Raw genomic sequence first — 288,358 nt, forward strand, 5'->3', positions numbered from 1 at the left:
CCTCATCATTATTTTTCTTAAATTCCTCTCACAACACTTTACATGTTGTAAACTCCCCATGCAATTGTATTTATCTTTCTTTACCTGCATAGTAGAGTCTCCACAGAAATTCCTGCCATTGTCACAGTTCCTGATAAATAACACATATACATAACACAAGTAAGGTACGGTGGGCAAAGAGAATTCAAAGGAGTTTAAATTTATTACCATTTGGATCACACTTAGAATGCATTCACCTAAAAATTGTGATAGTTCTAGGCTGCAGTATCTACATGATAATTCTTGGATATATAGCAGTCATAGTTGTTTTTGTTTTTTTGGTTATGTCAGGCTTAGTGTACTTAAATATAAAATAAGAATAACACACATTTTTGGGCATGTGGGTGGCTCAGTGGGTTTGGCTGCCTTTGGCTCAGATCATGATCCCAGGGTCTGGGACCGAGCCCCACACCAGGCTCTCTGCTCAGCAGGGAGCCTACTTCCTTCTCTCTCTCTACTAGCCTCTCAGCCTACTTATGATCTCTATCTGTCAAATAAATAAATAAAATCTTTAAAAAGAAAAGAACAACACATATTTTAGAAGATTGTTTTGCAAATGACATTTGGAAACTATTGTACAGAAGAGTCAGTAACTTTGCTTTTTGTGATTCAAAGGGTAAAGATCATATGCATGTTTGGATTTTACAAGATGAAAAAATTTTGTCATAAATTTCAAAGAACTTCCTTGTAATTACATTTGGCCAAAAAGAAAATGCAGTGTATCAAGAGATAATGTGACCTTATCAGTGGAGGTATTTGAATATAAACTGGTTGACTAGTAACAGGAGAGATAAGGCTGTCAACCGAGAGAGTTAAGTTAGTGCTTTGGGATTCTTTTGAGATGATATATTTTTGTAACCGTGTGAATTAAATTCATTAAATAAAAGTAACCCTCATCATTTGTTTATATACTCATAGCACCCAATTGATTGGTTTTCTTTTGTTATTTCAACTGATTATTTTGTGCCCCTTAAAACCTTGCAGCTTTTCTTTAATACTCTAACACCTGCATGCTCACTTCTATTGAAAAGGATGAAAAGAAAGAGGTCTGACAATTTAGACTCTACATTTAAATATTGGTGTCAGGGAATTATTGGCTTTAACCTTAATTCTATTGTTTCATGATCAAACATTATCTTTCAAGTATTGTTTCTCAGCTGCCCAGAGGGAGATCCTTCTTTTCAAAGAAGAGAATGTTGTAGTCAAGCCACTATTATGTGAAACAAAGAAACTGACTAAAACTATTGAGCCCTTCTTTGTAATCTGAATAGAGGCCAAGAATTATAGAACCTAGGGAAAGGATCTTTCAAAATAAGAATCATGATCTTAAGTACTACTTCTCCATTACTTATCTTGGAGACTTAATTCATTTGTGTAACAAGCTTGGAGGTTGTTCATATTTCAGGCAGGACATGTTGTATGGCAGAAAGCAGAAAAAGGAAGCAAATTTTTCATGACTCTTCTAAAGGTACTAATCCCATTTATGAGGGCTTCACCCTTGGGACTTCATATAATCCTGATTATCTCTCAAAGGTTCCACCTTCTAATACCATCACATGGTGGGTATAGGAGTTGGGAGTGGTATGGTTTCAACAGATACATTTTGAGGGGACATAAATATTGAATCTATAATCGTTGATAGGATGCCTGAGGGCAGCATGGGTAGGAACTAAGTCTACTTTCCCATGGGTTCTTGGTATCCCATAGTTACTAGACACAGATTGGGGGAGAGAAGTGTTCCAGTAAGGATGCTTATTAATTTATATGACAGGAATGATACAAAGGAAAGGTGAACTAGCATGATTTGATCAAGGGTCTGGCCTGTTTCTCAGCCACTGTCTCATTTTTAATCTCCCTTCTGTTCCACTAATGTCGATAGAAGTGTTTCCCATCTGTTCACGTATCAGTTGGAAAGGGTCATGTCTTCTCCCTGCATTTCCTTAAAGAAAATGCCATATTTCACCCTTATTTGATTAACCTGTTCTAATTACCACAGCCAAGGAATATCTGCCTACTCAATTATTCAAGTCTGTCATTTTTATTTAGCAAAGTTTGTAGATTTATTCCTAGGTCCTAAAGAGTTTTGGTAATGTTTATGGTAATTCATGAATACTTTATGATTTGTTCCTATAACTAAAGTATTTGCCTTTAAACATATTTTATGGAGGTATAACATACATAGACAAGCAATTTTGTCATCATGAGACTGATAAGAATCAATATCAATAAGCATTAATGAAGTGTGCATACTTATGTAACCAAGTATCCAGACAAAGAAACAAAATTCTCAGAAACAGGAGAACCCACTTGGATGGCTCCTCTAGAGACTGCCATCCAACATGTTACTGCCATCCTGACTTGTAACACTATCGCTTGCCTAGTTTTGAGTTTTATTGTAAATGGAAGCAGACGATATGATTGCTTTTGTCTTCAAGCTTCTTTTACTTACTATATTTGATATTTATCCATCATTGTTACAGTTTTGTTTTTTTATTCTAAGAGTAAATAAATTTTGAGTTTACTTAATAGGGTTCTTTTTTTTAATTATTTGTTTTATGCATTTTAGGTTTTAGCACCCTGAGCATTCATTTTTAACATTTTCTAATGTTAGTTAATTAATCAGCTGATGTTAATGAATGGTGTTAATTCTTTTTTAAAAATTTTGGTTTGTATTTTATTGTTCGCTCTCATTTGTACTATTTTGCATGTATTTTTCCTAGAGTGTCTTGAAAAGTATGAATACTCTTAAAATTTTGTTATTGACTAGTTAAGTCTATTTTTTTTCTAATCATCAATGTTGAAAATAGGAAGATAGCAATGTTAAGACTTCTTTAAATAATAGATGATAATAATGTATACATTTGCATCAGTAATATGTGCTGATTCACACTGGAGTTTTATGTCTAACTTTTTATATCAAATCAAATATTCAGAAATTTTTATCCACATTATCAAGAAACACATTTAATTACTTATTTTAAGTAGAATTCGCCAAATCGATTAGCAAATCAGTCAAATCTACTAATAGAAACTTCAAACCAAAGATAATCATGATAAGAACCATCCAAAGTTTCTAAAGTATTAAAATTCTTCATTTTGTTTACTCCCTAATTCTCCAGTAATGCTGAAACCTACAAAAGGCCAAGGGCCTCTGAGTGAATGATGGTCACATAGCAGTCACTCTGCATTTAACTGTTTATGAGCCACAACAAATTTATATTTATTAAGCCAGTAGAATTTGGGCCTCCCACACCTCCCACATCTGCCCCACAGATAGCCTGCTCTGACTTATTATAACAATTATTTGAAATTAAGTATATCATTCAGAGGTTTCAGTGCTCATTAACCATTCTCTTACACTATGATTTCTTTGATTTGGGATATTTAATTATGTTTTAATCTTGTGTTGACATGAAAATTTACATAAAGAGCATTATTTATTATAAAGTGAGCAATTTGGTTTTTTTTATTGTTTTTTTAAGATTTTATTTATTTATATGACAGACAGAGATCCCAAGTAGCTAGAGAAGCAGCCAGACAGAGAGGAAGGGAAGCAGGCTCCTTGCTGAGCAGAGAGCCCCATGTGGGTCTCGATCCCAGGCCCCTGGGATCATGACCTGAGCTAAAAGCAGAGTCTTAACCCACTGAGCCACCAAGGCACCCATTTAATTTTTTTTATATTAAATACTTTTTTTTCTTTTTTTTTTTTAAAGATTTTATTTTATTTTATTTGACAGAGAGAGATCACAGGTAGGTAGGGAGGCTGGCAGAGACAGAGAGAGGGAAGCAGGCTCCCTGCTGAGCAGAGAGCCCAATGTGGGACTCGATCCCAGGACTCTGAGATCATGACCTGAGCCGAATGCAGTGGCTTAACCCACTGAACCACCCAGGTGCCCCTATTAAATACTTTTATCAGAATGAAATTTGATGGAGAATCTACCTGTTGGTAATAATTGCCATACATCTAAACTCTCAAATTATCTTCCATTTAAGTGCTTCTGCCTTTTTAGAAGATAATCCTTTGGGTTTTACCCAGAATAAAATATATTTAGGAATCGAGGATGAGGTGAGCAGAGAAGGTGTAAGTTAGTGTGGGGAGACAACTGGCGTGGTGACTAACCAGACCAACTTTGAATGAACACATACCCCTTCTTCTCACTCCATCCCTTCATTAGACATGTCCAAGCTTCCAGGGATTCTACAGGGAATATGGTCCTTGTCAGATTACTGCTTTATTTCCATGTCATTCACAAGGTTTCTACTCCCTTTTGTTCTACTATAAATTTATTGAAGTATCTTGTGCATTCAGGATCCATCTCCTTTAGATATTTTCATTAAAAAATGCATTTAATCTTTTAATATAATTTCGATAGACTTTTGCCAGGGAGAAAAGGAAAAAAAAAATTCCTTGTGTCCTGAACTGGGAGTCCTCTTGCTATTCTTAGCCTGCAGAAGTGGTTTGCTCTTCTGCCACAGACCTACCACAAGCAACACTACAAGCATTTAAATGTGTTTTTGTAAAAGCAGATTGACATTGACTTTCTGCCCCCACCCAACCTTTTCTTTAAAAAAAATCTATTTGAATAGGCCCTTTTAATAAATGAATTTAGAGGTCTCAAAAGTTAGGTCATAACAATTTCTTTTACATATTGTAATATTTCTTTGATTTTTGGCTATTTTAAAAATTTCTAGTTATTTCTTTTAAATATTTATTTATTTATTTATTTATTTATTTATTTATTTATTTATTTTTAGAGAGAGAAGAAGACTAGTGAGAGAGAGTGCACGTGAGCAGGGGGAGGAGCAGAGGGAGAAGGGCAAGCAGACTGTGCTAAGTACATAACCCAACTCAGGGCTTCATCTCACAATCCTGAGAACATAACCTGAGCTGAAATCAAAAGTCTTATTTTTAACTGACTGAGACATACAGGGAACCCTCTAGTTATTTATTTTATTAACTAAATGCTCTCTGAATTATCATTCTCTTATAAAAACAAAAATGTACTTAAGAATTGCATTTAGTTTATTTCTATTTGTAAATCTTTTTGTTCCTCCTTCTGTAATATCTAAAGTTTGATTAAGTTCTAGTTCAAAATACATCACATGTTTATCTTATCTATAGCCTGCTGAGTCACTATAAATAGGCATCTTACATTTCTACCTTAATATCACTAGACAGTCATCCCTTTTATTAGTTTTACCTAAGATTCAGTGAGCATTTATTATTTTGAAACTTCTTATAAAAAATACTTAGTATCAGCTGCTCTGAACTCTAATATCTGTTCTCTCTCTATATTATATTCTTTCATATTTAGAATTCTTAGTCATTTCATGGGTTACATAAAAATTTCAGGGGGACCTGGGTGACACAGTCAATTAAACATCTGTCTTTGACTCAGATTGTGATCGTGGGGTCCTGGGTCGAGCCCTATGTCTGGCTCCCTGCTTAGTGGGGAGTCTGCATCTCCATCTTCCTCAACCCTCCACTCCCCTGCTTGTGCTCACTCTCTCTCTCTCTCTCTCTCAAATAATGAAAATATATTTTTTTAATTTTTTATTTTTTATAAACATATATTTTTATCCCCAGGGGTACAGGTCTGTGAATCACCAGGTTTACACACTTCACAGCACTCACCAAAGCACATAACCTCCCCAATGTCCATAATCCCACCCCCTTCTCCCAACCACCCATCCCCCAGCAACCCTCAGTTTGTTTTGTGAGATTAAGAGTCACTTATGGTTTGTATCCCTCCAAATTCCATCTTGTTTCATTGATTCTTCTTCTACCCACTTAAGCCCCCATGTTGCATCACCACTTCCTCATATCAGGGAGATCATATGATAGTTGTCTTTCTCTGCTTGACTTATTTCGCTAAGCATGATACGCTCTAGTTCCATCCATGTTGTCGCAAATGACAAGATTTCATTTCTTTTGATGGCTGCATTCCATTGTGTATATATACCACATCTTCTTGATCCATTCATCTGTTGATGGACATCTAGGTTCTTTCCATAGTTTGGCTATTGTGGACATTGCTGCTATAAACATTCGGGTGCACGTGCCCCTTTGGATCACTATGTTTGTATCTTTAGGGTAAATACCCAGTAGTGCAATTGCTGGGTCATAGGGCAGTTCTATTTTCAACATTTTGAGGAACCTCCATGCTGTTTTCCAGAGTGGCTGCACCAGCTTGCATTCCCACCAACAGTGTAGGAGGGTTCCCCTTTCTCCGCATCCTGACTTGTTGACTTTAGCCATTCTGACTGGTGTGAGGTGATACCTCATTGTGGTTTTGATTTGTATTTCCCTGATGCCCGGTGATATGGAGCACTTTTTCATGTGTCTGTTGGCCATCTGGATGTCTTCTTTGCAGAAATGTCTGTTCATGTCCTCTGCCCATTTCTTGATTGGATTATTTGTTCTTTGGGTGTTGAGTTTGCTAAGTTGTTTATAGATTTTGGACACTAGTCCTTTATGTGATATGTCGTTTGCAAATATCTTCTGCCATTCTGTCAGTTGTCTTTTGATTTTATTAACTGTTTCCTTTGCTGTGCAAAAGCTTTTGATCTTGATGAAACCCCAATAGTTCATTTTTTCCCTTGCTTCCCTTGCCTTTGGCGTTGTTCCTAGGAAGATGTTGCTGCGGCTGAGGTCGAAGAGGTTGCTGCCTGTGTTCTCCTCAAGGATTTTGATGGATTCCTTTCACACATTGAGGTCCTTCATCCATCTTGAGTCTATTTTTGTGTGTGGCGTAAGGAAATGGTCCAATTTCATTTTTCTGCATGTGGCTGTCCAATTTTCCCAGCACCATTTATTGAAGAGGCTGTCTTTTTTCCATTGGACATTCTTTCCTGATTTGCCGAGGATGAGTTGACCATAGAGTTGAGGGTCTATTTCTGGGCTCTCTATTCTGTTCCATTGATCTATGTGTCTGTTTTTGTGCCAGTGCCATGCTGTCTTGATGATGACAGCTTTGTAATAGAGCTTGAAGTCCGGAATTGTGATGCCACCAACATTGGCTTTCTTTTTCAATATCCCTTTGGCTATTCGAGGTCTTTTCTGGTTCCATATAAATTTTAGCATTATTTGTTCCATTTCTTTGAAAAAGATGGATGGTACTTTGATAGGAATTGCATTAACTGTGTAGATTGCTTTAGGTAGCATAGACATTTTCACAATATTTATTCTTCCAATCCAGGAGCATGGAACATTTTTCCATTTCTTTGTGTCTTCCTCAATTTCTTTCATGAGTACTTTATAGTTTTCTGAGTATAGATTCTGTGCCTCTTTGGTTAGGTTTATTCCTAGGTATCTTATGGCTTTGGGTGCAATTGTAAATGGGATTGACTCCTTAATTTCTCTTTCTTCTGTCTTGCTGTTGGTGTAGAGAAATGCAACTGATTTCTGTGCATCGATTTTATATCCTGACACTTTACTGAATTCCTGTATAAGTTCTAGCAGTTTTGGAGTGGAGTCTTTTGGGTTTTCCACATATAGTATCATATCATCTGCAAAGAGTGATAATTTGACTTCTTCTTTGCCGATCTGGATGCCTTTAATTTCCTTTTGTTGTCTGATTGCTGAGGCTAGGACCTCTAGTACTATGTTGAATAGCAGTGGTGATAATGGACATCCCTGCCGTGTTCCTGACCTTAGCGGAAAAGCTTTCAGTTTTTCTCCATTGAGAATGATATTTGCAGTGGGTTTTTCATAGATGGCTTTGATGATATTGAAGTATGTGATCTCTATCCCTACACTTTGAAGAGTTTTGATCAGGAAGGGATGCTGTACTTTGTCAAATGCTTTTTCAGCATCTATTGAGAGTATCATATGGTTCTTGTTCTTTCTTTTATTGATGTGTTGTATCACATTGACTGATTTGCGGATGTTGAACTAACCTTGCAGCCCTGGAATAAATCCCACTTGGTCGTGGTGAATAATCCTTTTAATGTACTGTTGAATCCTATTGGCTAGTATTTTGGTGAGAATTTTCGCATCTGTGTTCATCAAGGATATTGGTCTATAGCTCTCTTTTTTGATGTGATCCTTGTTTTGGGATCAAGGTGATGCTGGCCTCATAAAATGAGTTTGGAAGTTTTCCTTCCATTTCTATTTTTTGGAACAGTTTCAGGAGAATAGGAATTAGTTCTTCTTTAAATGTTTGGTAGAATTCCCCCGGGAAGCCGTCTGGCCCTGGGCTTTTGTTTGTTTGGAGATTTTTAATGACTGTTTCAATCTCCTTACTGGTTATGGGTCTGTTCAGGCTTTCTACTTCTTCCTGGTTCAGTTGTGGTAGATTGTATGTTTCTAGGAATGCATCCATTTCTTCCAGATTGTCAAATTTGTTGGCGTAGAGTTGCTCATAGTATGTTCTTATAATAGTTTGTATTTCTTTGGTGTTAGTTGTGATCTCTCCTCTTTCATTCTTGATTTTATTTATTTGGTTTCTTTCTCTTTTCTTTTTGATAAGTCGGGCCAGGTGTGTATCAATTTTATTAATTCTTTCAAAGAACCAGCTCCTAGTTTTGTTGATTTGTTCTATTGTTTTTTTGGTTTCTATTTCATTGATTTCTGCTCTGATCTTTATGATTTCTCTTTTCCTGCTGGGCTTAGGGTTTCTTTCTTGTTCTTTCTCCAGCTCCTTTAGGTGTAGGGTTAGGTTGTGTACCTGAGACCTTTCTTGTTTCTTGAGAAAGGCTTGAACCGCTATATATTTTCCTCTCAGGACTGCCTTTGTTGGGTCCCACAGATTTTGAAACATTGTATTTTCATTGTCATTTGTTTCCATGATTTTTTTCAATTCTTCTTTAATTTCCCGGTTGACCCATTCATTCTTTAGAAGGATGCTGTTTAGTCTCCATGTATTTGGGTTCTTTCCAAACTTCCTTTTGTGGTTGAGTTCTAGCTTTAGAGCATTGTGGTCTGAAAATATGCAGGGAATGATCCCAATCCTTTGATACCAGTTGAGTCCTGATTTAGGACCGAGGATGTGATCTATTCTGGAGAATGTTCCATGTGCACTAGAGAAGAATGTGTATTCTGTTGCTTTGGGATGAAAAGTTCTGAATATGTCTGTGATATCCATCTGGTCCAGTGTGTCGTTTAAGGCCTTTATTTCCTTGCTGATCTTTTGCTTGGATGATCTGTCCATTTCAGTGAGGAGAGTGTTAAAGTGCCCTACTATTATTGTATTATTGTTGATGTGTTTCTTTGATTTTGTTATTAATTGGTTTATATAGTTGGCTGCTCCCACGTTGGGGCATAGATATTTAAAATTGTTAGATCTTCTTATTGGACAAACCCTTTGAGTATGATATAGTGTCCCTCCTCATCTCTTCTTATAGTCTTTGGCTTAAAATCTAATTGATCTGATATAAGGATTGCCACTCCTGTTTTCTTCTGATGTCCATTAGCATGGTAAATTCTTTTCCACCCCCTCACTTTAAATCTGCAGGTGTCTTCGGGCTTAAAATGAGTTTCTTGGAGGCAACATATAGATGGGTTTTGTTTCTTTATCCATTCTGATACCCAGTGTCTTTTGACAGGGGCATTTAGCCCATTAACATTCAGGGTAACTACTGAGAGATATGAATTTAGGGCTATTGTATCGCCTGTAAGGTGAATTTTACTGTATATGGTCTCTGTTCCTTACTGATCTACCACTTGCAGGCTCTCTCGTTGCTTAGAGGACCCCTTTCAATATTTCCTGTAGAGCTGGTTTGGTGTTTGCAAATTCTTCCCGTTTTTGTTTGTCCTGGAAGCTTTTAATCTCTCCTTCTATTTTCAATAATGATTGCTTAGCTGGATATAGTATCTTGGCCACCTGTTTTTCTCATTTAGTGCTCTGAAAATATCATGCCAGCTCTTTCTGGCCTGCCAGGTCTCTGTGGATAAGTCAGCTGCCAATCTAATATTTTTACCATTGTATGTTACAGACTTCTTTTCCCGGGCTGCTTTCAGGATTTTCTCTTTGTCACTGAGACTTGTGAATTTTACTATTAGGTGACGTGGTGTGGGCCTATTCTTATTGATTTTGAGGGGCATCTCTGAACCTCCTGAATTTTGATGCTCGTTCCCTTTGCCATATTGGGGAAATTCTCCCCAATAATTCTCTCAAGTATACCTTCTGCTCCCCTCTCTCTTTCTTCTTCTTCTGGAATCCCAATTATTCTAATGTTGTTTCGTCTTATGGTGTCACTTATCTCTCGAATTCTCCCCTCGTGGTCCAGTAGCTGTTTGTCCTTCTTTTGCTCAGCTTCTTTATTCTCTGTCATTTGGTCTTCTGTATCACTAATTCTTTCTTCTGCCTCATTTATCCTAGCAGTGAGAGCCTCCATTTTTGATTGTACCTCATTAATAGCTTTTTTTATTTCAACTTGGTTAGATTTTAGTTCTATTTCTCCATAAAGGGCTTTTATATCTCCCGAGAGGGTTTCTCTAATATCTTCCATGCCTTTTTCAAGCCCGGCTAGCACCTTGAGAATTGTCATTCTGAACTCTAGATCTGACATATTACCGATGTCTGTATTGATTAGGTCCCTAGCCTTCGGTACTGCCTCTTGTTCTTTTTTTTGTGGTGAATTTTTCCGTCTTGTCATTTTGACCAGATAAGGGTATATGAAGGAGCAAGTAAAATACTAAAAGGGTGGCAACAACCCCAGGAAAATATGCTTTAACCAAATCAGAAGAGATCCCAAATCATGAGGGGAGAGAAAGGGCATAAAAAGAGGTTCAAAAAGGAAGAAAGAAAAAAAAAAAAAGAGAAAAAAAAAAAAGAAAAGAAAAGAATTTAAAAAAAAGAACACCAATAAAGAAAAATATAAAAAAGAAAAAAAAAATATATATATATATATTAGTTAAACTAGTTTAAAAACGTTAAAAAAGGGGGCGCCTGGGTGGCTCAGTGGGTTAAGCCGCTGCCTTCGGCTCAGGTCATGATCTCAGGGTCCTGGGATCGAGTCCCGCATCGGGCTCTCTGCTCAGCAGGGAGCCTGCTTCCTTCTCTCTCTCTCTGCCTGCCTCTCCATCTACTTGTGATTTCTCTCTGTCAAATAAATAAATAAAATCTTTAAAAAAAAAAAAAAGTTAAAAAAGAAAAGGGTAAAAATTAAAAAAAAAAATTTACCCAAATGCAAGAAAAAAGAAAAAAAAGAAAAAAAATTAAATTAACTGCAAGACTAAAAAAAAAAAATCACAGGGAGAAAGCCACGAGTTCCGTGCTTTGCTTTCTCCTCCTCTGGAATTCTGCTGCTCTCCTTGGTATTGAAACCGCACTCCTTGGTAGGTGAACTTGGTCTTGGCTGGATTTCTTGTTGATCTTCTTGGGGGAGGGGCATGGTGTAGTGATTCTCAAGTGTCTTTGCCCCAGGTGAATTGTACTGCCCTTACCAGGGGTCGGGCTGAGTAATCTGCTCTGATTTGCTTTCAGGAGCTTTTGTTCCCTGAGCGCTTTCCGAAGAGTTCCGGAGGACTGGAATACAAATGGCGGCCTCCTCATCTCCGGCCCGGAGGAGCCAAGAGCCCAATGTGGGGCTTGATCCTGGGACCTGAGATCATGACCTGAGCTGAAATCAAGATTCGGTGTCCCTTTGCTAAGCTCTTTAACGTGAGGCTTATTCAATTTGTCTATGTAATAAAAGGTCCAATGAGAATTTTATATGTACACATTAATTCTTGAGTTATTACACTTACTGATATTGGCAGTGAAAATGACAGCAAAAAGATCAAGTGCTTTTGTTCCAGGTGGAATTTTGGGTCAGAATTTTGGTGTTGTCACTTACCTGCTAGCTTTGTGGCCTTAGCCAAGAATTCATAGTACCGGTGAGAGTAGGGTCCTCATCTGTAAAATGTGCAAGCAGAACCTACTTCATTTGATTCTCTGAGTTTAGAGAAAATGTATGCAAGTATGGTGGAAAGGATCTGAAAATTTGCAGGAAATCAGTAAGTGGTAGCCACTAATTTTGACTAATTTGTTTAGCAACCTGTCTCTTTGAAAGCAGAAAAGAAAGTCAGAGTCATTTGCTTTCTGAAATAACACCAATTACAAACTGGAACATAATTTTATTGAGGTTTCAGCTTAAATGCATCAAAACTACAGAAAAGCCGTACCATGCAAAGCATATCAAAAGCAATAGTAATACTAAAAGAACAAGGCAAATTGTCAGTATCTTCTAGTGATTTGTCCTAACTCTAAAAGTTTCATGTTAGCCTAGACTGTCACTTTGGAATATGAGGCCTACTTTAATATCTGTCACTCTGTCAGTGTTCCAGAATGAATTTACACTCTGCAAATAGGTATCTCCTTTCTATGCTCTTGAAGTTAGAAATTATATTTTCAAAACCTGTGAACATAAGGTTCTCTCCTGACATATGCATCGCACAACATCTAACTAGTATGTGATATTTCAGTGACAGCATACTGGGAAATATTTGCTAGCAATCATTCTGCAGTGTTCAGAATAATGTGATTTTTCAACTTCAGACACTTTGTATTTTCATCGATCACATACCCATTTAAAAAAATGTTGGAAGGATGATAACTATGTGGTAATACTAGAAGAGTAAAACAAACAAACAAACAAACAAATAAATAAATAAAACAAGTTTGGTTGTGGTAGGAGGGATGCATTTTTTAAAGGACTTTATTTTTTCCTCAGTATTTTTTAAATGGGGGAAAATAAATGGAACGTTAAATCGTAGTGCCAATCAATTCTTCAATGTCTACACATGCACACACACACACCCACCATTTGTGAAATTAGATAGCCAGAATCTGATATGCAAATATCAAAAATGCAATTCAGTCTTTCCTATCTCTTTATACATGAAGTTAGTTTTGACAGAAAATAAAGTTAGAAGGAAATATGGAGAGGTAGCTCTTGAGAAAGAGATGAAGAGAAAGAGAACAAGCAAAGATTGTTTTCAGCATCTTGCATAACTCTAAAACATGTATTAAAGGTCTAGATAGAATACTGCCCAGAGTTGGACAATAATAGGGAATATATCCCTTACCATGAGGAATCATCCATGAAATGTGAGCCATATATAGACAAGACCATTTGGGTTTTGTCTAGCATTATATTAAACCCAGAGATATCTGGAATTAGATTACTTCTCCAGTAATCCTTTTCCTAGTACAAACACTCCACATATGAGCCTCAACCATTAGTGTCCCAGTACCTACCTTGTCATTGAGGATTCTTGGTAACCTAAGAAAGCTGCTGAATAATATATAATCATCCATGACGTTTAACTGCTATTCCCACAAACATGCATACAGCCCCCTTGCCTCTTGTGAGTTTCGCCACTGAGTGGGAATTAACAGAAAGGGAATAAAGAATTTTAATCCTTTAGAAAACATAGTTCTTACCATCATAGTTTTGGGCTTAGAGTTTCCATTTTTTAAAAAGTGGGTTTGACTGATTTTACTTAACATGGATTTCTGATCCTCTGAATAAAGATACATGAACATATGATCTTTCCTTCCTCTTAACATTTTGGCTTCAGATATCCATCCCCAAGGCAAATAAAATAAAACCAGTAGGGGTGTTTATCTGGCTCAGTCAATAGAGAATGCAATTCTTGATCTCAGAGTCATGAGTTCGAGCCCAGGTTGGTTGTGGAGCCTACTTAAAAAAAAAAAAAAAAAAGATAGAGAGAGAAAAAATAAAAAGTGATGAATAAATCTGTCCTAAATCTTGAATGAGTTTACATTTGTTTCTTAAGGATTTTTGGTAAAATTTTAGGACAAAGAGGCCTCAGTTATTTGGATTGCATTTTAGATTTAAATTCTAATAAGTACTTTAGAAAAGAAACTGTGGAATTCATTGGGAAAAAAAGAGCCACCCAGAATTGTTCCTTCCAAACCATGACTTTCCTGTCCTTTAGCTTTGTCTCCCCTTACAGGTTACAAAAAAAATGTCATCTTTTTTTTTCCCCCCTTCCTCCAGATCTTGCTAAGAATTATTTAACAATAGGGCAGGAATGAACTTGGGGACCATAGATTGGAACAGAATTACTGAGTCCAGACAGGTCTAGATAGATGTTGTGTATAGAAGTTCCAGCAGGTGTGAGGTAAGGTATAGGGAAAGCTCCTTAGATAGTCAGGCAGGTTATAAGGATCAGGGAAGACAGTTTCTGGAGGTGTGAGAGAGAGAGAGAGCAAGAACAGTCCTTGGGCCCAGGAAACCCTATGAATACACTTTAATTCCTGGGCAGAGTGAGGTGGCTCCATGTGCTCCTGGGTATCCCACAAGGGGGACTACAGAGATGCTCAGGATGAGTTTTGGAGCTAGATGGAGGGGCAAGGCCTGGAGGTGCAACTCACTTCTGTGAAAGTTTGAGGCAGAGAAGGCTTCGCCGCAGGTTCTTACAAAACAAGAGCGAGGTCGGTTTGTAAAATTAGATATAGTTCACCCAAAACTATACAACAACAACACTGTGCCCAAATCACACTTATTTCTGCCTCTCACTAAGGTGTTTTAATGTGTTTAGTTTATTAATAGATTTCTCATATGCCTTCATTTATCCTTTTTTTTTTTTAACTTCCTAGTGTTGTGTTTGTCCTTACATTTGTCCTTCATCTGCTTCCTCTCTTGTCCTTCCTATTCTCAGATGATGTGAATAGCATGACTCTTGCCCACAGATGTTTTGCTATTTTAAATGTCAAGCCACCTGAGAAACAAGAAGAGAAAAATAGAATCATTCACTTAGTGTTAGTTTGCCTCCTCCGGGAATCTGGCTTTGGCAGGGATGTTTCCAGACCTTTCATTATTATTGTCATTTCCTCTCTGAGTTGAGGAGCTAGATAATTAACCAGAGAGTGAGGAAAGCTATGGAACTTTCCAGGTTGGCCTGTTAAAACTAGGAGAGTCTGATGGTCCCTTACTTGCGAAGACTTAGGTGTATTTAAGTTTTGTGTTTCTTTTTTTCCTTGTGGATTTATATAAATGAAGATGTCTTGTTGTGTTGCAAAGCACTGGATTAATTCTATATTAATAGTATCACAGTGCAATTCAAGAGAGATTTACATTTTTTTATATTCTTTATTTCTTTCCTTTTGGGGGGGGGGCTTGAACTCACGACCCCAAGATCAAGACCTGAACTGAGATCAAGAGTCAGATGCTTAACTGACTGAGCCACCCAAGTGCCCCTTTTATATATTTTTATTATGAAATAATTATTGCTCACTGCATAAAATTTTGAAAAATGTGGAAAAAGAGAAGGAAGATGAAAGGTTTTCTGTATTTCCAAAGACAATAGTTTTCTGAATTTCCTAATTTTTCTAGCATGCTTCTACATTTTTAAATTACACATTTATAATTCCAATGTCTGTCTAATTTCTCTGTCTTTTTGAGATCACCCTAACTTTAACTTTTAATTAAGAAGACTCAGGTCTTTTCCATTTTACTTTCAGTCTGGTGCCCCTTTCAAGACATCTTAACAGTTCTAGATGTGCTTGTGCTCAGTCTCCATTTGAGTTCCTCCTGTGTTCTCACTGTGTTTTCTTCTTTCTTTCCTGCAGCTGTTGGTCTTCCCTCCGCATTCTACCATGGATGATTTTGAACACTAGCCCCCTTCCCCAGCACCTCTGTCAAAGAGCTATTAGAGGTGACTATGGCAAGGGAGGTGCAGCTGGCATGGAAAGATAGTACAGCACTATCCCAGCAAGATGAATTTTAGAGGTCCGTTTTCTTAGCCCTCTGTCCTCAGCCACATAAAAAAGCAGCAGAATATTTGAAATTGCTCTTTCTTTGACTTGGTTAACTTGAGCACTTTGGTATGGCTTTTCTGGCTTTTTCTCCCAACTCTTCTCTCCAGTGACACCTGAAATTTTTTGTTTCCAAATACGTGAGAAAGTATAAAGCACAGACCCAGAAAGTGGGAATATTGTTGAGAAGAATGAATTTATGTTCCATTTAACTGTAATGATAGTAAACAAATTGATATGAGCAAACCTTGAGGCTTAATTATCATTCGAATTAGCATGGGTGCTCTAGAAGATTAAATGGCAAGATGCCGTTGACCATCAGATGAAGTTTTTCATAATCTGTTCCTTTTTAATTGCCATCCATCAAGGAGTACATGAAAGAAAATATATTCCTGACAAGTATGAGTATAGTAATAACAAGAGAAAAAAGACAAACTTGTGGAACTCTAAAACAAGGTGTTATACACATACCTTTGTGACAAGGTATCCTTCAACTTGGTTTGTTTTAATTTCTGGAATATCAACTGAGACTAAGTAACTGTTAGAACTTGCCAGTGATAGGATAATTACCACCTGCCAATAGTTTCATTCCCAGGAAAAACTTCATATTTTTCTTGGAGAGAAAAAATAGTTCTGTTCTTCCCTTTGCTTCCAAATTCTCTCTGTCTCTGCCTGTTTCTTTCTTTAATATACATACCTGAAGAAAGTACAAGTTTGACAAATTCCATCAAGCTTTCAAAGTTAAAATAATACTAGGACAAACTTTGGGATGAGGATATGTGAAGCAGGCTTTGGAGGCTTGTTTGACAGTTATTTATTTTTCCTCTTCTGAATATTTTTAGTCAGGTATTCCTGAACATGGAGCTGTAAAATGAACTCAGTAAGTGATGAGCTTAGCTGTGTGAACCTCATAGTGATTTCCATAAAAACCCTTCTGCCAAAGGCACAGCATGGGGGCCCAATGTGGGGACAGCCCAGACTGTGCCTCCATGAAGGTATGGAATTCCTCAGGATGGGGTCTTTTCTCAGGTTACAAATTATAGAGCCTCCAAATGCTCATAAATTGAGAGGATGTCTCTACGGATTATATAATCCAAATGTGAAACTCTCACCATTATTCGTTTCTTCACTTCTCAGATTCCTTAAGGCTTATTTTTGCCCCCTTCAAATCTTATCTAAGAAGGGAATGGACATACATGGGAATGAAAGATGACACTGACATTTACTCCTTTTCCTTCAGCCCCTGGAGGACTTTTGTGCCTTCTGAAGGACAGCTTGCTAGAATACAGAACTCAGTTCTATTTAGCTTGGCTTAAATTACTTCCTGGATGAAAATGATTGACTCTTGATGTTTTAAAATACAGCCCCCATCATATGTTTCCTGACATGTACAGCTCTCCTTTTCCTCCTGTATCATACCACTAGCATGAACATGACCTAGCTGGTAGGATTATGTAGAACTAGAATATGGGACATAATGATCTCTAAATTGCACATGGAGTATGTGTGTACTAGCTCAGAATCTAGTGGGGAAGGAAAAACAAAAACAAAACAATAACTGGGAAGGGGTATCTTGAAGGGAGACCCCAGTGTCATTCAAGTTCTGAGTGGGTATCCAAGATTTTAGACATCCATGGGGAATTCAAGCAAGAAACAAAAACAGGAAAAAACAAAACAAAGAATACCCACATTCGGGAATCAACATGGCTAAGGTGGGTGAATAGAAACACATTAGGAGGAAAGAAGAGGTAGAGGTCCCTTGATGGGATCACATTGCTTTCATGTCTGTGTTTCTCACATCCTATTTCCTTTCCTGCAGTGATCTTCCTCCCCTTATCCATATGACAAAATGCTATATAATGTCCTCAAAATGCAGCTCAAATCCGTTCAAGCCCCTCTGTGTTGGAGACCTGTGGATGCTGAATATCAGTTATCACAAGCTGTGTGACTTCAAAGGACAGAAATTCATTTCTCAGAGTTTCAGACACCAGAAGTCTAAAATTGAGATTTTGGCAGGGCCTCCCCTTCTCTGAGGTTCTAGGGGAGAATCCTTCCTTGTTTCTGCTGGTTTCTGGTGGCTTCTTGCCTTCCTGGGCTTGTGGCGGGGCGGCTCCAATCTCTGCCTCTGCTTCACATGCTCTCCTCTTCTGTGTTCGTGGATCTGTGCTGCTGTGTGTTTTGGTTTCTTCTTATAAGGACACCAGTGATTAGGTTTAGAGCCCACCTGAATCCAGTAAAACCTTATCCTAACTTATGACTTAATTACATTTACAGAGACAACTGTTTTCAAACAAGATCATATTCACAGGTTCTGGGTAGACATGAACTATTCAATCCAGTATATCTTTTTATCAACGTTTACTAACATCCACAGAAAGAATTACTTAACTCTTTGCTTCACAGGGATGCTTAGTATAAATCTCTTCTTGCAATTATTACATTGTATCATAACTTTTTATGTCTTTCCTACCAGTTTGACAGTTCCTTAAATGGAGAATATATGTACCCCTAGTAGGCCACACAGAGTCTAATGCACAGTAGCTGCCAAATATATGTTTAATTGATTGTCAATATGTTCTAGAAGACATTAAGAACAGAGATTGCACCTAGCCTTACTCCTACTGAGGATCATTGTTCCTAACAGCTACCCCAATATATCCTGTCAAAACAGGAACACATTGTTTCAGTGAATTCTTTATTTTAGTGGTGATACTAGTCCCTTTTCTCTCTCATTTATATGAAGCACCACTAATTCTAGCAACATTAGGTAGTGAGTTATGCTTTGCATGTTTTTTGCTCTTTGCAAAAGAAGTCAGTATATCTCATGAATGAAAAAGGTGCTCTTTGTGCTTCTAGTTTGAGAAACTTTTTTTTTTTAAGATTTTATTTGTTTTTGCTAGAGAGAGCAAGAAAGAGAGAATGAGTGGAGGGAGGGGCAGAGGGAGAAAAAGACTCCCCGCTGAGCAAAGGAGCCTGATTCTGGACTTGATCCCAGGATCTTGGGATTATGACCTGAGCTGAAGCAGACACTTAACCAACTGAGCCCCCAAGAAACTACTTTTAAAATAGTTTCTAAAGTAATCATATCTAGCCTACTTTATTACACAAGGGGTTCAGATCATTGTTTAATATGCTCTTAGTACCCAGGGCCATTATTATGAGCATGAACTATTTTATTGAGCTGAAATAAAGTGATACACTGAGAACCTTTCAATGTATTTTCATGTTTAATAGCTTCATATGGGAAAATAAAAGTTGATAGCATTGTTATTGACCTAACTATATGCCAAAGTTTCAGGTACTTTTTATTATTTAATCCTCACAATAGAGGAATAAACTTGGCCCTGTTAATCCAGTTTCACAGATTAAGGAATTGATGAATAAAATTATCAAGTGCATTGTCCAGAGTCATACAGCTAGTAAATGATAGAACAAGCATGGAAAACTGTGCATGAATACCTTGTTTTATTGTGTTTCATTTAATTGCACTTGGGGATGTAGCATTTTTTCACAGATGGAAAGTGTGGCCATCCAGTGTCCAGCAAGTCTGTTGGCACCATTTTTCTGACAACGTTTGCTCAGTGTGGGTTTCTATGTTGCATTTTTGTAGTTCTTAAAATATTTCAGATGTTCTCATTATTATTATATTTGTGGTCAGTGATCTTTAATGTTATTATTGCAATTGTTTGGGGGCATCACGATCTGCACCCATATAGATGATAAGTGTGTGTGTGTGTGTGTGTGTGTGTGTGTGTGTGTTGACTGCAGATGTGGTAGAAATAGCACACGTGAGAAGTGGAGCCTGAAGATGTGATTGAATTGCAACCTCATGATAAAACTTGAATGGATGAAGATGTTTCTTATGGATAAAATAAGAAAGTGGTTTCTTGAGATGGAATCTACCCCTGGTAAAGATGTTGTGAAGATTGTTGAAATGACAACAAAGGATTTAGAATAGTACATAAACTCAGTTGACAGTGTCAGGGTTTAGAAAGACTGACTCCAAGAAATTCTACTGTGGGTAAAATGCTACAGGATCACATGCTACGAGAAATCATTTTGGGAGGTTCTCAGTGGATTAAGCATCTCCATTAGGTTCACGTCATGATCTTGGGGCCTGGGATGGAGTCCTGAGTCTGGTTTCTTGCTCATCAGGGAACCCGCTTCTCCCTTTCCCTCTGCCCCTCCCCATCACTCATACTTTCAATCACTCTCAAATAAATAAGTAAAATCTTTTTTAAAAGAAAAGAAAGAAAGAAATTGTTTTTGAAAAGAACAGTCAATTCATGTGGCAAACTTCACTGTTGTCTTTCAAAAAATCACCACAGCCTCCCCAGCCTTCAGCATCATGACTCAATCAGTCCGCAGCCATCAACACGGTGGCAAGACCCTCCACCAGCAAAAAGCTTATGACTTAGTGCAAGCTCAGATAGCAGTTAGCATTTTTTAGCAGTAAAGTATGTTTAATGAAATTATGTACATTGCTTGTTTTTTTAGACATAATGCCACTGTACACTTAATAGACTGTAGTATGGTGTGAAACCTTAAGTCTTACATGCACTGGGAAAGCAAAACATTCATCTGATTCATTTTACTATGATATTTGCCTTATTGCAGAGGTCTGGAATAGAACTGACAATATCTATGTGGTATGCTTATATTATGGATGCTGGAATCAGCACTTTCATAATTAAGGAATATCACCTTTATCTTCTTTCTTTAGCATTCTATTAGCCAACTGGCTCTTGCTTTGACTGCCATCTTTCACATAAAACCCTCACCTTCCCTCATCATTTGTGGCTTCTGATTTGTCAGCTAGATTATGTAGTGAGAGAAAATCAGGGTAACAAAGGCTGAAAAGTCCTGAAAGGCTTGAAAGACTGTGGGCCCTTCACTGGCTTTGGCGAATGTGTAACATCATACCACATTTCTCCTGGGCTGGAAGTGCCTGTGCTCTCTGGGCACCAGCATCTTTCTTAAACACATATTTATTCATTTGAGAGAGAGAGAGAGCAGGGGGGAGGGGAAGAGGGAGAGGGAGAGAGAGTCTTTTTTTAAGCAGACTCTGTTCTCATCACAAAGCCCTATGGAGGGCTTGATCTCACAACTCTGAGATCACAAACTGAGCCAAAACCAAAAATTAGATGCTCAACCACTGTGCCACCCAAGCATCCCAACATTTTTAAATTAATTTATTTGTTTGAGAGAGAGAGTGAGTATTTTTCTTTACTTTCATAAGCTGATGGGCTACCCTCAAGTTAGTAAGTTCCTATGAAATTCCTAAATGATACTTAGTTCAAAGAGTTATAAAGAGGATGAAAGTCTGTGTCAAGATAACTAGCAAATATAAATTCTAGGAACAATAAAGAAGTTTGGTTTTTAAGACTCGGGAGTAAGCCCAGAGGAGTGGATGGAGGGGTGGCTCCACTGCTGATGGGTGGGGAATCAGAAAATTTAAAGATATTCCTTTTTGCTATTTCTTGGTAGATCTACTGTCTCACTTTTGTTTTGTCTCCTAATCTCTATTCGTCAACACTTCTATTGTCCAGTCAAAAAAAGAATTAGAAATATTATTCACACACAATTCTGAAAGGACAGGAAGTAGGGGAAGGGAGAAAAGGGAGAGGGAGAGAGCCAAGGAAAGAGAAAGAAAGGGAAAGGAAAGAGGCAAAAATTAGGGTCTGTGAGGAATTGAAGGAATAAAATAGCTACATCAGGTTTTAGCAAGTTCTAGAATGCCTTTGGTTACCTTTATAGGTCATCAAATAGTGGATTATGGGTGGATCAGAAAAACTGAACAATACAGAATAGTATTGTAACCTAGAGTCTGAATTTGTTCCAGCTAATTGAGGCTCCCTGGTAAATATTTTTAGACACTATTTGAAAATAAGTATATCACTCTATAGGCTATTTTCCTTTTGGTCAAATAGCCTGATTTTTAATCTTTTAGCATAGAAGTCATTCTCCACACTGTTTCTAGTCTTATTTTCTTAATTATAATTACAATGATTTGATTAATGCTGAACAGAAAGAAAAATATTTCTTTGACTTTGCATGTCGCGTTAATTTTAGAATCAGTTTATAGGGACATTTCAAGAAAGATTAATTTTTACCTTTTGGACTCTCTCCAGGCTAGGGGACTGAGCATGTGACATACAATTTGCATGACTTGGGTACATCAGTTGTGGGTGCTCATGGAATAGCGCTTGAATGGTTGACTAGTTTGAGTAGATACCTGGGACCTTTAGGACCCCCTTGTATGAGTCTCCCCTTCTATCCTTCCCTCACGTCTTCTCTTTGGTAGGCTGTACCTGCTATCATCTTTATTTTCAGAAGCTATATCCTATCTAGGAGCAGCCCCTCCTTTTCCTTACTTCCAGCCTTGGTTTTCACTAACCACAATGATCTGCAGAACTGGGCTTTTTTAACCACAAATAACTGCCCTAGGGAAAACTGTTTGAGTTTCAGAAACCAGTGTACAGAGAAAATCATTTAATTGCGTGTAAGAATGTCCAGACTTTCAGAGTCACCTATGAGACTCTTCAAGGTAGAGGGATGATGAAATGGATGTGAAGGGCAGATAGATGACAGTTATGAATATTAGAATGATTGATTTCATATCCTTGAAATGTACCAAACTTCAACTCTGGGTTCAGCAACTCCATAATTTACATAAGTACAGTCTGTCAGTTCATTAACAGATCATTAGTAAGTCTGGGGAAGATGTTCTAAAACATTCTTGGGAAAATCATGGCAGAATACATCAGAAAATAAGATTATGTTGAAAAGTTCCCTTTAGAGAAAGGTGTGTGTGTATGTGTGTGTTTTAAGGATTTAATCATCCTTCATTTTTAAGAAATGGTTTTGGTCACTTGTATATGGGTCAGCATTTATCGTGGAGGCAACATGAAGGTTATGTTCTGAGAATGGATTTGGTACCCAATGAGTTTTTATTTTCATAAGATTAACCTGCATCTTTTAAAAAGTCTGTTTCTAAAATTAAGAATTTTTTACATGATTTGATAGTTACATGAATGTATCTTATAAATTTACTATTCAAGTTCAGTTTCTTTTATTTTGGGCAAACACGGACCATAAGGGACATTTTGTGAATGATCTTTTGCTCCATTGAGAGTCTTCACTTGAAGCTCAAATTGCTGGATATGGAAAGGACATCTGTCCCCCTGGTCCAGCCCTTTGCATTTTTTTAAGGATTTATTTATTAATTTGTTTATGCTTTTTGTTGTTGTTCGTTCATGAAAATACTTTGATATTATCACTTATTTTATGATCTTAGATGGATAATTAATCTTGCCATTTTTAAAAATGCAAAAAATGGGTACAAAACACTCTCATCCTGTCCTCAAGACCATCCCTGAGCTTTATTCCATTCCCGACAACCCATATGCTTTAAAAGTAGTTGTGGATTTCAGTTTTATTCTAATTAATTGACAAGACTGTGCCTTGAGACTGTTATGGAACAAAAGAGCCTACACAGCTATCAAATCTCATTTAGAGAAGCTGTGGAATTTTGGGGCCAAGAGTAAAATTCTGGTGTCAGCCCGGAACGGTTTGAATCCTGGTTTTCCCATTACAAATTAGGTGAATTTAGGCAAATCATTTAATCTCAAAGTGGGTCAGTTTCTTCAGCTATAAAATGTTGAAAATACTATGTATCATATTGTTATGGGTCTTAAATGAGGTAATACATGCAAAGCACTTGTAATTTCTTGCTGCATACAATGCATTTTTGTATAACAAGGCAAAACTTCTGTAAATGGAATACAGAGATTTCTTAACTCTGAAACACTCAACTCTGTTTCATTAGGATTTAGTTCAAGTTGGTTTAAAATAGGCATGGTACTGTCAGTCAACATAAATAACAATGAAAATGGGTAAGTAAAGTTCTGAACACAAGTGTCTATATTGGTCTAATCCTAACCTTGAATCAACATTGGTCTATAATCGTTTTTGATTCTAGCTAACTGATCATAATACAATTGGCATTGGAAACACATTTGAAATAGAGGGGAGGTTAAAGGAGAAGTAAGGGCCAATAATTTAGTGGGGAAAGGAATCAAAGATAAGGTGTAGCTCAAGGAAAGGGTTTGGGTGTGTCTTTACAAATGTGTTTTAATAAGTATGCTGAGGATGTAATTAAAAAATCAATTGCACAGGAGCACCTGGGTGGCTCAGTGGGTTAAGCTTTTGCTTTTGGCTCAGGTCATGATCCCAGGGTTCTGGGATGGAGCCCCGCATTGGGCTCTCTGCTCAGCAGGGAGCCTGCTTCCTCCTCTCTCTCTCTGCCTGCCTCTCTGCCTACTTGTGATTTCTGCCTGTCAAATAAATAAATAAAATCTTTAAGAAAAATCTATTGCACATTATTTAAAATGATTATTCCTAAGGAGCCATCATTATACTAGTCAGTTTGTGACTATTATATTAGTCAAAGTAATTATGTAGGCCAAGCAAAAGAAACAGTTTGGAAAAATTTCATTGAAGACAAAAATTAAACTAAAAGCTATTAGAGTCAGTCAACTTGGAGACCATTCTGATCCACCCGGTTAGGCTCCAAATTCTCAGATTGGGTCTAGGACTCCTCAGGTTCCAACCTCTTTTGATCAATGGGCAACTTCTCATAGCAATAGTAGACCAAGAGTGGTGGACAGAGCATGCAACATCACTAAAAGTCCAGGCTCTCAAGTGGCTCATTGTCACAGTTCCCCAAATTACATTCCCCAAACAAGATCAAAATTATTGAATCAGGGAAATACCCTCTGGTTCTAGTGATAAAAGCTGTTAGATCACATGACAAAGAGTGTGGCCATATTGAAGAAAGAAGTATTGGAACAAAAAATGGAATCTAATACTCACAGTGTGAGCTGAAACCTGTAACTTGCACCGAACATTCGAGGTACTTGCTTGTGAAGCTAGACTGGAAAAGTACACTGGCAGCCATTCAGATATTAGCAGATACTCGGTGTAATCACCTCAAGTCTTTTCTAAGCTACACATCACAAGCTCTTAAATTTTACTTATTTTCTCTGTGTGTTCCCTGCTCTGATGACTAGATCCCTTCATTTTCATGAGTGCCCTCCTCTGGATTTGTGAACATGGCCTAGTGTTTCAGCCTTCTCTTAATACATCTCCCTGCTCTCGAACAGACAAATTCAATTAATATGATGTTCTAGAACTCTTAATGCAACTGAGGTTATTGCTGGCTATCACGTGCTGCTGTTATTTGTTCAGACTGATCTTAAGCTCATTGGAAACCTCAAACCATTCTTCTGTAAGATTTATTGCCAAAGCGAGTTTCCTCCAAGTATTATTCAACAGCTTAATACTGTTTTTACACCTGTTGAAATTCATTCTGTATTCTTGTGATCGTGCCCAGAAAACAAGGGAAAGGAAAATAGAATGGTGTAACAAGGAAAGCCTTCATTTGTAGCTCATCTCAAAGATGTTTGTTTTTTATCACTTTAAGATGAAGAAATCTCTTAATGTATTCATGCTTCATTCCTGCTGTCTAGGATTTAATGTTTGGATCATTTCTCTCTAATAAAATCTGAACTCTTCCTTTTGATATGTTATGAAAGTTACATTTATTATTTAAACTCCAGTTTTCTTTCATCCTGACACAAATTACACTTTTAAAACTGTTGTAATTTGTATTGCATTAGATCTTACTTGATTAGAACACAAAACCAAAATTTATTATCAATCCGTGTTTATCAGAAAGTGCTATTAAAACAGAATTGTGTTACAAGTTCTATTCATTCCATACTTTAAAGTATGCTATCTAGAAAACTTTGAGAATCTAAAGGTACATAAAATAATTGACTAATATAGTGAAATTAAATTCAGGGCTCAGAGCTAGATAAATTCTCAAGTTTAATAAAATATAAAAACTTGGTATATAAATACAATTTTCATTTTGTATGAATTAAAATCCCTAAATATCAGTAAGAAACATTATCTACAGAACTGATGATATGGGGGGAAACCCTGAAAAAAATTCAATATGTAACAGTCTATCTTAATACTATGTAGTAATGGGTCACCTTGTTGGCTCAGACATTAAGTGTCTGCCTTCAGCTTGGGTCATGATCTCAGGTCAGGGTCCTGGGCTCAAGCCCCACGTGGGGCTCCCTGCTTGGTGGGAAGCCTGCTTCTCTCTCTCCCACTTCCCCTGCTTGTGTTCCTTCTCTCATCGTGTCTCTGTCAAATTAATAAATAAAATCTTAAAAAAAAATACTCTATAGTAATGATGAATACTAATAAATTTATATCAGTGATGCCTTTATTACCACTTTATTTTTCTAAATTGGGTTCCACCACCAGCGTGGATCCCAATGCAGGGCCTGAACTCAGGATGCTTAACTGACTGAACAACCCAGGAAGACCCAACCTTTATTTTTTCAACTAAAAATGATATAAGTCTTATAGGAAAAAACATCAGTTAATACGTTTCAAAGAGGATCAGCATTACATTTGTTAATTACCAACCTTGAAGTGAGTTTTTTTTTTAATTTTTAAATTTTTTAATAAACATATAATGTATTATTAGCCCCAGGGGTACAGGTCTGTGAATCACCAGGTTTACACATTGAAGTGAGGTTTTTAATTGAAAAGGTTATTTATGATGTCTTGTAAGCATATGTAGATGTTTGCTTGACCCATCCTATGCCCAATACTATGCAAAACACTGCCAGAACTGGCCATGCATTCAAAAGCATCAATCTTAGTGCCAAACTCTGTATGAATTCAGAAAGCACTTCCCTCCCCTCAATTTCTTCATGGGAATTGCTTAAGAGATCATTTTTAAATGATCTTGATAACTTATATGTATTAAGAAAATATCAGACATATTAAAAATGATAAATTGCAACCACCATGGGTCCATGATCCACCATTAAAAAAAAAAAAAAAAAGGAAAGGGAATTTGAAGATGTGTGTGTACCAGAAATGTATCAGTTTCCAACCTTTGTCCTTTCTCCAGAGGAAATGTTTACTTATGCATTTCTTCATCGTTTTATTTCTATAACTGTTTACCTATTTATCCGCCTATCATCATCCCTCCTTCTTTTTCCTCTCTTTCTGTCTCTCTGTCTCTGTCTCTATATCTCTTAATTTACCTATATAATTAAAAAGCTAGTTAAAAAATTTTTAAGAGCACGATACTACTTATGTAAGGTTTAAAACCATATCAGACAATATAATATCTAATTAGAATCTGCCTTTATATATGTGATAAAATATGTAGTTTTTGTCATAACACATTGTTTACATGATTTTATCCTACATAATTAGTATGTTGTATAAAGCTTTTTTTTATTCAAACATTTTATTTATTTATTTGATAGAGATCACAAGTAGGCAGAGAGGCACACAGAGGGAGAGAAAGGAAGGGAAGCAGGCTCCCTATTGAGCAGAGAGCCCAGTGCAGGGCTCGATCCCAGGACCCTGGGACCATGACCTGAGCTGAAGGCAGAGGCTTTAACCCACTGAGCCACCCAGACACCTTTGTATAAAGATTTTTTTAACTTTTTTTTTTTATTTCAACCTGTAATATATTTGTAAGTCAGCTGTATTGGTACGTGTGCTTCACTTCATTTATTTTGCCTCTGTTTATATTCTAACTATCCTTTCATCTGTTCATCGCTTCCAACTAGGTTGCTTCCAATTTCTGGCTATTACAATGGCTCCTTGCACATTTTGAGATTTTATTTATTTGAGAGAGAGAGAGAACAAAAGCAGAGGGGATAGGCAGAGGGAGAGGAAAAAGGACAAGGAGACTCCTAACTGAGCAAGAAGCCTGATGCGGGACTCGATTCCAGGACCCTGAGATCATGACTTGAGCTAAAGTCAGACACTTAACCTGCTGAGCCACCCAGGCTCCCCTCCTTCAACATTTTAATATGTACTTTTAACCTAAGATTTTTATTTCTTCAAGGTATATAAAGAGGAATGGAATTCCTGCATCATGGGTTATATTTGACACCCTTAAAATCCAAAACCTCTCTAAGAAGGAGTACATTAAGCTGATATTTAATGTTTGAAAATGGGACTAATATTTGAATAATAACATGATTGGTTTCTTCATGTTGTTTTTTGCATCTAGGGCTTAACTGGGTGAAAATTCATTGGTGTATCAGAGACTTGGCGACTTCAAGGATATGGAATGAACAGAAAAGAATAAAGAAAAGGATATGGGTTGGACTAGAGTCTCTGAAGCTAACGTTACATATTTTCTGATTCATTAAGCTCTGGATGAATTTTTGCTTGCCCTGATAGCTATAATAACTTTCTCATATTTTAAGTATGTAAATATGTCAAGATATTGATAAATTTACCAATGGATGTTTATTAATTATTTCCTACAATTCTTCCTCTGTATTTTTAGAAACTGATTTCATTTATCTAACTTCAGGTTAGATGGTACCTCCTACTATATTAGAAACTGATGAGATTAGTTCACACTATCTTGAGGATTATACTAATATAGTCATACTTGTGACTATAAGAATGTTTCTGAGAATTATAGAATGCTAAAACTAGAAAGAAAGCTTTAAAAATGACTTACTTCTTAATTTAAAAAATAATACAAATTAATGCTCAGAGAGGATACAATAATTTGTTCAAGGACGCATAGCTATGTAGTAGTAGAAGGACTACTACCAGAATGCCTTGGAATATAATAAATTGATCCTTTTATTCCTCATCTTACTGGTTCATGTTACAATTTTTGCTATCTACAACATAGTGTCCCTTATTGCTAGATGTCATTTTTTTTTTCGTAATTTTATTTCTCCTTAAATCATTTTAGATAACTTGAGATAAATAAGTGTTTTTATAGGGAGCTTTTTGATCTTAAAAATTAAATTGTTTTAAACCTATAAAGTATGTTATTTAGAAAACATTACTAAATGAGTCATCATGATTTCAGTGTGTGAGAAGTTAGATCAGGAAAACAGTACAAATCATCTTTTGTGATGGGGAAATATAATAATGAAGAATACTCAAAAGACAAGAAAAGAAAAAGCCTTTAGAACTCCTCTGAGGTCTGACCCTCCCTACCCACCCCCCATGAAAAGGTAGGGAAAGGTGCTGGTTTGCACTGGCCAGTGCTAGGGTAGGGTCTCCGGCTGAAGGGGATGCAGCTTGTAGACAGAACACTGGGAAGTGCACACTGGGTCCTTGGGAACACTGGGGAGAAAAGCAGGAAAACAGCTCTGCTGTCATGTCTGAGGGATAAATGTTAAGGCAAAAGAGAAGACAAGACCAAGAAATTCAGACGCTTAGAATTAGAGTAAAACATTTTGGAACTACTGTTGTCTTCATGATAACGTGGGGACACATCTGAGACTCAGAGAATGATCACCGATAGTTATAGTGAAGACAAAACAAAACTATCGAAACAACAATGACAAAAATAAACCAGCAGCTAGAAAGGTAGAGGTCATTTTGTGGGGGGTGGGTTCCTTCTGGTATTTTATAAATTGATTTGTGGGCTGTGGACATCAGTACATGTTGGGGTCTCTAGGCTTCGTTCTGAAAGACTGCCTGATTCAATTTTTTCCCCTTCAGTATCTAACATAAATCCTGGAGCAAAAGAATCAACAAGTTTCACATTCCAGAACACTGTGAGGAGGAAATGGATCATTGTCCTTGTAGCGAAATTGTTACTGTTTTAAGAGAATAAGATTCTAGGGTTGAAATGCCCTTGAAAAAATAGGTCAATAAACTGAGATGTTTGGGTGACCAGAAATCATTGTTCTTGAATAATTAAACTGTATGCCAGATAATAATATTAAGGCTGTGCTCTGGAACTTAATAGAATGTCCTCTCAGAAACTGAATTTCCGGTAAGTCACTGGTCATGTTCCACAGGTATTTTTCTCTGTTAGAGAACATCTGTGATGATTTTAAAAGAGGAAAGTTACCCAAGATGACACCTCTCAAGGTGGCAGCACGTTTTATGCCCGAAATCTGGAGCCATCTGGATTTCTTAATTAAAGTAGTGATTCCAGCAACTTTTAGTTAATTAAACTGAAAGTTATAAATTTCCTGCTCCCTGTGTCTTGTATTGTTATTAGATATTAAATACTAACAGCATATTCAAACTTGAACCAAGACTGACACTTCTTTGCTAAAAGGAAATGTTTTGGATTTACTGACTTTTATGGTAGTAATGAAGGTGATCTCAGAAACTTTTATTTAATTTTATTTTCTTGGAATGATTTTTGTTGATTAATGAAGATCTTCTTGGAAAGTTTTTTCAGTCAGGTCACCACTAAATAGAGCTGATTAATTCTTATTTTGTTTTGTTTTCAACTTTGTAAATATTATACCAGAGTTATTGGTATTATAATAAATTCCAAATACACATGTCCACATTGTCATGTAAGTGGTTAAAACATTTAGGTATTATAAAAATATCTTATATATTCAGTTGACTTGATCCAGACTTTGTTTTGGGTCCAATCTCTTAGCAACAGAAAAACATATATTCAGAAAGAACAGAAAATTTTCAGAACAAATCAACCAATTAAGTGAAAACCTTTTCTTCCTTTAGTTTTATCTCCAGGGTTTATAACTATTAATTAATTTAGAGTAAAGAATTTAAAGGTGATAAAATTGGAATACTTTCCTTAGTATGATTTTTATTATACCCTATTATATAGTACAAATTTAGTAAGTGGTAATCAAGTCTCTTAACAATTTGTTGACTTACTCATGTTTAGAAAATGTAAAATTCATTTGCATTACTGACTGAGTAGTTCAAAGTAATTTAAGTCTAAAAAGGTGATTTAGAAATGTTTGGATCAGTGATCCTATCATTACACTTTTGTAGAGTCTTTAGTCCTGGTGGAGGGCCCAAATGAAACTTTAAATTATCTATCCAAGATAACTCTGAATGGGGAAGGTGTCACATTAGACTAGAATTGCCAAAATCTATCAACTTTCAGGATAGCTTGAATGACTATTGAATTACCAAATGCGTATGCAGTAACAGAAAATTTGGAGGCATGCTCTGTATCCTAACTATGAAAGCCAAGAGACAGGGAGCAGTGTCGTTTGTTTTCACCTTTCTTTCTTTCTTTCTTTCTTTCTTTCTTTCTTTCTTTCTTTCTTTCTTTCTTTCTTTGACAGAGATCACAAGTAGGCAGGGAGGCAGGCTGAGAGAGAGAGGAAGGGAAGCAGGCTCCCTGCCGAGCGGAGAGCCTGATGCGGGGCTTGATCCCAGCACCCTGGGATCATGACCCGAGCCGAAGGCAGAGGCCTAACCCACCGAGCCACCCAGGTGCCCCTATTTTCATCATTCTTGAAATTACAATTTGATATAAAGTAACCAAATTACAAGCTTAAAGTGAGTGCATTGGTTAAGAACCACTAAAAATGCAGAACTATTTGGCATTCCAGAATCAGTCTCATTTCTCTTGAATCTATACACACTTTTCCTCATATTTGCAATACATTATGGTCCTAAAACAACTGACATTGAAAAGGTAATTTTGATTGCTTCATAGACAGACTAGATCAGAAGCCATACCGATTTCTGGAATCCCCTAAAAATAGATGTTTCCTCTTCTCCCCATGCTTTGAAGATGATCTTTTTTAAAATATGCAAATGTACCATATAGTTCTCCATAGACTATTTTGTTCTTGGGATTTATTGGGAATTTGTAATAATTTTGACAAGTTGTTTCTGTCAGTAAACAATGAATCTTGGAACACTACATCAAAAACTAATGATGTATGGTGACTAACATAACACAATAAAAAAATAGTCATTGATCTGAAACAGAAGGTATCATATAATCAGACTTTTGTCAGAGGCAAAAATATTTCCACATATCAGGGACTAACTCATGGAACTCCTAGAAACATAGTATAATAGCAAGAGTTGTATATGTTTCAGATTCATAGAATGTTATGTTTTGTTTCCTTAATGCTTGATAGATCATCTAAGTATATTCAATTTTTCCATCTTTTTTGATTATTTTGTGCAAACTTTATGCTGGATCCTGGGGATGTATATAAATATATAAAGGTATAAAATGTCTCTACTCTGAAGGATCTCCTGGTTTATTGGAGTTCCAAGAGAGATGTTGATGTCTATAGTATATGTCACAGATGGTCGAAGGTAAATAACAAAATAGCACAAGTACTACAACAGAAATTTGCACAGTACTTAGGGGGTTTAGATTTGGGTGAACAAGGGAAAGCATATCATAGGAGGTAATATTGGAACTGTATCTGGCAAGACAATACGCAAAGGTCACATTTCAGATTCAAATTGCACAGTAATTAAATCTCAACTGTGTCAACACAATTTGCTATGTGAACTAATTAGTCTTTACTTAGCTGTCTTAAGCTAAATTTTCTCCTTTGTAAAACATGGATAAAATGACCTACTTGATAGTTTTGTTAGGAGACTTTTTCATTCAGATGATATCAAAGATTAAGTAGTTTGCTTAAATTCACACTGAAAATGAGTGGTGTAACAGTGACTCTCCCAATCCAAGGGAAGTTGGCTCTAAATGCTGTGCCCTTAATCACAATCTAATAATTGGTCCCTTCAACAATGCTCCAAACTCCCATCCTTACAATCTTTGAGAGGACTCTTAATTTTTTAAAAGCTAAGTTATATCTACAAACCATTTTATTTACACACATTTTACCAAACTCACAAATGATTTCAATAATTCAAGTTCAACCTGCTGTAATCTCTGTTTTTCTTTGGTGAGAAAATGTTCCAGAATGTAGGCTTAGTTAGATAAACCACAATTCAAGAACCACATCCTCTGAGTAGAGGACTGAAGCCCTTCATGCAGGTTGAAGAGTAGGAATTACGTATAGTATGATCTGGGGATGGACTAGCTATTTAAAGACTTAATTTCTGACCCCAAGTTTACTATTTTCTGTTACTCAAAGAGTATGTTTGCTTAACATCAGTTGTAGAATCACTGGGGAGAATTCCCAGTGAATCAATCAATAAATAAATCCATTTATTTTTCCTCTTTTTGTTTTTTTTTCTTTAGTGAGTGACATTTTAAATATGCTATGAGTTCATTTACTAACTGATGATTGAAATATAACATAAATATACAAATGTATAAAAAAGTACACAGTGAGTTATCACAAAGTGAACACATGCATATAACCATCAGGTTAAGAAATGGAACATTAGAAGTCAGCCATCTGGTGCCCTTTCTTTATCTGTTAATATAATCACTATTTGGACATTTAACACCATAGACTTATTTTGGCTGTTTTTGAATTTTAAATAGATGAAATTATGTAGTGTATACTCCCTTATATTTGGCTTCTTTCCCTAAAATTTATGTTTGCTCTTGTATGCAGGAGTTTTTCATTTTGTTCTTTTGTAAATATGACATATTTATCTATCTTAATCTTGATGGGTATTTGGATTGTTTTCTCTTTGGGACTTAAATTAGAATCGTAGGGCTTCTGTAACAAAGAACCACAAACTGGGTGGTTTAAAACAATGGAAATTTATTGCTTACTGTTTTGGAGTCTAGAAGTCCAAAATCAAGGCGCTTGCAAAGCCATGTTCCCACTGAGACCTGCAGAAGAGAAGCCTTCCTTGCTGCGTCTAGCTTCTGATGTTTTCTTGCCAGCAATCCTTGGCTTTTCTTGGCTTGTAAATGCATCACCCAACCTCTGCCTTCATCATCCCATGAGCATTTGAAGAAATCTTATCTTAAATTAAAGCTATAAAGACATTTTTCTAAATTATCTTGTAGAAATGTTCTTGCTTTATTTTTCACATTTAGACTTGCACTCTTTCTGGAATTAATCTTAGGGCATGGTATACTTAGGAGTCAATTTCTTTTTTCTCATGTGGGTATTCAATGAACCCATCATCATTTATTTTAAAATGTCATGCTTTACCCATTGCATTCCAGGGCCATTATTTTCATAAATCATTTGTTCCTACATATATGAATCTGTACCTATGTATTTAAAATACTATCGGCTGTTCTATGATTGTATCAATCTTGATCTAATCAAGAACTGGAGTGTTTGAGAGTTGGATCCCAGTTCCTTTGAAGGGCTTGTCAGTTTCTGCTTCACTATATACTCTTGGGAAACAGTCTGTTAGAGTGGAGTCCCCACTGAAATTCTAATAGTGGAATTTCCTAGTATCTCCTAGGGCCATGCTTCCTTTGTGAAGGAAGCCATTCTTCCTTCCTTTCCTGAATCCAGCTTTTGTTCTTCCAGCCCAGTGATTCTCCTGAAATCTCTTCATAGCTTCTAGTATCTCAGCCACTCCTTTCCAATTGAGAGATTCCAAATACCAAGCTCAGTTGTCTGGACTCTTGGCCCTCAGAACCAGAAGTCCTCACTTACCACCTTGGTAGATTGCCATGGAAATTTAATAAATAAATACAAATAATAAATAAATAAAATAAATACTTTTTTTTTTTTGTTACCTATATACTTACTTTCAGATGGAAAGATGATCTAAAACTAGTCCATCATTGCTGGGAACAAAACCACATTTGTTGTGTTTTGGATTATTTAATCCTGGACAATCTCTATACAATAATTACAGAAATAATAGATATCTCTGTATATTAACAGAATTATGGTGAACAATCTTTATATGTATATCCATGCCAGATCAACTAACCAAAACTCCCAAGATGGGGTGGGGGGCATGACAATAATCACATACACTATCACTTTATTCCCACTTGTTTTCCTTGGGAAGTTACAGCCCAACACAATCATTACTCATATATAATACTTTATTCCATCATTCTCCTGCCCTGTCTACTGTAATACCTTTGCAAGTGCAACTTCAACTTCTACGACTCTGCCATTACCTCTTGTCTTTATTATCCTCTACTTTTCTTAACTTCCATCTCATTATAATTGGAAGGACACTTTTATTTCCTGGGAGATAAAGAATTGAATGGTAAGATTTAATTGCAGGGATTGCCAAGACCCAGTTTATTGTCAGTGATACACTATTAACCAAGAGGTTGAAGCTGTTACAAGCCAAAAATGTTACCAGAAATGTTGCAAATAGAACTCCCAGCCCATTAGTCTTATCATTTGTTTAAGTCTCAACATCATGTAGTACATAATACAGCTCCATTAGTCAGGGTCTTAACAGGAAACAGAGGACACAGTTAAATTAACACAATTGTGGAGGGTTTATTTAAAAGGAATTAACTACAAATGTGTGGGTGGACAACAGACAACAGGGTAGTGGAAATAGAGGAACCATAACGTTGGAAGCAGGAGCAGAGCTGTCACTGTCCCTTGGCCCAAAAAAATGAGTAGTTGCTGGAGGTAAGGAGAGAGAGCCATATACAGTATATAGTATCTACATTGAAAAAGAGTAGTCCGTGTCAATCAACACAACCAGTTAATGGCACCTTCCTAAAAAAAAAGAACAAGCATTCTGACCTCAATTTCCTCCCTCTAATCTCTTGCCTGGTATCCCTACTGGCCAAACAAAACTGAAAGTCAAGCTGCACGGGGACCACGGATATAGTCTATATAGGTCAGCCTTGCAAGGCAATGAGGAGAGTAAAGATGGGTAGAGAGTGGATCTGGAGAGACAAATGCAAGATTACTGGCACAGTGTACATCTATTATATCTTAACTCTCACTTTGTCCTGTATCACAAGGGTAAAAACCCGTGATCCTAACACAGGGGATGTATAAAGTCCCATCATCATTAGATAATGGCAGTTCAGTCACAGTCACACAAAACCTAAAATGTTTGATACAACCTGAGTCTTTCACATAGGGAAATAATGGAGAAAGAACACAATTCAGTCTTGGCAAATATAGCTGCTCTCAGTCCTCTCTCTCTAGCTGAGCACAGGGCTTATGCTGAAAATAAAAGTGGTCTTTTCCACCACCAATTTTACCAATTTCTTAGGCTTCTGCCAGTGATAGCTTATGTGTCAGTTAAAGATTTTTTAGGCTGAGGAGGACTCCCTCCATAGCAGGAGATACTTTGAAACATGAAGTTTCATCCCTATCCATAAATGTCTAAATGTTCTTATTCTATAGACCAATATTCCATTTCTTTGTCACTGGTCTTCTCACCTTACTATGAGTAACATGGTGTGATTGAGGATTCAAATAGCACTGCAACTCTGTATCTCTTCCAAACAGATTCAGGGCCTGGGCCTCAGCCATATGTGTCCTGCCATTACAGAAAATTATTTGAAATTGCTATAGTGGCCTTGTGTTTTCCCACATGCATTCTTAATTTGTATTCCTGGTTCTTATATTCTTTTCTCCTATGTACATTCTTAATGTATAGTAGGAGAATTCAGGTGGTATGATAATCACTACTGTCCTGTCCTGGTAGCAACCAAGTGACTCAGATCTTTGAATTCCCAGAGCTTTGCCCTCCATCTAAATTCTATCTCATGCCACCACCAGTGATTTCAGTAACCACAATGCCATAGGTTACTTGTGTCTTACCTAAGTCTCCCTCACTCAGCAAGATGTTATCCTGCATTCCGGAAATATATGACTAACACAACACCAGAATCCAATTTTGAGAGCCTTTTTCCTGAGGCCATTTTAGTACAAATTACTGTATCAATAAGGAAACTAGCAGGTAACAGATGGTATGCTCAAATTAAGATAATTTGAGGAGTTTTTATGTATAAAGTGAGTAACTTTAAAGCTATGGATACAGAGTGGGGAAACCACAAGAGATAGTTCAAAAATCTGGAGTTAGTAGTGGTGGCAGGGCTGTGACCATTAGTCATGAAGAGTGAAAGGAAGCAGGATTTCCAGGCAGCCTGGGGTTATAGCAATTAGAAAGAACCAGAAGGACAAATCCCTTACTTCCAATCTCATCCAGACAAATGGTTTCTTCCTGGCCTAATCTTTTCAAGTTTCAGTTCTAAACTCATGTCCTTGAAGACTTTTTCTGTTCTGTCTATGCAATACAGCTTCACTCTCTCCATCCTCAACCACTCTCTATCCCATTTTCTGATGGCATATATCAGCATCTGGCTTTATCTTATGTCCTTCTTCTACCACAGTCTAATCTCCTAGTATAATTCTGTGACTGCAGGGATCATGCCTATTGTATTCTTTGTTGTTTCCTCAATTGCAAGAACAACATCTGGCATATCAGTAAATATTTGACACCTGATGAAAATGAAGAAATGTTTGAAAAAAAAAAAAAACAAGTGCCTACAGCTGAAGCTAATAATCGTCATTGATTGGAGAAGAAAAGGTGAAACAGAGGAAGTAAGTAAGGAGAGGAATGGAATTAGAACTGGGGAAAAGAGAGAAAGGAGACAAAGATGGTGGCACCATGTCAAACCTGGGGGAGAGGAATAATTTGTAATGCTTCTGTGTAGAACTTAGAAGTAGCACTCTTTTGAGGAGATTGCTATATATTTAGTCTTGGAAATGTTTAAAAGGCTTCCTTAAAACTTGAGGCTTCCAAGTGAAATGTATGAACAACATATGTAAATACTAAAATGGTTGATAAAAGACTGCTTAGGAACCAACAACACAGAAGTCGTCTGAGTAACAATAAGCACATATTCTATTTGTCTCAAATGTCTGATGTTTTGTTTAAACCAATTACACATATTTACTGAAATCCTTCTGTAGGCCCACCTTCATTTCATGAGGTGCCAAAATTTTTTCTCATAATATAACCCAAACAAGTTTGTTTTAGAAAGTTTTAGACAACATATTTACTCATTCATTTTCCCAAATCATGTTCAGATATCAAGCTAGTAAAATACATACATATGTACATACATACATACATACATACACACATATTTCAATAGAAAAAGTGAAGAAAAACAAAAAGAAAGGAAAGAGGGGAGTGAGGAAGCGGAAATGTTGAGTCTGGGACACAAGCCAGCATTGTGGCAGCTACTTTCTCTTAAGATCTCAATGAATCCTTACATGGCTCTGAGGGCTAGATATTAATTTCTGAATGTGAAGGTTTTTCTGGTGAGGATGAGAAAAAATAGGGAAATTTCCTAAAACCATTTTGATATTCGAGCTAAAAATAAACCTCTCATGTGACTCCAAATCTCAGGGACTTTCTACCACTTACCAGATCTTCTTGAGAAGAAAGGACATAAGCCATCAGTCATTATGTTGGTATTACAGAAAAAACCAGGAGGCATTTCCTGAAAGAATAAGCAAGATTTAGCACATACCACATCATCCTCTTACTAAAAATAGCAATTATTTATTTCTATTGCTTCTGCTTATCTCCTAGAGTGTATATTCTAACATTTTAATAGGATCTGGCTATGTTTAATTTAGATTTACCTGAAATAGTATTGTAGACTTTGATGGACTTATGTCTCATTCCAAAGTTTGTTCTTCTTGTCACCTTCCTCCCACCCATTTGTCTTTTTTCTCTTTCCCAGACCATCCCTTCTACTCCTCCTGTCCTCTGACATACTCATCATCACCTACAGCTTCTCAAAGATGACTAGAACATGCAGAAGGCTTGGATCCAGAACTCCCTCCCAGGGTGGCTAAAAGGAAAGGGTGGATGTCAGAGTAATGCCTAGAGCCTGACCAGAGTTTGGAGGAGCTCTATCATTCTAACTCAGATTTTTGAAATTCCACCCACTTAATAATTTGATAGCCCATTTAAAACTTACAATAATTTTTATTACTAACTAGCTTTTAACTGTTAACACAGTATTTGTCAAAGAGTATGTAGGCATTGAGCTGGCACTGATGAATATGGTCATTCTGGTTCTTGAAGAGTCACAGGAAAACTGGAGAGCTAGACAGTGACATGTGTGGGTGGGTGTTGTAGAGACATAGGAAAGGTGATTAATTCATCTTGCAGATGTCAATGGAAGTCTTCATGGAAGAGAAGATGGCACATGAACTGGGTCTTGAAGAATGATAAATGTTTACCAAGCAGTAGAACAGTGTAGGAAAAAGGTAAAGGGATGGCACACTATATAGTAGTGTTAGGTTAATGTCTTTGTAGGCAGGAGATGTGCTACAGAATGCACCGTAAGAATTGTAACTATGTGTCAAGTGGCGTCATCGATGTGGTTCCAATTACAACACAACACTCCAGTTACTTAACAGATTACCGAGCCCACAGATAATAATTTTTTGGTGGATCTATCTACTACCCATATTTTGAAATGTGAAATGTCTTCTAACTTCCCCTTATGGTAAGATGCATCTTGGCATTTTTCTGAAAAGCTAAAATTTTATTCAGGCCACAGTTTTCTTTTGTGTCTGGCTCTGAAGTGTAACTTTTGCATCAGGCACTTGGGAGGGATAAAGTTTCTTGGTATGGGCAAATCACATGGAAATACAATATAATCTTTTTTGATTTGATCCTATATCACCTTCCTTCCATTCATTCACTCATCAATTGAAAATCCCCATTGCCATGGCAAATTAGCTATCTTTCTGTATGACCTTATCCTACTTTCTCCACTGTAAAACAAATCATAGCATACTGATATTCTGCCTGAAGTTCTAACACTCTTGCATGCTATTACCCCTCAAATGTACTACCAATTTGATTACCTCATAGTTCTCTCTATTATGGGGTGATAACAAAATAGTTTTCCTTCATGTATGCTCTAACTGCCATGCATTACCTTTCTCTCCGTAAATACTACTTGGAAATATGACTCCAGTGGCTAGTTACTGGGAAAATTTACAGCACGATTTGCAGAAACCTATAAAAAAGACAAGTCTCACTACAGATGACTTTGATTTTGCTCTTTCTGGGTTGTCTGCATTTTATATTTTCTATTCTGTACTTTGTGATCTAAAGTACAACTCAACATTGTAGATTTCACATGATTAAAAATGGCACGGAGAGATAAGAAATATACTGATGCAGTGTATAAGATTGTCTGACATACCCATGGAAACTACAGGAGAATGTGTTTTTCCCTGTCAGAATGTGACACCATTTTGTGAAATTTCCCCAAGAGTCCTGTTCATCTAATATCTGGCTTCCTTCAGCACACATTTTTCAATGCTCACTTTTTCCCCCCCAAAAAACAAATGATGAAACTCATAACCAATTGGGAATATCTATGTAACATACAGTATAATGTAGTATTGATATTCATCTAAATATCAAGTACTCAAATATTCCAAAAACAAAATTTCAATTATTTGCACATGTTTTGACTATTTTTACTCCTAATATAATTACACAAGTATAACTAGTTTAAGAATTCAGAATGATGAAGGTGCACTGTGGCAGATACCTGTGTTAGACACTTAACAGCTTTTACAAGAATTAATCTTTTTAAAAAATTTTTCTTATTTCTTTTCAGCATAACAGTATTCATTGTTTTTGCACCACTCCCAGTGCTCCATGCAATCCATGCCCTCCCTAGCCCACCACCTGGTTACCCCAGCCTCCCACCCCACCCCCCCGCCCCTTCAAAACCCTCAGGTTCTTTTTCAGAGTCCATAGTCTCTCATGGTTCACCTCCCCTTCCAATTTCCCTCAACTCCCCTCTCCTCTCTAACTCCCCATGTCCTCCATGTTATTTGTTATGCTCCACAAATAAGTGAAACCATATGATAATTGACTGTCTCTGCTTGACTTATTTCACCCAGCATAATCTCTTCCAGTCCCGTCCTTGTTGCTACAAAAGTTTGGTATTCATCCTTTCTGATGGAGGCCTAATACTCCATAGTGTATATGGACCACATCTTCCTTATCCATTTGTCCGTTGAAGGGCATCTTGGTTCTTTCCACAGTTTGGTGACCGTGGCCATTGCTGTTATAAACATTGGGGTACAGATGGCCCTTCTTTTCACTACATCTGTATCTTTGGGGTAAATACCCAGGAGTGCAATTGCAGGATTATAGGGAAGCTCTATTTTTAATTTCTTGAGGAATCTCCACACTGTTCTCCAAAGAGGCTGCACCAACCTGCATTCCCACCAACAGTGTAAGAGGGTTTCCCCTTTCTCCACATCCTCTCCAACACATGTTGTTTCCTGTCTTGCTAATTTGGGCCATTCTAACAGGTGTAAGGTGGTATTTCAATGTGGTTTTAACTTGAATCTCCCTGATGGCTAGTGATGACACACCTAAACTACTAGAACTCATACAACAATTCAGTAATGTGGCAGGATACAAAATCAATGTACAGAAATCAGTGGCTTTCTTATACACTAACAATGAAAGTACAGAAAGAGAAATTAGAGAATCTATTCCATTTACTATAGCACCAAGAACCATAAGATACCTGGGAATAAACCTAACCAAAGAGGTAAAGGATCTGTGCTCAAGGAACTACAGAACACTCATGAAAGAAATTGAAGAAGATACAAAAAGATGGAAGACCATTCCATGCTCTTGGACTGGAAGAACAAACATTGTTAAAATGTCTATACTGCCTAGAGCAATCTATACTTTTAATGCCATTCTGATCAAAATTCCACCAGTATTTTTCAAAGAGCGGGAGCAAATAATCCTAAAATTTGTATGGAATCAGAAGAGACCCCAAATTGCTAAGGAAATGTTGAAAAACAAAAATAAAACTGGGGGCATCACGTTACCTAATTTCAAGCTTTACTACAAAGCTGTGATCACCAAGACAGCATGGTACTGGCATAAAAACAGACACATCGACCAGTGGAACAGAGTAGAGAGCCCAGATATGGACCCTCAACTCTATGGTCAAATAATCTTCGACACAGCAGGAAAAAATATACAGTGGAAAAAAGACAGTCTCTTTAATAAATGGTGCTGGGAAAACTGGACAGCTATATGTAGAAGAATGAAACTCGACCATTCTCTTACACCGTACACAAAGATAAACTCAAAATGGATAAAAGACCTCAGCGTGAGACAGGAATCCATCAGAATCCTAGGGGAGAACATGGCAATAATCTTTTCGATATCATCCACAGCAACTTCTTTCAAGATATGTCTCCAAAGGCAAAGGAAACAAAAGTGAAAATGAACTTTTGGGACTTCATCAAGATCAAAAGCTTCTGCACTGTCAAGGAAACAGTTAACAAAACAAAGAGGCAACCCACGGAATGGGAGAAGATATTTGCAAATGACAGTACAGACAAAAGGTTGATATCCAGGATCTGTAAAGAACTCCTCAAACTCAACACATACAGAACAGACAATCATATAAAAAAATGGGCAGATGATATGAACAGACACTTCTCCAATGAAGACATACAAATGGCTATCAGACACAAGATTTAATCTTCATAACAGCCCATTGAGGGAGGTATTATTATCCCTACTTCATGGATGATCCTATTAAGATCCAGAAAGTTTAATTAAGTTACTTATGGTTATGTAGCTACTAAATGGCAAGTAGAGAAAAATATTTAACTTGACATCCTTACATTTTGTCTAGTATACATTGTCTTTCATAGATGAGATTGAATTTTATTACTTTAAAGGATCATTTCCACATGTTTAATCTATTTGACAATATCCAGAAAGTTCAGTTTTCCTTGTGTCTCAGACTTATCCTTGTTCCAGGTGGAACATAAATTAATGGGTTAGACACAGGGGTGGTATCTAATTAGTAAACTGTTCCTAAAATTTGATGAGAAATGGTTCTCTTAGTGACAACCTAGCAGAAGTTCAGCAACATGTGGAGTTACTATCCACACAAGAAAGTAACTCAACTTAAGAAATGGTTCACACATGAGTAAGTGATGAGGGTTTGGTAAATATAAATTCTAATGCAGATCATTAAGGTATATGGAATGTTGTTAAATAGTGACAAAATACATTGTGTTATTGCATAATTAAAGAATTTATTCAAACCAAAGTGGTTTTCATGGAGTCTAGATTGAGGAGTGGGAAGAATGAAAGAATTTATCTCTTGAGACCATCCAATTGTGTTTTTTTCTATTAGCCTCTTAAGCTACAAAATTCATTTAAGATAGAACTAACATAAAAACTCAGTTAAAATGCAAACAATAAAACTGATTTTCTTAACACAGAACTGAGTTTTTAAGAATGGAACTTACTTTTATTTATCAATTTTACAAATTTTTATGATCACCAGTCCTCATAATTGAAGTAAGACGTTAATTTTAATGGGTTTAGAAGATGGGAGAAGTATACAGAATAATATAAAATAATATATATATAATATACTGTCTCTAGCAATGTACACACATATACTCGGTTGGGATAATAATCTCTATGATTTTGTAAATCAATATATTTAATCAAATGTATGTCATCCTACTTCTTCCATATCATTAAATATTTTCCTCAGAAAAAAAGAGTATGATACATAAAATTTAATCACACAGACATATTTATTTAATCGGTCTTGTAACAATGAGTTTTCATATTTTTATAATGTGATTAAGAATACTGATATAAATATCACTGTCCTAAAATCTTTGTGCACATTTCTAATTATTTCTTCAGGAGAAATTCACAGAAGTACAATTGCTAGACAGAGAAGTATAAACATTTTGAAGGTTTTTGATAATATTCTGCCAAATCAACTCTCATGAAATTTGTAATAATTTATTCCCACTAGTAACATTTTGGTATATTAATGTGATTTTTAATACATGCAAGACTGAATGTCTTACCATATTAATTAACCATCTTTTTAAAATTATATGAATTCTTTTTGTTTATATTTTTTGACCACTTTTCTCTTGTGATATTTAGTTTTTTATTGTACATTTTTAAGGCTTTCTGTCCACTAGAGATATTAGCGTGTTGCATTTTAAATGTGTCAAATATTGATCCCAATTAAGTTATTTATGGTAATATTTAACACATTTTATTAATTTTTTTTAAAAAGGTGCTTAGATCTACCAGGAATCTGCTTTATTCTGTGTTCTGATGCATTTATACTTAGCAAGACTTCTTTAGGTTGAATACAGTTTTATTTGTGTCTCTTAGGCTTTCATTTGTATTTAATTATTTAATCAGCCCAGAATTTATATTAATTCGTATTAGATGTTTCAGCAGTTGATATAAAATATATTGACAAATGGATAAATTAAACTGTCTATTTGCTCTTCTTTACATCTACATTTGCTCCTTCTCAATCCATTCTCAATATTGCAACCATAGTAACTACGTATCTCTACATATCCATTTTCTCATGTTTAGCATGCTACTATAAAGAGATAATGAACGCAGAATCTAAGTCCTTATATTTTACAATATTGTGACACCAAGGCCAATTTCTAAGTTCAGGTAAACAACATTGTAAGATAACAGTTTAAGAAATGTCATCTGGCAATGTTTGGTAAATAACAAAGGAGAGACATCACCACACATACAGAGATGATCTGCTGAATTGTTTAACAGAGTATAGAGTAAGCCAAGATGAAGTTCAGTGCGATCTTGAGGCACAAGAAGGATGCACTTATATCACATTAAATTGTAACAAAGGGATGGCAACAAGGAGCAGAGAATAGTGTTAGTGATATTGATCATTTTGAAGGAAAATAAGTATAACAGATCACATTTTAGCAAATAACTGCTTCACTACTACATACTTACAGAATATAATAATGGGAGTTGGTAATACTTAATCGATGGCTTAGTGTGCTAAAGATTGGCTATATGACCTACACAAATTTACTTCACATTTCTGGGTCTCCGTTTTTTCATTGTTAAAATGACAGAGGTGGATTAATGGACATCGAAGGTCACTGAAAATACACAATTCTCTGAGTCCATGATTCTGAATGCTTAGAATTGTAGTCACCGTAGTGAACAGAAGAGGACTGGAGAAACCCATTTATCAATTCTCAAATTATTCCACATGGGCGGATGCTTGTTCTGTCCCTAGATAAGAGAGGCAAGCCATTTTTATTCTTTTTACATTTTTTCTACCCTAGTCACATAACCTCAAATGGACCCTTTTTAACTGTTCTACACCATGACAAGAAATAGTTTTTTTTTTGTATTTTAATTTTTTATTTCTTTTATAAACATATATTTTTATCCCCAGGGGTACAGGTCTGTGAATCACCAGGTTTACACACTTCACAGCACTCACCAAAGCACATACCCTCCCCAATGTCCATAATCCCACCCCCTTCTCCCAAACCCCCTCCCCCCAGCAACCCTCAGTTTGTTTTGTGAGATTAAGAGTCACTTATGGTTTGTCTCCCTCCCAATTCCATCTAGTTTCATTGATTCTTCTCCTACCCACTTAAGCCCCCATGTTGCATCACCACTTCCTCATATCAGGGAGATCATATGATAGTAGAAATAGTTTTAACTAAGTATTTACCAAATACATAAATGTCTGTATCACTTGGACACAAAAATAACTTAAAACTATCAAACAGTACTCTTAAAATAAACCCAAAGAATATATACACTGAGGCCCATAAGTTTAAAAAATGGTCTGGTATAGAAAGAAACCACCATGGAAGACACCTTTCAGTAACCTCTCCTGGTCAGAATAATTTCAGATCTGTGTTTTGCTGAGTCAGCTTTGTGTCCTATACATTTCACTCTGTTGCCATGCCAACCTTCGAATTCCTCTTAATGTGAAGATGTCTAGATGTTAACCTGGGCATTTGAAAAGGTAAGTTGTTAACTCCCAAACAGAAGTGATGATTTAGGATGTATTGGGTGTGGGGTCAAATGTCTGTTCTAGTCATTTCAGTCTTCCCAACTTAATCAATCCTTCAGAACATGCACAGCTTTCCTCTGAGAAAATAAACTTAAACTCACTGTGATGACTGATGAAAACCACTCCATGTTTTAGTATTTTTCACTGGTAAAAAGTTGCAATGAATTTTTAAAATTCACTGGTACAAATTTTCTGCTAACATAAGAGTGAATTGTTGAATCATGTTGCTTATCAAGGAAGTAGCATGTAGTTTCAAATTTCAGGAATGTTTTATCTACAATTTCCAAGGGCTATATGTCACAATTTTTTCAAGAAATCCTCTCAGTTTAAAAAATAAGTTTAAGTTGCTCATTTCAGGAAACTCATTTATCTTGCACTAAAAAATTTAAATAAATTAATAAATCAAATTTTCTTAGATTACTCAGAGAGAGACAGAGAATTTGGTTAGTTCAGAAAATATAACCACTTTGCAAAAGGAATCTATGAAATGGTTCCCTCTCTAGCTCTTCAAAAAGGCATGCTAATTTTGGAATAAAAATTTCATATGCATGATAACCTAAGCCCATTTAATTAATTGAATCTGGAGGACAATTTTTCTCAATGTTCATTTACTTACGAATTGTATTCTTCTAAATCTGCCTTTTCCACTCAGCAATCCACAATCACAGCATATGTGCAGTGAACACAAAGCTTCTTCAGAGATGTTTGTGAATCTTAATTAACCTTGGATTTTCTCACTTTTAATCCGTTGCCCTCTGCTTCATCATCTTTGCCACTAGCCACCACCTTATCTACAGTGCCTGAGTCTAATGTTTTACCCCTTCAACCAGAAAGTTACACTTTTTCTACTTTGGCCTTTGTTACTATTCTCACATTATATACTCACTCATTTTAGTCCTTGAGTCTCCATCTCATAATCAGAAACAATTCAGATGTCAGGTCAGCCAGTGTGACAAAGCCTCTGAATTTGTTACTTTATCCCAGGTGAGCTGACTGTTCTTTCTACAGTTGCAATAACAGACTGTGGCTCTTGGTAGAAATTGCCACATTGTTTTGATAGAAACAATTTGGAATCAGAATTCATTTTGAATCATAGCTCTTTTACTTTCTAGATTATTTTTTTAATTTCTTTTTATTTATTTGGCTGTTATTCTTATAGTGTTCTTCTTTTTCTTTTTTTTAACACAATAGAAATGTATTCTCTTACAGTTCTTAAGACTTAGAAGTCCAAAATGGAGCTGTGCTTCCTGCAGTGTTAGATTAATTAAACAACAACAACAACAACAACAAAACTTACTTAAACTCTTTATAAGTTATTTTGTTTAACACTGGGATTTCAAAGTTTGCTGCATTGAGGTATAGCAATGATTAAATAAGATGACATATGATAAATGGCTAGTATTATAACTGACCCATAGCATGTGCTCAATAAATGATAGAACAAATCTAGAAAATCTCAATATTGAGTCCTGTTTTTTTTAATGAGATAATTTGGGGTTTCCTTAACACTACAGGGCAGTAGCACCTCACTGCATAACACTCTTCATTAAAGAACAGAGCAGCCACTAACTATAACCTCAGGAATCCATAACCCATTCCTTGTAAGCTTATGAGGAATGTAGTTTTTATACATTAATCCAGAGTAAAAGTTGACCTCACCTTTAAGAGAGCAAAGTTTCCTCATCCTCCACCAACATCAAATCGGCCCTCAAAGGAAGACTATTCCACTAAATAAGAGACATTACACATGGAATATTCACTAAGATTGGCAACTCCGTTTCTTGAGAAATCATGTGTTCCTACTGTTTACTACTACTCTTGTGAAGAGTTTTAAGAAGTGGTAAGTTTTTGCATCTTATGCAAAAAAATACATACATATTATAAATATATACTGGTATTATATATGTAATATATATTGTATAATTAATGTAATTATATATGCATATATGATATATTATTATGTAACTAATATGATAATATATTGTATGTTATTATAATATATAATTGTATATATTACATATATAAAGAAATAAATATAAATCATGGAGGGCAGGAGGCAGTGTGATGATATAGTCAAAGAACTCAATGAATAAAAGATTTTTGGCTGGGAATTGTAATCTAACAAAACTATCCTTCTAAAATTATGGCATAAATAGGAGATTTCCAGGTAAACAAAATCTGAGAAAATTTTTTACTAGCAGACCTGTTCTACAAGAAATACAAATTGGGGTCCTTTAAGCTAAAATGAAAGAATACTGGATAATAATTCTAATCCACATGAAGAAATAAAGAGCACAGCCGAAGTAACTGTATAGATAGAAATCAATAATACCAAAAGTTGGTTCTTCACAAAACAAACAAACAAACAAACAAAACTGAAAAATCTTTAACTAGACTAACTCCCCCCAAAAAATGTAGAGGAGATTCAAATCATGAATGAAATGGTAGACATTATTAATGACCTTACAGAAACTTAAACAAAAAAATCTATAAGAAAATACTATGAGCAATTGCATATAAAAATTAAATAAGGTAGACTTGTAACAAATAAATAGATTGAATTTTAACAAATTATTTGTTTTCAAAAAGATGAGTCTGGGGCCATGTGACTTCACTGGTGAATTCTACCAAATGTTTGATTAAAAAATAACACTAATACTTCACAAATTCTTCCAAAAATGGAAAAGGATGAATTATTTTCCAGTTTTATGATGGCAGTATTACCCTGTTACCAAAACAAGCAATAGTATCACAAGTGAAGGAAACTAGTGACCAATTATCTCTTATGACTATAAAAGCAAATTCCTCAGCAAAAATACTAGCAAACGTAATCCAGCAATATGTAAAATGATTTATATACCACAACCAGGGAGCCTTTCCTAGGAATGCAAGATTAGTTCAATATAAAAAAATTAACCTGTGTAATATACCACAGTAATAGAATTAAGGACAAAATCCATATGATAATCTCAACAGATTCAGAAAAAAAAAAAAATCTGAGAAAATCCAACATCTTTTCCTGATAAAAACACCGAACAAACTAGAACTAGAAGACACGAGCACCTATGAAAAATCCACAACTAACATTATTTAATGATGAAAGGCTGAAAGCATTTCTCCTATGTTTGGAAAGAGAAGATGTTCACACTCACCCCCTTTATCCAGCACTATATTGGAGCTTCCAGACTGAGCTATTCGGCAAGAAAATTAAATAAGAGGTACCCATATTGGAAGTCATGAAATTATCCCTATTCTCAAAAGCATTACCTTGTGTACAGAAAATGCTGAGTTATACACACACACACACACACACACACACACACACATACGTGTGCATGCACACATATGAACTTGGGAGAAACTATTACAACTAGTGAGTTCCACAATGTGGCAGAAGAAATCATAGGAGCAATCTTCATGACTCTGGATTAAGAAATGCCTTTTTAGATACAACACAAATAGCACAAGCAGCCTAAATAAGTAAATAAATAGGATTCATCAAATTAATGACATTTTTGCTTAAAAGAACTGCATTGACAAAAAAACAAAACAAAACAAAACAAAAAAAAAACAGATAACAGCACCAGATTGCACTCTTAAAAATTTGTACAGAAGATAAATCCTACGTTAAGTGTTCTTAACACACACACACATAAGCACATCCAAAGGGGCATAAGAAAATTTCTGGAGATGGTAGATATGTTTTTATTATTTTAATTGTGGTGATGGTATGTTGGTGTATGCTCAATAAAACTGTAAAAACAAACAAAAAACTTTGTGGAATAGAAAAAATATTGCAAATCATGCATCTAGTAATAAACTGGTATCTGGAATATATAAAGACTCTAAAAACTCAGTAATACAAAGATAAAAAATCCAGTAGCATATGGACAAAAGTTGTGAATAGGTATTACTCCATGGAAAAATGTACAAATGGCCGCTAAACACGTGAAAACGGTTTCAAAATGACTAGTCATAAGCAGAATGTAAATCAAAGCCACAATGAGATCGTATTTCACACAGAATAGGATGACAAAAAACAAACAGATAATAAGCAAGTGTTTTAAGTAGGTGGAGAAATTAGAATCCTCTTACATTACTGGTGGGATTGTAAAATGAGGCAGTCATTGTGGATGAAAAACAGATTGACAAATTGTCAAAATGTTAGAGTTAGTTTAACACCCAGCAATTCTATACTTAGATCTTTACTCAAGAGAATTAAAAACATATGTTCACACAAGAATCTATATGTGAATGTTCATAGCAACATTGTTTGTAATAGCTAAAAAGCAGAAAAAAAACAAATTATCATCAACTGGTAAGTGGAAAAACAAATTATTTATCCATTCAATAAGATATTACAGTAAAATGGAATGAAGTACTGAGACATGTTATAGCATATATGGACCTTGAAACTCCTATTAAATGAAAGGAGCTAGTTACAAAAAAAAAAAAAAAAAAAAAAATTAAAAGATCCACAAACTGCAAGATCCCATTTGTAAGAAAGGAACAGGATAGGCAGATCCACAGAGACAGAGGCAAATTTGTGGTTCCCAGAGTTTAGATGTAGTGGAATGTGGGGACTGACTACTGCTGGTGATAGTATTTAATTTTAGATTAATGAAGATGATCCGAAATCAGATAATAATGATCACACGACCTGTTGAATATACTAAAATGCACTGAATTAGATTCTTTTCTTTTTTCTTTTAATTTGACTGACAGAGATCATAAGTAGGCAGAGAGTCAGGCAGAGAGAGGAGGAAGCAGGCTCCCTGCTGAGCAGAGAGCCCGATGCGGGGCTCCATCCCAGGACCCTGGGATCATGACCTGAGCTGAAGACAGAGGCTTTAACTCACTGAGCCACCCAAGCGCCCCCTGGATTAGATTTTAGATTTTTTTTTTTTTTTTTTTTTTTTTTTTTGCTCTCAGGGTTTTGAGTTTTGTAGGAGTTGAGGGGGTGGGATCAAATTTATGGTGTGTGAATGGTATCTCAATAACATTGTTATTATAACAAAAATCATTCAGTCTATACTAACTTGCTCTCATCAGAATGCCCAGGGTTCCTCTGGATGTACTCTCCACACTATTTCTCTCTTCCTTGTTGCAGCAAGGTAAAGAACCTTACCTTTTTTGGATTCTAACTGTTTTCCTTGGGTCTTTGGTAGGTGAATTGTATGAGTTCCTCCATCCCTATTATTGACAAAGATAATAACAATGATCTTCAAAACAGCTAATAATCTGCCAAGGTTTCTTTTGTTTGATTTTTGTTTGTTTGTTTTTTTAACCACATATCACCCAGTCTTCACAAAAGCCCACTGAGTAAAGTATTTACTATAAAATAGTGTAAGAAGTAGAGAGGTTATTTGCCATGCCCATGTGGGGGTTTCAGAATCTCCAGACTACAATTTTATTTCTTTTTCAGCTTGTACCAAAGAACCGTTATTTTGTTTTAATTTTTCAAGATTAAAAGTGATACCCACTTTCCTTGGTGGATAAGCCCACATTTTCCTGCCAAATATAACAATGGCTGATATTTTTCTCTTAAACTATTTTATTCTTAATGTATGAGCCCCAACTCCTACAGTTTTCCTTGGTAGCCAGTTGTAAAGAGGTATATGATATGGAAATGCTTTATTATTTAACAGGAAGTCATCTTACCTTGTAAACAGGAAAAATATATATATATATGTACACACACATATATATTTATATAACATAAAAATGAAAATATTTATATAACATAAAAATATAAATGTAAAACAAAAATATACATTATATATATTGTGTGTGTGTGTGCATATATATATATATATATATATATATATATTTTTTTTTTTTTTTTTTTTTTAAACCCCTGAAACCACCTGGGTGCCATGACTATAACTTCAACATGATTAGGTAAGAGAGACCAAGCTATTTTCCCCTACAACATAAATTGGAATGAACATTATATAAGTAAGATGGTGTTGTTTGTAGCTTGAAGCTCTCTTTTCAATTTCATTTTATAGATTCTCAAAATACAAGTTGCAAGCGGCCCCTTTTATTGTTGGTCCAAATAATGCTGTTGCCCAGTTATTCACATGCCACCTTAGCTGTGCATATATTTACACTTCACAAATTGCTTTGATCGTGAAAAGTAAGCTTTTCTTTATTTCATTTAAAAAATACCTTCTCCTAGAAAACAGAACTCTATTGTTGTAGATTTGTTATATTTACTTAGTCTTCAGTCTACTAGTGACACTAGTCAATTCTTTCCTTTGTATATATTATTTTTCATCATGGTTTTGTTTTGCTTTTGATTTTGCTTTTCTCGAATAAATATGCAATTTAACTTTAACTTCACATTTTTTTTTTCTAGTAGGAAATTATGATCAGGGTCCAAAGTGGCAGTATTTGGAGAGATGATTATTGGGACTCAATGAATACTTTTCTGGAAAGAACTTGAAATTAGGAGTAAGATATGTATTACAGTCTACCATTTACTTGCGCTGTGACTCTAAAAAATATCTTAATTTCTGTAAAGCCAAGGATTCCTTTCTTATGTGATGGAGACAGTAATACCAAATCTTAAAGGATTAGTGTAAGATGCAAAGGAGTTCATGGAAGTGGAGTGAGGTACATAGAAAAACTTTGGAAATAAGGGTTAATATTTATTATTAGCTGTACCATCATTAACTAATGCTTCCGATGCAGAGCAGAGTGAAAGTCTATAAAGTATCCCCACTGAAATCAAACAGGCATAGAGCTGGACACACGTTGGAGCCAATTAGGCCCTTGCTTTCTAGTCTTTGATATACCTTGCTAATTTCCAACTTCTACAGGCAAGATACAGGGTAGAAAAAACAGATATTAGCTATTTTCCCCTGAATCTCTGTGTTTTTCTCATGGGAATCTCTCCATATTTCTTCAGAATGACTCTGCTTATAATCAATATAAAGATTTCATCATGTAACTCACTATTGGGATGGAAATCCCCAGTGGTATGGTATGAGTCAAGAAAGTCAACATGTTAGCTAATGACAGTTATGTCCCATTGTGCTGCCATGCTTTCTATACATTTATGTTCTTAACAAGAAATTGTCAAATTCCAATTTTAGACATATGTGACAACAGCTGTATTTAAATAGCACCCCCTCATTTGATAAACTGAAGTTTTCTTAAAACTAGTATTTTCTTTGTTTTCCCAGTAAACCTATGAGTTATTTAAAAAGAAGAAACACACACACACACACACACACACACACACACACACACACCATTATCATCCTATAACACATAGAAGATCTAATGAAGAAAAGAAAAAATCAGTTTGTGAGAATGTGGGTAGGAAAGGCAGTCCTCCACAGCCTAACCACCCTTGCCTGGCCTCAGAGAGTGTGTCTTGGGTCTAGAATCATTCCCTACATGGAGATAAAGAGCCCCTGTAGTCTATGCCAGGCATTTTGCCTTGTTTGATAATACTCCTTTGTTCTGCCTAACTGTGTGTTATTTGGCACCTGCCTAACCCCAGTGCTATCTCTATTCCTGGTGGGGAATAAATGTGGTTCTTTGCTTGCAGCACAAGAGAGTGTGTTGAGATGATCTCTGTGCATCAGCTGTATGGTGGAGCCCTCCAGCTATGAGGGACCAATGTTTCTTAAAAAGACTAAACTTGTTCTGTTTATTTTCTGGTAAAGCACATGAGTGGTGTCCTTACTAACAACATTTGGACCCGCAAGTCACTGGGCTGACATTTTGCACGACTGCTCCTCTTTTTTTTTTTTTTCCTTTTTATTAGCATATAATGTATTATTTGCTTCAGGGGTACAGGTCTGTGAATCATCAGTCTTACACAATTCACAGAATTCACCATAGCACATACCCTCCCTAGTGTCTATAACACAGCCACTTATCCCTACCCCCTTAACCCCCAGAAATACTCTGTTTGTTTCCTGAGATTAAAAGTCTCTCATTGTTTGTCTCCCTCCATGGTCCCATCTTGTTCCTTTTTTTTTTTTTTTCATCCCTTCCCCCCACAACACTGTGCCCTGCCTCTCAAAATCCTCATATCAGAGAGAGTATATGATAATTGTCCTTTCTGATTGACTTATTTTGCTCAGCATAATGCCCCCTAGTTCCATCCATGTCATTGCAAATGGCAAGAGGTCCCCCCCTTTTTTTTAAAGAGGTCCCCTTTTGATGGCTGCATAGTATTCCATTGTATCTATAGCCCACATCTTCTTTATTCTTCCGTTGATGGAAATCTTGGTTCTTTCCATATTTTGGCTATGCTGACATTGTTGCTATAAACATAGGGGTGCACAGGCCCCTTCAGATCACAACATTTGTGTCTTTAGGATAAATACCCAGTATGATTAGTGGGTCATAGGGTAGCTCTATTTTCAACTTTTTGAGGAACCTCCATACTGTTTTCCAGAGTGTCTGCACCAGCTTGCATTCCCACCAACAATGTAGGAGGATTCCCCTTTCTCTGTATCCTCGCCAACCCTCTCATTTCCTGACTGGTTAATTTTAGCCATTCTGACTGGTGTGAGATATTATCTCACTATGATTTGTATTTCCCTGATGCCGAGTAATGTCGAGTACTTACTTGTTCATGTGTCTGTTGGTCATTTGGATGTCTTCCTTGCAGAAATGTCTGTCATTGTCTTCTACCCATTTCTTGATTGGATTCATTGTTCTTTGGGTGTTGAGTTTGCTAAGTTTTTTCATAGAATTTGGATACTAGCCCTTTATCTGATATGTCGTTTGCAAGTATCTTCTCCCATTCTGTCAGTTGTCTTTTGATTTTGTTGACTGTTTCCTTTGTTGTGCAAAAGCTTTCGATCTTGATGAAGTTCCAATAGTTCATTTTTGCCCTTGCTTCCCTTGCCTTTGATGATGTTTCTAGGAAGAAGTTGCTGCCGCTGAAGTTAAACAGGTTGCTGCCTGTGTTGTCCTCAAGGATTTTGATGGATTCCTGTTTCACATTGAGGTCTTTCATCCATTTTGAGTCTATTTTTTGTATGGTTTAAGGAAATGGTCCAGTTTCAAGTCTTTATCAGAAACAAGAAGGGTCTCAAGTACACAAACTAACCCTACACCTAAAAGAGTTGGAGAAAGGACAGCAAAGAAAGCCTAAAACCAGCAGGAGAAGAGAAATAATAAAAATCCGAGCAGAAACCAATGAAATAGAAACCAAAACAACAGTAGAAGAGGTCAACAAAACTAGGATCTGGTTCTTTGAAAGAATTAATAAGATTGATTGATAAAAACCTGGCCAGACTTACCAAAAAGAAAAGATAAAGGGCCCAAATAAATATAATCATTAATGAGAGGCTCCTGGGTTGCTCAGTGGGTTAAGCCTCTGCCTTTGGCTCAGGTCATGATCTCAGGGTCCTGGGACTGAGCCCCACATCGGGAATCTCTGCACAGCAGGGAGCCTTATTCCCCATCTCTCTCTCTGCCTGCCTCTCTGCCTACTTGTGATCTCTGTCTGTCAAATAAATAAATAAAAATAAATAAATAAAATCATGAATGAAAGAGGAGAGATCACAACCAACATCAAAGAAATACAAACAATTATAAGACTATATTATGAGCAACTATATGCCAGCAAATTTCACGATCTTGAAGAAATTGGTGCATTCCTAGAGACATATAAACTACCACAACTGAACCAGGAAGAAATACAAAACCTGAACAGACCCAGTAATGAGATTGAAGCAGTCATCAAAAATCTCCCAAAAACAGGAGCCCAGGGCCAGATGGCTCCCCAGGGGAATTCTACCAAACATTTAAAGAAGAATTAATACCCATTCTCCTGAACTGTTCCAAAAAATAGAAACGGAAGGAAAACTTCCAAACTCATTTTATGAGGCCAGGATTACCCTAATCCCAATACCAGACAAGGATCCCATCAAAAAGGAGAATGACAGAACAATATCCTTGATGAATACAGATGCAAAAATTCTCACCAAAAGACTAGCCAATAGGATCCAACAGTACTTTTTTAAAAACATTTTAAAAATATTTTATTTATTTATTTGACATAGAGAGAAATCACAAGTAGGCAGAGAGGCAGGCAGAAAGGTGGGTGTGGGGGGAGCAGGCTCCTTGCTGAGCAGAGAGCCTGACGCGGGACTTGATCCCAGGACCCTGAGATCATGACCTAAGCTGAAGGCAGAAGCTTAGTCCACTGAGCCACCCTGAGCCCCTAGGATCCAACAGTACCTTAAAAGGATTATTCACTACAAAATGTCCATCAAAATCCTTGAGGACAACACAGGCAGCAACCTGTTTAACTTCAGCGGCAGCAACTTCTTCCTAGAAACATCATCAAAGGCAAGGGAAGCAAGGGCAAAAATGAACTATTGGAACTTCATCAAGATCGAAAGCTTTTGCACAACAAAGGAAACAGTCAACAAAATCAAAAGACAACTGACAGAATGGGAGAAGATACTTGCAAACGACATATCAGATAAAGGGCTAGTATCCAAATTTTATGAAAAAACTTAGCAAACTCAACACCCAAAGAACAATGAATCCAATCAAGAAATGGGTAGAAGACAATGACAGACATTTCTGCAAGGAAGACATCCAAATGACCAACAGACACATGAACAAGTAAGTACTCGACATTACTCGGCATCAGGGAAATACAAATCATAGTGAGATAATATCTCACACCAGTCAGAATGGCTAAAATTAACCAGTCAGGAAATGAGAGGGTTGGCGAGGATACAGAGAAAGGGGAATCCTCCTACATTGTTGGTGGGAATGCAAGCTGGTGCAGACACTCTGGAAAACAGTATGGAGGTTCCTCAAAAAGTTGAAAATAGAGCTACCCTATGACCCACTAATCATACTGGGTATTTATCCTAAAGACACAAATGTTGTGATCTGAAGGGGCCTGTGCACCCCTATGTTTATAGCAACAATGTCAGCATAGCCAAAATATGGAAAGAACCAAGATTTCCATCAACGGAAGAATAAAGAAGATGTGGGCTATAGATACAATGGAATACTATGCAGCCATCAAAAGGGGACCTCTTTAAAAAAAAGGGGGGGACCTCTTGCCATTTGCAATGACATGGATGGAACTAGGGGGCATTATGCTGAGCAAAATAAGTCAATCAGAAAGGACAATTATCATATACTCTCTCTGATATGAGGATTTTGAGAGGCAGGGCACAGTGTTGTGGGGGGAAGGGATGAAAAAAAAAAAAAAAAGGAACAAGATGGGACCATGGAGGGAGACAAACAATGAGAGACTTTTAATCTCAGGAAACAAACAGAGTATTTCTGGGGGTTAAGGGGGTAGGGATAAGTGGCTGTGTTATAGACACTAGGGAGGGTATGTGCTATGGTGAATTCTGTGAATTGTGTAAGACTGATGATTCACAGACCTGTACCCCTGAAGCAAATAATACATTATATGCTAATAAAAAGGAAAAAAAAAAAAAAGAGGAGCAGTCGTGCAAAATGTCAGCCCAGTGACTTGCGGGTCCAAATGTTGTTAGTAAGGACACCACTCATGTGCTTTACCAGAAAATAAACAGAACAAGTTTAGTCTTTTTAAGAAACATTGGTCCCTCATAGCTGGAGGGCTCCACCATACAGCTGATGCACAGAGATCATCTCAACACACTCTCTTGTGCTGCAAGCAAAGAACCACATTTATTCCCCACCAGGAATAGAGATAGCACTGGGGTTAGGCAGGTGCCAAATAACACACAGTTAGGCAGAACAAAGGAGTATTATCAAACAAGGCAAAATGCCTGGCATAGACTACAGGGGCTCTTTATCTCCATGTAGGGAATGATTCTAGACCCAAGACACACTCTCTGAGGCCAGGCAAGGGTGGTTAGGCTGTGGAGGACTGCCTTTCCTACCCACATTCTCACAAACTGATTTTTTCTTTTCTTCATTAGATCTTCTATGTGTTATAGGATGATAATGGTGTGTGTGTGTGTGTGTGTGTGTGTGTGTGTGTGTGTGTTTCTTCTTTTTAAATAACTCATAGGTTTACTGGGAAAACAAAGAAAATACTAGTTTTAAGAAAACTTCAGTTTATCAAATGAGGGGGTGCTATTTAAATACAGCTGTTGTCACATATGTCTAAAATTGGAATTTGACAATTTCTTGTTAAGAACATAAATGTATAGAAAGCATGGCAGCACAATGGGACATAACTGTCATTAGCTAACATGTTGACTTTCTTGACTCATACCATACCACTGGGGATTTCCATCCCAATAGTGAGTTACATGATGAAATCTTTATATTGATTATAAGCAGAGTCATTCTGAAGAAATATGGAGAGATTCCCATGAGAAAAACACAGAGATTCAGGGGAAAATAGCTAATATCTGTTTTTTCTACCCTGTATCTTGCCTGTAGAAGTTGGAAATTAGCAAGGTATATCAAAGACTAGAAAGCAAGGGCCTAATTGGCTCCAACGTGTGTCCAGCTCTATGCCTGTTTGATTTCAGTGGGGATACTTTATAGACTTTCACTCTGCTCTGCATCGGAAGCATTAGTTAATGATGGTACAGCTAATAATAAATATTAACCCTTATTTCCAAAGTTTTTCTATGTACCTCACTCCACTTCCATGAACTCCTTTGCATCTTACACTAATCCTTTAAGATTTGGTATTACTGTCTCCATCACATAAGAAAGGAATCCTTGGCTTTACAGAAATTAAGATATTTTTTAGAGTCACAGCGCAAGTAAATGGTAGACTGTAATACATATCTTACTCCTAATTTCAAGTTCTTTCCAGAAAAGTATTCATTGAGTCCCAATAATCATCTCTCCAAATACTGCCACTTTGGACCCTGATCATAATTTCCTACTAGAAAAAAAAAATGTGAAGTTAAAGTTAAATTGCATATTTATTCGAGAAAAGCAAAATCAAAAGCAAAACAAAACCATGATGAAAAATAATATATACAAAGGAAAGAATTGACTAGTGTCACTAGTAGACTGAAGACTAAGTAAATATAACAAATCTACAACAATAGAGTTCTGTTTTCTAGGAGAAGGTATTTTTTAAATGAAATAAAGAAAAGCTTACTTTTCACGATCAAAGCAATTTGTGAAGTGTAAATATATGCACAGCTAAGGTGGCATGTGAATAACTGGGCAACAGCATTATTTGGACCAACAATAAAAGGGGCCGCTTGCAACTTGTATTTTGAGAATCTATAAAATGAAATTGAAAAGAGAGCTTCAAGCTACAAACAACACCATCTTACTTATATAATGTTCATTCCAATTTATGTTGTAGGGGAAAATAGCTTGGTCTCTCTTACCTAATCATGTTGAAGTTATAGTCATGGCACCCAGGTGGTTTCAGGGGTTTAAAAAAAAAAAAAAAATATATATATATATATATATATATATATATATATATATATATATATGCACACACACACACAATATATATAATGTATATTTTTGTTTTACATTTATATTTTTATGTTATATAAATATTTTCATTTTTATGTTATATAAATATATATGTGTGTGTACATATATATATATATTTTTCCTGTTTACAAGGTAAGATGACTTCCTGTTAAATAATAAAGCATTTCCATATCATATACCTCTTTACAACTGGCTACCAAGGAAAACTGTAGGAGTTGGGGCTCATACATTAAGAATAAAATAGTTTAAGAGAAAAATATCAGCCATTGTTAAATTTGGCAGGAAAATGTGGGCTTATCCACCAAGGAAAGTGGGTATCACTTTTTATCTTGAAAAATTAAAACAAAATAACGGTTCTTTGGTACAAGCTGAAAAAGAAATAAAATTGTAGTCTGGAGATTCTGAAACCCCCACATGGGCATGGCAAATAACCTCTCTACTTCTTACACTATTTTATAGTAAATACTTCACTCAGTGGGCTTTTGTGAAGACTGCGTGATATGTGGTTAAAAAAAACAAACTCTCACCACTGTTGTTCAACCTGGTACTCGAAATCCTAGCAATAGCAATCAGACAACAAAGACAATTAAAAGGTATTTAAATTGGCAAAGAAGAAGTCATACTTTCTCTCTTCACAAATGGCATGATACTTTTTATGGAGAACCCAAAAGACTTCACACCCAAGCTACTAGAACTCACACAGCAATTCAGTAATGTGGCAGTATACAAAATCAATGCACAGAAATCAGTTATTTTCTTAAACGCGAACAATGAAATTATAGAATAGGAAATGAGAGAATTAATTCCATTTACTATAGCACCAAGAACCATAAGATACCTGGGAATAAACCTAACCAAAGAGGTAAAGGATATGTACTCTAGGAATTATAGAACAATCATGAAAGAAATTGAAGAAGACACAAAAAGATGGAAAAGCATTCCATGCTCATGGGTCAGAAGAATAAATATTATTAAAATGCCTATACTTCCCAGAGCAGTCTATACTTTCAACGCCATTGCAGTCAAAATCCCACCAGCATTTTTCAAATGCTGGAAGAAACAATTTTAAAATCTGTTTGGAACCAGAAAAGACCCCAAATCACTAAGGAAATGCTGAAAAAGAAAAACATAGGTGAGGGCATCATGTTGACTAACTTCAAGCTTACTACAAAGCTGTGATCACCAAGACAGCATGATACTGGCACAAAAACAGATACACAGCCCAATGGAACAGAGTAGAGTAGAGAGTAGAGTAGAACAGAGTAGAGAGCCCAGATATGGACCCTCAAATCTATGGTCAAATAGTCTTCGACAAAGCAGGAAAAAATATCCAGTGAAAAAACACAGTGAATTCAATAAATGCTGCTGGGAAAACTGGACAGCTATGTATAGAAGAATGAAACTTGACCATTTTCTCACACCATACACAAATATAAACTCAAAATGGTTGAAAGAACTCAATGTGAGGCAGGAATCTATCAAAATCCTATAGAAGAACATAGGCAGTAACATCTTCAACATTGGCCACGACAACTTCTTTCAAGACATGTCTCCAAAGGCGAAGGAAACAAAAGCAAAAATGAACTTTTGGGACTTCATCAAGATCAAAAGGTTCTGCACAGCAAAGGAAACAGTCAACAAAAAAAGAGGCAACTGACAGAATGGGTGAAGATTTTTGTAAATGTGACTTCAGACAGAAAGGTGATATCCAAGATCTATAGAGAATTCCTCAAACTCAACACCCAAAAAACAGATAATCATGTCAAAAAATGGGCAAAAGACATGAACATATACTTCTCCACAAAAGACATAGAAATGGCTAACAGACACATGAAAAAATGTTCAGCATCATTAGCCATCTTGGAAACTGAAATGGTGAGTGCTGTGAGGTGTGTAAACTTGGTGATTCACAGACCTATACCCCTAGGGCTAATAATACATTATATGTTAATTTAAAAAATTAAAAAACTTAAAAAAAAAAAAACCACATTGAGATAACACCTCACATGAGTTAGAATGGCCAAAATTAACAAGACAGGAAACAAGTGTTGGAGAGGATGTGAAGAAAGGGAACCCTCTTCCACAGCTGGTGGGAATGCAAGTTGGTACAGCCACTTTTGAAAACAGTGTGGCAATTCCTCAAAACATTAAAAATAGAGCTTCCCTATGACCCTGCATGCACTATGAGGTATTTACCCCCAAATACAGATGTAGTAAAAAGAAGGGCCATATGTATCCCAAAGTTCATAGCAGCAATGGCCACAGTTGCTAAACTGTGGAAAGAGCCAAGATGCCTTTCAACAGACAAATGGATAAAGAATATATGGTCCATATACACAATGGAACATTACACAGCCATCAGAAAAGATGAATACCCAACTTTTTTATCAACATGGATGAGACTGGAGGAGAATATGCTGAGTAAAATATGTCAAGCAGAGAGAGTCAATTATCATATGTTTTCAGTTACTTGTGGAACATAAGGAGTAACATGAGGACCTTAGAAGGAAAGGAAAGGTTTGGGTAAAGCAGAGGGAGAGAAGAATCATGAGAGACTGTGGACTCTGAAAACAAACTAAGGGTTTTGGAGGAGTGAAGAGTGGGCGGATGGGTGACCCTCATGGTGGGTATTATGGAGGGCACATATTGCATGAAGCACTGGGTGTAGTGCCTAAACAATTAATCTTGAAACACTGAAAAACTAAAATAAAATTTTAAAAAAAGAGAAAGAAAAAACTTTATCCCAAAATTTTAAAGAAAAAAAAAAAAGTATACAAAAAATAAGGTTAAATACAATGAAGGGATAGAATATGACTATAACAATGAAAGTTTAAAAAGGTTTTTAAAAAAGGTATTAAGATAAAATAGTTTAAAAGGTTAAAATAGGAAAGAGGAAAATTTTAAAAAAATAGAATAAGAAAAAAATAAAATTAAAAATATTTAGCCTTGAAAGACTAAGAAATCATGGGAAAAGAGGCACAAATTCTATGGCTTGCATTCCCCCAGCTCTGGAGTTCTACAGTTCTCACTGATAGGTGAACTTGGTCTTGGCTGGATATTCTTGCTAATCTTCTGGGGGAAGGGCCTGTTGCAGTGATTCTCAAATGTCTTTGCCAGAGGCAGAACTGTACCATCCTTGCCAGGGGCCAGTCAAAGTGATCTGCTTGGGTTCACTCTTAGGAGCTTTTGTCCCCTGAATGCTTTCTGTACAGTTTTGGAAGGCAGGAATGAAAATGGTGGCCTCCCAATCTCCTGCCCAATGGAGTGGAGAGCTCAGGTTCCCATTCCTCAGTACGCCCTGAAAGAAAACAGTCAATCCCTCCTGTCTCCCTGGTTTCTAGCTGCACTCTGCTCACCCAGCCTAAGACTAAGCTCCTCCATCTCTGGCGCATGGCCCCATTTGGAGTCTCCAAACCTAGCAGATTCCTGTAGCATGCTCCCATGCCACTCCTCCCAGAGGAGAAAGGAGGCAATCTCTCCAGATCTGCCACTTGTGGGGTCCCTGCTTGAAGAGCAGTGGCCCAACTGTACCTTGGATCATGGTTTAAGGTAACCCCCAGCTGAGAGCTCACTCCTCATCTCTGTCTGTACACTTGGCTTCCCAGTTCTGATACCTGGGAGCTTTGCCACACTCAGACACCCTTTGTCTTTCTGTGACTCCACAGATCCTGAGGCCAGACTGTCCCTGCAAGGGCTTCACCTGCTTAGCCTCCAGAGCAATGTCTCTCAGTGGAGCAGACTTCTAAAAGTTCTGATTTTCTACTCTGCTGCTTTACCGTTTGTCAGGATCCACCCCTCCCCCTGTGGTCTCTATTTCCATATATTACCTCGGATTCACTTCTCCATACATCCTACCTTCCAGAAAGTGGTCTGTTTTCTGTTCCTAGAATTGCTGCTCTTCTTCTCTTTGATCTCCTGTTGAGTTTGTAGGTGTTCAATATGGTTTGATAACTATCTAGCTTAATCCCTGGAACCAGATGAAATTAAGGACTCCTACTCCTCTGCTATCTTGCTCCCCCACACAAACTACTACTCCTCTTGGGAGTAAGCATTGTTAAGCTCTTCCCTATGTTCCACAATGGGTGGAGTGGTGGGGTAGGGTATGGGGAGCTTCTCTCTTGGGGGTGGCAATAAGTGTCTCTTGCTTGGCACTGTGCAAATGGCTTTTTGAGTGACAGTGGTCTTGGTGCTGCTATTATTAACTTGGGTTGACTAATCATTTTCCCGTTTCTTATATTGCTATCTATCCATATGTTGTTACTTATTGCCAGAGAAAGAAAGCAGCTTTTCTTGGTTTGTGCTGAGTTGATCTTTTTTAAGCACCATTCAGTATGATTTTCTTTCTTAGGCATGGTATCAACATACTATATCTGAAGATGAGTGTTGACCTTCTTAACAAATAGCTGTCCTACTCCTTCTTCATTAAAATGATTTTGATGATTTATTCCTGGTTCATTAAGACAATGAAAGAAATTCATTTCAGATATTCTAGGCAATAATTTCTTATGTGCATTAATTTTTTTTTGTCTGAATTATATTCATTATTTCCCACTTGAGAAATGGTACTGAATCCTGACCACTCCATTTGTCTGTTTGTCAATATGCTCAAGAAATCTTGATACAATATTGGATTTTAAGGGTTTTGGACATTTGGCCTGAAGATCTTATTCTTTTTACTTTGTCACTTGGAAACTCATTTCAGAAATTCTATGACATGCCCTTGAAATGTATTAAAGAGCAGCATTGGGAATGACCCAGAATTAATTCCAGACAGCATACAGGATGTGCTTACTTTCCCTTTGTGAATATCTTATATTCTAAATCAATGTTGTTTAATAGCATTTCTGAGCTGATAGAAAAGTTCTACAGCTCTGCTAGCCAATATTATATTCATGAGCCACATGTGGCTATTGTGCATTTGCAATTTGGCTAGTGCTAATCAGGAAAAAACATTTTTAATTTTACCTAAGGTTCATTACTTATTTAAATTTAAATAGCTACATATGGCTAGTGTTCACTATATTTAAAGAGCAGTTCTAGATCTTATAGCTTATTTTGTATGTATTATACTCTCTTCTGATATTACTTGTCTGGAGAATGGTTCTTCCAAAGCTAAAAGAGTTACAGAAGGTGAATTTAAAAAAACAATGATAATAGAAGCAACCTGGAGCTTGAAGTCTTAACAGAACTTGTTTCACATTGAAAAGAGCCACTTAATCATCTTTCATTGTTATAAAAAAGGATTAGAATATATATTTAATAAATGTCTGAAGTTGTGTAGTTAAGTCAAATCAAATATGCATGTAAACTTTGGAAAAATAAGAGACTTACTCAGAATTAGTTTTTTTAAATTTCCTAGGGTGTCTCTAAGGGCTTAACATAAGGGCATTTTCCAATGGTGAGTTTGGGAGTCCTTCTCAGACAGGAATGTGGATACTTGAGTGCTTTTTGGTAAACATATATTAATGGTAGTATGTTTTTAGTACATTAGGTATTTTAAATAATAATTCTTTTGTCAATAGAAGCCTATGTTTATATTATAACATACAATTAATTTTAGTATCTGCCTCTTGCTCAGAGATTTGTAAAATTATATATACTTGGATTTAGTTTTAACAATAGATCATTGACCAAACAAGAGCAGGGGAGGTACCTTGTACCCTCGTACATCTTTTCTTCTTTACTGTCCTGTCAGGAAAACTAAAGCCACAGTAAAGAAAACTAGTTGTGTGTATTGGAAATGCATAGAGAGAAAAGGGATCAATGAATTAACTCAGATGTTAATAACTGTAATAAGCTTCAATGATTTGCCCCTGCAACCCAGCTGGATGAACTAAAATGGGAGGAGCTTTCAGAGCCTTCAAAGACTGAGGAAGGGGCACATGGTCAGTACTAGGAGGGGCAGGAGTGAATTATCATTTGTTAGAACAGAATAAGTTGAGTCTTGTGGTTAAAGATAGAAATTCTTAACAGATATACACATCTAGAAATGCTGCCAGACACAGAATGAGAAAGTGGCTTCTCCCATACTCATGCCAACTGATCACCCATCTGTGCCTCTTATTGGCAGAAACTAAAAGAAGCCAGTTGTCAAGGGGGCCTGGAAAGTATAATCTGCATTCTGTTAGCCATAGCATCAAAGGTTAAAGAAGTTGCATGTAGGGCTTCCATTAAAAAGAGCAGGTTTATAACTGGGATATCTTCTGCCAAAATTATAAAACCTTACAAAAAATAAAAACAACAAAACTGTTAGTTTACTTGCTTCTCTTAAAGCTTCTTGGATCTGTGATTTAATATATGGCTGTATTTTTAGAATATTCTTTCTCTCCATTTTGTTTTTTTTTTCAAATGTTGCTTCTGTCAGTTTTTCTGTCTTCTCATTTCTAGTATTGTAATCATGAAAGATGTAGGAAATATGTTGGAGTTTGCAGCTAATGGCCAAGAAAGAATTCTTGACATGTCTTTGGTGCAAAAGGTAATTTTATTAAAGCACAGGGATGGAACCTGCGGGCAGAAAGAGCTGCACTGGGGTCATGAGGAGTGGCCCATTATATACTTTCAAGTTGGGAAAAGCATGAGTCCCTAAGGAATTTTGGAAGCAAGGTTTCCAGGACCTTGAGGAGGCTAGCTATTGTTGGGAAAGGTCATTTACTACTGTCTAATAAAACCTTAGTCATGAGATCCTTCAGATGTGAAAACATACCATTGGGGGATGAACACCAAAATATATCTTGGGGGCTAGAGATAAAGGAGGTTTCCCAAGGAATTTTTAAGTATTAAAGTAGATTTACAGGATCCTAGGAGTGGGGCTAGGATTGCCTTTTGCCCTTTATGAAATACTAACTTAAAGACAACTGATTTCCTAAAGGAATGTCACTCCGCCTGTTTCAAGGACTTGTCACTGGACTGTAGGTTGTAGGGAAATTTAATTTTTCTTTTTCCCTTGTTTCCTATATTAATGAACATATTAGACTACTTTATATTGTACTATAGCCCTTGGATGCTCTCCTATATTTTATTTTCTTTGTTTTTCTAGTGGCTTTGTTTGTGTTGACCTCTCTACAAGTCGACTCATTCTTTCCTTGTCTGAGGTAAGTCTACCAATAAGCCTGCTGAAGATATTGTATTATCTACATTACTGTGTTTTCTTTTTTCTCATTTCCATTCAATTCATTCATATAGCTTTGATATCTCCCTGAATTTTCCCATTTGATCTTGTCTTATGTCTACCTTCCCACTAATGCCTTTAAACATTTAATCATTTATTTTACACTTCTTGTCAGATAGTCTCAACATCTATGTAATATGTGAGTCATACTTAGTTGATTGCTTTGTCTCTTAGCAGTATGTTTTTTAAAAATTATTATTTTGTCATTCCTTATGCCTTATAATTTTTATTCTTTAAACCCAAACTTCTCATGTAGGACAGTAGTAACAGAGATAAATAAATTTTAGGCCTAAAAGTGGATATGCCTTTCTACCTGCTTTGTCTTTGTTATGGGGATTTAGTTTATTTAGGTGTTGGGTTGGATTTGGGACTTGATGTTGCTATGGTTACACTCACGTTACCGCACATTCTTCAAATTTATCCAATGATCCCTTATGTTTAGTGTGGGAGATTACTGCTGATTTTTCTCAATATCTGCTCCACCCTGATTTTTAGGTCTTCCCTTTGCACTGTATCTCAGAGTGTGCCTTTTTACCCTCTTACAACTCTTCCATCTTTTTCTTTCATTCATTCCTTCATCTATTCATTCAATAGTAACTTACTAAGAACATGCTCTAGGCATGATAGGGCAAGGTCCTCTATACGTCAACCTGGGGTCTTAATTTTTTTATACTACAAACCTTTAGAATGATTTTGATGAGTTACAAAAATAGGAAAACACTTTGGGAATTTGATTTCAGTTGAGTTTCATTTACAGGTTAATTTGGTATACACACAACGATTTTAAATAGTAAATATTCTCATCAAGATCAAAAGCTTTTGCACAGCAAAGGAAACAGTTAACGAAATCAAAAGACAACTGAAAGAATGGGAGAAGATATTTGCAAACGACATATCAGATAAAGGACTAGTGTCCAGAATCTATAAAGAACTTAGCAAACTCAACACCCAAAGAACAAATAATCCAATCAAGAAATGGGCAGAGGACATGAACAGACATTTCTGCAAAGAAGACATCCAGATGGCCAACAGACACATGAAAAAGTGCTCCATATCACTCGGCATCAGGGAAATACAAATCAAAACCACAATGAGATATCACCTCCCACCAGTCAGAATGGCTAAAATTAACAAGTCAGGAAATGACAGATGCTGGCGGGGATGCGGAGAAAGGGGAACCCTCCTCCACTGTTGGTGGGAATGCAAGCTGGTGCAGCCACTCTGGAAAACAGCATGGAGGTTCCTCAAAATGTTGAAAATAGAACTGCCCTATGACCCAGCAATTGCACTATTGGGTATTTACCCTAAAGATACAAATGTAGTGATCCAAAGGGGCACATGCACCCGAATGTTTATAGCAGCAATGTCCACAATAGCCAAACTATGGAAAGAACCTAGATGTCCATCAACAGATGAATGGATCAAGAAGAAGTGGTATATATACACAATGGAATACTATGCAGCCATCAAAAGAAATGAAATCTTGTCATTTGCAACAACATGGATGGAACTAGAGCGTATCATGCTTAGCGAAATAAGTCAAGCAGAGAAAGACAACTATCATATGATCTCCCTGATATGAGGAAGTGGTGATGCAACATGGGGGCTTAAGTGGGTAGGAGAAGAATCAATGAAACAAGATGGGATTGGGAGGGAGACAAACCATAAGTGACTCTTAATCTCACAAAACAAACTGAGGGTTGCTGCGGGGGAGGGAGTTTGGGAGAAGGGGGTGGGATTATGGACATTGGGGAGGGTATGTGCTTTGGTGAGTGCTGTGAAGTGTGTAAACCTGGTGATTCACAGACCTGTACCCCTGGGGATAAAAATATATGTTTATAAAAAATAAAAAATTAAAAAAAATAAAATAAATAGTAAATATTCTAATCCTAAAGAAGAGAGCATTTACTATTTTTTAAAGTCTTCTTTTATGTCCTGAATTAGGATTTTATAATATATGAATAGTTTATTATTGAAAGCAATATTATTTTCTGGCTTGCTGGAGTCTTCCTTATGCAAGAGATCATTTGATAAGGACAGTTACTGAATAAAGAGGAAAAAGAAGTAATTAAGCCATCACATACTTTGCCAATATGGCAAGCCCAAGACAATTTGAATGAAATTTAGATCAATAACTCACATGACTGGTGATTTAAAATCTCAACTGCTACTTTTAGAGGAAAATTAGTTTCTGTTTTTATCCTCTATATTGGCTTTTTGGTTTAGATATGAGCAAAATAAACATCATTTCAAAAACTAACCAAAATGTCTTTAATTCTATAAGATTATAGTATATTTATATGTTCCTTTGACATTTTGACATACACATATCATAATACTGATTATTAAAATTAATGCATATATTAAAATAATTATTTATATGTTTTGTTCTAAATTTATTTTATTCTAATTTATTATAGATTTTATTCTAAATAATTTATATTACTTAGAAATCTTATTCATGCCTTTAGGACTAATTATTACCCCTTTCCACATGAATTCTAAACCATATGGGCTGGGGCACCTGAGTGGCTGTTGGTTAAGCACCTGCCTTCCATTCAGTCATGATCCTGGAGTCCTGGGATGGAGCCCGGCATCAGGCGCCCTGCTTGGCAGGGAGTCTTCTTCTCTCTGCCAGCTGCTCCTTGTGTTTGTTCTCTCTCTCTCTGTCACTCTCATTCTATCTCAAATAAATGAAATCTTTAAAAAAAAATAATAAACCTTATGGGCTATATACATCTAAGTGTATAAAAATCTGTATTTACACCTAAACCAACCTATAAATCTGAATCTATACTTGCAACTCTATCTCTATCTCTCTACCTACCTATCTATTATGTAGGAGAAGTTACAGAATTCTGCAGATTAAAGCTTAAATATCTCTTCTGGCATCCACCTCTGTATTTCAAACTACTGACCCTATATGGTTTATCATGTGTGGTATTCTAGAACTCTAAATTCAACATGTCTTAAGCTTACATTTTTCTCCTGTCACTCAAGACAAGCTTTGTCCTAATTTATACTAATGGCACCATATACCTAATCTCTAGCAGCCAAAGTTCTAAACTTTCTATTCCATAAATAACAAAGATTTGGCCAAATTTTGCTATTGGTAGAATAATTCTTTTTTTTTTTATTCGACAGAGAGAGACACAGAGAGAGGGGGAACACATGCAGAGGGAGTGGGAGAGAGAGAAGTAGTCCTCCTGCCAAGCAGGGAGCCTGGTGCAGGGCTCAGTCCCCGGACGCCGGAATCACAACCTGAGCCAAAGGCAGACGCTTAATGACTGAGCCACTCAGGCGCCCCTGAGAATAAGTCTTTATTGAAGCTCTGTCTTGACTTTTGACATAAAAATGCGGGCTGTTGGGGCAGCTGGGTGGCTCACTGGGCTAAAGCCTCTGCCTTCAGCTCGGGTCATGATCCCAGGGTCCTGGTATCAAGCCCCGTGTCCAGATCTCTGCTCTGCAGGGAGCCTGCTTCTTCCTCTCTCTCTCTCTCTCTGCCTGCCTCTCTGCCTACTTGTGATCTCTGTCTGTCAAATAAATAAATAAAATCTTTAAAAAAATGCGGGCTGTTGTATTTTATTTATTCATTCAACAGATATTATTAAACACCTACTCTTTGCCAGGCACTGAGACAACAGGAGGGGGTAAACCTGATACTCATCTTGAGCTTAGATTATTTTAGAGTGTAGCTGATAAAACTGATATTAAATAATTTCCTCATGATCTACTGACACCTGTACATCCTTAAGCTATTTTGTTCACCTTGCCTTGCAAGAAAAGCTAAACCATCATATCCCTCCGAGGAGTTTTCCTTGTTCCTACTTCTAATTTCCCATAGCCTGATAGTTTACGCTCTACCTATAATGCCAACCTGTTAGCCAATTTTCAATTATTTAATATCATTTAATTGATCGTAAGCTCATCGAGGAATATTCAACTCTGAATATCCACAGTTCCAAAAGCAACAGGGAATCAATAAGTGTGGTGAATTTGAATGTGTATAAAACCATAAAGTGCCCATGTTTTATCAGAAAAAGACTATTTTCAAATTCCTTTCTGCTTTGTTTTTCTGCTGCTTTCATTGTTTTTATTCTTCGTTACCAAGAAATTATAGAGTTGTCATGCTGCTTTATAATTATTCACTAACATTAATGCATGTTGGATTATTTTACTACATGTTATGAGGATAATAATAAAATCAAGCAAGATGCATGAGACACAAATGAGTCTAGAAATTACTCCAGGCAATTTTTCTCAACTTCTTTGTGAATATATATAGTATGTGAGCACATAAAATAAGTAACCTGCCTAATTAATTTAATTCCTCGTTCTTCTGTGTGTTTGTGTGTGTGTGTGTTTAAACTTATGGACATTTAATGACTACAAAGAAAATACTATATGCAGAGTCCATGCAATGTAAATGCATACATTTTAAAGAGAAGAATAGAGTATCATTGCTTGAACGTTTTCATATTCATCACACTAGCATACAAATGTAAAGTATCCGTCCAATGCAAATCCTCCCCCAAAGAATGACAATGCTCTACCACCAGGGATATGTCACACGCTAAGTGAGGTAGTAGAAGCATGAGCCTTTTCTCTTGGGAATTTAGTTTTAATGAATTGCTTTTGTCTCCAATCTACAAAGTCTCCAATCTACAAAGGGGTTATGACTGATTAGTTTACTGCTAAGTAATGGGTGTTATTTTTAAAAAGAGAGGTATACCAGTGTCACATATAAAGCTGCTTAGTCTTTTTTTTTAATTTTTTATTTTTTATAAACATATATTTTATCCCCAGGGGTACAGGACTGTGAATCGCCAGGTTTAAACACTTCACAGCACTCACCAAAGCACATACCCTCCCCAATGTCGATAACCCCACCCCCCTTCTCCCAAACCCCCCTCCCCCAGCAACCCTCAGTTTGTTTTGTGAGATTAAGAGTCACTTATGGTTTGTCTCCCTCCCAATCCCACCTTGTTTCATTTATTCTTCTCCTACCCCCTTAAGCCCCCATGTTGCATCACCACTTCCTCATATCAGGGAGATCATATGATAGTTGTCTTTCTCCGTTTGACTTATTTCGCTAAAGATACAAATGTAGTGAAGCTGCTTAGTCTTAATGGTGGCCCTATATATTTCCTTGGATGAAAATACTCCTAAGGGAGCAAAAATGGTATAGTTGGTGGGATGTCATTTTTATATAGCCAAGGGTAGATTGTTAAAGTAATTGCTCAGTAAGATACATCTAGTGACTGCATTATATTCATGGTTAACTGCTATTGCTTCTCTTTCTCAAATTCATTTAAATGAAAAGCCATGTCACACACTTAAGATGACCTTGTATTCACAGAGGTCTTAAAATGTAAATGAACACATATTTTTCTATCAACACATAGTCCATAAAAAGTAAATATTTTTTACTGTCATTTCTGGTACATTCTTCCACACCTAATCATACATGGCTTATTAAATTATCCACCTAATGAAGTTTCAGTATTCAAATGTAGCTTTTAATCAATTTGATAAATGACAGGTAAGCAAGTTAGTCAGATTGGCCACATCTTTGATGGTGTGCCCATGTAAAAGGAACATATCAATTAAAAATTAACCAAAGCATGTCATTAAAATAATGCTGGGGGTCTTGTTATTTGTTGTCCCTATAATCAGAGTCTAATTGGCAACTGTGAACTTGAGAGATACAGACAATGACTGTACCATAAGGATAAGGGAATGTCTTTTTCCAGAGAATTGTCCTATGTACCCTGATAACACCAATATGAAATGCTCAAGGGCTGTCTTTAAACTGATTTTGACTGGTCTGGATCATTTAATGACACTATCTTAGCAATAAATACTTTCATAATGTATCAGAGTGTTTGAATAGATGAACTCTTGGGAAATACACACACACATTTGAGTAGAAGTTCTAGGAAATGTGTAATTTCAGAGTTTTTCATCATAGAAACCCACTCTGCAGATAACAATTTTATTTCAAACAAATATACATACACAATTGTTTGCATAAAGATTATTTTTTCAAAAGTTTTAGTAAAACCAGAAGAGGTAATAGTTATTTTATGAGACATGTAGTTTGGTGAGTAAAAAGTACAAGAGTATGTACAGTCCAAGAAAAAATAAAAGCCAATTATTTTTAGGATAGTGAATTTCATTTTGAATGCAGTTTCAAAGATATAGAAACACACTTACAGCCTGGATATTACTTCCAGAACCTCTGTATCCTCTGCCATTTGCTCTTATTTCTTATATTCATTTCTATGGGATTCAAATTGTTTCCTTGAGAAAATATTTACAAACTGTTTTTGAACTTGGGACTATTCACATATTGAAGTGTTCTTTTATATTAATAAAATGGCTGTGATATGATTTTCTTGTTTGCAATTCTTTCCTTGATAGCTCAATTTGCCAGCACGGCTGAAAATAACTAAACATCTTGAATGTAGACTCCATTAATTTCTCAGTTGGCAAATTTTTTTTTTAAAGATTTTATTTATTTATTTGACAGAGAGAGAGAGAGCACAAGTAGGCAGAGAGGAGATCATGACCTGAGATGAAGGCAGAGGCTTAACCCACTGAGCCACCCAGGTGCCCCTCAGTTGGCAAATTTATGTGTGTTTGTGTGTGTGTGTGTTTATCAAGTCATTCTGTTAGGGTGAAGATACCTCACTCAAATCCAATGAGCTGGTTGGCTTCTAAGAAATTATTTTTTTTTAACAAGAGAAATATGCCTTTTTTCATGGAAAAAAAACAACAAATTTTAGCCATTAGGATGACTTTGCTTATGTGTGCCATCTCTCTATAGTAAGATTAAAAATGGAATATGAGATCAGAATTTGAAGAAATATCAATATCATGTCATCTTCTGAAACTAAAGCTGGTAGTATCAATATAAGAGGGAATAGAATAGCCATTCTCAGGCGTAGATGTCTTCTTAGTGTGTTTTCAAAGAAATAAGACTAACTGTAAAGATTAAATGTGATGTGTAAAGCATGGAAAAGGGAGGTGGAGATGCAACAAATATGTATATGTCTTTGTTTTCTGCATTTTGCATGGAATGGTTGTACTGAATATACAAAATAACTTCCACTTTTCAAGTGTTGCCTTCATTCTTACTGGTGGCAAGGATAGGTGATGAGGGAAAGTGTGAGCAACCCTAACATGTTATCACAGGCTACAGCCATACTACTGGAATGCATCCTTAGGCTTCCTGAGGTTGTTGAAGTGTTGAGAATGTTGGAATGGTAAGGAACATGGAGCAAAAGGAAGTAAGTGTCAGCTTTGTCCTGGAGAGGCAGTCAGGTTTTGCCATCAAGGGTTGAGCATAGTCAGGAAATGCTGGAGATATTTGGGGCATAAATTTGGCAGTTATAGGAGTGGAGAGGAGAGGTAGAGAGGGATGGCTACATGATTTGCAGGGCTCTGCAAAATAAAAGTATAAGGCCTCTTATTCATAATTATTAAGAATTTCAAGACTCTAACGGAAGAGTGCTAACCCAGCATATGCCTTTCTATGTGCAGAGCCCTGGGCAGGAACAACACACATCAAGGTGGCTTGGGGTAGGGTGTTGGAACACAACCCGGATCCTCGCCGGCGTGACTGGTGCCATGTGGGATCCTGTAAGAAAACTGCAGGAGATGGAGGGCAAGGGTTTTCCTGGGCCAAAGTCCACAGTAGACATGGGAGGATCCTGAGTGCTTTCTTGTCCTCCTTTAGACTTGCTTCTTGTCATTTAAAGCTAAGAGATAATTGTTGTTGTTCGTTTGTCACACGTGATTGCCTGCATGTAGCCCATGTCCCTCACGTAGCTCTATATCCTGTTTGTAACTGGATCTTGTGTAAAGTATAAAAGAAGTGATTGTGAGAAATAAAGTCATCTACTGATCATCAGCTCATAGTCCCCTCATCATTTCTTCTCCGATCACCAGGATCCCCACCTCGTGAAGGTGACAGTGGGGGCAGAGTCAAAGGATCCACATCAAGGCATCTTTTCATTCTTACTTAATTATTGAATGCGTAGTGTAAAATAGTGATTCCATAGTGCCTCTTACTTTATTTAAGATGAATTAACTACTTGATAATCTTAGCTTGTAGTCTACTTTAGTCCACAGGCCACTGAGTAATGTAAAGGATAGTTTCATCATTCAAATTCAGGGAGATCGCAGGGTACATTAAAGATTACATTTTGGTTGTATTATCAAGATATATGAGGTGAAAGAATTAAATTACTTAAGTCTAACCTGTAAAATTAATATTGTGTTCGTGTCTGTAAGTGAATCAAACTACTGGAAAGAAAACACACATTTCCCTATTTGCAAATCAAAGCTCTCTAAATTCCATCCCATGCTAGCATTGATCTAACATGTGTTTGTGTGTGCCTGTGCACCTTTGTTGCAAAGAATTTCACAAAGGGTATAAAGATCAGGAAACGGACCACAGCCTCTTAGAATTGCTCTTTATTAACCAAGTGAAGGAGAAAAAGCCAGCGATCATTGAGGAACAAAAGAGAAAAAACTAATTTACTCTTTTCTAATTCTAAGGCTATTAAACCACGTTTGGCAGCTAGATACTTTTATTTCCAAAACAAATAAAGGTCTTTGCTGGGGTTAATTACAAAGAAATGAAAGTACTATCTGTTCTGATCACATCACAGCTGTCATTTCTCTAACAACACCACATTCCAAATTAGAGGCCATGAAACACCTCGGCACTATTGTTGGGGCCAGAACCTTTTCAGATTACACTTTCTGTGCTGAAGAAATGACTGTTACAGGCAATTTAGCCACAGGTTTCAGGATTTAATATAAATGCACTACTTTTTTCCTTAGAAAAACTTTAAAGAAGCTCTGCATTTGCACATCTATAGCTGTACATATGAACCCCAGCTCTTCAGGAGAAATCCACCGGGAAGTTTTCACAAGGACAGATGTGCAGGCTCCATTTCCAGAGATTCAGAATAACTGATAGGGATTTGGGCACACTTGCTGAAATTAATAACGTCAGTATTTATCCTCAAATAATGTCAGTATTTAAGGAAGCTTAGCGAAGCTTTATGTTTGGTGACTACTGTCCTTTGAGGTAGAGAAGAAGAGAATGTGTGTTTTGGGATGGAGAGATCAAAGTGCTCCAAATTCCTAAACATGGGCATCCCTTCCTTAGCATCTTAGGTCTGGAAGCTTTAAGGACGGTGATCCCAACCTGCTAAATCATTTTTCTGCTGCAGTGGCAAAATCCTAGATGAGGCTGGCTTATGGGGACTGGGGTAAAGTCACAAACTGCTATATTTATGGAAGGCTTGGTCATCCGGTGAACCTGGGGCAAGTAGAAGGAACATCATTGAGAGAGTTACCGAAAAGCAGCCTGGAGCTGCTGTCTGAGATAAATAATGTTGAGTCTAATCTGCATAGTGAACGACTGAGTTAACACGTGTATGGAATAAAGAACTGAGCACACAGCTTCTCTCATCAATGTATATGGCTGGACCTGGTGAAGAGGAAAGTCATCATAGGATTCACAAAATAACAGTTTTGTTAGCAGACCCCAAACTGCTACAGTAACCAGCCTCCTACCGCAGAACACCAGCAGAATTATAGGAGCTAACAGATGGAAGCTGGGAGTCAAGGAGCTGGCTTTGGACTTTGGACCTATGGCTTGCAGGCTGTGCAATACTGACAAGTTACTTTGTTTTTCTAGGCTCGATTTCCCTCAAGTATCAAATGGGAATATTAAAATTTGAGAGGTTATTTGAAGACTTCATTAAGTTAAAAACAAAAATAGTGGTATGTAGTAAGTACTCAGTATATGCTGGTGATTAGAATTACTTTCATGTATTGAAACTCTGATAGTCCAAAAAAGAAAGAGAGTATTACCAGTAATTTAGCACTTACTATGCTAAACAGCTTATAACTCAGAGCCAGTGGGATAAACCCGCTATTAGGAGCTGTGAAGGGGATGACTTACCACCAGGCACATTTCCATCTGTTGCTGTTGATTAAACATGCCGTTGGAATTAAAGTTGTCACACGCTAATTATGAAGCCAGCGATGGCTAATTCATATGCCTTTGAAATATACTCCCAAAGTAGCAGGTAAACAATGTCGACAATTACACCATCTCATTAATTCTGTAAAATGTGATAATATTAGTTTGACTTAGGTGGTTAATAGTTCCTTTTTCCAGGAAAAGTGACAATTGTAAGGGTTGAAAATCTTCCAATCTGCTACCAGATGTGAAATTTAAGTATAAAGGAGAATTCAAGAATTCGAAGGAGGGAGGTTTTCCTTGGCAAGCTATGTCTATGCTGAGTTTAGTTTGATAACACAAATGCCTCTTGGATAGTAGAAAAGCTAGGTTTGTTCCAGGTCCCAAAGAATTCATTCCCCAGAGGGTCAGACAAATGGAGAAAACTTTCATACCTCCCCAGTCACTGGAGCCATCCAGCATTTCTCTGGGCTGGTACTGTAAGTCAAAATCATGTAAGAAAATTCCAGGAGTTCACAGAACATCAGGCCAGCTCTTGACCATGTGTCTACTGTCTGGGTGATTCATGTCCCAGCTGAGACTGTCAGGGATTAGAATAAGAAGGTCATGGAAGATCGTTTCCTGACATATTCCTTGTTAAACAAACTTCTCATGGTTCGTTTACCACAGGAAACACTTCTAATTCCTTTGACCAATAGGTCATTTTTATTATATGTATTCTCTCATATTTACATCAACAAATTTTAGAATCCTTAAAGTGTGCAGATGCTTTGTAAGATTGCCTTTTAAAGACTTTGTTGTTGAGGAGAAGAAACATCTTTTAAGTCCCTAGGATATATTTATTTGTCCTAAATATAAATACATGAATTAATAAATTCAAAGGCAAGGCATAAAAAATAAAATATATCTACTCATTGCTCCTTTTATTTTATAAATAATTTATGGCAACATTAGATTTGTATTTAACATAGCCACCATTGTAATCTTTTTTTTTTTAAGACAATTCATCATTGTTTAAAAGAAAGGGAACTAGTATTTATTAAAATTAACTAGCATCCAGTCTCTTAACTTGCATTCTTTTATTCACTTTTATTTCTTTTTTTAAGATTTTCTTTTTAAGTAATTGCTGCACCCAACATGGGGCTCAAACTCACAACCCAGAGATCAAGAGTCATGTGTCCTACCAACTGAGCCACCCAGGTGCCACTGGTATTGCCCTTTAAAGTGGGTATTTTTATTTTGATCTTGAAGACAAAAGGGAGGCTTTTAGAAACTATGTTGCCCAAGGTTATTAAACAAGCTTGACTCCAAAATCAGAAAACTTTCTGGTACATCTTGCTACTTCAAGTCTTGTTTACATTGTCAACAAACAAACAATAAAAAAAAAGGAGTTATGAAGTTTGGTGTGATACAAAAGCAGATTCTAACCTTGGCTGATCAACAAAATCAGAAACTTGAAGGAAATTTTTCTTTTGGTTGATTTTGTGGGTATCAGATTTTTTATTGGGAATGATAAATACATTCACTGAAACAGTATTTTTCTTGGTCTAGGCAACATAGAATTCTGGAAAAGAAAACCCCACTAAGATCATTTGAAAGCAGTTTGCTGAAATTAAAGTATTATTGAAATAAGAAATCAATCTATGGTTAAGACTTTCCCTACGTGGCTGGGTAGCTCAGGGTGTTAAGCTCCGGACTCTTGATCTCAGGTCAGGTCTTGAGTTCACGGTTGTGAGTTTGGGCCCTGCATTGGACTGCATGTTGTGGGGGAGGCGTGGATCTACTTAAAGAAACATTCTCTATAAGATGAATAAAGTAATATTTGGATTTCCAATATAACATAGAATGCTCCAGTCCATTATGATTTATATAAACCTTCAAACTTGGCCTTGGAGAAGGCATCACATAAAATTACATTTCCAGGGGCACCTGGTTGGCTCAGTGGGTTAAAGCCTCTGCCTTTGGTTCAGGTCATGATCTCAGGGTCCTGGGATCCAGCCCTGCATTGGGTTCTCTGCTCAGCAGGGAGCCTGCTTCCCCCACCCCCTCTCTGCCTGCCTCTCTTCCTACTTGTGATCTCTGTCTGTCAAATAAATAAATAAAATCTTTAAAAAAGAAAAGTTTCTTTATTCTCTGTCATTTGGTCTTCTATATCACTAATTCTTTCTTCTGCCTCATTTATCCGAGCAGTGAGAGCCTACATTTTTGATTGTACCTCATTAATACCTTTTTTGATTTCAAACCCCTGGGGATAAAATATATGTTTATAAAAAATTAAAAAAAAAAAGAAATGTAACAGCATTTTGGTACTAAAAGTGGAAAAAAAAAGAAGAAAAGGAAAAAATTACGTTTCCAAAACACTGGTATTGATTATAGCCTCTCCTCAGTTACTTGTTCAAATCTTCGCTTGATCTGTATCCTGTTGTCTCTACAACTTCTATTATTTTAAAATGTAATAATGTTAATTTCCCCTAAAAATAATTTGTTTTGCTTATTGGCACTGAAGTTTGGTAACAATTCCTTGGTTCTCACCTTGATGACAACTCACCTATTTTCTTCAAACAACTCAGGGTGAACATACCACTTGTCTGCGATGGCTTCTATCACCTGGTATCTCATACAGTCCCCAGATGTGCCATCCCCATTTAGGATTTTCTTATGGTACGAGACCAAACATATTGACTCAGAGTCTGTAAAAGAACTTAGGAAACATACGAAGTGGAATATATAGGCTAAATGTATAGCATTATTATCAATAGCATTTTAGTTGACTTTTTAGTAGAAATTAATATATCCAGGTTGGAGGAAAATATACAAGATAAATTACCTTGTTTCTTCTACAAATATATTGTTTGGGGGTAGGGGTGGGCAATGAAAGCAGAACTTAAGGATTAAAAGACATTTATTTATTTATTTTTTAATTTTTTTATAAACATATATTTTTATCCCCAGGGGTACAGGTCTGTGAATCACCAGGTTTACACACTTCACAGCACTCACCAAAGCACATACCCTCCCCAATGTCCATAATCCCACCCCCTTCTCCCAACCCCCCTCCCCCCAGCAACCCTCAGTTTGTTTTGTGAGATCAAGAGTCACTTATGGTTTGTCTCCTTCCCAATCCCATCTTGTTTCATTTATTCTTCTCCTACCCACTTAAGCCCCCATGTTGCATCACCACTTCCTCATATCAGGGAGATCATATGATAGTTGTCTTTCTCTGCTTGACTTATTTCGCTAAGCATGATACGCTCTAGTTCCATCCATGTTGTTGCAAATGACAAGATTTCATTTCTTTTGATGGCTGCATAGTATTCCATTGTGTATATATACCACATCTTCTTGATCCATTCATCTGTGGATGGACATCTAGGTTCTTTCCATAGTTTGGCTATTGTGGACATTGCTGCTATAAACATTCAGGTGCATGTGCCCCTTTGGATCACTACGTTTGTATCTTTAGGGTAAATACCCAATAGTGCAATTGCTGGGTCATAGGGCAGTTCTATTTTCAACATTTTGAGGAACCTCCATGCTGTTTTCCAGAGTGGCTGCACCAGCTTGCATTCCCACCAATAGTGGAGGAGGGTTCCCCTTTCTCCGCATCCTCGCCAGCATCTGTCATTTCCTGACTTTTTGATTTTAGCCAATCTGACTGGTGTGAGGTGATATCTCATTGTGGCTTTGATTTGTATTTCCCTGATGCCGAGTGATATGGAGCACTTTTTTATGTGTCTGTTGGCCATCTGGAGGAAAGACATTTAAAAAGACATTAAAAACTATCAGGCAAAACTAATGAGAGATGTTAGGTATAAAATAGATATTATTAATATTGGTTTGTCCTTAAATACTAGATGCATATGGAGTATTTATATACTACTGATGTTCCTTTTAAAACTTACATAATTGAAAAAATATCAGGTTTGGCCTAATAAAATTATATGAGAGAAAGTGGAATGCACTAGAACACTATAATTTAGGCAGGATAGTTAGACTGTCTTATTTCCTTAAGTTCCATTTCCAAATAAGCACTTAATGATTAACTCTTTCTCTTTGGCTGTCTGAAAAGAAAGCAATGCACACAATAAACTTTATCCATTCTCTAGTCCAGGAGTCAGATCTGCAGTATCTACTGCTTTGAGTAGAACAAATATACACATATATAAACATACACACATACACATATATACACAATCATATTCACAAATATATTTGGTCAATTAAATTCAACCAGGTATTTTTTTGTAGGCAAGAATCTTAGAATCATAGCCTAGGTATCAAAGGACGCTTGGAGATTACAACCTAATTTCCTTAACTCATTTTTTTCCTCATTTACTATCCATAATATCTCAAACTGGTGTCCATGTGTAAACACACTCATGGGTTGGTTAATTCATTACCAAAGCAGAGCAAACCCTTCGCCGTCTCAGCCGTCTCTGCACTGTGTTAGGTTCTGAGAACTCTGTGTGACAGCAACAACTGGCCGGGGTGATTTGCCGGCCACAGTGGGATTCTATCTCCCTGAAAAAGCCATGAATTCAGCATCCAAATTTGTAAATAGACATAATAACACGATGGATTTAATTTGATAATATGACTTCTACTTTGGGAAATCTCAGAACGCTGCCGATGAATGTGTGTGATTGAAAATGAGCGGCATCATGAAATCAGATGAGACTGCTATCAGAGCTAAATATTGTTCAGGTGTTCCTTTGCTCTGTTTTGGATAGGAAAAACAAAACAAAACATAAGCCTCTCTTCCAAAAAACCTTCATTTTTCCTCATGACATCCTTATAAGTGTTCTTTTAAAAAAAAAAATTAATTAATTTATTTATTTGAGAGAGAAGGGGGAGGAGCAGAAGAAGAGGAGTGAGTGAATCTTAAGCTGACTCCCCACTGAACAAAGAGCCTGACATGGGGTTCAATCTCATGACTCTGAGATCATGACCTGAGGAAAAGCAAGAGTTGGATGCTCAATCAGCTGAACCACATGGGTGACCCTCTTTATAAGTTCTTCCAAAGACACACAATTTCAAAATACTGTATTAGAAAATTTTCAGCCACTCAAATTCCCTATTAATAGATACAAAGGCGATCCAGGAGTCAAGTCAAAATGAGGAACTCTTTTTTTTTTTTTTTTTAAGCTGTTCAGTGTTAGGCCAGAGATAAGGCCCTCTCAGCAATAATCTTGCTTAGGCAGCAAATTAGCAAATCTGTTCACCTATTGAAAAGCATACAGAAAAGATATTTAAAAAGGAATCTCAGAAGAAAAAAGACAACTTTTACATGAAAATGTAGAAAAAAAAGGTGAAAAAGTATGATATGCAGATCTTAATTTAGCCTTTTCTTGTGATGCCATCGGTTTCTTAAACACTTTTAAACGTATTGCGCCTTATGTTAATCAGTAGCTTCAGTACTAACCTGAGAGTGGAATTAACCTGAAAATAGACATAGGGACTGTTCTTGGATTGATTTGCAACACGGGGTGTGTGCGTGTGTGTGTGCGTGCATGCGTGCGCACATATGTATGTGTATAAACATGAATATATATGTACATATATTTTAATGATTATATTTCATGTGCTTAAAACTCATTCATTTGGTAAAGAAAGATTAATCTTAGAAAAGAAGAGAATAAAAATGGAAAAATGGAATTTTGTAATTTGTAAGGGTATACATATTCATACTTCTTTTTTTTTTAAGATTTTATTTATTTATTTGACAGAGAGAGATCACAAGTAGATAGATAGGCAGACAGAGAGAGGGGCGGGGGGGAGAAAGCAGGCCCCCTGCCAAGCAGAGAGCCCGATGCGGGACTCAGTCCCAGGACCCTGAGATCATGACCTGAGCTAAAGGCAGAGGCTTAACCCACTGAGCTACCCAGGAGCCCCTCATACTTCTTTTTTGAGGCAAACAAATGAATCATTGGTTTTAGCCAAAGTAGTCTGAAAAACTTAAAGCTAGTGAGTTGATATTTGATTTTTTTTTAATAGGGAATTTAGATTCAGAAAGTAAGATTCACAGTAGCTGTCCAAATTAAAGCTTGGATTTTTCATTAGATGCTTGCTATTTTTCCATGATTTTCAATGTGTGTGGTAGATATAAACTCAGCAAGACACAATGCAGGCTTTAGGAATTAGATTTTGGAGGCATCCTGTGAACTTGGAGAATCATGATAGTGCAAGTGGACATAGAAGTATTTGAGATGTCACCAAGCCTTGTATTATCTCCTGAACTGATGGAAAATTTTTTTAAAGAATTTATTTATTATTGGAGAGAGGGACAGAGATAACCAGAGAGAGAGAGAGCATAGTAGGAAGGAAAGGGAGAAGCAGGGCCCCCACTGAGCAGGGAGCCTGACATGGGGCTCCAGGTCCTAGAATCACAACCTGAGCCAAAGGCAGACCCTCAACCAACCAAGTCACCCAGGTGCATCTGGTGGAAAGCTTTTGCAAGTAAAAGGGGACATAGCCCTCTGTGAGTAATAAACTCTAGGTTCAAGAAGTTGATTGTGTTATCTTGGAAGCCTATACTTTCACTAGCAATCTTTTGTTATTGTCTTGTAATGTTTGCTTCAGAGTTAGGCAAGCAGAAGTGTTATTCAAAAAAACTATAAAAATTCACTCACAGACTACTTATTAGAACTTATAATAACCACCTAAAGACTTTGGTTAATCATATTGACAAGAGGACCAAATGGAAACTAGACTCATGTTTGGATTTTCGTAGCCCTCTTCATAGATAAAGGGAAACTACTCACATTTTAGGGTTCATCATATTCCACAAAAGGAGTTTTTTGCCTTCAGCTACTCAGTTGAATGGGGAAATATTTTCACCTCATATTATTAGAAGATTACTCCCTTTACATTTCTTACTAGAATAATGTCTTTTGGAGATTACAGTATTTTCTCTGTTTCTTCTACAATTGGAATATAGGCCACTACTATATATCATAATTTCATTGACTTTCTAAATTATTTTTTATGATATCCTTAGACTTAAAATATCTATGAATAATAACACTTTAGAGAGAACATCACTTATATTTGATGGCCTATATCATGGTTCAAATGTCTCCCAGTAACTTGTATAACATTGTTCATATAACTTAAATATTCTCTGCATTATATTGGAAAGATTATGATAATAATTTTAGGCTGAAAATGATTAGGGGTAAAAAGAGTTATCTAAAGAAGCAGAACCAATAGAAGTTTAGATAGATAAATAGATGATTGATAGATAGATGATAGATAATAGGTAGATATAGATAGATGTAAGTATAGGTATGATTTGACAGAAATTGAGAGAGAGAGAGAAAGATAGATTATGAAGAATTTGCTCAAACAATGATGGAGGTTGAAAAGTTCCACAGTTTACTGTCTGCAAGCTGAAGACCCAGGAAAGCAGATGGTTTAATTCAGTCCAAGCCCAAGATGAAATGAAATGTACCTGCTTCGTGGCAGGAAAAAAGGGATAAATTAGTCTTTTCTCAACCTTTTGTTCTATTAAGGCCTGAATGGTGCTCACCCACATTAAGGAGGTCCATCTATATGACAGAGTCCACTGATTCAAATGTTAATCATCCAGAAAGACCTTAGACACAAGGCAGAAATATGCTTAATCTGGGCATCCCATGGCCAGTCAAGTTAACACATGAAATTAATCCTTACAAGTCCACACCTTATCAACTTGGTACCAATATGCATCTCCTTACACTACACCTAATCTCCAAATGAAAACAAAGATAGGGTCATAATATTACCTAACTTGACATGACTATCATGCATTCAACCAAAATACACAACCTTTTCCCCAGAGGAGGAAGTAAAGTCTTTGAGTGATGTTTACTGTTCTTAGCATCCCATAACCTAATACTAAACGTAAAGTTGATATATGCAATAATTATATATATATGCATATATATATATATAAATACACATATATAAACATACACACATACACATATATACACAATCATATTCACACATACACACAGATACACAAACATATTCACAATAAAATAATGAGGAAATACTTATGATAATTAGTTTTTATTTCTGTAATTGAGAACTATAATTGAGCTGGTTTAGATCATGTTCAGCTTTCTGGAGAACCTTGTACCAACCCTGCAAAATATTGACTAACACTGTAACTAAGCTTCAAAAGGTCATTTCCTCACCCTATCAAGCCAGCTGCTGGAGAATGGTAGGGAACATGATAACACCAGTAAATTGCCTGAGCATGGGCCCAATGCTGAACTTCCTTTGCAGTGAAGTGTGTTCCTTAATCTGCAACAACACTGTGTGGAATTTTGTAATGGTAGATAATACATACTCTAAGCCCATGGATGGTGGCTTTGGTGGCTTTTCAGCACATGGAAGACAAATCCCTCCAGAATAAGTGTCTGTTCCATTAAGAAAAAAATGCTGTCCCTTTCACGATGGAAATGATTCAATGAAATCAATCTGCCACCAGGCACCTGGCTGATCACCACAAGGAACAGTTTCATAATAAGGGCTCAGCATTGGTTTCTGTTGGTGACAGAGTACATAGCAGTGGCCACAGCCAAGTCTGGCCTTGGTGAGCAGAAGTCCGTATTGTTGAGCCCACCCATAATCTCTATCCTTACCACCATGACCACTTTGTTTATGAGACCACTGAGTGATGACAGGGATGGCTGGGGGAAGAGGTTGACTTGCAGCCACAGGCTAAGGTTACCCTTTGGCAAACATTCATGTGGGACACAAATATCTTCAGGATATTTCACATTCAGAGAGGTCTATCCACTTGCCTCTTCCCCAGACTTCTTTGTTGTGAATTTTCTAATCCTGTCCCTCCCAGGGCCCTGACCATTAACCAAACTACTCATCACAATTCATGCATCCATATATAATTTCAAGTCTTATCTTTTTCCCTCCAAGCAAAATGAACGAGGTACACTGCCCAAAGCTCTGCCTGTGGAAAAGCTTTCCCTTACCATGGTCCTTTAGAGGTGTTCCGGAGAAAGGCTGTGTTGCTACAGCTATCCGGTGGTGGGTGGTATCTGCATATCCTGCGGAACCATCTGCCAACAGGCCCAGTTTTCTCTTCTTCTCTCAGCTGATCCTAGGACACTCCCTGAGATGCTTTAAGCGAGAGAGCAGGCAGACTGGCAGGAGTGGGGATCATGGATATTTGGGTCACTTCCTGGAACTCACTTGTCCTTTCAGGGCCTGCCCAGGCCTGATCACGTATATAAACATTCTATTTGATAGTAAAGTGTTGCTGTGCCCACCCAACTCTATGGTTTGGAGTGTCGGATAACACCAGTTTATGGTGGATACTTCAGATTACATAGTAACTTGGTGGCTCATCATTTAGCCTTTAGTCTCTACAAAGGCCAAATAGTAGGCTAAAGTCTTTCTCAAAAACAAAATAGTTATCTTTGGAAGATGACTGGGTCTTGCTCCAAAATCCTAAAGGCCTATGCTGCAGAACACCTATGGGGTCCGGACAAAGGCTCCAAGCAACATCCTGAGCTGCCACTGATACGTCAGTGGTATTGAATGGTGGATCATTATGACCCAAGTGGCAAGGAGTTTGCAAAGTACTCGGGAAATGTTGCAGAGCCTTCTCTCATTCTGGGCCCTACTCAAAACTAGCAGTTTTGGGGGGTATTTAATAAATGGATTAAAATAACACACCAAATGGGGAATATATTGTCTCCAAAATCCAGAGGCTTACTAGGTGTTATGACTTTTTCTTGGTTGCAGGAAAGGTCAGAAACAACGATTTCTACTTGACTTGAGAAGGGATATCTTGGCATGTCCACACCACTAGTCCTTAAGAAATTTCCCTGAGATAGAAGTTCCTTTAAGTTCAATAGGATTTATTTCCCATCCTTTGACACACAAATGTCTTACAAATAAGTCTACAGCAGTTTGCCACTTCTTACTCACCAGGTCCAATCTGCATGCTGTCATCAATATAATGGATCAGTGTGATGTAACAGGGAAGGAAAAGGAGTATCAAGATCCCTGCAAACTGAATTATGGCATAGGGCTGGAGAGTTGATGTATCCCTGAAGTAGGACAAGGAAAGTATATTTCTGGCTTTGCTGGCTGAAAGCAAACTGCTTCTGGTGGGACTATGGACATGTATGGAGCAAAAGGCATTTGCCAGATTAATAGCTGCATACTACGTACCAAGGGATGTGTTAATTTGCTCAAGCAATGAAACCACATCTGGTGTAGCAGCTGCAATTGGAGTCACCACCTGGTTAAATTTACGATACTCTGTTGTCATTTTCCAAAATTCCTCTGACTTCTGTACAGGACAAATAGGAGAGCTAAAGAGGGGTGTGGTGGGAATCACCAACTCTGCATCTTTCAAGTCTTTGACAGTGGTACTAATCTCTGCAATTCCTTCTGGGATGCAATATTACTTTTCATTTACTATTTTCTTAGGTAAACACAGTTCTAATGGCTTCCAGTTGGTCTTTCTCACTATAAAAACCCTCACCTCATGGATCAGGAAACCAACGTGGGGATTCTGCCAGCTGCTAAAAAGTCTATTCCGACGATGTATTCCTGAACTGGGGAAATAACCACAGGTTGGGTTGGGGGACTCACAGCACTCACTGTGAGATAAGCTAAGCTAAAACACAATTGATCACCAGACCTCCATAAACCCCTCCTCTGAATGGTGGCCAAAAGTGATATTTTGTGTCTCTTGGAATTACGTCAGTTCAGAGCCAGTGTTCAATAGTCCCTAAGAGGTCTGATTGGTTCCCATCTCCCAATGCACAGTTACCTTAGTAAAAGTCAATAGGTCCCTTTGGGGAAGGTTGAGAGAAATACTAATAAATTTTTGGTAGTGTCCCAGAGTCCTTCCATCAGAGGACTTGGCTTCTCTTCATTCAAGGGACTCTGGGTCCATAAACTGGCTCAAGTCTTGGAATTCATCAAAGAACCATGACTCTTCGTTTATATAAATCAGTTTAGATTTTTGTTCACTTGATCTAGAGGTTTTCTGCTTCTACATATCAGAAAAGAATTTTGAGACTTTCCATTCCATTTCACTTCTAGAAATTCCATGATCAACTCGCCAGTGTCATATGTTTGCATGAATCAGAATATTCTGATTGCTGCTTTGATTCTGCTCTTCATTTCTGTAACCACACCCCCTTTGCCTTTAATTGGTTGTATGCCAACACCTGCCTGCCATCTCCCACACATACCCCAGCATCTACTTAATCCCACTGAATTTAGATTTTCCAGTTTGGTGACTACAGTTCCCATTGCGAAGTCTAGACTTTTGAGAAGAGTGATCATAATGCTCTTCAAGAAGAAGAGGAAGGGAAAGAAGAATCCTGGGCCCTCTTCACATACTTATTTCTCACAGTATAGGTGAAAGGCATGTCTTCTGGACTCTCCCAGTGTGCATGGGTAAGTCTTAACTCACAAATCCACACTAACATGTCAATCCCCCTGAGACTTTGAATCCCTTCTAGATTAGTCCAAAGCCTGCCTGGCACCACCAAATCAACTCACAGGGGTCATCGTTTGGTCCATGTTTCAGCCAACCAACAAACTGTTAGAACCCTTTCTAACTCTCTAAGCTATAACCTTCAGTGCAGAATCTCTGCTCAGTGATTTCATGGTCAATAAATTCTGCCTGATCTAAATTTAAGTTCCTTCTGCCATTATCCCATACTCTTAGTATCTATTCCCATGTTCCCTAAACTTCTGTCTTTATAAATTAGAAAATTTAAGTAGTTCTTTTGGAGTATAACATGCTTTATCATGAGTCACACATTATACCACACCTGTAGAAGCCTGCTGAGATGTGAGTCTAGTTACTGGTCTAGAAGCAAGGAGGGGTCCTGGGATAAATATTGTCTTTCATGGCAACTCTTTCAAGGGAGTCATTGCTATTTCCTCCAGCAATGCAAAGTTAATTTCTTCACTGGGAAGTGGAAACACCCAAACCACTGTATGTGGAGAGGCCAGTCCACTGGGGACAAGGATGCTACTGCCATTGGAAAGATAGAAAGTCCACTTCTACTCAGGTTGGGGAGACTTCCCCTTCTTTATCAAGAAGACTCATCAGAAATTAGAGGTTCAGTGCCACTAGCTCCATCAGGATCTTCCCACACATCCTCTTTCCAATTTATGAAATCTTACTTTTTCCCTATCAATGCCCTCAACTGAACAGCAGGCACCTAGTGATTCTGGAAGTTCAGTTTGTGTTTTAATTCAGCTAGTCATAGGATGAGGTTTTTGCTTTTCATTTTCAACAACTTTAGTTTTACAGCTTTCACTCTTTCAAAGCATACTCCTTCAATGCACACATAGAAGTTTTTAGGTTATTTGTGCTTGACTTGAGGTAAGAATTCAAATCCTTGAATTCCACTTCTTACCACTTTGTTCAGTGACATTAGAAGGAACCAAACAATGTCACTATATTCTGTAGTTTTTCAAATATGTTCCGAAAGATTATAGACAGAGTCATACAGTTCCCTTTTATTTATAAATGGTTAATTAGATATCTAATAAGGATATTTTGCATAGCTTATGAAATAGTTTATGCTATGGATGAGAAGTGCTCTACTACTAGAAATAGAGTTATTAGCATCTTTAAATATATATATGTGTGTGTGTATATATATATATATATATATAATTTTATTTATTTATTTGACAGACAGAGATCACAACTAGGCAGAGAGGCAGGCAGAGAGAGAGGAAGGGAAGCAGGCTCCCTGCTGAGCAAAGAGCCCGATGTGGAGCTCAATCCCAGGACCCTGGGATCATGACCTGAGCTGAAGGCAGAGGCTTTAACCCACTGAACCACCCAGGTGCCCAGCATCTTTAAATATAATCAGGTTAGAACAACTGCAGATATCCCAGAACCAATTCAGAAAACTCATCCTTAAAATTCTATTCTTCTGGAACTACTCTTGGTATCAAAATCTGTTAGGATTCTACAGAGAAACAGAAAAAATCAGATCTCTCTCTGTATATATCTACTTACAGATATGCTTTTACATATTGTGAGGAATTTTCTCACATGATTATAGAGGATGAGAAGTCCCACAATCTGTCATCTGCAACCTGGAGATCCAGGAAAGATGGTGGTATAATTCAGTCTGAGTCTGAGAACAGAAAGTTAGATGAGCCCCAAAAGTGAGGAGAAAAGGGTGAATCCTTTGTTCTACTCAGGATCTCAATGGATTGGATGATATCCACCCATATGAAGAGGCTTTCTACTTTATTGAGTCCACTAATTCAAATGTTAATCTCATTTGGAAACACTCTCAAAGACACACCTAGGAGTAATGTCTAATCTGGGCACTCTGGCCAGTCAACTTGACACATAAATTAACCATCACAAATAATTTTCCAGTTTTATGAAAAAGTTCAGGCCATCCCAGTTCTAATCTTGCTTCTGTCACTAATAATCTGTATTACTCAGAAAAACGATGTCACATTTTTGTATCCTGATCTTCACGTTTGTAGCAAACACTATTGCCCATATTGATTATAGGATCTTATGTCCCCCTAAGGATCAAAAATAAAGATATCTAAACTCAAGTGACAGAATTTAATACTTTTGTTATGGTTCCTCTCAGTTTTGAAATGGCTACATTTAACCTGAAAATATTTACTTACAGTTTACTGCATCTCTTAACCTTTAATGGATTGTTGCATTTGAAAGTATATTTTGAAGTATATTTTGAACTGACATTACCCTTTCTTGAGGAAACCAAGGATCAAAACAAGGAAGTAATTTTCCCTTAATTTACATACACTGAAACCCAGATTTCCTGACATATTAGGTTTCTGCCATGTTAACTTAATGTATGTGCTTGGAATGTGCTGTATTTTTCTTCTCTTTGGGTGTTTAGCAAATGTCCAAATGCTTGTGAAATATTAGTTGAATAAACAAATGAGTAGATGAATCATTTGTGAGAAAGGATTCTAATAGCATTTAATGGAATTTTTATCTTCTTAGCAATGTTACTACTTAAATGTCCTCTACTTTAGAATGCTTCCAGTGAGAAAACAAAATGCACATATCTATGTGGGTTGACTATGTGGGAAATATAATGTGGGAAATATAATGGGCATTGTTTTGCCAGACACATGGATATCGAAAATGGCATTTCTTATTTTTTATTGTAATACCTTTTTTGGGGGTGGTTACTTTCCACAAGTGCTGGGAATTGCACTGACATAAAGAGGTCATATAATACTAATCTAGCTTATATAAGTGGGTAAACTTACTAGCAAACTTCAAACAGCTATTCCTCTTGTGAAGGCTTCACAGGTAATCATTATAGAAAGGAAATCCCCATTCTTTCTTCCCTTCTCTTCCTTCCTTTCTATTAACATATAATGTATTATTTGTTTCAGGGGTACAGTTCTGTGATTCATCAGTCTTACACAAATCACATCACTCACCATAGTACACCCCCTCCCCAATGTCCATAACCTAGCTACCCCATTCCTCCCGTCCCCTCCATTCTAGCAACCCTCAGTTGTTTCCTGAGATTAAGAGTCTCTTATGGTCTGTCTCCCTCTCTGGTTTTGTCTTGTTTCATATTTCCCTCCCTTCCCCTATGATCCTCTGTCTTGTTTTTCACATTACTCAAATCGGTGAGATCATATGATAATTGTCTCTCTCTGATTGACTTATCTTGCTTAGCATAATACCCTCTAGTCCCATCTACGCCATTGCAAATGGCAAGATTTGGGTTTTTTTTTTTTGATAGCTGCATAATATTTCGTGTGTGTCTGCGTGTATGTATATATATGTGTGTATATGTGTGTGTGTATATATATATGTATATATACACATGTATATATATATATGTATATATATATACACCATATCTTCTTTATCCATTTATCTGTTGATGGACATCTAGGCTCTTTCCACACTTTGGCTATTGTGGACATTGCTGCTATAAACATTGGGGTGCATGTTCTCCCTCAGGGAAAATCCACATTCTGACAATATGCATAGTCCAAATAATAAATTGCATCTGCAAATGCTAAGCATTAATATTTTCCTATGTAACTTTAATTTCTATTAGCAAATTTTATTAAATATTATGCATGAATGCAACAAAAATAGGGCTAAGTAGGGCAGATAGACCTGAGAGAAAGCATTCATAAGTTTCAAAGATATAGCCTATGGTATATCATTACTGCCCCCAAAATCAGTGGACTCAATGAATAATTATATATTATGTGTTAAATATATTACAGAAGAGTCTTTATGTGCATGAGCTATTCTCAAATAAATGAAAAATGGGTGTGTGAGATTAATGTCACAGATATAATCTAGATCTTCATATGGGCCATGAAAATCCCAATGTTTGGGCTTTCCCCCCTGAAGATTTCACACTTTAAAACATTTTGGAGATGAAATTGACACAAAATGAGATTAATTATTTTAAAGAGAATAATTTTGTGGCATTAACCATATTCACAGTGTTGTGCAATTTACCACCTGCATCTAGTTCTGAAATATTTTTATCACTTTAAAAGAAAACTCTTTGTCTATAAACAGCTATTCTCTATTTCCTTCTTTCCCAGTTCCTGGAAATTGTGAATCTGCTTTCAATCTCTAAAATCTGTCTATTCAGCATATTTTATATAAATGAAATCATACAATACATGAGATTTTTTGTCTTGCTTCAATCCCTTAACATGATGTTTTCAAGATTCATCCATGCTGTAGCATGTATCAGTATTTCATTTCTTTTAATGGTTAAATAATATTCCATTTTCCGTATTTATCACAGTTTGATTACCCATTCATCCACTGATACATACTTCCTGTGCTTCCAACTCTGACAATTTCTAAGCTGCTGTTTACATTATCTACATGCACTTGTTTGAATTCTGTTTTCAGTAGTTTTAGGTATGTGCCTTTGAGTGAAATTGTGGAGTTATATGGTAATTCTATGGTTAACTTTTTGAGGCATCATCAATTTTTCAAGTTGCTGAACAATTCCACATTTCTCTCACAATGCATGAGCATTCCACTTTTTCTAAATCCTCAACAACACTTATTACTTTCCTTTACTTTTTTTAAGTGACAGTCATTCTCCTGGGTATGAAGTAGTATCTCACTGGGGTTTTTGATTTGCTTTTCCTAATGACAAATGATATTGAGAATATTTTTTTGTGCTTATTTGCCAGATAGATCTTCTTTGGAGAAGTATCTGCTCAAGTTCTTTGCCCATTTTTTATGGGTTGTTTCTCTTATTGTGGTTAAGTTATAAATGTTCTTTATATATTTCAGATATTAGACCTTTAGATGAGAATCCTCATTCTGTAGCTTGTCTTTTCACTTTATAATAATGCTTTTTGGTACACAAACATTTTTAATTTTGATGAAGTCCAATTTAATTATTGTTTTTTCTTTTGTTGTCCATGTGTTTGGTGTCATATCTAAGAATCCATTGCCAAATACAATGGTTATGACAATTTACCCATATGTTTTCTTCTGTTAGTTTTATAGTATTAGCTTCCATAGTGAGGTTGTTGATCCATCTTGAGTTAATTTTTTATATATGTAAAATAGGAGTCCAAATTCATTCTGCATGTAGTTATGCAGATGTTGCTGAACCATTTGTTGAAGATACTATTCAACTACGACTGAACAATCTTCATTTTCTTGTCAAAAGGCAGTTGGCCACAGATGTATGGGTTTATTTCTGGACACTCAGTTCTAGTCTATTGGTCTATATAGCTATTGTTATGCTAGTATCATACTGTTGTGAAACTATTGCTTTTTAGTAAATTTGGAAATCAGGAAATGTGAGTCCTCTGACTTAGTGCTTTTCTTCAAGATTGTTTTAGCCATTCAAGTCCTTTGCAATTCTACATGGATGTGAGTGTCACTTTTGCCATTTCTGTAAACAAGGTTATTGGAATTCTAATGGGGACTGCATGTACATCTTAACAGTACTAAGTGATCCAATCTAAGAACCTGCAAAGTCTTTCAGTTATGTGGATCTTTGATTTCTTCTGATAATTTTTTAATGTTTTCAGTGTACAAGGCCTTTACCTTCTTGGTTAAATTTATTCCTAGGTAATTTTCCTTTTTGATGCCATTGTAGATGGCACTGTCTGTTTTCTTTATTCCTCTTTGGATTGTTTATTTTTGGTTGGTAGAAACACAGCTGATTTTTGCAGGTTGATCTTATAGACTGCAACTTTGCTGAATGTGTTTATTAGCATCTCAGAACTTTTCTAAGTATGCATTCAGTGTTGATGAGGCATTCGATATTCCAAATCACCAGTGTACACGTGCACCTTTGATTCCTTAATTTCCTAAAAAAAAAAAAAAAAAAAAAAAAGAAGAAGAAGTCCCAAAAAACAACTCTCCCCCATCTTTCCTTTCCTGGTCTCAGTGCTTTATTTGTTTGTCTGAATCATAATCATTTTCTCCCAGCAGCCACGGGTTGTTTATTTACCATACTACATTTTTGAGGAATGTCAACCACCATTTTTTTTTTTACTCTGTGTTCTCTTTTTAGGTGAAAATAAAGGCAAGCACCTTGTACTTAAGTCAGTACTTAAGGTGGACATCAGACAGATTAGAAGAGAGAAACACAGTTCTTTGAGTAAGGTCTGCTCTTCTCCACTATGTTGGGGATTGGATGGGACAAAGGTAAATAAAAATGTCATAGAGCTTCACAGCCATTTTTACTTTGCTTTTTTCTTAATTCAGTGTTTATTTAGATGCTTTCCCTGAATTCTGACCAGGTTGGTTATGACAGTTGTGTTTGATTTTTTTTTTTCAATGTTTCTATGGAGAAACAGACCCTTGGAACTAGCTTTTTCACTAGAATTACTTCCTTTCCTCCTTTTAAAGAGATAACAGAGGTCCATCTAACTGATCTTGATACATTTCTTCTCTCTCAATAGACTCTAACAACTCTGTATACATTTCAAAGGAGATTTTAAATAATTTACTTGGAGCTTTTAAGGTCTGAGTTCAATATCTGTTGATTCCTTTTATTTCTGAGAAGAGCTTTCTCATCTTGGAGAACATTTCTCAAAACATCCAGAGAAAAAAATTCCTTTCTTTCTTGTTACATAATGTTAGTGTTTTGGTTTTGGGTTTGGGTTTGGGTTTGGGGTGTGTGTGTGTGTGTGTATATATATAAATACATCAATATAGATAAGTATACATAGAGTGTAATGTCTCCTAATCTACTCTAAGAATATAATAGTAGGATACTACCACTTTGGATGATAGCAGAACAAAAGAAAAAGTAAGCCTTGGATGAGTTGTGCTAGAATAAGAGTGGCCCCATAGTTTTTCTTTGGTTGGTATGGGATAGAGTCCATACTGCTACTGCTTTATTGTCCGTGCTATAAGAAACCAAAGCTACAAGGAGATGCCACCTCTGGGGACTTTACTTGATTGATTCAGCTAAGCTTAGACATTGAGTGAACTGTAACCAGTTCACTCTGGTGACCACCGCAGACATCTGAGTGAGGAGGCATTCAGACGATTCCAGCTCCCCTGCATTGGAGTCTTCCCAGCTGGGACACGGGAAGAGAGGCAGGCTATGTCTCCTGTCCAAATCCCTGGTCCACAGAATCAGTGAGCATCATGAAGGGATGCTTAGTTTATGACACTAATTTTGAGGGGCTTTTTGTTCAACAAGAGATAACTGGAGTGACAGACTAGAAATAAGACCATCATCTTATAGAATTCTAACAGTTAACACAGAAAATGAATATAAACAATCTGGCAGTTTCTAACAAATAGCAAGTATTCAACAATGTTAGATCCTCACCCATCAAGTCCAAGGAGTTTTGCTCAAATTAATCTTACATGGATGGCTGAGAATAATGTCCATTGAACAAATAAGAAACTCACGTCCTACCTAAATCCAGTCTCATCCATGCCTCCCCAAATGGCTAGCATGCTGTGACCTTGTCTTTAAAAGTTAAAAAAAAAAAAAAGACTTAGGTTTAATTCACCAAATGGCTCATACTTACATAAAACTAAATTCCACAGAAATACTTCTGATACGTTCTCTTCTATAAGCAGGTCAATTATGCTGAAAAGGAAATATGAAAGACATCCTTAGAGTTAATAAATCCATCATGGACTTTTATTGAAATAATTGTGTTTTGATTTTAAGAGAAATCTTACTATCCCACTTTTGGAAAATACCAGTGCTTTGTACATTTCATATATTCTTTTCAAAGAGACAAGACTGTGATAATAATTTTCCATTTTATGACTATTTAACTTTCTCTGAGAGTAATTACAATATAAGCAGTCTACAGAATACTGTTCTGACAGCCTTTCATCACACACTTTACACTATTGTAAGGAAGAATATAATTTTTATAAGGTCTGAACTTTTATATTCTTGTTACTATTTAATGTGGACATAAGAACTGAGATACAGATAAGTTTGAAATATATAGTTTTGTTAAAGTTCACTTTGATATTACCAGTGAAAGAGGCCCTCAAGGAAATGGGAGAAAAAGTAATTGAGTCAAGAACAGTCACTGGGCGCCTATAGTATTCCTCTCATCAACAGGAACATGAGACAAAAGATATCCCATTATAGTGTATCCATCCACTATTTATTGAACATTTCCTAAGTGCATTATAAGTGTTACAGTGGAGGAGATAAAATGAAGTTCATGTGTACTTAAACTTTCTAAAAACTTTTAATATCATTGTGGAGGAAAGACAGATGAAATGGTTAATATAAACTCAAAAGCAGCATAAGAATTAGAGATAAAATGTGAGCTACTGCAAGCAAGTTGTTAAGGGCTTTGGAAGGAAGGAGTTAGCAATGCAGAAAGAAGTAGCCACAGAGTTCATGGTGAAGGTTAAACTGTATCTTCATTTTGAAGGAAGAAACACACTTACATTGTAATCTTGAAGTGTTGAATGTCAGAAATTGTCAAAAGAAAATATATGTACAGAAAATCTTTATTCTAAGGTTTAAGAACTGTACTTTTGTAAAAATGTTAGAGAAGAGAAAATTCTTCCCATCCTCTGTTTCTCTAAGATATCCTAATACCTATACATATCTTAGAATTTTACTGTATTAAAATAATTTAATTAATGTGTTTTTCATTGTATCATGGACCTTTTGAAAGCAAGGGCCATACCTGATTCCTGTTTCTGTTTCTAACATTTTCCATGAAATATAGTAATTTAATGAAATATAAGTAATTTTCCATGAAATATAAGTAATTTATTTTATTTTTTTAAATTTTTTAATTTTTTATAAACATATATTTTTATCCCCAGGGGTACAGGTTTGTGAATCGCCAGGTTTACACACTTCACAGCACTCACCAAAGCACATACCCTCCCCAGTGTCCATAACCCCACCCCCACTTCTGCCAACCCCCCTCCCTCCAGCAACCCTCAGTTTGTTTTGTGAGATTAAGAGTCACTTATGGCTTGTCTCCCTCCCAATCCCATCTTGTTTCATTGATTCTTCTCCTACCCACTATGAGGAAGTGGAAATATAAGTAATTTAAATTATAAAATAATTTAAATAAATCTCAAGTAGGTAAGGAAATCACAAAAAAAATTTGTATTGTGGTAAAAGGCAGAACTTGAGCTTAAACACAAGTATTTTGGACACTGAAGTCCATGACCTTTTCAATCAACTATGCTGTAGGCAAAAACACTCTAAAAAATATGCAGATAATTCAAATTCTCTTGACTCAGCCTCTGTTGCCTATGCAACAAAAAGATAACTGATTTGAATAATTGCCTCAGCAAAGTCACAGATGACTAAATCAGGCAGTACATAACTAGACAAGAGAAGAGTACCCAGAAGTGTTCTAGCTTCGTGAAAAAGAGGATGACCAGAAGGAATGATAGAAATATAGAAGAGAGGGGCACCTGGGTGGCTCTGTGGGTTAAGCCTCTGCCTTCAGCTCAGGTCATGATCTCAGGGTCCTGGGGTCGAGCCCGGGTCAGGCTCTCTGCTCAGCGGGGAGCCTGCTTCTTTCCTCTCTCTGCCTGCCTCTCTGCCTACTTGTGATCTCTGCCAAATATAATTAATTAATTAATTAATTAATTTAAAAAAGAAATATAGAAGAAGAAATCCTATAATTAACCTAAGCTGCAGAAAGAGAGGACCAGCCTCACAGAAATCATAGCCTGTGACACTTAATCACGTTGCTGAACCAGATATATACTGGTGAGTCTATGTTGAGAGACATTTCTGACTCTGAGAAAGTATTATTACTATTATTAATTATTATTATTATTTATATTTTTTAGAAAGAAGAAAATAGTCAAGTGTTAATCTTTGGTGAGTATTTTTTTTCCTTCCCAGACCAGTGGAAAAATAATAATTTTACTGTTGCTCCTATTAGAGGTAATTTCTTCAAATACCCCTTCCTCTGGCATCAGCCTTATTTTGGGGTTATTTCATGCTACGTTGTGGAGCCAGATAATAAGTGGCATGGAATCAAGCCAGAGGTCATCCATTCTATGTCGAATGCTTCAAAATACTGATTTCTAAGGTTCTGTAGTCGAACGGCTATAAATGATGTTTCACAAGGCACCGACCATAGGTGTATCAGAACCCCACCTTTTTCTAAAAGGAAAAGGAGCACTTTTTTAAAAAGGAGATGAATGAACCATCTTTTGGAGTTGCTTCTGGATCTGGCAGAGAACTCAGAGAAGCAGAAATGATTCTTGATTTTTACTCTATAACATTAGTTTTCCCAAATCCATAAGTTGTTTATTAGTTGACTTGCACCATTTGTGCAATACTTTTGTGTGAAAGTATTGAGGTTTAGCCTCAAAGATCTATTATATGTGGCTTTGAAAAGACCCATTTTGGTAGCATGTCTTCTTGGTATGAAAATGAAGTAACTTAGACCTTAGTAGTTAACAAGATGAGAAAAGTTTGCCTTACTATGAAAACCTGCAATGTGTTTGTGTAGCTGAGCCTGGGGACACATAGACCAGCATGCTGTTTCCCAGTTAATCACAAGAACTTGGCTTGGATGCTTAATATTGACGACAAGAGAGCTACAGTTTGTTTCTCTTTAATCAATAGAGTCAGGCTTTAAGTCTAATTGCCATTGAGGTAAAACACATGCTACTTTTCAATGTAAAATCACACTTGGATGTGACAGCTCTTCAAAATGGAATTTTTGTGTTTGCCTCCTTGACTGATACTACATGTAATATAAGACAATTCATAGATACATCTTATTTAAAGGATCATAGAATTGCAGGGCATCAGAATCACAGAGAAATCTGAAATGATTTTAATTCTTTAACTCAACACACTGATTGAGTACTTATAATGGGTCAGGCAATGATACAAGCACTGGGAAGAGAGCTGAGAAGAGAAGGGGCTCCCAGCCCTCAGCAAGCCTGCCTTCTACTGGGGTAGAAGAAGGACAGAAGCCTATTACCAAATAGAGGATGAAATCATGTTATTTAGCTATCAATTCTATGCAGAAAATGGGAATGATGGGGGGGGGGGGCAAAGAGCAGAAGGGAAGAGTAGCTAGTTCCAACTTCTATTCAATATAGGAATCTCCATGATCACCCTGCTGAAGGGAAGAGATAATCTTGCCTTAACATGCATACCTTCTACCCCTGAAACTTTTCCTTAGTAGGAAAATCACTCCTTCATTTGCCCTGTCCCAGTACCATGGGCCTTGCCTAGTTCGTGATCCTAATATTCCCTGTCATTAAGTGGATAGCATTGATTGCAGTTATTTATGTACCCATTTTTTTTTTCTCCCAAAGACCATGTTGTGTCCTTAAAATAAGAATCAGGCAAACCTGATTCCTTTTTGTATCTGTCTAGCAGAGTCTTACCACCAGGTATGCAATCAATACAAATGTTTAAAGGATGAATGAACCAGGGAATGGGGCATGAGCCAGCTATTCTGTTTTATGCACACCTTTGTTTCTTAGAATATTTGTCCCCTACCAAACTTTAAGCTTTCTCTCTCCAGCTTCCACTTGAACCCACTTACTCTTCCAGAAGCACATGAAGAAATCCACCTAAAGATGTCGGTCCATCTTTCTTTCCATCTTTCTTTCATGCCCTCCCATGCCAAATAACATGTACTATGCTTAGGGTAAATAGCCCCTATTTCTTACCTCTCATTATAATACCTGAAGTTGTACCATTCTTGCCAACATCCTCATAATTAACTCTAGCTTTTTAGTCTTCCTTTCAGAGCAAAGTTCTTAAATAATTTAATCAGATCAGCTGTGTTTTGAGCATTCCAAAGTCCACTGGTACAATGATCTTTTACTGTCAATAATAATGGGTATTTTAAATGTCATATTATGAGACCTGAAGATAAAATAAAAAATAACAAAATTAAATAAGTCAATATGCAAATATGATATGACTTGGTATTAGAAATGCACTTATTTATTTAAAGTCCTTTCATTTCCCTTCTCTACTCTAGGTAACATGGAAATGAATATGTATTTTGAGTCCTGCTAAATTTTAAATCTCCATAGGACTACACCATAGGACTGCATATGTGTGTGTGTGTTCGTGTGCCAAATCTCCTGGTTCTCTTTCTCTTAAATCTTGACTAATATAGGATATGGTAAGAATTATTATAATGCAACTATAGTAGAGAAGGCCAAGTAGAAGAAGCCTCCATCTGAACCTGACTACCCTTTAGCCTAAATAGTAAATTAAAAATATATATGTATGCATATATATTATATATGTAAGTATGTATCTATATATGTGTGTGTACAGCTACATGTATTACATATATGTTTAAGTATGTGTATATATTTGTTATGCTTGGCAGAAGTTCGTGTCAGCCTTTACAACATGAAATATACATGGATAACATTTCTGATATTTCCATCACCTCTGTAAAAAATTAAATCACCATGGAGGATTATAGCAGATTGCTGAAAACTCAGCTGAGTAGTAGCATCATATGCAGCTGTTATGACAAATGTGATAACTTTGTTAAGTAGACAAACATGATCTAAGATGATGACAAAACATCTGGGATCAAACAAGAGCAGGGTGGAAGGTCACAAGTAAACCACACAAGCTGGAGGCCTAGACACCTATGCCACCGGCCACTTTTGCTCCACAGCTCTCCATCAGCTGATACCAGTAGTGACAAGTATCATCCCTATTATGAGCTGATGGAGAAGAAGAAAAAAACATGCTCATTTTACAGGTGAGTCAGCTTGAATTTTGGCTGCAAGACAAAAGTGCACTGTAGCTACACTAAAGACGAATTTAGAAGTTTTAAAAAGCCAGCAGTAAAGGAAAATCGGAAGGAATTTAGTCTGTGCATCTGGTATGCCATTTTCTGTGTAAAAAGAAGTGGCCTGGGGTTGTGTGTGTGTGTGTGTGTGTGTGACTACAGGTGGTGGTAAATGGCTTGACTGGTTAGTGCTGAGTCTGTAAGGAGGAAAGGAGAAATCTTAAAAAATCAGGGTCAGGGGCGCCTGGGTGGCTCAGTGGATTAAGCCGCTGCCTTCGGCTCAGGTCATTGTCTCAGGGTCCTGGGATCGGGTCCCGCATCGAGCTCTCTGCTCAGCAGGGAGCTTGCTTCCCTCTCTCTCTCTGGCTGCCTCTCTGTCTACTTGTGATTTCTCTCTGTCAAATAAATAAATCTTTAAAAAAAAAAAAAAAAACAGGGTCAAAGAAGTTTGAGAAAAAGGCATGTAATTGGCCAGACCTATAGGGATCTGATATAAGTATGCTTCATATGTTAATATAAACTGAAGAATATCACTTACAGATGAAGTGCTAGATAACAAAGAAAACAGGACCATGTTGCCTGCAAGTTGATGTCAGCTAGCCTCTGTCATTACCACCCCACTGCTGGGAAAGTGGGTACATGAAGAAAGAGAACATGTTAGGAGACATAGAGGCCATGCATGGGCCCAACAGCAAGAACGTCCATTAATCAAAGCTAATGTAGTTACTGCTACGCAAAGGTCTCATCCCCAGCATCAAAGATCCTCCAAGAACCTCAACCAGTTATTTGGAATCTAGTTAATTACACTGGATTCCTTCCACCCTTGAGGACAAAATAATTTATCTTGACTGATTCACACATATTCCAAGTCTGTTCTCCTTTCCTATGTGCATATCCTCCGCCAGGACTAATATTTAAAGACTGAGAGATATTTGATCTGTTGACACAGGATTCTGAATTATGCTGCATCAAACCAAGAGATTCACTTTTCAGGGGCGCCTGGGTGGCTCAGTGGGTTAAGCAACTGCCTTCGGCTCAGGTCATGATCCTGGGAGTCCTGGGATTCATTATTGGGATCCCAGCTCCATGGGGAGTCTGCTTCTCCCTCCGACCTTCTCCCCTCTCATGCTTTCACTTTCTCTCTCAAATAAATAAATAAATAAAATTTTTTTTTTAAAAGAGACACACTTTTCAGCAAGGAGTGGTGGCAGTAGACTCATGACATTGAGTCCACTGGTCTTATATTCCATTATTCAGAAATTGCTGTCTTGGTAGATACATGGCACAGGTCGAATCATGGCTGAGAATTCAACTTGTAGACAATGCCTGTGTAGATGGGTTACCGTCCTCCAGGTTTTAGCTTATACTCTAAGCTAACAGTCACTAATGATACTTTGTGTTCAAAAGACAAATGTGTGGGTCAGAGGACCAAAGAGTAAAAGCAGGAGTGTCTGTTTAGCATCCCTTCCAGGTACCATCTTGGAAAATCTGCATTTTCCCCACAACTTTGAGCTCTGTGAGTTTAAAAAAAAAAAAATCCCAATTTCCCCAAGGAAATTTCTTCCAGCAGAGGAATGTCATTAAGCTTTAATTCATAGCTCCCACTCTGTCACTTTGGACTCCTCATGCCAAGAGACTCTCAGGCAAGGAAAGGAATCACAACACTATCAGGTGTAATTAACCCTGGGCATGAGGGTGTTGTTGTTACATGATGGGTGCAAGGAAGAATCTGTTTGGTGCCCAGATGATACACTTTGGTGTACCTTGATACTCCCCAGCCCAGTAGTAATAGTAAATAAATCAATATAGCATCTGTGACCTAAGACTGTAGTCTCCAGGGGCCTAGATTCCTAATGGATGAGAGTGGATCTTCTTATTAGAGTTGCCAGCTGAGGGTGGAGGGTAATAAAACATTTATAGAAAAGAAAGGAACTCTGAATATCAGTCAAGTCCCAGAAAGCTCTGGAGACTGCACTTGCCTAAAATTTGTAGTGGAAGGGGCCTATAGTTCATCTACCAACCTTCCTTTTGTAAGTTTTCCTATGAAAGAGGCCACCAGACTGCTGAAGTAGTTGTTCTTAGAATATGTTAAGCAAAGCTGGTGAATCCAGTAGAGTATGGGGTAGATTATAGAGGTTGCTTTTTGTAGGCCACATAGAGCCTCTCCCTTTGCAGGACTGAAGCTTGATTCTCCCTGTGGCTGGCATTGTTGGTGATTGCCAACTCTCAGCTCGGCACCCCCACACACACACACAACTCCCAACACCCAGAAATTAGCCTCCGCTGAATGGAGCCATTTATGCTCTCCTTCCAGACAGACACAGCCTGGAACTGATGATAATTCAGGGATATAATGATTTGGCCCCTTTGCGTCAATGCAGGGTGACTCTGAGTAGTCACACCAACTCCAGGGTTCTGTGGGCCCAGCTGAAGTCTTTGCTGTGAACTGCACTGCAATTCACTACTCTTTCTAGTTAATCCTATTTTCCCGTGAGGATATGTGTTAATCCTGAGAGTACCTCCCAGTAAATCTCCTATGTACCAATCTGCATCTTGGAGTTTATTTTCCAACAACCTGAAACACAGGCCAATGGGAAACAGGAAAAGGGTGGAGAGAGTAAGGACATCATACTTGAAATGATGGGTTCAGGAGTCATACTGCCAAGTGTTGAGTATTATCTCCAGAGCAGATACTGAGACAGAATTTAACATGTGTGATATCTATTAGGGATCAACACCTAATCTCAATCCCACTGGGATGTCTGGAGACTTGGCCAACTTCCAGGAATGGCCAGACCTTCATAAGCTTGTATCAGTTAGTCCTTGGTACTACAGGCTCTGGGAGGAGTATGCCCTTGGCAAGACTGTTCAGCCCTGAAAAAGCTGTCAGCTGAAGCCTGTCTGCTAATGGCACTCCCAGTTCTTGGGGAAAGAAATCTTTCTTTGAAGAATGGTTTAGGGTGGGGGGATATGGGGCACCTCCCTATCCGTGGGGCACCAAAAATTAAAGTGTTAAAATTTATCAGTTTTGACCTTGAGAAGATATTCAGTCTCTTGAATTCTATTTCCTCTTCTGTAAAATAAAAATGTTAATAATAGTACCTAGCTTTTTGGTTGTTTTGAGAATAAAATTAAGTAACACATGTAAAGTATTTCCTGTAGACTTTTGTTGGTAGGTGCTTAATATGGGTTAGGGTCTTGTGGTAAATAATTAATAAGAGTTTGTAGTTGACTAGTTATGAAAATTAAAAGATAGAGGAAGAAGTTCCTTTTTTTGCCTCAACAGAAATGTTAATTTAGCTAGAGTATAAGAGACAATTAGATTGTAGGAGGCTTTAATGTTTAAGTTTGGTGGTTTCTAAGTAGTCACATATCCTTATTAACTGGAAGGCTCTACACGTTTTCAAATCCCCTCTACAGAAATTCTAACACCATAGGTCTGGAGAGGAATCTAGAAGATGTCATTTAAAAAAAAAAAATCCTTACCAAGTGGTTTACTATGTTTAGATACTACTGCCTTTATGGAACAAATGTCTGAATATTTGACTTCTGCCATTTTCATGTGAACTGTATATTTAATGAGTGGATTGGATCTAATACTCCTCCTGTTCTCTCATTTTACCATCTTACTATTCCCATGTGCAAATCTATCTACACTTTGTTATCTTACTCATGAATGGTGGTAATAAGCATTTTTAATATCCCAATGATACCTATGAAAGAAAAATATAGGTATTGATCTTTGCCCCCAACTTCTGACACAGAGCTCCTAAGACCTTTGTAAATATAGGTGATAAGAGTATCTTTTGTTCTAACATTTAGTCTTTAACCCCAGTTCCTAACACAGAACTTCTAAGACTTTTGTTAATTTCCTGAGTATTGAAGTGGATGATACCAAGCTGCTAAATACTTTGGAATTTTGTGGGTGGTGGGAGCATCTTTTGTTTTAATGAGGTGACTCTTGGTGAGCTACCAGATAGGGCTGGTCACCAGAAAGACCAAGTCATGATTAGAAGCTTATAACTTTCTACCCCCTCATCCTCTAGGAAGTGGAGAGAGTCTGGAAATGGAGTTAATAATCAGTCATGTCTACATGATGAAGCTTCTATAAGAATGGGGTTCAGAGAGCTTCCAGGTTGCTGAACACTTAGAGGTGTTGGGAGAGTGCCACAGCCTGAAGAAGGCATGGAAGCTCTGTGCCCTTTCCCTCATACCTTACTTTGAATATCTTTGCCAACTCAGTGTTTCTCTGTACCTTTATCATATTTTTTTTTAATAATAAACTGGTATATAAACTGGTATATGTGAGTTTTGCAAGCTATTCTAAAAAATTATGAAACCTAAGGAAGGCATTGTGGGAAGCCCAATTTATAGCTGTTTGTCAGTAGTACAGGTGACTGGGACTTGTGATTGACATCTGAAGTGAGGGGTGGGATCATTCTTGTGGGACAGAGCCCCTAACTTCTAGGATCTGATGGTAACTCCAGGGATCTGATGCTAATTCCAGGTAGGTAGTGTCAGAATTGAATTGAATTATAGAACACCAAGCTGGTGTGGCACAGATGTCTTGGTTGGTGGAAAGCACACACAACTGGTGTCAGTTGTGAGTGAAGCACATCATCAGTGTGAGGGTAAAGAAGAAACACACAGGAGGGGTATGCTTTCTTCTACAGTGCCACATGACCAGATAACTCCCCAAAGCCCAAGCCAGTCCCCTGAAAATGGCTACACAATTCTCTAGACTAAATAGAGTCTATTATTTTCTACCTGTAATCAATTTTCCACTTTGTATTACTGTTTACTTTGCCTCTTACCTCTTTAGGCAAGGATAGCAGTTTCTCCTTGTCAGAGAAGGGGAACCAATACATTTCTCTATCTCAGGACTGCTTCTGCTACTCTGATAGTCCAACTTCACCAGACCATAAATAGTTAACTCTGAAGACCCAAGCAACTATTATATAACATCTAAGTTACTGAAGAAACCTAGGTGAGGTATAAACTAAGACAAGAGCTCAATTATTAAATATCACTCTTCCAAACATCAAATATTTCATGAAAGCACTACTTCCTAATCTGATCAGCCAAACTCAATTCATTTGAATCATTTGAATACCCTTGAATATATATTGATATATACACAGAACAAAAAGTAAGATTGCTGTACAGAACAGAGACAGATCATAATCTGAACTTCTTGTGTGAAAAACTCTCTAAGTACTATCAAGTCTGAAAATAATACACATTCAATTTTTGTCTCTATTAAGTGCAGGCAATTCTACTTTTTTGTCCACAAATAATCACATGTGCAAATAGAATATAAGGAACTTCACATAATTTCACCACTTGTACAAGATGACATTTTTGAATATGCCAAGTGTGCTCAGACTAGTAAAACTTAGCATTTTCTTAGTTCTTTTATTGAGTTATATGTCCTCTGTTGAATTGCTAGGTACTATTATATTTACTGTCTCAAATTTTAAGTGGTTCTGAAGAAAGTCCTCAGTAGTCTTTTTTTTTTTTTAAAGATTTTATTTATTTATTTAACAGACAGAGATCACAAGTAGGCAGACAAGCAGGCAAAGAGAGACGGGGGAAGCTGAGCAGAGAGCCGGATGCGGGGCTCAATCCCAGGACTCTGGGATCATGACCTGAGCTGAAGACAAAGGCATAGCCCACTGAGCCACCCAGGCACGCCCCTCAATACTCTTTGATTCCAAAATCACTCGCAGATATTTTTCAAATACAGATTCCTGTGTATCTTATATTAGATGTCCTAATTTCATATAGCTTAAAGTGGTTTAGTGTATGTGACAATTTCTCATTAATAATACTTAATGAGGAATTCTTCGTTTCTATGTGTCCCTGTTACTATTTATCAGTTTCTCAGGATGTTCTGGATTGAGTGTGCTAGCTATGTGGACCCACATACGCAGGCTTTGACAACATCTCGTGATTTTTTTCTGGTTTTCAAAAGAAGCATGTTTGTGTTTTATCATTGTTTTCCTTAAAATCAGCTTCTATATGAAGGCACAAATGTGACTGGTCTAATTTTATGAAAGTAGAAGTGATTATACTGGCTGAAAAGATTATACTGGCTCCAACATTAACTGGATTGGTCCACTCTGTGCAGCTGACTTAACTCTGAAACATATTTTTACCTTCAGATTGGATTGTTAATACATGTTTAACAAGGTTGTGGTGAGAATTACATGAGAAACATATCAAGTGTCTAGCAAGACTTATGGAAAAATAAATGGAAGTTATTAAACTGTTATGCAGGGTCCATTAGAGGCTCCTGGATGATAAGTATCTGCAGGCAGTAGATTTGATAACAAGTCTCAGTATTAAGTAAGACCAAGCAACAAAAACCTTACCAAAGAAAACATATTTGTAAATTGACAGCTCCCAAAGAAAATCATTTTGATTCATTCCCTGGAAGATTTGGGCTTGAGAGTAGATCAAAGTGGATCTATGAGCAGGACTTAAGGAATACCAAAATTTAATGTCTAGAGAGAAGGCATAAATTTTCAAAGTAAGCTGAGAAGAAGCAGTACTTAAAGAGTACAAAAAACCGGGAGAGTCTTTCCTGTAGAAATAAGTGAAGGCACAACTTCAGAAAGAGTGTGGGCAATCATGGTGGATTAGAGTTGGATGACGGCTGAAGTATATTATCTATATGTAATATATTATTGGCATATAATGACTGAAACAGGAGCACTCTGAGTGGAGAAAAAGACTTTTTCAGAGTATATTAAAGTATGAATGTCAGGTGAGAATATGTATAAAGTACGTAAAGATAGCATTTGAAATTTTGTAATTTTCAAAAATATTTGGCCAAGAAGGGATGAAAAGAGAGGGAAAGGAAACAGATTTAAACACCAGCTAGTCTTTGAGCTGAGAGGGATATGAAAGCCCAGGATAAATCCATTCAGTGAATGAAGAGTTCATTCTGGAGCTCGCAGATGGCGTGGGAGCCCGGACATGGTAGGAGAGCAGCAGTGGAGAGATGGTATAGGAGAGCCTTAAACTATGACAGGTGACTTTATAATGTATTTTTGTGTGAATATATTGACCCTTTTCCTGGACACTTTCTTATTTTCACAATATTTTTTATAAAGCAGAATTTTTTTTTTTAAGATTTATTTATTTAGTAGAGAGAGTGAGTGGGGGAAGGGGCAGCAGAAGGAGAGAGAGAGAGAGAGAGAATCTTAAGCAGACTCCCTACTGAGCATGGAGCCCACCACAGGGCTTGATCTCATAACCCATGAGATCATGACCTGAGCTGAAATTGAGAGCCAGATGTTTAACCAACCAAGCCACCCAGGAGCTCCTAAAACAGGCATTTTAAATATAGAGAGGAAACAATGACAGTTTTCCACATATCACAGGGCTAAAAAGTGGAGGAGTCCAAGTTTGAACCTGGGCAGGCTGGTGACAGTGTAAACACACGGCAGAACTGCATACTTTCAAATGACAGGAGCAAGGTGGGTTTTTGTTCATTTTTGAGACATGGATAGATGGTAATTTCTTCAAATGATTGGAAGTAATTACCATGTATCAAGTTGGGCATAAACCCCATCTCCTCCATGTTACCTGGGATGTATGAAAAACAAAACCAAAGGGCATTGTGTAAGGGTTTTAAGAATGACAACAGGAAGGCAGCAGGAACAATTGTATTCCTTGCTTTCTTCCTCTGTCATATTTCTAAACATTTCACAGAACTTCTGCTGTTAAAAGCAACTGCCCTCAGTTAAAAAACGGGCAAAGGGCTTGAATAGACGTTTCTCCAGGGAAGATATACAAGGAAAATATACCGACAAGTACATGAAAATATCCTCAGTCATTACTCATTAGGGAAGCAAATAAAACCACAATGAGGTAGCACTTCATGCCCAGTGACAAGGTTACAATTTAAAAAAAAAAAAAAAGGAAAATAAGCATTGGCAACGATATGGAAAAATTGATCAGAACAATGGTACATTCCTGGTGGGAATGTAAAATGGTTTTGTCACTGTGGAAACAATTTGGCAGTTCCTCCAAAGTTAAACAAAGACCTACAACATGGCCCAGCAATTACACCCTTCAATATGTACCCCCAAGAACTGAAATCTGGTACTCAAAAATACACAGGTACACACGTGTTCATAGTAGCATTATTCATGAAAGGTCGAGGTAGAAACAGCACAAAAGTTCATCCGCAGATAGAAATAATACACTGTGGTTTATACATATTAATGGAAGACTATTCAGTCATTAAAAGGACTGAAGTATCTGATACACCCTACAACATCGATGAATCTTGAAAACATTATGCTAATTCACAGTGCTAGACACAAAAGATCACATATTCCCTGATTCCTTTTACACGAAATGTTCAGAATACATACATCCATAGAGACAATGCTAGAGGAAGGGGGGAATGCAGAGCACATGTTTAATGGAAATGTGGTTTCCTTTGATGCGATGAAAATGTTTGGGAATGATGGAGGTGGTGATTCCACAATATTGTGAATGCACTAAATACTTTTGCCTTCAAAAATGTGCTTTTAACAATGTGAAGATGCTTAATTTTATGTTAAGGGAATTTTACCTCAATTTTCAAAAAACAAATTGATTGCTTTGGATTTGATATTTCCTTTTTAAACATGGAAATTGGGCGATGCAGCATCAGATATCAGCCCTTTACAGTGATATGCCCATTGACCATACCAGATGGACTATGTTTCTCTATGTTCTGGGAGTTTCAGTAGAAAGGGAGAGAACAGGTTTCTTGTGTGAAGCATGTTTAGGAAGGAGTCACTGAAGGGGCTGTTGATCATCTGAGTAGCTCATAAGCATGATTTGGAGTAGCAAAAATTGGATGAAGAATATGTGTGGGTTTTGACCAAAAAAAGGAGACAAGGGCTGAATTCAAATTTTTCTATAATTTTCGTGAGCTTCTCCTCATTGTGGGTAAATGAGTAGCTTCATTTACATAGCAGCTTTCTTTGGTAATGAGTTTTCTTAGCAAGCTATCTGCCAGATATATTTTCAGGTGCTTCCTTCTGTGTGTGTGTGTGTGTGTGTGTGTGTGTGTGTGTGTGTGTGTGTAAATCATTTTGAAAGCTTTGTTGGTCTTCCTCACAGGAAGGTTGGAGGGAAATGTGTAATGGAGATCAGAGTGAGTCAGTAGTTGGCAGGGTTTGTGAGGGTTTGATGATCCCACCATGCAGACTACAGGATGTACATGGTCTCCATTTGCTGACTTTAGTGTCCCAGTGCTAGTCTTCATTTTTCACCATAAATATCGAACATGACTTTTTAATTGGACTTTTCTGGCAGGTAACTCAATCCAGTTGGGATAAAGTCTTTTCCCATTTTTAAAAGAATGGATTTTTTATTAACATAGTTGTATGGAAATGTGTGACATTTTGCAGTACATCAATAAAATAAAATTTGCTTCTAACTGGATGTTTCATACTGACTCTCACAGTGGGGCAGTAGGGGAAAGGGGTTGTACCAGGACAATTTCTACTGTTACAGAACAGGGACTGGGTTGTCACTTGTCATCTTTGTGATTAAGTGAAACTTGGGGCCCCAATTATTCTGCATGCCATTTCTATTAGACTTATTTGTAGCCAGAGATTTCTTCCAAGTTTGGGCGGGGAAAGAAGGAGTTACATGTCGAAATTTAAATTGATTATACAGTTCAAAGAAAAAAAAAACCAATCACATCAAGCTAGACTCTTGATGCAAATATCCTTTGGTGGATAATCTTATTTGGAGCTTAAAAACTTTAGATTTAAGGATATCTTTTGTTTTCATTACATATATCAGCATAGCAGTCTTATTCCTGAACTTCAAGGACAAATTCTGCTTTGTATTTACCTTGTATTTTTGGAGCAGTACGTAGCTTGTTCCCTACACTCAGCAAATAGATATATTAATAAACAAATGAAATGAACATTTTCCCTTATTTCTAGAATAGTCTCTCTGATGTTATCTGCTATGATTACCAAGCTAAACTTCATTCTTCCTCGCACTTCTCATTACCTGTTATTTGAAGTTTTATATGTATGCTTTAGAGAGAGCGAGATAGAGTGGGGGGGGAGCAGGAGAGGGAGAGGGAGAGAGAGAATCCCAAGCAGGCTCCACACCAAGCACCGAGCTCAGTGTGGGACTTGATCCCACAACCTTGAGGTCATGACCTGAGCCAAAAATCAAGAAATGGACACTTAACCAAATGAGTCACCCATGCACCCCCTTAGTATATTTTTAAGTATATTTCTCCATCTGTTACAACTGGTCATCTTAATTGGGTACACTTTACCTACTCAACTTGATTTGCTCCTACTCCCTTATATTAACACTCTTCATTCTACTCAGTCCCCTCAGTGGTCTTAATTTTGTGTCTTTTCTCATTCTGCTTATCTATTGAGAACATTTGTATGAAACATAGAACCCTTAGGTCAAATGAAACAATGTAAAAGCTCTATAGTGGAATCAGCTTCCTTGATTGAATCCTCTCTGGACAATGGGCACTTGATCCTATGAGTTAAGGTCCTCCCCAGTCCAGTTATCTCTACATAATCATAATTAAAAGGCATACTCTAGCTGTATTTATGTCAATGCACATGAACTGACTTTGGTATCTGTGTATGCTCTGTGAGAACAGTGTTCATCAGTATATTATCCAAACATACAGGTGGGATTATGCATATTAAAGAAGTGACTTTAGTTTCCCTTTGGCTAGATTATTGAGAGCTGAACCTGTGCTCTTGTAGTATGGATGGATGACAGGCATTTAATAAAATGTCTTTAGTGTTTCCCACTTTTCAATTCCAAGACCTACTGTAGATTTGGATTTTTTTTGTATATTTGCATATTAAACCTCTTAGTTTTACTTTGTTATGGACAGAATAATAAAATTATAAAAATACAATTAAAAAAAATTCTGCATCTCCTTTCCAACCTAATTTATAGATTTATTGATCAATCAATAGCTAGATTTTCTTTTTTTTAGGATAAGTTAACTGTTCTCAAACTTTTTTTAAATCTGCAAATCCCTTTACATTCATAACAAATTATTGAAGACCTGGAGGAGTTTCTGTTCAGTTGGTGAACTGGATTGGTGGTGGCCAGAGGCAAGAAGTAAAGTTGCAGGTAAAATGAATGAAGGTGGTTAAAAGGTACAAACTTCCAGTTATAAGACAAATTAAGTCCTGGGGATGTAATGTATAGTATAGTGTCTATAGTTAACAATGCTGGATTGTATATTTGAGAATTGCTAAACAGTGACCTTAGAAGCTCTCATCACAAGAAAAAAAGTGTATCTAAGTATGGTGATGGATGTTAAACTCATCCTGTTAATCACTACTTGATATATACATATATGAAACTAACTCAATGTTATACACGTCAATTATACATCAATAACAGTTTCTATTTGTGTGCATTATATCTATATGCATATATCCATGTGCAATATTATCTATATTAAACATTAAAGATAAAATATAGGTATATAATGTTTATTATTATAATTACTTTTTATTTGTTTTTTAACACAATAATAAACCCATAACAAATTAACAAAAATATATTTATAAAAGACAACTTTTCTCAAGAAGTGAGAGGAATGACATTTCTTTTTTAAATAATAATTGGTTTTTATTTTTTGAGGGGGAGCAGGGGTTGAGCAGAGGTAGGGGGAGAGAAGGAATCTTAAGCAGGATCCAGACCCAGTGCACAGCCCAATGTGGCATTCAGTCTCACAACCCTGAGATCATGACCGGAGCTGAAACCAGGAGTCAGACACCTAATCAACTGAGCCACCCAGGAACCCTGATTGCTTTTCTTTTCTTTCTTTCTTTTTTTTTTTTTTTTAAGATTTTATTTATTTATTTGACAGAGATCACAAGTAGGCAGAGAGGCAGGGAGAGAGAGAGGAGGAAGCAGGCTGAGCAGAGAGCCCGATGTGGGGCTCAATCCCAGGACTCTGGGATCATGACCTGAGCCAAAGGCAGAGGCTTAACCCACTGAGCCACCCAGGCACCCTGCTTTTCTTTTTTTAAACTCTATATTACCTATCATAGTTGGGTTCTTTATCTGTTGTTTTATAATAAACTTATTTATAATATACTTATTTGTAATATAATAATAATTTATAATATTCAACAGACAGAATCTCATATCTGTTTCGATGTCCAGTCTGTTGTAGCATCCTGCAAACATGGGATGTCACTTCTGGAGAAGCCACTGTAACTACTGAGAGAAGAATGAAAAGTAGCTAATGACAGTATTATGTTGTCAACTGCATGGACTTCATAGATTCCCTAAAAGTTCTTGAGGACCATCTGACACTGTCCGGCCACATCTTGAGAGATGCTGGACTAGACAGCAACAGACAAAGTGAACTATGAAATAACTTTCCGTCCTTTTGACCTGCATGCTACCAGTTCTTTGATCTCTTTACAAAGATCTACCTCTTTTGTGAAGAACTCTGTGCCCTGAGGTTAATTCCTGCAGGCCATCAATTGACCTGGCCTATTTTGCTGAAATAATCTGCTTGGACCTGGCTTGAAATGTACTAATTAATAGTGATGCTTTGTAATGAAGGTCTGAGAATCTTCTGAGGATGTTTTATACAATTTGCTAGCATTGTATATTGAAAACAGAGATTGATGATTTGCATCTGGTCTTTTTTTTTAAGTTTATTTTTTAAGACTTTATTCATTTATTTGTCAGAGAGGGAGAGAGAGACCGCTTGCAAGAGAGCCCAGAAGCTGGGGGAGCTGCAGGCAGAAGTAGAAGCAGGCTCCCCGCACAGCAGGGAGCCGGACATGGGACTCTATCCCAGGATCCTGGGATCATGACCTAAGCAGAAGGCAGATGCTTAACCCACTGAACCACCCAGGTGTTTCTGCATCTGGTCTTAATGAGACCTCCAGAAAGGTCAGCTGCTGGGCCTGATGACATAGCAAGAATATGCCTGCAGGACCAGTAAGGTGTAAGAAACATTGGTGAAGATTTAATTCTGTGCTTCCCGGCTGTGAGATGTTCCATGCACATTGGTGATTCATGGTCCAGAGAGAAAGTGTGTCTGGTGGGGCCTTCACTGAGGACACCGGGTGCTCTGCCTGGTCTCTCCCACATCTTGTTGTGAAGCAGCCTTGGGCTGTGAATTGTATGGTTAGTTTAGTGCTATTACTATAATGTATCCTTTTCCTGCAAAAACAGTACATTTGTAAGCATTTTTTTTTCATTCTTTGAGTCTTCGTTAGAAATGGAACCCTACCTGATGGCCACTATTAGCGCAAATTCCGTACTATTTCCAGCTCATCCCCCCTTCTCTCCCTCCAGTGAACTCTGGCAGTATACGTGTTGCATTGTATGCTTGACATCTAATTGCAGTGTGCATTTTGTTATCTTTAAATTGGTTTCTAAGTGCAGGTCATATCTTCCCATTAATTGTAAGCTCCTTGAAGTAAAACGCTATGATTCGTTTTTCTTTTTTCAAACTCCACGTTACTTAGCGTAGATTGGGGTCTGTACTTATTAGCTCAGGCTGTCATAACAGAATACCTCAGGCTGAGTGGCTTAAACAACATAGCTGTATTTTCTCAAAGTTTTGGAGGCTAGAAATTCAAGGAAAAAAGCATCAGCCGGGGTAGCTCCTTGTGAAGGTTTTTTTTTTTTTCCTGGCTGGCACATGGATATCTTCTTGCTGTAGCTCACAAGGCCTCTTCTCTGTGCAGAGAGAGAGGGAAAGAGAGGGGTGGACAGGGGAGAAGAGAGGGAAAGAAGTGGGGGAGCGGGAGGGAGGGTGATCTCTGGTGCTGTTTTCTCCTCTTATAAGGGGGCAAGTCTCTCTGATCTAATCTAAATTACCTTCCCAAAGATCCCATCTCCAATTTTAGTTTAGGGCTTCAGTTTATAAATTCAATTTATAAATTTTATAAATTAGGGGGACACCATAGCCACCTCAGTCCATAGCAAGCTCCCAGTGAACTCTTGTTGGATACGATGGAGCTTAACCTTAACAGGCAGTCACTGACACACCCTAAAACAAAATGATCACAGTGACCATAGCATCAGTGTATTTGTCAGTATTCCAATGTCTTTAAAATCACTGAGTCATTGGAATGATTTAGAAAAATAGACAGCAAAGAAGATACGTTTAGATAAGCTGCTGTTTCAATTTTTTTCAGTAACAACTAACCTAGCTTTACCGATCACTTGAACCACATAAACCACTGGTAAGATTGCTGATGTCCTTGGGCATTTGTTCTTACAAAATAAATGATTCGTATGCAGGATGTAGCACCTTTGCAAATCAGTGGTCAAAATTTAACGTAGATCCCGAGGAATCTCAATGCATATCTTTAAAGTAATTCTACCTTATTAACCTTATTTATTTATTTATGAAAGAGCGAGAAAGAGAGAGAGACAGACAGACAGGTGTGGGAGCAAGGGCAGAAGGAATCCCAGGCAGGCTTATCGCCCAGTACAGAGGCCAATGCAGGCCTCGATCTCACCACCCTGAGATTATGACCTGAGCTGAAAACAAGAGTCAGACAACCAAGTAAGCCATGCATGTGCCCCCATATTAACTTCTCTAAAAGACCTCATTAAGAATAAATTCTAGTTCTCACATAGCTACCCAAGCATATAACACCTCTGAAGCAGTAGTTGAATTGAATTAGTGGTCCCCAGATCGGCAGGACCCCTGAGTTATAACAACCCTCCTGGTGATTCTGAGGCATTCAAGATTTTGAGATTCAAAAGTTGATCAATAGCTCCAAAATCTGCCTAACATTAAAATACTAGGCAAGCTTTTTTAAAAAATGCTGGTGTCACCCCCACATATGATTTAGTTTTTCTAAGTTTGGAACTAGACAGCATTATTTTTTTTAAAAACTCCCCAAGTGATTCCAATGTGTAGACATGGTTGTGAACCAGTGTCCTAGACTAATTTGCATGCCATTCAAAACTGAAGTTGTAAGTCTGTTTTGAAACCTCCAGCAGAATTTACAAAGGAGGCCAGGATTCCTTTAAGGTCAGGCTTATTTCTGTTCTTTATCTTTCTTTGACATTTTTTAATATAGATGCATTAAGATATAAATACAATGTTTTCTTCCTAAATGCACACGTCAATGAATTTTGATAAATGTATAGTATCATCTAACCACAATCACGATCAAAGTAGAAAATCCTTCCATCATCCTCCAAATGCCTCTTTGTCATCAGTGCCCTGCCCCTGGCAACCACTGATTTCTTTCCCTACAGTTTTGCTTTTTCTAGAAGGTCATAAAAACAGAATCATATAGTATATATAGCTTTTTGTGTTCTGCCTTCCTTTACCTCTTTTGCTTGGCAGAAGCATTTTGAGAGTCCTCCATGTCACTGCATGTCACAATGGCTCTTTTCTGTATAGTGCTGAGTGTACCCCTTTACATGGGCACAGCACTATTGGTTTACGCACCAGCTGGCCGACATTTGGGATACATCCTATTTGGCACTATCAGTAATAGTGGCTATAAACGTTTGCACAAAGGTCTCTGTGGGACCTGTGCTTTCAAATCTGTCGGATATGTATTACAAGTGTGAATAATGAGTTGTAAGGGACATAAGGTATGCCTGAATTTATGACACTGGCACCCTGTTTCCAACAAGGCCATGTAATTTTTATTATCAGTAGCATGTGAGAGTTCCAGTTGTTCTACATCCTCCATAGGACTTTGTATTTTCTCTTATTTTACTTTGTTTCTGTTTTTGTCATTCTAACAGGAGGGTAATGTATCTTATAGTGATTTTGATTGACTTTTCCTTAATAACTAACGATGTTGAGCATATCTGCCATCTAAGTCTCTTCTTTGGTATAGGGTCTATTCAAAGCTTTGCCAAAGTGCTTAATGGATTGTTTATAATGATAGAGTCGGAAGAGTTTGTTATATATTTTGGATACCTGTCCTTTATAAGTTATAGGTTTTTTTTGTGAATATTTTCTTCTATTTCACAGCTTTAAAAATAATAATACTTTTTAAAGATTTTTTTAAAAATTTTTTTCATTTGAGACAGAGAGAGAGAAGGAGAGAGAGAAAGAGCATAAGCAGGGGAGAGAGAGGTAAAGGGAGAGGGGGAGGCAGACACCCTGTTGAGCCAGGAGCCCCCACAGGGCTGGATCCCAGGACCCAGAGATCACAACATGGGCTCAAGGCAGACGCTTAACCATCTGTACCACCCAGGCACCCCTAACAATGATTCTTAAATTTATTTCAAAGAGCTCACATTTTATTTTGATGGAGAACAATTTATGAATCATATACTTTTATTGTTCAGGGTTTTGTTTTTTTTTTTCCTGTCCTGTGAAATCCATGCCTAAACCAAGGTCACAGAAAATTTTCTCATATGCTTTTTTCTAGAAGTTTCATAATTTTAGTTTTACATTCATGTCTATCATCGATTTGATTTTTGTATGTGGAATGTGATACCAATTGAGGTTTTATTTTGCTTCATCTCTATTTATGGAAACCCAAATGCTCCAGTTGTTGAACTCCTGTCTTTCTCAATGGAATTATCCCGGGACCTTTGTCGAAAGTCATTGATTATTTATTTGTGGGACTATTTCTTGATTTTCTATTTGGTTCCTCTAATCTGTAAGTCTAACCTCGTGACAAAAATTTGTTTTGGCTTCTCTAGGTCCTTCTACTACTAAATAAATTTTGAGTGAAGTGTCCTTTAAATGTCTGTTATCTGGACTGGTTGGAGGTGCTCTTGGGTCTTTGATATATTCTTAATGTGTTAGTTACTTCTTATACTGTTTGCCAAGAAAAGAATGTTGAAATATCCAACCTTTGTGGGTTCGTTTGTGTGTCTCGTAGTTGTAATTGTTAGTGTGTCCATCCTTAGGATCGTTCCATCACCAAGTTGCACTGACCCTTTTATGAGGATGATAGAGCCCCTTTAACGCTGGTAATTTTCCCTGTATTGCAGCCTATTGTATCTGGTAATAACCAATTCAGCTTTATTTTGAACAAGGTTTGCTGGGTATGTGGGTTTCCATTCTTTTAACTGTAACTTGTCTTTATATTTAAAAGGAGTTTCACACAAGAAGGATATTATAGAGCCTTGGTTTCTTTGTTAAATCTGACAATCTCTGGTATTGTTTGGAGTATTTATATAATTTATACCTATCATAGCTATTGATATACATAGATTCAAAGCTACCATCATGCTAGTCCTTTCTATTTGTCTCACCTGCTCTGGTTTCTTGTTCCTCTATTTGCTGGCCTCCTTATATATCAGGAATTTATTAATGACTTTTTTCCTTTTTTTGACTATTGGTATATGAAAATTGCCTGTTTTGAAAATATTTTTAGTGGTTGCCTCTGTGCTTTGTAATATATATGCCTTCCAATAATATACTTTTTTATTTTTTACACTTCAAATATATTGTTAGAAATCAAAAAATATTCTATTTCCTCCCATCTTTTTGCTATTTTTGCCTTTATTTTACTGCTACATATATTTAAAATCTCCAATATATTGTTACTATATTAGTATTTAAAACCATTAAATATAATAATAGAAAAACAAAAGTTAGTGCTCTGCTGCTCTTCATTTCTTTGTGTATAGCCAAATTTCCATTTAGTATCACATTGCTTCTGCATGAAGAATGGTCTGATAAGAATGAATTCTCTCTGGTTTTGTTTGTCAAAAATCATTATTTCATTAATTTTGGAAGTGTCTAAAATCTATATAAAACTAGAGTTAATAATAAAAATACATAACAGAAATATATATATATATATTTATATATAAATATATATATATATATATATATATATATATATATATATATATAGTATATAAAAGTAGGGGATGAAAAGTGTAATCTCAATACAGAAATGTAAAAAATATACCTTTGATCCCCCCAAAATAAACCAAAAGGTTTTTCCCTTAATTCTAAAGCGATACTTTTGTGAAGATTGCCAGATCTAACTTTTTTTTTTGCCTAAATTTATATTTTTCAAATGTTGCCTCTAAAGGGGACACACTACCCCAAAGTATGGCACCTTTACATATTGAATATTTTAAGTTAAAGGAGTCTGAGAAAAGATCACAGGTAGAAAGATCTATCTGAAGTACCCCCCCACCCCCACACACACATCCTTCTCCTCTGAAATAGGTCAGAAATCCCTTTTGTGAGAGGTGCCCTCTCCCTATACCGAGAGGGGAGAAGCTTCCTTATTTCTGAAGACAAAGGGACACCAAGAAAATCCAAACAAACAGGCCTTGTTAAATTTTCCTGAATCTACTACACTTGCTTGTGATCCTTAACTTATCATTTTCTTTCCTATTTCCTCTTCATTTTTTTTTAATTTTTTATTATTTATAAACATATATTTTTATCCCCAGGGGTACAGGTCTGTGAATCACCAGGTTTACACACTTCACAGCACTCACCAAAGCACATACCCTCCCCAATGTCCATAATCCCACCCTCTTCTCCCAAACCCCCTCCCCCCAGCAACCCTCAGTGATTAAACCCACTGTAAAAATACTCAGCCTTCCTTTTTCCCCTCATCTTTACTTCATTCTGAAGGCTCTCATGTCATTTAAAATGTAAACCAATTTATAAGTTTTTCTTCTGTTACTCTGTTTTGTCAGTTTAATTTTCAGACCTCACCAAGGACATTCAGAGGGTTGAGTCAACTTTTTTCCTACCCTGTACCTATAATACTCTTATTGAATAATCTAGACACTTGCTCTAATTCTGTCTTCTAGGTACATTTGGCACCTCCTTCGTAGAGAATTCCAGGTTAACTGTGGTTGATTTTGAGTTTTACAAATCCTAGATAACTAGACCACATACAATGATGCTTCTGGACTTCTCCCCACACAAAAGAATCCTTTATATTTCTAAGAAGCTATTTGTCTTTTATAATGGTCAGAACTTAATTTCCTTTTTATTTCTTCTGTCTCTAATGGTCATAACCATCAGATTAATTACTTATTTAAATTTAATAAAATACTAAATCACTCAACTTTCCTTTTTATATTTACCACTTTCTTCAACTTTCAACTCAAGCTACAGCTCACTATACTTTCAAAATGAATCTAATCAGTTGAGTGAAGAGAGAATGTGACAGAAAATTTATGTCCCGATGTCCTTGTCTTTTTTCAACTCCCAGCAACACAGAAGTTTGTGTCTTTTCACTAACAACATAATTATTATAATCTTGAAAATGATAATACAAATTAGGAACATGTATTTCAAAATTCCTCGTAATTTTTTTAACAGCACTATATTCATTTCAAAGCACTTTCTAGTCTGTTTCTCACTTCTTTTTCACATAAGTCTATCAGGTAGGCAGGGGAGGTGTTATTATCCTTGAGGGAAATACAGGGAAGAGTAACAGGGAATTAGGTATGTCTCAGACATAACACAGTATTGTGCTATGCAAGCTCAGAGGGCTAAGACTTGCTTTCTGGTCTCTTAGGAAAAGAAAAATAAATGGAGTGTGAAAAGGGAAAATTCTATCTGTGGACTAGGAATCAAGAGAATTAGGATTTGTGCAGCCATTTCAGATGTGACTCAAATAATTCATTAACTTTTTAATTTCTACATCTGTAATAAGATGATGATGGTGATTATATTGCCTGCCACACAGGATATGTGGAAAGTGCTTGAAAGCCAATACAGTTCTCCCTTTCCCCTCAGAAGCCCGGACTTGTAGCATTTGCTAATTCCCATAATGTTTAAAATAACACCAGTTCATAGAGATGGTTAAAATACAATAAAAATAATAAGGCAGTGACAATTTTTATTACATCTGTTTCTAATTTTTTAAAATATTTTTGAAAGCAGTTTTAAATTTACCAGAAGTTGAGAGAAATGTACAAAGATTTTTCCACTACACATTTACATAGCCTCCCTCATTATCATCACTCACCAGCATCTGCATTTGTTGTCAAGGATGAACCTACTTTGACACATATAGTCACCCAAAGTCCGTAGTACCTTAGGGTTCACTTTTGGTGTTATATACTCTATGAGTTTGAACAAATGAATAGTGATGGGTTTCTACCATTATGGTATCATAGAGAGTATTTTCACTGTCCTAAAAATCCTCTGTGCTCCCTCTCTCCTCTCTAACCCTTGGAAATCACTGATCTTTTTAATGTCTCCAAAGTTTTGCCTTTTCTAGAATGTCATATAGTTGGAATCACACAGTATATACTATTTTCAGATTGGCCTCTCTTCTTTCATTCAGTGATATGCACTTAAGATTCCTCTGTGTCTCTTCATGGCTTGATAGCTCGTTTATTTTTAGTGCTGAATAATGTTCTCTTGTCTGGATGTAGCGTAGTTTATTTAGCCATTCACCTACTGAAGGACACCTTAGTTCCTTCCAAGTTTTGACAATTATGAATAAAACTGCTATAAATATCCAAGTACAGTATTTTGTGTGGACATAAGTTTTCAGTTCCATTGGGTAAATACTAAGAAGTCGATTACTAGATTTTATGGGAAGAGTATGTTTGATTTTGTGAGAAACCACCAAACTGTTTTCTAAGTGCCTGAATGATTATATCTTCCCACCAGCAAAAAGAATCCCTTCTGTTCCATATCTTCACCAGCATTTGGGGTTGTGTTCTAATCCCCTTTAATTATAGATTTTTATAATGTAGTTTTAAAAGATTTTATTTATTTATTTGAGAGAGGGAGAGCATGAATGGTAGGGAGGGGCAGAGAGAGAGGGAGAAGCAGACTTCCCTCTGAGCAGGGAGCCCAACATGGGGCTCAATCCCAGGACCCTGGGATCATGACATGAGCCAAAGGCAGATGTTTAACGGACTGAGCCACCCAGGAGCCCAAATTTAATTTTTAATAATGGCAGATTTAACAACCAGCTAGCACAATTCCTGAAAAATTAACAACTGGCTCTCATATGCCAGTAGTAGCAGCCCTACCCCACACCTTCCAGAAGACTCGACTTTTCTCTGGTACTGGTGAGAGAATGATTCTCTCTTGAGTCTGAGTTTTTTGCCTTGCTAGAAGTTCCCTTCCCAAGCCTGTTTTCTCAAGTGAAGCTATAGTCTTTACATTTTCATTCTGACTACCTCTGTATCCTCTGCCAAATCTGAGCTTAAGTGACCTGTTGAAAAATCACATGACTTTTTAGTGAGAGAGCAGAGGCCACACTTAATCCGGCTGATTCCTACATCTTTGGGCCTGAGATTGCAGCCTTTTGCCAAGGTGACGAGAGCCAGAGCCCAGTGGGAGAATGAGACATAGCTCCTTCTGTCACCTCTTTTTAATCTGTGGCCTTGTTTTACTCAAGGCATATACTTTAACACCATTTTGGAGTTTTTCCCAGCCTCCTGATATCTTTCAGGGTCAAGAGTGCCCCTTTTTGAGTTGAATAATCCATGGTAATGAATATTGATTTCTAGTAAGTTAGACCAAGATGAAGTGTGTTGCTCTAGATTAGCCATATGTGTCCCTTAATAGCTTGAGAAAAGGCTCCAGAGCATCTAATAAATAGGCACCAGAGAGAAATAAAAATGCTGTTGTGTTGCTAGGATACCTGGCTGGGCACTTGTTTTATTATCAAGTCAGTAAGTGTAAAACAAACAATGACAATTGCTACCTCAAAGAAATACAAAATGCTTGCTAGAAAGTGACAGAAAGGAAAAAACAGATGATCTCTGGAGAAGGGAGACCTTGCTTCTTGCCACACACTAAATTTGAAGAAATGTTTATTCTTTCTCCCCAGTCTCTCTGAGGCTTGAAAAACCAGCCACAGCAGTCATGACAAGGTGTAATTACAGCAGTAAATACAACATCCGTATACTATTGTTTTATTGTTGCTTCCTTGTTCTCTGTGTCTAATCAAGAGACAAAAGAAAGTTTTTCCATGGCAATGATCCACTAAGTACTACCAGGGTTCATTTAGGTTGTGTCTACACAAGGCTAGACCCACCGATCAATTCAGTCAACTCAACAGAAGAACAAGAATCATTAAAACTACTTTTGGAGCCTAGTAAACAAAACTGTTTGACTTCCTTGTCTGTCTCACTGAATTTAAATCACCTAACTAAGTGAAACTATTTTAAAATTGGATTTCCTTGCCCCAAATTATGGTTGGCAGAATAAAGCTAACCCATGTCATACTAGTAAAACCTTCCTGCCATAAAGGTTCCTGGCAGACAGACTAGTCAGTCAACCCAGTCTTGGCACTGGCCAAGAGGGATCAGAGTCAGCTAAGCATGAATTAGATGGCAGCCAAAAATAAACATCAAGAGTGTTCTGTAGTTCTTTGAGTACAGATCCTTACCTCTTTGGTTAGTTTTATTCCCAGGCATCTTATGGTTCTTGGTGCTATAGTAAATGGAATCGATTCTCTTATTTTTCTTTCTATATTTTCATTGTTAATGTTTAAGAAAGCAACTGTTTTCTGTACATTGACTTTGTATCCTGCCACATTACTGAATTGCTTTATGAGTTCTAGAAGTTTGGGGGTGGAGTCTTTTGGGTTTTCCATATAAAGTATCATGTCATCTGCAAAATGAGGAGAGTTTGACTTCTTCTTTGCCAGTTTGAATACCTTTTATTTCTTTTTGTTGTCTGATTGCTGTTGCTAGGACTTCTAGTATGTTGAACAACAGTGGTGAGAGTGGACATCCTCATCATGTTCCTGATCTCAAAGGGAAGACTGTCAGATTTTCCCCATTAAGGATCACATTTGCTGTGGGTTTTTCACAGGCAGATTTTACGAAGTTGAGGAATGTTCCCTCTATCCCTATACTTCGAATCATTTTAATCAGGAACAGATGCTGTATCTTGTGAAATGCTTTTTCTGCATCTGTTCAGGGGGACCACGTGCTTCTTCTCTCTTTTCTTATTGATTTGTTCTATCACATTGATTGATTTGTGAATGTTGAACTGCCCTTGCATCCCATGGATAAATTCCACCTGGTCAGGGTGCATAATCTTTTTAATGTACTGTTGGATCCTATTAGCTAGGATCTTGAGAAACTTGGCATCCATATTCATTAAGGATATTGGTCTGAAATTCTCCTTTTTGATGGGGTCTTTTCCTGGTTTGGGGATCAAGGTAATACTGGCTTCAAAGAAAGAGTCTGGAAGTTTTCCTTCTGTTTCTATTTTTTGAAACAGCTTCAGGAGAATAGGTATTTCTTCTTTGAATGTTTGGTAGAATTCTCCAGGGAATCTGTCAGGTCCTGGGCTCTACAGAATACTCATGAAGGAAATTGAAGAAGACACAAAAAGATGGAAGAGCATTCAATGCTCATGGATCAGAAGAATAAACATTGTTAAAATGTCTATACTGAGGGCACCTGGGTGGCTCAGTGGGTTAAGCCTCTGCCTTCGGCTCGGGTCATGATCTCAGAGTCCTGGGATTGAGCCCCGCATTGGGCTCTCTGCTCAGTAGGGAGCCTGCTTCCTCCTCTCTCTCTGCTTGCCTCGCTGCCTGCTTGTGATCTCTCTCTGTCAAATAAATAAATAAAATATTAAAAAAATGTCTATACTGCCTAGAGCCATCTATACTTTCAATGCCATCCCAATCAAAATTCCACTGGCATTTTTCAAAGACCTGGAACAAACAATCCTAAAATTTGTATGGAACCAGAAGAGACCTAAGGAAATGTTGAAAAAGAGAAACAAAACCAGGGGCATCACGTTGCCTGATTTCAAGTTTTACTACAAAATATACTACAAAAAAATGCCATCTTGGTGATCACCAAGATAACATGGTACTGGCATAAAAACAGACACATAGACCAGAGAAACAGAGTAGACAGTCCAGATATGGATCCTCAATTCTATGGACAAATAATCTTTGACAAAGCAGGAAAAAATATACAGTGGAAAAAAGATAGTCTCTTCAATAAATTGTGCTGGGAAAATTGGACAGCTATGTGTAGAAGAATGAAACTAAACCATTGCCTTACACCATACACAAAGATAAACTCGAAATGCATAAAAGACCTCAACGTGAGGCAGGAATCTATCAAAATCCTAGAGAAGAGCATAGGCAGTAACATCTTTGCCATCGGCCACAGCAACTTCTTTCAAGATATGTCTCCAAAGGCAAAGGAAACAAAAGCGAAAATGAACTTTTGGGACTTCATCAAGATCAAAAGCTTCTGCACAGCAATGGAAACAGTCAACAAAACAAAGTGGTAACCCATGGAATGGGAGAAGATTTTCGCAAATGACACTACAGACAAAGGACTGATATCCAAGATCTACAAAGAACTCCTCAAACTTAACACACACAAAACAGATAATCATGTCAAAAATGGGCAGAAGATATGAACAGACACTTCTCCAAAGAAGACATACTAATAGACACATGAAAAAATGTTCATCATCATTAGCCATCAGGGAGATTCAAATCAAAACCACATTGAGATATCACCTTACACAAGTTAGAATGGCCAAAATCAACCAGACAGTAAACAACAAAGGTTGGAGAGGATGTGGAGTAAGGGGAATCCTCTTACACTGTTGGTGGGAATGCAAGTTGGTGCAGCCACTTTGGGAAACAGTGTGGAGATTCCTTAAGAAATTAAAAATAGAGTTACCCTATGACCCTGCAATTGCATTCCTGGGTATTTACCCCAAAGACACAGATATAGTGAAAAGAGGAGACATATGTACCCCAATGTTCATAGCAACAACTGCCACAGTCACCAAACTGTGGAAAGAACCAAGATGCCTTTCAACAGATGAATGGATAAAGAAGATATGGTCAATATATACAATGGAGCATTATGCCTCCATCAGAAAGAATGAATACCCAACTTCTGTATCAACATGGATGGGACTGGAAAAGATTATGCTGAGTGAAATAAGTCAAGCAGAGAGATTCAGTTATCATATGGTTTTCCTTACTTGTGGAGCATATGGAATAACACAAAGGACATTGGGAGATGGGGAGGAGAAGTAAGTTGAGGGAAACCAGAAGGGGAGGCAAACCATGAGAGACTGTGGACACTGAAGAACAAACTGAAGGTTTTGGAGGAGAGGAGGTAGGGGGTTGGGTGAGCCTAGTGGTGGGTATTATGGAGGGCATGTACTGCATGGAGCACTGGGTGTGGTGCATAAACAATGAATTTTGTAACACTGAAAAAACATTAAATTAAATTAAAAAGAAAGACTGGTAAGTATATCAGCTATTTACTTAAATGTTTTTTGAAAAATCATTATAATATCCATAGGAGGGTCTCATTTTATAGCTTAAAAAATGAGAAAAAATTCATTAAAAATGTCTAAGACAAGCAAAACAACAACAAACAAACAAATATAGTATTGGGAAAAACTCCTAGGAAACCTCCACAAGAGTGATCAGAGAAAAATTAAAACTCGGAAGCCAAACATATTATTGAGTCTAAGAGCTGATTCCAGGGGCCTGGATCATGTGATTATGCTAAAAGGTCCATACCTGATTAATAGAGGCATAGAGGCAGAAGTGAAACCCAACCAAATAGAGAAAAATGGAGCATTATCCTTTTTCTCTACATACTAAAGGACACACACATTTTCCTCTAACAAAATTCTAGTGCTTTAAATTGTACCTCAGTGAACTAGATTTAAAAATAAAAGGGAGATTCTCTTATGATGGAAAAACAGAAAAGCTGACAAAGAAGACAACATTAGCACAGACTATACATCAAATGGTGGGTAATTCATGCAAACACTAAATTGAGAAAGAGGGAAGATCACTTAGGGCCAGTACTGATAGGCTTCCTAGGAAATCATATTCTAGCTTGCTTGCTTGCTTGCTTGCTTGCTTTCTTTTCACAGCTAAGAATTTAGATCTCTGAAGAGAGGAATGGAGTTCTTTCCAGAAATATCTGTTTTAAAATCACTGTTTGGTTGTGATAGAGGTAAGTTTTATTTTATTTCTAAGAGTAGCTATGATCTTTTTTTCTCACAAACACAAATGCCGACCAAACCCAAACACTTCACATTTGTCTCACCACTTTCCCCCTGAGACCTCAATCTTGATTTGAAGGGATGGTAATGAATGCTGAGAGGAAGATTCTCCTGCCAAACTCCTTCAGGCTTGCTCTCGCCAGCTGAATTATTAGCTTAGAGAAGGCCACGGAATTAGCTTTTTTCTTCTTCATTAATTCATAGAAAGCAATATTCTCCATGCCTGTCAGCCATGATTTTTTTTTTTTCCTGGACTGACCTAATAATGTCAGTGTTTAGCTATTCTTTCTATCTTCACAAAATATCAGGCACTTGGAAGATGCCCATTTTTATAAAAGAATATGTGACAAGCTATGAGATCATGATGCAAACGACAGGTAAGGGTCAAAGTATTTTCCAAATTTTATATCCTGATCTAAATCCTGATCTTAACTGTGCCTCTGTAATGTAGTTCTTATATGAGAGGGGTTCTGGCCCATATCCCACCGTGGTAATGTTGAAGTTTTCCCTAGCCCAGGTACATAGGATCAATAATGGTTTATCTTCCTTGGCTCCTGCTGTAGGAGAAAGAACTAATATCTTCTTTAATTAGAGCTAATTCCCACCCATAAACTGAGTGAAAGCACCTTGCTGCAATTCTCTCTAATCTTCTTCTTTAAAAAAAAAAAAAATATTTATTTGAGAAACAGCAGGAGCAGGGGGAAGGGCAGAGGGAGAGATGCAGACTCCTTACTGAGCATTGAGCCTGATGCAGGGCTCAGTCCCATGACCCTGACCATGACCTTAGCTGAAATCAAGGTTTGAACACTGAACTGACTGAGCCACCCAGGTGCCCACCCATCTTTTTTTTTTTCCTTCTGCATAATTTCCTCTTTTCTCCTTACTTTCAGCCTCACTGCCCCCATGACATAAAAAGTGGTAGTTAAGGATAGGGGAGATTCAGATACTCTCTCTATCCTGTGGTATTCCTCTAAGATTCCTTTGTTTTCAGTAATAGCATGATTTTCCAGGAGCAAATGTTCCTTGCTACTTTGATGTGTCCTGCCCTAAATCTTTTGCCAATGCAACTCAGTCATCATACCATCCTGGGAAGGTTGGAATTCTGTGCTGCCTGAGAAACCAGGACAGAGTTTGCAAATGTGTGACATCTCAATTTATGTTTGGTAGGATGAAACAGATGCAGCTCAGCCTCTTATTGCTTTGATTATAGGCTCATGAGCCCCATGGACACCCACTGGTGGAAGCTGTGCTCCAAGGCCTTCCTGCTCAGAGCCCTAGGGTGTTAACTATATTAAACTCTGTGAAATAATTCTAGAAGCTCAACTACGTATATATACAGATAACAGTTTTATTGAGATATAAGTCACATAACATGCAGTTCATCCAATCAAAGGGTTCAATTCAATAATTTTTAGCATATTTACAAAGTTGTGCAGCTTATCCTCAGATGTAAGAAGGATTCTATGTCCTTCCCTTATTTGCCTAAAGCCAGGCATAAGTTTCCTTTTATGAAGGTGGCATAAAATTCTCTTGTGAAGGTGTCGCCTTTTCCTAAAGCAGTGAGAGCACAGTGACTCATTGCCAAACACAGTGATTCAGCACCAAGATGAGTCTACATAAACAAACCCCACTGAAATAATCCATGTCTTCCATTAGTTCCTCCCATGCATTTACTAATCCTCCACAATTTATCCTGCCTCAAAGCCCAAACCCTTTTTCCTTGGTTAAAATGGCATATAAGCCTCCAAACCTAACTACAGCTTCGAGCTTCACTTCTTTTCTCTGTCCATTCGCATAAAATATTAGTAGAAATTGTATGTCTTTTCTTCTCTTAGTCTGTCTCTCAGCAGTTTATCTCGCAGGTCCCAAGCCCCAAACCCAAAGGAAAACAGGAAAAGATTTTTCCTCCCTAATACCAGTCGAATTGCCAGATCATAAAGTAATTCTATTTTTAATATTTTTGAGAAGCAGCCATACTATTTTCCATAGTAGCCGCACCATTCTCCACATCTTCACCAAATTTATTATTTTCTGTTTTGTTTTGTTTTCTGGTAGCCATCCTAATGGCTATGAGATGGTTTTAAATGTAATTTTGGGTTTTAAAGATTTTATTTATTGTGAGCAATTTTACAAGGGCTTAATGGCTGTTTGTATATGTTCTTTGGAGAAAAATGTATTCAAATCCTGTCCATTTTATAAATATTTGACTTTTTGTTGAGTCAAATGTGGGAATTCTTTATATATTCTTATTTTTTTGTTCTTTATCTTTATATATTTTATTTAATATTTTATTTTATAATAAAATGATATATTTTATTCTAATCTTTATATATTCTTATTCTAAATAATTCTTTCTTGTGGGAATTTTTATATATTCTGATCCAATATATGATTATGATTTTATTAGATATATGAATTGCAGACATCATCTCCTATTCTGTGGTTGGCTTTTCATCCTGTTGCTTGTGTCCTTTGGCGCAGAAATCAAATTTAGGGGCACCTTGGTGGTTCATTCTGTTAACGACCTGCCTTCAGCTCAGGTCATGATCTCAGGGTCCTAGGGTCAAGCCCCAAGTTAGCTCCCTGCTTAGTGAGGAGTCTGATTCTCCCTCTCTCTTTCTGTTCCTCCCCGCTGCTCATGTTCCCTCTGCCCCTCCCACATGCTTATGCTGTCTCTCTCAAATAAATAAATAAGATCTTTTTTTTTGAAAAATCTAATTTATTATTTATTTATTTATTTATTTTTAAAGCTGATTTTAGAGATAGAGAACATCAGTGGGAGGGGCAGAGGGAGAAGGAGAGAGAATCTCAATCAGACTCCCCACTGAGCATGGAACCTGATGTGGGGCTCATACCCACAACCCTGAGATCATGATTTGAGCTGGATGCTCAAGAGATGGATGCTTACCTGATTGTGTCAGCAAGGCACTCCTCACATTTTTTTTTTTTTAACTGACTGGATAATGTGGATAAAAACTTTCATTTCATGATAACTATTGTTCAACAATACCAACCAGAGAGTTTGGACATTTCCCTTAATTTTAGTACTTCAGGTGGTACCCTAGGGAAATGGGCCTTCGTCATCATCATCTGCTCCACATCCTAGTCCTGGTCAGTTTGTGTTGTTAAAGGAGAATCCTGCTGATTGACTCTTCATTCAAGACTTTTTTCAGTATTAGTGAAGGTAGTCTTTCTGAGGCTAAGGCCCTCATTAGTTCCTTGGCACTTACACTAGAGTGACTGTGCTTTCAGAAGCTCCTTTGTCAGGTTGGCTTGACTGCAACTTTCTTGTGACTTCTGCTTTGGACACTGATTATGCATTGTTTAATTTATGTGTCCTGACTGTACAATAGATTATACCTGACACTGTATCTGCTACTTGTCTCACATCTGTCTGCTATAGTAGTGTCTACTCTGGACTTCAGAGTGCTGCTTAGGAATATTTCCTCATGCAAAAATGAGGATCATAATAATAATGCTTTTTTTCTTAAAGTCAGATTGTTATTAAGATTCATGGATTTAATGTATGTAAAGCATTTAGTGATTCCTGCTGAAAAGCATACATATTTACTACTGCTGATGCTTCTAAAACATAACCCATGTTATACCACCCCCCCAAAATTACCTGCTTCTTTGAAGGGCTTCATCACTAATGAGTTATCTCTTATATGCCCAGTCTGATTGTTCAGCATCTTCATTGGCTTTGGGCTGCCAGCCTCTGAGTCTTTTATTACTTAAATTAAAATTTTTAAAAAATGCCACCAACCAAGAACTCCCACTTGATCCACTGTTTGTTTTATGTATGATTTATTTCCAGTTGGATGTTATCTTAATTGATATAAGAAACAAAGTGAAAATTCAGTAATAGATAGATGTCTATACCAAATGTAGAACTTTTGTAACAAATGGATTATAGAAAGCAGCATAGTCTACAAGATCTGGGACAACCTCTAAAATCAACTTATAACCCATAATCAAAAATATATGGGTCTATACTGATGTCTTTGGTTCGATTTATCCACCCAGAGCAAAGTGAGTACATGGAACAGAATAAACCAATACATAGATGCTTTTAGTAGGGGATTAGTGGCTTAGTCTCCTTATCTTCTTATCCTCCTCCTTATCAATAAGAGGAAGAACAAGCCTGGATAAGCCCAAGGATGCTTAGCTAAGATTGGGGAAGAGGTAGAAGGGGGTTCCCCACAACTGAACCTGGAGCTTAGTCAGTGCCTGTTTACATAGTATCCTGAGATTTGAAAAATATGATTGACAACCCCTCCACCTTTAGAGAGGCCCAAGTCCAGAAAGCGGCCAAAATTACAGAATGCGGACAGAAATTTCTTTCCTCCATGGACAGAATGAAACTCCCCCCCCCTGCCCAAAATAACAATATCAACAACAATAAATACCAGTTGAAAAGGCAGATCTTTCCATTCTTCAAAAAACAACAGAGAAAAAGCCAGCAATGGGGAAGAAAAGGAAGTTAGTGAATATCACAATTCTTTAGAATCCAGTAAGCACAATAACACTTCAAATCGCATTCAGTCTTTTTGTTAGTATGAACATAAAGTTTCCCTAACATTGTTCAACTCAAAGTGACTTCTCTCTCAATCCATTTTTTAACTCTTGTACTTATCTTTCAAGGCTATCACAAGGTGGAGAATCTCTGCTTCCCTATATATTGCATTCAGCTTCAGTCCAAAAAATGGGGCAGAGACATATTTGGATTGTCCCCTGTGGTGCATGATTCACATTTGAAAGTCAGACCAAGTACAATGCAGGTTTCTCATAGTACAAATGAGTAAATTGGAAAAGTGTGTTTCATTATTCCATCTATAATGAGCAGCTTTAATTTTATGATCACACTCAATGCAAAGATTTTGAGGTCTGACAGGAATTAACAATATTTTTTTCTGTTGGGGCAACACTTACAAAATATGTATAAATAGTTGTTATTTATAATTTGAAAAAGCAGTCAGGGGAGAGAAGAGTGAACTAAGGGAGGAGATGGCTACTAGTTACCAAAGCTTCTAGAACATACCAGCATTCTCAAGCTGTTTTCTTTGCATTTGTGAAACTGAAAGCATAGTTCACTTCCCACCCCACATCCACTTGTTTCCCCAGTTCACTTCCCACCCCACATCCACTTGTTTCCTCAGATGCCATTTATACCATCTGTCTTCAACATATAATCAGAGTGTTTCAGCTTTTTTTCCTCTCCAGTGTCATTACATGGTAGAGCGGTCATTTTATAATGGAAGGTCACTGGGAAAAAAAAGGCTCCAGTATGTCAGTCACCAAGGTCTCTGAAATCCCAGTGCTGAATATATTCCTGGTGACTGTGTCGTTCCCACAGGCTGAGCACTACTACCTGTCCTTCTTATAACTGAGTCAATGGAAAGAATCCCACTTTTTTGCAAAGGCCTTGGTGGGACTGATATTTATATAAGTCATTTTGGAAGAGCTGGTATTATTTTTAAAAAAATTATGTCCATCAGAGATTCCTTAAAACCCTGACAATGGCTGAGGCAAACAAACAAACTCACGCAGTGGACTTTTTCCTCACCAACCCATTTCCTTAAATTAATCAGGGAGTGTAGACTTCAGCCTTGAGAAAGCTTGAATAGATGTCAGGACACTCACTTTGCTTAAATAATCACCATAGCAACTTTGGAGGTGTGTCCAAAGTAAATTTTCTTGCAAGCAAGTAATAAATAGCAAAAAACAAAACAAAACAACAACAAAAAAAAACATTGACAGAAGAATAAATACAAATGCTTTTTTCAATCTTCCTGGTGATAAAAAAAAATATTAAGTAAATAAAAATGTAAGGGTCTGATTATTAAACTGCAAAGATTTTAAAATCATAGTACATATTAATTGAGGTCTAAAGGAATATACTCATGCATCACTATAGTTGTTAACATTTATAAGATCCTTTGACAACCACCATCAACCAACCTTAAAGAATTGGTAATACTGATTTAGTGATTCCACATATATTAAATTATCCTAAGAAGTTCAATGAATATACAAAATCTGTATAAAATTATTTTTAATAATATAAAAATAAACTTTACAAGTCCCGATATATGGCAACAGTTATATAAGCTCTGGTACTCTCATACAATGAACCACAACATACTTGCCTTAGTCTACTCAGGCCGCCACAGCAAAATATCAGACTGGGTGGTTTAAACAATACAAATTTATTTCCTCTCAGTTATGGAGGTCAGAAAGTCCAAAACCAAGGTGCTGAAAATTTTGGTTCCTGTCAAGGGTTCCCTTCTCAGCTTGTAGATGGCTGGCTTCTCTCTATGTGCTCAAATGACCTTTCCACAGTGAGTACACTTATGGAGAGAGATACAATCTCTTTTTTTTCTTTCTGAAAGACCACCAGCCCTATGGTATTGGAGCCCCACCATTATGACATTATTTAATTTTAATTACTAAAGACCTTATCTCAAAATATAGACACATTGGAGGTTAGGGCTTCAACATAGGAATTTGTGGACTGGGAGTCACAATGCAGTCCATACCAGTACTCATGGGAAAGAGACACAAATTGATTTGTGAAAAACTAATGAAAAATAGTAATGTCCAAAGGGGATGAAAATTGTGTATCAGGGAGTGAGGGCAATGCAAATAAGTCTTAGATGTTGTAAAGGTTGGTGGCTTTCCAAAGATAGCTCTACCCTATAAGATCTTATTCCTTAGTATTTAATTTCCCTTGATACCGGGTGTTGGTTGTTTGTTTTTGTTTTTGTTTTTGTTTTGGACTTCTGTTGTTTGGGATAAGAGTGTTAAGGACAAGACTGACTGGACTTTATCAGCAGCTGGATGACCTGGAAAGTTATTTGATGAAGGAGGTGGAGATAGAAGAGTTTCTCCCAATCCCAACTAGCTGTGAGAAATTGCTTCAAAATTTCATTCTGTACAAGAAAAGGAAGAAAAACAGCCTCTTTGCCTACATGTTGTCAGAACAGATCTTTCTCTTCATCTTTAAACTTGCACGAAAGATTAAGAAGTAAGGAAGGAGCTATGGTCTCATATAGAAATGATTATCATTTACTAATTTCAAAGATTCTCATTCTTGCTATAGCCATGAATTAATTGACTAAAATTGGTCAAATGGTTTTTCAAGGGTATAAAGCAACATCATGTCCTTTGTGGGCATTCATACTTTTTGGATGACTCTGCTTACCAATCAATCTATTATCTATTTACTATCTACCTATTTATCTATCTTCTATTTTCTATTATATCTATTTACTTAATTATAGTATGTAAATTATTTTGTTTATAGAACATAGTTCACACCTTTATATTGTGCTTAATATAAAAATTGGTTGACCTTTATATTCAGTGAATTTATTATTTTGCATGGTTCATTAAATTTTTACTAGAGTGAAGTTTTTAGTTGTTTAGTCTCAAAAATAGAAATGTTAAGCTTTTTTTGTAAGCAGATTAAAAATGGATGCTACAACCCCCCAAAAAAGTGTTCAAATTATCATGTCTTTTGTAAAAAGCAGACATAAATTACATATATGTAGAAAATAAATGGAAGGATGTCACTCAAATATTAACAGTATCTCTGTGTATCTTCTCTTCTTTTGTGTTTATTTTTGATGGTCACAGTTTACCTTATAAATGCTGGAAATTGTATGTTTCATACCCTCTTTCAGAAAGAGGAAAGAGTTAATTTTTTTAATACCTGTTCTTTTTACATGTTCAATCTCAACTTTATCCATGTCTGAAGTCATCAAGAGGTACACAAGTCAACTCTGCTATATTTTCTTCTATGTTACTAGTGGTTATGTGTGAAACCCTTAAATAAAGCTTTCAGTGTCTTTGTGCTCTACCTTTGGTCACTTTATAAAAACAATGACAATGTTATAATTCAGCCCTTGCAAGCTACACAAGATTGATATCTTGACATTCAGATGTCTGTTTCAAAGTATAACAGTTACTGCCTAAATAATTGTATACTCCTGCTTTTGCTTCTGGGTCTTTGGAAATAATGTCTTTCTGCCCAGAATTTGCTCTTCTATCTTGCAATCTGGAAGACACCTTTAAGAGTAAAGACAACAGTCATCTACTTTCTGTTTCTGACAGAAACAGATTCTATATATAAATGATACCACGTGGTATTTGTCTTTATCTGGTTTATTCCATTTAGCATAATGCAGATTGCTAAGGGGTAGGAGGTGGGGGAAATACAAAGATGTTGGTCAAAGGGTATACATTTGTTAAAATACTAGTTATAAGGTAAGTTCTGAGGATCTTATGTATAGTATGGTGACTGTACTTCATTCTACTGTATTATATATTTGCGATTTAATAAGACAGTAGATATTAAACTTTCTTTCACACACAAAAAGATAACTATGTGAGGTGATGGATGTGATAATTAACTTGATTGTGGTGATCATTTCATGAAGAATACTTATATAGAATCATCACATTGTATCCATTAAATATATACAGATTTATTCATCAGATATACCTCAGTAAGGCTGGGGGGTGGAATCCAATAATCATCTTTTGGGGGAAGCTTTCTATATATCTTCTTCAACCTTTATTCCCACCAAAAAGCCTAGGTAATCACATGCCTCTTTATTCCTGAACAACCAAGAATAAGCCACCATATTAGCTCATGACATTATTTTGGAATTATTTTGTTTACGTACTTGCTTGCATGTTATGTTAGCTAATGAATCAGTTGAGTGAAGGCATTTTGTCTTGAGGACTTATACTCTTTTTTTTTTTTTAATTTTTTACAAACATATATTTTTATCCCCAGGGGTACAGGTCTGTGAATCACCAGGTTTACACACTTCACAGCACTCACCAAAGCACATACCATCCCCAATGTCCATAATCCCACCCCCTACTCCCAAACCCCCTCCCCCCAGCAACCCTCAGTTTGTTTTGTGAGATTAAGAGTCACTTATGGTTTGTCTCCCTCCCAATCCCATCTTGTTTCATTGATTCTTCTCCTACCCACTTAAGCCTCCATGTTGCATCACCGCTTCCTCATATCAGGGAGATCATATGATAGTTGTCTTTCTCTGCTTGACTTATTTCGCTAAGCATGATACGCTCTAGTTCCATCCATGTTGTCGCAAATGGCAAGATTTCATTTCTTTTGATGGCTGCATAGTATTCCATTGTGTATATATACCACATCTTCTTGATCCATTCATCTGTTGATGGACATCTAGGTTCTTTCCATAGTTTGGCTATTGTGGACATTGCTGCTATAAACATTCGGGTGCACGTGCTCCTTTGGATCACTACGTTTGTATCTTTAGGGTAAATACCCAATAGTGCAATTGCTGGGTCATAGGGCAGTTCTATTTTCAACATTTTGAGGAACCTCCATGCTGTTTTCCAGAGTGGCTGCACCAGCTTGCATTCCCACCAACAGTGTAGGAGGGTTCCCCTTTCTCCGCATCCTCGCCAGCATCTGTCATTTCCTGACTTGTTGATTTTAGCCATTCTGACTGGTGTGAGGTGATATCGCATTGTGGTTTTGATTTGTATTTCCCTGATGCCAAGTGATATGGAGCACTTTTTCATGTGTCTGTTGGCCATCTGGATGTCTTCTTTGCAGAAATTCTGTTCATGTCCTCTGCCCATTTCTTGATTGGATTATTTGTTCTTTGGGTGTTGAGTTTGCGAAGTTCTTTATAGATTCTGGACACTAGTCCTTTATCTGATATGTCGTTTGCAAATATCTTCTTCCATTCTGTCAGTTGTCTTTTGATACTGTTAACTGTTTCCTTTGCTGTGCAAAAGCTTTTGATCTTGATGAAATCCCAATAGTTCATTTTTTCCCTTGCTTCCCTTGCCTTTTGCGTTGTTCCTAGGAAGATGTTGCTGCGGCAGAGGTCGAAGAGGTTGCTGCCCGTGTTCTTCTCAAGGATTTTGATGGATTCCTTTCGTACATTGAGGTCCTTCATCCATTTTGAGTCTATTTTTGTGTGTGGTGTAAGGAAATGGTCCAATTTCATTTTTCTGCATGTGGCTGTCCAATTTTCCCAGCACCATTTATTGAAGAGGCTGTCTTTTTTCCATTGGACATTCTTTCCTGCTTTGTCGAAGATTAGTTGGCCATAGAGTTGAGGGTCTATTTCTGGGCTCTCTATTCTGTTCCATTGATCTATGTGTCTGTTTTTGTGCCAGTACCATGCTGTCTTGATGATGACAGCTTTGTAATAGAGCTTGAAGTCCGGAATTGTGATGCCACCAACGTTGGCTTTCTTTTTCAATATCCCTTTGGCTATTCGAGGTCTTTTCTGGTTCCATATAAATTTTAGCATTATTTGTTCCATTTCTTTGAAAAAGATGGATGGTACTTTGAAAGGAATTGCATTAAATGTGTAGATTGCTTTAGGTAGCATAGACATTTTCACAATATTTATTCTTCCAATCCAGGAGCATGGAACATTTTTCCATTTCTTTGTGTCTTCCTCAATTTCTTTCATGAGTACTTTATAGTTTTCTGAGTATAGATTTTGTGTCTCTTTGGTTAGGTTTATTCCTAGGTATCTTATGGTTTTGGATGCAATTGTAAATGGGATTGACTCCTTAATATCTCTTTCTTCTGTCTTGCTGTTGGTGTAGAGAAATGCAACTGATTTCTGTGCATTGATTTTATATCCTGACACTTTACTGAATTCCTGTATAAGTTCTAGCAGTTTTGGAGTGGAGTCTTTTGGGTTTTCCACATATAGTATCATATCATCTGCGAAGAGTGATAATTTGACTTCTTCTTTGCCGATTTGGATGCCTTTAATTTCCTTTTGTTGTCTGATTGCTGAGGCTAGGACCTCTAGTACTATGTTGAATAGCAGTGGTGATAATGGACATCCCTGCCGTGTTCCTGACCTTAGCAGAAAAGCTTTCAGTTTTTCTCCATTGAGAATGATATTTGCGGTGGGTTTTTCATAGATGGCTTTGATGATATTGAGGTATGTGCCCTCTATCCCTACACTTTGAAGAGTTTTGATCAGGAAGGGATGCTGTACTTTGTCAAATGCTTTTTCAGCATCTATTGAGAGTATCATATGGTTCTTGTTCTTTCTTTTATTGATGTTTTCTATCACATTGACTGATTTGCGGATGTTGAACCAACCTTGCAGCCCTGGAATAAATCCCACTTGGTCGTGGTGAATAATCTTTTTAATGTACTGTTGAATCCTATTGGCTAGTATTTTGTTGAGTATTTTCGCATCTGTGTTCATCAAGGATATTGGTCTATAGCTCTCTTTTTTGGTGGGATCCTTGTCTGGTTTTGGGATCAAGGTGATGCTGGCCTCATAAAATGAGTTTGGAAGTTTTCCTTCCATTTCTATTTTTTGGAACAGTTTCAGGAGAATAGGAATTAGTTCTTTAAATGTTTGGTAGAATTCCCCCGGGAAGCCGTCTGGCCCTGGGCTTTTGTTTGTTTGGAGACTTTTAATGACTGTTTCAATCTCCTTACTGGTTATGGGTCTGTTCAGGCTTTCTATTTCTTCCTGGTTCAGTTGTGGTAGTTTATATGTTTCTAGGAATGCATCCATTTCTTCCAGATTGTCAAATTTATTGCCGTAGAGTTGCTCATAGTATGTTCTTATAATAGTTTGTATTTCTTTGGTGTTAGTTGTGATCTCTCCTCTTTCATTCATGATTTTATTTATTTGGGTCCTTTCTCTTTTCTTTTTGATAAGTCGGGCCAGGGGTTTATCAGTTTTATTAATTCTTTCAAAGAACCAGCTCCTAGTTTCGTTGATTTGTTCTATTGTTTTTTTTGGTTTCTATTTCATTTATTTCTGCTCTGATCTTTATGATTTCTCTTCTCCTGCTGGGCTTAGGGTTTCTTTCTTGTTCTTTCTCCAGCTCCTTTAGGTGTAGGGTTAGGTTGTGTACCTGAGACCTTTCTTGTTTCTTGAGAAAGGCTTGTACCGCTATATATTTTCCTCTCAGTACTGCTTTTGTTGTGCCCCACAGATTTTGAACCGTTGTATTTTCATTATCATTTGTTTCCATGATTTTTTTCAATTCTTCTTTAATTTCCCGGTTGACCCATTCATTCTTTAGAAGGATACTATTTAGTCTCCATGTATTTGGGTTCTTTTCAAACTTCCTTTTGTGGTTGAGTTCTAGCTTTAGAGCATTGTGGTCTGAAAATATGCAGGGAATGATCCCAATCTTTTGATACCGGTTGAGTCCTGATTTAGGACCGAGGATGTGATCTATTCTGGAGAATGTTCCATGTGCACTAGAGAAGAATGTGTATTCTGTTGCTTTGGGATGAAATGTTCTGAATATATCTGTGATGTCCATCTGGTCCAGTGTGTCGTTTAAGGCCTTTATTTCCTTGCTGATCTTTTGCTTGGATGACCTGTCCATTTCAGTGAGGGGAGTGTTAAAGTCCCCTACTATTATTGTATTATTGTTGATGTGTTTCTTTGATTTTGTTATTAATTGGTTTATATAGTTGGCTGCTCCCACGTTGGGGGCATAGATATTTAAAATTGTTAAATCTTCTTGTTGGACAGACCCTTTGAGTATAATATAGTGTCCTTCCTCATCTCTTCTTATAGTCTTTGGCTTAAAATCTAATTGATCTGATATAAGGATTGCCACTCCTGCTTTCTTCTGATGTCCATTAGCATGGTAAATTCTTTTCCACCTCCTCACTTTAAATCTGGAGGTGTCTTCGGGCTTAAAATGAGTTTCTTGGAGGCAACATATAGATGGGTTTTGTTTTTTTATCCATTCTGATACCCTGTGTCTTTTGACAGGGGCATTTAGCCCATTCACATTCAGGGTAACTATTGAGAGATATGAATTTAGGGCCATTGTATTGCCTGTAAGGTGACTGTTACTGTATATGGTCTCTGTTCCTTTCTGATCTACCACTTGTAGGCTCTCTCTTTGCTTAGAGGACCCCTTTCAATATTTCCTGTAGAGCTGGTTTGGTATTTGCAAATTCTTCCAGTTTTTGTTTGTCCTGGAAGCTTTTAATCTCTCCTTCTATTTTCAATGATAGCCTAGCTGGATATAGTCTTCTTGGCTGCATGTTTTTCTCGTTTAGTGCTCTGAAAATATCATGCCAGCTCTTTCTGGCCTGCCAGGTCTCTGTGGATAAGTCAGCTGCCAATCTAATATTTTTACCATTGTATGTTACAGACTTCTTTTCCCGGGCTGCTTTCAGGATTTTCTCTTTGTCACTGAGACTTGTGAATTTTACTATTAGGTGACGGGGTGTGGGCCTATTCTTATTGATTTTGAGGGGCGTTCTCTGAACCTCCTGAATTTTGATGCTCGTTCCCTTTGCCATATTGGGGAAATTCTCCCCAATAATTCTCTCCAGTATACCTTCTGCTCCCCTCTCTCTTTCTTCTTCTTCTGGAATCCCAATTATTCTAATGTTGTTTCGTCTTATGGTGTCACTTATCTCTTGAATTCTCCCCTCGTGGTCCAGTAGCTGTTTGTCCCTCTTTTGCTCAGCTTCTTTATTCTCTGTCATTTGGTCTTCTATATCACTAATTCTTTCTTCTGCCTCATTTATCCTAGCAGTGAGAGCCTCCATTTTTGATTGCACCTCATTAATAGCTTTTTTGCTTTCAACTTGGTTAGATTTTAGTTCTTTTATTTCTCCAGAAAGGGCTTTTATATCTCTCGAGAGGGTTTCTCTAATATCTTCCATGCCTTTTTCGAGCCCGGCTAGTACCTTGAGAATTGTCATTCTGAACTCTAGATCTGACATATTACCGATGTCTGTATTGATTAGGACCCTAGACTTCGGTACTGCCTCTTGTTCTTTTTTTTGTGTTGAATTTTTACGTCTTGTCATTTTGTCTAGATAAGAGTAACTGAAGGGGCAAGTAAAATACTAAAAGGGTGGCACAAACCCAGGAAAATATGCTTTAACCAAATTAGAAGAGATCCAAAATCGTGAGTGGGGAGAAAGGGGATAAAAAGGGGTTCAAAAAGGAAGAAAAAAAAAAAAAGAAAAAAGAAGAAAAAAAAGAAAGGAAAAGAATTTTTTTAAAAAAGAAAACACCTAAGAAAAATGTAAAAAAGAAAAAATATATATATTAGATAAACTAGTAGAAAATCGTTAAAAAAGAAAAAGGTAACAGTTAAAAAAAAAAATTTTACCCGAAGGCGAGAAAAAAAAAACAAAAAATGAAAAAGAAAATATTAAATTAACTGCAAGACTAAAAAAAATCACAGGAAAAAAGCCATGAGTTCCGTGCTTGGCTTTCTCCTCCTCTGGAATTCTGCTGCTCTCCTTGGTATTGAAACCGCACTCCTTGGTAGGTGAACTTGGTCTCTTGTTGATCTTCTGGGGGAGGGGCCTGTTGTAGTGATTCTCAAGTGTCTTTGCCCCAGGCGGAATTACACCGCCCTTACCCAGGGCCGGGGTGAGTAATCCGCTCGGGTTTGCTTTCAGGAGCTTTCGTTCCCTGAGCGCTTTCCGTAGAGTTCCGGAGGACGGGAATACAAATGGCGGCCTCCTGGTCTCGGGCCAGAGGAGCCGAGAGCCCAGGGCCCCACTCCTCAGTGCGCCCTCATAGAACAGCGCCCAGTTACTCCCGTCTGCCTGTCCTCCTGCCGCGCTCCGAGCTCACCGAGCCTGCGACCGGTTCAAGGTAACACCGAGCTGAGAGCTTACTGTCGGCTCTGTCTCTGTAGCCGGCTTTCCCGTTCCAATACCCGCAAGCTCTGTGACACTCAGACACCCCCGATCCTTCTGTGACCCTGCGGGACCTGAGGCCAAGCTGACCCCGTGTGGGCTTCGCCCCGGTTTAGCCTCTGGAGCGATGTCCCTCAGTGGAACAGACTTTTAAAAGTCCTGATTTTGTGCGGGTTGCTCCGCCGCTTGCCGGGAGCCGGCCCCTCCCCCCGGGGTCTCTTTTCCCGTCGCTTTGGATTCACTTCTCTGCCGGTCCTACCTTTCAGAAAGTGGTTGATTTTCTGTTTCCAGAATTGCTGTTCTTCTTCTCTTCGATCTGCCAATGGATTTTCAGGTGTTTGCAATCTTTAGATAAGCTATCTAGCTGATCTTCGGCTAGCTGAAGCAGTCTCAGCCTGCTACTTCTCCGCCATCTTGACTCCTCCCCCCAGGACTTATACTCTTAATCCTACTATAGTGTTTGCCATCATGAGTATATATAGAATAATAATTGGTCAAAAGAATGAATTACTGAATCATTCTTTTTTTAAATCATTCTTGAATAAAAATATAATTGTTAACATACATACGTACACACTGTAGAATTTTTTTCACTAAAGAAAATGTTAACATAAGTTATTACATTATTTTATGAGAAAATTGGTAGAGACAGTACCGAATATACAGTCACAGACGCTAAGTTTGAATTTTCATTTTCCTTCTATCAAGTCTTGAACATGCCTATGAACTTCTCTATTTCAAGAATCTATTTTAAGCCTATTCACTTTTAATTTTCTGTTGGAAATCGTACAGCTTAAATTAACTCTTCATTTGAGTCATATTTAAAATAGATCCACTATTTTAGAATTCTGTCATATGTTTCCGAACATTCACTTAAGCCTAAAAAGTACCCTAAAGCCATTATTATCAAGTCTAGAATATTTTTGAAGGTTATAGAAACTCTCTTGGAGCACCTACCATGCTAAAATAGGCATGACATATTTTTGCTGAATATAATTAAGATAAAATTCAAGGGAAACAGTTCGTTTGAATTTCCTGTTTTCCATTTGACAAGTGTGTAAACTAAACAGGTGAGTTATTTAACTTGCCAGATTTCTCACAGCTACTTATCTGACTTTCAGTTTAATGTCCTTTTTATTCAGCTACAAAATTACATTTATGAGCTATAATGCCCCACATGGCAAAAGTGAAAACGTGAGGCACTTTATTTTTCCTTTATGCATTTCCATTGTAGCACTGTCCTTCTGAGAAATAGGTGACATTTGCAATATCTGTTCCCAAAATGTCTCCTTCCTTTTGCCTTCCTTCTCTTAATTGTTTGACTGTATCTCTCCAAACTAAAGTTAAAGAATAATAAGTCTGAAAAAGTTATTCCCATTTTCTCTATATCACTCCAACACCAAATTAAATAGAAAGTAGGTTGGAGAAAATGTGCCACAAAACCTACATGCCTTCCTTATATAGGGTATCAGTCTCAACTCTCCTCTCTTGGGATCCAGAGTAATTTATTTCAAGAGAAGAACTGTCCTGATGTCTTGGTCTCCATTGTCTCTGTCTCTGTCTCTCTCTCTCCCTACCTACCTCTCTCTCTCCATTTTTTTTTAATTGAAAATACTCTGAGACCTTTTAGCTAAAATGATTCCCCTTAGAGATCTGTTTTGCAGCTTTACAAAAGTTTGCACTTTCCCCTGAAGTGTCACAAATGTTATCAGTGCAAGCTGTGAAAAGCATATAGTGGTGTTATGTCCTGTAAAAATTATGTTTCCCAAACAATTTCCTTACTGTGGATAAATCTCAGCAAGGGCTGTGGTTCCTGAATATGGAAATTGGAAAGCAGCTTCCCAAAGTCCAACATCCATTGCTGCTCTTTCCTTTGCCAGGGAAACTCACTGCAGAGAACTAAATAGAAGAGCAAGAACTGGGAAAAAAGAATGGCTGCACATTTCCCAATGTCCAGTTTCTGGTGACCCTAATCCATCCAAGTCACACAAACAGGCAGTAGAATCTATCAGGAGGAATCATGACATTTTTTTTTTTTTCCACGAAATGTACCACTGACTATTGTGTTCCTTTGGTGTCAGGGATTAGGTATTATCCCTTTTATACTCAGTACCTACTAAACTCTATGACAGATAGAAGGTGAAACTGAATGGTTATTTTAATATCAAAAAGATGATAGGAGGTAACTTTACAGATTTTATTTAAGCTAATTTTAAATGTTCACTTCTTATTGTCTTGCTGTTTATTGGTAGTGAAGGTGGAAACAAAGCCTACTTCAACACCATAGACAAACAATAGACCATAGTATAAGTTTGTATGGACATTGAACTAAATCCAGAGTCCCAGAGATCCAGCAATTATTAGAAACTAAAACCCAAAGAGCTACCGTTCCATGTCCCTTCTCTGGGACTATGTAGTTTGTCATTTCCACTCTTCCACCAATGTCTCTTCAATGTTCTTTCCCCAGACATCTTTGGTCTTTCTTCTAGAGACACATGGTAGAAGACACCCACCAAAAGGTCACATATATCTCAGCTCAGACTATGAAGATAGACTCAGTAGGCTCTCTAAATCCCAATTACTAATATCTGAGCCAAACAAAATTCCAAGAATCAAATGGTCCAATCAACCTGTCACTAGGAGATCAAGGCATGGGAACCCCAACATGGCTGCCAGGGCTTATTTCAAAGGTGTGGACTATTAATCCAACACACATATCCATGAAGAGACACCCCTAAGATCATGGAAATTTTATGAATTTAAAGTAAAAAGTAACTACAAAAACTTCCGTTGACATATCTCTAAGAGGTGCTACTTCTAGTGAGTTTCACTTTTCTTTAAGTGCTGCTCCTGTAACAGAAATGTTTATACTACTACTCCCTGAGTTGCTGCTTCGTTTGTTTGTTTGTTTGTTTGTTTGTTTTTAAGATTTTACTTATTTATTTAACAGAGAAAGAAAGATCACAAATAGGCAGAGAGGTAGAGAGAGAGGGGAGAGACAGGCAGAGAGAGAGGGGAAAGCAGGTACCCTGCCGAGCAGAAAGTCCAATACGGGACTTGATCCCAGGACCCTGAGAACATGACCTAAACCAAAAGCAGAGGCTTAACCTAGTGAGCCACCGAGGCACCCCCTCCCTGAGCTTCTTGATATTTGACCAACATGAGCTGAAAGTGACATCCTTCCTGGGAAGCGAGATTCATCTGTGTTTCCTAGGCCATCTCTGCCACAGGCCCAGGGAAACACATACATCAGCCTTGTTACTTTGCCCCATTAAGCACTTTAAAGGCTGTTGGTCTTTGGCTTTTAATCTCAAGTAATTATCACTTGGGAGTGCTGGGTACCTCAGGACACCAGTCTTAATTAGTCATTTAGAGGGCAATCCCCTGTAGCTAATGAAAAATGAGATGGGAGCCAACTGAGAAATAGAAATAGTCAAGGCAGTGCCTCTATTTTCACCTCTCCATCACAGTTGTGAAATAACAAGGGACAGATTTTTGTTCTTCTTTGAAATATCCAGCAGTTGATTTACTCAAATTGAACAGCCAATCTACTCAATAATGAGTGGATGTATTAATATCAAAGTCTAGAAAATGAGCAAGGATTGAAAATTCCACTTATATTTGCACTAACTATTCATAATGACACTCTTTAAAAGTGATAAGTGGCCAATATGATTGCTGGCATCAAGAAATATCATCACTGGAGATAATCTGGCCAACTGTGTTGGACATAAGAATAAGCAGATAACTAAAAATCCCATTTTTCTGACCTGTTAGGCTAGTCGAGTTCTGCTGGAGTAACAATCAACTCCCTACATCTCAAAGCCTTAACACAACAGATTTTTATTTCTAGCTCAGTGGTAGTCATTCATAAGGGAACTATCCTCAGTGGTTCTTCTCCAAAGGGACCCAATGGTCCAAACAGCTTGTACTTTATCATGAACTCATCTTAAACACATGACTTTTAAGATCATGATGGAAGGGGAGGAGTTTTGCATGTATAGTTTTTAAGGCTAGGAGTAGGAGTAGCTTATACCTATAATCGACTAGAACTCAGCCATATGCCCCTTCACCTGCATGTAGGAAAGATAGTCTCCCATGGTCAAGAAGAAGAAAATAGTGTTACCTCCACCTAACCCATCAATGAGATATTGGACAACTGAATAAACACAAATAATACTTTTGCAGAAGGTAGGCAGGGTATTAATTTTTAACATTTACACATAGCCTCCTAAGATGGTAGACTGGGACATTTAATATTTTTACTTTTGAAAAAAAAAGAAAGATATATATTAGAAAGGTAGCTAGAATTTCCAGTTCCTTGAGATCAAGGTTCTTATCTGTCTTATTCATCACAGAAATCCTCGTACTTCAAATACTGGCTGGTACATGATGCTCAATAAATATTGTCTAAATGGATGATGTTATGAGATAGATACCAAGTTTCTCTTATTTGATATTATACACCAGTTCTTAGAGTATAGTCAACTTTTAATATTTTAGGAGGGGGTGATTTTATAAAGTTATTTTAATTTTTAAACATTTTTTCATTCATTGCAGAAAAATAACTGAGTGATTAAGGTAATTATTTTTGCTCTTTGAATACTCACTTTACCAAGAAAGAAAAAAATTCAGGCACACACACTCACACATTAGTCCCAACTAATTAGAGTTCTTATATATGCTCTACACTGTTCTGGGTGCAGTGAACAATATAGACAGAATATTTCCTTCGTAAAGTTTATATTCTAATGGAATTACAGATAAATAAAGTAAATTAATAAATGTATTAGCAAATGTACTTTAGTTTAATTGTATTAGTAAATGTACTGTGTGTGGTCACCCTGTAAAATCCGAAGGAACTTCCCCTTAAAATTTGGTCGAGATATTGAGGCTGGTGATGCCACACAAACTTAAAGAAGAGTATGAAAAGGTCTCTCACATGACTGAGGTCTCTGCAGGGAGGAAGCACAGCAGGACTCTTCAGCAGGTCTGTAATGACTACAGGAGCAAGGAAAGGACCCTGGCCTGGCCTCTTACTAGTGTTAGGCATGACTGGGGCTGGGAATCTGAGAATTTCCATCTGTGGGCAGGGGCTACAGGGTTTGAATCTCTAGGAGTACCTAGGTTTTCAGATCAGCTTGCCCAGGTGTGGGGCAGAAAGGAAAAAGGGAGTTGGTGAGGTTTTAAAGCTGTCAGCAATCAAACATCCAAAAATGAGATCAGATTCCTCATTACATTTGTACCATATTGTGCCATGTACTGAGCAGAAAAACATAGCAAGGCAGAGTAATCAGTAGTTTTATCAATGCTATAATTTATATAGAGACCAGAGAAGTCCTCACTAGTTTCTTGTAAGTGCCCATTCCTAGTTTCTTGTGCAGCACAGCCCAGCGCTCTCCACGTGAAGCCCTCAGATATTACTGAAGTGGTATTTCAGGGACCAATTTAAATGCTGTTATGGACTGAAAAGCAGTTGGGAATGACTGTTCTTGCCAAGTTCTCTCATTCCAACTTTGGAATTAACTTTTTCAAGGCACCAGATTTCTCAAGAAATCCAATTTTCAAGAAGCCTCTAGAGTTTTCTAAAAGAAACAATCTTCATGGCTTTCTTTAAGTTGGCTTACAGTTGTTTCTGACTAAAACACTGAAGTTAACCATGTCTTGAAAACTCACTTCCTATCTCCTATCTCCTTCTGCTTATCTTCTCAGAGAAACACAGCTTTAAGGCTGTCATAGTTCTGTGATCTCCAAATACAAACATTTAGAGAATAGTTCAGGTATCAGTCCACAGGGATAGGCTGCATATATAAACTGAGGACCCAGAATTTTCCTATGTATTACATGATACCAAATTAATTAGTAATAATATAATTGGCAAAAATAATAAACACATAGTGTACATTGTATGCCAACTGTGTTCTTTTTCTATTGCTGCTGTAATAAGTTGCCACAAATTTTAAAGCTAAAAAACCCACAAATTTATGATATTATATTTCTGGAGGTCAGATGTTCCAAGAGGGCTGGCAAGATTGGGCTGCCTTCTGGAAACTTTAGGAGAGAAGCCATTTCCTTACTGATAGAGTTTACTTCCTTGTGGTTATAAGGATGAAGCTTTTGATTTCTTGCTAGCTGTTCGCTAAGGGATAGTCTCAGTTTCCAGAGCCTGCCCACATTCTTTGGTTCATGGCCCCTTTCCTCCACCAGGAAGCCAACAATGCTGAATTGAATCCCTCTTGACTTTGGATCTCTCCTGCCTTTCCCTTGTCAAATCTCTCTGATCTCAGCTGGGAAAGGGGCTCTGTTTTGAAAAACTTTTGTTATTACATTAGGCCCATCTGGAAAAGATTATCCATAATAAATTCTATAATTTAATCACATAATAAAAGTCCCCTTTGTGGGTCCTCTGGGTGGCTCAGTCGGTTAAGCAGCCAACTCTTGATTTCAGCTCAGGTCATGACTGCAGGGTGGTAAGATCAAGACCGACATCAGGCTCTGCACTTGGCAGGAAGTCTGAGCATGCTTGAGATTCTCTCCTTCTCCCTCTGCACCTCCCTCAGCTTGTGTGCTGTCTCTCAAGTAAATAATAAATCTTAAGGGAAAAAAAAAAAGGTCTCCTTTGCTGTGCAAGTATTCACAGATTTCAGGGATTAATGTGTGACATTTTTGTGTAGTCATCGGAAGATGTCTACCACAAGTGCTATTACAAAGTCCAATCTAAATTGTACAGATACTTTGAAGACTTCCTCCCTGATAATTTATCAGACACTTTGTGATTATTATTATGGTTTTTTGGAACATTGATAAGTAAATTTGGAAGAAAATTATGAGTATTTCTAGAAGCTGTAATAGGTGTAGGGAGCAAGATGGAATCTGCGGTGATATATTTGATAACATACCAGATTTCTGGATGGAAACTGAATAATCATTATTTATCAAATGTGCAATATTTAGATAATTCAAAATCATACCTGTAAGTGAAACTTTTTTTCATATCCTGAAGTTGGGCTTAAGATGAGAAGTGAGTGAGCTCTTTCTCTTGTGGCATCTTTATCTTTAAATTTATTACCCCATAGATGAGGGGCTTACAAGTCTAGTCATCTTCACTTACACTTATATTATCATTTATGCTTCAAAACCTGGTTATGTATATTCCTTTCCTCCATAAAAGGGAGATGTATGTTAGGCAAGAACAATTATCTTCTTAAAACATGTAGAAGATTCTAAATAATTCTCTGAGAGTGCTGTGACTTAATGACAGAGTGAACCTCATAGTACTAAGGGCTAAAATTATTTAGTACTCTACCACATCCCAAGCTCTACTTTAATGGTTTAACTATACAAACTGATTTTAATTCAAAGTAAGTATATTATTATTTACCTACTCTATCTATGAAGGAGCTGAGGCAGAGAGATATTAAATAGCTTTCCTCAGACAATGCTGCTAGAAGGAGGCATGGCTAGAATTTGAACCCTGGCAGTTGATCTCTTCACTGGTTTTCTATATGCTTATTTAGAGTCAGGTTTTCATTCTAGCAACAACTTCTAGTATCACCCTTCTTTTATGTCTTCCATCCCCTTGTAGAAACATCACCAGGGAAAATGTACATATCACTCACCAGCAGCCTTCAGTATCTCTCTAGGTTGCTGTTGTATGGGGGGTTGCATATAAGCATAAGTGAGACTATCTTATCACACTGGGGACATCTCTTATCTTTCTCCCAGCAGTGAACATCTTCATCTGAGTTTCTCTCTGAGAATGGAGATGTGAAGCACCTGTAAGAACAATATACCTGTGACTTTGTAACCACTGTGGATTGACTGACAACAAATCTTTAAAGGCCATATGGTGGTAAAATCCTTGCAAGTATACACAAACTGTAAAAACAGATTTAGGAGTATATTCTTCCATCAATATGCCAGCCTTGACATGAATAACTACCATTAGCATTGAAGAGAATTTCCAGGTTAAATCTCCCAGGAGAAAAGATCCAAACTCTGTCATCTATCTCACAGACACACTAAATTATTTCTTATGGAGCATGTGGAATTGCCCAAATCAAACACCCAAATGGAGGCAGTAGAGTTTTAGTGGTGATGGTTCTTAAGGGGGGCGGAAGCTGTTCATAACCATTTAACAAATTAATGGTCCAATATAACCAGAATCTATCCTTCCCTATAAACTAGAATAGTGTCAATTATTCCCTCAGTTGCATGCAAAGTAGCTGGAGGACATCCGAGTGTAAAATCTGGATCATTGTGGTGATATTTTAAGTCTTATCAGATGCCACAAGTAGGAAGCCTCTTATTTTGTAGAGTGTGCAGTTTTATTGTTCCTACCTTTCCCAAATAAAAAATGGTAAACTCAGCATTTGTCCTTGTCTCTCCTCTTTCTCTTGTAGTCTGCTTGACATGAATAAGATCCTGTTAAAGCCAGACAGGCTGCTGACACATTTACAGTACAGATGCGGTTCCCATGAAAATAGGGTGGCTTTCAAAATTCTTTTCATGGATTTGATGTTTTGAATGAAAGGGAAAATGCTAAAAATATGGAGGTTTTATAAAAAATAAATCCATAAAAGTGACAGAATGCAATTCAAGCAGGATTGATGAAAGTTAGAGAAGATTAATTATTTGTCTCTAAGGTCATGATTGCCTAAGACTATGCCTTCTACTGTCTGATTAAACAGTTTTAATTTTTTCTTATTTCCCTTTTTTTATATTTGTTGTGATGTTGGTGATTATGTCCTCCCAAATGCATCCCTTGCCTGGGCCTGCCTCATGACCCATTGCTCAGTCCAGCTCTTTGTGTCTCACAGGGGTCTTGCATCAATGTCCAAGAATGATATTCCATGATTCATGCATTCAGTGATTAGGAACCAGGCTCCCCTCCCATTCAAATCTCTGAAATAAATTCATTTCCAAATTTCAAATTTCCAAATTTTTCCAAATTTCCAAATATTTTTTTAATTTATTTTATTTTTTTTTTGCATGTTTAATTTTTTATTTCTTTTTTCTTTGAATTTTTTTTTTATAAACATATATTTTTATCCCCAGGGGTACAGGTCTGTGAATCACCAGGTTTACACACTTCACAGCACTCACCAAAGCACATACCCTCCCCAATGTCCATAGTCCCACCCCCTTCTCCCAAACCCCCTCCCCCCAGCAACCCTCAGTTTGTTTTGTGAGATTAAGAGTCACTTATGGTTTGTCTCCCTCCCAATCCCATCTTGTTTCATTTATTCTTCTCCTACCCACTTAAGCCCCCATGTTGCATCACAACTTCCTCATATCAGGGAGATCATATGATAGTTGTCTTTCTCCGCTTGACTTATTTCGCTAAGCATGATACGCTCTAGTTCCATCCATGTTGTCGCAAATGGCAAGATTTCATTTCTTTTGATGGCTGCATAGTATTCCATTGTGTATATATACCACATCTTCTTGATCCATTCATCTGTTGATGGACATCTAGGTTCTTTCCATAGTTTGGCTATTGTGGACATTGCTGCTATAAACATTCGGGTGCACATGCTCCTTTGGATCACTACGTTTGTATCTTTAGGGTAAATACCCAATAGTGCAATTGCTGGGTCATAGGGCAGTTCTATTTTCAACATTTTGAGGAACCTCCATGCTGTTTTCCAGAGTGGCTGCACCAGCTTGCATTCCCACCAACAGTGTAGGAGGGTTCCCCTTTCTCCACATCCTCGCCAGCATCTGTCATTTCCTGACTTGTTGATTTTAGCCATTCTGACTGGTGTGAGGTGATAGCGCATTGTGGTTTTGATTTGTATTTCCCTGATGCCGAGTGATATGGAGCACTTTTTCATGTGTCTGTTCGCCATCTGGATGTCTTCTTTGCAGAAATTCTGTTCATGTCCTCTGCCCATTTCTTGATTGGATTATTTGTTCTTTGGGTGTTGAGTTTGCTAAGTTCTTTATAGATTCTGGACACTAGTCCTTTATCTGATATGTCGTTTGCAAATATCTTCTTCCATTCTGTCAGTTGTCTTTTGATTTTGTTAACTGTTTCCTTTGCTGTGCAAAAGCTTTTGATCTTGATGAAATCCCAAAAGTTCATTTTTGCCCTTGCTTCCCCTGCCTTTGGCCATGTTCCTAGGAAGATGTTGCTGCGGCTAAGGTTGAAGAGGTTGCTGCCTGTGTTCTCCTCAAGGATTTTGATGGATTCCTTTTGCATATTGAGGTCCTTCATCCATTTTGAGTCTATTTTTGTGTGTGGTGTAAGGAAATGGTCCAATTTCATTTTTCTGCATGTGGCTGTCCAATTTTCCCAGCACCATTTATTGAAGAGGCTGTCTTTTTTCCATTGGACATTCTTTCCTGCTTTGTCGAAGATTAGTTGACCATAGAGTTGAGGGTCTATTTCTGGGCTCTCTATTCTGTTCCATTGATCTATGTGTCTGTTTTTGTGCCAGTACCATGTTGTCTTGATGATGACAGCTTTGTAATAGAGCTTGAAGTCCGGAATTGTGATGCCACCAACTTTGGCTTTCTTTTTCAATATCCCTTTGGCTATTCGAGGTCTTTTCTGGTTCCATATAAATTTTAGAAAGAAGAAGTCAAATTATCACTCTTCGCAGATGATATGATACTATATGTGGAAAACCCAAAAGACTCCACTCCAAAACTGCTAGAACTTATACAGGAATTCAGTAAAGTGTCAGGATATAAAATCAATGCACAGAAATCAGTTGCATTTCTCTACACCAACAGCAAGACAGAAGAAAGAGAAATTAAGGAGTCAATCCAATTTACAACTGCACCCAAAACCATAAGATACCTAGGAATAAACCTAACCAAAGTAGCACAGAATCTATACTCAGAAAACTATAAAGTACTCATGAAAGAAATTGAGGAAGACACAAAGAAATGGAAAAATGTTCCATGCTCCTGGATTGGAAGAATAAATATTGTGAAAATGTCTATGCTACCTAAAGCAATCTACACATTTAATGCAATTCCTATCAAAGTACCATCCATCTTTTTCAAAGAAATGGAACAAATTTCCAAATATTTTTATAAAACCAGAATCACTACAAGTCTTTCACTGACTTTACTAATCAGAGACAAATCGAGATTAGACTCAAGGATGATTCAATTTGTAGTGGCTTAAATGATGGGCAGTTTCTGTGGGCTTCATGATGTGAGGGCCAACACCTCAGCAGTTTTCTTTTTCATGACCTTATGGTAGCAAGATAACTTCCTCAGTTTGAATCATTTCCCCCATTGAAGGCAAGAAGAGTGGGGAGATGGTAGGGTTACAGTCAAGAAAGCAAAGTGTTACCACTTGAATCTTAGAGATGACTTAAATCTTTCTTATAGGCCCAAACCCAGTATCCTGACTATGTAGAGCTATAAGGTTGAGTAAGAAATAGAGTTTCATATTTCAGACCTCTCTAGGGAAAGGCAATAGGGGAAAAATGGGTTGGAAATGGCCTTTGGGAGGTCAATTATGGTAGCTTTGTTTCTTTAATACTTAAGAACCCATTTTGTTGAATCAAGATGCTGATGACATAGCTTTGATTTTTACCATCCATACTTTCCCTAGAGCATTTGAACAGATCTCATTTCCTTTTTCCAATTTCCTGAATTATTAATCTTAATTTTGTTAGCATAACTTTGTATAAAGATGCACTATCTCCTTTGTGATTGACCTCTCAATTCTAACACCATCCTGAAGCTCATCTACACATGGGAGATAGATCAGAGAGAAGTGGAATTTCAGATCTTTTTTCCCTTTTGCAAATAGCTATTTAAAACTGACCTTGGAGCTTTGATCAATCCTTTATAGCACCTAAAATTGTCAACTAGCTGGGAAATGCCAGTCAAGAATTCATGTGTTTCTGTTTATTATAAATTAATCGCTTTTTCAACCAACCTTTCTCTAGATTTATCTTATTTCCTTATCTACTAAATAAGGAAATATGGAATTCTTGGCTGTCCCACCAAATTCATCATGAACAGGATATTTTCTCCACTTATCTGATTAACTTCCAATTTTGTTGTGGTACAGTGTGTTCCATGGCTTGGTGGTCAGAATAATGCTTCCTTCCCCTCCCACTCCCCCCAGAGGAAAAATGTCTATGTCCTAATTCTTGGATCCTATAAATGTGTTGCTTTACATGGCAAAAGGGACTTTGCAGATGTGATTAGGATTAAGTACTCTGGGGGCACCTGGGTGGCTCAGTGGGTTAAGCCACTGCCTTCGGCTCGGGCCATGATCTCAGGGTCCTGGGATCGAGTCCCGCATTGGGCTCTCCACTCAGCGGGGAGCCTGCTTCCCTCTCTCTCTGCCTGCCTCTCTGCCTACTTGTGATCTCTCTCTGTCAAATAAATAAATAAAATCTTTTAAAAAAAAAGATTAAGTACTCTGAAATGGGGGAATTATTGTGGATTATCTTGGTGGGCTCAACCAAATGATATGAATTCTTACAAATGGAAAACTTTCTCATCTGTAGTTGAAGAAAAGTGGACTGTAAAAGGATTCAAGAGATTGCAATGTTGCTGGCCATGAATATGGCAGAGGAAGGGGCCATGAGTCAAGGAATGTCAGCTGCATCTAGAAGCTGTAAAAGACAAGGAAATCAATTCTACTCTAGATGTTCCAGGAAAGAATTCTGTGCATTGGATACCTTGATTTTATCTTGGTGAGATAAACATCTGGTGTTAGACATCTAATTTAATTGTGTTATTTTAAAACATTAAGTTTGTAAAGATATGTTACAGCTGCAGTAGAAAACTTAGAAATATTTGGTCCCTGAAAGTTGAGTGCTGCTGTAATAAATACCTATGCAAAGTAGTTTAGGAATTGGGCATTGGGCAAGCCTGGAACAATCTTGAGAAGCATGGCATAAAAGTCTAAATTGTCTTGAACAGATTGTTAACAGAAATGTGGATGTCAAAGATTGTGCCAGTAAGAGCCCACAGGAAGTGAGAGGTGTGGTGGGACATACATCATCTCAGAGAATTTCTGAATTTCTGGGAACAGACTGTTAATAGAAATATGAGCCTTCACTGTAGTATAAAGGAGGGAAGAAAGGGGACATTTATGATGGTGATATCTTTATGTCCCCCAAAAGACATCATAAATTATTGATTCTGAATAGACAGGGAAAAGTTATAAATGTATAAATAATCACATTAAATGTTAATAGTCTAAGCTTACTACTTAAAAGAGATTTTCAGATTGCATATAAAAACATGGCCCAACTATTTGAAGCCTTTAAGAAATTCACTTCAAAATAATATATGTAAGATAAAAATAAGAGTATAGAAAAAGATGTGTTGGAGGGGGTTAGAAAGATGGCGGAGAAGTAGCAAGCTGAGACTGCTTCAGCTAGCGAGAGATCAGCTAGATAGCTTATCTAAAGATTGCAAACACCTAAAAATCCATCGGCAGATCGAAGAGAAGAAGAACAGCAATTCTGGAAACAGAAAAACAACCACTTTCTGAAAGGTAGGACCGGCGGAGAAGTGAATCCAAAGCGACGGGAAGATAGACCCCGGGGGGAGGGGCCGGCTCCCGGCAAGCGGCGGAGCAACCGCGCACAAAATCAGGACTTTTAAAAGTCTGTTCCGCTGAGGGACATCGCTCCAGAGGCTAAACCGGGGCGAAGCCCACGCGGGGTCAGCGTGGCCTCAGGTCCCGCAGGGTCACAGAAGGATCGGGGGTGTCTGAGTGTCGCAGAGCTTGCGGGTATTGGAACGGGAAAGCTGGCTACAGAGACAGAGCCGACAGTAAGCTCGCAGCTCGGGGTGACCTTGAACCAGTCGCAGGCTCGGTGAGCTCGGAGCGCGGCCGGAGATCAGGCAGACGGGAGTAACTGGGCACTGTTCTCTGAGGGCGCACTGAGGAGTGGGGCCCTGGGCTCTCGGCTCCTCCGGGCCGGAGACCAGGAGGCCGCCATTTGTGTTCCCGTCCTCTGGAACTCTACGGAAAGCACTCAGGGAACAAAAGCTCCTGAAAGCAAACCCGAGGGGATTACTCACCCCGGCCCCGGGTAAGGGAGGTGTAATTCCGCCTGGGGCAAAGACACTTGAGAATCACTACAACAGGCCCCTCCCCCAGAAGATCAACAAGAAATCCAGCCGAGACCAAGTTCACCTACCAAAGAGTGTGGTTTCAATACCAAGGAGAGCAGCAGAATTCCAGAGGAGGAGAAAGCCAAGCACGGAACTCATGGCTTTTTTCCTGTGATTTTTTTTTAGTCTTGCAGTTAATTTAATTTTTTCTTTTTCATTTTTTTTTCTTTTTCTTCTCGCCTTCGGGTAAAATTTATTTTTTATAACAGTTACCTTTTTCTTTTTTAATGATTTTTTACTAGTTTATCTAATATATATATTTTTTCTTTTTTACATTTTTCTCAGGTGTTTTCTTTTTTTAAAAAAATTTTTTTTCTTTTCTTTTTTTTTCTTTCTTTCTTTTTGAACCTCTTTTTATCCCCTTTCTCCCCACTCACGATTTTGGATTTCTTCTAATTTAGTTAAAGCATATTTTCCTGGGGTTGTTGCCACCCTTTTAGTATTTTACTTGCCCATTCATTTACTCTTATCTGGCCAAAATGACAAGACGTAAAAATTCAACGCAAAAAAAAGAACAAGAGGCAGTACCGAAGGCTAGGGACCTAATCAATACAGACATCGGTAATATGTCAGATCTAGAGTTCAGAATGACAATTCTCAAGGTTCTAGCTGGGCTCGAAAAAGGCATGGAAGATATTAGAGAAACCCTCTCGAGAGATATAAAAACCCTTTCTGGAGAAATAAAAGAACTAAAATCTAACCAAGTTGAAATCAAAAAAGCTATTAATGAGGTGCAATCAAAAATGGAGGCTCTCACAGCTAGGATAAATGAGGCAGAAGAAAGAATTAGTGATATAGAAGACCAAATGACAGAGAATAAAGAAGCTGAGCAAAAGAGGGACAAACAGCTACTGGACCACGAGGGGAGAATTCGAGAATTAAGTGACACCATAAGACGAAACAACATTAGAATAATTGGGATTCCAGAAGAAGAAGAAAGAGAGAGGGGAGCAGAAGGTATACTGGAGAGAATTATTGGGGAGAATTTCCCCAATATGGCAAAGGGAACGAGCATCAAAATTCAGGAGGTTCAGAGAACGCCCCTCAAAATCAATAAGAATAGGCCCACACCCCGTCACCTAATAGTAAAATTTACAAGTCTCAGTGACAAAGAGAAAATCCTGAAAGCAGCCCGGGAAAAGAAGTCTGTAACATACAATGGTAAAAATATTAGATTGGCAGCTGACTTATCCACAGAGACCTGGCAGGCCAGAAAGAGCTGGCATGATATTTTCAGAGCACTAAACGAGAAAAACATGCAGCCCAGAATACTATATCCAGCTAGGCTATCCTTGAAAATAGAAGGAGAGATTAAAAGCTTCCAGGACAAACAACAACTGAAAGAATTTGCAAATACCAAACCAGCTCTACAGGAAATATTGAAAGGGGTCCTCTAAGCAAAGAGAGAGCCTACAAGTGGTAGATCAGAAAGGAACAGAGACCATATACAGTAACAGTCACCTTACAGGCAATACAATGGCACTAAATTCATATCTCTCAATAGTTACCCTGAATGTGAATGGGCTAAATGCCCCTGTCAAAAGACACAGGGTATCAGAATGGATAAAAAAACAAAACCCATCTATATGTTGCCTCCAAGAAACTCATTTTAAGCCCGAAGACACCTCCAGATTTAAAGTGAGGGGGTGGAAAAGAATTTACCATGCTAATGGACATCAGAAGAAAGCAGGAGTGGCAATCCTTATATCAGATCAATTAGATTTTAAGCCAAAGACTATAATAAGAGATGAGGAAGGACACTATATCATACTCAAAGGGTCTGTCCAACAAGAAGATTTAACAAATTTAAATATCTATGCCCCCAACGTGGGAGCAGCCAACTATATAAACCAATTAATAACAAAATCAAAGAAACACATCAACAACAATACAATAATAGTAGGGGACTTTAACACTCCCCTCACTGAAATGGACAGGTCATCCAAGCAAAAGATCAGCAAGGAAATAAAGGCCTTAAACGACAGACTGGACCAGATGGACATCACAGATATATTCAGAACATTTCATCCCAAAGCAACAGAATACACAATCTTCTCTAGTGCACATGGAACATTCTCCAGAATAGATTCCATCCTCGGTCCTAAATCAGGACTCAACTGGTATCAAAAGATTGGGATCATTCCCTGCATATTTTCAGACCACAATGCTCTAAAGCTAGAACTCAACCACAAAAGGAAGTTTGGAAAGAACCCAAATACATGGAGACTAAACAGTATCCTTCTAAAGAATGAATGGGTTAACCGGGAAATTAAAGAAGAATTGAATAAAATCATGGAAACAAATGATAATGAAAATACAACGGTTCAAAATCTGTGGGACACAATAAAGGCAGTCCTGAGAGGAAAATATATAGCGGTACAAGCCTTTCTCAAGAAACAAGAAAGGTCTCAGGTACACAACCTAACCCTACACCTAAAGGAGCTGGAGAAAGAACAAGAAAGAAACCCTAAGCCCAGCAGCAGAAATCAATGAAATAGAAACCAAAAAAACAATAGAACAAATCAACGAAAGTAGGAGCTGGTTCTTTGAAAGAATTAATAAAATTGATAAACCCCTGGCCCGACTTATCAAAAAGAAAAGAGAAAGGACCCAAATAAATAAAATCATGAATGAAAGAGGAGAGATCACAACTAACACCAAAGAAATACAAACTATTATAAGAACATACTATGAGCAACCCTACGGCAATAAATTTGACAATCTGGAAGAAATGGATGCATTCCTAGAAACATATAAACTACCACAACTGAACCAGGAAGAAATAGAGAGCCTGAACAGACCCATAACCAGTAAGGAGATTGAAACAGTCATTAAAAATCTCCAAACAAACAAGAGCCCAGGGCCAGATGGCTTCCCGGGGAATTCTACCAAACATTTAAAGAAGAACTAATTCCTATTCTCCTGAAACTGTTCCAAAAAATAGAAATGGAAGGAAAACTTCCAAACTCATTTTATGAGGCCAGCATCACCTTGATCCCAAAACCAGACAAGGATCCCATCAAAAAAGAGAGCTATAGACCAATATCCTTGATGAACACAGATGCGAAAATACTCAACAAAATACTAGCCAATAGGATTCAACAGTACATTAAAAAGATTATTCACCATGACCAAGTGGGATTTATTCCAGGGCTGCAAGGTTGGTTCAACATCCACAAATCAGTCAATGTGATACAACACATCAATAAAAGAAAGAACAAGAACCATATGATACTCTCAATAGATGGTGAAAAAGCATTTGACAAAGTACAGCATCCCTTCCTGTTCAAAACTCTTCAAAGTGTAGGGATAGAGGGCACATACCTCAATATCATCAAAGCCATCTATGAAAAACCCACCGCAAATATCATTCTCAATGGAGAAAAACTGAAAGCTTTTCCACTAAGGTCAGGAACACGGCAGGGATGTCCATTATCACCACTGCTATTCAACATAGTACTAGAGGTCCTAGCCTCAGCAATCAGACAACAAAAGGAAATTAAAGGCATCCAAATCGGCAAAGAAGAAGTCAAATTATCACTCTTCGCAGATGATATGATACTGTATGTGGAAAACCCAAAAGACTCCACTCCAAAACTGCTAGAACTTATACAGGAATTCAGTAAAGTGTCAGGATATAAAATCAATGCACAGAAATCAGTTGCATTTCTCTACACCAACAGCAAGACAGAAGAAAGAGATATTAAGGAGTCAATCCCATTTACAATTGCATCCAAAACCATAAGATACCTAGGAATAAACCTAACCAAAGAGACACAGAATCTATACTCAGAAAACTATAAAGTACTCATGAAAGAAATTGAGGAAGACACAAAGAAATGGAAAAATGTTCCATGCTCCTGGATTGGAAGAATAAATATTGTGAAAATGTCTATGCTACCTAAAGCAATCTACACATTTAATGCAATTCCTATCAAAGTACCATCCATCTTTTTCAAAGAAATGGAACAAATAATGCTAAAATTTATATGGAACCAGAAAAGACCTCGAATAGCCAAAGGGATATTGAAAAAGAAAGCCAACGTTGGTGGCATCACAATTCAGGACTTCAAGCTCTATTACAAAGCTGTCATCATCAAGACAGCATGGTACTGGCACAAAAACAGACCCAGAGATCAATGGAACAGAATAGAGAGCCCCGAAATAGACCCTCAAATCTATGGTCAACTCATCTTCGACAAAGCAGGAAAGAATGTCCAATGGAAAAAAGACAGCCTCTTCAATAAATGGTGCTGGGAAAATTGGACAGCCACATGTAGAAAAATAAATTGGACCATTTCCTTACACCACACACAAAAATAGACTCAAAATGGATGAAGGTTCTCAATGTGCGAAAGGAATCCATCAAAATCCTTGAGGAGAACACAGGCAGCAACCTCTTCGACCTCAGCTGCAGCAACATCTTCCTAGGAACAACGCAAAAGGCAAGGGAAGCAAGGGAAAAAATGAACTATTGGGATTTCATCAAGATCAAAAGCTTTTGCACAGCAAAGGAAACAGTTAATAAAATCAAAAGACAACTGACAGAATGGGAGAAAATATTTGCAAACGACATATCAGATAAAGGACTAGTGTCCAGAATCTATAAAGAACTTAGCAAACTCAACACCCAAAGAACAAATAATCCAATCAAGAAATGGGCAGAGGACATGAACAGACATTTCTGCAAAGAAGACATCCAGATGGCCAACAGACACATGAAAAAGTGCTCCATATCACTCGGCATCAGGGAAATACAAATCAAAACCACAATGAGATATCACCTCACACCAGTCAGAATGGCTAAAATCAACAAGTCAGGAAATGACAGATGCTGGCGAGGATGTGGAGAAAGGGGAACCCTCCTACACTGTTGGTGGGAATGCAAGCTGGTGCAGCCACTCTGGAAAACAGCATGGAGGTTCCTCAGAATGTTGAAAATAGAACTGCCCTATGACCCAGCAATTGCACTATTGGGTATTTACCCTAAAGATACAAATGTTTTGATCCAAAGGGGCACATGCACCCGAATGTTTATAGCAGCAATGTCCACAATAGCCAAACTATGGAAAGAACCTAGATGTCCATCCACAGATGAATGGATCAAGAAGATGTGGTATATATACACAATGGAATACTATGCAGCCATCAAAAGAAATGAAATCTTGCCATTTGCGACAACATGGATGGAACTAGAGCGTATCATGCTTAGCGAAATAAGTCAAGCGGAGAAAGACAACTATCATATGATCTCCCTGATATGAGGAAGTGGTGATGCAACATGGAGGCTTAAGTGGGTAGGAGAAGAATAAATGAAACAAGATGGGATTGGGAGGGAGACAAACCATAAGTGACTCTTAATCTCACAAAACAAACTGAGGGTTGCTGGGGGGAGGGGTTTTGGGAGAAGGGGGTGGGATTATGGACATTGGGGAGGGTATGTGCTTTGGTGAGTGCTGTGAAGTGTGTAAACCTGGTGATTCACAGACCTGTACCCCTGGGGATAAAAATATATGTTTATAAAAAATAAAAAGTTAAAAAAAAAAAAAAAGAAAAAGATGTGTTATACAAAGATGAAGGAAAAGAAAGCTAAAGTGGCTATATTAATATCAAACAAAAAATTATTATGGAAAACAGATGCTACATACTGTTTAAAGTGATGATTCACCAAAAAACTTAAAAATTCAAGATGTGTATGTACTTTACAGCAGAGCATCAAACTACGTGAAGCAACAACTAACAAAACTAAAAGGAGATAGATAGATCCACAATATTATAGCTATTTCAACATTCCCTTCTCAGTGATATATAAAGTCAGCAAGAATATAGGAGAACTACAGAATATCATAAACCAATGAGATCTAACTGATATTCATTGGCACTACACCCAATTCACTTGAAGTACTAACCAAGATCCATTATACCCTGTGCCATAATCAAACCTTAACAAATCTGAAGATTTTAAATCATATAAAGTATGTTTTTAGTCTAAATTAAAGTAGTAATTTATAAGAGAAGCATAAAGAGACAATTTTCAAATACTGGGGAATTAAACAATAAACATCTAAATAATCTACAGATCAAATAGGAAGTCTTGGCAAAATTTAGAAAATATTTTGAACTGGATGGAAATGAAAAATCTGAGGGATGCAGCTAAAACAGTGCTTAGAGGGAAATTTGTAGCTTCCAAGGCTTATTATTAGCAGAGAAGGAGATTTTGCATGATTAACCTAAGCTTCCACCTAAAGAAACTAGAAAGGGAAGAGGTAAATAAAATCAAATTAAGCAGAGGGAAAGAAATAAGGATAAGTGTAAAAATCAAAAAAAATTGAAAGCAGAAAAACACTAGAGAAAAGTCCCAGCAAAAAATACAATCTTTGGAAAGATAAAAAAGTTGACAAAACTCTTGAAAAACTAATAAAATCAGAGAAATTGCCAATATTAGGAATAACAGGCAGGATAATCACGGCCACACTCACAGGAACTGAAAGGATAATAGGGGATACCATAACCGACTCCACACACACCTAAGTGTCACAACTTAGAAGAAACATCACAGACATAGATCAGGCTCTTGTCAAAGATGTCTTTGAAATGTCAATATTTTTCTTAATGGGCATTCTGACTCTACTGTCACCTGACTCCCACCACTTTCTAGAATATGCTTGGAACAACCAAAATCTCTTCACTTTCCAAAACTGGTCATGTGACCCCTCTGTTTCATATTCTTGAATTCTTTTCATCATATATTAGGAAAAAAACCCTCTTCATATAAAAGGTCTATTGTGATATGATATCTTCTACATGTTTAGCATCTTTCTGTATGATTCATCTCTTATTTTGACAAGCTAAAATTATTTGTTTTGACCTTAAAACACAATTATTTCTCATGTACGTTTAGAAGGCCCTTCAAGATTTGAACTGCAAACTTCCAGACACCCTAGACATCTAATTCACATTATCTTTGAAGACCTATTCCTCCAAGGTCATGTATGTATTCTTTCCTATGTGCACCTACTGCATTTTGTTTATACTTTAATTCCTACATGCATCTCATGGTTTTGCCATTACTTTCAGGTCTGCCTTCCACTGAATAGTACAATCTAACTTAGGCACTGTGTCTCTTTAGATCTGTATCTTCACTGCCTTGCACAGTTCTCCCACATTGCAGCCATTCACAAGCTTCAGATGAATAGGCATATAAATGAGAAGATAGTCTAAAGCTAACAGATTTATGGAAGAGTCCAATCACTGGTGGTCAATTAGTTTTCAAAATGGAAAATTAGTAAGAGTTAAATACATAGATCATCTCATAATTTCCCAAAGTGATTACTTGAGTTTCATTTTACAAAAAAGGCCATTGTTTGTGTAATGCTGATCTGCTAACCCTAAGTTATCAACTTGACACAGACTATCATCTCCTACCACAGGTTTAATAAAATGTATCTTAACTCTGTAAAAGTATTTTGACATTATCTCCCACACATATAATTAAGTCTTCTCTCTTTCCATTTGCTATGCATGAGTGCACACAACATATGCTCACATGGCACTCTTTATGGAACAGCAGATACAAAATATCATTATAGCATTATTATGCATGAAATATCATTAAGGACAATCAGATGAAGGTACCAAAGGATTAATACCATGCAATATTGCCTTTTCATTATTTTCAGAGGTTGTAGCTCTCCTAGTGAGGCTGCTATAATTTATAATTTGCTTCCAACAATCTGTTTTAATAAGAACTTGCCCCACTGGCAACATCTTCCGAAAGAGACCCTCCCTCTTGCCATTTGGCAGGTCTCTCATCCTGCATCTTGTGCCATTTTCGTTCTATCTCATTACGCTCAGGGATAAACACTTCGGGAACTGGCAGCCACTTACTTATATTGTCAATGGGTTTATGTCACAAGCGGTTTTAAAGAGGAGACAGAATTTTCTGAATTAGGGGCTTTGGTCTGTTCCATTAGGTAATGCAGTGTGACAAAGTGACTCATGTGGATGACAGACTATTCAGTTTGAAGGAGGAAAAATCAGAAGTGACATTACATTCTGGTAATCTTTTTTTTCTTTGCTTACTTTCCTAGGAATTAAACTAGTTAAATTAGCTCAAATGATTGTTCTGTAAATGCGTCTCTTTTGAAACAGGGAAACAACAGTTACCTTGGGCAGACTTTCATTTCTCCAAAGGGCAGCAGAGTCATTCTGTTTGTGTGATTTTCTTCAAGATAACCAGCTCTTCTCTGTGGGAACGAGGTTCTCTCTGTTGAAAGGTTAGCCTGTGTTGAATCAGGTCATTCAGGGAGACCCCAGACATGCCCGCACTGACCTATCTCCACATGGGGAGAGCTGCATTAGTCAGTCTGCTGCCTCTGGGGCTTCCAGCAGAGTGACAGCTCTGTGGAGAAAGGCCATGGAGAGTAAAGGTGGCTGCTTGCTCAGAGTCTGAGGAGACCGTTCGCTCAAGTTGAGGCACACTGTAATGACGCTATCAGTGTGTTTGAGAATTGCAAATAGACCAGGCTTTCAAAGGAGTAGATGGAGTCCAGGGTTTCGAGTGAAGAATGACTTCAGGAAATGGGAGAGCCTTCCAGAGGTCATCTTATCAAGTTAGGTCTACATTTCTGTTATCATCATAAACATGCCAGGACCTGACATTCCTCGGGGTGGCAGATGGTAAGGAAGCCAAGAATCAATTTCTTGAGTCGGTAACCATGGCTTCTCTGGTCAGCCACACTTGTGGCCATCTAGATGCTGCTCAATACCTTCAGTTCATTATTCTGTTTTTCTAGATAGCTTTCTAAGTAGGGCCAGAATTTACACAAAACTACAAATTGCTTATTGGCTAATATTTCTACATTCGACCTGCATATGAAAACGTGGCTTTTTAGTCATTACTTAACATGTTTCATTTCTGCTCTACTGACAGGTTCCTTTCTTTTTCATGTCTGACTAGGCATGGCATTGAGAAAACGAAGTTTCTCTATGTCTATCCTTCTGCCTTGTTTAGGTTCTTCTTTTTTTCCAGACTGTCACAGCACAGCTGTGCCCAGAGCCCTTCCAGAAAGACACTGGGTCTAGTTTGCCTACAGGGCAATACACTTGGGTTTTTATCAGTGGCTCAATCTAGCTTGCATGATTTTCCTCAGACCTTTACCTGAGGAAGAATGAGGCCCATTCCTTTCCTGTTTCCTCCTCTTTGGGATGGAAGCTGGTACCCTGGCTTATTGTAAGGGATAAAGGCTCAGGAGAAGGGTCCAGAAAGAGGACAGGAGATGAATATGGATTAACAATATGCTGCCTCGCTGACCATCAGGCATCATCATGGAGTCTCTTCTTAGACACAAAGTAATTGTTCTTCTTTTGTACTATTTTCTTTTATGCCATTTTGCTACCAAATAACATACATAAGAACATTAAATAATTTAACAAGTGCAACTAATATTTGTTGACTGTCTGCTATGTGCCAGTCACTGCTGTAGGTGTCGCAATGCACTAGTGAACAAATTTGATAAAGATTGTATCCCTGCAAATTCCACATTAGCCTCAATTCAAATCGTCTCCTCCACCCAGATTATATAATCTGGATGACTTGAAAAAGTCAATATTCAGGGATGAAAAGGAACTTGGGAGGCATCAAGCTCACAATTTTCAATTTATAAATGAGAAGCATGGGGTTCTGGGTTTCAGTGTTTAGCATACATATGACTGTTCTAGGAAATACTATGAAAATGCCAGTACCTGCACCCCAACATGAGAAATCCAGAGTAAAGATAAAAAATTCATTATTACAAAGCATCTCTGAGAAGTCCATTATGAGGTATTTGTGGACAATACTTTTAGAAACAGTAGCCTGGAAAGTAACTGGAATGGTGACTCATCACAGCTTGACTGGAAATCTCCCTTAGCCTCCTATAAAGTGTGGCAGATGGGTAAGTTATTAGAAATTATTCTTTTTTTTTTTAAAGATTTTATTTATTTATTTGACAGAAACAGAGATCATAAGTAGGCAGAGAGGCAGGAAGAGAAAGAGGGGGGAAACAGGCTCCCTGCTGAGCAGAGAACCCAATGTGGGGCTCCAGCCCAGGACTCTGGGATCATGACCTGAACCGAAGGCAGAGGCTTAACCCACTGAGCTACCCAGGTGCCCTATTAGAAATTATTCTTATGTCCACTCAGTTTATATGCCCAAAGTTTAGTATCTGTTCAATACTGGTCAGTCTAGTTGCTATTTTTTTTTTTTGATGATGATTTATTGATCTAGATGAAGGTACCTGATGCAATTTCATAAAGAAGCTGACCAGGGAAAATGTTTTGTTGAAGCACTAGCCCTTTTTTTTGGCTCTTCCATTAACCTGCTTCCCCCAACACACACCATTTTAGGCTCCCAGAGACATATGGTATTATTATTGAGCTAACTTCTACTGTAAACTATTTCAGTTCATTTTCTGTCTTTTGATCCAACAGTCCTGACCAACCACCAAGCAAAAGCCCCAGAACATGCCTAACCTTACCAATAATACCTTAACAGACATGGAAGTGCCTCCAAATTCAGCATCCTGTCCTCCTTAAAGCCTGTACCCAGGTATCTTAATTTGATGCCAAATAACCACCAGCTTTGTGGGTCTTTGAATCTGTTCTCTACTAATCCATTCCCTTTAGTCAATGTGGTTCATCATTTTTAAAGAAACAAAGTAAATTCTACCCCTTGAGGATAGCCATCTAGTTCCTACTAGAAATCAGCACAAATTTCTTAGCAGCATGGAAGATGAGATTGTTCTCTAATTACCTGGAGGTAAAGGTGAGAACTTGAGGGTCACCAGGATGAACAGCTGGAAGAGTGTTAGTATTTCAGTTTGGCCCCTCAATTCCAAATGATGGTTAAATCCTGGAGAAGGTATTTGCTATAGCTCCTCAGGGAGTGCCTTTATATTGGGAAAGAGTGGTTTTTCTGCTTCTTACAAGAGGTTTAAATTTCTTCGTGTGGCTTTCTTTCTCTATAGGAGAAAGGAGGCAAGATAAATGTCCATCTCACTAAAGAAAAGTAATCTGTATGGTGCCACACGTCTGCTTTGAGTGTCTTCAAAGCTGACCTGCTAGCTTGTCTAATTTACCATCCCCGGGGAGAAAGTTTATAGGAAGAAACAAAACTAACCTATTCTTAGCTTCTCCAAAGCAGCTCCCTTGTAGTAGTTTAGCAGGAGATTTGTTGATGTATTTTTTAAGCATTTTTTTTTTCATGGAAAGAATAGCAATAGAATACAGATACAAAATATGAAACTTCAATGGATGGTCAATTATCCTAGGGAAGTTTGCACCCTTTGCTAAGCATGAGAAAAAAATAACATGAAAAGTGTGACACCTTGGGATATTTTTCATTGCACAGCTATTTAATGGAAAAGTTACCATGGGGTGTTTTTAAAGTATCAGACAACTTTGGTTCAGAGAAACATACCTCAGTATCTTAATGTCTGCCAGAGAGAACACCTGATAGGAATCGGGAAGCTTGGAATTGATCCTGCCTTTTTTTTTTTTTAATTCAATAATTCATTCTTGTGAAATAGGGAGAAGAATAATATCTACCAACTAAGTTGTCTGAGGATCAAATAGATGTTGTGTGAAATACGCATTGTAAATTACATAAGGCTAAATATGAGATTGTCTTTTTACTGGACTATAATTTACATGCAGTAAAATTCACTCTTTTCAGTGGGCAGTTCTTTGAGTGTTGACACAATTGTACTTTAATGTAGCTAGCACCACAATCAAGATCTAGCACAATCCCATTGTCTCCATAGTTCTGTCTTGTTTTGCTTAGCAGAACATCATTGAGATCATCTGTCCTGTTGGATGAGTCCTCTCTTCCCTTTTACTGCAGGATAGCATTCCTTTGTATGGATTTATGGCAGTCTGTCTATATATTCCCGGATGAAGAATATTTGGATCTTTTTTCCTTTTGGTGATTATGAGTAAATCTGCTATAAACATAAACATACGAGTGAATATAATTTTTAATTTCTCTTGGGTGAATACTTGAGAGAGGGGTTCTGAGACATATACGTGTATATTTTCCTTTCTACAAACTCTTCCATAACAACTATATAATATTTCATCCTAATTAACAATCTATGAGATTCCTAGTTGCTCTACTTGTTCATCAGCACTTAGTACTGTTAGGTTTGTTAGCTGTTTTGCTTTGTTTTTGGCCATCACAGTAGATGCATAATGGTGGTTCATCGTGATCTTAATTTGTATTTCCCTAATAACAAATGAGATAAAGCATGCATTAACAGCTTATTTGCCATCTACACATCTTTTTATGGTGAATATTTGGCCCAAATGTCATGAAAATTTCTTTTTTTTTTGGTATTATTTCATTGTACATTTTAATATTCACACTCTTCCAATAGCAGGACAAATCATTCCCATATAACAGATGATAAAAACTGACCCTCAGTGTAGTTTAAAACATGTATGAAGTTGCACAGATAAGAGGGGTCAGAGCTGGAGTGGAAGAAGAGGTTAGTCTGATCATAAAAATCACAATCACACGCTAGTTCCACAGAAGACAGTATGCTCTTCTAATATTTAAAAGTCTATCAGTTTCTAGTTGGCTTTAGGGAAATTACATGCATTGAGAATTACCAGGGGAAATTTTTAAATATAAAGTCAATTTACTTCTTTTTTTCAATCGCTTTTTAGAACTCACCCAGTTCTCTGCAGTAGTCATATTTATTGAGAAGGTACAACATAAGTTCACTGTTTTGAATTAGGAAATAAATCTGCTGGGCAAAATACATGTGATTCACAGTGGAATTTTAGGTAAATATAATCTTAGGTAACCTAAGATTACATATCTCTTCGGCTTATTGATGTCTCTACCCTATTCAATTAGTCTGGTAAATCAAAATTACTGTTTGTTTCCTGATTATTATTCATTATAAGATTTTCTTGTGACAAATATTTATAAATTAGTACAGACATTCAGAGTACAGGGAAGAGGGCCTGAGCCTCCATCAACATGCACAGAAAATAAAGATGATAAAAACTGCTACACTGACCACTATTTCCCATGACAGGTGATGTGGGTGATGAGTTTGGGACATGAGTTAGTCAATGGCAGTTACTTTATAATTGTATTACCAACTATGTGCCAGAGATTTTGTTAAATGGATGAAATAATTCCAACAACTCTATGAAATAAAGTTATCACAATTTTACAAGTGAAAATTGACATTTTGAGAGATTAAGTAACTATATAAAATCACCCAAATAGTAACTGAGGAAGACAGGATTCACACCAGGTCTGATTCAAAGTCATACTCTTGACCCCTCTATTCAACCTGTTCAGTGTAAAATATTGGAAATACTCCTAATAGCGACGTGATGCCTAACATTCCACTAATGCCAATAAAATGTGTTTTTTACATGTTTATAGATATTATGTAAAGCGATTATCCTTGGAATCAGAAATAAAACAAATAATAGCTATTAGCTAAGCTGTAAATAGGAAACAAACCAAAAAAAACAACATTTCTATGTCAGGCAGAATTTTTTCAGGGAAGTAGAACTGTAGAACCATAGAACATTGACCTCTGAGAGGAACTAGGCGTAACACAACTGAGATACCCGTTTGGGAAGTAAGAGCCCAGGGGAACTGGAGAATGAGAGAAAAGTCCCTAACCAGCTCTGTCAAACTTTGAGAAGGTGGAAAAGTCAGAGCTTGTCAGGGAAGGTTAGTGAGCGGGGTGTAACCAGCTGTCAAGGATGTGACCACAGAAGAGTGCTGATGGAGAGGTCTGCCAAAGGCTGTTGTTCCTACACCTGGTGGTATGCTTGGGGTGACTGTTGGTCAACAGAGCTGGAAGTTAGGAACAGTTGGATGGGAAGTGAGGTGAGCCAGGGAAAGCTGGAACTCACCAGCACCTCTGTGGCCTTTCACTCAACCTTCTGAGAGGAATGTCTGTCACGTGATATCTCCCTTCCAAAACTCAAACAGATGTCTCTTTGGTCATCTCCAATGCATAAAGTAGAACCATCTTAATAAAGTTTTCATTAAAAAATAATAATAAAGCACCAATTGCCTATATTTATTTTACTCTTGAAATGTAGGAAATGCACCAATTTTCAAAATTTTTATAAAGTTTGTTTTGAGATGTGTTTCCTATCTTTAAATGTTGTTCCTCTAGCTACTGTACAAGCTGCTGATGTCTAGACCTGCTATAGTGAGTATTTATTCCCAGAATGCACTACTATTTATCAAAGGCACAGCATGGTGGATCCCAAAGAGGAGATAATTAAATAAGGTAAAAGAAGGAGAATTTCTAGGAATTAATAGTAACACAGGCAGTAAAGACTGGTACAGAAAGGCTGAGAGTAAGGCTCACTTCAGAAACCGAATACAAAGTTGGATATGCCTTTCCAACTTCAAAGTCAGCTAAGACAAAACTATATATGTAATGGGGACTGTATAACTAAGTTGGATAGGGAGGAGGCTAATGAGATGCATAGGTTTGTTTGTTTATTTGCTTATTTATTTTAAAACCAGAGCTCATTTTACTTTATTTTTTGAAAGATTTTATTTTTAAGTTGTCTCTACAACTAATGTGAGCCTCAAACTCACAGCCCTGAGATCAAGAGTCATGTGTTAAGCCAGCCAGGCATCTGCATATGTAAGTTTTAAGTGTGCATTGCAAAGAAAGTGTGAATGTTGGACATACACAGTTCTCTCTAAAAATTTCATCTGACAATATACCAAGGGAGAAGAAAAAGTATGATTGGTATGAATAAACAAATACTAGCTCATGGACCACTGGGCACAGGGCAGGATTCTTACTCGTGCTCTGTTTTGCTAAGGCAAATGAGAAGTGTTAAGCACCCAATAGACCTCAGCAGAAGGAATTTAGGAAGGCATGTTGGCAACTCTAATAGGTTATTCTGAATGTATGTCTTTCCTGTGGTTTTGCAAACAGCCATTATAGTTGTATCTATTAAATCCATCCTGTGCATATGGCCTTTTTCTTACATCAATCGTTCCTCCAAAATGGAGGATAATATTCTCCATTTTACAGGTGGGGAAACTGAGGTTTGAAAATCTTGGAAAATGTCACATGGCTAGCAAGAAGTAAAAACCAGGTTGTTTTTAACCTCCCGAACTCATGTTCTTTCCACTACACCATTCTCCCCCTAGATGGAATGTGCTAGACACCTCCAGCCTTGCACACGGGGCATCATAAATGCTGCTTCCAGGCATCTTCATATTATGCACAGTGGATTGCTCTCTGACTCTGGTCAAGGGAAGTGTAAAGAAGGACTGGAGTTTGCTGAAGCCTTCATCCGAAAGCCAGAAAAGGAGCACGGAAGAGATAAGCCCTGAATATTGTATCCTTTTACTCATTCTGCAGAGATATTTCAAACTGGAAACTTTAGAGAACTGCAATAGCCCCAGGAAGCAAGGTAAACAGAAAAAAAGCAGAAAAGATTTTATTCCATTTAGAGTTAATAAGCCCTTGACACTAGATAGAAAATATCCTCTGTAAAGAACAGCTTCAAAGTACTGCCAGATTACTTAAATTATCACACTTCTATGCTATGTTCTGGAGCAAAAGTCTTCATGTCCTTATTTCTTAATTTAAAAAAAAAATAAGAAAACACAGTTTTATGTCTTGTGAAGTTAATTGTTTTTATAAATGAAGCAATTCTTTCTATGACATATGCTGTAATATGTGTGAGATAAGGTTTTTGTATTCAAGACAGGCACAAGAAAAAGTATAGCATATATATAAGTTAAGGAATAATTAGTTAAAAGATGTGAAGAAATTTTTAGTCTGCTACAAGGTGATATGGACCAATCTCCACTATTCTTTTCCACTAAGTACAGTTATAAACCCTAAGAAAAAAATGTGAGGCAACCAAGAAATTTTAAAGAGGGAAAGTGGAAGGTGGACTGGTTAGTGAGCCAGGACTGGGGTAAGGACATTAGCAGCAGGTGTCTTAAATCCAACACTGAGTAGAAAAAATAACTAGGGCCCAGCGTTTTCTGACTACCATCCTAGCCACGGAAGGTGGCCCAGGTAAAATTATTCCTCCTCCTGATATAATGGAGTCCTGTTACTTGACACTTATTATTTAAATCTTTAATTTTTTTTCTTTTTTGTTTTTTATTTTTTAAGTAAGCTCTACACCCAACACAGGACTCAAGTTCACAACCCCGAGATCAACAGTAGCATACTCTACATACTAAGTCACCGTAGTGGATCTTTTGTACAAAAATATCTTTCATACCTAAATCAAATTCTAGGCAGCTTCTCCATGTCTGGGTATGTATGAACTAAAAATTATCATAGATACATAAGATTTTGGTATAGGACCTTGTTCATCACAGTGTTACTTGAAACTATGAAAAATCTAAGTTTCTATCTTTAATAAAAAGGAGAAAAGTTAAATAAATTATGATATATAGTAGTAAAACATATACTATTTATAGATCAAATATTTTTTAAAGATTTTATTTATTTATTTGACAGAGAGAGAGATCACAAGTAGGCAGAGAGGCAGGCAGAGAGAGAGGAGGAAGCAGACTCCCCACCAAAGAGAGAGCCTGATGCAGGGCTTGATCCCAGGACCCTGGGATCATGACCCGAGCTGAAGGCAGAGGCTTTAATCCTCTGAGCCACCCAGGCGCCCCTATTAGATCAAATTTTTAAACAAATATTCTTTCATGAAAAATATGCCCAATGTAATGTCAAATGGAAAAAAGCAGGATTTTTAAAAAATCACTGCATTTAGCATGTCCTAATTTTTGTTTCAAAAGGTGCTGTGGGATAAGAGGACATGAAATCTCTGGAAGTAGCAACATTTTTATGACAGCTGTTTCCGGACAGTAGGGTTCTTTAAATTCACCATAGTTTTCAAAGTTTCTATAATAACAAAGACAACTTTATGTTTTGCAAAACAAACAAACAAAAAACCCACTGTGCTTTAAATGGAAACTAAATATGTTGACATCTTGATCTCAAGACTTCTCAAAGTCCAAAAGTAAACTTGTACTACTCCAAAAGTATAAGAAAGTTAATTTCTGTTAAGCCACAGGATCTGTGGGACTTTGTTGTGGCAGTCCTCAAAGACTAATGCAAGTTATAAGGTATGCAAGACAGTGGGTGGATGAAATAGATAAAGGGAATTGAAGAGTACAAACTTCCAGTTATAAAATAAATAAGCCATAAAGATGAAAAGTACAGCATAGACAATCAGTCAATAATAGTGTAATAATGTTGCTTGGTGACAGATGGGGACTACAAGTATCCTGGTGAGCACTGAGTAATGCACAGAATTGTTGAATCAATATGTTTTTCACCTGAAACTATTATAACATTTTATGTTAATTATACTACAATAGAAGGATAAAGGAATAAAGATCCTCCAAAATCATAATTCCAAACTGATCTTTAACAAGATGCATTAAATATACAAAGAAGAAGAGGAGGAGGAAAATAAAATAAAGATCATTACTGCTATTGTTATAGAGGAAAAAATTGTTTAAAAAGGCAAAATGATTCAAAAAGCACAAAGCATTAAGAAAGAAAGGAAAAAGAATAAGGAAGGAAGAAAGAAAAAATAAGTTATAAGTATCCAAGAGAAAACAGATTTGAACTCAAATAGGAAAAATTAAAGAAAGCTGGCAATAAGCCAAAAGAATAAAAAAGGATAAAGGAAAAAAAATTGAAAGTCAGAAGGAAAGCTGATGGAAAGGAAGATGAGCAAGAATGTAACATACATATAGATATAGAGTATCTGAAAAAGGAAACAATGAAATAGACCTGTCTTAAACTATAAAACAAGTAAAAAAAAATTTTAAAAAAAGGAATATGGCAAAGGAATTAAGATGGGATTAAAAAAGAAAAAAAGTTCAGAAAACAGATGATGAAAGCATGATAAGCAAATATCTCACATGGATATAACTAGAATCCCTGAAAAGGAAAAGTGAAACAATGGAAGAGAACTTATATTCAACCTTATGTCTAAGGAAACAAAACCCACATATGAATTATAACATAACAGAAGACAATACAGCAAAATAGGAACTAAAATAGAAGCAATAGCCATTGTTGTATAAAGGCTTAATTCTCCTACAAATAAAAAAATTTAGTTCAGCTCAAAAACAAGATTTAATTGTATGCTGTATAGAAGAAAAACACCTAAAACAAAGTTCATTTTAAAGCTAAAATGAACAAATGGGTAAAGGTATGTGAGTCAAATAGAATTAAAGGAACAGAGAGAAAGCTGTGGAAAGCTGATATGAGACAGAGGAGAATTTAAGCCAAAAAACAATAAACATAGGAAATGAGAGGTTTTTTTAAGGATTTATTTATTTATTTTAAAAAAGAAAGTGTGTGGGCTGGGGGCAGAGGGACAGGGAGAGAGAATCCCAGTAGACCCTCTGCTGAGCAAGGAGTCCAATGCAGGGCTCCATCTCACAACCCTGAGATCATGACCTGAGTTCAAATCAGGAGTCAGAGATTTAACCAACTGAGCAACCTAGGTGCTCCAGAATATTTTTTAATCTAAGGAGTCTTAATTCACAACAATTAGGTTATAAATATATGTGAATCAAACAACAACAAAAAAATGTTTATGAAGCAAAAACTAGAGCCAGTGTAAGGAGACAAAGAAAGAAGCTTATAATAGATTTTAACATACCATTCTGAGTACAGAGCAAACCAACAGAGTAAGAACAAGTAAGGATATAGAGGCTCTAAAAAACATGAGTATCTAACTAGGTCCAATAGATATGTAAGAGAAGAGAGATTCCATCTCTTCTCAGGCATGGGAATATTCACAGAAATAGACCACTTGTTAGATCTCCCTCACATACCCACACACGACACATACACAAATGCTTTGGTACATTTCATAAGGAACAAATAGTTTAAAACACACTCTGGTCACAATGTAGGAAAATTAAAAAAAAATTGAACAAAGTTTTCAAAATACCGAGAATAACTCGAAATTAAAAAAAAAATCAAAAAGTAGTCTTTTAAATGACTGTTCAGTGAAAAGGGAAATATGAACTGAAATTCCAGATGTGGACAAGAATTAAAATAGTGAAATAACATATATACAAGCATGGGTACACTTAAAACAGTCATAAGAAGAAACAGCATAACCTTAGATACATCTCTTAATAAAAGTGAAAGATTAAAAGTAAGAGAGTTCTCAACTCAAAAAACTACAAAAAAGAGCAAAAAAGTGAACCAAAGGAAAGCATTAAAAATACTAAAGATAAGAAGGAAGTCATTGAAGAAGAAAACAGGATACAGTATTTCAATTGATATATTTTAAGAAAAACTAAAATAGAGCAACATATCAGATAAGAAAGAAGAAAGCACAAACATCTAATACAAAGAATGACAAGTATGAAATGTACATGAAAGTGGGTAAAAATTTAAATGGAACATTGTGAAGATCTGTGTAAAAACAAAATTGAAGGAATCAAGATGATGGAGGAGTAGCTGACTGAGATGACATCAGATCACAGGACTTCAGCTAGATAGTTATCAAACCATTCCCAACACCTATAAACTTAACAGGAAATTGAAGAGAAGAAGAGTAATCATTCTAGAAACAGAAAATCGACCACTTTATGAAAGGTAGGACCTGTGGAGAAGTGAATTCAAAGTGATGGGAAGATAGACTGCTGGCTCCTGGCAAGCAGTGGAGCAATGAAGCAACGGAGCACAAAATCAGAACTTTTAAAAGTCTACTCCACTGAGGGACATCGCTCCAGAGGCTAAGTGGGGATGGAGCCCTCATGGGGACAGCATGGTCTCAGGTCCCTTGGGGTCACAGAAGGATTGGGGGTGTCTGAGTGTAGTAGAGTTTGCAGATGTTAGAGTAGGGAAGCCAGCTACAAAGATGGAGCAGAAGAGTGAGCTCTCAGCTCGGGGTTACCTTAAACTAAGATCCATGGCAGAATAAGACTACTGTGCTTTGAGCAGGGACCCCACAAGTGGCAGATCCAGGGAGATGCACCTTTCTTCTGGAGGCAAGAATCTGCTGGGTTTGGAGACTCCAGACAGGGCTGTGTGCCAGACACAGAAACGCTCAGTCACAGGCCGGGTGAGCTCAGAGTCAGCTGGATACCAGGGAGACAGGAGTGATTGAGCACTTTTCTCCAAGGGCACACTGAGGAGTGGGGCTCTCAACTCCTCTGGGCCAGAGACTGGGAGGCTGTCATTTTCATTCCCATCCTCCAGAGCTCCGTGGAAAGTGTTCAGAGAACAAAAGCTGCTAAGAGTGAACGCAAGTAGATTACGTAGCTCAGGCCCTGGTAAGAGTGGTGCAATTCTGCCTTGACACTACAACAGGCCCTCCCCAGAAGATCAGCAAGAACATCTAATTAAAACCAAGCTCGGTGATCAAGGAGAACAGTGTAATTCCAGAGGAGGGGAAAGCGAAACATGGAATTCATGGCTTTCTCCCCATGACTTTTCAGTCTTACAAAGTTAACTAATTTTTTTAAAATTTTATCTTTTTCTTATTCTAATTTTTAACTTTTCCTCTTTCTTCTTTTAACCATTTTTAATTAGTTTATCTTGACAATACCTTTCTAAAAACAAATCTTTTTAAACCTTCATCATTATAGTCTTATTTTATCCTTTATTGAATCTAACTTTATTTTTTTTTGTATACATATAGGGTTTTTTATTCTAAAAAAATTTTGGGATATAATTTCTTCTAATAGATCAAAATATACCATAAATCTAGCACAGGGCTTTGTTCTAGTCTCCAGCCTAAGCAAATTCCCTCCACTTTCTTTTTCTTTCTTTTTCCAACCAACTTATCTTATCAAATCCTTTTTTAGAATTTTTTTAAATTTTCAGCTTTATAGTCATATTCCATCCCTTCATCATGTTTACCCTTATTTTTGTATATAAGTTTTGTATGTAAGTTTTTCTTTCTTTAAAATTTTGGGAGGTAGTCTCTTTTAAGGGACCAAAATACAAACAAAATGAAGTGGGTGGCTCTGTTCTATTCACCAAACTTTTTAATTTTTTAAATTAAATTTAATTTGATTTATTTTTTAATTTTAAAAAATTAAAAATTTTTAATTAATTAATTTTTTAAACTTCTTTTTACCCCCTTCTTCTCCTCCTGATTTGGGAGTCTCTTCTGATGTGGTTAGCATATATTTTTCTGGGGTCTTTGCCATACTCTTAGTATTTATTCTCTTGTTCATATATTCTTATCTGGATAAAATGATAAGGTGGAAAAACTCACCAAACAAAGAACAAGAAGCACTACCAAAGCTAGGGACCTAATCAATATGGACATTGGTAATATGCCAAATCTAGAGTTCAGAATGATGATTCTCAAGGTGGTAGCTGGGCTCAAAAAAGACATGAGAGATATTAGAGAAACTCCTCTAGAGAAATAAAAGCACTTTCTAGAGAAATGAAGGAACTAAAATCTAACCAAGCTGAAATTAAAAAAAAAAAAAAAAACTATTAGTGAGGTGCAATAAATAATGGAGTCTCTGACTGCTAGGATAAATGAGGCAGAAGAGAGAATTAGTTATATAGAAGACCAAATGACAGAGAATAAAGAAGCAGGGAAGAAGAGAGACAAACAACTATTGGACCATGAGGGGAGAATTCAAGAGAAAAGTGATACCATAAGATGAAACAATATTAGAATTATTGGGATTCCAGAAGAAGAAGAAAGATAGAATGTCAGAAGGTATATTGAGCCAATTATAGTGATAATTTCCCTAATATGGCAAAGGGAACAAGCATCAAAATACAGAAGACACTAGAGAACCTCCCTCAAAATCAATAAGAATAGGTCCACACCGCATCATCTAATAGTAAAACTTACAAGTCATAGTGACAAAGAGAAAATCCTGAAAGCAGCCCAGGACAAGAAGTCTGTAACATACAATGATAAAAATATTAGATTGACAGGAGACTTATCCACAGAGACCTGGAAGGCCAGAAAGAACAGGCATAATATATTCAGAGCACTAAATAAGAAAAACATGCAGCCAAGAATAATGTATCCAGCTAAGCTATCATTGAAAATAGAAGGAGAGATAAAAAGCTTCCAGGACAAGCAAAAACAGAAGAAGTTGTAAATACCAACCAGCCCTACAGGAAATATTGAAAAGGGTCCTCTAAGCAAAGAGAGAGCCTAAAATAGTAGACCAGAAAGGAACAGAGACAATATACAGTAACAGTCACCTTACAGGCAATACAATGGCACTAAATTCATATTTCTCAATAGTAACCTGAATGTTAATGGGCTAAATGCCCCAATCAAAAGACACAGAGTATCAGAATGGATAAAAAACAAAACCCATCAATATGCTGTCTACAAGAAACTCATTTTAGACCCAAAGACACCTCCAGATTTAAACTAAAGGAGTGAAATACAATTTACAATGCTAATGGACATCAAAAGAAAGCTTGGGTGGCAATTCTTATATCAGATAAATAAGATTTTAAGCCAAAGACTATAATAAGAGATGAGGAAGGACACTATATCATACTCAAAGGGTCTGTCCAACAAGATCTAACAATTTTAAATATCTATGCCCCTAACATGGGAGCAGCCAACTATATAAACCAATTAATAATAAAATCAAAGAAACACATCAACAATAATACAATAATAGTAGGGGATTTTAACACCCAACTCACTGAAATGGACAGATGATCCAAGCAAAAGATCAATAAGGAAATAAAGACCTTAATGACATACTGTACCAGATGGACATCACAGATATATTCAGAACATTTCATCCCAAAATAACAGAATACACATTCTTCTCTAGTGCACATGGAACATCCATAATAGATCACATCTTGGGTCACAAATCAGGTCTCAATTGGTACCAAAAGATTGGGATCATTCCCTGCATATTTTCAGACCACAATGCTCTGAAGCTGGAACTCAATAACAAGAGGAAATTTGGAAAGAACCCAAATACGTAGAGCGTAAAGAGAATCCTACTAAAGAATGGATGGCTCAATCAGGAAATTAAAGAAGAATTTAAAAAACTCATGGAAACAAATGATAATGAACCAAATCTGTGGGACACAGCAAAGGCAGCCTTGAAAGGAAAATATATAGCAATACAAGCCTTTCTCAAGAAACAGGAAAGGTCTCAAATACACAACTTAACCCTACACCTAAAAGACTTGGATAAAGAAGAGCAAAGAAAGCCTAAACCCAGCAGGAGTAGAGAAATAATAAAGATCAGAGCAGAGGTCAATGAAATAGAAACCAAAAGAACAGTAGAACAGATCACCAAAACTAGAAGCTGGTTCTTTGAAAGGATTAACAAAATTGATAAAACCCTGGTCAGACTTATCAAAAAGACAACAGAAGGGAGCCAAATTAATAAAATCAATAATGAAAGAGGAAAGACCACAACCAGCACCAAAGAAATACAAGAAATTATAAGAACATATTATGAGCAACTATATGCCAGAAAATTGGATAATCTGGAAGAAATGGATGCATTCCTGGAGAGTATAAACTCTGGATGCATTCTTGGAGAGTATAAACCACAACTGAACCAAGAAGAAATACAAAACCTTAACAGACCCATAACCAGTAAGGAGATTGAAGCAATCATCAAAAATCTCCCAACAAAAAAAAAAAAAAAAAAAAATCTCCCAACAAACAAGAGGGCTTCCCAGGGGAATTCTACCAAACATTTAAAGAAGAACTAATTCCTATTCTTCTGAAACTGTTCCAAAAAAATAGAAAAGGAATGAAAACTTCCAAACTCATTTTATGAGGCCATCATTACCTTGTTCCCAAAACCAGAAAACGACCCGTCAAAAAAGAGAATTACGGACCTATATCCTTGATGAACAAAGATGCGAAAATTCTCACCAAAATACTAGCCAATAGGATCCAACAGTACATTAAAAGGATTATTCAACACCACTAAGTGGGATTTATTCCAGGGATGCAAGGTTGGTTCAACATCCACAAATCAATCAATGTGATACAATACATTAATGAAAGAAAGAACAAGAACCATATGATATTCTCTATAGATGCGGAAAAAGCATTTCAAAAAGTACAGCATGCTTTCTTGATCAAAACTCTTCTAAGTGTAGGGGTAGAGGGTACATACCTCAATATCATCAAAGCCATCTATGAAAAACCCACAGTGAATATCATTCTCAAAGGAGAAAAACTGAGAACTTTTCCTCTAAGGTCAGAAACATGACAGGGATGTCCATTATCACCACTGCTATTCAACATAGTACTAGAAGTCCTAGCCTCAGCAATCAGACAACAAAAAGAAATTAAAGGCATCCAAATTGTCGAAGAAATCAAACTCACACTCTTTGCAGATGGTATGCTACATTATGTGGAAAACCCAAAAGACTCTACTCCAAATCTGCTAGAACTTGTACAGGAATCCAATAAAGTGTCAGGATATAAATCAATGCCCAGAAATCAATCGCATTTCTATACACCAACAAGACAGAAGAAAGAGAAATTAAGGAGTCGATCCCATTTACAACTACACCCAAAACCATAAGATACCTAGGAATAAACCTAACCAAAGAGGCTAAGAATCTATACTCAGAAAACCTCAATGTGAGAAAGGAATCCATCAAAATCTTTGAGGAGAACACAGGCAGCAACCTCTTCGACCTCAGCTGCAGCAGCTTAGTCCTAGAAACATCACCAAAGAAAAGGGAAACAAGGGCAAAAATGAATTATTTGATTTTATCAAGATCAAAAGATTTTGCACAGCAAGGGAAACAGTTAACAAAACCAAAAGACAACTGAAAGAATGGGAGAAGAAATTTGCAAACAACATATCAGATAAAGGGCTAGCATCCAAAATCTATAAAAAACTTAACAAACTCAACACCCAAAGAACTAATAATCCAATCAACAAATGGGCAGAAGAGATAAACAGACATTTCTGCAAAGAAGACACCCAGATGGCCAACAGACACATGAAAAAGTGCTCCACATCACGGAAATACAAATCAAAATCACAATGAGATACCATCTCATACCAGTCAGAATGGTTAAAATTAACAAGTCAGGAAACGACAGATGCTGGCGAGGATGCGGAGAAAGGGGAACTCTCCTACACTGTTGGTGGGAATGAAGCTGGTGCAGCCACTCTGGAAAACAGCATGGAGGCTCTTCTAAAAGTTGAAAATAGAGCTACTCTATGACCCAGCAATTGTACTACTGGGTATTTACCATAAAGATATGAGTGTGGTGATCTGCACATGCACCCAAATGTTTATAGCAGCAACATCCACAATAGCCAAACTATTGAAAGAACCTAGATGTCCATCAACAGATGAATGGATAAAGTAGAAGTGGTATATACATATACAATGGAATACTATGCAGCCATTAAAAGAAATGAAATCTTGCCTTTTGCAACAATGTGGATGGAACTAGATGGTATTATGCTGAGCGAAATAAGTCAATTAGAGAAAGGAAATTATCATATGATCTCCCTGATATGAGGTAATTGAGAGGCAAAGTGGGGCGGGTTGGTGGGTAGGGAAGGGAATAAATGAAACAAGATGGGATTGGGAGGGAGACAAACTATAAGAGACTCTTAATCTCACAAAAAAAAATGAGGGTTGCCATTGGGAGCAGGGTAGGGAGAGTATGGTTGGGTTATGGACATTGGGGAGGGTATGTACTATGGTGAGTGCTGGGAAGTGAGTAAGTCTGATGATTCACAGACCGGTACCACTGGGACTAATAATACATTATATATTAATTTTTTAAAAAGTGAATCATTGAACACTGAGTCAAGGACTAGATATGTATTATATAGTGGCTAACTGAACAGAATAAAAAAATAAAATAAGGGGTGCCTGGGTGGTTGAGTGGGTTAAAGCCTCTGCCCTCGGTTCAGATCATGATCTCAGGGTCTTGGAATCGAGCCCCATATTGGGCTTTCTGCTCAGCAGGGATCCTGCTCCCTCCCCCCGACTGCCTGCCTCTCTGCCTATTTGTGATCTCTGTCTATAAATAAATAAATAAATAAATAAATAAATAAAATCTTTTAAAAAATAAAAATAAAATATAAAAACAAAACAAAATTGGAAGCCTAGATGACTGGAATATTTGCTGGCACAATCCTGTTTATCACAAATGCTCAATGAGGAAAAGACACTTTTAAAATCCATAAGAAAGAAAAAAAAATAATGAGATTACCTTACCAAAAAGTGCTAGACTGAGATGCTTTCACATGGGGCTTCTCACAAACCTTCAAAAGGAATACATTTTTTTAATTTATTTTTTATTTATTTTCAGCATAACAGTATATTCTAAGTCTATACAAAATTTGTAGTGTTTGAAAATTAATAAACTTTTCTATTGTTTTCCAAATCAAATATTTCATTGAGAGTTAGATAAAGAGCACAAAATTCAAAATGCAGACCAATGCCTTTCATGAATATTAATGAAAAAGCTAAATGAGATGTTAGCAAAAAACCCAAATCTATCTTAATAAAATAATATGTAATGAACAGGTGGAAGTTATATCAGAAAGGCACAGTTTGTTCACTATTAGGAAACCCATTAATGTAATCTGCCATGTTAATAAATAATATGATAATCATATATATATATATATATCTACAACGATTTTTTACAAAGCTAAAATGTAATTCAATACAGAAAGTTTTTTGTTTGTTTGTTTGTTTTCCAAAAACTGATGCTGGAATGATTGGATACACATATACAAAAGTAAAACTTTGATCTACACTTCATATAATATATAAAAATAAACTCAACATAGCTCACAGACCTAAATGTAAAACTCAAAACCATAAAATCTCAAGAAGAGGACATTTCTTTTGCACCTGTAATTTATTTTTTCCAGCTTTTTGAGATATAATTGACCTATAACATTGTGTAATTTTAAAGTATACAACATGATGATTGTATCCAAAACAGTATTTTCCAGGTCTATGTTAAGGTTAAAAAAACAGCAACAACAACTATTCCAAAGATACCAATAGATATAAAGAAAAATTGTCCCTTTAATTTATTTTTTTTATTTTTTAAATTTTTTATAAACATATTTTTATCCCCAGGGGTACAGGTCTGTGAATTGCCAAGTTTAGATTCTTCATAGTACTGACCATAGCACATACCCTCCCCAATGTCCATAGCCCCATCCCCCTCTCCCGACCCCACTCCCCCCAGCAACCCTCAGTTTGTTTTGTGAGATTAAGAGTCACTTATGGTTTGTCTCCCTCCCAATCCCATCTTGTTTCATTTATTCTTCTCCTACCCCCGTAACCCCCCATGTTGCATCTCCACTTCCTCATATCAGGGAGATCATATGATAATTGTCTTTCTCTGATTGACTTATTTCGCTAAGCATGATACCCTCTAGTTCTATCCAGGTCGTTGCAAATGGCAAGATTTCATTTCTTTTGATGGCTGCATAGTATTCCATTGTGTATGTATACCACATCTTCTTTATACATTCATCTGTTGATTGACACCTAGGTTCTTTCCATAATTTGGCTATTGTAGACATTGCTGCTATAAAAATTTGGGTGCATGTGCCCCTTTGGATCACTATGTTTGTATCTTTAGGGTAAATACCCAGTAGTTCAATTGCTAAGTCAAAGGGTAGTTCTATTTTCAACATTTTGAGGAACCTCCATGCTGTTTTCCAGAGTGGTTACACCACCTTGCATTCCCACCAACAGTGTAGGAGATGCTGGCATCCTCACCAGCATGTATCATTTCCTGACTTGTTAATTTAAGTCATTCTGACTGGTGTGAGGTGATATCTCATTGTGGTTTTGATTTGTATTTCCCTGATGCCGAGTGATGTGGAGCACTTTTTCATGTGTCTGTTGGCCATCTGGATGTCTTCTTTGCAGAAATGTCTGTTCATGTCCTCTGCCCATTTCTTGATTGGATTATTTGTTGTTTGGGTGTTGAGTTTGCTAAGTTCTTTATAGATTTCTGGACACGAGCCCTTTATCTGATATGTCGTTTGCAAATATCTTCTCCCATTCTGTCGGTTGTCTTTTGGTTTTGTTAACCGTTTCCTTTGCTGTGCAAAATCTTTTGATCTTGATAAAATCCTAATAGCTCATTTTTGCCCTTTCTTCCCTTGCCTTTGGCGATGTTCCTAGGAAGATGTTGCTGCGGCTAAGGTTGAAGAGGTTGCTGCCTGTGTTCTCCTCAAGGATTTTGATGGATTCCTTTCTAACATTGAGGTCCTTCATCCATTTTGAGTCTATTATCATATGTGGTGTAAGAAAATGGTCCAATTTCATTTTTCTGCATGTGGCTGTCCAATTTTCCCAACACCATTTATTGAAGAGGCTGTCTTTTTTCCATTGGACATTCTTTCTAGCTTTGTTAAAGATTAGTTGATCATAGAGTTGAGGGTCTATTTCTGGGCTCTCTGTTCTGTTCCATTGATCTATGTGTCTGTTTTTGTGCGAGTACCATGCTGTCTTGATGATGACAGCTTTGTAAGGAGCTTGAAGTCCAGAATTGTGATGCCACCAACTTTGGCTTTCTTTTTCAATATTCCTTTGGCTATTCGGGTCTTTTCAAGTTCCATATACATTTTAGGATTATTTGTTCCATTTCTTTGAAAAAGATGGATGGTACTTTGATAGGAATTGTATTAAATGTGTAGATTGCTTTAGGTAGCATAGACATTTTCACAATATTTGTTCTTCCAATCCAGGAGCGTGGAACATTTTTCCATTTCTCTGTGTCTTCCTCAGTTTCTTTCATGAGTAGTTTATACTTTTCTGAGTATAGATTCTTAGCCTCTTTGGTTAGGTTTATTCCTAGGAATCTTATGGTTTTGGGTACAGTTGTAAATGGGATTGACTCCTTAATTTCTCTTTCTTCTGTCTTGTTGGTGTAGAGAAATGCAACTGATTTCTGGGCATTGATTTTATATCCTGACACTTTACTGGATACAAGTTCTAGCAGTTTTGACGTGGAGTCTTTTGGGTTTTCCACATATAGTATCATATCATCTGCAAAGAGTGATAGTTTGTCCTCTTCTTTGCTGATTTGGATGCCTTTAATTTCCTTTTGTTGTCTGATTGCTGAGGCTAGGACTTCTAGTACTATGTTGAATAGCAGTAGTGATAATGGACATCCCTGCCATGTTCCTGACCTTAGTGGAAAAGTTTTCAGTTTTTCAGCTTTCTGGTGGGTTTTTCATAGATGGCTTTGATGATATTGAGGTATGTGCCCTCTATTTCTACACTTTGAAGAATTTTGATCAGGAAGCAATTCCGTACTTTGTCAAATGCTTTCTCAGCATCTATTGAGAGTATCATATGGTTCTTGTTCTTTCTTTTATTAATGTGTTGTATCACATTGATTGATTTGTGGAAATTGAACCAACCTTGTGGCCCTGGAATAAATCCCACTTGGTCATGGTGAATAATCCTTTTGATGTACTGTTGAATCCTATTGGCTAGTATTTTGGTGAGAATTTTTGTATCTGTGTTCATCAAAGATATTGGTCTTCAATTCTCTTTATTGATAGAATCCTTGTCTGGTTTGGGGAACAAGGTGATGCTGGCCTCATAAAATGAGTTTGGAAGTTTTCCTTCCATTTCTATTTTTTGGAACCGTTTCAGAAGAATAGGAATTAGTTCTTCTTTAAATGTTTGGTAGAATTCCCCTGGGAAGCCGTTTGGCCCTGGGCTTTTGTTTGTTTGGAGATTTTTTTTTAAGATTTTATTTATTTATTTGACAGAGAGAGATCACAAGTAGGCAGAGAGGCAGGCAGAGAGAAAGAGGAGGAAGCAGGCTCCCTGCTGACCAGAGAGCCCGATGTGGGACTCAATCCCAGGACCCCGAGTTCATGACCTGAGCCGAAGGCAGCAGCTTAACCCACTGAGCCGCCTAGGTGCCCTGTTTGGAGATTTTTGATGACTGTTTCAATCTCCTTACTGTTTATGGGTCTGTTCAGGTTTTCTATTTCTTCCTGGTTCAGTTGTGGTTGTTTATATGTCTCTAGGAATGCATCAGTCTCTTTCTGATTGTCAAATTTTTTGCATAGAGTTGCTCATAGTGTGTTCTTATAACTGTTTGTATTTCTTTGGTGTTAGTTATGATGTCTCCCCTTTCATTCATGATTTTATTTATTTGGGTCCTTTCTCTTTTCTTTTTGATAAGTCTGGCCAGGAGTTTATCAATCTTATTAATTCTTTCAAAGAACCAGATCCTAGTTTCATTGATTTGCTCTATTTTTTTGTTTGTTTGTTTCTATTTCATTGATTTTTTCTCTGATCTTTATGATTTCTCTTCTCCCTCTGGGTTTAGGGTTTCTTTCTTGTTCTTTCTCCAGCTCCTTTAGGTGTAGGGTTAGGTTGTGTACTTGAGACCTTTCTTGTTTCTTGAGAAAGGCTTCTACCACTATATATTTTCCTCTCAGGACTGCCTTTGTTGTGTCCCACAGATTTTGAACTGTTGTGTTTTCATTATCATTCGTTTTGATGAATTTTTTAAATTATTCTTTAATTTCCTGGTTGACCCATTCATTCTTTAAAAGGATGTTGTTTAGTCTCCATGTATTTGGGTTCTTTCCAAATTTCCTCTTGTGATTGAGTTCTAGCTTCAGAGAATTGTAGTCTGAAAATATGAAGGGTATGATCCCAGTCTTTTGATACCAGTTGAGACTTGATTTAGGACCCAGGATGTGATCTATTCTGGAGAATGTTCCATGTGCACTGGAGAAAAATGTGTATTCTGTTGCTTTGGGATGAAATGTTCTGAATATATCTATGATGTCCATCTGGTCCAGTGTGCCATTTAAGGCTTTTATTTCCTTGTTGATCTTTTGCTTGGATGATCTGTCCATATCAGTGATGGAGTGTTGAAGTCCCCTACTATTATTGTATTATTGTTCATGTGTTTCTTTGACTTTGTTATTAATTAGTTTATATAGTTGACTGCTCCCACATTATGGCCATAGATATTTAAAATTGTTAGATCTTCTTGTTGGACAGATCCTTTGAGCATGATATAGTGTCCTTCCTCATCTTTTATTATAGTCTTTGGCTTAAAATCTAATTGATTTGATATAAGGATTGCCACCCCTGCTTTCTTCTGATGTCCATTAGCATAGTACATTGTTTTCCACCCCCTCACTTTAAATCTGGAGGTGTCTTTGAGTCTAAAATGAGTTTCTTGTAGGCAACATATAGATGGGTTTTGTTTTTTTATCCATTCTGATACCCAGTGTATTTTGATTGGGGCATTTAGCCCATTAACATTCGGGGTAACTATTGAGAGATATGAATTTAGTGCCATTGTATTGCCTGTAAGGTGACTGTTACTGTATATGGTCTCTGTTCCTTTCTGATCTACCACTTGTAGGCTCTCTCTTTGTTTAGAGGACCCCTTTCAGTATTTCCTGTAAAGCTGGTTTGGTGTTTGCAAATTTTTTCAGTTTTTGTTTGTCCTGGAACTTTTTATCTCTCCTTCTATTTTCAATGATAGCCTAGCTGGATATAGTCTTCTTGGCTGCACGTTTTTCTCATTTAGTGCTCTGAATATATCATGCCAGCTCTTTATTCCCTGCTAGGTCTCTGTGGATAACTTTGCTGCGAATCTAATATTTTTATCATTGTATGTTACAGACTTCTTTTCCCGGGCTGCTTTCAGGATTTTCTCTTTGTCACTGAGACTTGTAAATTTTATTATTAGGTGACAGGGTGTGGACCTGTTCTTGTTGATTTTGAGCAGGGTTCTGGATTTTTATGCTTGTTCCCTTTGCCATATTAGGGAAATTCTCTCTAATAATTCTCTCCAATATACCTTCTGCTCCCCTCTCTCTTTCTTCTTCTTCTGGAATCCCAATTAATCTAATGTTGTTTTGTCTTGTGGTGTCACTTATCTCTCTAATTCTTCCCTCATGGTCCAGTAGCTGTTTGTCCCTCTTTTTCTCAGCTTCTTTATTCTCTGTCATTTGGTCTTCTGTGTCACTAATTCTTTCTTCTGCCTCATTTATCCTAGCAGTGAGAGCCTCCACTTTTTATTGCACCTCATTAATAGCTTTTTTGATTTCAACTTGGTTAGATTTTAGTTCTTTTATTTCTCCAGAAAGGGCTTTTATATCTCCTGAGAGGGTTTCTCTAATATCTTCCATGCCTTTTTGGAGCCTGGCTAGTACCTTGAGAATCGTTATTCTAAACTCTAGATCTGACATATTACCAATGTCTGTATTGATTAGGTCCCTAGTCTTCGGTACTGCCTCTTGTTCTTCGTTTTTTTTTTTTTTTTTTTTTTTTTGTGGTGAATTTTTCTGCCTTGTCATTTTGTCCAGATAAGAGTATATGAAGGAGCAAGTAAAATACTAAAAGGATTGCAAAGACCCCAGGAAAATATGTTTTAACCAAATCAGAAGATCCCAAATCATGGGAGGGAGAAAGGGGATAAAAAGAGGTTCAGAAAAAAAAAAAAAAGAAAGAAAAAATGAAAAAAAGATAATAAAGAATATATATATATATATATATATATATATATTAGATAAACTAGTTTAAAAACGTTAAAAAAGAAAAGGATAATAGTTAAAAAAAAGTTTAGCAGAAGAAGAAAAAAAAATTTTTTTTTTAATAATTTATTTATTTGACAGAGAGAGATCACAAATAAGCAGAGAGGCAGGCAGAGAGAGAAAGGAGGAAGCAGGCTCTCTGCAGAGAGCCCGATGTGGGGCTCGATCCCAGGACCCTGGGATCATGACCTGAGCCGAAGGCAGAGGCTTGAACCCACTGAGCCACCCAGGCGCCCCAGAAAAAAAATTTTTTTAAATTAGATTAACTGCAAGACTAAAGAATCAATGGGAGAAAGCCATTTGATTTCTCCTCCTCTGGAATTCTGTTGCTCTCTTTGGTGTTGAACCTGCACTCCTTGGTAGGTGAACTTGGTCCTGGCTCGATTTCTTGTTGATATTCTCAGGGTGGGGCCTATTGTAATAATTCTCAAATGTCTTTGCCCCAGGCGGAATTGCACTGCCCTTATCAGGGGCTGGGGTGAGTAACCCGCTGGCGTTCGCTTTCAGGAGCTTTTGTTCCCTGAATGCTTTCCGAAGAGTTCTGGAGGACAGGAATGAAAATGGCAGCCTCCCAGTTTCTGGCCTGGAGGAGCTGAGAGCTCGGGGCCCCACTCCTCAGTGTGTCCTGAGAGAATAGTGCCCAGTTACTCATGTCTCCCTGGCCTCTGGCCGTGCTTTGAGTTCACCGAGCCTGCGACTTATTCAAAGTAACCCTGAGCTGAGAGCTCACCCCTCGTTACTATCTTTGTAGCTGGTTTCCCCGTTCTAATACCTGCAAGCTCTGTGACACTCAGACACTCCCAATCCTTCTGTGACACTGTGCGACCTCAGGCCACGCTGATCCCACATGGGCTTCACCCTGGTTTAGCCTCTGGAGTGATTTCCCTCAGCAGAACAGACTTTTAAAAGTCCTGATTTAGTGCTCCGTTGCTCAGCCACTTGCCGGGAGCCAGCCCCTCCCCGTGCGGTCTATCTTCTTGTCGCTTTGGATTCACTTTTCTGCCAGTCCTACATTTCAGAAAGTGGTTGATTTTCTGTTTCTAGAATTGCTGTTCTTCTCTTCGATCTCCCATTGGATTTGTAGGTGTTTGCAATCTTTAGATAAGCTATCTAGATGATCTCCTGCTGCCTGATGTAGTCTCAGCCTGCTACTTCTCCACCATTTTGACTCCTCTCCCAAAATTGTCCCTTTTAAAATGAAGTTTAACCATTAAACACATTAAACAGAATTTTTATTTATCTACCAAGCTCATGCTTATTTGTAACTCTAAGAAAGAGATTTTATATGTGACATTTCATAAGCTTGTTTGACAGATCACTTTGTTTTTGGAAGATCAGTTAAGTATATCCCCAAACTTGTTTCTCAGATCAAAGTTTAGGGAAAATGGTCCTACACCCATGGTTGACAAACCTGACAGCCTATCATAATCATCTAAGAAGATTACTGAAAACTCTCTATAGTCCAAATTTTTTTCAGCCAGTGAGTCTGGAGAAAGGATCTTCAAAAAGCTATACATTTGGGGCACCTGGGTGGCTTAGGTGGTCAAGTGACTGCCTTTAGCTCAGGCCATGATCCCAGGGTCCTGGTATCAAGGCCTACATCAGGCTCCCAGCTCAGTGGGGAGCCTGCTTCTCCCTCTTCCACTCTTCTTCTTATGTTCTCTCTCACTCTCTGTTCTGTTAAATAAATAAATAAAATCTTAGGAAAAAAACTGTACATTTGACTTGTATACCAAGTAAAATAAAAATTAAAAGGTAATGTTTTTCTATATAACCTTATAAAATGCTATGCCAATATGTTCAAGCCACTTCTCACTCTTGGACCACTACTGGATATTTTTCTGTATTATGCCCTAAGAACCAGCCTGTAACTTTAGAACTGGAAAAGATCCTGCAGCTTGTCTACTGTTCATTTGGATGCTCCATGGATTCATTACATTTAACATGTGTAATCTATGCCCATGGACTGTCCCACAACAAAAGAAGCCTTCCTTGCTTTCTATATATTCTCCCTGGCAGTGAAATGGTGGCAATATTCCCGCTGCCACCCAATCAGAGACCTACAAAATTCGCTATCCACTTACTGGGACATTTAATCAGTCACTGATTCAGGTGAAGTCCACCACTCTGATAATTAACTTAACCTTCTACATTTGCTATCAAATTAAGGGAATTTTTATTTATCTGTAAACAAATGCAAGTTTCATACCTTACAAACTTTTCCAATGTTCACTTCCTTCTCTTCAACTTCTACCAGAGTCATATCACTAAAGGGAAAAACTGATGGTGTTATTTACCTGTTTATAATCTTTATATTGTTGTTCGGTTTTCCTCCACAAACTTAATGTACAATATGGTCATTATTTTTGTAAATCCCTTCTTACTTTTAGGATCACTAATTTTTCTTCATGAGTTTCTTTTAATGCATTTCAATTGCTCAAGAATTCTAAGAACTTAATATAAAGATGGCATTCATCATTTTTACCACAAAATAAGGAAGGGGCAGGAGTCTGGTCAGTCCTCTACTGAATGGCAGCTATATAAAATTAGAGTAACTTTTTCTTTTCTTTCTCTTTTTTTTTTTATAGAGTCATCAAATTTCATTGCAATTCTTTTTTTACAAAAAATAAAATCACTACTAACCACAAAACTGGTGAAAGAAGTGTTACTGTCACTTTTCATATTTCATTTCATGTCATTCATAAATGAACATGCTAAGATTAGCAATCATTAAAGCACTCATTTTTCTACAACAATTGGTGCTCTATTACTGTACTTTCATTTTCCTGGAGGTGTAAATAGGGGAAACATATTACAAGATTTTAAATATTGATTAGGGAATCTACCTTGAACTAAAAGAAATATTCTTAGCTGATGTGTTTTAAAAAGTAAAAATAGGGGCACCTGAGAGGTTGAGTTGTTAAGCTTCTGCCTTCCTCTCAATCATGATCTCTGGATCCTGGGATACAGTGCCATGTCCATCCAGCTGCCTGCTCAGCAGAGAATGTGCTTCTCCCTCTTGTTCTCCCTCAGCCCCTCCCCCACCCTGCTCATATGCTTGCTCATTCTTTCTAATAAATAAATAAATAAAATCATTTTAAAAAGTAAAAATAAAGATAAAAATAAAATTTACACCATTTTAAAGATTTTATGCATCATTTTAAAGTATGTCCCAAAAGGATGAATTTGGACACAAAATATTTTTAAAGCATGACAGCTAAGACACTGCAGTGACAAATTAATTCCCTCAGTAACGTATGCTTATAAAGAACTATAAATGATATATAATATTGTGTAAATTGGAGGTATATGCTGCATTGGTTTGATACATTTATAGATTGCAATATAATCAACACAGTAGCATTAACTAACATCTTTATCATCTCAAATATTTATCATTTTTTTGTGTGTGTTGAGAATAGTTAAGATTTAGTCTTTTAGCAATGTTGAATTTTATTATATGGTCTTGTTGGCTTCAATTACCAGGTTGTGCCTTAGATCTATAGAACTTATTTATCTACTGGTTTTGATTTGTATCTCTCTGATTTTTAGTGGTGGTGAGCATCTTTTCTTATACCTGCTAGCCATTTGTATATCCTTGGAAAAATGTCTGTCCACGTCCTCTGCCCACTTTTAATTGGATTGTTCACATTTTTGCTATTGAGTTATGTGAGTTCTTTCTATATTTTAGATACTGGTCCCTTAGCAGATGGTCTGCAAATGTTTTCCCCCATTCAGTGGGTTGCCTTTCAATTTATTTATCATTTTCCTTGCTATGCAGAGCCCTTTAGTTTAATGGGATCCCATTTATTTATTTTGGTTTTTGTTACCTTTTTGTGTGTGTGTGTGACTTTATCCAAGAAGTTATCACCTAGGCCAATGTCAAGGATCTTTCCCCCTAACTTTTCTTCTAAGAGCTTTAGGGTTTCAGGTCTTACATTTAAATCTTTGTTCAATTTCAAGTTGTAAAACTGCCAAAAATAATTCCATATGCTAGGAGGAGAGCGGGATATAATATATGTATTTTAGAGAATTCACCATCATCACCTGTCACCCATTAAAATCAGTAACATCTACTAAACCACTATAGGGTATGATTTTTTAATTTTTTTTAATAAAAGATTATAAAGAATTTAGTAGAAGGTATGGCTTTGGACTAATATGGAGCCCAGAAAAATTATATATAGTAAGAAACGAGGAGATACCAATTCAGTTAGAAGTACAAAATGTAGAAAATTTTAAGGATAATACTATGAATGGGTATACATCAATAAGAACCTCAAGTTGAAGCTATTGCATTTTAGGAGACAGAAGTCTCCATTGTGATAATTCACCAGAAGACATTTCCAAGGACAATTCTATAACAAGCCTTCCAAAGTGCTCTCCTGTTGGATATTCCTTAGTAACAGCCCAAACTTTTACCCACGTGTTCTATATAACTACATATGGCAGCATCTCCCTTTGCGCTTTCTCCCTCATAATTTTATATCTCTTTAGTTCATCATCTGTTTATGCTGAACACAGATATTAACACTTTCAGAATATCAGTCCTAACATGAAGAAGAGGCATTAAGCTCCACTCTTAGGTGTATAGCAGAGAAGACCAACTGGTGACCACAATTCTTCATGCATAGTGTGGTTTCTACCATAAAGCTCATTCTGGAAGCAGCTGTCAAGACACAGGCATATTTCTCAGTTATCTTGTAAGTATTTCTGGCCAGTAGAAGGTAAGCAAATGATGTTTATACCCAGTATGGCTCTGTCATCTCATATTTTTCTATGATGACTACAATGGGTTAAACTGTGGCTTCCAAAAGATGTATGTGAGCTTATTTGGAATAAGGATCTCCATACCTGGAAGTAAGGTAAGGATCTTCAGTTGTGATCACCCTTAATAGGGTGAGCCTTAAATCCAATAAGTTAGAATAGAAAAGAAGGGGAAACAGACACAGGGGAGGGGACACACCAGGAAAGGCCGTGAGAAGACAGTGAAGACAGCCACAGAGGTTAGAATAATGCAGTCACATGTTGAGAAAAGGCAAGGGTTACCAGCAGCAATGCAGAGTACGAGAGACAAGGAATGACTTCTCTAAAACACTGCTTTGATTTTGAATTTCTGAATTCCAGAACTAGAAGAGAATAAATTTCCGCTATTTTAAGTTAATAAGTTTGTAGTAATTTGTAGCAGCAACCCTAAGGAAAGTAACACAATGACTGGAGGTTATGAGTTAAATTCGGTGATAAAGGATGGATCAGTTATCTTGTAAGTATTTCTGGCCAGTAGAAGGTAAGCAAATGATGTTTATACCCAGTATGGCTCTGTCATCTCATATTTTTCTATGATGACTACAATGGGTTAAACTGTGGCTTCCCAAGAAGAGTAGAGTTTCCCAAGATAGCCAGTAACTTCCTCATTGGATGGATGAGTGAGTAAAAAACGAGTCTTATTGAGCTACTAAAGTTTGGAGCTTCTTTTCTCCGTCTTCACTTTTTCCCCAGACCGTAGCTGTGGCATAGACTATGCAAGTGGCATAGACTACACTTTTTGTATGGAATGTTGAGGGTTAATTTCTGAGTTAAATTTATGGTCACACTGAGTGGACCTAGAAACAGTTAACTAGATTTTCTTAAGGATCAAACAGATTTGGAAGAATCCCAATGCAAATGCAGTCCAAAATGACATTGTTGTTGTTCAGAGGATGATTAATTTGGAAATGAAAGGGCTTGTTTTGTGGTTGACTAGGAATTTCAAATACTAGCAGATGACCATGTGTATAAGGGTTCCCTAGGCTTTAGTTTGGGTGATTTTAATTGTCAGTAACAATAAAAACCTGCAAGTGGCTTTCACAATAAGGAAAGTGTTATTGATTGAGCCCGCCCTCCACAGCAAAATTCACCACATGAAAAAGAGGAGAACAGGATGATGTATCTACAAGTCCAGAACCACCAACAATGGCTGGAACCTCAAGAAGCTGGGCAAAAGGCAGGCAACAGACTCTTCCTCACACCCGCCAAAGGAACCCAGTTTGTTGACATCTTAATTCAGAATTCTAGCCTCTAAAACTGTACAGCTATCAATTTCTGTAATTTAAACCCCTCCTTGTTTTGTTACAGTAGCTGTAGCAAATTACTACGGAGGTTTACTGGTTCACATAATAACAACAACAAAAAGCCCAGAGGCAGAGTAGATTTCAGCCACCATTTTTATCAGATCTCTACCTTAATTCTCAGATGTCCTCTCTTTTATTGGTCACATTTGTGCTCCTGGAGGCTGTCCACATTGTTGTACAGCAGTTTTATGAGTTCTAGGAATCACACTGATCTCCATGCTTTCAAGAGAAAGGGAGAGCATCTTTATCCTAGAGTTCTAAGACTTGAACTTAGTTTGGACAGACTTAGGGCACTCCTAATAACTGCAGCTGCTAAATAATTAGAAGTATTGAGTCAACTAAATAAATCAGGGCACACTTTTAGGTTTAAAGGTAAAATCAACTTCTCTCAAAGCGAATGTGCTATGTAGGGGCAGGGAGCATACCTGAAGGAAAATAAAATACCAGGGAAAACTGGGAAGGAGCGAATGAAAGACAGGTGAGCAGCAAATGTTTATAGCTTTTGACCAGAGAAAGATATTTTAACATTGCTTTTGCCTTACAGGTATTTTAAGATTTTATAGTTTAACCTATTAGCTTCCTCCTTTATGATTTAATTTCTGATTTAATGTTTTCTTAAAAAAATGCATATTTTTAAATTGCTAATTTTATGACACTATTTATAATTTTGTTTTGATGCAACTGAGAATAACTGAATTGTTATGGTTTTTTGCATAATATTTGTTAATGGCTTATGACCAACAAAGAGGAAAGAACACATACATAAAAATACATATGTATGCAAGGAGAAGTGGATAAGAATCTTGGTGACTTTTTTTAACTTATTAAAATACACATTTGATTTTTAATGTTAATATTATTCAGCTTTTTATAATAATGAAAGGTAAATTTAATTGAAATACATTTCAAATTTAGGTGTACATTGCTAATCACATTGTTAATTATTTGCAAACAATAACATTTAATATTCTTTTAAATGATAACCTGGGGGTGCATAGGTAGCTCAGTTAAGCCTCTACCTTCAGCTCAGTCACCATCCCAGGGTCCTGGAATCAAGCCCCATGTAGGGCTCCCTGCTCAGCAGAGAACCTACTTCTCCCTCTCTCTCTACAGCTCCCCCATGCTTGTGCTCTCTCTCTCTCTCAAATAAGTAAATAAGTAAATAAATAAATAAATAAATAAATAAATATGACAACCTGAATTTATATGATGCACCCAATATTTTCTAAGAGGCACCCTATATTTTCTTATGTTGCTGGAAAAGCCATCTGTATTATCCTTATTGGAATAAAAAGTAAAAGTGATTATCTCAAGATCTCAATGACTAAATTTACTTTTGGAAATGAAAACATTTCAAAGGTCAAGCTTAAAGACAACTATTCTGCATGATTTTTATTCCATTGACCCAGGCTGATTTTGATGACTTCAAAATAGCTTCTGATTAGGAAGGATGCCACCTAGTCTAAAGCACTCTCAGTTCCCACTTTAACGAAATGTACATTTTGTAAGGAATATCCTATGAAAGAAGCATTTGTAAGCAAGTTTAGAAAATAATGTCAGGGCATGATCTATAGTGAAATGTAATGAGAAAATACCATATTACGGTGATGTGATCAAAAATTGAAATGAAAACCGCAACAGTATTTATCTAGAATGATTACATTTTAAAGAGCCTCTGAACTTGAATGCAGTTTACAGATTGATAAACTATTCAATTAACCGATATCCAATTTACTAGAGTAGGAAGTCAGGCAATCGGATGAGACTAGGTCAGAAGTATGCAATCCTTTCCTATTTATGCATTTTAAATGTATTTCAGAGATTAAACAGAGCCTTTCCATTACTTGCAATAAACAACACTATTCATTCTTTTATTTATTATTTGCTTTTTAAAAATGTAGCCTATATTTCTTGACACTTTCCATTTCCAGTTTTAAGCAGCAGATTTTTTTTTACAAGATTTTGAATTTATTTATTTCTGATATTCTGATTTAATTCATAGCTAGTAATATCTCAAAACACCTGGAGCCTAAAGAATGGCCATGTAAGGGCCGCTACAACATTTGTATGTCACACTTGATTCTGCACTGCTTCAGAGTAGATATTTGGTAAAAAAAAAAAAAAACAATGCTTGCCATTCGTTTCACAATGATTAAACTGTGTAATAAGTTAATATTTAATACTTCAGCAATAATTTTTAGTTTTTCTTATTGTGGACTTTGCATGATTAAGGTACCCTTTTTTTAGTAGTATCTTATGTTAAAAATATGAGTTTTTATTAAGTGCTATTTATTGTGCTAAATTTTATGCTAAATACCAAGAATGCAAAGTGAGTGAGTCCTTCCTCTTGTTCTCCAGAAAGCAGTGAGAGCAATGGGAAAGACAGATGGAGAAAAACATTCAGAAGCCTGACTTTATGTAGCAATGACAAAGATGAGTCTGGGGTACCACACAGAGGAGAAGCATCTATTCTCGAAGGAGATGACTTGTGAAAGGTGTCATGGGGGGCTAGAGTTAACAAAATCCCAAAAGGGGAAGGGTGTTGGGAAGTTGAGGGCCTATGGAGAAGGAAGAACCAACATGAGGAAAAAGTCATATGGAATTAACTCTAAAATTAAATTTCAAAAGCTCATTTTATTGAGGGCTTTCCTTGAGGCACTTATGTGCTAAGTTCTTTATACACATTATTTTGAAACAATCCTGAGAAGCAGGTACTAGTTTTCACTCTGTGCTATGTGTAAAGAATTAAAACAGCTCAGGACTTGGTAGACTGTAAAGTTTAAGGCATACAGTGATAAGGACATGAAGCTAGAGCTATATAAGGAATAGTCTAAAGAGGAACTAATTTTTTGACTTTAGGAATTTAATTTTTAGTTGCTGGATGATACCATGTTTATGCCAGGTTGTCACCAAGAATTGTCATATTTACTGAATATTTGATATAGGTTACTCTGGCCACTCTGTGGAGGGTAGAATCAAGAGGCACACAGTGAAGGGTGAGGCCATGCTTAGAAGGTAAGCTGTTAGGACCAGGAACCTGGACGAGTGGGAGCCAGGCAGAGAGGAGCCCTCATTAATTTCACTGGTGGTTTGAGAATAACTTGCTCCAACATTTTTACTGAGGTGAAATATTCACCATAAGGAATCCTCTTAAAAAAATACAAAAAGCCCACACTGGCTATTTTGGGTGGAGGCAAGGAGATAACCATTTTAAAAAGTGACATTACCTTCTTCAACTGCCTAAGAAACCAGATAATGGAAAGCATCGTGCCCTAGTGATGCAGAGAAAATGCTAGAGATTTTTCACTTTAGGATGTCAGTGGCCACCATGCCTGGCTATTTAAAGACGTTCCTTCCACTATTAGATCTGGGTGTCTCAGTTCATGCAAATACCGACAACAGGGAACCTAACATTTCAGCAGCATAAGAAATAATTTTTAACTGTGTTATTTCAATGCACTTTCATAGAAGCTGTTGTGAATCTGTCATCAATACAAATCTGAAGGCATGTGTGACAGAAAAATGGACAGAAGGACAAAAGCTTGGGTAGCAGACTGAGCTGGAAGACTTGAGCATTGATGATAGGTCAAGCAAATAAAAAAGACAAAAGTACAAAGGGATAGCAAAAGTTCTTGGTTGGGAATTGGTACAAATGTGGGTACTATATAGTGGGATTAAGCTATTATAGAACCAGTAAATGTACAATAAATTTCCCAAGCTAAAAGCAATGATTAACTCTGCATTGCCAACCAAATGATGCTTGTGTTGGGTCATTAGACCTCAGATGGCGGGGAAGTAGGAGGAGGCGCCCTTTTAACCGGTACCCCAAGTGAGCTGATTACCTACCAAGGAACTCCGATCACCCATGAAATCAGCCTGAGATCAGAATTATACACGTCTGGATCTCTACAGGGGCAGAAGATGCCAGTGGGCAGGGACGGCGAATCTGAACCTGCTCTGCCAGCTGCAAAGGGGGAACTCATCTGGGCTCAGCAGCCAGACTGAGGCTTCTCTCTGAGAGGGAGGTCAGGGTGCAGTCTGTTTTCCTCTAAAACTACAAAAACCATCAAAAGCGGTCAAGGAGAGAGAGAAAAAAAAAAGTGAACAAACATAAAAACCGCCAGAGAACAAAACCTGGAAAAAAAAAAAAAAAACCAGTTTCCTCAGAGCCCACCCCCTTGAGGGGGGTGGGGGGACTTAAGTCAGGGAACATCATTGACTGAAAACCCACGTGGCAGGCCTCTCCAGAAAACAAACCAAGAAAGAAGAAAAAAAAAAAAAAAAGACTGCAAGAGAACAACCACCACTATTCATAGGACAACTTTTATTTTCAACTCGTTCCCACTATTCTGGTTCATTTTTTTATATAGATAATTTTTTAACCTATTTACCATCACAGTGAGCTGTCCAGTACATCAAATTCCATAATAACCTTCTAACATGAACTTTTTGATACATACACCTGTGTTTTGCTTTTACATTTCTATTTTTTGAATTTCTTTTTTTTAATTTTAGTTCAGTTTAGTCTAGTTTATTCCTTTTTATTTTTATCTTCTAATATTCATATAGAGTTAAACTTCAAAGTAATCCCCTTTCCACAATCAATACTACCCCTATAGGTAAACTAATTTTTAATCCCCCTTTACCTTAGGAAATTTGAGTCCTTTAACAAAGATATCAAGATACATCCAGGAAGAATCAAAACAACCTACCTCGCACACACTGAGAATTTATAGCCACTCTCCCATCTTTTTCTTCCACCACTGTTTCTGTGTTTTTGTGTTTGTCCTGATAGTATATAAATCTTATACTTGGGGTTCTTTTTGATGAGGTTCTTCCTTTATTTGTATATATATATATTTTTTTCTCGTGGCATATCTCATGGCATAGACTTTTATCAGTCTTTTTGTTTGTCTGTTTTTGTTTATATACTTCATAAATCATACACTGGGGCCCATTTGGGCTGAAACTTCTCTTTCGTGTTCCCTTTCTTTCCTGTCTCTCTCTCTCTCTCTCTTTTTTCTTTTTCTTTCCTTTTGACTCTCATTCAGGTGGGGAATCCTGATTGCTCAGAAGTGATCTAGGGTGCACCTTGACTGCACCATGGTTGATACATCCAGCTACATCTGTTCAGTCATCTCTCACCAAAATGACTAGGAGGAGGAATGCCCAACAGAAGAAAAACACAGAGGATGGACCTTCTGGAACAGAGCTAACGGCTATCAACGTAGACAATATGTCGGAAAGAGAATTCAGGCTAACAATTATCCAGGCAATAGCTAGGTTGGAGAAAGCCATGGGTGACCAAATGGAATTGATTAGGGCCGAACTGAAAGCGACCAGCAGGATGTTCAAAATGTTAGGGCTGAGCTGAAAGCTACCAGGGATGAACTTCACAATGCTCTCAATGAATTCCAATCTAATCTAAATTCTCTCAAAGCTAGGGTAACTGAGACAGAAGATAGAATTAGTGATCTGGAGGACAAACAGATAGAGAGAAAGGATCAGGAGGAAGCCTGGAACAAACAGCTTAGAAACCACGAAAATAGAATCAGGGAAATAAATGATGAAACATTCCAACGTCAGAATTCTTGGAATCACTGAAGGGAAGGAGAAAGAAAGAAGTCTAGAGGATATAGTGGAATAAGTTCTTCATGAAAATTTTCCCAATCTTGTGAATGGAACCAGCATTCATGCTCTAGAGGCTGAAAGGTCTCCACCCAAGATTATACATTCCAAAAAAAACCAAGGCACCTGATAGTCAAATTGAGGAATCATAATTGTAGGTATTATCTCTTGAAAGCCTCTAGGACAAAGAGGCTCCTTACTTACAGAGGAAAGCCCATCAGAATAACGTCAGACCTGTCCACAGAGACCTGGCAAGCCAGAAAGGTCTGGCAAGACATATTCAGGGCATTAAATGAGAAGAACTTGCAGCCAAGAATACTTTATCCAGCAAGACTGACATTCAAAATGGATGGAGAGATAAAGAGTTTCCAAGACCGGCAAGGCTTAAAAGACTATGCAACCACCAAGCCAACACTGCAGGAAATATTAAGGGGGGTTCTATAAAAGAGGAAAAATCCTAAGAATAGCATTGAACAGAAATATAGAGACAATCTACAGAAAGAAAGACTTCAAAGGTAACACGATGTCAATAAAAACGTATCTATCAATAATCACTCTCAGTGTGAATGGCCTAAATGCGCCCATAAAATGGCACAGGGTTGCAGATTGGATAAAACGACAGGACCCATCCATATGTTGTCTACAAGAGACCCATTTTGTATCTAAAGATACACCAGACTGAAAGTGAAGGGATGGAGAAGCATCTTTCATGCCAATGGGCCTCAAAAGAAGGCTGGGGTAGCGATTCTCATATCAGATAAATTAGATTTTAAACTAAAGACTGTAGTTAGAGATACAGAAGTACACTACATCATTCTTAAAGGAACTATCCACCAAGATGATCTAACAATTGTAAATATCTATGCCCCCAATATGGGAGCAGCCAACTACATAAGAAAATTGTTAATCAAGATAAAGAATCATATTGATATGAATACACTAATTCTCCAAAGGCAAATTCAATAGTCACTAATCATTAGTTCAAACTTTTTTTTTAAGATTTTATTTATTTATTTGACAGACAGAGATCACAAGCAGGCAGAGAGAGAGGAAGGGAAGCAGGCTCCCTGCCGAGCAGAGAGCCTGATGCGGGGCTCGATCCCAGAACTCTGGGATCATGACCTGAGCTGAAGGCAGAGGCTTTAACCCACTGAGCCACCCAGGCGCCCCAAGTTCAAACTTTTTTTTTTATAAATATAAACTTCCTTTGTTACATTAATAATTTATTGGATCTATTCTTTCCATTTAAGTCTTTTTTTTTTTAACCTACTTTTTCTCCACAAATTATGCCCACTCTTAAGTTTTTGGTATTACATAATCCAATGTCTTGTCTGTTCTTAGATATTATTTTTTTAAAGCTTATATTTATTTATTTGATACAGAAAGAGAGAGAGAGAGAGAGAGCACAAACAGGAGCAGCAGAGGGAGAGGGAGAAGCAGATTCAGTGCTGAGCAAGAGTCTGATGTGGGACATGATCCCAGGACCCTTAGATCACAACCCAAGCTGAAAGCAGATGCTTAACTGACTGCACCACCCAGGTGTCCCTGTTGTTAGATATTATTAAAAACATGGATGTCTATTCATAGAAGCATAGTGTACAACAACTTAAATGTGGAAACAACCCAAGTATCCACTGATGAATGGATAAGCAAATTGTGGTATAACATGCAATGGAATATTATTCAGCCTTAAAAAATAAGGAAATTCTGACATATGTTACAACACAGATGATACTTGGGAACATTATACTAAATGAAATAACACAATCTTAAAAGAGACACATATGGTATGATTCCATTTATATGAGATACTTAGAGTAGTCAAAATCATAGAGACAAAAAGTAGAATGGTGGTTGCCAGATGCTGGGGGAAAATAAGGGGATGGGGAGTTAATGTTTAGTGTGCATAGTTTCAGTCATACAAAAGAAAAAGAATTCTGGAGATGGATTGTGGTATTGGTAATACATCATGAATATATTTTAATGCCACTACACTGTACACTTAAATGGTCACAACATTGATTCATGTTATGTGTATTTTACTACAATTAAAGATATTGGGAAGGAAACAAAAACAAACAAACAAACAAACATAAGATGTCTTATCTGTATGTAAGTCCTTCAAAAGGTTTCTTTCATATTAGATGAAGGATCAAACCTATCTGGTCAGGTCTCTATTGAACATTTAGCTAGTACACCAAACTGAAATACACTGCAGAACCCTCTTTCTGCCTGTATATTTAATGTGGTTTTGGGACTAATTTTTCCTCCTATTTTTGGTGTAGCCACTAACTTTTCCAAGATTATTATGCATAATTCAAGCCCCAGCCCCATGTTTGTCATTCCCTATTACTCGAGAGAAGCAAGGATATCATTGTAGTTTATAAGCAAACATATATTTAATAGAAGAAACAGTTTATGCATACAATTAATACTTCCTATTTTTGTATTGCAATCAATATAATACACTTTATGCTAATTCCTTACATTTAAATTTCACTATGAAATCATGGCCTTTCAAGAACAGAATTTGTTTCCATTAATTATGAGGGCTTTTTGTGTCATTATTAATTTAAAATTGTCACAGTCAGCCATTATGAGCCCCTTTAATATGATTCCTTTGTTCTTTTAATACAGGGATCCCAGCAGGCATCTCTGAAAGAACCCTTCCTTCTAGCAATAATAGTATATTCTAAGTCCAAATTGATTTTTTCCTCCCCTAAAATGTGGAATCAATCATGTTCAAGAAGCATAGCTATTTTTTTTAGAAAACACAATGAAAAACAAAATCATAAGAAAAGGTAAGTACTGGTTAAGGAAATTTGTTGGGTTTGTAATTAGCCTTCTCTCATGGAACATATGAAAAAAGATACTTGTTTTTTGTTAATTTATTTTTATTGTTATTTCCAATTTAACATATTACAATGCTAACTTGTTGTCAGATGGGAGTTTTATTAATTACTAATATTTTCCATAAGGTTGAAAAACAAGAGTGGGTTTTGCAGATAGAGTCAGTAAACTGATTTTCGGGACTGGGTTTCTTTATCTAGCTTTTTATTGCTAACTGGGTAAATATGCTCCAAAGCCAAGAGCCATTAGTCATAACCAGAAGAAAGATAAACATTTGCTTACTGAATCAGGCCTCTGTGAAGGAAGCAAAAAGAAGCGTTAGGGTAACATAACTGGATTAGAGTGACATGAACCCAATAGTAGTGATAGCACTGGGACTCTGACTCTAAAGATGATAGATGATAGATAATGGATAAAAAGAGCAATTGATTAGAAAGATAGCTAGATAAATATCTAGATAGATATAGATCACACATTATTTGCTGTTTTAATTAGATGTGATTAACATTCAGATCAGTAGAAAACAAACTGCCCTTCCCATTATAGGTGGGCCTCATCCAAACACTGAAAGCCTGCTTGGAATAAAAAAGCTGAGTAAGAATGAATTTGCTCTCTCTGCCTGACTGTCTTTGAGATGAACATTGGTCTTCTGTCTTCAAACTCAGACACCTGACCAGAACTTACACCATCCGTTCTTCTGGGTCTCCAGCTAGCCAACTATAGATCTTAAGACTCTTCAGTCTCCATAATCACATGATTCAATCCCTCATAATAAGCTATATGTGTATAATAAAATAATGTAGAGCAAATAATCTATAATATAATTATAAATAATAAAATAATATGTATTATAATATGAATAGCAATATATTTCTCAGTGGTACTGTTTCTCTGGATAACTCTGACTAATACAGATTGCAACACTTGTTATGTAAAACAGAAAAATAAAAAAAAATAAAAATTAAGTCATTCAGTAATATGAAATATTTTTCTTCTGGTACCAGGAGAAAAAAGCTAAGATAATTCCAAGTGATTGTGCCAGAGGAAGGAAAATTAAGATAGGAAATGAATGAGTCAGGGGACCATGTTTTTCAATATAAATCTTGATAAACTATTTGGTAATTTAAACTATTTACAAGTATTTCTATGAAAGTAAAACAAATAAAAATATTACTCACCCACAGTAAAGGATATTGAGAAAACTGAGGTAAAGTAGATTTTCTGACTCTAGGAAAAGGAAAGAAAGCATTAGATATTTCTTAGAAACTACAATAAAAGATGTGTCCTCTTTGAAACCAGAGAAGAAAACCATGTAAGGGGGGAAAAAAGATAAAATGAGAAGCCCTGACAACAAGCTATGATGAGAATAATAATAGTTTACCTTCACTGAGTATGTAACCTGTAAGAGGCACCTTCAAACTGCCTTGCATGAATTATCTAATATAATACAATTTTATGTGGTAGGCACTATTATTATCCTAAATGTATAGAGGGAGTAAGAGGCACACAGAAACCGAGAGGCTCTCCAAGGTCACCAACAAAAAATTATTAAGGGAGTTTGTATTTGAACCTAAAGACATTTCATCCCATTTTGAGTCCCCATGCACCACTCACTGCCTCTTAGGGAACAGATGTATATTATAGAGAAAGAAATTAGGAAATTGGGGTAGGATGAAGAGTGTAATTAAAAATGTAGGAGGAGGAAAGTATAGCTGACAAAGTAGACACAGAGTGGTCTTAAGAGAACATGGTTCTGTACCTAGCAAGGATGTTGCCTCACAGTGGGCCTTGCAGAGGCCATCTCTGATTCATAGTCTCTCCATCTAAAATTGAAGAATTTTTCTTTACTAGCTCTAAAAATAGAAGTTTCTCTTTTTAAAGTTTTTATTTAAATTCCAGTTAGTTAACATACAATGTAATATTAGTTTGTGATGTCCAATATAGTGATTCAACAATTCCATACATCACCCCGTGCTCATCAGGAAAAGTGTCCTGCTTAATCCACTTCACCTGTTCCCTACCCCCACCTTCCCTCCAGTAACCATTAGTTTGTTTTCTATAGTGAAGAGTGTTCTAGCTACAAACAAAACAAAACACAAAAACATAGAGGCAAAATTTTACTGAAGAGATTACTTAAGCTCTGGAAGTATTATCTCAACTTCACTATACTGATATTTTCAGAAGGCAGAGGAACTTCAACATTATAGATTGACCTGGCAACCCCATGGGGTATTGACTATTCTCATCTTAAGTGGGAAAGCTGAAGCTACACTGTCCTTTTGTTTTTCTCAGAGGCCATGTTCCACTTATTCCCTTATCTCATGTTTATTTTTCTTAATTTTTAAAAGATTTATTTATTTTAGAAAGAGAGAGCATACACAGTGGGAGGGGCAGAAGGAGAGGGAAAGAGCATCTCAAGCAGACGCCAGGCCGAGCACAGAGCCCCATGCAGGCTCAATCTCACAATCCTGAGATCATGACCTGAATCAGATGCTTAAAAAACTGGGCCACTCAGGAGCCCCTATTTTTTGTATTAATGATGTTTCCTATCACTCAATATCATAAACTGTATACTATCAAAACAATGTGATATGTCTCATGACCATAGCTTTAAATTAGTGGTTCTCATTCCTGTATGCTTATTAAAACTGCAGAGTTATGGGACCCTTGGTGGCACAATTGGTTAAGTGTCTTACTCTTCATTTCTTCTCAGGTAATGATCTCAGGACTTTGAGAGCAAGCCCTGCCTCAGGTTCTCACCAGCACGAAGTCTACTTGAGATTCTCTTCATCCCTCTCTCCCTGCTTCCCTTCAACTCTAGCTCCTCAATCTCACACTCCATCAAATAAATCTTTAAAAGCAAAAAAAAAACAAAACAAAACAAAACAAAAACAAAAACAAAAAACCCAAACAAAATAAAACCTGCAGAGTTAAAGACAAAACAAAAACCACAAGGGGCACGTGGGTGGCTCAGTGGATTAAGCCTGCCTTCTGCTCAGGTCATGATCCCAGAATCCTGGGATTGAGCCCCACATCAGGCTCTCTGCTCAGCAGGGAGTCTGCTTCCCCCTCTCTCTCTGCCTGCCTCTCTGCCTACTTGTGATCTCTGTCTGTCAAAATAAATAAATAAATAAATAAAATCTTTAAAAAAAACCACAAAACAATAAAACACATCCCTGATCTTCATGACCAAAGTTGAATTAATTGGCAATTAACATAGTTTTAAAGATCAGAGACTCTAATATGAAGCCAGTCTTTGGAAACACTGCAGCAGATAAATAAATTTAGCATATGCAGACAAATCATGAACTAAAGACTAACCAGTGAGCCTTGGCAAATAGATCATTATCTATTATTTCATGTGCTTTCTATTTGAAAATTACCAGGTGGTTAAGCACTTTTGTATAAAAACTATTCTGACCAACTTAAATTAGAAAGGGGCAAGGTTAGTCAAAAGATGTAGTGTAGCTCAAATAAAGTATAACTAGGCAACTCAAAGGACGGGATCCAAAACATCTGGGAGAAAAGTAGCAGAACTGATGGGGCCTTTTAGGTCACCATCACGGGATAAACCAGTTTCAGTCATTTTGTTATTCTTATACCCTTTCAAAATTCAAATACCTGACAGGAAAAGCTGGTTGGCCAAGTGAGTCATATTCCCCATTAATAAAAGAAGCTACAGTCAAGACAGCTCAATGATGAAAGGGTAGTTCTCCAAGCGGAAATTGGGATTTCATTACCACTGACAAGGAGATAGATGATGAGCAGTCAAAATCAGTTGACATCCAATCAAAATCCATTTCTTTACATAATCCTTTTATTACCATGAGAAATACTACTTTTAAAAATAGACAATATATAAAAGTTCAAACTTACATATCATCAGACAATAATTATATACATTAACAAAATCTTGCCCGATTCCTTTCATGAAAACTCTGTTGCATTAAAATATGATTTTATTAATAAATATGACTCACAACATGTTTTGAGTTGGTTGTATATCACTTTTATAGAAAAGAATATGTAACTCCAGTGCTTGTGAACTTCAGCATCATTTTTTGTCTTCAGTAGTATTTTGCTAGTTTGTCGAATACAATTCAGTGGAAACTTAATTTGCCAATGAGACTCTGGTTATCTTGAAGAGTTGATAGGGCATAAAAGAAATTTATGCTAACCTCAGAGAGGTTAGAGCTCTCTTCTCCCAAGGGTTTACTCCTGGTAATAGAGGTTCTATTGGAAATGCATTATTTCAAAATTGTGTACCTTCTCTTCCCTATGTTTCCTTCAAAACACTTATGGCACTGTGGTAGACACTTTATATTTTTAATTTTCCATTTATGACACATCTGAGGAAATTTTGAAACACACTGAGTGCAAGAGTCCATATGAACAGATTCTTCCATAGCAGTTTCCACATCTTTGTATCTACAAATGCTATAGTTTCTTGTTAGATTATTATAGAATTTAAGCATGTTTATATGCAGTATTTCATATAAAATATATTGGAAGGTTTAGGGTGATATTTATTAAGAGAGAAACAGATTATAGTCACCTTCTAGAAAGTCAAAAAGCTTGAATTAATCTTCCAAGAAAGCATAGATCTCAGATCAAATGAGAAGTTTTTTAGTAAATCACGCTAAAATGGCTTTTTCTAAGAACACAATGTCCATGTGGTAGATAAATGTATCATTTACTTAAAAGAGGAGTTAGTAAAAAATGACTTTTCCCAACAGATTTGCTTCTTTAATCTGGTTAGATCAGATGAAGAAAAGATGGAGTGTGAAGATATAGTTCCATAGCCAAGAGAATTCCCAAAGGGCTTTCTCAAACACCTAATCTGAGCATCATCGTCAATCTTCAAAGTAAGTAGAGGTATAAAAAAACTTGATAAATGAGGAATGATGGCTAAAGAGGACCTCCACTTTCATACTAGTTTATTTGAAATTGTCTACCTACTGATCAGAGGGTGATCAGTGGTGCTTGATAAAATATAAAAAAATATCCTGAGAGCTTATGAGACTATGAAGCATTTTTGGAATAAAACCCAAGAAGAGACGTAAATTCAGACAGAATCTGTTTCTCTCGGGGATTTTTTAATTGAGTAAAGAAAGTTGAATACCTGAGAAGTGTACTGGAGATATTGACAGCCTTGTAGGGCTTGGATGACAAATGTACGTTGGATTCTTGAAAGGTACATCCCAGAATTAAGGATTAATTAGTAGTCCAGTCCTGGGTGACTGCAAAGCAATTTTATATCATTTGAAAACCTTGAATTGGATAAATTGATTTATATTACCAGTACCTACAGGCACTTGGCAAGACAAAAAGTAAACTTGCTTTTCTTTTTTTTTTAAATTTTTTTATTTTTTATAAACATATATTTTTATCCCCAGGGGTACAAGTGTGTGAATCACCAGGTTTACACACTTCACAGCACTCACCAAAGCACATACCCTCCCCAATGTCTATAACCCCACCCCCGATCTCCCAACTCCCCTCCCCCCAGCAACCCTCAGTTTGTTTTGTGAGATTAAGAGTCACTTATAATTGTCTTCCTCCCAATCCAATCTTGTTTCATTGATTTTTCTCCTACCCACTTAAGCCCCCATGTTGCATCACCACTTCCTCATATCAGAGAGATCATATGATACTTGTGGTTCTCTGCTTGACTTATTTCACTAAGCATGATATGCTCTAGTTCCATCCATGTAGTCGCAAATGGCAAGATTTCATTTCTTTTGATGGCTGCATAGTATTCCATTGTGTATATATACCACATCTTCTCAATCCATTCATCTGTTGATGGACATCTAGGTTCTTTCCATAGTTTGGCTATTGTGGACATTGCTGCTATAAACATTCAGGTGCACGTGCCCCTTCAGATCACTATGTTTGTATATTTACGGTAAATACCCAGTAGTGCAATTGTTAGGGCAGTTCTATTTTCAACACTTTGAGGAACCTCCATGCTGTTTTCCAGAGTGGTTGCACCAGCTTGCATTCCCACCAACAGTGTAGGAGGGTTCCCCTTTCTCCACATCCTTCCCAGCGTCTGTCATTTCCTGACTTGTTGATTTTAGCCATTCTGACTGGTGTGAGGTGATATCTCATTGTGGTTTTGATTTGTATTTCCCTGATGCCGAGTGATATGGAGCACTTTTTCATGTGTCTGTTGGCCATCTGGATGTCTTCTTTGCGGAAATGTCTGTTCATGTCCTCTGCCCATTTCTTGATTGGATTATTTGTTCTTTGGGTGATGAGTTTGCTAAGTTCTTTATAGATTTTGGACACTAGTCCTTTATCTGATATGTTGTTTGCAAATATATTCTCCCATTCTGTCAGTTGACTTTTGATTTTGTTAACTGTTTCCTTTGTTATGAAAAAGCTTTTGATCTTGATGAAATTCCAATAGTTCATTTTTGCCCTTTCTTCCCTTGCCTTTGGCGATGTTCCTAGGAAGATGTTGCTGCGGCTGAGGTCGAAGAGGTTGCTGCCAGTGTTCTCCTCAAGGATTTTGATGGATTCCTTTCGCATACTGAGGTCCTTCATCCGTTTTGAGTCTATTTTTGTGTGTGGTGTAAAAAAAATGGTCCAATTTCATTTTTCTGCATGTGGCTGTCCAATTTTCCCAGCACCATTTATTGAAGAGGCTGTCTTTTTTCCATTGGACATTCTTTCCTGCTTTGTTGAAGATTAGTTGACCATAGAGTTGAGGGTCTATTTCTGGGCTCTCTGTTCTGTTCCATTGATCTATGTGTCTGTGTTTGTGCCAGTACCATGCTGTCTTGATGATGACAGCTTTGTAATAGAGCTTGAAGTCCGGAATTGTGATGCCACTAACTTTGGCTTTCTTTTTCAATATCCCTTTGGCTATTTGAGGTCTTTTCTGGTTCCATATAAATTTTAGAATTATTTCTTCCATTTCTTTGAAAAAGATGGATGGTACTTTGATCAGAATTGCATTAAATGTGTAGATTGCTTTAGGTAGCATAGACATTTTCACAATATTTATTCTTCCAATCCAGGATCATGGAACATTTTTCCATTTATTTGTGTCTTCCTCAATTTCTTTCATGAGTACTTTATAGTTTTCTGAGTATAGATTCTGTGTCTCTTTGGTTAGGTTTATTCCTAGGTATCTTATGGTTTTGGATGCAACTGTAAATGGGATTGACTCCTTAATATCTCTTTCTTCTGTCTTGCTGTTTGTGTAGAGAAGTGCAACTGATTTCTGTGCATTGATTTTATATCCTGACACTTTACTGAATTCCTGTATAAGTTCTAGCAGTTTTGGAGTGGAGTCTTTTGGGTTTTCCACATATAGTATCATATCATCTGCGAAGAGTGATAATTTGACTTCTTCTTTGCCGATTTGGATGCCTTTAATTTCCTTTTGTTGTCTGATTGCTGAGGCTAGGACCTCTAGTACTATGTTGAACAGCAGTGGTGATAATGGACATCCCTGCCGTGTTCCTGACCTTAGCGGAAAAGCTTTCAGTTTTTCTCCATTGAGAATGATACTTGCGGTGGGTTTTTCATAGATGGCTTTGATGATATTGAGGTATGTGCCCTCTATCCCTACACTTTGAAGAGTTTTGATCAGGAAGGGATGCTGTACTTTGTCAAATGCTTTTTCAGCATCTATTGAGAGTATCATATGGTTCTTGTTCTTTCTTTTATTGATGTGTTATATCACATTGACTGATTTGTGGATGTTGAACCAACCTTGCAGCCCTGGAATAAATCCCACTTGGTCGTGGTGAATAATCCTTTTAATGTACTGTTGAATCCTATTGGCTAGTATTTTGGTGAGAATTTTCACATTTGTGTTCATCAAGGATATTGGTCTATAGCTCTCTTTTTTGATGGGATCCTTGTCTGGTTTTGGGATCAAGGTGATGCTGGCCTCATAAAATGAGTTTGGAAGTTTTCCTTCCATTTCTATTTTTTGGAACAGTTTCAGGAGAATAGGAATTAGTTCTTCTTTAAATGTTAAGGAGAATTCCCCCGGGAAGCTGTCGGGTCCTGGGCTTTTGTTTGTTTGGAGATTTTTAATGACTGTTTCAATCTCCTTACTGGTTATGGGTCTGTTCAGGCTTTCTATTTCTTCCTGGTTCAGTTGTGGTAGTTTATATGTTTCTAGGAATGCATCCATTTCTTCCAGGTTGTCAAATTTGTTGGCATAGAGTTGCTCATAGTATGTTCTTATAATAGTTTGTATTTCTTTGGTGTTAGTTGTGATCTCTCCTCTTTCATTCATGATTTTATTTATTTGGGTCCTTTCTCTTTTCTTTTTGATAAGTCTGGCCAGGGGTTTATCAATTTTATTAATTCTTTCAAAGAACCAGCTCCTAGTTTCGTTGATTGCTCTATTGTTTTTTTTTTTTTTTGGTTTCTATTTCATTGATTTCTGCCCGATCTTTATGATTTCTCTTCTCCTGCTGGGCTTAGGATTTCTTTCTTGTTCTTTCTCCAGCTCCTTTTAAGTGGAGGGTTAGGTTGTGTACTTGAGACCTTTCTTGTTTCTTGAGAAAGGCTTGTACCGCTATATATTTTCCTCTCAGGACTGCCTTTGTTGTGTCCCACAGATTTTGAACTGTTGTATTTTCATTATCATTTGTTTTCATGATTTTTTCAATTCTTCTTTAATTTCCTGGTTGACCCATTCATTCTTTAGAAGGATGCTGTTTAGTCTCCATGTATTTGGGTTCTTTCCAAACTTCCTGTTGTGGTTGAGCTCTAGCTTCAGAGCATTGTTGTCTGAAAATATGCAGGGAATGATCCCAATCTTTTGATACCTGTTGAGTCCTGATTTAGGACTGAGGATGTGATCTATTCTGGAGTATGTTCCATGTGCCCTAGAGAAGAATGTGTATTCTGTTGCTTTGGGATGAAATGTTCTGAATATATCTGTGATGTCCATCTGGTCCAGTGTGTCGTTTAAGGCCTTTATTTTCTTGCTGATCTTTTGCTTGGATAATCTGTCCATTTCAGTGAGAAGAGTGTTAAAATCCCCTACTATTATTGTATTATTGTTGATGTGTTTCTTTGATTTTGTTATTAATTGGTTTATATAGTTGGCTGCTCCCACGTTGGGGGCATAGATATTTAAAATTGTTAGATCTTCTTGTTGGACAGACCCTTTGAGTATGATATAGTGTCCTTCCTCATCTCTTATTATAGTCTTTGGCTTAATATCTAATTGATCTGATATAAGGATTGCCACTCCAGCTTTTTTCTGATGTCCATTAGCATGGTAAATTCTTTTCCACCCCCTCACTTTAAATCTGGAGTTGTCTTCGGGCTTAAAATGAGTTTCTTGGAGGCATCATATAGATGGGTTTTGTATTTTTATCCATTCTGATACCCTGTGTCTTTTGATTGGGGCATTTAGCCCATTAACATTCAGGGTAACTATTGAGAGATATGAATTTAGTGCCATTGTATAGCCTGTAAGGTGACTGTTACTGTATTTTGTCTCTGTTCCTTACTGATCTACCACTTGTAGGCTCTCTCTTTGCTTAGAGGACTCCTTTTAATATTTCCTGTAGAGCTGGTTTGGTGTTTGCAAATTCTTTCAGTTTTTGTTTGTCCTGGAAGCTTTTAATCTCTCCTTCTATTTTCAATGATAGCCCAGCTGGATATAGTCTTCTTGGCTGCATGTTTTTCTCGTTTAGTGCTCTGAAAATATCATGCCAGCTCTTTCTGGCCTGCCAGGTCTCTGTGGATAAGTCAGCTGCCAATCTAATATTTTTACCATTGTATGTTACAGACTTCTTTTCCCAAGCTGCTTTCAGGATTTTCTCTTTGTCACTGAGACTTGTAAATTTTACTATTAGGTGACGGGGTGTGGGCCTATTCTTATTGATTTTGAGGGGCGTTCTCTGAACCTCCTGAATTTTGATGCTCGTTCCCTTTGCCATATTGGGGAAATTCTCCCCAATAATTCTCTCCAGTATACCTTCTGCTCCCCTCTCTCTTTCTTCTTCTTCTGGAATCCCAGTTATTCTAATGTTGTTTCGTTTTATGGTGTCACTTATCTCTCGAATTCTCCCCTCATGGTCCAGTAGCTGTTTGTCCCTCTTTTGCTCAGCTTCTTTATTCTCTGTCATTTGGTCTTCTATATTGCTAATTCTTTCTTCTGCCTCATTTATCCTAGCAGTGAGAGCCTCCATTTTTGATTGCACCTCATTAGTAGCTTTTTTGATTTCCACTTGGTTAGATTTTAGTTCTTTTATTTCTCCAGAAAGGGCTTTTATATCTCCTGAGAGGGTTTCTCTAATATCTTCTATGCCTTTTTTGAGCCCAGCTAGAACTTTGAGAATTGTCATTCTCAATTCTAGATCTGACATATTACCAATGTCTGTTTTGATTATGTCCCTCGCCTTCGGTACTGCCTCTTGTTCTTTTTTTTTGTGGTGAATTTTTCCGCCTTGTCATTTTGTCCAGATAAGAGTATATGAAGGAGAAAGTAAAATACTAAAAGGGTGGCAACTACTCCGGAAAATATGCTTTGACCAAATCAGAAGAGATCCCCAATTGTGAGGGGGGAGAAAGTGGATAAAAAGAGGTTCAGAAAGAAAGAAAGAAAGGAAAAAAAGAAAAGAAAAGAAAAGAATTGTAAAAAAGAAAATGAATAAAGAAAATATAAAAAAGAAAAAATATATATATATTAGATAAACTAGTTTAAAAACATTAAAAAAGAAAAGGGTATAAGTTAAAAAAAAATTTTAGCAGAAGAAGAGAAAAAAAATAGAAAAGAAAAAAATTATATTAGCTGCAAGACTAAAAAAATCACAGGGAGAAAGCCATGAGTTCCACGCTTTGCTTTCTGCTCCTCTGGAATTCTGATGCTCTCCTTGGTATTGAAACCGCACTCCTTGATAGGTGAACTTGGTCTTGGCTGGGTTTCTTCTTGTTCTTCTGGCGGAGGGGCCTGGTGTAGTAATTCTCAAGTGTCTTTGCCCCAGGCAGAATTTCACCGCCCCTACCTGGGGCTGAGTAATCCGCTGGGGTTTGCTTTCAGGAGTTTTTGTTCCCTGAGCGCTTTCCATAGAGTTCTGGAGGACGGGAATACAAATGGTGGCCTCCTGGTCTCCGCCCGGAGGAGCCGAGAGCCCGGAGCCCCACTCCTCAGTGCGCCCTTAGAGAACAGCGCCCAGTTACTCCCGTCTGCCTGACCTCCGGCCACGCTCCAAGCTCACCGAGCCTGTGGCCGGTTCAAGGTAACTCTGAGCTGTGAGCTTACTGTCGGCTCTGTCTCTATCTCTGTAGCCGGATTTCCCGTTCCAATACCCGCAAGCTCTACAACACTCAGACACCCTGATCCTTCTGTGACCCTGCGGGACCTGAGGCCACGCTGACCCCGCGTGTGCTTCGCCCCAGTTTAGCCTCTGGAGCGAAGTCCCTCAGTGGAACAGACTTTTAAAAGTCCTGATTTTGTGCGTGGTTGCTCCGCCGCTTGCCGGGAGCCGGCCCCTCCTCCCGGGGTCTATCTTCCCGTCGCTTTGGATTCACTTCTCTGCCAGTCTTACCTTTCAGAAAGTGGTTGTTTCTCTGTTTCCAGAATTGCTGTTCTTCTTCTCTTCGACCTGCTGATGGTTTTGGAGGTGTTTGCAATCCTTAGATAAGCTATCTATCTGATCTCCGGCTAGCTGAAGTAGTCTCAGCCTGCTACTTCTCTGCCATCTTGACTCCTCCTTAGCTTAAACTTGCTTTTCTATAAAGAATTGCTACAGATAATTTTTCAACTATGCCCTTATTACACAATGTAAAAATAACAGGACACACAGAAAAGAAATAAAATATGAAAGAAAAGCAGCAGAGACAAATTAAAATGAAGGAATCAAAAAGAATTCAAGAAAAAAATAAAAATATGTACTGTGAAAACAAGATCAACAGATGTTGACAACATTTACATATATGGGACACTACATCCAAAAATAGGGAAATGTTTTTTTCCATACCAAATATACATGGAACATTTGCAAAAGAAAATGACTATATATTGATTTTTTTTTTTAGAGTCTCCAACATTTCTACCAGTTTTAATAATTCACTATGAGGACTCACAGGGCTCAGCATATAGCTGTTTCCATGACTATGATTTATTAGAGCATACCTTTATAAGTAATAATGAGGCGCTTAGAGTGAGTCCTAATCCCTAGTATATTTTTACAAAGAGGAAGTCTGGACACAGAAAGACATAAAGAGCATATGCATAGAGGAAAAACCATATGAACAGGCAGCCAATGGGTGACCATCTGCAATCCAAGAATAGAGGCCTCAGGAGAAGCCAATTCTGTCAACATGTTGATCTTGGATATTTTGAATCCAGAACTATGAGAAAATGAATTTCTACTGCTTGAGCCATCATATATGTGGTATTTTGTTTTGGCAGCTTTAGAAAACAAATACAGATACAAGAAAGTTAGCAAAGGGATAAGGCATATACAATTAAATACCAAGGAAGTCAGGACGCATAATTTCCCCAGCACCTAGTTAAGACGTGTGAAATGTCACTAATTTCATTAGACACACTCAGTGGCCAGGTTTTACTGGCCATCTAAGCACCCTCTGGCTATCACATATGAAAGTTCCATACTCCCAGAAGAAAAGCAGGTGTTCACCATAAACCATATTGTTTGTACAAAGAAGGCAGATACAAGGAACCACTCTTATCAGCCAGAAATCCCCCTGAAATCTAAGTTAACAGACCATAGCCCAGGGCCAATTTTGCAAGTAAGCTTTTCTGAGGATAGTTTCAGTTCTGCTCTTTCAACTCTTCTACACAACCCACACCTTACCCTCTGCCCAAGGCATATTTACAGCAGAATGGTTATCAAGAAGCTTGCCAAATGGCAGTGTTATCTCAGTCATAACTTTTAAGGGGTCATGGGTTTATTCAGTTAAATCCCATTTACCATAAAAGTCTATCTTAAAAAGCCAAGCTACTTCCTCCTAAAGTTGGTGCATTGACTTTTTTACCTGGCACATGGCATCAGTTTAGGCACAGAAGAACTCTGGCCAGTAAAGTGGAGTTGACCTGAATGCCTTCCAGAGCTGAGGCAGTGTCAAGATAGTCAGTATACACATGCAAGAAGTACACTGCAAGAGGGCATATTCATCATGCTTATAATAAACAGTTTACCATTTTTAGCCCCCCCCAGCAGGATGCATATTAATCATGCAGTATAAGATAATAGGGCTCCTGATGTGGTCTCCACCATATTACCCTACCATTCTATGTTTAGTCCACTTAATTCAATCAGTTCTTGGTTTCAAAAAGACAACCTGAAGCTGTCAATTCCAAATAGTTTTGCTTGCTCCTGACACCAGTTCATCCTCTCACAAATGTGAATGGAAACTGGAGGTGTTCTGTGTGGAAAGTGCTGGGTCCAACCCCTGCTGTCTCCTAGACAGGTGTGATAATGTGCTCAGAAGTGAGATTGCATCAAAATGCTCAGAGTAGCTTGGAAAATCAACACTGGGGATTTTTCTCTCTTTTCTGGAGGGAAGGGAGGAAGAATAAGTTTCTAGGAACAGTTCTGAAAAACAAAGCTTATTAATCCTTCTCCATTCCCTGCATGTGCCCAGGTACCAGGGTTTTTGCCTTTTCTGAGTTGTTTTATCTAAGTGTGTCTCCTGTAGCAATCATGCCTTTACAGTCTTTAGCCTCTACTTCTGCCCATATCACTCATCTAGAAGGATTGTAATCAAGAGGGTCCAAGCATTTTCTCAGAGCAAAACAGAACAAAGCAACACTTTATACAACTTAATCAGAAAGGCACATCATGCTTAGAAATTATGTTGAAGTACTGGATTTCCAAACATTTTTGAAATAGGTTTACACAACCTCCTATCCCTTTTGTTTTAATCATTTACTGAGTGAGCAATGTACAAAAATAATCACCCCTTTCTGAAGATTGCTGTATTTATTAATAAAATTGCCTTACTGCAGTATGTGCTCCAGGAAAAAGGTACAGGAAGTAGACTCAAGCTCTCAGTTCATTGCTGCAAACTACAACGAATCAGGAAAACCAAACACAACTGATTAAGAACAGTGAGACACCCCTAGTGGGTCAAGAGTCTCATTTGCAAGAGGTGGTTGGGGGGTTCACAGTCCCCATCATGTGCCCTCCTTCCAACTTGCAGCTATTGGCAGAGTTTAGGAATACAATCAGTTTCAAAAATATTAAGTTGATCAGGAATTCAATTTCAGATAGTTCTAACAGAGAATGGGCTCTTTTCTGTGGGTGTTTGTATGTGACAGTCAGCATCAGGGATATCTTCATAGTTTATGGCCCCTATACATGGGGGTCCTAAATCTGCAGCCATCTTGGAATCTGAGTTTTGCTCATTAAGCCTATGACTGCCTTCAGTTCAGCAAAATCCATGCTGAGACCAAGGCCATAACAGAAAATACTAGGTTTCAGCTTGGAGTCAGGTCCAGGAAATTAGTATCTGAATTCAGATTTTTTAAAAAAGCTTTTCTTCAGTGGAAGCAAAGGCAAGATTCTACACAGCCAGACAGTTCTGTTCCAAGTCCAGGAGACATGCAAGGATTTCCAGAGCCCTTTATGTCTTGTCGGTGTTAGAGTCCAAATTGATCCACTCAAAAATATGCACATTAAGTTAGAAAATTATCTGCCTCTAAGGGTCAGATATCTGATTTCATAAGAGCTCATTAGTTACTAGGAACTGTTTTTACAACATCAAAAATGTACATCCATTTGGAGATTGATTCTCTGTTCATGTGTCTCTCTTTTTTCAGAAGCTCTAATAATGGGCAAAAATCAGAGCCAAAAACATCAGTTATAAAGACACGTTTTGTTTTAAATGCTTAAAGAATTTAAATTGCAACCAACCCACCAGTGACAAAAAGCAAGGAATCTGTGTCCCACTAGCACCTCACTTTGTAGCTTCCCCTGATTGTGATGATCTCTTTAGAATTCATGAAATTATAAGCATTCACAATTTTTATTATATATGCATATGCAATAACTGAAAAATACAAAGCCAGTTAAAATCTCCTTTTTAGGCTGTTGCAAATCTATTTAAACTTCTATCAGTAAATTCCATATTCACAGGTTTAAGATTACTGTTGCTGGGGGAATGCGAGAAGGTCAGGGCCCTTTTGCAGTGCAAGCATTTAGGCTGAAGAAATGGCAAGATGTCCCTTTTATCCCCATTTTGGCTCACCCAAAGCTTTGCTCTGGCTCTTGGAATTGACTTAATCTTTTTTATCCCACTTGGAGGAGAGAAAAAAGCAAATTTTAAAATGTCCAGCTCAACCAGTGCTCACATTTAGGGATGTTTCTCCTTCTAAAGGGAGAAAAGACAAAACAATCCAACACATCACCCAGGTTGCAGTTTTTTAAATCCTCCACTTTAGACAGAATAACCATACACTGCTAGAGAATACAGCAAGCCAACTCTTTTAAAGGGGATATATCATCTTCAAATCCATAAGCGATTTTTACCTCTCACAATAGACAACAGTTGAGCTGCTATTTTGTAACATGGATGGCTTATAGACAACGAGGAAGTTAGGGCTCATTATTCTCTGCTCTCAAGCGTTCCTTTTCAAACAAGATTTTCACCGTATTTCACTGTGTCAGGGTTAGGCCAGCATCCCACTTCTGACACCAACTATGTCAGTGAAGACTCACAGGAATCAACACATAATCTTATCCAGGCCTATGATATATTACAACAAAAGAGTACCAAGAAAAATCAACGAGGGGAGAAGTTGATGGGGTGAAGTCTGGAAGAAACCTGGTTCAAGTTCTTCTGAGAGCTCTCCCAGTAGAGTCACACAGGACACACTTAATTCCTCCAACAATGAGTTGTGACAGGCATTTGAAATGTTGAAAGGAGGGAAGCTCATTAGAGACTGAGTGCTCAGAGTTTTACTGAGGGTTGGTTATGCAACATATTTTGTCTCTCACATACCAAAACTTCAGATACCCAGAAGGAAATCAGGCATTAAGCATAAACAACATTATTTGTAAAAACATTTTAGTCACAGTGAGTAGCTCTTCTTAGTTTTGAAAATGATGGGAATCCTCCCAATATCTAAACTCTCATATATTAGCCCAGGGTCACCCTTCAAAAAGGTCTTTCTATACTAATTTCAGACTCACTATTTCAATGATTTTCTGCACATAGACCCATTTAGTAAGCCTCAGTAAACGCCAAAGGTTAAATACAACAATGTTCTCTTATCACAATTCAATTAAACTAGAGATAACAAAATATTACAAGTTAATCTCTATATATTTGAACAATATGTATATGTACGTATGGGGGGGCCAAAGTAAAAAAAAAATCACAATGAAAATAAAATATTTTAACTTCATTAGGAATCAAGAATAGAAGTTTGAAATCACTGTATTATGTCAGTATAGTCCTATTAGGATGGCAAAAGACAAAAGACTAAAACTACCAAGATTCAGTGAGAATGTGGAGAATATATCCCTTAATCACTTTCTTGTGAGTGTTAGTTGGTACAATAAAACTGTCAATAACCTATGCAATGACTGGTATTCATGAAGTTGTAGATAAATGTGGAATTGTGATGGGGAAATTGGATGTTGTCAATGTTCTCTTTATGAGCAACATGCAGAGATTAAATAGATAATGTCTTTTGCTTTTTTGGGGGGGCAGTATATTTTAGTTTTGTACATTTTTATGAAAATGTGTACTAATTTCACATTAGACAACAGTTTAAGAGAAAAACAGAAATGTTTTTTCAGAGAATGAAAATAAATTATTTCAGAACATCATATATTTTTGTCCTAGAAGCCACCTTGTCAAGTGTCTCAGAACGGATCTTTGTGATATATTGTACAAGAAAGCTTATGGTATGTCAGTTCTTCCTAATGTAATTACATGTCTCTGTGATGTCACTGAAGCTAATAGTACTGGAGTCACATAAAATTAATATTCAGACATTGTCCATAATCTAAGCTTGCCACGCTTTTAAGATATTAAATTATTCCTAATCCTGGTACCCATAAACTAACTACATTTTCAATTTTCAAGGTATCCAAGTTAGGTCTCATATATTCCTTCATTTATTTACCCATTTACTCACAAAACAAGTATCTTTGAACATATGGACATTATGAAGACTTCATATTATGTTGGGAGGGATCTGGAACCTCTTGAAAAACACCATAATGCCATTAAAAGTTTTAAACTATAAACCTGCACACATATGTTCATGCATACATACTTATATGTATATATGAATCTGTATCTATCTAACATACAGGCGTACACTTATGTAAATCTATAATTACATATCAATTTTTATAAGACAAACTGAAAATAAAAATGAGGTCAACATATCTCTAGATAGGAAATAAAATGTAAATAAAGGCACAGAAGTGAGTGGGGGTTAAAGTGATTTTAAAAATAAAACAAAATGGGAACCCTGGATTAGAAGTCTTGGTATTCATTCCCTATGTAATTTTAGAGGAGACAGTCTTGTGTGCTGAGATCCTGGGCACAGACTGGATTTCTCAGCTCATGTATTAAGACAAAAAACAATGATACACTGCTGTAAGGGCTCTAATCATGATGAAGCTGAAGCTTACAATGATAGAAGTAACAGGAAGAATCATGGATCCTAACCTAGATGTGTCATTTATTAACTTGGGAATTCATTTATTTTCCTTTGAGAAAACAGTCCTTAAATGACAATATTCAACCTTCTCGTGAAGAGGATCTTCACTACACTAGTTGAAGGCATCTGTAAAACCAGTAGGTATAGAAGGATACATTTGCAGAAATGAGAAGGAATTACCTATAGAAAGGGAAAGTCGACATTATAGATGGTGGCAATAATAATGAACAGGACAGAACAACAAAAACAAACAAACAAACAAAAAAATGGGATTTTAAGAGGCCAGTGTTCTATTTGGCTAAGACAGACTGAACACAAGGTAGAGTGACTAACAATGAATGTAGAGGTGTAGGCAGTGCTGCTAAGTCACATTTTGATTGTCATTTCAAAGCATTTGAATTTTATATAAACCATAATGGAAAATTATTGGAAGACTCTAAGTAGTCCAGCATCTTAATATGATTTTTTTTTAAGATTTTATTTATTTGTCAGTGAGAAAGAGAACTGGAGAATGCACAAGTAGGGGGAGTGGAAGGGATGGGGAGAATGGGCTTCCTACTGAGCAAGGGGCCCAATGTAAGACTTGATCCCAGGACCCTGGGCTAATGACCTGAGCCAAAGGTAGACACTTAACCAACAGAGCCACCGCAGTATCCAGAGAACCTTTCCTTTACTGAGCCTGTCATAATACATTTGGGCTGCTATTACAAAATTACCAGAGACTGATGGCTTATAAATAATGGAAATTTATTTCTCATAGTTTGGAAGGCCAGAAGTCTAAGATTATGATGCCAGCATGATCAGCTTCTGGTGAAGGTCCTCCTTTGGGTTGAAGACTGCTGACCTCTTTTTGGAGTAAAATGGGCTAAGGAGCTCTGTGGAGTCTCTTTCATAAAACACTAATCCCACTCAGGAGGGCTCCACCCTCATGACCTCCCCACCCACCAAAAGGTCTCATCTTCTAACACCATCACAAGGGACATTAGGATTTCAACACACAAATTTCAAGAAAACACAAATACTCAGAAACTCATTCAAAGCTGGAAGTCTTTGGGGTTATTTGATATCTAATGTGCAGTAACATAACTTGGTATGTAGTATACCCCTCTGAAGAGTTCCACCAGACACTAGGTTTCTTAGCTGTGAAACTTCCAGCTGCAGTAACTTATCATTCGCCTTGGAAGGGATAACTCAACATGCCCCAAACCATAGGAGAGACAGATGTCTGAATTCTTATAGGATTTATTTCCCACCCTTTTCCATGTACGCACTGGACCAAAATGTCTAGCAGTGACCTTTTTCTTTAGTTCCATTCAGCATCATGTCCCCATCATAATAGAGCAGGGTGATATAGTATATTATGAGTTGGTGATTGAGGCATTTTGACATGAGGTAAGATAACTAGGATACATTGTAGACCTGTTAGCTGAAAGCAAACTGCTTTTTGTTGTCTTCATTAATTATTTGAGAGAAAACAGCATTTTCCAGACCCATAGCTACTTACTAGACAATAGGGAATGTGGAAAATTTTTTTCCAAAGGTAGTGCTAAAAATTTTTTTAAAGATTTTATTTATTTTATTTGACAGACAGAGATTACAAGTAGACATAGAGGCAGGCAGAGAGAGAGAGGAGGCAGCAGGCTCCCTCCTGAGCAGAGAGCCCGATGTAGGGCTCAATCCCAGAAACCTGGGATCATGACCTGAGCTGAAGGCAGAGGCTTTAACCCACTGAACCACCCAGGTGCCCCGGTAGTGCTAAAATTTTATGGAGGGCACGTATTGCATGGAGCACTGGGTGTGGTGCATAAACAAAGAATTCTGGAACACAGAAAAGAAATTTAAAAATAAATAAAAATTTTTAAAAAATTTATTATACTAATGAATTCAGTAAAAATTCAAACAAAACAGAGATAATTGTTTTCATTGTCTAATGCTTCAGCTGGGAAATCTTGAATAAATAAGGATGACTCACTGTTTGGAGGGGGCCTCTCCACCATGTCTGATGCCTGGGCCAGGATGACTAGAAGGTTGGGTTTAGCTTTGACTGAGTACCTGCCTGCATGTGATTTGGGTTTCCTAACAGCATAAGGGACTCCAAATAATCAGAATTTTAACATGGTGACTGAGTACTCTAAGAGCAACTTTTGTGTGTGAGGAAGGCAAATGCCACAATAGCTCATTTGATGACTCTTAGATATCACAGCCCCACATCTGCTTCATTCTATTTCTAAAAACAAGCCATGCATTGTATTAGTTATCTATTGATGTTTAACAAATTAATTCAAAGTTTAGTGGCTTTAAAAAAAGGCTTATTGTCTTAGTTTCTGTGTATCAAGAATCTGGAGGACTCTGCCTTGAGATTTTTCACACATCTGTAATCAAAATATCAACCAGTGCTGCTGTCTCATCCAAAGACTTGAGTAAGGGAGGATTTACTTCCAACACCACTTATGTGATTGATAGCAGGATTCATTTCCTTACAGCTGTTGACCTGAGGATCTCAGTTCCTCCTTGGCTGGTGGTCAGAAACCTCCCTCCATTGGTTGCCATATGGCCTCTCCATTGGGCAATACACCATGACAGCTGGTATCCGTTAGAATAAGGAAGAGAGAAAGAAAGACAGAATGAGGAGAGTAAAAGACATGTTTATGTGAGCCAATCTCAGAAGGGATGTGCCAACATTTTTGCCATATTATATTCATTAGAAGAAAGTCATTAAATCAGCTCAAAATGAAAGGAAGGGGAGTCTACAGGGTGTGACTACCATAGCAGGAGTTGGGGGACTTTATTGGGAGGACATTTTAGAGGATGCCTTCTACAATCTATACTCTGACCCTGAATAATTTATATACCTTCCACATTCAATATACATTTATGTTTTCTCAAGTTCCCCAAAAGTTATGTTATCTTAAATCCACCTTAAAATGCAGAATTTCACTATATAACATATCTTGAGGTATGGTGAAGCTCCTCAGATATAGTGCCATAAGTGTCAGGACCTTAAATACAATTCTTCTCATGTTGACTTATAAAGCTAGAGACTAATTTTCTGTCACTCATACAATAGTGGGACAAGCATAATATAACCTCTATGGACATTCCTATAAAAAAAAATGTGGAGATAAGAAGCAAAAAGTAGTCACCTATGGAAATTCTGAAATTCAGCCAAGTCAAATGTTGGCAATTCTTTGATTAGGTCTCAAAGCCTGAGAGTAATCATCCATGGCTCTCTTGTTCTTCATCAGGGCTTTCTGTTGTGCCTTTTTATTCATTCCTCATTTTTCATGACAACACATGTTTGCAGCTAAGTAGTATTCTCAGCCTGCTTTTTGCCTGTAGGATTTTAAAGATCAAATAAAGCTTGTCATTTTGTCCCATCTTTGTCCCATGCCACCAGGATATTATTTTGCTGATATACTTCACTCAAAAACTTCCTGTGGACACCACTAGAGTTTACTCCACGGGACAGAAGTTAAAGAACACAAGTTTCTTTGACATAAAACTTTCTGCACTTTTGGTTCCTGTAGAGACAGCTGAGAGACAATTCCATTAAATTTCTCTATTAGTCAGTTATGGGTGCCATTAAAAATATCACAGACTGGGGGCTTAAACAATGTAAATGTATTTTCCCTTAGTTCTGGAAGCTGGAAGTCCAGGATCAAGGTGTTGACAGAAAGTTTGGTTTTTCCTTAAGTCTCTCTTCTTGGTTGCAGATGGCCATCTTGTCCTATGTCTTCATGTGGTCTTTTCTCTGTGCACATGTGTCCCCATATATCCTACTCTCTTCTTGAAAGGATACCAGTTAGAATGGATCAGGACCCATCCTAAAGGCCTCATTTAAACTCGGTCATCTCTTTAAAGGTGCGGTCTCCAAATGCAGCCAAAACCTGATGAATAGGAGGTTAGAACTTCAAGGTATGCCTTTTGAAGGGGACACAATTCAGCTCATAACAGCTTTCTATAGACAGACTAATGTTGTTTGAAAGGACTTATGAGATATACTCCATTCTTACACTTTTTCAAGGGCATTTATGTGACTAAATCTTACTGTGAAGTATCTTACTGTGAAGTACCTTTGATATGTTTGAGGTTTAGGCAGTTTTCTCTAGTCAAGCCTTTTGCTTCATCTTTATGGTTTTTTTGGTTTGTTTGTTTGTTTCTTGGCTGTGACCTGATTTTGAACTTTGCTTAACAGTTATTTCTTAATTTTAGCATCTTCTGTCATCTAGAAAGGTGGAGAAATTTCTAAGCCATCAAGTCCTGGCTCCTTTTTATTTAACTATTCTTCTCTAAATTTATGTCTCTCCTGCCTCATTTTACTACAAGCAGTGAAAAAAAGCTAGGCAGCATCTTCAACATTTTGCTATGAAATTCATTTTTCGGTGCTCTCTACAATGACTTCAGATGAGACTATTGCTAACCTTTCAGCCACAAAGTTATGAGGATCATCCTTCCATCAGTTTCTAATAATCTGCTCAACACTTCCTTTTGAGCCTTAACTGGCTGTATCATCAAAGTCTGTTAATAATTATTCATTCCAATAGAGACCTTCTCTAACATGCTCCTCAGAATCCTTGTAGGCGCCATCACCTGGACAATTCTAAAGACATTCTCTCCACTTGAAAATCATTGTAGCCTAACTGGCTGAAGTGGTAAGGAAGCATCATCAGGGCTGGCAGAGCAGCCGGAAGTTTACAGGTTGCATTCTGAAAGCAAGAGAACCACAGAAGGAGCTAGAGACCTGAATCTGGATATAATGTCTGCCTCTGTCTCTGGATGACTCCTAACTGTATGTACATGAAGGAGAATTCTGGTAGCCTAGTGAAAAAGCAAGCAAAAATAGCAAGAAGACTATTTTTTCAAGGAAGTATTGCAGTGGGTGAGATTTGTGCTCATTTTTCACTATGTCGTTCCTTTTTTTTTTTTTTTTTAAGATTTTATTTATTTGAGAGAGAGCGAGCACAGGAGGAGAGTAAGAGGGAGAAGCAGACTCCTGGCCAAGCAGGGAGCCTGATGCAGGGCTTGATCCCAGGACTTTGGGATCACAACCTGAGTGGAAGGCAGATGTTTAATGACTGAGCCACCCAGGTACCCCATCACGTGATTCCTTAATTTCTGAACAACTCAGGCAATAGAAAACTCTAGTGTTATCAGCTTAAAGTATTAAAGATCAGAGCTGGGAGCTGTCAGGACCAATGAAAATTTAAAAGGAGATACTTGGAAATAAGGGAGCCACAAAGAAGACAAGTTCTCAAGAGTGAATATAAACTGCCCAAATCCTTGACTAACCACTGAACTATATAGGTTCAGGAGAGATCCGTAGTGGGGCAAGAAGGGGGATGGGATGGGAGAGGGCAAGAAGCGGTAGGTAGAAATTCAAAGATCTGAGCAGGGTTATTAGCTATTAAAAAAAAAAAAAAAAAGCAAGGAAAAAATGAGTTTGCTATTTGAGTGCAGGTAAGTTAAATTACTGCCAGAAGAAAATTCCTCACAATACAATTAAATCCAGAATAGCTATATTATATATTATCCACAAAGTATCATTTTCAACCAAGAATTATAATATATGTCAAAAAGTTGAGAGAAAAATTTGCTGCTTGGAGGCTGACAGCCTAGAGATGGATTGATACAAAGGGTAATGAGGAAGCTTTTAGAAGGTGGTTGAATTGGTGACTATTGTGATCGTGGTGGTAGTTATGTGGGTGTAAGAATTCATCAGAACTTTCAAAATGTATGCTTAAAATGAGTGCATTTTAGTGCTCAGAAGCTATACTTAAATGAAATTGATAAAGGCAAACAAAAAAAAATTAAAAAGCAGAAACTTTCCCCTAAGTTCTACAGATAAGCAAATGGGGGCCACTGAAGAAGTAGGAGAGGGAAGGGGTACAGACAAAGGTGAACTTTGTTAAAATTCCTAACATATACATCTTGGCACTTCATCTGTTTTAGTTTTTTAGTTTTGTTTGTTTTAGTTGACGGCGTATTATGCCTCCATCAGAAGGGATAAATACCCAACTTTTGTAGCAATATGGACGAGACTGGAAGAGATTATGCTGAGTGAAATAAGTCAAGCAGAGAGTCAATTATCATATGGTTTCACTTATTTGTGGAGCATAACAAATAGCATGGAGGACAAGGGGAGATGGAGAGGAGAAGGGAGTTGGGGGAAATTGGAAGGGGAGGTGAACCACGAGAGACTATGGACTCTGAAAAACAATCTGAGGGTTTTGAAGGGGCAGGGGGTGGGGGGTCGGGGTACCAGGTGGTGGATATTATAGAGCACATGGATTGCATGGAGCACTGGGTGTGGTACAAAAACAATGAACACTGTTATGCTGAAAATAAATTAAAAAAAAAAAAGAGAGAGAGAGAAGGTTCAGCCCAAATGGGCCCCAAAGTAAGATTTATGAAGTATATAAACAAAAACAAACAAAAAGACTGATAAAAGTATATGACAAGAGAAAAAAGTATATAACATATATATATATATATATATATATATGTTATATAAAGGATGAACCTTATTAAAAAGAACCCCAAGTGTAAGATTTATATACTATCAGGACAAACACAAAAACACAGAAACACTGGTGGAAGAAAAAGATGGGAGAGTCATTATAAATTCTCAGTTTGGGCGAGGAAGGTTGTTTTGATTCTTCCTGGATGTATCTTGATATCTTTGTTAAAGGACTCAACTTTCCTAAGATAAAGCAGGATTAAAATTTGGTTGACCTATAGGGGTAGTATTGATTGGGGAAAGGGGATTACTTTGAAGTCTAACTCTATATGAATGTTAGAAAATGAAAATAAAAAAGGAATAAACTAAACTATAATTAAAAAAAAAGAAATTTAAAAAATAGAAATGCAAAAGAAAAACACAGGTGTATGTATCAAAAAGTTCATGTTAGAAGGTTATTATGGAATTTGATGTACTGGACATCTCACTGTGATGGTAAATAGGTTAAAAAATTATCTATATAAAAAAATGAGCCAGAATAGTGGGAACAAATTAAAAATAAAAGTTGTCCTATGAAGTAGTGGTGGTTGTTCTCTTGTAGTTTCTTTCTTTTTTTTTTTTTTTTTTTTCCTGGTTGGTTTTCTGGGGGAGGAGCCTGCTACGTGGGTTTTCAGTCAATGATGTTCCCTGAGTTAAGTCCTCCCGCCCCCTCAAGGGGGTGGGCGCCGAGGAAACCATTTTTTTCAGGCTTTTTATGTTTGTTCACATTTTTTTTTCTCGCCTTGACCGCTTTTGATGGTTTTTGTACGTTTAGAGGAAAGCAAACTGCACCCTGACCTCCGTCTCAGAGAGAAGCCTCAGTTTGATCTCCTGTGGGTGCTGCAGAGCCCATATAAATTCCCCCTTGGCCACTGGCAGAGCAGGCTCTGAGTCATGGTCGCTGGGGACACATGATCTTCTGCTTGTACCCATAACCACGGCAGCGGCAGCTGTCTCAGCAGCTCCAGACCGCCAGAGAGGTTCCAAGCAGCAATCACACACTGAGATTTTCCTGCTGCCCCGGGCTGGGAGTGCCTGGTGTTTCTGGGTCTAAGAGCACCAGGCTTGCGCGCACCTCTCAGGGGAGACTGTGGGTCACGCGGGCGTCTCAGGCTCTGAAACAATGGTACGGGTCTGAGAGCGCCAGTGGGCCTTCGCGCACCTCTCTCAGGGGAGGGTCAGGGCGTGTGTGTCTCAGGCTCTGTAGCAGGGCTTGGTGTTCTCCCATCTGGCGAGGCTCCCAGCCCCTCACAGGAGCTGGACCCCATGTGTTCTCAGGCGCGCTGGCGGCTCAGGGACCAAGACCTGGTTTCTCCGCCACACTCTCTCTGGCTCAGCACCAGGGGACGCTGTCCTGGGACCGGGGACTTAAGCCCCTGTCCCTAGCTGCCCAGCTTCCCACAATCCCCCACCCCGCCCCATGATCCTTTGCTCTTTTTGAGTGCTTTTAACCAGTCTCCAAGTTAATGGTGGTCCCCAGATGCAGGGCACTCTCATATTAGGGGTATTACTTTCCAACCGGTCGCCTCTGGTGGCTCCCTCCCACTTTTGTTTATCTTCCAATATCATTCCGATGTTCCCACTCTACTTTACCTGCCCACTGGCGTCTTCTGCCCCTGTAGAGATCCAGACGTGTATAATTCTGATCTCAGGCTGATTTCATGGGTGATCGGAGTTCTTTGGTAGGTAATCAGCTCGCTTTAGGGTACAGGTTGAAAAGGCGCCTCCTCCTACTTCCCCGCCATCTTGTCTCCCCCAACATTTTCTTTTTCTATTCATTCATTGATGGACACTTAGGTTGTTTCCATATCTTTGCTATTGTAAATTATGCTGCATGAACATGGGGGTGCATATATCTTTCTTAAATTAGTGTTTTTGTTTTCTTCAGATAAATACCCAGAAGTAGAATTTTTGGATCATAGTGTAGTTTTTATTTTTTGAGGAGCCTCCATACTATTTACCATGGTGGCTAGACCAATTTACATTCCCATCACAGTGCACAAGGTTCCTTTTTCTGCACATCCTCACCAATAGTTGTTATTTCTTATCTTTTTGATAATAGCCATTATAGCTGGTGTGAGGTAACAGCTCATTGTGATTTTTATTTGGATCCAAAAAATTATAGATTAATACCAATGTCAAAGAGGTTATTGTGATATTTTTTTCTGAGAGTTTTATAGTTTCAAGTCTTTAAACCATTATGAATCAATGTTTGTGTGTAGTATAAGATAATAATATGGTTTTCATTCTTTTGCATGTGGCTGTCCAGTTTTCCCAACACCATTTATTGAAAAGACTATCCTTTCCTCATTGTGTATTCTTGTCTTCTTTGTCATAAATTATTTGACCACATATAAAGAGGCATATTTCTGGGGTCTCTATTCTGTTCCATTGACCTAGGTGGCTGTTTTTATGCCAATACCATACTGTTTTGATTATTATGATTTTGTAGTATTCTTTGAAAGCAGCCAGTGAGATTCCTCAAGTATCTTCTTTCTCAAGAGTGCTTTGGCTATTTGGAGTCTTTTATGGTTCCACACAAATTTTAGAATTGTTTTTTTTTTTGTTTCTGGGAAAAAATGCCATTGGAATTTTGATAAGGATTGCACTGAATATGCAGATTACTCTGGGTAGTACAGACATTTTGATAGTAGTAATCCTTTCAATCATTGGGGAAAGATATCTTTTCATTTATTCATGTTTTTTTTTTCAATTTCTTTCATTAATGTCTTATAGTTTTCACTGTATTGGCTTTTAACTTTTTGGTTAAATTTGTTCTTAGATATTTTATTTTTGATGAAATTGTAAATAGGGTTGCATTCTTATTTCCGCTTTCTGTTTGTTACAGTTCTGATATAGTTTTGATAATTCTCTTTCTGATAGTTTTGGGTATATGCTTATTGATTGATTGATTATGACCTTATTAGAACTTTCATTTTGTCATTGTGATGGAAAAAACAAAGTTAAGAAAATGTTTCAAAGTCAGGAGACATGAACATTTTAGTTTTTAACATATATTTGGTTGGTTCCTAAAATGTCAATGCCAGTGTGAAACTCTCTGTTGAGTATATGTGTGTCACAACATATTATATTTATGTCTTGTGATTAGAGAAGGTCAAAGTCTATGGCAACTGCATGCTAATAACTCCTGAACCTCACTTCACTCAGAATGATTGTTCTCGTCCTAAGCAGCAAGGCATCACACAGACCTGACTAGTGAGACTTATCTGGATGCAAATATTTCTCAACACACTGCTTTCTAGGGTTGATTTAACTGATTGCCATATGTGGGTGATTAATTCATAAATTTTTAAAAAGATTTTATTATTCATTTGATAGAAACAGAGAGAGCACACAAGCAGGGGGAGAGGAAGAGGGAGAGGAAGAGGGAGAGAGAGAGAGGGAGAAGCACACTCTCCACTGAGCCAGCCTGGGAGCCTGATGTGAGGCTTGATCCCAGGATCTGGAGATCATGACCTGAGCTGAAGGCAGATGCTTAACCATCTGAGCCACCCAGACACCCCTAATTCATAAATTTTTAAATAAATATATGCTCACTTTCTCCCAGTCACTGTGCCAAGTATTTGGATAAAAGCTTTTTTCATGAAACTTGTGATTTATTGTTGTTATTTTAGCTTCTCACATGGTATTCCTTCTACTGGGAATATACTCCTTTTAACTTTCCTCTAACTTATTCTATCTTCTACACTCAACACTCAGCTCAAGTGTCCCTTTATCACTGGAGCATTTCTGATCCTTTGGTCCAAATTATATGTTTCCTCTTTTATCCTCTTCTCTGTCCCTCCTATAATTATGTTAACATGTATGTCATTAATTGTTTTCCTTCACAAGACAGAGAACTAGATTATATATCATCTGGTACAAAAGGATAATTGGTAAATTGAATTTTTGCTCTGAATTAATTAAAAGGTATTTATATGTAAGTGAGAGTATGAAATACAATAGACAGAGAAAATATTTTGACAGAATTCTTGGCACCATTTTGTCCATGATTGAAAGTTTCTATGGTGTATATGGCAAAAAATCATGTGCAATTTAGATAATTTTTTTTTTCTGGGAATGTGGAAATAAGGTCCATATTTTTGTTTAGTATATTTAGTCAATGAGACTTTTTACTGAGTCAACCAATCATTACATAATTAAGATAAGTCACTGTAAAATATTTTATTTATAATAAATTATAAAGCAGATGAGTTATGATCATTTGTATAAATATGCTAACCAACCCATATGAAAGTTCTTGTTCCTGTGACGAAGATCGCTTTAACTTTCTGTACTTTCAAAAAATAGACCATAATAAAAGTATCATGAGTTTCTATGTAGAACTGAAAAGAACTACATAGAACTAAAAATCACCCTGCTGACAACCAACCACAGTATTCCCCCCAAGTAAGACAAGGCAACTCTAAGACCACAAAAATGACTAAATCCCTTTTCTCCTCACTAACATCTTTTCTAAGAGACTTATCCTTATTTGCCATTGCCAGTTCTAATACTGCTTAAAACTCCCATATCCTTCTTAAAAATATTAAAATATCCAACTTTTTGTACCAGTTTTTTGTACAAAATTATTTTGTACCAATTGTATTATTGTACCAATAATTTTGTACTTTTTGTACCAATTTTTTAAGACATTCAATCCAGAGTAAGTGCTAACTTCCTAATCCCTTCTCAAAATCACTCACCAATGCTAAAGCCTGGTAAGTTTTTGTTCGCAGCTGTCCTTTCCTGAGATGTCCTTGCGCGTCCCCTCATTTTCTCTGCCCGAGTGCAGCAAACTAAACGCATGTCAGTTTTATTTTAACTGCAACTGGTTTTTGTTTGTTTTTGTGGTGGTCTTTAGGGTATGCACCTCAAAAGAACTAGCCATAAAATACACATTTCACAAATGATGTTTCAGTTTAGAGACCTGCTAAGGTCTTTGACAGTGATGTCAAGTGTGCTTGGACCTAGCATGCTATCTAGTTACTTAGGTTCCAGGTTCGTTCCTTTGTCTTCAAAGCTCTGGAAACTCCGTTTCGTCATTCTGTGCTGAGAACTGGGGTGCTGATGTCCATAATAGGACTGAAGTTTTACAGTTCTACCCATCACTTGGGTAAAAGAAACAGGTTAAGCTTCTCTGTATTGCTCTTTGGCTCAATTTCACCCACTTGCTATGCAGCCAGTATGAATTAATGAGGAAAAATAAAATAAAGAAGTGGCCTTTTTTTCAGGCAACATATTAAAAGCTGTTCTTTGTTGTCTTGTGCAGCTACTCCTTACTGTGGTTCTTGTCTCTTTGTGAGGTTCAATATGCACAGAAACATCACAGAAATGCTATCTCCTGAGAGATCTTGGGAATTAGATTCTCCTCATTTTCTAGACTCCATAGGTTAGCAGGGAGATATTCAAGAGAATAAATCTCATCTATTAATTGGGAATGAGATGAGCATCTAGGAGGCTATTTAATAGATGAGGAAATGCAGGCTGACAAGCTGGGGTCCTAATCCAGAGCAGCTCTATCTCCATATCCCATTGTTTAACTGGAGAGCCCTCTACCCTCCCCAAATTCACTAGAGGCATTCTAACAGCATAAACAAACAAGAAAAACCTATTCCTGCAGGAGTAGTGATTATGTTAATAGGAGCCATCATGCCTAATTACCTCATTACATTGTCCTACCCTCCTTTCAAGTCTTGGCTTCAGGAATGGGAGATGGTTAAGTCCAGAAAGAGCAATTGAAGTTGATTTCCCCACCTGATATGAAAAGATTTCTTTTACTAAAATGGATCTGCCTTGTGATATTTGAGTTGATACACGGCAATACCCTTCTGTTCTTATTTATTATTGCCAAACAACACAAACACTTTCCTTTTAACTGTGTCATTTTTGCCAAAAGTGGAAATAAAATACAAACATCAAACTGGGGATAAAACCTTAGGGACTGACAAGAGTTTTTACATTCTTTAAGACAGATGCAGTTGTCTGGTATCTATTCATATTTGGGGATTGTTATGGAAAACAAATATTTAAACAAATATTTTAAAACAGGAAGGCACGCCTCAGTTTGCTCCTTTGGACTCTTTCCTTCTTTTGGGTTTACAAATGTGTTAGTTATTGACTTTGCAAGTTCAACTTGTCCTGTACCAAGTGCCACCGGGGGAATTATTAGCTGCTCAGTGAAGCCTTGCAGCTCAGTATCTTCTGTCATCCTGAGAATGTTCAATTGTAACTTAAAAATAAACGTGATATAACCTTTTTGGAGAACAGTGTGTCAAAAATAGGCAAAATACTTTCTTGAAAAATTGTGGCATTCAATATCTGCTTATTGCTGCAATCACAATCAGAATTTTCCCTGAAAATCCATTGCAGGCAATAAATGCACCTGGTGTTGTCATGAATGAGCTCTCACAGCTTTACATGAAGCTCTGAGTGTTTCTCATGCTATGTCACCAAGGAGACATAAAGGGCAAATTACTGTATGTGTGTGTTCTGGGGTGTGTGTGTGTGTGTGTGTATGTGTTTATCAGAGGATTATTTTGGGACATTCGATGCACTTCCACAAGCTAGCATTTTCCCATATAGGAAAGCTACATAGGACCAACTGGTAAAAGCTGTGGGAGTTAAATAACCATTAAATGATTATTACATAACTAATATAATGCCACTGAAAAAGCCTTTCTTTGCCTTCCTACTTTCTCCATTTAAATTCCATTTCACTAGGTTTTAGAGGCTACCTGAGTAACCGCAGGAAAATTTGGTGATTTGGCCATGTATCTTATTCATCTTTCAGTCACATCTAGTTCACAGATAATCAATAACTCAACTATGAGTACACTAAACCAATAAGATTGTTATAAAGACATAAGTATGATCTAGAGCTAGCAATAATTATTTTGCATTGTTCAGTCTGGAATATTTGATTTAACTCAATCAACCAAGCACTAATGAGAAGAAAAAAGTAATTTTTTTCATAAAACACTTCTACTCGGGGTGCCTGGGTGGCTCAGTGGGTTAAAGCCTCTGCCTTTCACTCAGGTCATGATCCCAGGGTCCTGGGATCGAGTCCTGCATGGGGGGGGTGGTCTCTGCTCAGCAGGGAGCCTGCTTCCTCCTCTCTCCGCCTGCTTCTCTGCCTACTTGTGATCTCCATCTCTCAAATAAATAAATAAATCATAAAAAAAAACCCACACTTCTCCTCATGTATGAATGCTCAGAAACCTGAAAGTAAGGAAAACTCTGTAAAGAAATTCAGTCAAACTCTGTCCTTCTCCACCAGCGGCCACTCAGCACAGGGGACTGTTGGATGGTTATATTGCCTCAGAATGTAGCACCTTACCCATCATGCCACTATGAATATGGATATGAACATTTAATGTTTGCATATTTAACAAATCTGTTGATAAAATCACTAGAACCAACTAATAGGCTTAGCAATATTTCATAGAAAACAGAACTTAGTGCAGTTGGTCACCTAGTAAAGTGTTATTTTTTCATTAATAATTAGGAAGTGAGCAGAACTATCCACTCCAAGGTTGTCTAGCTTCTCAAAACTTGCTTCTAATTTCCACTAACTTCTCTGATGATGTGTATAGCTATATAACTCTATAGTCGAGTAACTGAGATAATGTGTTGAACTTGATCTTTATTAAGGCCACTTCAACTGGGTAACTGGTATCTCCCCACATTAGGACCTAAGCTCTTTTTGAGGATTCTTTAATGTTCTGTTTGGCCAAAAGTGATCATTCATCCAATCCATATGAGAAGGTTGCATATATCTTGTCTTATTTTGAGAATAAGCACCAGGAAGACTTACAGCAGATACCAACTGAATCCCAGTAGCACTAGTGTTGTGTTTTAATAATGTCACAAACAAGGTGTCTAGGTGGCTAAGTCAGGTAGGCATCTGACTCTTGATCTCAGCTCAGGTCTTGATCTCAGGGTTGTAAGTTCAAGCTGCACACTGGGCTCCATGCTGGGCATGAAAAAAATTTAAAAAAATTATTATGTCACTTTATGTGTATTACATTTTATTATATTATAATGTCATTAAAAAAAAATAATGTCACAAACAGTTCCACAAACCAGGGATTGAATGTAACACATATAAAATGCAGCCCTTGCAATGTACCTCCCTCTAACTCCCATTCCTATACATTCATTTGCCAGTTGTTTTCTCAATAAAGATAGCCTTCTCATTGATAAAGTCATAAAGTTAAAAATCTGACCTGTTTCCTCCATTTTCATTACTCTTAGAGCCAATCAATAAGGCCCACAATTTAAAAATATTTTTAATTTTAAAATATTTTTAAAATATATTCTAAAATATTTTCAAATAAGTCCATCCTTCCTATCTGACATTCTAAAACACTCTTGTCCCAGCCACTATCTTCATGTATTCCCACTGTATAAATCACTTCCTTATCTGGTCCCTCTGCTGTGATTATTACATCCTTCTAGCTCATTTTGTAGACAGCAGCTGAAATGATATACTTTTGATAGAAATCATTATCATATTGAAACTACACTTGAAACCCTTTAATAGTTTTCTGCTTTACCTAAAAGACAGATATTTTAATGCTGCCTGGGAGGCATTTACACTATGATGCTTGGTCTACAGAAAATTCTCAAATATTTGTTCAATGAATGAAAATATTTTGTTAAATAACTTTATGAAAGAAAAAAAAGTGAAGTTATTTGGCAAAAGGAACTAAATCCATGCCAGGTAAAACATAGCTTGGTGTTAATTTAAACCCAACACATATTGCAAATTTAAAAACAAACCAAAGTAAGCCCTGACAGTTAAATCATTTGGATTGAATATATGAATTCATTTTCTTCCTTAGATGATACTGAATGTAAAGACATATCATAAACAAGAAAGGGAAAAAAATAGGTGTAAGAAACAATACAGGAAAAGGATATAACTATAGAAATTTGGAAATCAAAAAATAATGCATGAGTAGTTACTGACTTGGATGTCCTAAAACAATGATATATAAGCCTACAAAGGGAGAAAGCACAAGAAGCAACTTATTTTTGTCACAAATTCTCAGAAATTAGAAATATTTTGTGTGTAAAAGCAGGTTCAGAGTGAGGCTAAAATCAGAAGGGCTAATGAACATTGGATGTAAAAAGTATTTCTATAATATAAGATTCTTTTTCCCCATGTTACAGGATGTGGGAATGGCCCAGATACAAGATGGGCAAAGAATGATGTTTAACTCCTGGACAGGAGAACATGAAACGTTTCAGGAAAAAAAAAAAAAAGGCAAAGCTGAATAATTTTTTTCTATTAGCAAATGAGTAATAGGGAGTAAGTGAAAATCTATACACTTGATAGCAAGGCTTCCAAATCCCTATTTCCCTTCTGCTTCCAGAAAGCCAGCACTCGGTATACCTTTCCTGTTCCCAATCTGCCAATCCCAGAACATCAACGTAAAATTATTTTCTGGTAAACCAGAAGGAAATAGATACTGTTTTTATTGTATTGCTATTATAATTATTATTAATGTTAGGTTTTTTATATCCTCATCTTTATTACACAAGAGGTAGCATTCTATATACACTATTTTGCAATTTTTTTTTCCACTGTGTTATTGCATAGAGGTCTTCATTCAGTATTATAAATTTATAGTATTCTGTGATATGTACTGTGCATTTATTCAACCACCGCCTTAGGCATGGGCATTTAGTTTTTTTTTTTTTTTTCCCAGTAATTTAAGTGATACTTCAGTGAAAGTCTTTATGGAAATGTATTTTTTCATTATTAGTGAATAATGTGTGAATTCCTAGCAGTAGAGTCAAGGGATCAAACAGATAGGTAAAAACCTATCTAGTTTTGGTTAAGTGTTGCCAGATATAATTCCAGAGGGGACATATGGGTTAGTGATCCTTTCACCACAGCTTCTTATATAGAGTAAGTTGTGAAACATTTTACTTAATCTATATGTCTATATTAAGCTAAACATGAGTTCATACTATTTTCTCTAAATCTAACCCACGTACCACATGGATCATTCTAATCTTCACCCTTTGCTTATCTGAAACCTCCTACTCACCAGAGAGAAAACTGGCTCTCACCATCCACCATGAATTTATTTGATATTACATTCTTTTATACGTATATACATTTCTGGTTTCAGAATCACAAACCCATATTTCTGTGCAAATAACTATATCAGCTAACATACAGCACTTATGTTCAGCTCCTTTTGCCTTTGGTCGGGGAGATTCTGCCAATTTCCAAAGATACTTAGGTCTGCACATTTCCCCCTAGCTCCTTCAGTGAGTTATTTCATACATGCATAATCAAATGAGGTTCTTTCATCTCATTCTGCATTGTATCCTGAAGTATCTCAGGATAAGTTTCTAAATACTTTTTTAATTTGAATACATTAAAGTTCACTCCTCATGTAAATTCATAGGTTTTGACCAAATGTATTATGTCATGTATCTACCATCACAGTATCATAAAAAAGAAATTAGTTTCATTCTCTTAAAAATCTCATTTGCTTGACCTATTCAAGCCCTCCCTCCTCTGAACCCCTGGCTTTTAATACCATCGTCTAAAAAGACAAATTGGTCTCTGCTAGTTTTTTTTAATTATGAAGAGAGATGCTTTAAGCATTCATATATATGCTTTTGTGTACATTAGTCTTATACTTAGTTGAGGAAAAATCTAGAAAGCAAGATTGTTAGATAATGTGATAAAATTATGTCAAGCTGTGTAAGAACTGCCAAACTATCTCCAAAATGACTATACCCTTTTATGTTTACACCAGCAATGAACGTGTTCCTTTTGCTCCATATCCTTACTAGTAATTGTATTGTCAGTTGTTTTGGGGTGTTAGTCATTCTAGAGAAATGGGTACAAAACAGAAAATAGAGCAACATGGAAGAAAGAGAAATAGATCAAAAGAACATTTTAAAACTGAATTAATATCCCCAGAGAAAATGAGAGAGGTTGAGACCATAGAAACAGCATGCCATAAAAAGGACATTCTAAAACAAGGACAAATTCTTGAAAGTTAAAATGTGATGGCAAAAATATAAAATTTACACAGAACAGTTATAAATGAGTACACTTGTGAAAAAATAAGGAGGGGGGAGTCAAGATATAACAAAGAAATAAAAAATAAGGAAATTAAGTAATCAAGTCAAGATGTCCACCATCTTGGACAGAGAAGAAATGAACAAAGTAAGGAAGAGGAAATATTTTTCTCAGAAATTACAAATTAAAAAACCTAAATTTGAAAAAGATTAATTTTCCAGAAGGAATAGGGCAAATATACTAAACGAAAGAGACTCACATTGTTGTGAAGTTTCAGAGTACCAGGGTTAAAGAGGAAGTGGAAAATATTAAATTCTTAAAGAAAGGAAGAAAATGAAGCTATAAAAACCTAAGAATCAAAACAAATGACATTGTATCCCCTAAGGCAGTACCAGAATATACCACAGTTCTGAGGTAAATACTATTTTAAAGCTAGAATACAATGGCTAGTTAAACTATGTTTATTCTGCACCACTGAACCACATTATCACTTCAGACTTGTTAGTTACCTCAGGTCTAGTACTGTCAATTTCCCTTTCTACAGTTACAGGATGGATCAAGTTGTTCTTACTTTTTTTTGTTTTGTTTTGCTTTTGCTTTTGTTTTGTTTTACTATAGACTGCATTATGTGCATGGAGTTCTTTATTTCTATTTCTGTTTCTATGTCCACTGATTTCTATTTCTAACTGTGTCCAAAATTCTGTTGCACAAACTGGCTGACTTCTATACAGTGCCCTACTTAACATATATTTAATGGATTAATAAACATCTTAATAAATAAAGAGCCATACTTCTTTTGTGAGTTTCCCTTCCATTGGAATCAGATGTTTGAATCTCTCCTTTTAGGGAAACCATCCTATCTTTCTAAGAAAGGGAAATAAAAATACATTGTTGCCTCAGCATTCTATCATTGCTATTTTAAAGATGTTGCCTTTATGTGTACTTCATGATGATTACTATATACAGCTGCACTACCAAGGGTCTGTTTGATCACAGGGGTGAGCTTTACATACCTGGAGAAGGCTTTGTTCTCCAACTGATTCACACCCATCACAGGAAGCTTATTCATTTCTTCTGACTACTTTGCATTCCCTGTTCTGTGCTTGGATCAGACTCCAGACGCTAAAATCAATCAGCAAAACAGTTATTCTCAGAAATATTATGAATATTGCTATCCTATTTTTTAATACTTTTATATTTTTAATTTTTATTTATTTTTTAATAAACATATATTGTATTATTAGCCCCAGGGGTACAGGTCTGTGAATCGCCAGGTTTGCTATCCTATTTTTATTTTTATTTATTTATTTTTTTAAATTTTATTTATTTGTTTGACAGACAGATCACAAGTAGGCAGAGAGGCAGGCAGATAGAGAGAAAGGAGGAAGCAGGCTTCCTGCCAAGCAGGAAACCCAATGCGGTGCTCGATCCCAGGACCCTGGACCATGACCTGAGCCGAAGGCAGCGGCTTTAACCCACTGAGCCACCCAGGTGCCATTGCTATCCTATTTTTAAAAGAATACATCTGAGCATGTACTAATGTAGCAAAGCATTCTTACGAATGACTAAAGCAGTGGTTCTGTGAGGAGAGGTTTAGAGAGAATTTTTGTAAGAAGTCATCACAGAGCAAGAGTCCTTTTCTATTTGCTTTCATGAAAAGTGAGGTAAAATATAGGTGACAATATATCATTTCCCAACTGAAAGCCAAAGTCATGAAGAGTTGAGAGTTAAGAAGGTGGATGGTAATGCAGGTAGAAATGGAATTATTTTACTTTCTTTTATTTGGAAATGCACATTGTTTCCCTTTGTGTAGTAGTATAATACCTAAGCAGATGACCAAGTCACCTTCTTTCCAGCCTTACTCTGGTGCTCTGAGCAAACAACCAGTACACACTTCTCCATATGTGTCTGGGAATTTCTCTGGGCTTGGTAGTCATTTTCCAGTCAAGGGTGGCCCCTTCACACAAAGCTCCTGCCTTAAATTCTTTCATTTTAGTTTCTCTCTTGGATCATAACCCTTCTAGGCACCAGGAAGGTTAGAGATTGTTAACTTCTACTTTCGATTTCTTTCTTTCTAGTAGGGAGAAAAAAGTAATAACAATGTCTTTTGACAAGGCCTTCATTGAAAGGTTTTCCAAAGGAAAAATATACTTCTTAAAAATCTTGAAAATATAAAAGGTTGTTACCATTTAGAAAAAACACCAGTAATTTCTTTAAGATATAAACTTTAGTGCCCAAAGAGATAAATTAAAAATGGCACCAAGAATTTATTCCACCCCCAGAGGAAGAGAAACAATGTTTTGTGTTAAAACAGAAATACTTCTGGTATAATCCCACCAACATCTCTAAATCTAGAGGGAAAAAGAAATCATGTGAAATCCATAGATCTTTTATGAGTTTAACTGTGTTCTCTCAAAATGCATATATTGAAGCCCTAACCTCTGATAGTATTGTGTTTGGAGATGAACCCTTTAAAGATGTAACTAAGCTTGAATGAGGTCCTCTCCCCATCAATATACCTCACTCTATAGCAACCCAGTTTTTATAAATTCTATGAATTTTAGACATTCTATGAAATACATATGTCATTATCTATGTCTTAAAGTCTCTTGGTGAGTCAAAATCACAACCTTTATAAGTTTTGAGGTCCCAAATCCTCTTAGCTACAATAAGCATTTGATCAGTGCTTATTGAGCATATACTATCTGAAAGTTCTAGGCATTGAGATACATTTGTAATGAGAAGTAAACAGACCCAAATTCCTATTTATGGAGTTACATTCTAGCAAAATGTGCCTCAATATAAATTCATTTTCTTCTTTCTAATTCACAGTAGAACTCAATCTAATGGGGGCACCTAGGTGGCTCAGTCAGTTAAGTGTTCAACACTTGATTTGGGCTCAGGTCATGATCTCAGGGTCATGGAATAGAGCCCCATGTTGGATTCCACACTGAATGTGGAGCCTGCTTAAGATTCTCTCTCTCCTTCTCCCTCTGTCCCTTCTCCACCCCATCCCTGGTCACACACCCTCTCTCTTTCAAAAAAGGAAAGAAGAAAGAAAGAAAGAAAAGAAAGAAAGAAAGAAAGAAAGAAAGAAAGAAAGAAAGAAAGAAAGAAAGAAAGAATATAAGTCTAAACTAAATCTAATGGTGACAGTACTAATTTTTTAAAAATCTCCAATTAAAGTCATGTACAACAAGTTTCATAACTATAAGATTTTTAGGAAATAGTGTAGAATAACTGAAAATGTTTTATATTGCTATTTGAAAGTATCTTCAAAATGAAGATTATGTAAGAGGGTGAAAGTTTGTACTTATATATTAAGCATTCAGTATGGTTTATGTGCAGATTTACTGTAGTTTTTTTTTATTCTTTTCTTTCAAATTCACAGCCCAGTAAAATGGAAATTCAAAAAATGTGTAATTTTAAGATATGTCAATCATTCTAAAATAAGATTCTAGTTCAGAAAAAGGAGCTTTTTCCAATGTAGCCTGAGTCAGCATTCTGCCAGAATTTCTACTTGAAAAATTAGGAGGTCATTCAATCATCATATGTTTCCAAATATCTGGATAGTTGACACTACATAGACAAAGCTTATGGGTGAGGAACTGAACTTTTATATTTATGTATTTTTAACCAGGCTCTATATCAAAGTAATGCCATCACAGACCTCTCAGCTCAGATTAGTTCCATCAAGTTTAAAAAAAAAAAAAAAGAAAGAAAGGAAGAATAAGAAAGAAAAAAAGAAAGAACAAAGGAAAAGGAAAAGGAAAGGGAAAAAAAATCTTCATAGTAAGAAATTCCTGGCTATGGTCTGTTCTGATGAAACTCCATGGATTCTCACAGCACAATTATTCTTTTAACCCTTCATCATTTTCCCTTCAACCTCCAAGTTAAAAAAAAAAAATGATGAACTCATCATATCTATCATGTCATCTTAGACTAAAGTAATTTTACTTTCCCCAGAACACTGTACCACAGTGAATTGATTGCTTTTAAAGTGATCTTCATATGCAAATCAATTTAAATTGAATTCAGAAAAATTCCAAAGAATTCACCATCAAACCTAAAAATAAATTATGTATTACATATACCACATATAGTCATATTTGATCTATTTAATCTTGTGTATAATGCATTTTATATGAGAAATTTGGAGGAGGAAGAGGAATGTGGACAGGTAAGCATGAAGAATTTGGAAGTGGGTACTGTCCTCGACATACTTCGATTTGGGGGATTTTACCAAAAATAACTCACTTGTTAATAGTTTTGTATGGTATCATGCATGATTTTACCTAAATTCTTCCATGAAGCTAAAACTGAAGTTACAAAAGTTTTTTTGAATAGAACTTAAGAGTTCTGCCACAAATATTCTCTCTCTCAGAATACTTATATTATTTCACTTCATGTACATTTATTTATACAGAATTGTCATCCAATATAGTATTTGACCCTCTGAGATATATTTATACTTACACACCCTCTAAATGAAGTCATCTGAGACGAGATGAATTGGCCACAAAGCAGCTAGAAGAAGCCCTCAGTTTAAGGCAAATCTATTAGGCTTAAAAACATACAAAAGTAGAGGTGAGCCCTTAGGTCACTAAGAATGTCATCATTTATTCCCTGAGGAAATTGAAAGTTGACCAAAGACATCTTACAATTTTGAAAATGCCTGTCTGTGATCTATAGCCATTCGGCCGCTACTCCTCACTATTGCCACACTGATTAATATGGGCTTGGAAAAGTTCAATGCATACCCATTAACACTTTGATGAAAAGGTTTTTCCTTTCTTCTCCTTCTTCTATTCTCTTGACATTACAGTAATAAATTACTGTGTCTTGGAAGAGCTCTTGAATTTAATCTTCTATGAAAAAGTTTTAATTAATTTTTTTACCTTGCAATTACTTCTGTTTGTATGCCCTTGGGAGAGCTTAATAAATATTGCTGAATTATTCTTGATTTAAATTGATATTAGAGTAATATTTAGGGGGTTATATTTATCCTTTACTTTTTTTTCACTTTGAGTCCGTATTATAAAGAGAAAGTGTAACTTTTAGTTTCCTTTAATTGACGAATTATTTTTGGAAATTTCCTTGTGATCACATCCATGATCATTTTTATTAATTTATTTTTCTAGCCCATCTATTAATATCTTGCTTACCAAATACAATTAAATAGAAAAAATAATAAAGGGTATTGCATTTATTTTATTTTCATATGGAGCTTCCAAAGTCAGTGACTCAGCCAAGTCAAAATAAGCATTTATTTTTATTATTTTTTCCATTTTATTTTATTTTATTTTATTTTCACTGTTTATGTACCACACCCAGTATTTTAAAAGAATTAGGCTAATAAGGTTGTGACATGTGACATAAATAAAATTTCCAGACTTCTTTTTATTTTAATATTTTTACTGATAAATGCAGAGGTTCAAATACGATAATTTTGAGGACTTCTTTCACATTTAAAATTATCTGTTATTCTAAATCATAGTCAGTATAACTAAGTAGATGCTCATATTTTATTCTCTATTTTGGTTGGGTGTTCTTTAAAATATTCATAATGATGAAGTACACCTTTTAAAAATTACCTATATGTGAAATTGACTTTTGCTATCTTGCAGACAAAACTTAAACCTATATAACCTAGAGTTGAAAGAATGGAAATAACAAATTCTCCAATTAGGTCATAGTCAGAAAGTATTGATCATGTCCCATCTTTGCAGGCTATCAGTTTGAAACTCATGGCTTCAGCTGTACATTGATTGGGTTATTCCAACATTTCATCAGCTTCCTAGTGTGCTATAGGTGACAGAACATCTTTGCTGTAGAGTGACTTCATTGATTATGTAGGATCCAGTGCCAATGGATCAAATGTCCCATGAGCTCCTGAACAGTGAGTAGTCCTGGCTTAGATCTTATGAACAGGTAAAGCAAACTCATACCAAGAATATATTTTTAGTTCATTCTAGATAAATTGCTATGTCTTCTACGGCGGAAGGGCTTCACACAGTCAATTTCACACCAGAGGCCTGATTCATCTGTTTGAAGAATGGTGCCTGTGATGGTGCAATGGTGCAATCAGGCTTAATTTCTCTTCTTATAGTTAGAACAACAGAATGAGTTAACCTGGCTTTGGGAAGAAGGATGCCTTGCTTTGGAGCTTGTACCTAATCTCCATCTCAACCAACATATCTACTTGTTAATGGCTCAATTGTTTCACCACTGGTATGGCCAGCTGTCTGCTCTGGACTAGTAAAATTATTTTGTTACTTGATTTTTTTCAAACTTGGGACTCTGGTACATCTCTTTGGAGAGCATTAACATGTGATACAACACTCTTTATACCTTTTGCCAATTCTCACAAGTCCATCCATGTGTCTCTTTTATAGATGTTCTTCTCCCCATCTTCCATTATAGCTCCTCCTTGAACAACCAATCTGTGAATCCCTCTAAATTCTAACCTCAAGACCCATCTCTTTCCAGAAAATGTAGATAACCAGATGAGCCACCAGGAATTCTGCACTTTTTACCCCTCATTTTTGTCTTTTCTGGGTACATATATAGTACAACTGCTATCTATTTTTAGCTTGCATAAAATTCTGGTTTCTTCACCCATATGCTAACTATCTTGAAATTTTTCATTTTTGCCAATGAATCCAAAGTTATCTCCTGTGCTGCTCATTCCATGATCCGAGGGAAACGGTGCACTGCAAAAGTGGTAGATATCATGGAGATCTAGGCTACTTCCTCTGAAGAATTTTTGAATCCAACAGTCCAACTCAGTAATGGGTATATTACTTACATCTTATGGATGATTGGTGCTGGGCCTACCCAGGCTGTGATGTAGTGGGTCTAACAAAAACCAGCTCATGGCAGTTCTGTTTACACAGTAAGTTTGTGTCCCATTATCAGGTAATCTGTCTTTACCAGTGCAAATCAGCATACTAAGAACAGTTTTTTAAAAAAGTGTATAATTCTCTGCTTTCCATGGAATATACTTGTTTATGATTCTTGGCATAAACTCTCCATGGATTCTTTTCCCAGCACATGTCTCTAATACCATGGAGTCCACTGCCCAAATGGAAACACCTCTTGCATCTCAACGTGGACTTGTTTCAAATCCCCTACTTGCTCTGGGCCCTACTCAAAGCTAGAAACTTATATGACACCAAATATTCCTAGGTGTGAAACATGCTGTCCCCAAAACCCATAAAGACCTACAGTGTGCTGTGCTTTTGTCTAGGTAGTATGAGATACAAGATGGAATCATTTGTCTTTAGCTTGGAAAGGAAAACCATGTACTGTTAACTGTCTCCTTGATTCTAGGTCAGATTCCTGGCTTTGTATTTGATTTTCTCCTTTTTACAACAATAAGCAACTCTGCCCATTTTTATCTTAGCCTCTGTCCTTTCGGGAGCCTATCTTTCCAATTGCTGTACTGTAGCCTAGTTATGTAAATGCATCTCCTACCATCAGATCAGCTATGGACTTCAGAAGACATCTAACACAAGGCTTCTCAGTGATGCTGGAGTCCCTCCTACCAAAACATTTTTTATTATTTTGGTGAATGGACTGCCCACCAATAGCATTCTTCTGGATTTATCAATCTTGCATAATATATCCACTCTAGCATAACCAATTCTCTGAAACTTCTGATCCCCTTTTCCACTATCTGTTACAATGGTTCAGGTATTTCTATTTCACATAACTGTGTCCCATTGGTTTCCCCTTACTAGTCCTATCTCTTTGGAGACATCTTTGGTCCTTGGAAGAGTGTAAAATCCTATAAACCAGAAAAGGGATCTAAATAAACAAACTCACTGTTATCCAACTTCATGTTATTCCCCTCAATCTAGAAGTCTCAGAATCCATTCTCATAAATATACTCCCAATTTTGCCTGTACATGTTGGCTAGTTCTTGGTCACTCAGTATAGTCTTTTTTCTCCTTTTAAGGCAAAGAATTTATATGGATCTATTACATTGCTTTAATTGTGTAGTGGCCAAAAGGTAGTTGAGGCAGATGAAGAAAAATCTATAATTACTTTCAAGTCTGGGGATAGCACACTCAACATTTTTAAGTGCATAATCCCAGTGTGAATGTCCCTAAATTCACATTTTAGGTTTCCTTTTCTTCCCAACAAAAGTGTCTTTTCTTTGGGGGAGCAGACCTACTGGGACTAGAAACTCAATATTTTCTAGAGTTTCACTACAATTTTGTTTATGGCCTGGGACTTGCTCTGAGGTTTTCCTAACTTTCTGCTGCAGGAGGTGATAGTTTCCTTACACACTGCCAAGAAACATTTTTGGTTTTCACATATAACATTTAATAATTCATTTATCACCCTTTGCCCCTTATTAATTTCACCTAAAGCATGAATTGCTCTCATCAATATCCATCCACTTACATTGCATTATAATTACTTTTTTTTTTCTGTTAATCATAAATGTCAAGAGCATCAAACCCCAGTGAATTTACCTTTCAGTGGTATATACCCAGGACTGGAGAAGACCTGTAAATGCTATGAGACATACTTCTATTTTGACAATTTGGGGGGCCGGTGCAGCTATGCTGTTCTTTATCACTTCTAGGTTTTACTTCAATGAAAAACTGAAAATCTCTGGATATGAAAATTTTAATATACAGATATCTATGCTGAGTCTAGTTATACTATTAGCTTAATGATTCTTGCTATCACTTAATTAAATGATATTTAAAATAGAAGGGGGGTACAAGAAACAAGAGACTAAGTAAGCCATTTTATTGTTTGTACTATCCTAGGAAGTACTGTAAAACATTTTCCAATGATTAAACTAAAGTTAAATTGTGATTGGGGGATATTTGTCATTTAAAATCATCCTTATTCCTGGGTAATTAGGCATTCTTGTGTCCCATATTTTGGTGCATGCAATGATGCTATAAATTTATTCTTTGTATAAAAAATAATGGTAACTTTTTGAGTAATTTATTTTTATTATTTTTTTTTAAATCAAAAACTTAACAGATAAAAAACAAGTCAATAAAAATAACCAAAAACAAATAAAAGAAAACACATCTTCTTATTGGTCAGCTATTGCTGCATAATAAGTATTCCCAAACTCAGTGGCATACAGCAATACAGACTTACTATCATGCTGACAGACCTCAGGTCAACTGGGATATAGCTGCCTCAGAATGTCTCAGAATGTCTGTGAAGTGAGGGGAATGGCTTGGTCTCACGTGTCTTATTCTAAGACTAATAGATTTCTAGGGAAGAAGGTAGGGAATGGGAAACAAGATACACAGAATATAACCTTATTGATAATCTGGGATATAAATTAGATAAACAATTACCTTATCTCTTAAGGCATTTCAGAAAGTCAAAATTGTAAATACTATTTTTATGAATTTATTGTTAATAATATTTAAGAATATTTATTTAGTATTATATGTCACATGTCAGAAATGGTGCTAAATATCAGGATTTCTAAGATGAATAAACTAGACACTTTCTTTTCCATTAAGGAGCTTACATTATGATGAGTTTAAGAATGTTAGCTAAAACCCTAGATTCTCACAGGGCTAACTTTTTTACATGTGGTTAAATTTAAATTTGGATAAATTTATGTAAGTAAAACTGTAGTTCTTACTATGACAAAGAGAATATAAGATTTTTTATTCTTAAATCATAAGATTACATAATCCACAATTAATTTTAATATATCACCAACTTGCTGTGTAATTTTGAGCCATTCACTTATTTTACCCTCCTCAGTTTCCTTGTATGAAATATAAAACATATGTGATGGGAAATTTTGATTCTCCTAGCTGAAAGTATTCTCTCATTCCTCATGGGTACCATTCAAAGATTAACCTCTTAAATTTCCATCCTTAGCATTTTCTCTATTTCTTTAATTAGCAACAGGATACAAGAAAGGCAGAAAGTCATATGATTTCCTAGTTGCCTTTGCCAGTGATTTTTAAACTTCAGTACTTATGCCAACTTACTTGTCTGTTCAGGTTTACCAGGGTTGAAAAGTCTATAGTGCTCTATTAATCTCTTTGGTAGGATTCCATCTGCTTTGCAGAGGTGGCCTGGAGATAGCTTCAAATTCTTTCATGCCCCCCAGATTGGGAGGTGGAACCGATTTCCCTTTTCCTTAAATCTAGATTGGCCTAGTGAGTGCTTACCCAATAGAATGCAGTAGAAGCAATGCTGTGCAACTTCTGGTAACTCTTTAAAAAGATGGGCAAAATCTGCTCCATCCTTATTGGAAGGCTGTGTCTTGTGATACTAACCCCAGCTGCCATGCTGTGAGAGGCACAAGCCACAAGTGCAGGTCAGGATGACAGCCCTAGATAAGATCACAACCAACAGCCCTAGCTAAGCACTGAGTGGACTGCCAGCATGAACTGCCAGTCATGTGTATGAGTCATCTTGGTTGCTCAGCTCAGCAAGTGCTCAGCTGGCACCTAACTCCAACTTCATGAGGCCTACTAAGTGAGTTCTTCCTAAATGAACCTCTGAACCCCCAGAAATACGAGAGGTAATAGTAACTTATTGATTCAGGCTATTAAATATTTGTGGGGTTTTATCAGGCAGCAATACATAATTCCATCAGGCATCTTAAGAGCAACTTATTTTCATGGGTGCCTTCTCAAGGCCTCACATGTACTTTACTCTTCATAATTTTACATTGTTTTTCATTAAAAAGTCCCCTCCAGATGCATAAGCTTTCTGTAACCTATTTTCTAATCCAATTCCTAGTGTGCTTCTTCCATTCTTCCCATACCGACCCCACCACCCCACCAATGCCACTACCCCTTAAGTAGATCTTGGTGCTAGAAAGAGCTAGTATTCTGTAGTTCTAAAAATGTGCACTCAAATGCAGTTATATTACTTCATCCTGTGACCTTCTCTAAGTTACTTACTTTGAGGTCAAGTTAGCATAGGGGAAATGTGTCCCTGTATCACTGAAGAGAAACTTATCAAACAAATGTCATGTATTTCCTCTAGCACCTACTCTTGCTTGTAGTTTACAGTAGATACTCAGTAAACATTTACTTCTCTTTCCCAAGCTCTGCCTTCTATGTTATAACTATTGATGAGTAGCACTTGCAGAGTGGCACTGACAACTACAATTGACCTCCACCTCATCTCTACCCACAGTGGGTCCTGGTCACCAAAAACATAAAATCTTCACTTGATGACAGTGCCTATAGCTCCTTAGGCTTAACTCTTCAAAGCACTGGAATCTGATTGCTGTATGGAAAACAAAATCTCTGGTGGTTGTTTTTAGAATATCCTGCTTCTAACAATAGTGTGTTTAATTAACACAATTTATATCAAGTCACACAGAGACTTTTGCACATTCTCACACTGTAGAGTATTTACCCAAAATAGACAACCTAATTACTTAAGGAAATTGGCTATATTTGCAGAACTGGAATGTTATAAGAAAAAATGCAATCATAAAACATAGAAGGATGGGAAAATGCCAAATTCTTATTATTTTTGTTTTTAAAATGTTAATTAAGATATAGAGTCCACAAATCTTGTGAAATGTAGTACAAGTGAATGAATAAATCTCTTCAATATGGATCAAAGAGGAAATACATCTTTTATGGCTTAATTAGCTAAAATTCATAAAGCCTGAGAAATTATTGCTGAGTATCCAATACATAGTGACAAAGAAGGGCAGCAATGGTTGTCTCTCATCCACATGGAGAAGCTGGATGCTCAATACAGGAAGAAATTTTGCTGGAAAGTCATTTAATCAAATTAAGAAGGAGTATGGTAAATGTAATTATTACCAACAAAAATTTCTTAGAGTTAAGTAAGGGGAAAATATTATTTTTTTTAATTTTTTATTTTTTATAAACATATATTTTAAACCCCAGGGGTACAGGTCTGTGAATCACCAGGTTTACACACTTCACAGCACTCACCAAAGCACATACCCTCCCCAATGTCCATAATCCCACCTCCTTCTCCCAAACCCCCTCCCCCCAGCAACCCTCAGTATGTTTTGTGAGATTAAGAGTCACTTATGGTTTGTCTCCCTCCCAATCCCATCTTGTTTCATTGATTATTCTTCTACCCACTTAAACCCCCATGTTACATCACCAATTCCTCATATCAGGGAGATCACATGATAGTTGTCTTTCTCTGCTTGACTTATTTCGCTAAGCATGATACGCTCTAGTTCCATCCATGTTGTCACAAATGGCAGGATTTCATTTCTTTTGATGGCTGCATAGTATTCCATTGTGTATATATACCACATCTTCTCGATCCATTCATCTGTTGATGGACATCTAGGTTCTTTCCATAGTTTAGCTATTGTGAACATTGCTGCTATAAACATTCGGGTGCACGTGCCACTTTGGATCACTACGTTTGTATCTTTAGGGTAAATACCCAGTACTGCAATTGCTGGGTCATAGGGCAGTTCTATTTTCAACATTTTGAGGAACCTCCATGCTGTTTTCCAGAGAGGTTGCACCAGCTTGCATTCCCACCAACAGTGTAGGAGGGTTCCCCTTTCTCCGCATCCTCGCCAGCATCTGTCATTTCCTGACTTGTTGATTTTAGCCATTCTGACTGATGTGAGGTGATATCTCATTGTGGTTTTGATTTGTATTTCCCTGATGCCAAGTGATATGGAGCACTTTTTCATGTGTCTGTTGGCCATCTGGATGTCTTCTTTCCAAAATGTCTGTTCAGGGGAGGAGTCAAGATGGCGGAGAAGTAGCAGGCTGAGACTACTTCAGCTAGCCGGAGATCAGCTAGATAGCTTATCTAAAGATTGCAAACACCTGAAAATCCATCAGCAGATCGAAGAGAAGAAGAACAGCAATTCTGGAAACAGAAAAACAACCACTTTCTGAAAGGTAGGACTGGCGGAGAAGTGAATCCAAAGCAACGGGAAGCTAGACCCCGGGGGGAGGGGCCGGCTCCCGGCAAGCGGCGGAGCAACCGCGCACAAAATCAGGACTTTTAAAAGTCTGTTCCGCTGAGGGACATCGCTCCAGAGGCTAAACCGGGGCGAAGCCCACACGGGGTCAGCTTGGCCTCAGGTCCTGCAGGGTCACAGAAGAATCAGGGGTGTCTGAGTGTCACAGAGCTTGCGGGTATTGGAACGGGAAAGCCGGCTACAGAGACAGAGCCGACAGTAAGCTCGCAGCTCAGGGTGACCTTGAACCGGTCGCAGGCTCAGTGAGCTCGGAGATCGGCCGGAGGTCAGGCAGACGGGAGTAACTGGGCCCTGTTCTCTGAGGACGCACTGAGGAGTGCGGCTCTGGGCTCTCGGCTCCTCCGGGCCGGAGACCAGGAGGCCGACATTTGTATTCCCGTCCTCCGGAACTCTACGGAAAGCACTCAGGGAACAAAAGCTCCTGAAAGCAAACCGGAGTGGACTACTCACCCCGGCCCGGGTAAGGGCGGTGTAATTCCGCCTGGGGCAAAGACACTTGAGAATCACTACAACAGGCCCCTCCCCCAAGAAGATCAACAAGAAATCCAGCCAAGACCAAGTTCACCTACCAAGGAGTGCGGTTTCAATACCAAGGAGAGCAGCAGAATTCCAGAGGAGGAGAAAGCCAAGCACGGAACTCATGGCTTTTTCCCTGTGATTTTTTTTAGTTTTGCAGTTAATTTAATTTTTTTCTTTTTAATTTTTTGTTTTTTTTTTTCTCGCCTTCGGGTAAAAATTTTTTATTTTTTAACTGTTACCTTTTTCTTTTTTAATGATTTTTTACTAGTTTATGTAATATATATATTTTTTCTTTTTTACATTTTTCTTAGGTGTTTTCTTTTTTTTTAATTCTTTTCTTATCTTTTTTTTCTTTTTTTTTTCTTTCTTCCTTTTAGAATCTCTTTTTATCCCCTTACTCCCCCCTCACGATTCTGGATCTCTTCAAGGTTGGTTAAAGCACATTTTCCTGGGGTTGTTGCCACCCTTTTAGTATTTTACTTGCCCCTTCATATACTCTTATCTGGACAAAATGACAAGACGGAAAAATTCAACACAAAAAAAGAACAAGAGGCAGTACCGAAGGCTAGGGACCTAATCAATACAGACATTGGAAATATGTCAGATCTAGAGTTCAGAATGACAATTCTCAAGGTTCTAGCTGGGCTCGAAAAAGGCATGGAAGAAATTAGAGAAACCCTCTCGAGAGATATAAACTCTCTCAGGAGATATAAAAGCCCTTTCTGGAGAAATAAAAGAACTAAAATCTAACCAAGTTGAAATCAAAAAAGCTATTAATGAGGTGCAATCAAAAATGGAGGCTCTCACTGCTAGGATAAATGAGGCAGAAGAAAGAATTAGTGATATAGAAGACCAAATGACAGAGAATAAAGAAGCTGAACAAAAGAGGGACAAACAGCTACTGGACCATGAGGGGAGAATTCGAGAGATAAGTGACACCATAAGACGAAACAACATTAGAATAATTGGGATTCCAGAAGAAGAAGAAAGAGAGAGGGGAGCAGAAGGTATACTGGAGAGAATTATTGGGGAGAATTTCCCCAATATGGCAAAGGGAACGAGCATCAAAATTCAGGAGGTTCAGAGAACGCCCCTCAAAATCAATAAGAATAGGCCCACACCCCGTCATCTAATAGTAAAATTCACAAGTCTCAGTGACAAAGAGAAAATCCTGAAAGCAGCCCGGGAAAAGAAGTCTGTAACATACAATGGTAAAAATGTTAGATTGGCAGCTGACTTATCCACAGAGACCTGGCAGGCCAGAAAGAGCTGGCATGATATTATCAGAGCACTAAACGAGAAAAACATGCAGGCAAGAATACTATATCCAGCTAGGCTATCATTGAAAATAGAAGGAGAGATTAAAAGCTTCCTGGACAAACAACAACTGAAAGAATTTGCAAATACCAAACCAGCTCTACAGGAAATATTGAAAGGGGTCCTCTAAGCAAAGAGAGAGCCTACAAGTGGTTGATCAGAAAGGAACAGAGACCATATACAGTAACAGTCACCTTATAGGCAATACAATGGCACTAAATTCATATCTCTCAATAGTTACCCTGAATGTTAATGGGCTAAATGCCCCTGTCAAAAGACACAGGGTATCAGAATGGATAAAAAAACAAAACCCATCTATATGTTGCCTCCAAGAAACTCATTTTAAGCCCGAAGACACCTCCAGATTTAAAGTGAGGGGGTGGAAAAGAATTTACCATGCTAATGAACATCAGAAGAAAGCAGGGGTGGCAATCCTTATATCAGATCAATTAGATTTTAAGCCAAAGACTATAATAAGAGATGAGGAAGGACACTATATTATACTCAAGGGGTCTGTCCAACAAGAAGATTTAACAATTATAAATATCTATGTCCCCAACGTGGGAGCAGCCAACTATATAAACCAATTAATAACAAAATCAAAGAAACACATCAACAATAATACAATAATAGTAGGGGACTTTAACACTCCCCTCATGGAAATGGACAGATCATCCAAGCAAAAGATCAGTAAGGAAATAAAGGCCTTAAATGACACACTGGACCAGATGAACATCACAGATATATTCAGAATATTTCATCCCAAAGCAGCAGAATACACATTCTTCTCTAGTGCACATGGAACATTCTCCAGAATAGATCATATCCTCGGTCCTAAATCAGGACTCAACTGGTATCAAAAGATTGGGATCATTCCCTGCATATTTTCAGACCACAATGCTCTAAAGCTAGAACTCAACCACAAAAGGAAGTTTGGAAAGAACCCAAATACATGGAGACTAAATAGTATCCTTCTAAAGAATGAATGGGTCAACCGGGAAATCAAAGAAGAATTGAAAAAAATCATGGAAACAAATGATAATGAGAATACAACGGTTCAAAATCTGTGGGACACAACAAAGGCAGTCCTGAGAGGAAAATATATAGCGGTACAGGCCTTTCTCAAGAAACAAGAAAGGTCTCAGGTACACAACCTAACCCTACACCTAAAGGAGCTGGAGAAAGAACAAGAAAGAAAACCTAAGCCCAGCAGGAGAAGAGAAATCATAAAGATCAGAGCAGAAATCAATGAAATAGAAACCAAAAAAAACAATAGAACAAATCAACGAAACTAGGAGCTGGTTCTTTGAAAGAATTAATGAAATTGATAAATCCCTGGCCCGACTTATCAAAAAGAAAAGAGAAAGGACCCAAATAAATAAAATCATGAATGAAAGAGGAGAGATCACAACTAACACCAAAGAAATACAAACTATTATAAGAACATACTATGAGCAACTCTATGCCAATAAATTTGACAATCTGGAAGAAATGGATGCATTCCTAGAAACATATAAACTACCACAACTGAACCAGGAAGAAATAGAGAGCCTGAACAGACCCATAACCAGTAAGGAGATTGAAACAGTCATTAAAAATCTCCAAACAAACAAAAGCCCAGGACCCGATGGCTTCCCGGGGGAATTCTACCAAACATTTAAAGAAGAACTGATTCCTATTCTCCTGAAAATGTTCCAAAAAATAGAAATGGAAGGAAAACTTCCAAACCCATTTTATGAGGCCAGCATCACCTTGATCCCAAAACCAGACAAGGATCCCATCAAAAAAGAGAGCTATAGACCAATATCCTTGATGAACACAGATGCGAAAATACTCAACAAAATACTAGCCAATAGGATTCAACAGTACATTAAAAAGATTATTCACCACGACCAAGTGGGATTTATTCCAGGGCTGCAAGGTTGGTTCAACATCCGCAAATCAGTCAATGTGATACAACACATCAATAAAAGAAAGAACAAGAACCATATGATACTCTCAATAGATGCTGAAAAAGCATTTGACAAAGTACAGCATCCCTTCCTGATCAAAACTCTTCAAAGTGTAGGGATAGAGGGCACATACCTCAATATCATCAAAGCGATCTATGAAAAACCCACCGCAAATATCATTCTCAATGGAGAAAAACTGAAATCTTTTCTGCTAAGGTCAGGAACATGGCAGGGATGTCCATTATCACCACTGCTATTCAACATAGTACTAGAGGTCCTAGCCTCAGCAATCAGACAACAAAAGGAAATTAAAGGCATCCAAATCGGCAAAGAAGAAGTCAAATTATCACTCTTTGCAGATGATATGATACTATATGTGGAAAACCCAAAAGACTCCACTCCAAAACTGCTAGAACTTATACAGGAATTCAGTAAAGTATCAGGATATAAAATCAATGCCCAGAAATCAGTTGCATTTCTCTACACCAACAGCAAGACAGAAGAAAGAGAAATTAAGGAGTCAATCCCATTTACAATTGCATCCAAAACCATAAGATACCTAGGAATAAACCTAACCAAAGAGACACAGAATCTATACTCAGAAAACTATAAAGTACTCATGAAAGAAATTGAGGAAGACACAAAGAAATGGAAAAATGTTCCATGCTCCTGGATTGGAAGAATAAATATTGTGAAAATGTCTATGCTCCCTAAAGCAATCTACACATTTAATTCCGATCAAAGTACCATCCATCTTTTTCAAAGAAATGGAACAAATAATGCTAAAATTTATATGGAACCAGAAAAGACCTCGAATAGCCAAAGGGATATTGAAAAAGAAGCCAACGTTGGTTGCATCACAATTCCGGACTTCAAGCTTTATTACAAATCTATCATCATCAAGACAGCATGGTAATGGCACAAAAACAGACACATAGATCAATGGAACAGAATAGAGAGCCCAGAAATAGACCCTCAGCTCTACAGTCAACTAATCTTTGACAAAGCAGGAAAGAATGTCCAATGGAAAAGAGACAGCCTCTTCAATAAATGGTGCTGGGAAAATTGGACAGCCACATGCAGAAAAATGAAATTGGACCATTTCCTTACACCACACACAAAAATAGACTCAAAATGGATCAAGGACCTTAATATGCAAAAGGAATCCATCAAAATCCTTGAGGAGAACACAGGCAGCAACCTCTTCGACCTCAGCCGCAGCAACATCTTCCTAGGAACAACGCCAAAGGCAAGGGAAGCAAGGGCAAAAATGAACTATTGGGATTTCATCAAGATCAAAAGCTTTTGCACAGCAAAGGAAACAGTTAACAGTATCAAAAGACAACTGACAGAATGGGAGAAGATATTTGCAAACAACATATCAGATAAAGGACTAGTGTCCAGAATCTATAAAGAACTTAGCAAACTCAACACCCAAGAACAAATAATCCAATCAAGAAATGGGCAGAGGACATGAACAGACATTTCTGCAAAGAAGACCTCCAGATGGCCAAGAGACACATGAAAATGTGCTCCATATCACTCGGCATCAGGGAAATACAAATCAAAACCACAATGAGATATCACCTCACACCAGTCAGAATGGCTATAATCCACAAGTCAGGAAATGACAGATGCTGGGAAGGATGCGGAGAAAGGGGAACCCTCCTACACTGTTGGTGGGAATGCAAGCTGGTGCAGCCACTCTGGAAAACAGCATGGAGGTTCCTCAAAATGTTGAAAATAGAACTGCCCTATGACCCAGCAATTGCACTATTGGGTATTTACCCTAAAGATACAAACGTAGTGATCCAAAGGGGCACGTGCACCCGAATGTTTATAGCAGCAATGTCCACAATAGCCAAACTATGGAAAGAACCTAGATGTCCATCAACAGATGAATGGATCAAGAAGATGTGGTATATATACACAATGGAATACTATGCAGCCATCAAAAGAAATGAAATCTTGCCATTTGCGACAACATGGATGGAACTACAGCATATCATGCTTAGCGAAATAAGTCAAGCAGAGAAAGACAACTATCATGTGATCTCCCTGATATGAGGAAGTGGTGATGCAACATGGGGGCTTAAGTGGGTAGGAGAAGAATCAATGAAACAAGATGGGATTGGGAGGGAGACAAACCATAAGTGACTCTTAATCTCACAAAACATACTGAGGGTTGCTGGGGGGAGGGGGTTTGGGAGAAGGGGGTGGGATTATGGACATTGGGGAGGGTATGTGCTTTGGTGAGTGCTGTGAAGTGTGTAAACCTGGTGATTCACAGACCTGTACCCCTGGGGATAAAAATATATGTTTATAAAAAATAAAAATTTAATAAAAAAAAAGAAATATGTTGAATTACTGAAAAAGTAAAATCATAATTCATGCCAAAAAAAAAAAAAAAAAAAAAGAAATGTCTGTTCATGTCCTCTGCCCATTTCTTGATTGGATTATTTGTTCTTTGGGTATTGAGTTGCTTCCCAGGGGAATTCTACCAAACATTTAAAGAAGAACTAATTCTTATTCTCCTGAAACTGTTCCAAAAAATAGAAATGGAAGGAAAACTTCCAAACTCATTTTATGAGGCCAGCATCACCTTGATCCCAAAACCAGACAAGGATCCCATCAAAAAAGAGAGCTATAGACCAATATCCTTGATGAACACAGATGCGAAAATACTCAACAAAATACTAGCCAATAGGATTCAACAGTACATTAAAAAGATTATTCACCATAACCAAGTGGGATTTATTCCAGGGCTGCAAGGTTGGTTCAACATCCGCAAATCAGTCAATGTGATACAACACATCAATAAAAGAAACAAAGAAAGAACAAGAAACATATGATACTCTCAATAGATGCTGAAAAAGCATTTGACAAAGTACAGCATCCCTTCCTGATCAAAACTCTTCAAAGTGTAGGGATAGAGGGCACATACCTCAATATCATCAAAGCCATCTATGAAAAACCCACCGCAAGTATCATTCTCAACGGAGAAAAACTGAAATCTTTTCTGCTAAGGTCAGGAACATGGCAGGGATGTCCATTATCACCACTGCTATTCAACATAGTACTAGAGGTCCTAGCCTCAGCAATCAGACAACAAAAGGAAATTAAAGGCATCCAAATCGGCAAAGAAGAAGTCAAATTATCACTCTTCGCAGATGATATGATACTATATGTGGAAAACCCAAAAGACTCCACTCCAAAACTGCTAGAACTTATACAGGAATTCAGTAAAGTGTTAGGATATAAAATCAATGCACAGAAATCAGTTGCATTTCTCTACAGCAACAGCAAGACAGAAGAAAGAGAAATTAAGGAGTCAATCCCATTTACAATTGCACTCCAAACCATAAGATACCTAGGAATAAACCTAACCAAAGAGGCACAGAATCTATACTCAGAAAACTATAAAGTACTCATGAAAGAGTACTTTCATTCTTCCAAAAATATTTATTGAATAGTTATTATGTTCAGTGCATTATACCTGGTATTAGGAAAGATAAAATGAATAAATAGACCTACTCCCTCTCCTTATAGCCTTGTTTGGGGGCTGGGAGAATACATTGATAAATCATATGATAAAACAAAGTATTACACTAAAACAGACATAAGTTGAAAATGCTATGAGAACCATCAATTCTAACCTGGCAAGGAGAAGGTGATTAAAGAAGTGATGTTTGACTGAACGTGGCCATTATAGCTCTGGTGATGAGCTCCCCCCTACTTTTTAAAAAAGGATTTATTTATTCATTTGTGGGAGGAGGGGTAGAGGAAGAGAATCTTAAGCAGACTCCAAGCTGAGTGTGGATTCTTTCACAGGGCTCAATCTCATGATCTGAGATAAAGACCTGAAACAAAATCAAGCGTCAGATGTTTAACCAACTGAGCCACCCAGGCACCCCAGCCCCATTCTTGACATTACAGTGAGTGATCAGTGAATATGTATTGCATTATTAAATGCAATGATTAAAAAGGAGTTTTCCAAGAAGGGAACACTGTGAAAGGATGATAACACAAAAGGTTGACTTGTAATTTCAAACTCAACAAGAATCAGAAATCTTATTGAGCATTAAGTTTTACTAATAATTTCAAGCTTACAGCTTAAATCACATTATATATGAGGCATGGAGTAGCCAGATTGCTCCCCAAGTCCTTTATCACCGTATTAAAATGTGCCATTGCCCATTTGATGTGGAACATCATCACAAAAGGGGCTTTTTAGGTTACAAAACAGCCCTAATTTTTACTCAAATACTTGTATAGCTTATACCATAGTCTTATGTTCTATTAAGCCATACATTTTCCTTTAAAGTATTTAATTTACCAATAAGGATGGACCTGGCACATCATGCTAAAAGCATTCCATATGTAAGGACTCTCATGTTCTTAAGGACTAACACTATGTTTTTATGGAGCTCTGCTCCTAGCATGTTAATAAGAAGATTTGGCCAGGTCAGCTTATCTTTTATTTCCCAGATGGTTTGGGGACAACATAGATTACAAGTTGCTATCCCATAATCATTTTAAAAATGGGGAAAGCAGAAAGATAGATTATTCAAGTGGTTAGATAGATCACTTAGATAGATTAATAGGATGATTTATTAAGGTCTTTGGTACTTCATTTCCCATATTTTATTTTAAGAATTGGCTTTGTAATCAGAGTGACATGAATGCCAATCCTTAATTCACCATCTTAGGTGAGTTATTTAAGCTTTATTAGTAATAATTTTCTCATCTCTAAATTGTAAACAAAGCAAAACAAAACAAAAAACCATGGGCTCTGGGTGACTTGGTCGGTTGAGCATCTAACTCTTGATTTTCGCTCTGATCCTGATCACAGGGTCATGAGATCGAGCCTGGCATGGGCTTAGCATTTAGCAGGGAGTCTTCTTTTCTCTTTCTCTCTCTCCCTCAGCCCCTCCTCCTGCTCTCTCTCTCTCTCTCTCAAATAAATAAATCTTAAAAAAATAAATTCTAAAAAACAAAAATATTGACTTTGCCACATTGTTATGAAAATTAAGGTAGAAAACACTGCACATAATGCTAAATATATGCTGAATGTTCAAGAAATATTTTTCTATCCTTTATTCCACCCAGATTCCCATTTCATCCATCCAAATTATTGGATCAACCACAAGCCTGCTTATTCCAATTATTCATTGCCACATGACTTAGTTTTGAATAGCAGGTTTTCCTTTCCCTTGCCTTAATATCTCATTACTCCATATACCAATCAACTAGATACTCACTTTTTATATTTGATAGTTTGGTTCCCCAACTAAATTATAGGCTTCAGAAATTCTGGAGGTATGTCTAAGGTAATTTTTATTTCTCCAAGTTTTTAGCATAATATCATGTGTGCAAACATTGCCATTTAATACTGGCTGATTAAGTCTTGACTGGGTGAATTATAACTCAAGGATTAAAGTTATATGTGATCTGACCAAGCTCTGATAATATGTGCACTCATTACCTTTCAAAGAAATTAATCTTAGTAGGTATTTTTCTCTATACATAAATTTTAACCTTATATATAATTTTAAACTTACAGAGAAACTGAAAGAATATTACAAAAAACTCTGAATCTTTTTGTACATGGTGAGAGGTACCATCACTACTTCACCCTAAGCACAAGAACCTTCTCTAACAAAACCACATAATAACAATCACAGTTATAAAATTTAACATTGATATAATTTTATTTTATAATTCTCAAGACATATTCAAATTTCTAAAAATATCTCAATAATATTCTGTACTCATGTGCATCCCCTTGGCCACTGTCCAATCTAGAAATTGGCTGCATAGATCCTCCAACTTCTCTTCTCCTATTCTTCTAGCATTCGGTTTATAGGCACATCTCCTGGTCCCCCTATAGCACCATGTCACTAATCCATAAACATAACTTTCCGGTTTTAATCCAGAATTGTTAGATAGGTCTTTCAAGACAGTGACCCTTTCAATGAAAACCATATGGAACTTGAGGTTGAAGAAGGCATGAGTTGGCTCTCAGCAGGATGCCTTATCTTCATCTATAAGTATTCCTAATATTTTGGTATCTATAGCTAAAATAATTTCCTTGCTTCTTTGATGGTATGTTTTCTCATGTTCTTTCAAGTGAGTTTTAAAAGAGAATACTGAAGCAAACATAGTTCTCCTGGTTGTCATTATTTGACATCAGGCAGATAATGACTAGGCCCAACTGTTTTTAGATATTATTAATTGCCATTATTTGCATTTGTTTATATAATTTATTATTTATTGACTTTAAAATAAATATTATTTATATTTGAAATAATTGTTAATATTAGATATGTTTTTACATTTATAAATTAATTTTATTCATTTATATGTCTTCATTATATCACTGAAGATAATAAGACTGGAAAAATTTAAGCTATTATATTGATTTTGTCTGTTAGCTCAGAGAAGAATAGGGTTAAGATCCAGATTTTATTGGTTTTTATTGCAGCCAATATTCTACTGATCAATACCCAACTCTGCTCAGTTACCTAGGCAGGCAGAGGTTTCAGGTGAGGGGAGTTACAAGATTGTTGAAAAACATGATACTCATCACAGCTCTAGCTACAAGTATACCCGTTAATTATTATCACTGATTTTAAAGGAAGAATTATATAATCTCATATGTATTCCTTATATAAACAGAATACCTTATCAATAATACAGGGGAAAAATACCAAAAGTTTATAAACCTATGTTTTCTTTTATAATCAGCTTCTGTAGCATCAGAGAAGCATATTTGAATAAAGTTCTTTTATTTTTCAGCATTTTTAGAAATATCTCAGGGTATAGAAAGATTATCAGGCTTACCAGTAGTACCATGACAATTTTTAAATGACGGTTTTCCATTTAATTCAGGAGATAGTTAAGATACAAAATTCAATTATATTAGTTAGATGCAAATGGTTATCATAAAAAATGTTATTCTATCTCTGGAGATAATTAACACTTTATCTTAGATTGCCTTTTGCTGCAGTGATGTTATCTAATTTATTATAAATGTTTAAACTTTACAGCATGTCTAATTGCCATTAATTCTCAATCTTCTAAAATTTTTAAAATAATCAAGAATATAGGCTTTGGAGTATGCTAATTATTTTTAATAGAAAAGGAATTTAATTTAATTTTTAATTAAATTAATTTTAATAATTGGAATTAATAATGGTTTCCAGGCTATAGAGGTAACATTTATAACATTATGAACAGTTTGGGGTTGTCTCTATAAAAATAGCATTCAAAAAGTCAATGGTCTCATAAAGTGTGAGTAAAAATTAATATTAAAATGCAAAATCTGACAGAAAAAATCAGGATCATAAAAAAAAAATAGAGATTACTCTGGAAATCTACCATATAAAAATTATATTAAGTATCTGTAGAGGAAAATAAAAAGTACAAATGGATAAAATTAGAAAGAATAGTGCCTGAATAGAAATCAATTGATGGGGGCGCCTCAGGGGGTTAAAGCCTCTGCCTTCTGCTCAGGTCGTGATCCCAAGGTCCTGGGATTGAGCCCCGCATCGGGCTCTCTGCTTGGTGCGGAGCCTGCTTCCCCCCACCCACTGCCTGTCTCTCTGCCTACTTGTGATCTCTGTCTGTCAAATAAATAAATAAAATCTTAAAAAAAAAAGAAAGAAAAAGAAATCAATTGATTGGAAAATAAGATGTATGTAAAAAGAATCCAACCAATACAGAAGAAGGAAAGTGATACATGACAGAGGACTGGTGTTGCAATTACTCTAGTGATGACATTCTTTACAACTAATGATCCTGGAATAATTGGGTATTCACATAGGAAAAAAAAATTATATTTAGTTTTCTCTTCACACTATCTCAACAGTATACAGATCAATTTTGAGTGCATGAAAACCTCAAATGTGAAAAAATGGGCAGAACACATGAACAGACACTTCTCCAAAGAAGACACACAAATAGCTAACAGACACATAAAAAAATGTTCTTCATCATTAGCCCTCAGGGAAATTCAAATCAAAACTACATTGAGATATCACCTTACACCAGCTAGAATGGCCAAAAGTAACAAGACAAGAAATAACAAATGTTGGAGAGGATGTGGAGAAAGGGGAACCCTCTTACACTGTTGGTGGGAATGCAAGTTGATGCAGCCACTTTGGAAAAGAGTGTGGAGATTCCTCAAAACATTAAAAATAGAACTACCCTATGACCTTGAAATCACACTATTGGGTATTTACCACAAACACAGAGATGTAGTGAAAAGAAGGGCCATCTGTACCCCAATGTTCATAGCAGCAATGACCACAGTCGCCAAACTGTGGAACGAGCCAAGATGTCCTTCAACAGATGAATGGATAAAGAAGATACGGTCCATATATACAATGGAATATTATGCAGCCATCAGAAAGGATGAATACCCAACATTTGTATCAAGATGGACAGGACTGGAGGAGAGTACTCTGAGTGAAATATGTCAAGCAGAGAGAGTCAATTATTATATGGTTTCACTTACTTGTGGAGCATAAGGAATTACATGGAGGACATTAGGAAAAGGAAAGGAAAAGAGAATTGGGGGAAATCGGAGGGGAAGATGAAGCATGAGAGACTATGGACTCTGAGAAACAAACTGAAAGTTTCGGAGGGGCAGAGGGTGGAGCATTGGTGAGCCTGGTGGTGGGTATTAAGGAGGGCAAGTATTGCATGGAGTACTGGGTGTGGGACATAAACAATGAATCTTAGAACACTGAACAAATAAAAAAAATAGTTTCAAAATCTACATTATAGAATAACAGAAATACGAATAGGCAACTGAAATGAAGAGAAACATATATGGCTCATAAACATGAAATGATGCAGGACTCCACTAATAAAGAGTGAAAGTTAAAATCCTAAGTAGGTCCTGGTTTAGGTCATCTATACTGATTAAAGGAATCTGTTAATAATAGGTCTAGCAGAAGGTGTAGTATGCAGTGCCTAGATTCTCATAGATGCTGTGATGAGAAGATTCATTTAGTATAACAAATTTGGACAAATTTATAGATTGCACAGAGACACACACATCATGAAAGTATATGCTAATGCATGGTGTTAATAACCATCAAATTTGGAACAAATTTGGGACAAAGTTTCACCTGGAGGAATGGGGAAATATGAGACTGGAGAGACATGCCCAGGACTGGTTTCCATTCTATCGCTAATGCTGTGGTCTAACCTTCATGATGGATCCAATTGTTTGGTTTATCTTTTTTGATATGGTTATTACCTTTTTGTGTATTGTAAATATTATATGCTAATGTTTTTCAGAGGAAAAACAGATGTGGAAAATAAAATGTCTTTTTTGGGAAAACATTTTCCGTGTTAAGAAAATGTGAACATTTTCAGACAGGTCATCAGGAACTGGAGGGGAAACAATGGCTTTCTTACCTAGTACATACAGAATACATAAAATTATAATGGTATGCCACTAAATGAAAAACTTGATAACAGATGTTTATGATTCTACCCTTTTTTATGTCATATTTTTTCTGCCTCTCAGCCTATTGACATTCCAAAACTGTAAAAAGGAAAATGGTGAACACACACACACACACACACACACTCAAAATCATCTGATCAACAATCAAATATTCTTGAAAGAGGGATGCCTCGGTGGCTCAGTTGGTTTAAGCATCTGCCTTCAGCTCAGGTCTTGATCCCAGCATCCTGGGATGGAGTCCAGCATGGGGCTTCCTGCTCAGTAGGGAGCCTGCTTCTCCCACTGCCTGCTGCTCTCCCTACTTGTGCTTTCTCAGTCTCGCTCGCTCTCTCTGACAAATAAATAATAAATAAATATTTAAACAAAAAATAAATATTCTTGAAAGAAATAAATGAAAGAAAGCTAAATGAGAAAGAACACTAGTCAGTTTAGGTTTAAACATATTTTCTTTTAATTACTTTGAATAGGTTTTCTTTAACATCAATTTACTTCTTAAAATCAACTACAAAATGGTCTACAAGCTATTGGCAAGTTATTTTTCCTCTCTCTTTTTAAAGATTTATTTATTTATTTGAGAGAGAGAGTGTGTGCATGCCGGTGGAGGGAGGGAATAATCTTCAAGCAGTCTCCCTGCTGAACACAGAACCCAAAATGAGGCTCCATCTCACCAACCCATGAGATCGTGGCTTGAGCCAAAACCTAGTCAGAAGCTTAACTGACTGAGCCACCCAGATGTCCCAAGTTATTTCCATTCTAACAAAATCTTTGCTTTCCTGCTTAAGATAGCTAAAGTCAGTTTCACTTTCCCAGATAATAAGAGTAATAGAGACTCTAAAACTATGGATCCTGAATTCAAGTCAGTTTTCAACTCTTCCATGATGGCAAGTCATCTGATCAAAGCAATGAACTTGGCTCAGTCACTCATTATGGGGATGCCATAGGGGATCCTCTATGTTATAGAGGATGGGGATTAACATTCTGGGTGCCAGATAACTTCTTTGGAAAATGAAGAAGCTGAAGAGGGAGGCCAGGTTCAAATCACTGTTCTACCACCGGCCAGCTGTTTGATGCCAAGCAAATCACTTATTTTCTCTGTATCCATTCTCTACCTATAAATCAGAATCCCTAATTTCACACTCTCAGAATTATATGTGAGAATTATACAATTTAATGTTTGTGTCAATATGTACATTGGTTGACACATGACAAATGACCAGTTATTCAAATTGTACTGTATATCTTTATCTAGACACTACAGCACACTTGTCTTGGAAGATATTTCCACTTACAAAGGAAGAACTACCCAATAGTCATGAATTCATAACTTTTGTATGCTAAAACCTCCTGGAATTGAGTGTCTTAGGTTTTATCTCATCTAAGAATGGACAAGCTTTTATAATACATTACAGAAACAACACAACAAGAGGAGCTAATTAAAGATGCTATCATCTTTTTATCTTTTTAAAAAATTTGTGCTTTACTATTTCTTTCACAATTGGTATTGGTTCACAACAAAGTAAAGAAGGACTTTAGCAATACATCAAGAAAATAGTACCCAATCCAACGTTAATTCATTTGAGTGTTTTCAGATTTCTATCACCAGCAATAAAGAAACCTCAACAGTTCCAGTCAGATATGACTATCTGTTATGTTTCGGGGAGTGGAATTAAGGTTTCCACACAGCTATTTCACTATGTCAAGTTAAACTGATTCAAAATCACCCATGATTCTCCTTTTGCTCAACCAAACAGTGAGCTGAGAGAAAGAGGTAGTTATGCTAGATGTCATTCTTCATAAAGAGATGAGTCCCTGTTCAATTCATGCTGAACTAGGACTTAGTCTCCCATTCACACAGTTGCTTCTGCCCAAATAGAAAAGAAATAATTTCTTACTTGGGCTTCCCCTTATCATTCATTGTGTCCTTGGCAGATATGCACTCTTGGTAGAAATGCCCCACCTTCCTCCTCAGCCTTATGAATCCTATTCATTTGTCAAGATTCTTCTCCAGCTTAAACCCTCTGTAGACCTACTCTAAAACAAATGGAACCATTTCTTCCTTTTTTTTTTTTTTATTTTTTTTATTATTTTTTTTTAATCTCCTGCCGTATTTACCACAGTACTTCTATTTTAGATTTTGGTAGTTAACAACACTTCACAAAGTACTGAAATTACATTTTTTTTAAGATTTTATTTATTTATTTGACAGAGAGATCACAAGTAGGCAGAGAGTCAGGCAGAGAGAGAGGGGGAAGCAGGCTCTCTGCTTAGCAGGGATGCTGAGGCAGATGCAGGGCTGGATCCCAGGACCCTGAAACCATGACCCGAGCTGAAGGCAGTGGCTTAATTCACTGAGCCACCCAGGTGCTCCTGAAATTACTTTTGAACATCTGTTTTTCAGATTAGAATTTAAGTAATGTTGGACAAAATGTGTTTTTAAAATAACAGAAATTTTAAAAACTTGTAAATATCGGCAGAATAGGTAAAGACATGATTAAGACTTGTAATAAACCGGAAACTATGAGTATACATATTTGATAGATTTAAAAGCATAAATTCAGACTTCAATCTTCACAGTAACGGGAGCCAGGTGGAAAAGGCAATCAGAATAGGCTCTGTATAAATAAGATGAAAATAAACCAAGATTTTTAGAAGCATAAAACTTTCTGATAGAAATAATTTTTCATGTGGCCCTCTGGACAGAGATGTAGTCAACATAATGAATCATTCTCAAAAGCATTGTTTTTTTTTTTTTCCTTAAAGATTTTATTTATTTATTTGACAGACAAATCATAAGGAGGCAGAGAGGCAGGCAGGGAGAGAGAGAGAGAGAAGCAGGCTCCCTGCTGAGCAGAGAGCCTGATGTGAGGCTCGATCTCAGGACCCTGAGATCATGACCCAAGCTGAAGGCAGAGACATTAACCCACTGAGCCACCCAGGCACCCCTCAAAAGCATTGTTTTAAGACCTATGGCCATGTGATTTGTTGTTCTATTTCTCATCATAACTTTCAACTCAGTTGATGACATCTCACCAAAATACAGTACACTGAAAGAAGTGCTCCTGGATACCTATCTAACATTGTTTACATATTGCCTTCATGATGTTTTGGATTAAGCAATAGTTCAATGTCAGACTATGGAGAGAAAAACATGAATTGATAGTCTTTAGAAAATCTTCATAAATTTTGTTTTTCTTAGCAGAGAGCTAAGCAGAGAGCCTGCTTCCCTCTCTCTCTCTGCCTGACTCTCTGCCTACTTGTGAACTTTTATGTAGTATCAATTGATAGACTATTCAAAAAAGTGAAACTATCTATACTACTTTTAATTGTAGAGCTATGTTTAGCAATTGATCAAATTGAGGATATGTTTAACATTCTTTTATGAAATTAGGGAATCAAAAATAGGACAGAACTGTAAAACAAAGGAGTGAAATACAAGATAGGGAGGCAAGAGGGAATAAATCTCTCCTCCATTGTTTGGTTTATTAGGACATATGTGTATACATTTGATTTTAAAATTAAAATATTAAAATATTTATGAAGATACTATTTTTAAAATATGATTTTAGATTTTCCCTAATGCACAGAAAAATGAGTTTCTGAGTAATAAGCCTTAAACCATGGCTATTTGTATCTGATCATAATTACTTTTAAGATCAATTGCTCATTAAGAAAACTTCCAGTTCGGGGCGCCTGGGTGGCTCAGTGGGTTAAGCCGCTGCCTTCAGCTCGGGTCATGATCTCAGGGTGCTGGGATCGAGTCCCACATCGGGCTCTCTGCTCAGCGGGGGGCCTGCTTCCCTTCCTCTCTCTCTGTGATCTCTTCCCTTCCTCTCTCCTACTGTGATCTCTCTCTGTCAAATAAATAAATAAAATCTTAAAAAAAAATAGGACAGAACTGTAAAAGAAAGGAGTGAAATATAAGATAGGGAGGCAAGAGGGAATAAATCTCTCCTCCATTGTTTGGTTTATTAGGACATATGTGTATACATTTGATTTTAAAATTAAAATATTAAAATATTTATGAAGATACTATTTTTAAAATATGATTTTAGATTTTCCTTAATGCACAGAAAAATGAGTTTCTGAGTAATAAGCCTTAAACCATGGCTATTTGTATCTGATCATAATTACTTTTAAGATCAATTGCTCATTAAGAAAACTTCCAGTTCGGGGCACCTGGGTGGCTCAGTGGGTTAAAGCCTCTGCCTTTGGCTTGGGTCATGGTCCCAGGGTGCTGGGATTGAGCCTATTTCTGCTCAGCAGGGAGCCTGCTTCCCTTCCTCTCTCTCTGCCTGCCTCTCTGCCTACTTGTGATCTCTGTCAAATAAATAAATAAAATCTTAAAAAAAAAAAGAAAGAAAACTTGCAGTTCATAATAATTAAGTAGTATCGATTCCTTGTAGGAGGAGGCATTTCTTTCTGATCTCTATATTGAAGGGTCATACACTGAGTTCTTAAAAACATGGTTTTAAATAATTCACACATAGGTTAAAGTTGAATAGAAGGAGCTTTAAAGTTGTCACTTTCATCCTTGTAAGAAAAGTGCTGAATGGGTGACTAATTAATGATTTTTCTTTGACTAGTCAAAAAACTGAAATCTCATGGCAAATGGCCAATGGGAAATCTGGAGGCAGGCTAATCCAGAATCACAGTCAGGATGTGCTTATTGGAGCCATGAACTGGAGAGACACCTATACCTTCATCTGGTGAACTGCTGGAGGCCATATGGATTAGCATGAAGCTAAAACCTCCTGGGGGCTGTAGTCCTGGTCAGCCTTCACAGTTTCATGGTTTTACCCCTGTGAACTCTACTCATTCCTCCGATAGAGTTGAAAAGATTCCTTCATGGCTCTGGCATGGAGAGAGGAAAGATAACCACTGAGGTACATCCAAAGTGTTTTCTAGAACAAAAGGCTAATCTCCATTATAGCATTCATTTCATACATTGAAATGTATGGAAAAGAAGAGCTATCTAATACCAATAATCTATGCTTTTACCCCACTATACAATTTAAGCCTAAAGCTAGAAGAATAAAAGAAATAATTAAAATTGGAGAAGAAATCAAAGAGATGGAAGAGCAGGAAAATAGAGAATATCAACAGAATCAAAAACTGATTCTTTGAAAAGATCAGTAAAATTAAAAAACCTCTAGCCAGGGTAGTCAAAGAAAAAGGGGAAAACACAAATTACCCATTTCAGAAATGAAAGAAAATAATTATTAATGCCATTGATATAATAATAAGAGAATCAGATGAATAATTTTAGCCTCCAAATCTGAATTTGATAACTGAGATTGAATAGACTTATTCCTTGAAAGACAAACTACCAAAACCCAAACAATGTCAAATGTCAAAGGACACAGAAGTACAGAAGTACCCCCCTTCCTAATTCTGATGTAAGATTATATATGTGATTTTATGTGTGTACATACATACACACATATACATATAAATAAACATATAAACATACATTATATATACATAAAAATATTATATATAATATAAACAATTTATATTATAAACATACATTATATATAAATAAAATGCATATATATATAAATATATATATACACATACACATCAAAATCAATATATGTGTGTGTGTGTGTGTGTGTGTGTGTGTATTTATTTATTTATTACCAACACATATCACAGTGTTTAATTCATGATTGGTACTAACTAAAATTTGTCAAAAAAATAAAAACCCAATTTTAGCTATTCCACTTAATGCGCAGGGATTTTAGCCTAATATTTCAGAAGACTTATTAGACTGATCATCTAAAGAAAGGGCCATATTCTCTCTTATTCTTCAGTCTCAAAACTAGGGATAGATTCTCCCACATTTTTATATATGCCATCTCATTCATGAAACTAATTCTTTCCCAAAAGGAAAGAATGAATAAAGTTAGGGTAATTATTAGGATAAAACAATGCCTTACTTTTTCCACATGTTTTAAGGGAGTGATATCTTGAGCCAAGAAATATAATACAGTGAGATGATTAGTAGTTGGGGGGCGACTAGTAGAGGGACATAGTAATTATGAATACTATAATCTACTGGCTATATTATTTCTCCCAATAAATCCACTAAAAAACAGAAAAGGGAAGGAGAAATCAATATAAACAATTTTAGATGAACTGTGCACCTTATAGTCTACCTATTTCAGTGAATTTCCCAGATATCTTCTTAGACCTTAATTTATTTTATAAAGAAAAAATGTGATAAGATAATAAGTATGACAATAAAACTTTAAACATTAATTATGAGATGTTATGTGTATTATATAAGGTATAAAACACTTGTCAAGCAAGCTCTCACATAGGATGGTCCATAACACTGTTTCATGTCATTTTGTTATAAGCATATGGTGTGTGAAATGAACATACTTTTTCTGCATCTACTTTAGATTAAGATGCAGAAATGCAAACACTATTTGTAATGGGCAAATTGAACATGCTAATTTATCATGGAATGGTTTTAATAAGCAAGTACCTCCCTAATTAAAAATATAATTTACTTGGGGTGGCTGGGTGGCATAGTGAGTTAAGTGTCCAACTCTTGGTTTCAGCTCAGGTCATGCTCTTAGGATTGTGAGATTGAGCCCCATGCCAGGCTTTGCACTTAGTGCTGAGTTTGCTTAAGACTCTCTCTCCCTCCCCTTCTGCCTCTACTAACCCCCACCCCATCTCTCTTATTCTTTCTGAAATAAATAAATAAATCATGTGTGTGTGTGTGTGTGTGTGTGTGTAATTATTTCTATTCCTACTTTTTTTTTTTTTACCCCGTTAGTTCTTATTATTCCAATAAGATGTATTCAACTCACCAATAGACAAAGGTGAGTAAAGACTCTTTAAAGTCTATAAATACAAATATTCTGATCAATTTTGTTGATGTTATAATTGCCTTCAGGTTTTAGAATAAACACTTCACCTTTTCATTTTCCATTGCTATCTTTGTTGACAAAGATAAAGTGAATTTGTGGAAAACCTATAAGGAATCACTGCCTTTGTCCACTTTAGTCTTAGAATATCATTAGAAGCTTTGAAAACAATATTTAAAGAAGTATATATTGACACAGTATTAGAAATATAAAATTGAAATCCTTTATGCTATACATCTTAATTAGATGCTCAATAGATGCCACACATCCATTGAGATAGATAACATATAATGGAGATGGGAAAAACAGTTTGTGTTCACCATGAAATCTGAATGGTTGTACATAGTTATTATCCCCAAAGATCTCTGCAAGCCAGAAACTTGCTGCAAATGTAACATATATTAGCAACTAAATCAAGATATAGGGAACATAATGTCTTCTTGAAGATTATGTATATAAATACAGTTTATAGTTTGAGAGTTCTTAGGGAGATCATCTGTGCAGATTTATATAGCATTTCTTTATAATATATGTGCCTGTACTTCAGCCTAGAATTCCTTTATAATTAATGTTTTTTTCGTTTAAAAATTCATTAAAAAGAAACTCGGGGAGCTCCTGTCTTCACTACTTTTCTCTATTTCTAAGAAGCTTTTTCCAAGTCATAATTTATGAAGTAATATAATAATGCTTATTAGTCCAGCAGAATTTTTAAAACTCTAGCAAAAAATAATTTGACTCCTTTGGGTCCTCAGATAGGAGGAATTGCAATATTGGAAATTGTGGAATAAACACCTAAAGTCAGCTACCAGCACCATGGCTAGCTATATGCTCTGAGTCTCTGACAGTATACACAGATCATATCATGCATAAGATATTCTTTTTTGTGAGACTGATCATTTGAAATAATTTAGATAAGCATTGGAAGGGCTGTCCTCCAATAAAAATGATTAGCTCAGACACACATATCAAGGGAAGTTAGCCTGAGAATAGATGTTATTGGCAGTACTGATCTTTAAGCAACAATGAGGTAAGAAAGCTCCTACAGCAAGACTCAGACTATATAAAAGAGCTGATGTTGTCCCAGATCAGTGTCACCTCCCACCCTGCTACTTTTTAAGAAAAGTAAAAGCAAATCTATCTGTAGGAATGCTATTTAAATTTCACATTTAGGCTGTAGGATTCTCACAATTACAAACAAATAATGCTAAAAAAAAATGAAGGTACAATTAAAGATCAGGAGTACATACACAGAAAAAGCCACCATAACTAAGAGTTAATATTAGTAATGATAATAATAAAAAACTTACTTAGATTAGCAAAGACTAAAGGTATTATAATTGTCAGATAAGGAATGCAAAGCTGCATTTATGAAGTGTTAAAGAACATAAGAGACAAAACCACAAGGATGGCCAATTTAAAAAGAGATTTTTATATGTGAATCAGAAAGATAAGAGCAAATGGATTACTAAATATCATAAACATAAATTTAAATAAACTTACTTAAAAAGTTAAGCACTAGATTAAACACTGCTCAAGGGAAAAATAATACACAGGCAGATAATAAGAATAAAATGCATAGAATGAACTAGCAAGGCAAAGGAGACAGAGAAAAGAAGAGGCAGGAAGAGATGAAAAGGATAGAATTAGAAATTCTATAATTGGAGTCCCAGGAGGAGTGAATGGAAACAATGTAGAATAGTCAGTATATAAACACATAGCATTTTTGGATTTTTAAGATGTAGAGAAAGACGCAATTTTACACACTTTTTCTGTTTTGCCCCTACAAAATGTCAGGATTCTCCCAAGCCATCATGACATCCAAAACTCCATGATAAATTTTAAAATGCATCTTGAAAGGATTATAGGCCCCTTGCTGAATAACCATTGTTCTAGACTTAAGAGGAGGAGATACGCATTCAACATACTGTGATCAGAAATTCACAATTCAGCAGTGGTTATGTGAGTACTCAAAATGATGGAAACTGCATATTAGATTGTGGAACTTAATTTTAAATCTTAATAGTAGTGGTATTCAAGAGATACAGTTGCTAGAAAGAATGCACACCATTTTTCCATAGACGTGACATGAAATTCCATCAACTTCAGAAGCCTTAAAGATTCAAGTCAGTGCTGTCAGTCTATGGCTCTCTTTGTTGCCAGAGTTGCTCAGAAAATTGGCTCATTATGCCATCAAAATATGCTGTGTGTACTATGAATGAGCCTTTCATGCAACAGGCTTGTTGGAATGCCAGAGTGGAAAGCAGGGCTTCCCCAAGTTTTCAAAACAAGTCTGATAGTTGTTTCTGGGTCAGCATGTCAATAAATATTTTTAAGCTTGGAAAAACCTAGTGTAGAACTTTCTTTCATTAGATACATACATGGTGGTAAGATTGTGGATAAGGAATCATGTGGCTTCCTCCTACCTTTAATCATCAGGGTCTACCTGTGTTTACCAGAAGAATGCAATAATTGCTGAACAAAGAACCTGGCAGTTTCAGACACAAACACACACACACAATTATATATAATTCTGTATACATACATACAGGAGTAAAGTATTACTCCTATAATTTTAGGGTGTTTTTTAGGATGAAGAGTCATTTGAATTACCATTGATAAAGACTGTAGGCAAATAGTCATTTTAAAAAATAAAAAGTAATAAAATACTAATGAATTGGCACCTGGGTGGCTCAGTCGTTGAACGGCTGCCTTTGGCTCGGGTCATGATCCCAGGGCCCTGGGACCAAGCCCCACATTGTGCTCCCTGCTAGTCTGAGAGCCTGCTTCTCCCTCTCCCTCTGCCTGCCACCCCCCAGCTTGTGCGCGCTCTCTCTCTGTGTTAAATTAAAAAAAAAAAAAAACTTAAAAAAAATAAATAAAATATTAAAAAATACCAATGAATTTTTCTTCTTACCCCATGTTAGCAAATATAGGTTCTTACTTTTCAATTAGAAAAATAAATATTTAAACATATTTATATGAATGCTGACAATGAAATGGCTGAGTTTGTCATGATAGAGAAATTCAATACATAATGATTAAACATTTTGGAAACATTTTAGTTCTGACGATATATAGATTAAAAAAGAATATTTAAAACACAAAACAAAGATCAGTCTTCTGTCTTCCTTTGTTTAACTCCTTTTTTTAGAACCCCCAAAACATTAGCCAAATCGATAGTTTTTATTTTACATTGAAATGTCACCTAAATATATTTCAGCTAAATTCCCAGATTGTTCACTCTCCTGGAAAGAAATTACTCATGAACAAAGACAATTACGTAGGTATTGCCCAGGCTCACAAAATAAACTCCTCAAACAAACAAATGAACAAACAAAAAACAACAAAATATTCCTAATATTGTAAATATAAAGACTGTTAGAATAATTGACTGCTTTAAAAGGGCATACTCAATTAGTTATATAGGTGGAGAATAAATAAGTATAGCTCTATGTTTAACAACCCAAAATAGCATATTCTTTTTTTAAAAATTTAATTTAATCTTTTATCAGTGTTCCGAAATTCATTGTTTATGCACCACACCCAGTGTTCCATGTAATACAAAAAATAGCACATTCTTTTTCTTTCTTATTTTTAATTTTTTTTATTTTTTAAAATTACTTTTTATTTATTTTCAGCATAACAGTATTCATTATTTTTGCACCACACACAGTGCTCCATGCAATCCGTGCCCTCTATAATACCCACCACCTGGTACCCCAACCTCCCAACCCCCCCACCTCTTCAAAGCCCTCAGATTGTTTTTCAGAGTCCATAGTCTCTCATGGTTCACCTTCCCTTCCAATTTCCCTGAACTCCCTTCTCCTCTCTAACTCCCCATGTCCTCCATGCTATTTGTTATGCTCCACAAATAAGTGAAACTATATGATAATTGACTCTCTCTGCTTGACTTATTTCACTCAGCATGATCTCTTCCAGTCCCATCCATGTTGCTACAAAAACTGGGTATTCATCCTTTCTGATGGAGGCATAATACTCCATCGTGTATATGGACCACATCTTCCTTATCCATTCGTCCATTGAAGGGCATCTTGGTCCTTTCCACAGTTTGGCGACCATGGCCATTGCTGCTATAAACACTGGGGTACAGATGGCCCTTCTTTTCACGACATCTGTATCTTTGGGGTAAATACCCAGGAGTGCAATTGCAGGGTCATAGGGAAGTTCTATTTTTTAATTTCTTGAGCACTCTCCACACTGTTCTCCAAAGAGGCTGCACCAACCTGCATTCCCACCGACAGTGTAAGAGGGTTCCCTTTTCTCCACATCCCCTCCAACACATGTTGTTTCCTGTCTTGCTAATTTTGGCCATTCTAACTGGTGTAAGGTGATATCTCAATGTGGTTTTAATTTGAATTTCCCTGAGGGCTAGTGATGATGAACATTTTTTCATGTGTCTGATAGCCATTTGTATGTCTTCATTGGAGAAGTGTCTGTTCATATCTTTTGCCCATTTTTTGATATGATTGCCTGTTTTGTGTGTGTTGAGTTTGAGGAGTTCATTATAGATCCTGGATATCAACCTTTTTCTGTACTGTCATTTGCAAACATCTTCTCCCATTCTGTGGGTTGCCTCTTTGTTTTTTTGACTGTTTCCTTTGCTGTGCAGAAGCTTTTGATTTTCATGAAGTCCCAAAAGTTTATTTTCACTTTTGTTTCCTTTGCCTTCGGAGACATATCTTGAAAGAAGTTGCTGTGGCTGATATCGAAGAGATTACTGCCTATGTTCTCCTCTAGGATTCTGATGGATTCCTGTCTCACGTTGAGGTCTTTTATCCATTTTGAGTTTATCTTTGTGTACAGTGTAAGAGAATGGTCGAGTTTCATTCTTCTACATATAGCTGTCCAGTTTTCCCAGCACCATTTATTGAAGAGACTGTCTTTTTTCCACTGTATATTTTTTCCCATTTCGTCGAAGATTGTAATCTTCGACATAAATAGCATATTCTTTTGATTTAAGGTGATACAACTTCTGCTTTGGATGACCTGTCTCCTTCCTAACTACTCAAATATAGATCTACCCTCCCTTCTTAAAATACCTGAGGTAGAATATGGTTCAGATTTCAAATTTTCTCAGAATTGGAAAGATACCCATTAAGTAACTAACACTGACAGGATAGGCAGGGGTATACTGACATTTCCTCAACAGAACATGTGAATAACCACACTACAATTGCAACACACAGGGATTCAAGGTTGCCTTCCTCAGTTTAGGTCAGGCTTATCTGCCAAGCAGGTTATGAAACAAAAAACAAAACAAAACAAAATGAAGAAACCCTTTATTTCTGAGACACTGAAATTCAGATTTACAGATAAGAGAATGTGGATATATGTGCCTTTTTATAAGCTTTTCTTCACTTCACAATAACTACATAAATGTTCAAGAGTAAATTTAAGAGTTTCTATATTCACTGCATTTGCTCTCCATTGTTATACACCTCAACTTTGATTACAGCCAATACCACACAGGAATACTACTGTAATTTCACTTTGTCCCTTTGATATAAGGACTAAATCTTACACTCTGCGACATATTCCACCACAGTTAATATTTCTTGGTCCATAAGCTTCTTTCTAAAAAATAATTTGTTTCTTCAAATGGAGTAAAATTGAATTGCTATTTTTATAATTAATTGTGAACCTCATTCCCAATAAATTTATTTTTTTTTTCAGTGTACAAGATTCATTGTTATGCACCACACGCAGTGTTCCATGCAATGAGTGCCCTCCTTAATACCCACCAGAGGCTCACCGAACCCCCCCACACCCCTCCCCTCCAAAAGATAAGAGAATGTTTGTTTCTCAGTTTGTTTGTTTGTTTCTCAGTGTTCACAGTCTCTCATGGTTTGTATCCCCCTTTGATTTCCCCCAATAATGTTTTGGTTGACTTTGAGTGCAAAGATAAAGTCACTGCATACCAATAATTGAACTGGATTTTCTTAACTCCTTTTAAAAAATGTTTATAGGAATTTTTTTAATGTGCTATTTTCTAAAGGGGAAATCACACACAGTTGTATAATGGCTATTCTGGGTAATTGTTTTTCTTTTTCTTGTAACCTACTTTTAACTTCTCACACGTTTTTTTTAAAAACTTTACTGAGGACTGATTAGTTTAACCATGAGATTTAAATTGGGATTGTGCTTGGCTGTTTGATAGAAAATAATTTTGTAAAATCAAATATCTCTGACTGTCAGAGCTCTAAGTTCTCCTTGCATTTAAATGTTCAATAATTGCAACATAAATGGGTAAATTCAAGTTCTTTTATTATCATTTGTGGGTCTGGTAGTCTGCTTGACATTTCTATTAGTAAGTCATATGTTATCCAGATAGGCAGTTTTTAAAAAAATATAAATAAAAACAACTGCATAACAAAAATTTTTCCTTAGAGACTGTAAATTCTGTATTTTCTCCCAAAATAATGATTCTTTCTCACTCACTTTGTAAGTTCTTCCTGTTCTTTCTGGAAAATATTGTTGCTGCCAGTGTGTGACTGTGAGTGAAAATTAAATCCTATTTAGACTAGTGAGACTTCGAGTTTACTGAACACTATTTCTTGTGTTGAATATTATTTGTTATTGATATTTCCAATTCTTCCAAATTATTTGAGTGATTCTGGAAAACTGAGGCCTAACCAGACAAAACAGAGCTTGAGAGATTTAGGGGAGGAAAGGAAAAGAAGATATTCGTGTGCTTCTAGGACTGGGAAGGAAGGTTTATGCTCAGGAGTACAAATGAAGGACCAGAGGAAGCAAACAGAAAAAGAGGCTCCTGCTTTTGAAGCAATGAATCTTTATGGAGATCTTGTATTAATCAAGGTAATAAGAACTAAGAAAGTGGGGGAAAAAGAAAGAACAAAATCATTTTACGTGTCTTTGAATGATTCATAACCTGACTGAAGAAATAGGATATGTCTACATGAAACAGAAATTAAAGAAATTGCATATAATCAACTTTGTGTTAAGACCAAACTATGAGGTCAGACCAAAAGTATTCTGGAAATATTGATGTAGATACTGGTATGAAAGGATCTGAGTATCTTTGAAGTGAAAATAAAAATATGAAAGTCACATGGAAGTCATAAAATAGAATTCCTGGGTGGCTCCGTCTGTTAAGCATCTGCCTTCTGCTCAGGTCCTGATCCCACCTGCTCAGCAGGGAGTCTTCTTTTCTTTCACCCTCTACCCTTCCCTCCACTGGTGTGCATGGTCTCTCTCAAATAAATAAAATCTTTAAAAAAAAGAGAAAGTCAAAAGCTGGGGGCATCACGTTACCGGATTTCAAGCTTTATTATAAAGCTGTGATCACCAAGACAGCATGGTACTGGCATAAAAACAGACACATAGACCAGTGGAACAGAGAGTAGAGAGCCCAGATATGGACCCTCAACTCTATGGTCAATTAATCTTCGACAGAACAGGAAAAAATATACAGTGGAAAAAAGACAGTCTCTTCAATAAATGGTGCTGGGAAAACTGGACAGCTATATGTAGAAGAATGAAACTCGATCATTCTCTTACACCGTACACAAAGATAAACTCAAAATGGATAAAAGACCTCAACGTGAGACAGGAATCCATCAGAATCCTAGAGGAGAACATAGGCAGTAATCTCTTCGATATCAGCCACAGCAACTTCTTTCAAGATATGTCTCCGAAGGCAAAGGAAACAAAAGTGAAAATAAACTTTTGGGACTTCATGAAAATCAAAAGCTTCTGCACAGCAAAGGAAACAGTCAAAAAAACAAAGAGGCAACCCACAGAATGGGAGAAGATATTTGCAAATGACAGTACAGACAAAAGGTTGATATCCAGGATCTATAATGAACTTCTCAAACTCAACACACACGAAACAGGCAAACATATCAAAAAATGGGCAGAAGATATGAACAGACACTTCTCCAATGAAGACATACAAATGTCTATCAGACACATGAAAAAATGTTCATCATCACTAGCCCTCAGGGAGATTCAAATTAAAACCACATTGAGATATCACCTTAGCAAGACAGGAAACAACATGTGTTGGAGGGGATGTGGAGAAAGGGGAACCCTCTTACACTGTCGGTGGGAATGCAGGTTGGTGCAGCCTCTTTGGAGAACAGTGTGGAGAGTGCTCAAGAAATTAAAAAATAGAACTTCCCTATGACCCTGCAATTGCACTCCTGGGTATTTACCCCAAAGATACAGATGTCGTGAAAAGAAGGGCCATCTGTACCCCAATGTTTATAGCAGCAATGGCCACGATCGCCAAACTGTGGAAAGAACCAAGATGCCCTTCAACGGATGAATGGATAAGGAAGATGTGGTCCATATACATGATGGAGTATTATGCCTCCATCAGAAAGGATGAATACCCAACTTTTGTAGCAACATGGATGGGGCTGGAAGAGATTATGCTGAGTGAAATAAGTCAAGCAGAGAGAGTCAATTATCATATAGTTTCACTTATTTGTGGAGCATAACAAATATCATGGAGGACAAGGGGTGTTAGAGAGGAGAAGGGAGTTGGGGTAAATTGGAAGGGGAGGTGAATCATGAGAGACTATGGACTCTGAAAAACAATCTGAGGGCTTTGAAGAGGCGGGGGGGTGGGAGGTTGGGGTACCAGGTGGTGGGTATTATAGAGGACATGGATTGCATGGAACACTGGGCGTGGTGAAAAAATAATGTATACTGTTTTTCTGAAAATAAATAAATTAATTTTTTAAAAAAGAGAGAAAGTCATAAAAGTCAAAATTGGGTAAGGTGGAGTGGTACATTAAAAGATGAGTGGGGCACCTGGGCAGCTCAGTGGGTTAAAGCCTCTGCCTTCAGCTCAGGGCATGATCCTAGGGTCCTGTGATTGAGTCCCACATCGGACTCTCTGCCCAGTGGGGAACCTGCTTCCTCTTCTCTCTCTTTGCCTGCCTCTCTGCCTACATGTGATCTCTGTCTGTCAAATAAATAAATAAAATCTTTTTAAAAAATGAGCTAAAAAGAAACCTGCTAAATATAGTCAATTGATAAACTAGATTAGACAATGAATCCCACGAAACACATCATGGTTGGGTGTGTGTGTGTGTGTGTGTGTGTGTGTGTGTCTGTGTGTGTAAGAGAGAGAAAGAAAAAGAATAAAATTAAATTTAACATGCCCAGAGGATAAATGCATTTCTGTCATCCACCAGTTCCTGTTATGCACAAATGGGACAGCAGCCAATAAGCTGAGTAGGTAGGATGATATACAAAGAAATGCTTTTTACTTTTTATTTTTTAAAATATTTTATTTATTCATTTATTTGAAAGAGAGAGAGAGCACAAGTAGGGGGAGGAGTGGAGGGAGAGTGAGAAACTGACTCCCTGCTGAGCAGAAAGCCCAATGTAAGGCTAGATATTCCAGGGCCCTGAGATCATGACCTGGGCAGAAGGCAGATGCTTGAAGAACTGATCCACCCAGGTGCCCCCCAAAAAGTGCTTTTTTTTAAAAAATTTTTTATTTTTTATAAACATGTATTTTTATCCCCAGGGGTACAGGTCTGTGAATCACCAGGTTTACACACTTCACAGCACTCACCAAAGCACATACCCTCCCCAATGTCCATAATCCCATCCCCTTCTCCCAAACCCCCTCCCCCCCAGCAACCCTCAGTTTGTTTTGTGAGATTAAGAGTCACTTATGGTTTGTCTCCCTCCCAATCCCATCTTGTTTCATTTATTCTTCTAGAGTGTATCATGCTTAGTGAAATAAGTCAAGCAGAGAAAGACAACTATCATATGATCTCCCTGATATGAGGAAGTGGTGATGCAACATGGGGGCTTAAGTGGGTACGAGAAGAATAAAAGAAATGCTTTTTAAAAATTTTTCTAGAATTGGAGAGAAAACACAAGTCCTTATATTTTCATTGTCAACCCAAAATAAGAAAAGTAAATTTAAAATAATTCATAGCTTTCATAGAAGAATGAAATTTTAGAATTCAAAGAATTCTAAAGTCCAATGGGATGTTATGGGATTATAAATAACTATTAAATTAATGACCAACAGAAAGTCAAATGAATTCTCCTTAGATACAAGATTCGGAAGGATTGCTTTTACATTTCTGATGTAAAGATTTACATAGAACTCTATATTAAACCAAACTAACATTGGATTATGAGAACTAAAAAAAAAAAATTAAAGCATGCCCAAACATACAATATTTCTTAATCATCCATCACCCCCAACTAAATAATTTACTAAAGGAATCACTTTGAAAAAAGTAACAATGTCTCCAAGGAAGATATTTTACAAGAAACAGTGAAGAACAATAAAACCAGTGTCATATATACTTAGGCTTAAATAAGAGTAGTTCAAAAAATGACAACTTTAAAGTAAATTTAATTTATTGATGATCTCAGTGTACAATAGGTTTTTCAGCCCACTGATATAAGAGATGGCAGGAGACAAGAGGAAGAAAAAAATAAAATAAGTGCTAGGATTCTTGATTTATATGATATAAATATAAAGAAAATGATTAGCATGAGGCATTACATAGAAATAGCAAATCTTAAATACAAATGTTAAAATTTCAAGTGCAATCATTTCAAAGTTATTGAGATGTTAACTTTTTTTTTTTTTTTACAAAGCTTAATTTATTTATTTAAGAGAGAGAGAGAAAGCATGAGGGAGTGGAGAAGCAGAGGGAGAGAGAATCTTAAGCAGACTCCATGCTGAGTGGGGAGCTCGAGGCAGGGCTCAATTCCACAACCCTGAAATTACAACCTGGGATGCTAAATTGACTATGCCTCCCAGGTTCCCTGAGAAGTTAAAATTTTAACACATTAAAGAAAAAAGTTCAACTAATAAAACTACATGAGTTAATTAAAAAAAAAAAGAAAAAAATTTTTTAAACAGAGAAAGTAGAAAACATAAAAGATGTTGTCAGTAAAGAGTCTAAACATCTCAGTAGCCACAATGAAATGAATATCTAAAAATTAACAATTAAAGTGCTTAGTTCCAGTAGAGCTTGTTTCTGTTTAAAAGAGCTTTACTTAGAAAAAAAAAATGACTCATAAATGTTGGTAATAAAGAAGGAATAAAGTGTATCACAGATACATGTAAACATACACGCATATACACACACACAAACCAGATGTGTTATTATCAATGTTAGAGCAGAAGCAATGTTAGATAAATGCATTTAAGAAGACAAATAGGTATCTTTATACTTAATAAGATCTATAATCCTTCAAAAGATGAATTCATTCATTCATTCAATTTATCACATTGAAAATTCATGTCGTATAAGGCATGTTTTAGCTTCTAAAAGAAAGCAAGACGAATTTCATAGAATCGTGAAAGAAAAAATGGAGTTTCCTTAAATGGAGATGGCAGAGACTACAGGAAGAAATGATGGTAGCAATGACACTTTGGAGTCTGAGAGCTCAGCTTGGGGCATGTTTCTTTTGAGTAGCCTGGTAGAAGACCAAGTACAAATGTCAGGTGGAAAGTTGATTTTAGAAGTCTTTGGGTCAGGATGAAATCCATTTTAGAGGTAATCACTTTAAAGTCTTTAGAAAATGCACTTGACAGCATATGACTGAATGATACTTGGTGAGTGTGTATATGTAAAACAAAACAAAACAAAATGAAACAAACAAAAAACAATAAGAAATCTGAGGACAAGACCGAGCTCTTGATAACTGAGTCCAGGAAATGAGAAAACAATGAGCAAAAGTGAATATGAATGTTCAGAGGTATACAAGGAAATCCAGGAGAGTCTGGATTAAAAATGTGTTCTAGATCAGAGAGGAAAAGGCTGCAGCTAGATTAAGCAAGATGAACACTAAGAAATGACAGTGTATTTAGTAATTAAGAATTCATTGCTGACCTTGGGGAGCAATTCTGGTACAGTGATAGGAGCAATAGGTCTAGTGAAATGGGCCCAAATAATAATAGGAAGAGAAGAATTAGAATAAATGAATTTGGATGAGTCTTCCAAGGGGTTTTGTTGTAAAGAGGGTAAAAAAGTTTTTATATAAAGAAGGAAGCATGATACAAGAGATTTGGTTTCTCTTTTTAAGATTGGAGAAAAAACATCAGTTTCAAACACTAAGATCATGCACATGCCTGAAGATAATGAAAGAAAGGTAAATCTTGATGGAGTGATACACATGAGGAAACTAGTAAGAATAGGATCCACTGCACAACTGAAGGTGTTACCTTTGGTTGGAAGTGTGGTGCAGTGAACCAGAAGGGCTTATATCCCCACAAACATAATCAAGTGGGTTGAAATGATGCAAAGTATGGAAATTCTCTTCAAATTGCTACAATTTCTTCAGAAAAATAGGATACCTTCATCTAGGGTGTAACTGTTGGGGATTTGAGAAGAGAGGATAGTGTCTGAGAAGATCACTTAGAAGAATGGCAGAGTGAACATAAAATGGAAAAATATAATATAGTTGTTGAGCAGCAGTGGAGGCACACGGAAGGTAGTAAACATGATTTTCGGTCCAAACAATCAACAGGATGGCGTGTTTTACAGATAGGTGGACCCAAATATGAGGTGGACACAGAGGGAACGAAAGTGGTAATACAACCAAGTGAGTATAATAAAGCTGCTGGGGAGCATGGGAACTGAAGACCCAAGCAAGGGATTGATCATAGTGGCTTACCATGGAATCACGGCTGGGTAAAAACAGACATGAAGGCATGAAATAAAGAAGTAACTGTGAGAACAAAGTAGATCAATGCATTTAGGGTTTTAGTCATTGTTGTTGGGATTCTAGAGCATGTGCAGTGTGGAAAGAAAAGGCAGAGGGCAGCATGCCTGAAAATGAAATCATGGAACATTTCCATGTATTTATAAGGATAAAATGTAGGTTTAAATGTGATTTCTAGGTGATCTATGTCAGTATTTAAATCAGAAAGAATTACAGAAGCAGCAATGTTGGATAGTGATTACATTGGGACATAACATCTTAAGGGTGTGAAAAGAAAAAAAGTGTCTACGGATATTTGCAAGAAGAAGAGATGACATAAAATTTAAATCTGGGTGTTTCTAGGGGTGAGGAAGGAACATTACCAAAACTAGGTGTTTTGAAAGAAAAGAGGAAGACAATAGATTAAATGTGATGAGGAGGATACCTGATCCCATCTCCAGATTATGAGGAATAAGATAAGAAAAGGGCCACCATTTAAGAATACCCCGGAAGAAGCAGTATTCCCAATGTTTTAAAAAGTGGTTCACATGACTGAAACAATTATTTATTTCTGCTGAAGAAACTAACTCTTACAGAGTTTAAAGTCACACCCATTTGCCATGTGTTTCTCATATTACTCCATTTGTCATCCCATGTTTCTCATTCTTAATGTCAGAAAAGTTGTATTAATTCAAGAAAAAATGTAAAAGGCCAATAAACATGTTACAAGAAGTTTACTTTCATTGGTAATCGGTGGGACACAAACTCAAATAGGTAGAAAGATAAATTTTTTAAAAAGATTTTATTTATTTATTGACAAACAGAGATCACAAGTAGGCAGAGAGACAGGCAGAGAGAGAGGGGGAACCTGGCTCCCTGCTGAGCAGAGAGCCCAATGTGGGCCTTGATCCCAGGACCCTGAGACCATGACCTGAGCTGAAGGCAGAGGCTTTAATCCACTGAGCCTCCCAGGTGCCCCGAAAGATAATGTTTTAAGAAACATCTGTAAAACTCAGTGACACTAATAAGGTAGAAAAATACATACTCTCTTTCACTTTTATTGAAATGATACATTGATGTTCCCTTTCTGGGAGTTTCTATATATCAGTAATTAAATCCCACAATAATTTTTTTCTCCTATATCTATATATATATATCCTATTATTTCTGTTTTTCTGGATAACCCTGATTAATATTTATTTAGTTCATTAAAAAATATGGAAGTTGGGGCACCTGGGTGGTTCAGTGGGTTAAGCCTCTGCCTTTGGCTCAGGCATGACCTCAAGGTCCTGGGATTGAGCCCCACATTGGGCTCTCTGCTCAGTAGGGAGCCTGCTTCCCCTTCTCTCTCTGACTGCTTCTCTGCCTACTTGTGATCTCTCTGTCAAATAAATAAATAAAATCTTAAAAAAAAGAAATCCCTTTATTTAAAAAATCTGGAAGTATATTACATTAACATAAACATTTTATTATGTTATAAATATATAAAATATATCATATTTTATTAACATTAATTTGTTAACAATGATTATTATGTCTGTAGATAGCAGTTAGTACAAATGTGCAGAGACAGGACAGCTTTTATTCATTTGTATTTTAAATTTTAGAACACATTTAGGTATCAAATTTATTTAATTAAAATTTAAAGTTTTTAAGTAAATAAAATCATTTTTAAAATTCTGTTGAGAAATTGGTCAAGGTAGGAGTAGGAGCAAGATTTTTATTTGATATACATGAATTTATCCTCTAGTATATAAAATACGTAGAATCACAATGAGAAAACCATGACAAAGAGTTACTTCCTTAGCTTAAGTGGGTCATTTATCAACTTGTAATTACTTTTTATACTATCACCTGATCACCTGTACATCATATTTTTATGTCAATGTGCATTCATATGGATTCCTCAGTTAACATTAAGAAATGACTTTTTCTTGTGGTAAGCAGAAATAACTTCCTCTGTCACACCAATGGAAAATAAAAATTGAGGTATAGAAACACTAACAACCTTCACCAATATTTCTGCAAATATTCACAGTGAGTTATTGACAGAACATTAAATAGAACACATTTTCCCCAAGTTCTGGCCTAGCAAACTCTGCTCTATATCACCAGACAATCAAGGGTGTTTGCCATATGAAAAAATTATATACAGATGTTATATTCATGGTTTTATTACTTTAGAATCTTATTCTGACCGCTAGAAAAGTGTAAAAAAAGTTTTTGCTTCTAAAGGAAATTCTCCAATAGATAACAAATTGTACAATAATCTAAGCTTTTAGTTTCCAAGATGGGTGACAGGTTTCCTCAGGACATCATGGTGAATTCACAGGGATGCTAAAGGGTACTAATTTTTTTTTTAATATTTGAATGAAATTTCAATTTATCGCATGGTACTTACAAGAAACATTGGTTCAATCTATTGATGGTTTGACATTTAAAATGAGTTGGATAGAAGATGGCGGGGAAGTAGGAGGCCCCTTTTCAACCTGTACCCCAAAGTGAGCTGATTACCTACCAAAGAACTCCAAACACCCATGAAATCAGCCTGAGATCAGAATTATACACGTCTGGATCTCTACAGGGGGAGAAGATGCCAGTGGGCAGGTAAAGCGGAGTGGGAACTGCAGACTGATATCGGAAGATAAACAAAAGGGGGAGGGAGCCACCAGAGGCGACCGGTTGGAAAGTAATACCCCAATAGGAGCGAGAGTGCCCTGCATCTGGGGACCAGCATTAACTTGGAGACTGGTTGAAAGCACTCAAAAAGAGCAAAGGATCTGGGGGGGGGGGGGATTGTGGGAATCGGGACGGCTAGGGACAGGGGCTTAAGTCCCCAGTCCCAGGACAGCCTCCCCTGGCACTGAGGCAGAGTGTGGCGGAGAAACCAGCTCTTGGTCCCTAAGTTGCCAGCGCGCCGGAGAATGCGTGGGGTCCGTTCCCTGTGAGGGGATGGAAGCCACGCCTGGCGGCAGAATGCGAGAGTCCTGCTATAGAGCCTGAGATACTCCCCTGAGAGAGGTATAAAGGCCCAGCCGGTTCCCTTTGATACCCGCCATTGTTTCAGAGCCTGCACCAAACTCTCCCCCCAGAGAGGTGCGCGAAGGCCCAGCCTGGTGCTCTCGGACCTGCGCCCCATTCTCAGAGCCTGAGACCCACGCGCGAACCTCTGCCTCCCCTGAAATTGGTGCACGCAAGCCGGGCGCTCTTAGACCCAGAAAGACCAGGCACTCCCAGCCCGGGCCAGCGGGAAAATCTCAGTGTGCGATTGCTGCTTGGAACCTCTCTAGCAGTCTGGAGGTGCCCAAAGCCGCTGCTGCCGTGGTTTGGGGTACAAGCAAAAGATCCTGCATCCCCAGGGACCGCGACTTGGAACCTGCTCTGCCAGCGACCAAGGGGGAACTTATTTGGGCTCTGCAGCCAGACTGAGGCTTCTCTCTGAGAGGGAGATCAGGGTGTGGTTTGTTTTCCTCTAAAACTACAAAAACCATCAAAAGCGGTCAAAGTGAGGAAAAAAAAAAAAAGTGAACACAAAAACCGCCAGAGAACAAAAGCCTGGAAAAACAAAACAAAACAAAACAAAACAAAACAAAACAGTTTCCTCAGAGCCCACCCCCTTGAGGGGGGTGGGAAGACTTAAGTGAGGGAACATCATTGACTGAAAACCCACGTGGCAGGCCCCTCCCCCAGAAAACAAACCAAGAAAGAAAAAAAAAAAAAAGAGAGGAAAAAAAAAGAAAAAAAAAGGACTACAAGAGAACAACCACTACTTCATAGGAAAACTTTTATTTTTCATTCATTCCCACTATTCTGGTTATATATATATATATATATATATATATATATATATATATATATATGTAAATTTTTAACCTAATAACCATCACAGTGAGCTATCCAGTACATCAAATTCCATAATAACCTTCTAACTGAACTTTTTGATACATACACCTATGTCTTCTAATATTCATATAGAGTTAAACTTCAAAGTAATCCCCTTTCCCCAATCAACTACCCCTATAGGAAAACTAATTTTTAATCCCCATTTATCTAGGAAAGTTGAGTCCTTTAACAAAAATATCAAGATACATCCAGGAAGAATCAAAACAACCTACCTCGCACACTGAGAATTTATAACCACTCTCCCATCTTTTTCTTCCACAAGTGTTTCTGTGGTTTTGTGTTTGTCCTGATAGTATATAAATCTTACACTTGGGGTTCTTTTAGACAAGGTTCTTCCTTTATTTGCATATATATATATCTTTTTCTCTTGTCATATACTTTTATCAGTCTTATTGTTTGTCTGTTTTTGTTTACTTCATAAATCTTACCTAGGGGCCCATTTGGGTTGAACCTTCCCTTTCATCTTCCCTTTCTTTCCTGTCTCTCTATCTTTTTTTTTTTTCTTTTTCTTTTCTTCTGTCTCTCGTTTGGGTGGGAATCCAGATTGCTCAGAAGTGTTCCAGGGTGCACCTTGACTGCACCACGGTTAATACATCCAGCTACATCTGTTCAGTCATCTCTCACCAAAATGACTAGGAGGAGGAATGCCCAACAGAAGAAAAATACAGAGGATGGACCTTCTGCAACAGAGCTAACAGATATCAGCATAGACAATATGTCGGAAAGAGAATTCAGGGTAACAATTATCCAGGCAATAGCTAGGTTGGAGAAAGCCATGGATGACCAAACAGAATTGATTAGGGCCGAGCTGAAAGCGACCAGTCAGGATATGCACAATGTTAGGGCGGAGCTTAAAGCTACCAGGGAGGAGGTTCACAATGCTCTCAATGAGTTCCAATCTAATCTAAACTCTCTCAAAGCTATGGTAACTGAGACAGAAGATAGAATCAGTGATCTGGAGGACAAACAGATAGAGAGAAAGGATCAGGAGGAAGCCTGGAACAAACAGCTTAGAAACCACGAAAACAGAATCAGGGAAATAAATGATACCATTAAACGTTCCAACGTCAGAATTATTGGAATCCCTGAAGGGGAGGAGAAAGAGAGAAGTCTAGAAGATATAGTGGAACAAGTTCTTCATGAAAATTTTCCCAATCTTGTGAATGGAACCAGCATTCATGTTCTAGAGGCTGAACGGTCTCCACCCAAGATTATAGATTCCAAAAAAACATCAAGGTACCTTATAGTCAAATTGAGGAATCATAATTGTAGGTATAATCTCTTGAAAGCCACTAGGACAAAGAGGCTCCTTACTTACAGAGGAAAGCCCATCAGAATAACATCAGACCTGTCCACAGAGACCTGGCAAGCCAGAAAAGGCTGGCAAGATAT

Source organism: Mustela nivalis, assembly GCF_964662115.1.
Source record: "Mustela nivalis genome assembly, chromosome: 11".
In the NCBI taxonomy this organism is placed as follows: Eukaryota; Metazoa; Chordata; class Mammalia; order Carnivora; family Mustelidae; genus Mustela; species Mustela nivalis.